Here is a 288,358-nt window from a genome sequence, read left to right as displayed (position 1 = left end):
CTAACCCTAGCCCGAACCCTAACACTAACCCTTCCCCGAAGCCTGACCCTCACCCGTCCCCTAATCCTAACCCGTACGCTAACACTAACCCGCGCCCTCACACGCACGCTCCCCCTAAAGCGTTGCCGTACCCTCACCTGGACCCGAAACCGTCCCCGTCCCCTAACCCTAACCCTAGCCCGAACCCTAACCCTAACCCTAACCCTTCCCCGAAGCCTGACCCTCACCCGTCCCCTAATCTTAACCCGTACGCTAACACTAACCCGCGCCCTCACACGCACGCTCCCCCTAAAGCGTTGCCGTACCCTCACCTGGACCCTAAACCGTCCCCGTCCCCTAACCCTAACCCTAGCCCGAACCCTAACCCTAACCCATCCCCGAAGCCTGACCCTCACCCGTTCCCTAATCCTAACCCGTACGATAACACTAACCCGCGCCCTCACACGCACGCTCCCCCTAAAGCGTTGCCGTACCCTCACCTGGACCCTAAACCGTCCCCGTCCCCTAACCCTAACCCTAGCCCGAACCCTAACCCTAACCCTTCCCCGAAGCCGGACCCTCACCCGTCCCCTAATCCTAACCCGTACGCTAACACTAACCCGCGCCCTCACACGCACGCTCCCCCTAAAGCGTTGCCGTACCCTCACCTGGACCCGAAACCGTCCCCGTCCCCTAACCCTAACCCTAGCCCGAACCCTAACCCTAACCCTTCCCCGAAGCCTGACCCTCACCCGTCCCCTAATCCTAACCCGTACGATAACACTAACCCGCGCCCTCACACGCACGCTCCCCCTAAAGCGTTGCCGTACCCTCACCTGGACCCTAAACCGTCCCCGTACCCTAACCCTAACCCTAGCCCAAACCCTAACCCTAACCCTTCCCCAAAGCCTGACCCTCACCCGTCCCCTAATCCTAACCCGTACGCTAACACTAACCCGCGCCCTCACACGCACGCTCCCCCTAAAGCGTTGCCGTACCCTCACCTGGACCCTAAACCGTCCCCGTCCCCTAACCCTAACCCTAGCCCGAACCCTAACCCTAACCCTTCCCCAAAGCCTGACCCTCACCCGTCCCCTAATCCTAACCCGTACGATAACACTAACCCGCGCCCTCACACGCACGCTCCCCCTAAAGCGTTGCCGTACCCTCACCTGGACCCTAAACCGTCCCCGTCCCCTAACCCTAACCCTAGCCTGAACCCTAACCCTAACCCTTCCCCGAAGCCTGACCCTCACCCGTCCCCTAATCCTAACCCGTACGCTAACACTAACCCGCGCCCTCACACGCACGCTCCCCCTAAAGCGTTGCCGTACCCTCACCTGGACCCTAAACTGTCCCCGTCCCCTAACCCTAACCCTAGCCCGAACCCTAACCCTAACCCTTCCCCGAAGCCTGACCCTCACCCGTCCCCTAATCCTAACCCGTACGCTAACACTAACCCGCGCCCTCACACGCACGCTCCCCCTAAAGCGTTGCCGTACCCTCACCTGGACCCTAAACCGTCCCCGTCCCCTAACCCTAACCCTAGCCCGAACCCTAACCCTAACCCTTCCCCGAAGCCTGACCCTCACCCGTCCCCTAATCCTAACCCGTACGCTAACACTAACCCGCGCCCTCACACGCACGCTCCCCTTAAATCGTTGCCGTTCCCTCACCTGGACCCTAAACCTTCCCCATCCCCTAACCCTAACCCTAGCCCGAACCCTAACCCTAACCATTCCCCGAAGCCTGACCCTCACCCGTCCCCTAATCCTAACCCGTACGCTAACACTAACCTGCGCCCTCACACGCACGCTCCCCCTAAAGCGTTGCCGTACCCTCACCTGAACCCTAAACCGTAACCGTCCCCTAACCTTAACCCTAGCCCGAACCCTAACCCTAACCCTTCCCCGAAGCCTGACCCTCACCCGTCCCCTAATTCTAACCAGTACGCTAACACTAACCCACGCCCTCACACGCACGCTCCCCCTAAACCGTTGGCCGTACCCTCACCTGGACCCTAAACCGTCCCCGTCCCATAACCCTAACCCTAGCCCGAACCCTAACCCTAACCCTTCCCCGAAGCCTGACCCTCACCCATCCCCTAATCCTAACCCGTACGCTAACACTAACCCGGGCCCTCACACGCACGCTCCCCCTAAAGCGTTGCCGTACCCTCACCTGGACCCTAAACCGTCCCCGTCCCCTAACCCTAACCCTAGCCCGAACACTAACCCTAACACTTCCCCGAAGCCTGACCCTCACCCGTCCCCTAATCCTAACCCGTACGCTAACACTAACCCGCACCCTCACACGCACGCTCCCCCTAAAGCGTTGCCGTACCCTCACCTGGACCCTAAACCTTCCCCGTCCCCTAACCCTAACCGTAGCCCGAACCCTAACCCTAACCCTTCCCCGAAGCCTGACCCTCACCCGTCCCCTAATCCTAAGCCGTACGCTAACACTAACCCGCGCCCTCACACGCACGCTCCCCCTAAAGCGTTGCCGTACCCTCACCTGAACCCTAAACCGTCCCCGTCCCCTAACCCTAACCCTAGCCCGAACCCTAACCCTAACCCTTCCCCGAAGCCTGACCCTCACCCGTCCCCTAATCCTAACCCGTACGCTAACACTAACCCGCGCCCTCACACGCACGCTCCCCCTAAAGCGTTGCCGTACCCTCACCTGGACCCTAAACCGTCCCCGTCCCCTAACCCTAACCCTAGCCCGAACCCTAACCCTAACCCTTCCCCGAAGCCTGACCCTCACCCGTCCCCTAATCCTAACCCGTACGCTAACACTAACCTCCGCCCTCACATGCACGCTCCCCCTAAAGCGTTGCCGTACCCTCACCTGGACCCTAAACCGTCCCCGTCCCCTAACCCTAACCCTAGCCCGAACCCTAACCCTAACCCTTCCCCGAAGCCTGACCCTCACCCGTCCCCTAATCCTAACCCGTACGCTAACACTAACCCGCGCCCTCACACGCACGCTACCCCTAAAGCGTTGCCGTACCCTCACCTGGACCCGAAACCGTCCCCGTCCCCTAACCCTAACCCTAGCCCGAACCCTAACCCTAACCCTTCCCCGAAGCCTGACCCTCACCCGTCCCCTAATCTTAACCCGTACGCTAACACTAACCCGCGCCCTCACACGCACGCTCAACCTAAAGCGTTGCCGTACCCTCACCTGGACCCTAAACCGTCCCCGTCCCCTAACCCTAACCCTAGCCCGAACCCTAACCCTAACCCTTCCCCGAAGCCTGACCCTCACCCGTCCCCTAATCCTAACCCGTACGCTAACACTAACCCGCGCCCTCACACGCACGCTCCACCTAAAGCGTTGCCGTACCCTCACCTGGACCCTAAACCGTCCCCGTCCCCTAACCCTAACCCTAGCCCGAACCCTAACCCTAACCCTTCCCCGAAGCCTGATCCTCACCCGTCCCCTAATCCTAACCCGTACGCTAACACTAACCCGCGCCCTCACACGCACGCTCCCCCTAAAGCGTTGCCGTACCCTCACCTGGACCCGAAACCGTCCCCGTCCCCTAACCCTAACCCTAGCCCGAACCCTAACCCTAACCCTTCCCCGAAGCCTGACCCTCACCCGTCCCCTAATCCTAACCCGTACGCTAACACTAACCCGCGCCCTCACACGCACGCTCCCCTTAAATCGTTGCCGTTCCCTCACCTGGACCCTAAACCGTCCCCATCCCCTAACCCTAGCCCGAACCCTAACCCTAACCATTCCCCGAAGCCTGACACTCACCCGTCCCCTAATCCTAACCCGTACGCTAACACTAACCCGCGCCCTCACACGCACGCTCCCCCTAAAGCGTTGCCGTACCCTCACCTGGACCCTAAACCGTCCCCATCCCCTAACCCTAACCCTAGCCCGAACCCTAACCCTAACCCTTCCCCGAAGCCTGACCCTCACCCGTCCCCTAATCCTAACCCGTACGCTAACACTAACACGCGCCCTCACACGCACGCTCCCCCTAAAGCGTTGCTGTACCCTCACCTGGACCCTAAACCTTCCCCGTCCCCTAACCCTAACCGTAGCCCGAACCCTAACCCTAACCCTTCCCCGAAGCCTGACCCTCACCCGTCCCCTAATCCTAAGCCGTACGCTAACACTAACCCGCGCCCTCACACGCACGCTCCCCCTAAAGCGTTGCCGTACCCTCACCTGAACCCTAAACCGTCCCCGTCCCCTAACCCTAACCCTAGCCCGAACCCTAACCCTAACACTTCCCCGAAGCCGGACCCTCACCCGTCCCCTAATCCTAACCCGTACGCTAACACTAACCCGCGCCCTCACACGCACGCTCCCCCTAAAGCGTTGCCGTACCCTCACCTGGACCCTAAACCGTCCCCGTCCCCTAACCCTAACCCTAGCCCGAACCCTAATCCTAACCCTTCCCCGAAGCCTGACCCTCACCCGTCCCCTAATCCTAACCCGTACGCTAACACTAACCCGCGCCCTCACATGCACGCTCCCCCTAAAGCGTTGCCATACCCTCACCTGGACCCTAAACCGTCCCCGTCCCCTAACCCTAACCCTAGCCCGAACCCTAACCCTAACCCTTCCCAGAAGCCTGACCCTCACCCGTCCACTAATCCTAACACGTACGCTAACACTAACCCGCGCCCTCACACGCACGCTCCCCCTAAAGCGTTGCCGTACCCTCACCTGGACCCGAAACCGTCCCCGTCCCCTAACCCTAACCCTAGCCCGAACCCTGACCCTAACCCTTCCCCGAAGCCTGACCCTCACCCGTCCCCTAATCCTAAGCCATACGCTAACACTAACCCGCGCCCTCACACGCACGCTCCCCCTAAAGCGTTGCCGTACCCTCACCTGGACCCTAAACCGTCCCCGTCCCCTAACCCTAACCCTAGCCCGAACCCTAACCCTAACCCTTCCCCGAAGCCTGACCCTCACCCGTCCCCTAATCCTAAGCCATACGTTAACACTAACGTGCGCCCTCACACGCACGCTCCCCCTAAAGCGTTGCCGTACCCTCACCTGGACCCTAAACCGTCCCCGTACCCTAACCCTAACCCTAGCCCGAACCCTAACCCTAACCCTTCCCCGAAGCCTGACCCTCACCCGTCCCCTAATCCTAACCCGTACGCTAACACTAACCCGCGCCCTCACACGCACGCTCCCCCTAAAGCATTGCCGTACCCTCACCTGGACCCTAAACCGTCCCCGTCCCCTAACCCTAACCCTAGCCCGAACCCTAACCCTAACCCTTCCCCGAAGCCTGACCCTCACCCGTCCCCTAATCCTAACCCGTACGTAACACTAACCCGCGCCCTCACACGCACGCTCCCCCTAAAGCGTTGCCGTACCCTCACCTGGACCCTAAACCGTCCCCGTCCCCTAACCCTAACCCTAGCCCGAACCCTAACCCTAACGCTTCCCCGAAGCCTGACCCTCACCCGTCCCCTAATCCTAACCCGTACGCTAACACTAACACGCGCCCTCACACGCACGCTCCCCCTAAAGCGTTGCTGTACCCTCACCTGGACCCTAAACCTTCCCCGTCCCCTAACCCTAACCGTAGCCCGAACCCTAACCCTAACCCTTCCCCGAAGCCTGACCCTCACCCGTCCCCTTATCCTAAGCCGTACGCTAACACTAACCCGCGCCCTCACACGCACGCTCCCCCTAAAGCGTTGCCGTACCCTCACCTGAACCCTAAACCGTCCCCGTCCCCTAACCCTAACCCTAGCCCGAACCCTAACCCTAACACTTCCCCGAAGCCGGACCCTCACCCGTCCCCTAATCCTAACCCGTACGCTAACACTAACCCGCGCCCTCACACGCACGCTCCCCCTAAAGCGTTGCCGTACCCTCACCTGGACCCTAAACCGTCCCCGTCCCCTAACCCTAACCCTAGCCCGAACCCTAAACCTAACCCTTCCCCGAAGCCTGACCCTCACCCGTCCCCTAATCCTAACCCGTACGCTAACACTAACCCGCGCCCTCACATGCACGCTCCCCCTAAAGCGTTGCCATACCCTCACCTGGACCCTAAACCGTCCCCGTCCCCTAACCCTAACCCTAGCCCGAACCCTAACCCTAACCCTTCCCAGAAGCCTGACCCTCACCCGTCCCCTAATCCTAACCCGTACGCTAACACTAACCCACGCCCTCACACGCACGCTCCCCCTAAAGCGTTGCCGTACCCTCACCTGGACCCTAAACCATCCCCGTCCCCTAACCCTAACCCTAGCCCGAACCCTAACCCTAACCCTTCCCCGAAGCCTGACCCTCACCCGTCCCCTAATCCTAACCCGTACGCTAACACTAACCCGCGCCCTCACACGCACGCTCCCCCTAAAGCGTTTCCGTACCCTCACCTGGACCCTAAACCGTCCCCGTCCCCTAACCCTAACCCTAGTCCGAACCCTAACCCTAACCCTTCCCCGAAGCCTGACCCTCACCCGTCCCCTAATCCTAAGCCGTACGCTAACACTAACCCGCACTCTCACACGCACGCTCCCCCTAAAGCGTTGCCGTACCCTCACCTGGACCCGAAACCGTCCCCGTCCCCTAACCCTAACCCTAGCCCGAACCCTAATCCTAACCCTTCCCCGAAACCTGACCCTCACCCGTCCCCTAATCCTAACCCGTACGCTAACACTAACCCGCGCCCTCACACGTACGCTCCCCCTAAAGCGTTGCCGTACCCTCACCTGGACCCTAAACCGTCCCCGTTCCCTAACCCTAACCCTAGCCCGAACCCTAACCCTAACCCTTCCCCGAAACCTGACCCTCACCCGTCCCCTAATCCTAACCCGTACGCTAACACTAACCCGCGCCCTCACACGCACGCTCCCCCTAAAGCGTTGCCGTACCCTCACCTGGACCCGAAACCGTCCCCGTCCCCTAACCCTAACCCTAGCCCGAACCCTGACCCTAACCCTTCCCCGAATCCTGACCCTCACCCGTCCCCTAATCCTAAGCCATACGCTAACACTAACCCGTGCCCTCACACGCACGCTCCCCCTAAAGCGTTGCCGTACCCTCACCTGGACCCTAAACCGTCCCCGTCCCCTAACCCTAACCCTAGCCCGAACCCTAACTCTAACCCTTCCCCGAAGCCTGACCCTCACCCGTCCCCTAATCCTAACCCGTACGCTAACACTAACCCACGCCCTCACACGCACGCTCCCCCTAAAGCGTTGCCGTACCCTCACCTGGATCCGAAACCGTCCCCGTCCCCTAACCCTAACCCTAGCCCGAACCCTAACCCTAACCCTTCCCCGAAGCCTGACCCTCACCCGTCCCCTAATCCTAACCCGTACGCTAACACTAACCCGCGCCCTCACACGCACGCTCCCCCTAAAGCGTTGCCGTACCCTCACCTGGACCCGAAACCGTCCCCGTCCCCTAACCCTAACCCTAGCCCGAACCCTAACCCTAACCCTTCCCCGAAGCCTGACCCTCACCCGTCCCCTAATCTTAACCCGTACGCTAACACTAACCCGCGCCCTCACACGCACGCTCCCCCTAAAGCGTTGCCGTACCCTCACCTGGACCCTAAACCGTCCCCGTCCCCTAACCCTAACCCTAGCCCGAACCCTAACCCAAACCCATCCCCGAAGCCTGACCCTCACCCGTCCCCTAATCCTAACCCGTACGCTAACACTAACCCACGCCCTCACACGCACGCTCCCCCTAAAGCGTTGCCGTACCCTCACCTGGACCCTAAACCGTCCCCGTCCCCTAACCCTAACCCTAGCCCGAACCCTAACCCTAACCCTTCCCCGAAGCCTGACCCTCACCCGTCCCCTAATCCTAACCCGTACGCTAACACTAACCCGCGCCCTCACACGCACGCTCCCCCTAAAGCGTTGCTGTACCCTCACCTGGACCCGAAACCGTCCCCGTCCCCTAATCCTAACCCTAGCCCGAACCCTGACCCTAACCCTTCCCCGAAGCCTGACCCTCACCCGTCCCCTAATCCTAAGCCATACGCTAACACTAACCCGCGCCCTCACACGCACGCTCCCCCTAAAGCGTTGCCGTACCCTCACCTGGACCCTAAACCGTCCCCGTCCCCTAACCCTAACCCTAGCCCGAACCCTAACCCTAACCCTTCCCCGAAGCCTGACCCTCACCCGTCACCTAATCCTAAGCCATACGCTAACACTAACGTGCACCCTCACACGCACGCTCCCCCTAAAGCGTTGCCGTACCCTCACCTGGACCCTAAACCGTCCCCGTCCCCTAACCCTAACCCTAGCCCGAACCCTAACTCTAACCCTTCCCCGAAGCCTGACCCTCACCCGTCCCCTAATCCTAACCCGTACGCTAACACTAACCCGCGCCCTCACACGCACGCTCCCCCTAAAGCGTTGCCGTACCCTCACCTGGACCCTAAACCGTCCCCGTCCCCTAACCCTAACCCTAGCCCGAACCCTAACCCTAACCCTTCCCCGAAGCCTGACCCTCACCCGTCCCCTAATCCTAAGCCGTACGCTAACACTAACGCGCGCCCTCACACGCACGCTCCCCCTAAAGCGTTGCCGTACCCTCACCTGGACCCTAAACCGTCCCCGTCCCCTAACCCTAACCCTAGCCCGAACCCTAACCCTAACCCTTCCCCGAAGCCTGACCCTCACCCGTCCCCTAATCCTAAGCCGAACGCTAACACTAACCCACGCCCTCACACGCACGCTCCCCCTAAAGCGTTGCCGTACCCTCACCTGGACCCTAAACCGTCCCCGTCCCCTAACCCTAACCCTAGCCCGAACCCTAACCCTAACCCTTCCCCGAAGCCTGACCCTCACCCGTCCCCTAATCCTAAGCCGTTCGCTAACACTAACCCGCACCCTCACACGCACGCTCCCCCTAAAGCGTTGCCGTACCCTCACCTGGACCCTAAACCGTCCCCGTCCCCTAACCCTAACCCTAGCCCGAACCCTAACCCTAACCCTTCCCAGAAGCCTGACCCTCACCCGTCCCCTAATCCTAACCCGTACGCTAACACTAACCCGCGCCCTCACACGCACGCTCCCCCTAAAGCGTTTCCGTACCCTCACCTGGACCCTAAACCGTCCCCGTCCCCTAACCCTAACCCTAGCCCGAACCCTAACCCTAACCCTTTCCCGAAGCCTGACCCTCACCCGTCCCCTAATCCTAAGCCGTACGCTACCACTAACCCGCGCCCTCACACGCACGCTCCCCCTAAAGCGTTGCCGTACCCTCACCTGGACCCTAAACCGTCCCCGTCCCCTAACCCTAACCCTAGCCCGAACCCTAACCCTAACCCTTCCCCGAAGCCTGACCCTTACCCGTCCCCTAATCCTAACCCGTACGCTAACACTAACCCGCGCCCTCACACGCACGCTCCCCCTAAAGCGTTGCCGTACCCTCACCTGGACCCTAAACCGTCCCCGTCCCCTAAACCTAACCCTAGCCCGAACCCTAACCCTAACCCTTCCCCGAAGCCTGACCCTCACCCGTCCCCTAATCCTAACCCGTACGCTAACACTAACCCGCGCCCTCACACGCACGCTCCCCCTAAAGCGTTGCCGTACCCTCACCTGCACCCGAAACCGTCCCCGTCCCCTAACCCTAACTCTAGCCCGAACCCTAACCCTAACCCTTCCCCGAAGCCTGACCCTCACCCGTCCCCTAATCCTAACCCGTACGCTAACACTAACCCGCGCCCTCACACGCACGCTCCCCCTAAAGCGTTGCCGTACCCTCACCTGGACCCTAAACCATCCCCGTCCCCTAACCCTAACCCTAGCCCGAACCCTAACCCTAACCCTTCCCCGAAGCCTGACCCTCACCCGTCCCCTAATCCTAACCCGTACGCTAACACTAACCCGCGCTCTCACACGCACGCTCCCCCTAAAGCGTTGCCGTACCCTCACCTGGACCCGAAACCGTCCCCGTCCCCTAACCCTAACCCTAGCCCGAACCCTAACCCTAACCCTTCCCCGAAGCCTGACCCTCACCCGTCCCCTAATCCTAACCCGTACGCTAACACTAACCCACACCCTCACACGCACGCTCCCCCTAAAGCGTTTCCGTACCCTCACCTGGACCCTAAACCGTCCCCGTCCCCTAACCCTAACCCTAGCCCGAACCCTAACCCTAACCATTCCCCGATGCCTGACCCTCACCCGTCCCCTAATCCTAACCCGTACGCTAACACTAACCCGCGTCCTCACACGCACGCTCCCCCTAAAGCGTTGCCGTACCCTCACCTGGACCCTAAACCGTCCCCGTCCCTTAACCCTTACCCTAGCCCGAACCCTAACCCTAACCCTTCCCCGAAGCCTGACCCTCACCCATCCCCTAATCCTAACCCGTACGCTAACACTAACCCGCGCCCTCACACGCACGCTCCCCCTAAAGCGTTGCCGTACCCTCACCTGGACCCTAAACCATCCCCGTCCCCTAACCCTAACCCTAGCCCGAACCCTAACCCTAACCCTTTCCCGAAGCCTGACCCTCACCCGTCCCCTAATCGTAAGCCGTTCGCTAACACTAACCCGCACCCTCACACGCACGCTCCCCCTAAAGCGTTGCCGTACCCTCACCTGGACCCTAAACCGTCCCCGTCCCCTAACCCTAACCCTAGCCCGAACCCTAACCCTAACCCTTCCCCGAAGCCTGACCCTCACCCGTCCCCTAATCCTAACCCGTACGCTAACACTAACCCGCGCCCTCACATGCACGCTCCCCCTAAAGCGTTGCCGTACCCTCACCTGGACCCTAAACCGTCCCTGTCCCCTAACCCTAACCCTAACCCGAACCCTAACCCTAACCCTTTCCCGAAGCCTGACCCTCACCCGTCCCCTAATCCTAAGCCGTACGCTAACACTAACCCGCGCCCTCACACGCACGCTCCCCCTAAAGCGTTGCCGTACCCTCACCTGGACCCTAAACCGTCCCCGTCCCCTAACCCTAACCCTAGCCCGAACCCTAACCCTAACCCTTCCCCGAAGCCTGACCCTCACCCGTCCCCTAATCCTAACCCGTACGCTAACACTAACCCGCGCCCTCACATGCACGCTCCCCCTAAAGCGTTGCCGTACCCTCACCTGGACCCTAAACCGTCCCCGTCCCCTAACCCTAACCCTAGCCCGAACCCTAACCCTAACCCTTCCCAGAAGCCTGACCCTCACCCGTCCCCTAATCCTAACCCGTACGCTAACACTAACCCGCGCCCTCACACGCACGCTCCCCCTAAAGCGTTGCCGTACCCTCACCTGGACCCGAAACCGTCCCCGTCCCCTAACCCTAACCCTAGCCCGAACCCTAACCCTAACCCTTCCCCGAAGCCTGACCCTCACCCGTCCCATAATCCTAGGCCGGACGCTAACACTAACCCGCGCCCTCACACGCACGCTCCCCCTAAAGCGTTGCCGTACCCTCACCTGGACCCTAAACCGTCCCCGTCCCCTAACCCTAACCCTAGCCCGAACCCTAACCCTAACCCTTCCCCGAAGCCTGACCCTCACCCGTCCCCTAATCCTAAGCCGTACGCTAACACTAACGCGCGCCCTCACACGCACGCTCCCCCTAAAGCGTTGCCGTACCCTCACCTGGACCCTAAACCGTCCCCGTCCCCTAACCCTAACCCTAGCCCGAACCCTAACCCTAACCCTTCCCCGAAGCCTGACCCTCACCCGTCCCCTAATCCTAAGCCGAACGCTAACACTAAACCACGCCCTCACACGCACGCTCCCCCTAAAGCGTTGCCGTACCCTCACCTGGACCCTAAACCGTCCCCGTCCCCTAACCCTAACCCTAGCCCGAACCCTAACCCTAACCCTTCCCCGAAGCCTGACCCTTACCCGTCCCCTAATCCTAACCCGTACGCTAACACTAACCCGCGCCCTCACACGCACGCTCCCCCTAAAGCGTTGCCGTACCCTCACCTGGACCCTAAACCGTCCCCGTCCCCTAAACCTAACCCTAGCCCGAACCCTAACCCTAACCCTTCCCCGAAGCCTGACCCTCACCCGTCCCCTAATCCTAACCCGTACGCTAACACTAACCCGCGCCCTCACACGCACGCTCCCCCTAAAGCGTTGCCGTACCCTCACCTGCACCCGAAACCGTCCCCGTCCCCTAACCCTAACTCTAGCCCGAACCCTAACCCTAACCCTTCCCCGAAGCCTGACCCTCACCCGTCCCCTAATCCTAACCCGTACGCTAACACTAACCCGCGCCCTCACACGCACGCTCCCCCTAAAGCGTTGCCATACCCTCACCTGGACCCTAAACCATCCCCGTCCCCTAACCCTAACCCTAGCCCGAACCCTAACCCTAACCCTTCCCCGAAGCCTGACCCTCACCCGTCCCCTAATCCTAACCCGTACGCTAACACTAACCCGCGCTCTCACACGCACGCTCCCCCTAAAGCGTTGCCGTACCCTCACCTGGACCCGAAACCGTCCCCGTCCCCTAACCCTAACCCTAGCCCGAACCCTAACCCTAACCCTTCCCCGAAGCCTGACCCTCACCCGTCCCCTAATCCTAACCCGTACGCTAACACTAACCCACACCCTCACACGCACGCTCCCCCTAAAGCGTTGCCGTACCCTCACCTGGACCCGAAACCGTCCCCGTCCCCTAACCCTAACCCTAGCCCGAACCCTAACCCTAACCCTTCCCCGAAGCCTGACCCTCACCCGTCCCCTAATCCTAACCCGTACGCTAACACTAACCCGCGCCCTCACACGTACGCTCCCCCTAAAGCGTTTCCGTACCCTCACCTGGACCCGAAACCGTCCCCGTCCCCTAACCCTAACCCTAGCCCGAACCCTAACCCTAACCATTCCCCGATGCCTGACCCTCACCCGTCCCCTAATCCTAACCCGTACGCTAACACTAACCCGCATCCTCACACGCACGCTCCCCCTAAAGCGTTGCCGTACCCTCACCTGGACCCTAAACCGTCCCCGTCCCTTAACCCTTACCCTAGCCCGAACCCTAACCCTAACCCTTCCCCGAAGCCTGACCCTCACCCGTCCCCTAATCCTAACCCGTACGCTAACACTAACCCGCGCCCTCACACGCACGCTCCCCCTAAAGCGTTGCCGTACCCTCACCTGGACCCGAAACCGTCCCCGTCCCCTAACCCTAACCCTAGCCCGAACCCTGACCCTAACCCTTCCCCGAAGCCTGACCCTCACCCGTCCCCTAATCCTAAGCCATACGCTAACACTAACCCGCGCCCTCACACGCACGCTCCCCCTAAAGCGTTGCCGTACCCTCACCTGGACCCTAAACCGTCCCCGTCCCCTAACCCTAACCCTAGCCCGAACCCTAACCCTAACCCTTCCCCGAAGCCTGACCCTCATCCGTCCCCTAATCCTAAGCCATACGCTAACACTAACGTGCACCCTCACACGCACGCTCCCCCTAAAGCGTTGCCGTACCCTCACCTGGACCCTAAACCGTCCCCGTCCCCTAACCCTAACCCTAGCCCGAACCCTAACTCTAACCCTTCCCCGAAGCCTGACCCTCACCCGTCCCCTAATCCTAACCCGTACGCTAACACTAACCCGCGCCCTCACACGCACGCTCCCCCTAAAGCGTTGCCGTACCCTCACCTGGACCCGAAACCGTCCCCGTCCCCTAACCCTAACCCTAGCCCGAACCCTAACCCTAACCCTTCCCCGAAGCCTGACCCTCACCCGTCCCCTAATCCTAACCCGTACGCTAACACTAACCCGCGCCCTCACACGCACGCTCCCCTTAAAGCGTTGCCGTACCCTCACCTGGACCCGAAACCGTCCCCGTCCCCTAACCCTAACCCTAGTCCGAACCCTAACCCTAACCCTTCCCCGAAGCCTGACCCTCACCCGTCCCCTAATCCTAACCCGTACGCTAACACTAACCCGCGCCCTCACATGCACGCTCCCCCTAAAGCGTTGCCATACCCTCACCTGGACCCTAAACCGTCCCCGTCCCCTAACCCTAACCCTAGCCCGAACCCTAACCCTAACCCTTCCCAGAAGCCTGACCCTCACCCGTCCCCTAATCCTAACACGTACGCTAACACTAACCCGCGCCCTCACACGCACGCTCCCCCTAAAGCGTTGCCGTACCCTCACCTGGACCCGAAACCGTCCCCGTCCCCTAACCCTAACCCTAGCCCGAACCCTGACCCTAACCCTTCCCCGAAGCCTGACCCTCACCCGTCCCCTAATCCTAAGCCATACCCTAACACTAACCCGCGCCCTCACACGCACGCTCCCCCTAAAGCGTTGCCGTACCCTCTCCTGGACCCTAAATCGTCCCCGTCCCCTAACCCTAACCCTAGCCCGAACCCTAACCCTAACCCTTCCCCGAAGCCTGACCCTCACCCGTCCCCTAATCCTAAGCCATACGCTAACACTAACGTGCGCCCTCACACGCACGCTCCCCCTAAAGCGTTGCCGTACCCTCACCTGGACCCTAAACCGTCCCCGTCCCCTAACCCTAACCCTAGCCCGAACCCTAACTCTAACCCTTCCCCGAAGCCTGACCCTCACCCGTCCCCTAATCCTAACCCGTACGCTAACACTAACCCGCGCCCTCACACGCACGTTCCCCCTAAAGCGTTGCCGTACCCTCACCTGGACCCGAAACCGTCCCCGTCCCCTAACCCTAACCCTAGCCCGAACCCTAACCCTAACCCTTCCCCGAAGCCTGACCCTCACCCGTCCCCTAATCCTAACCCGTACGCTAACACTAACCCGCGCCCTCACACGCACGCTCCCCCTAAAGCGTTGCCGTACCCTCACCTGGACCCGAAACCGTCCCCGTCCCCTAACCCTAACCCTAGCCCGAACCCTAACCCTAACCCATCCCCGAAGCCTGACCCTCACCCGTCCCCTAATCCTAACCCGTACGCTAACACTAACCCGCGCCCTCACACGCACGCTCCCCCTAAAGCGTTGCCGTACCCTCACCTGGACCCTAAACCGTCCCCGTCCCCTAACCCTAACCCTAGCCCAACCCTAACCCTAACCCTTCCCCAAAGCCGGACCCTCACCCGTCCCCTAATCCTAACCCGTACGCTAACACTAACCCGCGCCCTCACACGCACGCTCCCCCTAAAGCGTTGCCGTACCCTCACCTGCACCCTAAACCGTCCCCGTAACCTAACCCTAACCCTAGCCCAAACCCTAACCCTAACCCTTCCCCGAAGCCTGACCCTCACCCGTCCCCTAATCCTAACCCGTACGCTAACACTAACCCGCGCCCTCACACGCACGCTCCCCCTAAAGCGTTGCCGTACCCTCACCTGGACCCTAAACCGTCCCCGTCCCCTAACCCTAACCCTAGACCGAACCCTAACCCTAACCCTTCCCCGAAGCCTGACCCTCACCCGTCCCCTAATCCTAACCTGTACGCTAACACTAACCCGCGCCCTCACACGCACGCTCCCCCTAAAGCGTTGCCGTACCCTCACCTGGACCCGAAACCGTCCCCGTCCCCTAACCCTAACCCTAGCCCGAACCCTAACCCTAACCCTTCCCCGAAGCCTGACCCTCACCCGTCCCATAATCCTAACCCGTACGATAACACTAACCCGCGCCCTCACACGCACGCTCCCCCTAAAGCGTTGCCGTACCCTCACCTGGACCCTAAACCGTCCCCGTACCCTAACCCTAACCCTAGCCCAAACCCTAACCCTAACCCTTCCCCGAAGCCTGACCCTCACCCGTCCCCTAATCCTAACCCGTACGCTAACACTAACCCGCGCCCTCACACGCACGCTCCCCCTAAAGCGTTGCCGTACCCTCACCTGGACCCTAAACCGTCCCCGTCCCCTAACCCTAACCCTAGCCCGAACCCTAACCCTAACCCTTCCCCGAAGCCTGACCCTCACCCGTCCCCTAATCCTAACCTGTACGTTAACACTAACCCGCGCCCTCACACGCACGCTCCCCCTAAAGCGTTGCCGTACCCTCACCTGGACCCGAAACCGTCCCCGTCCCCTAACCCTAACCCTAGCCCGAACCCTAACCCTAACCCTTCCCCGAAGCCTGACCCTCACCCGTCCCATAATCCTAACCCGTACGCTAACACTAACCTGCGCCCTCACACGCCCGCTCCCCTTAAATCGTTGCCGTTCCCTTACCTAGACCCTAAACCTTCCCCATCCCCTAACCCTAACCCTAGCCCAAACCTTAACCCTAACCATTCCCCGAAGCCTGACCCTCACCCGTCCCCTAATCCTAACCCGTACGCTAACACTAACCCGCGCCCTCACACGCACGCTCCCCCTAAAGCGTTGCCGTACCCTCACCTGGACCCTAAACCGTCCCCATCCCCTAACCCTAACCCTAGCCCGAACCCTAACCCTAACCCTTCCACGAAGCCTGACCCTCACCCGTCCCCTAATCCTAACCCGTACGCTAACACTAACCCGCGCCCTCACACGCACGCTCCCCCTAAAGCATTGCTGTACCCTCACCTGGACCCTAAACCTTCCCCGTCCCCTAACCCTAACCGTAGCCCGAACCCTAACCCTAACCCTTCCCCGAAGCCTGACCCTCACCCGTTCCCTAATCCTAAGCCGTACGCTAACACTAACCCGCGCCCTCACACGCACGCTCCCCCTAAAGCGTTGCCGAACCCTCACCTGAACCCTAAACCGTCCCCGTCCCCTAACCGTAGCCCGAACCCTAACCCTAACCCTTCCCCGAAGCCTGACCCTCACCCGTCCCCTAATCCTAACCCGTACGCTAACACTAACCCGCGCCCTCACACGCACGCTCCCCCTAAAGCGTTGCCGTACCCTCACCTGGACCCTAAACCGTCCCCGTCCCCTAACCCTAACCCTAGCCCGAACCCTAACCCTAACCCTTCCCCGAAGCCTGACCCTCACCCGTCCCCTAATCGTAAGCCGTTCGCTAACACTAACCCGCACCCTCACACGCACGCTCCCCCTAAAGCGTTGCCGTACCCTCACCTGGACCCTAAACCGTCCCCGTCCCCTAACCCTAACCCTAGCCCGAACCCTAACCCTAACCCTTCCCCGAAGCCTGACCCTCACCCGTCCCCTAATCCTAACCCGTACGCTAACACTAACCCGCGCCCTCACATGCACGCTCCCCCTAAAGCGTTGCCGTACCCTCACCTGGACCCTAAACCGTCCCTGTCCCCTAACCCTAACCCTAGCCCGAACCCTAACCCTAACCCTTTCCCGAAGCCTGACCCTCACCCGTCCCCTAATCCTAAGCCGTACGCTAACACTAACCCGCGCCCTCACACGCACGCTCCCCCTAAAGCGTTGCCGTACCCTCACCTGGACCCTAAACCGTCCCCGTCCCCTAACCCTAACCCTAGCCCGAACCCTAACCCTAACCCTTCCCCAAAGCCTGACCCTCACCCGTCCCCTAATCCTAACCCGTACGCTAACACTAACCCGCGCCCTCACATGCACGCTCCCCCTAAAGCGTTGCCGTACCCTCACCTGGACCCTAAACCGTCCCCATCCCCTAACCCTAACCCTAGCCCGAACCCTAACCCTAACCCTTCCCAGAAGCCTGACCCTCACCCGTCCCCTAATCCTAACCCGTACGCTAACACTAACCCGCGCCCTCACACGCACGCTCCCCCTAAAGCGTTGCCGTACCCTCACCTGGACCCGAAACCGTCCCCGTCCCCTAACCCTAACCCTAGCCCGAACCCTGACCCTAACCCTTCCCCGAAGCCTGACCCTCACCCGTCCCCTAATCCTAAGCCATACGCTAACACTAACCCGCGCCCTCACACGCACGCTCCCCCTAAAGCGTTGCCGTACCCTCACCTGGACCCTAAACCGTCCCCGTCCCCTAACCCTAACCCTAGCCCGAACCCTAACCGTAACCCTTCCCCGAAGCCTGACCCTCATCCGTCCCCTAATCCTAAGCCATACGCTAACACTAACGTGCACCCTCACACGCACGCTCCCCCTAAAGCGTTGCCGTACCCTCACCTGGACCCTAAACCGTCCCCGTCCCCTAACCCTAACCCTAGCCCGAACCCTAACTCTAACCCTTCCCCGAAGCCTGACCCTCACCCGTCCCCTAATCCTAACCCGTACGCTAACACTAACCCGCGCCCTCACACGCACGCTCCCCCTAAAGCGTTGCCGTACCCTCACCTGGACCCGAAACCGTCCCCGTCCCCTAACCCTAACCCTAGCCCGAACCCTAACCCTAACCCTTCCCCGAAGCCTGACCCTCACCCGTCCCCTAATCCTAACCCGTACGCTAACACTAACCCGCGCCCTCACACGCACGCTCCCCTTAAAGCGTTGCCGTACCCTCACCTGGACCCGAAACCGTCCCCGTCCCCTAACCCTAACCCTAGTCCGAACCCTAACCCTAACCCTTCCCCGAAGCCTGACCCTCACCCGTCCCCTTATCTTAACCCGTACGCTAACACTAACCCGCGCCCTCACACGCACGCTCCCCCTAAAGCGTTGCCGTACCCTCACCTGGACCCTAAACCGTCCCCGTCCCCTAACCCTAACCCTAGCCCGAACCCTAACTCTAACCCTTCCCCGAAGCCTGACCCTCACCCGTCCCCTAATCCTAACCCGTACGCTAACACTAACCCGCGCCCTCACATGCACGCTCCCCCTAAAGCGTTGCCATACCCTCACCTGGACCCTAAACCGTCCCCGTCCCCTAACCCTAACCCTAGCCCGAACCCTAACCCTAACCCTTCCCCGAAGCCTGACCCTCACCCGTCCCCTAATCCTAACCCGTACGCTAACACTAACCCGCGCCCTCACACGCACGCTCCCCCTAAAGCGTTGCCGTACCCTCACCTGGACCCTAAACCGTCCCCGTCCCCTAACCCTAACCCTAGCCCGAACCCTAACCCTAACCCTTCCCCAAAGCCGGACCCTCACCCGTCCCCTAATCCTAACCCGTACGCTAACACTAACCCGCGCCCTCACACGCACGCTCCCCCTAAAGCGTTGCCGTACCCTCACCTGAACCCTAAACCGTCCCCGTCCCCTAACCCTAACCCTAGCCCGAACCCTAACCCTAACCCTTCCCCGAAGCCTGACCCTCACCCGTCCCCTAATCCTAACCCGTACGATAACACTAACCCGCGCCCTCACACGCACGCTCCCCCTAAAGCGTTGCCGTACCCTCACCTGAACCCTAAACCGTCCCCGTACCCTAACCCTAACCCTAGCCCAAACCCTAACCCTAACCCTTCCCCGAAGCCTGACCCTCACCCGTCCCCTAATCCTAACCCGTACGCTAACACTAACCCGTGCCCTCACACGCACGCTCCCCCTAAAGCGTTGCCGTACCCTCACCTGGACCCTAAACCGTCCCCGTCCCCTAACCCTAACCCTAGCCCGAACCCTAACCCTAACCCTTCCCCGAAGCCTGACCCTCACCCGTCCCCTAATCCTAACCTGTACGCTAACACTAACCCGCGCCCTCACACGCACGCTCCCCCTAAAGCGTTGCCGTACCCTCACCTGGACCCGAAACCGTCCCCGTCCCCTAACCCTAACCCTAGCCCGAACCCTAACCCTAACCCTTCCCCGAAGCCTGACCCTCACCCGTCCCCTAATCCTAACCCGTACGCTAACACTAACCCGCGCCCTCACACGCCCGCTCCCCTTAAATCGTTGCCGTTCCCTTACCTGGACCCTAAACCTTCCCCATCCCCTAACCCTAACCCTAGCCCAAACCCTAATCCTAACCATTCCCCGAAGCCTGACCCTCACCCGTCCCCTAATCCTAACCCGTACGCTAACACTAACCCGCGCCCTCACACGCACGCTCCCCCTAAAGCGTTGCCGTACCCTCACCTGGACCCTAAACCGTCCCCATCCCCTAACCCTAACCCTAGCCCGAACCCTAACCCTAACCCTTCCACGAAGCCTGACCCTCACCCGTCCCCTAATCCTAACCCGTACGCTAACACTAACCCGCGCCCTCACACGCACGCTCCCCCTAAAGCATTGCTGTACCCTCACCTGGACCCTAAACCTTCCCCGTCCCCTAACCCTAACCGTAGCCCGAACCCTAACCCTAACCCTTCCCCGAAGCCTGACCCTCACACGTTCCCTAATCCTAAGCCGTACGCTAACACTAACCCGCGCCCTCACACGCACGCTCCCCCTAAAGCGTTGCCGTACCCTCACCTGAACCCTAAACCGTCCCCGTCCCCTAACCCTAACCCTAGCCCGAACCCTAACCCTAACCCTTCCCCGAAGCCTGACCCTCACCCGTCCCCTAATCCTAACCCGTACGCTAACACTAACCCGCGCCCTCGCACGCACGCTCCCCCTAAAGCGTTGCCGTACCCTCACCTGGACCCTAAACCGTCCCCGTCCCCTAACCCTAACCCTAGCCCGAACCCTAACCCTAACCCTTCCCCGAAGCCTGACCCTCACCCGTCCCCTAATCCTAACCCGTACGCTAACACTAACCCGCGCCCTCACATGAACGCTCCCCCTAAAGCGTTGCCGTACCCTCACCTGGACCCTAAACCGTCCCCGTCCCCTAACCCTAACCCTAGCCCGAACCCTAACCCTAACCCTTCCCAGAAGCCTGACCCTCACCCGTCCCCTAATCCTAACCCGTACGCTAACACTAACCCGCGCCCTCACACGCACGCTCCCCCTAAAGCGTTGCCGTACCCTCACCTGGACCCGAAACCGTCCCCGTCCCCTAACCCTAACCCTAGCCCGAACCCTGACCCTAACCCTTCCCCGAAGCCTGACCCTCACCCGTCCCCTAATCCTAAGCCATACGCTAACACTAACGCGCGCCCTCACACGCACGATCCCCCTAAAGCGTTGCCGTACCCTCACCTGGACCCTAAACCGTCCCCGTCCCCTAACCCTAACCCTAGCCCGAACCCTAACCCTAACCCTTCCCCGAAGCCTGACCCTCACCCGTCCCCTAATCCTAAGCCATACGCTAACACTAACGTGCGCCCTCACACGCACGCTCCCCCTAAAGCGTTGCCGTACCCTCACCTGGACCCTAAACCGTCCCCGTCCCCTAACCCTAACCCTAGCCCGAACCCTAACTCTAACCCTTCCCCGAAGCCTGACCCTCACCCGTCCCCTAATCCTAACCCGTACGCTAACACTAACCCGCGCCCTCACACGCACGCTCCCCCTAAAGCGTTGCCGTACCCTCACCTGGACCCGAAACCGTCCCCGTCCCCTAACCCTAACCCTAGCCCGAACCCTAACCCTAACCCTTCCCCGAAGCCTGACCCTCACCCGTCCCCTAATCCTAACCCGTACGCTAACACTAACCCGCGCCCTCACACGCACGCTCCCACTAAAGCGTTGCCGTACCCTCACCTGGACCCGAAACCGTCCCCGTCCCCTAACCCTAACCCTAGCCCGAACCCTAACCCTAACCCTTCCCCGAAGCCTGACCCTCACCCGTCCCCTAATCTTAACCCGTACGCTAACACTAACCCGCGCCCTCACACGCACGCTCCCCCTAAAGCGTTGCCGTACCCTCACCTGGACCCTAAACCGTCCCCGTCCCCTAACACTAACCCTAGCCCGAACCCTAACCCTAACCCCTCCCCGAAGCCTGACCCTCACCCGTCCCCTAATCCTAACCCGTACGCTAACACTAACCCGCGCCCTCACACGCACGCTCCCCCTAAAGCGTTGCCGTACCCTCACCTGGACCCTAAACCGTCCCAGTCCCCTAACCCTAACCCTAGCCCGAACCCTAACCCTAACCCTTCCCTGAAGCCGGACCCTCACCCGTCCCCTAATCCTAACCCGTACGCTAACACTAACCCGCGCCCTCACACGCACGCTCCCCCTAAAGCGTTGCCGTACCCTCACCTGGACCCTAAACCGTCCCCGTCCCCTAACCCTAACCCTAGACCGAACCCTAACCCTAACACTTCCCCGAAGCCTGACCCTCACCCGTCCCCTAATCCTAACCCGTACGCTAACACTAACCCGCGCCCTCACACGCACGCTCCCCCTAAAGCGTTGCCGTACCCTCACCTGGACCCTAAACCGTCCCCGTACCCTTACTCTAACCCTAGCCCGAACACTAACCCTAACCCTTCCCCGAAGCCTGACCCTCACCCGTCCCCTAATCCTAAGCCGTACGCTACCACTAACCCGCGCCCTCACACGCACGCTCCCCCTAAAGCGTTGCCGTACCCTCACCTGGACCCTAAACCGTCCCCGTCCCCTAACCCTAACCCTAGCCCGAACCCTAACCCTAACCCTTCCCCGAAGCCTGACCCTCACCCGTCTCCTAATCCTAACCCGTACGCTAACACTAATCTGCGCCCTCACACGCACGCTCCCCCTAAAGCGTTGCCGTACCCTCACCTGGACCCTAAACCGTCCCCGTCCCCTAACCCTAACCCTAGCCCGAACCCTAACCCTAACCCTTCCCCGAAGCCTGACCCTCACCCGTCCCCTAATCCTAAGCCGGACGCTAACACTAACCCGCGCCCTCACACGCACGCTCCCCCTAAAGCGTTGCCGTACCCTCACCTGGACCCTAAACCGTCCCCGTCCCCTAACCCTAACCCTAGCCCGAACCCTAACGCTAACCCTTCCCCGAAGCCTGACCCTCACCCGTCCCCTAATCCTAAGCCGTACGCTAACACTAATGCGCGCCCTCACACGCACGCTCCCCCTAAAGTGTTGCCGTACCCTCACCTGGACCCTAAACCGTCCCCGTCCCCTAACCCTAACCCTAGCCCGAACCCTAACCCTAACCCTTCCCCGAAGCCTGACCCTCACCCGTCCCCTAATCCTAAGCCGAACGCTAACACTAACCCACGCCCTCACACGCACGCTCCCCCTAAAGCGTTGCCGTACCCTCACCTGGACCCTAAACCGTCCCCGTCCCCTAACCCTAACCCTAGCCCGAACCCTAACCCTAACCCTTCCCCGAAGCCTGACCCTCACCCGTCCCCTAATCCTAAGCCGTTCGCTAACACTAACCCGCACCCTCACACGCACGCTCCCCCTAAAGCGTTGCCGTACCCTCACCTGGACCCTAAACCGTCCCCGTCCCCTAATCCTAACCCTAGCCCGAACCCTAACCCTAACCCTTCCCAGAAGCCTGACCCTCACCCGTCCCCTAATCCTAACCCGTACGCTAACACTAACCCGCGCCCTCACATGCACGCTCCCCCTAAAGCGTTGCCGTACCCTCACCTGGACCCTAAACCGTCCCTGTCCCCTAACCCTAACCCTAGCCCGAACCCTATCCCTAACCCTTTCCCGAAGCCTGACCCTCACCCGTCCCCTAATCCTAAGCCGTACGCTAACACTAACCCGCGCCCTCACACGCACGCTCCCCCTAAAGCGTTGCCGTACCCTCACCTGGACCCTAAACCGTCCCCGTCCCCTAACCCTAACCCTAGCACGAACCCTAACCCTAACCCTTCCCCGAAGCCTGACCCTTACCCGTCCCCTAATCCTAACCCGTACGCTAACACTAACCCGCGCCCTCACACGCACGCTCCCCCTAAAGTGTTGCCGTACCCTCACCTGGACCCTAAACCGTCCCCGTCCCCTAACCCTAACCCTAGCCCGAACCCTAACCCTTCCCCGAAGCCTGACCCTCACCCGTCCCCTAATCTTAACCCGTACGCTAACACTAACCCGCGCCCTCACACGCACGCTCCCCCTAAAGCGTTGCCGTACCCTCACCTGGACCCTAAACCGTCCCCGTCCCCTAACCCTAACCCTAGCCCGAACCCTAACCCTAACCCATCCCCGAAGCCTGACCCTCACCCGTCCCCTAATCCTAACCCGTACGCTAACACTAACCCGCGCCCTCACACGCACGCTCCCCCTAAAGCGTTGACGTAACCTCACCTGGACCCTAAACCGTCCCAGTCCCCTAACCCTAACCCTAGCCCGAACCCTAACCCTAACCCTTCCCTGAAGCCGGACCCTCACCCGTCCCCTAATCCTAAACCGTACGCTAACACTAACCCGCGCCCTCACACGCACGCTCCCCCTAAAGCGTTGCCGTACCCTCACCTGGACCCTAAACCGTCCCCGTCCCCTAACCCTAACCCTAGACCGAACCCTAACCCTAACACTTCCCCGAAGCCTGACCCTCACCCGTCCCCTAATCCTAACCCGTACGCTAACACTAACCCGCGCCCTCACACGCACGCTCCCCCTAAAGCCTTGCCGTACCCTCACCTGGACCCTAAACCGTCCCCGTACCCTTACTCTAACCCTAGCCCGAACCCTAACCCTAACCCTTTCCCGAAGCCTGACCCTCACCCGTCCCCTAATCCTAAGCCGTACGCTACCACTAACCCGCGCCCTCACACGCACGCTCCCCCTAAAGCGTTGCCGTACCCTCACCTGGACCCTAAACCGTCCCCGTCCCCTAACCCTAACCCTAGCCCGAACCCTAACCCTAACCCTTCCCCGAAGCCTGACCCTCACCCGTCTCCTAATCCTAACCCGTACGCTAACACTAACCCGCGCCCTCACACGCACGCTCCCCCTAAAGCGTTGCCGTACCCTCACCTGGACCCTAAACCGTCCCCGTCCCCTAACCCTAACCCTAGCCCGAACCCTAACCCTAACCCTTCCCCGAAGCCTGACCCTCACCCGTCCCCTAATCCTAACCCGTACGCTAACACTAACCCGCGCCCTCACACGCACGCTCCCCCTAAAGCGTTGCCGTACCCTCACCTGGAACCTAAACCGTCCCCGTCCCCTAACCCTAAACCTAGCCCGAACCCTAACCCTAACCCTTCCCCGAAGCCTGACCCTCACCCGTCCCCTAATCCTAAGCCGGACGCTAACACTAACCCGCGCCCTCACACGCACGCTCCCCCTAAAGCGTTGCCGTACCCTCACCTGGACCCTAAACCGTCCCCGTCCCCTAACCCTAACCCTAGCCCGAACCCTAACCCTAACCCTTCCCCGAAGCCTGACCCTCACCCGTCCCCTAATCCTAACCCGTACGCTAACACTAACCCGCGCCCTCACACGCACGCTCCCCCTAAAGCGTTGCCGTACCCTCACCTGGACCCGAAACCGTCCCCGTCCCCTAACCCTAACCCTAGCCCGAACCCTGACCCTAACCCTTCCCCGAAGCCTGACCCTCACCCGTCCCCTAATCCTAAGCCATACGCTAACACTAACCCGGGCCCTCACACGCACGCTCCCCCTAAAGCGTTGCCGTACCCTCACCTGGACCCAAAACCGTCCCCGTCCCCTAACCCTAACCCTAGCCCGAACCCTAACCCTAACCCTTCCCCGAAGCCTGACCCTCACCCGTCCCCTAATCCTAACCCGTACGCTAACACTAACCCGCGCCCTCACACGCACGCTCCCCCTAAAGCGTTGCCGTACCCTCACCTGGACCCGAAACCGTCCCCGTACCCTTACTCTAACCCTAGCCCGAACCCTAACCCTAAACCTTCCCCGAAGCCTGACCCTCATCCGTCCCCTAATCCTAAGCCGTACGCTACCACTAACCCACGCCCTCACACGCACGCTCCCCCTAAAGCGTTGCCGTACCCTCACCTGGACCCTAAACCGTCCCCGTCCCCTAACACTAACCCTAGCCCGAACCCTAACCCTAACCCTTCCCCGAAGCCTGACCCTCACCTGTCTCCTAATCCTAACCCGTACGCTAACACTAACCCGCGCCCTCACACGCACGCTCCCCCTAAAGCGTTGCCGTACCCTCACCTGGACCCTAAACCGTCCCCGTCCCCTAACCCTAACCCTAGCCCGAACCCTAACCCTAACCCTTCCCCGAAGCCTGACCCTCACCCGTCCCATAATCCTAAGCCGGACGCTAACACTAACCCGCGCCCTCACACGCACGCTCCCCCTAAAGCGTTGCCGTACCCTCACCTGGACCCTAAACCGTCCCCGTCCCCTAACCCTAACCCTAGCCCGAACACTAACCCTAACCCTTCCCCGAAGCCTGACCCTCACCCGTCCCCTAATCCTAAGCCGTACGCTAACACTAACGCTCGCCCTCACACGCACGCTCCCCCTAAAGCGTTGCCGTACCCTCACCTGGACCCTAAACCGTCCCCGTCCCCTAACCCTAACCCTAGCCCGAACCCTAACCCTAACCCTTCCCCGAAGCCTGACCCTCACCCGTCCCCTAATCCTAAGCCGAACGCTAACACTAACCCACGCCCTCACACGCACGCTCCCCCTAAAGCGTTGCCGTATCCTCACCTGGACCCTAAACCGTCCCCGTCCCCTAACCCTAACCCTAGCCCGAACCCTAACCCTAACCCTTCCCCGAAGCCTGACCCTCACCCGTCCCCTAATCCTAAGCCGTTCGCTAACACTAACCCGCACCCTCACACGCACGCTCCCCCTAAAGCGTTGCCGTACCCTCACCTGGACCCTAAACCGTCCCCGTCCCCTAACCCTAACCCTAGCCCGAACCCTAACCCTAACCCTTCCCAGAAGCCTGACCCTCACCCGTCCCCTAATCCTAACCCGTACGCTAACACTAACGCGCGCCCTCACATGCACGCTCCCCCTAAAGCGTTGCCGTACCCTCACCTGGACCCTAAACCGTCCCTGTCCCCTAACCCTAACCCTAGCCCGAACCCTAACCCTAACCCTTTCCCGAAGCCTGACCCTCACCCGTCCCCTAATCCTAAGCCGTACGCTAACACTAACCCGCGCCCTCACACGCACGCTCCCCCTAAAGCGTTGCCGTACCCTCACCTGGACCCTAAACCGTCCCCGTCCCCTAACCCTAACCCTAGCCCGAACCCTAACCCTAACCCTTCCCCGAAGCCTGACCCTTACCCGTCCCCTAATCCTAACCCGTACGCTAACACTAACCCGCGCCCTCACACGCACGCTCCCCCTAAAGCGTTACCGTACCCTCACCTGGACCCTAAACCATCCCCGTCCCCTAACCCTAACCCTAGCCCGAACCCTAACCCTAACCCTTCCCCGAAGCCTGACCCTCACCCGTCCCCTAATCCTAACCCGTACGCTAACACTAACCCGCGCCCTCACACGCACGCTCCCCCTAAAGCGTTGCCGTACCCTCACCTGGACCAGAAACCGTCCCCGTCCCCTAACCTTAACCCTAGCCCGAACCCTAACCCTAACCCTTCCCCGAAGCCTGAACCTCACCCGTCCCCTAATCCTAACCCGTACGCTAACACTAACCCGCGCCCTCACACGCACGCTCCCCCTAAAGCGTTGCCGTACCCTCACCTGGACCCTAAACCATCCCTGTCCCCTAACCCTAACCCTAGCCCGAACCCTAACCCTAACCCTTCCCCGAAGCCTGACCCTCACCCGGCCCCTAATCCTAACCCGTACGCTAACACTAACCCGCGCCCTCACACGCACGCTCCCCCTAAAGCGTTGCCGTACCCTCACCTGGACCCAAAACCGTCCCCGTCCCCTAACCCTAACCCTAGCCCGAACCCTAACCCTAACCCTTCCCCGAAGCCTGACCCTCACCCGTCCCCTAATCCTAAGCCGTACGCTAACACTAACCCACACCCTCACACGCACGCTCCCCCTAAAGCGTTGCTGTACCCTCACCTGGACCCGAAACCGTCCCCGTCCCCTAACCCTAACCCTAGCCCGAACCCTAACCCTAACCCTTCCCCGAAGCCTGACCCTCACCCGTCCCCTAATCCTAACCCGTACGCTAACACTAACCCGCGCCCTCACACGTACGCTCCCCCTAAAGCGTTGCCGTACCCTCACCTGGACCCTAAACTGTCCCCGTCCCCTAAACCTAACCCTAGCCCGAACCCTAACCCTAACCATTCCCCGATGCCTGACCCTCACCCGTCCCCTAATCCTAACCCGTACGCTAACACTAACCCGCGTCCTCACACGCACGCTCCCCCAAAAACGTTGCCGTAACCTCACCTGGACCTTAAACCGTCCCCGTCCCTTAACCCTTACCCTAGCACGAACCCTAACCCTAACCCGAACCCTAACCCTAACCCTTCCCCGAAGCCTGACCCTCACCCGTCCCCTAATCCTAACCCGTACGCTAACACTAACCCGCGGCCTCACACGCACGCTCCCCCTAAAGCGTTGCCGTACCCTCACCTGGACCCTAAACCATCCCCGTCCCCTAACCCTAACCCTAGCCCGAACCCTAACCCTAACCCTTCCCCGAAGCCTGACCCTCACCCGTCCCCTAATCCTAAGCCGTTCGCTAACACTAACCCGCACCCTCACACGCACGCTCCCCCTAAAGCGTTGCCGTACCCTCACCTGGACCCTAAACCGTCCCCGTCCCCTAACCCTAACCCTAGCCCGAACCCTAACCTTAACCCTTCCCAGAAGCCTGACCCTCACCCGTCCCCTAATCCTAACCCGTACGCTAACACTAACCCGCGCCCTCACATGCAAGCTCCCCCTAAAGCGTTGCCGTACCCTCACCTGGACCCTAAACCGTCCCCGTCCCCTAACCCTAAACCTAGCCCGAACCCTAAACCTAACCCTTCCCCGAAGCCTGACCCTCACCCGTCCCCTAAATCTAACCCGTACGCTAACACTAACCCGCGCCCTCACACGCACGCTCCCCCTAAAGCGTTGCCGTACCCTCACCTGGACCCGAAACCGTCCCCGTCCCCTAACCCTAACCCTAGCCCGAACCCTAACCCTAACCCTTCCCCGAAGCCTGACCCTCACCCGTCCCATAATCCTAGGCCGGACGCTAACACTAACCCGCGCCCTCACACGCACGCTCCCCCTAAAGCGTTGCCGTACCCTCACCTGGACCCTAAACCGTCCCCGTCCCCTAACCCTAACCCTAGCCCGAACCCTAACCCTAACCCTTCCCCGAAGCCTGACCCTCACCCGTCCCCTAATCCTAACCCGTACGCTAACACTAACGCGCGCCCTCACACGCACGCTCCCCCTAAAGCGTTGCCGTACCCTCACCTGGACCCTAAACCGTCCCCGTCCCCTAACCCTAACCCTAGCCCGAACCCTAACCCTAACCCTTCCCCGAAGCCTGACCCTCACCCGTCCCCTAATCCTAAGCCGAACGCTAACACTAACCCACGCCCTCACACGCACGCTCCCCCTAAAGCGTTGCCGTACCCTCACCTGGACCCTAAACCGTCCCCGTCCCCTAACCCTAAACCTAGCCCGAACCCTAACCCTAACCCTTCCCCGAAGCCTGACCCTCACCCGTCCCCTAATCCTAAGCCGTTCGCTAACACTAACCCGCACCCTCACACGCACGCTCCCCCTAAAGCGTTGCCGTACCCTCACCTGGACCCTAAACCGTCCCCGTCCCCTAACCCTAACCCTAGCCCGAACCCTAACCCTAACCCTTCCCAGAAGCCTGACACTCACCCGTCCCCTAATCCTAACCCGTACGCTAACACTAACCCGCGCCCTCACACGCACGCTCCCCCTAAAGCGTTGCCGTACCCTCACCTGGACCCTAAACCGTCCCCGTCCCCTAACCCTAACCCTAGCCCGAACCCTAACCCTAACCCTTTCCCGAAGCCTGACCCTCACCCGTCCCCTAATCCTAAGCCGTACGCTAACACTAACCCGCGCCCTCACACGCACGCTCCCCCTAAAGCGTTGCCGTACCCTCACCTGGACCCTAAACCGTCCCCGTCCCCTAACCCTAACCCTAGCCCGAACCCTAACCCTAACCCTTCCCCGAAGCCTGACCCTTACCCGTCCCCTAATCCTAACCCGTACGCTAACACTAACCCGCGCCCTCACACGCACGCTCCCCCTAAAGCGTTGCCGTACCCTCACCTGGACCCTAAACCATCCCCGTCCCCTAACCCTAACCCTAGCCCGAACCCTAACCCTAACCCTTCCCCGAAGCCTGACCCTCACCCGTCCCCTAATCCTAACCCGTACGCTAACACTAACCCGCGCCCTCACACGCACGCTCCCCCTAAAGCGTTGCCGTACCCTCACCTGGACCCGAAACCGTCCCCGTCCCCTAACCCTAACTCTAGCCCGAACCCTAACCCTAACCCTTCCCCGAAGCCTGACCCTCACCCGTCCCCTAATCCTAACCCGTACGCTAACACTAACCCGCGCCCTCACACGCACGCTCCCCCTAAAGCGTTGCCGTACCCTCACCTGGACCCTAAACCATCCCCGTCCCCTAACCCTAACCCTAGCCCGAACCCTAACCCTAACCCTTCCCCGAAGCCTGACCCTCACCCGTCCCCTAATCCTAACCCGTACGCTAACACTAACCCGCGCCCTCACACGCACGCTCCCCCTAAAGCGTTGCCGTACCCTCACCTGGACCCGAAACCGTCCCCGTCCCCTAACCCTAACCCTAGCCCGAACCCTAACCCTAACCCTTCCCCGAAGCCTGACCCTCACCCGTCCCCTAATCCTAACCCGTACGCTAACACTAACCCACACCCTCACACGCACGCTCCCCCTAAAGCGTTGCCGTACCCTCACCTGGACCCGAAACCGTCCCCGTCCCCTAACCCTAACCCTAGCCCGAACCCTAACCCTAACCCTTCCCAGAAGCCTGACCCTCACCCGTCCCCTAATCCTAACCCGTACGCTAACACTAACCCGCGCCCTCACACGTACGCTCCCCCTAAAGCGTTGCCGTACCCTCACCTGGACCCTAAACCGTCCCCGTCCCCTAACCCTAACCCTAGCCCGAACCCTAACCCTAACCATTCCCCGATACCTGACCCTCACCCGTCCCCTAATCCTAACCCGTACGCTAACACTAACCCGCGTCCTCACACGCACGCTCCCCCTAAAGCGTTGCCGTACCCTCACCTGGACCCTAAACCGTCCCCGTCCCTTAACCCTTACCCTAGCCCGAACCCTAACCCTAACCCTTCCCCGAAGCCTGACCCTCACCCGTCCCCTAATCCTAACCCGTACGCTAACACTAACCCGCGCCCTCACACGCACGCTCCCCCTAAAGCGTTGCCGTACCCTCACCTGGACCCTAAAGCATCCCCGTCCCCTAACCCTAACCCTAGCCCGAACCCTAACCCTAACCCTTCACCGAAGCCTGACCCTCACCCGTACCCTAATCCTAACCCGTACGCTAACACTAACCCGCGCCCTCACATGCACGCTCCCCCTAAAGCGTTGCCGTACCCTCACCTGGACCCTAAACCGTCCCTGTCCCCTAACCCTAACCCTAGCCCGAACCCTAACCCTAACCCTTTCCCGAAGCCTGACCCTCACCCGTCCCATAATCCTAAGCCGTACGCTAACACTAACCCGCGCCCTCACACGCACGCTCCCCCTAAAGCGTTGCCGTACCCTCACCTGGACCCTAAACCGTCCCCGTCCCCTAACCCTAACCCTAGCCCGAACCCTAACCCTAACCCTTCCCCGAAGCCTGACCCTCACCCGTCCCCTAATCCTAACCCGTACGCTAACACTAACCCGCGCCCTCACATGCACGCTCCCCCTAAAGCGTTGCCGTACCCTCACCTGGACCCTAAACCGTCCCCGTCCCCTAACCCTAACCCTAGCCCGAACCCTAACCCTAACCCTTCCCAGAAGCCTGACCCTCACCCTTCCCCTAATCCTAACCCGTACGCTAACACTAACCCGCGCCCTCACACGCACGCTCCCCCTAAAGCGTTGCCGTACACTCACCTGGACCCGAAACCGTCCCCGTCCCCTAACCCTAACCCTAGCCCGAACCCTGACCCTAACCCTTCCCCGAAGCCTGACCCTCACCCGTCCCCTAATCCTAAGCCATACGCTAACACTAACCCGCGCCCTCACACGCACGCTCCCCCTAAAGCGTTGCCGTACCCTCACCTGGACCCTAAACCGTCCCCGTCCCCTAACCCTAACCCTAGCCCGAACCCTAACCCTAACCCTTCCCCGAAGCCTACCCTCATCCGTCCCCTAATCCTAAGCCATACGCTAACACTAACGTGCACCCTCACACGCACGCTCCCCCTAAAGCGTTGCCGTACCCTCACCTGGACCCTAAACCGTCCCCGTCCCCTAACCCTAACCCTAGCCCGAACCCTAACCCTAACCCTTTCCCGAAGCCTGACCCTCACCCGTCCCCTAATCCTAACCCGTACGCTAACACTAACCGGCGCCCTCACACGCACGCTCCCCCTAAAGCGTTGCCGTACCCTCACCTGGACCCTAAACCGTCCCCGTCCCCTAACCCTAACCCTAGCCCGAACCCTAACCCTAACCCTTCCCCGAAGCCTGACCCTTACCCGTCCCCTAATCCTAACCCGTACGCTAACACTAACCCGCGCCCTCACACGCACGCTCCCCCTAAAGCGTTGCCGTACCCTCACCTGGACCCTAAACCATCCCCGTCCCCTAACCCTAACCCTAGCCCGAACCCTAACCCTAAACCTTCCCCGAAGCCTGACCCTCACCCGTCCCCTAATCCTAACCCGTATGCTAACACTAACCCGCGCCCTCACACGCACGCTCCCCCTAAAGCGTTGCCGTACCCTCACCTGGACCCGAAACCGTCCCCGTCCCCTAACCCTAACCCTAGCCCGAACCCTAACCCTAACCCTTCTTCGAAGCCTGACCCTCACCCGTCCCCTAATCCTAACCCGTACGCTAACACTAACCCGCGTCCTCACAAGCACGCTCCCCCTAAAGTGTTGCCGTACCCTCACCTGGACCCGAAACCGTCCCCGTCCCCTAACCCTAACCCTAGCCCGAAACCTAACCCTAACCATTCCCCGATGCCTGACCCTCACCCGTCCCCTAATCCTAACCCGTACGCTAACACTAACCCGCGTCCTCACACGCACGCTCCCCCTAAAGCGTTGCCGTACCCTCACCTGGACCCTAAACCGTCCCCGTCCCTTAACCCTTACCCTAGCCCGAACCCTAACCCTAACCCTTCCCCGAAGCCTGACCCTTACCCGTCCCCTAATCCTAACCCGTACGCTAACACTAACCCGCGCCCTCACACGCACGCTCCCCCTAAAGCGTTGCCGTACCCTCATCTGGACCCTAAACCATCCCCGTCCCCTAACCCTAACCCTAGCCCGAACCCTAACCCTAACCCTTCCCCGAAGCCTGACCCTCACCCGTCCCCTAATCCTAACCCGTACGCTAACACTAACCCGCGCCCTCACATGCACGCTCCCCCTAAAGCGTTGCCGTACCCTCACCTGGACCCTAAACCGTCCCTGTCCCCTAACCCTAACCCTAGCCCGAACCCTAACCCTAACCCTTTCCCGAAGCCTGACCCTCACCCGTCCCCTAATCCTAAGCCGTACGCTAACACTAACCCGCGCCCTCACACGCACGCTCCCCCTAAAGCGTTGCCGTACCCTCACCTGGACCCTAAACCGTCCCCGTCCCCTAACCCTAACCCTAGCCCGAACCCTAACCCAAACCCATCCCCGAAGCCTGACCCTCACCCGTCCCCTAATCTTAACCCGTACGCTAACACTAACCCACGCCCTCACACGCACGCTCCCCCTAAAGCGTTGCCGTACCCTCACCTGGACCCTAAACCGTCCCCGTCCCCTAACCCTAACCCTAGCCCGAACCCTAACCCTAACCCTTCCCCGAAGCCGGACCCTCACCCGTCCCCTAATCCTAACCCGTACGCTAACACTAACCCGCGCCCTCACACGCACGCTCCCCCTAAAGCGTTGCCGTACCCTCACCTGGACCCTAAACCGTCCCCGTCCCCTAACCCTAACCCTAGCCCGAACCCTAACCCTAACCCTTCCCCGAAGCCTGACCCTCACCCGTCCCCTAATCCTAACCCGTACGCTAACACTAATCCGCGCCCTCACACGCACGCTCCCCCTAAAGCGTTGCCGTACCCTCACCTGGACCCTAAACCGTCCCCATACCCTTACTCTAACCCTAGCCCGAACCCTAACCCTAACCCTTCCCCGAAGCCTGACCCTCACCCGTCCCCTAATCCTAAGCCGTACGCTACCACTAACCCGCGCCCTCACACGCACGCTCCCCCTAAAGCGTTGCCGTACCCTCACCTGGACCCTAAACCGTCCCCGTCCCCTAACCCTAACCCTAGACCGAACCCTAACCCTAACCCTTCCCCGAAGCCTGACCCTCACCCGTCTCCTAATCCTAACCCGTACGCTAACACTAACCCGCGCCCTCACACGCACGCTCCCCCTAAAGTGTTGCCGTACCCTCACCTGGACCCTAAACCGTCCCCGTCCCCTAGCCCTAACCCTAGCCCGAACCCTAACCCTAACCCTTCCCCGAAGCCTGACCCTCACCCGTCCCCTAATCCTAACCCGTACGCTAACACTAACCCGCGCCCTCACACGCACGCTCCCCCTAAAGCGTTGCCGTACCCTCACCTGGACCCTAAACCGTCCCCGTCCCCTAACCCTAACCCTAGCCCGAACCCTAACCCTAACCCTTCCCAGAAGCCTGACCCTCACCCGTCCCCTAATCCTAACCCGTACGCTAACACTAACCCGCGCCCTCACACGCACGCTCCCCCTAAAGCGTTGCCGTACCCTCACCTGGACCCGAAACCGTCCCCGTCCCCTAACCCTAACCCTAGCCCGAACCCTGAACCTAACCCTTCCCCGAAGCCTGACCCTCACCCGTCCCCTAATCCTAAGCCATACGCTAACACTAACCCGCGCCCTCACACGCACGCTCCCCCTAAAGCGTTGCCGTACCCTCACCTGGACCCTAAACCGTCCCCGTCCCCTAACCCTAACCCTAGCCCGAACCCTAACCCTAACCCTTCCCCGAAGCCTGACCCTCACCCGTCACCTAATCCTAAGCCATACGCTAACACTAACGTGCACCCTCACACGCACGCTCCCCCTAAAGCGTTGCCGTACCCTCACCTGGACCCGAAACCGTCCCCGTCCCCTAACCCTAACCCTAGCCCGAACCCTAACCCTAACCCTTCCCCTAAGCCTGACCCTCACCCGTCCCCTAAATCTAACCCGTACGCTAACACTAACCCGCGCCCTCACACGCACGCTCCCCCTAAAGCGTTGCCGTACCCTCACCTGGACCCTAAACCATCCCCGTCCCCTAACCCTAACCCTAGCCCGAACCCTAACCCTAACCCTTCCCCGAAGCCTGACCCTCACCCGTCCCCTAATCCTAACCCGTACGCTAACACTAACCCGCGCCCTCACACGCACGCTCCCCCTAAAGCGTTGCCGTACCCTCACCTGGACCCGAAACCGTCCCCGTCCCCTAACCCTAACTCTAGCCCGAACCCTAACCCTAACCCTTCCCCGAAGCCTGACCCTCACCCGTCCCCTAATCCTAAGCCGTACGCTAACACTAACCCGCGCCCTCACACGCACGCTCCCCCTAAAGCGTTGCCGTACCCTCACCTGGACCCTAAACCATCCCCGTCCCCTAACCCTAACCCTAGCCCGAACCCTAACCCTAACCCTTCCCCGAAGCCTGACCCTCACCCGTCCCCTAATCCTAACCCGTACGCTAACACTAACCCGCGCCCTCACACGCACGCTCCCCCTAAAGCGTTGCCGTACCCTCACCTGGACCCGAAACCGTCCCCGTCCCCTAACCCTAACCCTAGCCCGAACCCTAACCCTAACCCTTCCCCGAAGCCTGACCCTCACCCGTCCCCTAATCCTAACCCGTACGCTAACACTAACCCACACCCTCACACGCACGCTCCCCCTAAAGCGTTGCCGTACCCTCACCTGGACCCGAAACCGTCCCCGTCCCCTAACCCTAACCCTAGCCCGAACGCTAACCCTAACCCTTCCCCGAAGCCTGACCCTCACCCGTCCCCTAATCCTAACCCGTACGCTAACACTAACCCGCGCCCTCACACGTACGCTCCCCCTAAAGCGTTGCCGTACCCTCACCTGGACCCTAAACCGTCCCCGTCCCCTAACCCTAACCCTAGCCCGAACCCTAACCCTAACCATTCCCCGATGCCTGACCCTCACCCGTCCCCTAATCCTAACCCGTACGCTAACACTAACCCGCGTCCTCACATGCACGCTCCCCCTAAAGCGTTGCCGTACCCTCACCTGGACCCTAAACCGTCCCCGTCCCTTAACCCTTACCCTAGCCCGAACCCTAACCCTAACCCTTCCCCGAAGCCTGACCCTCACCCGTCCCCTAATCCTAACCCGTACGCTAACACTAACCCGCGCCCTCACACGCACGCTCCCCCTAAAGCGTTGCCGTACCCTCACCTGGACCCTAAACCGTCCCCGTCCCCTAACCCTAACCCTAGCCCGAACCCTAACCCTAACCCTTCCCCGAAGCCTGACCCTCACCCGTCCCCTAATCCTAAGCCGTTCGCTAACACTAACCCGCGCCCTCACACGCACGCTCCCCCTAAAGCGTTGCCGTACCCTCACCTGGACCCTAAACCGTCCCCGTCCCCTAACCCTAACCCTAGCCCGAACCCTAACCCTAACCCTTCCCCGAAGCCTGACCCTCACCCGTCCCCTAATCCTAACCCGTACGCTAACACTAACCCGCGCCCTCACATGCACGCTCCCCCTAAAGCGTTGCCGTACCCTCACCTGGACCCTAAACCGTCCCTGTCCCCTAACCCTAACCCTAGCCCGAACCCTAACCCTAACCCTTTCCCGAAGCCTGACCCTCACCCGTCCCCTAATCCTAAGCCGTACGCTAACACTAACCCGCGCCCTCACACGCACGCTCCCCCTAAAGCGTTGCCGTACCCTCACCTGGACCCTAAACCGTCCCCGTCCCCTAACCCTAACCCTAGCCCGAAACCTAACCCTAACCCTTCCCCGAAGCCTGACCCTCACCCGTCCCCTAATCCTAACCCGTACGCTAACACTAACCCATGCCCTCACATGCACGCTCCCCCTAAAGCGTTGCCGTACCCTCACCTGGACCCTAAACCGCCCCCGTCCCCTAACCCTAACCCTAGCCCGAACCCTAACCCTAACCCTTCCCAGAAGTCTGACCCTCACCCGTCCCCTAATCCTAACCCGTACGCTAACACTAACCCGCGCCCTCACACGCACGCTCCCCCTAAAGCGTTGCCGTACCCTCACCTGGACCTGAAACCGTCCCCGTCCCCTAACCCTAACCCTAGCCCGAACCCTGACCCTAACCCTTCCCCGAAGCCTGACCCTCACCCGTCCCCTAATCCTAAGCCATACGCTAACACTAACCCGCGCCCTCACACGCACGCTCCCCCTAAAGCGTTGCCGTACCCTCACCTGGACCCTAAACCGTCCCCGTCCCCTAACCCTAACCCTAGCACGAACCCTAACCCTAACCCTTCCCCGAAGCCTGACCCTCATCCGTCCCCTAATCCTAAGCCATACGCTAACACTAACGTGCACCCTCACACGCACGCTCCCCCTAAAGCGTTGCCGTACCCTCACCTGGACCCTAAACCGTCCCCGTCCCCTAACCCTAACCCTAGCCCGAACCCTAACCCTAACCCTTCCCCGAAGCCTGACCCTCACACGTCCCCTAATCCTAAGCCGTTCGCTAACACTAACCCGCACCCTCACACGCACGCTCCCCCTAAAGCGTTGCCGTACCCTCACCTGGACCCTAAACCGTCCCCGTCCCCTAACCCTAGCCCGAACCCTAACCCTAACCCTTCCCAGAAGCCTGACCCTCACCCGTCCCCTAATCCTAACCCGTACGCTAACACTAACCCGCGCCCTCACACGCACGCTCCCCCTAAAGCGTTGCCGTACCCTCACCTGGACCCTAAACCATCCCCGTCCCCTAACCCTAACCCTAGCCCGAACCCTAACCCTAACCCTTCCCCGAAGCCTGACCCTCACCCGTCCCCTAATCGTAAGCCGTTCGCTAACACTAACCCGCACCCTCACACGCACGCTCCCCCTAAAGCGTTGCCGTACCCTCACCTGGACCCTAAACCGTCCCCGTCCCCTAACCCTAACCCTAGCCCGAACCCTAACCCTAACCCTTCCCCGAAGCCTGACCCTCACCCGTCCCCTAATCCTAACCCGTACGCTAACACTAACCCGCGCCCTCACATGCACGCTCCCCCTAAAGCGTTGCCGTACCCTCACCTGGACCCTAAACCGTCCCTGTCCCCTAACCCTAACCCTAGCCCGAACCCTAACCCTAACCCTTTCCCGAAGCCTGACCCTCACCCGTCCCCTAATCCTAAGCCGTACGCTAACACTAACCCGCGCCCTCACACGCACGCTCCCCCTAAAGCGTTGCCGTACCCTCACCTGGACCCTAAACCGTCCCCGTCCCCTAACCCTAACCCTAGCCCGAACCCTAACCCAAACCCATCCCCGAAGCCTGACCCTCACCCGTCCCCTAATCTTAACCCGTACGCTAACACTAACCCACGCCCTCACACGCACGCTCCCCCTAAAGCGTTGCCGTACCCTCACCTGGACCCTAAACCGTCCCCGTCCCCTAACCCTAACCCTAGCCCGAACCCTAACCCTAACCCTTCCCCGAAGCCGGACCCTCACCCGTCCCCTAATCCTAACCCGTACGCTAACACTAACCCGCGCCCTCACACGCACGCTCCCCCTAAAGCGTTGCCGTACCCTCACCTGGACCCTAAACCGTCCCCGTCCCCTAACCCTAACCCTAGCCCGAACCCTAACCCTAACCCTTCCCCGAAGCCTGACCCTCACCCGTCCCCTAATCCTAACCCGTACGCTAACACTAATCCGCGCCCTCACACGCAGGCTCCCCCTAAAGCGTTGCCGTACCCTCACCTGGACCCTAAACCGTCCCCATACCCTTACTCTAACCCTAGCCCGAACCCTAACCCTAACCCTTCCCCGAAGCCTGACCCTCACCCGTCCCCTAATCCTAAGCCGTACGCTACCACTAACCCGCGCCCTCACACGCACGCTCCCCCTAAAGCGTTGCCGTACCCTCACCTGGACCCTAAACCGTCCCCGTCCCCTAACCCTAACCCTAGACCGAACCCTAACCCTAACCCTTCCCCGAAGCCTGACCCTCACCCGTCTCCTAATCCTAACCCGTACGCTAACACTAACCCGCGCCCTCACACGCACGCTCCCCCTAAAGTGTTGCCGTACCCTCACCTGGACCCTAAACCGTCCCCGTCCCCTAGCCCTAACCCTAGCCCGAACCCTAACCCTAACCCTTCCCCGAAGCCTGACCCTCACCCGTCCCCTAATCCTAACCCGTACGCTAACACTAACCCGCGCCCTCACACGCACGCTCCCCCTAAAGCGTTGCCGTACCCTCACCTGGACCCTAAACCGTCCCCGTCCCCTAACCCTAACCCTAGCCCGAACCCTAACCCTAACCCTTCCCAGAAGCCTGACCCTCACCCGTCCCCTAATCCTAACCCGTACGCTAACACTAACCCGCGCCCTCACACGCACGCTCCCCCTAAAGCGTTGCCGTACCCTCACCTGGACCCGAAACCGTCCCCGTCCCCTAACCCTAACCCTAGCCCGAACCCTGAACCTAACCCTTCCCCGAAGCCTGACCCTCACCCGTCCCCTAATCCTAAGCCATACGCTAACACTAACCCGCGCCCTCACACGCACGCTCCCCCTAAAGCGTTGCCGTACCCTCACCTGGACCCTAAACCGTCCCCGTCCCCTAACCCTAACCCTAGCCCGAACCCTAACCCTAACCCTTCCCCGAAGCCTGACCCTCACCCGTCACCTAATCCTAAGCCATACACTAACACTAACGTGCACCCTCACACGCACGCTCCCCCTAAAGCGTTGCCATACCCTCACCTGGACCCTAAACCGTCCCCGTCCCCTAACCCTAACCCTAGCCCGAACCCTAACTCTAACCCTTCCCCGAAGCCTGACCCTCACCCGTCCCCTAATCCTAACCCGTACGCTAACACTAACCCGCGCCCTCACACGCACGCTCCCCCTAAAGCGTTGCCGTACCCTCACCTGGACCCGAAACCGTCCCCGTCCCCTAACCCTAACCCTAGCCCGAACCCTAACCCTAACCCTTCCCCGAAGCCTGACCATCACCCGTCCCCTAATCCTAACCCGTACGCTAACACTAACCCGCGCCCTCACACGCACGCTCCCCCTAAAGCGTTGCCGTACCCTCACCTGGACCCTAAACCGTCCCCGTCCCCTAACCCTAACCCTAGCCCGAACCCTAACCCTAACCCTTCCCCTAAGCCTGACCCTCACCCGTCCCCTAAATCTAACCCGTACGCTAACACTAACCCGCGCCCTCACACGCACGCTCCCCCTAAAGCGTTGCCGTACCCTCACCTGGACCCTAAACCATCCCCGTCCCCTAACCCTAACCCTAGCCCGAACCCTAACCCTAACCCTTCCCCGAAGCCTGACCCTCACCCGTCCCCTAATCCTAACCCGTACGCTAACACTAACCCGCGCCCTCACACGCACGCTCCCCCTAAAGCGTTGCCGTACCCTCACCTGGACCCGAAACCGTCCCCGTCCCCTAACCCTAACTCTAGCCCGAACCCTAACCCTAACCCTTCCCCGAAGCCTGACCCTCACCCTTCCCCTAATCCTAAGCCGTACGCTAACACTAACCCGCGCCCTCACACGCACGCTCCCCCTAAAGCGTTGCCGTACCCTCACCTGGACCCTAAACCATCCCCGTCCCCTAACCCTAACCCTAGCCCGAACCCTAACCCTAACCCTTCCCCGAAGCCTGACCCTCACCCGTCCCCTAATCCTAACCCGTACGCTAACACTAACCCGCGCCCTCACACGCACGCTCCCCCTAAAGCGTTGCCGTACCCTTACCTGGACCCGAAACCGTCCCCGTCCCCTAACCCTAACCCTAGCCCGAACCCTAACCCTAACCCTTCCCCGAAGCCTGACCCTCACCCGTCCCCTAATCCTAACCCGTACGCTAACACTAACCCACACCCTCACACGCACGCTCCCCCTAAAGCGTTGCCGTACCCTCACCTGGACCCGAAACCGTCCCCGTCCCCTAACCCTAACCCTAGCCCGAACGCTAACCCTAACCCTTCCCCGAAGCCTGACCCTCACCCGTCCCCTAATCCTAACCCGTACGCTAACACTAACCCGCGCCCTCACACGTACGCTCCCCCTAAAGCGTTGCCGTACCCTCACCTGGACCCTAAACCGTCCCCGTCCCCTAACCCTAACCCTAGCCCGAACCCTAACCCTAACCATTCCCCGATGCCTGACCCTCACCCGTCCCCTAATCCTAACCCGTACGCTAACACTAACCCGCGTCCTCACATGCACGCTCCCCCTAAAGCGTTGCCGTACCCTCACCTGGACCCTAAACCGTCCCCGTCCCTTAACCCTTACCCTAGCCCGAACCCTAACCCTAACCCTTCCCCGAAGCCTGACCCTCACCCGTCCCCTAATCCTAACCCGTACGCTAACACTAACCCGCGCCCTCACACGCACGCTCCCCCTAAAGCGTTGCCGTACCCTCACCTGGACCCTAAACCGTCCCCGTCCCCTAACCCTAACCCTAGCCCGAACCCTAACCCTAACCCTTCCCCGAAGCCTGACCCTCACCCGTCCCCTAATCCTAAGCCGTTCGCTAACACTAACCCGCGCCCTCACACGCACGCTCCCCCTAAAGCGTTGCCGTACCCTCACCTGGACCCTAAACCGTCCCCGTCCCCTAACCCTAACCCTAGCCCGAACCCTAACCCTAACCCTTCCCCGAAGCCTGACCCTCACCCGTCCCCTAATCCTAACCCGTACGCTAACACTAACCCGCGCCCTCACATGCACGCTCCCCCTAAAGCGTTGCCGTACCCTCACCTGGACCCTAAACCGTCCCTGTCCCCTAACCCTAACCCTAGCCCGAACCCTAACCCTAACCCTTTCCCGAAGCCTGACCCTCACCCGTCCCCTAATCCTAAGCCGTACGCTAACACTAACCGGCGCCCTCACACGCACGCTCCCCCTAAAGCGTTGCCGTACCCTCACCTGGACCCTAAACCGTCCCCGTCCCCTAACCCTAACCCTAGCCCGAAACCTAACCCTAACCCTTCCCCGAAGCCTGACCCTCACCCGTCCCCTAATCCTAACCCGTACGCTAACACTAACCCACGCCCTCACATGCACGCTCCCCCTAAAGCGTTGCCGTACCCTCACCTGGACCCTAAACCGCCCCCGTCCCCTAACCCTAACCCTAGCCCGAACCCTAACCCTAACCCTTCCCAGAAGCCTGACCCTCACCCGTCCCCTAATCCTAACCCGTACGCTAACACTAACCCGCGCCCTCACACGCACGCTCCCCCTAAAGCGTTGCCGTACCCTCACCTGGACCTGAAACCGTCCCCGTCCCCTAACCCTAACCCTAGCCCGAACCCTGACCCTAACCCTTCCCCGAAGCCTGACCCTCACCCGTCCCCTAATCCTAAGCCATACGCTAACACTAACCCGCCCCCTCACACGCACGCTCCCCCTAAAGCGTTGCCGTACCCTCACCTGGACCCTAAACCGTCCCCGTCCCCTAACCCTAACCCTAGCACGAACCCTAACCCTAACCCTTCCCCGAAGCCTGACCCTCATCCGTCCCCTAATCCTAAGCCATACGCTAACACTAACGTGCACCCTCACACGCACGCTCCCCCTAAAGCGTTGCCGTACCCTCACCTGGACCCTAAACCGTCCCCGTCCCCTAACCCTAACCCTAGCCCGAACCCTAACCCTAACCCTTCCCCGAAGCCTGACCCTCACCCGTCCCCTAATCCTAAGCCGTTCGCTAACACTAACCCGCACCCTCACACGCACGCTCCCCCTAAAGCGTTGCCGTACCCTCACCTGGACCCTAAACCGTCCCCGTCCCCTAACCCTAGCCCGAACCCTAACCCTAACCCTTCCCAGAAGCCTGACCCTCACCCGTCCCCTAATCCTAACCCGTACGCTAACACTAACCCGCGCCCTCACACGCACGCTCCCCCTAAAGCGTTGCCGTACCCTCACCTGGACCCTAAACCATCCCCGTCCCCTAACCCTAACCCTAGCCCGAACCCTAACCCTAACCCTTCCCCGAAGCCTGACCCTCACCCGTCCCCTAATCGTAAGCCGTTCGCTAACACTAACCCGCACCCTCACACGCACGCTCCCCCTAAAGCGTTGCCGTACCCTCACCTGGACCCTAAACCGTCCCCGTCCCCTAACCCTAACCCTAGCCCGAACCCTAACCCTAACCCTTCCCCGAAGCCTGACCCTCACCCGTCCCCTAATCCTAACCCGTACGCTAACACTAACCCGCGCCCTCACATGCACGCTCCCCCTAAAGCGTTGCCGTACCCTCACCTGGACCCTAAACCGTCCCCGTCCCCTAACCCTAACCCTAGCCCGAACCCTAACCCTAACCCTTTCCCGAAGCCTGACCCTCACCCGTCCCCTAATCCTAAGCCGTACGCTAACACTAACCCGCGCCCTCACACGCACGCTCCCCCTAAAGCGTTGCCGTACCCTCACCTGGACCCTAAACTGTCCCCGTCCCCTAACCCTAACCCTAGCCCGAAACCTAACCCTAACCCTTCCCCGAAGCCTGACCCTCACCCGTCCCCTAATCCTAACCCGTACGCTAACACTAACCCGCGCCCTCACATGCACGCTCCCCCTAAAGCGTTGCCGTACGCTCACCTGGACCCTAAACCGTCCCCGTCCCCTAACCCTAACCCTAGCCCGAACCCTAACCCTAACCCTTCCCAGAAGCCTGACCCTCACCCGTCCCCTAATCCTAACCCGTACGCTAACACTAACCCGCGCCCTCACACGCACGCTCCCCCTAAAGCGTTGCCGTACCCTCACCTGGACCCGAAACCGTCCCCGTCCCCTAACCCTAACCCTAGCCCGAACCCTGACCCTAACCCTTCCCCGAAGCCTGACCCTCACCCGTCCCCTAATCCTAAGCCATACGCTAACACTAACCCGCGCCCTCACACGCACGCTCCCCCTAAAGCGTTGCCGTACCCTCACCTGGACCCTAAACCGTCCCCGTCCCCTAACCCTAACCCTAGCCCGAACCCTAACCCTAACCCTTCCCCGAAGCCTGACCCTCATCCGTCCCCTAATCCTAAGCCATACGCTAACACTAACGTGCACCCTCACACGCACGCTCCCCCTAAAGCGTTGCCGTACCCTCACCTGGACCCTAAACCGTCCCCGTCCCCTAACCCTAACCCTAGCCCGAACCCTAACCCTAACCCTTCCCCGAAGCCTGACCCTCACCCGTCCCCTAATCCTAAGCCGAACGCTAACACTAACCCACGCCCTCACACGCACGCTCCCCCTAAAGCGTTGCCATACCCTCACCTGGACCCTAAACCGTCCCCGTCCCCTAACCCTAACCCTAGCCCGAACCCTAACCCTAACCCTTCCCCGAAGCCTGACCCTCACCCGTCCCCTAATCCTAAGCCGTTCGCTAACACTAACCCGCACCCTCACACGCACGCTCCCCCTAAAGCGTTGCCGTACCCTCACCTGGACCCTAAACCGTCCCCGTCCCCTAACCCTAACCCTAGCCCGAACCCTAACCCTAACCCTTCCCAGAAGCCTGACCCTCACCCGTCCCCTAATCCTAACCCGTACGCTAACACTAACCCGCGCCCTCACACGCACGCTCCCCCTAAAGCGTTGCCGTACCCTCACCTGGACCCTAAACCGTGCCCGTCCCCTAACCCTAACCCTAGCCCGAACCCTAACCCTAACCCTTTCCCGAAGCCTGACCCTCACCCGTCCCCTAATCCTAAGCCGTACGCTAACACTAACCGGCGCCCTCACATGCACGCTCCCCCTAAAGCGTTGCCGTACCCTCACCTGGACCCTAAACCGTCCCCGTCCCCTAACCCTAACCCTAGCCCGAACCCTAACCCTAACCCTTCTCCGAAGCCTGAACCTTACCCGTCCCCTAATCCTAACCCGTACGCTAACACTAACCCGCGCCCTCACATGCACGCTCCCCCTAAAGCATTGCCGTACCCTCACCTGGACCCTAAACCATCCCTGTCCCCTAACCCTAACCCTAGCCCGAACCCTAACCCTAACCCTTCCCCGAAGCCTGACCCTCACCCGTCCCCTAATCCTAACCCGTACGCTAACACTAACCCGCGCCCTCACACGCACGCTCCCCCTAAAGCGTTGCCGTACCCTCACCTGGACCCGAAACCGTCCCCGTCCCCTAACCCTAACCCTAGCCCGAACCCTAACCCTAACCCTTCTTCGAAGCCTGACACTCACCCGTCCCCTAATCCTAACCCGTACGCTAACACTAACCCGCGCCCTCACACGCACGCTCCCCCTAAAGCGTTGCCGTACCCTCACCTGGACCCTAAACCATCCCCGTCCCCTAACCCTAACCCTAGACCGAACCCTAACCCTAACCCTTCCCCGAAGCCTGACCCTCACCCGTCCCCTAATCCTAACCCGTACGCTAACACTAACCCGCGCCCTCACACGCACGCTCCCCCTAAAGCATTGCCGTACCCTCACCTGGACCCGAAACCGTCCCCGTCCCCTAACCCTAACCCTAGCCCGAACCCTAACCCTAACCCTTCCCCGAAGCCTGACCCTCACCCGTCCCCTAATCCTAAGCCGTACGCTAACACTAACCCACGCCCTCACACGCACGCTTCCCCTAAAGCGTTGCCGTACCCTCACCTGGACCCGAAACCGTCCCCGTCCCCTAACCCTAACCCGAACCCTGACCCTAACCCTTCCCCGAAGCCTGACCCTCACCCGTCCCCTAATCCTAAGCCATACGCTAACACTAACCCGCGCCCTCACACGCACGCTCCCCCTAAAGCGTTGCCGTACCCTCACCTGGACCCTAAACCGTCCCCGTCCCCTAACCCTAACCCTAGCCCGAACCCTAACCCTAACCCTTCCCCGAAGCCTGACCCTCACCCGTCCCCTAATCCTAAGCCATACGCTAACACTAACGCGCGCCCTCACACGCACGCTCCCCCTAAAGCGTTGCCGTACCCTCACCTGGACCCTAAACCGTCCCCGTCCCCTAACCCTAACCCTAGCCCGAACCCTAACTCTAACCCTTCCCCGAAGCCTGACCCTCACCCGTCCCCTAATCCTAACCCGTACGCTAACACTAACCCGCGCCCTCACACGCACGCTCCCCCTAAAGCGTTGCCGTACCCTCACCTTGATCCGAAACCGTCCCCGTCCCCTAACCCTAGCCCTAGCCCGAACCCTAACCCTAACACTTCCCCGAAGCCTGACCCTCACCTGTCCCCTAATCCTAACCCGTACGCTAACACTAACCCGCGCCCTCACACGCACGCTCCCCCTAAAGCGTTGCCGTACCCTCACCTGGACCCGAAACCGTCCCCGTCCCCTAACCCTAACCCTAGCCCGAACCCTAACCCTAACCCTTCCCCGAAGCCTGACCCTCACCCGTCCCCTAATCCTAACCCGTACGCTAACACTAACCCGCGCCCTCACACGCACGCTCCCCCTAAAGCGTTGCCGTACCCTCACCTGGACCCTAAACCATCCCCGTCCCCTAACCCTAACCCTAGCCCGAACCCTAACCCTAACCATTCCCCGATGCCTGACCCTCACCCGTCCCCTAATCCTAACCCGTACGCTAACACTAACCCGCGTCCTCACACGCACGCTCCCCCTAAAGCGTTGCCGTACCCTCACCTGGACCCTAAACCGTTCCCGTCCCTTAACCCTTACCCTAGCCCGAACCCTAACCCTAACCCTTCCCCGAAGCCTGACCCTCACACGTCCCCTAATCCTAACCCGTACGCTAACACTAACCCGCGCCCTCACACGCACGCTCCCCCTAAAGCGTTGCCGTACCCTCACCGGGACCCTAAACCATCCCCGTCCCCTAACCCTAACCCTAGCCCGAACCCTAACCCTAACCCTTCCCCGAAGCCTGACCCTCACCCGTCCCCTAATCCTAAGCCGTTCGCTAACACTAACCCGCACCCTCACACGCACGCTCACCCTAAATCGTTGCTGTACCCTCACCTGGACCCTAAACCGTCCCCGTCCCCTAACCCTAACCCTAGCCCGAACCCTAACCCTAACCCTTCCCCGAAGCCTGACCCTCACCCGTCCCCTAATCCTAACCCGTACGCTAACACTAACCCGCGCCCTCACATGCACGCTCCCCCTAAAGCGTTGCCGTACCCTCACCTGGACCCTAAACCGTCCCTGTCCCCTAACCCTAACCCTAGCCCGAACCCTAACCCTAACCCTTTCCCGAAGCCTGACCCTCACCCGTACCCTAATCCTAACCCGTACGCTAACACTAACCCGCGCCCTCACACGCACGCTCCCCCTAAAGCGTTGCCGTACCCTCACCTGGACCCTAAACCGTCCCCGTCCCCTAACCCTAACCCTAGCCCGAACCCTAAACCTAACCCTTCCCCGAAGCCTGACCCTCACCCGTCCCCTAATCCTAACCCGTACGCTAACACTAACCCGCGCCCTCACATGCACGCTCCCCCTAAAGCGTTGCCGTACCCTCACCTGGACCCTAAACCGTCCCTGTCCCCTAACCCTAACCCTAGCCCGAACCCTAACCCTAACCCTTTCCCGAAGCCTGACCCTCACCCGTTCCCTAATCCTAACCCGTACGCTAACACTAACCCGCGCCCTCACACGCACGCTCCCCCTAAAGCGTTGCCGTACCCTCACCTGGACCCTAAACCGTCCCCGTTCCCTAACCCTAACCCTAGCCCGAACCCTAACCCTAACCCTTCCCCGAAGCCTGACCCTCACCCGTCCCCTAATCCTAACCCGTACGCTAACACTAACCCGCGCCCTCACACGCACGCTCCCCCTAAAGCGTTGCCGTACCCTCACCTGGACCCGAAACCGTCCCCGTCCCCTAACCCTAACCCTAGCCCGAACCCTGACCCTAACCCTTCCCCGAAGCCTGACCCTCACCCGTCCCCTAATCCTAAGCCATACGCTAACACTAACCCGCACCCTCACACGCACGCTCCCCCTAAAGCGTTGCCGTACCCTCACCTGGACCCTAAACCGTCCCCGTCCCCTAACCCTAACCCTAGCCCGAACCCTAACCCTAACACTTCCCCGAAGCCTGACCCTCACCCGTCCCCTAATCCTAAGCCATACGCTAACACTAACGCGCGCCCTCACACGCATGCTCCCCCTAAAGCGTTGCCGTACCCTCACCTGGACCCTAAACCGTCCCCGTCCCCTAACCCTAACCCTAGCCCGAACCCTAACTCTAACCCTTCCCCGAAGCCTGACCCTCACCCGTCCCCTAATCCTAACCCGTACGCTAACACTAACCCGCGCCCTCACACGCACGCTCCCCCTAAAGCGTCGCCGTACCCTCACCTGGACCCTAAACCGTCCCCGTCCCCTAACCCTAACCCTAGCCCGAACCCTAACCCTAACCCTTCCCCGAAGCCTGACCCTCACCCGTCCGCTAATCCTAACCCGTACGCTAACACTAACCCGCGCCCTCACACGCACGCTCCCCCTAAAGCGTTGCCGTACCCTCACCTGGACCCTAAACCGTCCCCATACCCTTACTCTAACCCTAGCCCGAACCCTAACCCTAACCCTTCCCCGAAGCCTGACCCTCACCCGTCCCCTAATCCTAAGCCGTACGCTACCACTAACCCGCGCCCTCACACGCACGCTCCCCCTAAAGCGTTGCCGTACCCTCACCTGGACCCTAAACCGTCCCCGTCCCCTAACCCTAACCCTAGCCCGAACCCTAACCCTAACCCTTCCCCGAAGCCGGACCCTCACCCGTCTCCTAATCCTAACCCGTACGCTAACACTAACCCGCGCCCTCACACGCACGCTCCCCCTAAAGCGTTGCCGTACCCTCACCTGGACCCTAAACCGTCCCCGTCCCCTAACCCTAACCCTAGCCCGAACCCTAACCCTAACCCTTCCCCGAAGCCTGACCCTCACCCGTCCCCTAATGCTAACCCGTACGCTAACACTAACCCGCGCCCTCACACGCACGCTCCCCCTAAAGCGTTGCCGTACCCTCACCTGGACCCTAAACCGTCCCCGTCCCCTAACCCTAACCCTAGCCCGAACCCTAACCCTAACCCTTCCCCGAAGCCTGACCCTCACCCGTCCCCTAATCCTAAGCCGTACGCTAACACTAACCCGCGCCCTCACACGCACGCTCCCCCTAAAGCGTTGCCGTACCCTCACCTGGACCCTAAACCGTCCCCGTCCCCTAACCCTAACCCTAGCCCGAACCCTAACCCTAACCCTTCCCCGAAGCCTGACCCTCACCCGTCCCCTAATCCTAAGCCGAACGCTAACACTAACCCGCGCCCTCACACGCACGCTCCCCCTAAATCGTTGCCGTACCCTCACCTGGACCCTAAACCGTCCCCGTCCCCTAACCCTAACCCTAGCCCGAACCCTAACCCTAACCCTTCCCCGAAGCCTGACCCTCACCCGTCCCCTAATCCTAAGCCGTTCGCTAACACTAACCCGCACCCTCACACGCACGCTCCCCCTAAAGCGTTGCCGTACCCTCACCTGGACCCTAAACCGTCCCCGTCCCCTAACCCTAACCCTAGCCCGAACCCTAACCCTAACCCTTCCCAGAAGCCTGACCCTCACCCGTCCCCTAATCCTAACCCGTACGCTAACACTAACCCGCGCCCTCACACGCACGCTCCCCCTAAAGCGTTGCCGTACCCTCACCTGGACCCTAAACCGTCCCCGTCCCCTAACCCTAACCCTAGCCCGAACCCTAACCCTAACCCTTTCCCGAAGCCTGACCCTCACCCGTCCCCTAATCCTAAGCCGTACGCTAACACTAACCCGCGCCCTCACACGCACGCTCCCCCTAAAGCGTTGCCGTACCCTCACCTGGACCCGAAACCGTCCCCGTCCCCTAACCCTAACCCTAGCCCGAAACCTAACCCTAACCCTTCCCCGAAGCCTGACCCTCACCCGTCCCCTAATCCTAACCCGTACGCTAACACTAACCCGCGCCCTCACACGCACGCTCCCCCTAAAGCGTTGCCGTACCCTCACCTGGACCCGAAACCGTCCCCGTCCCCTAACCCTAACCCTAGCCCGAAACCTAACCCTAACCCTTCCCCGAAGCCTGACCCTCACCCGTTCCCTAATCCTAAGCCGTTCGCTAACACTAACCCGCGCCCTCACACACACGCTCTCCCTAAAGCGTTGCCGTACCCTCACCTGGACCCTAAACCGTCCCCGTCCCTTAACCCTTACCCTAGCTCGAACCCTAACCCTAACCCTTCCCCGAAGCCTGACCCTCACCCGTCCCCTAATCCTAACCCGTACGCTAACACTAACCCGCGCCCTCACACGCACGCTCCCCCTAAAGCGTTGCCGTACCCTCACCTGGACCCTAAACCGTCCCCGTCCCCTAACCCTAACCCTAGCCCGAACCCTAACCCTAACCCTTCCCCGAAGCCTGACCCTCACCCGTCCCCTAATCCTAACCCGTACGCTAACACTAACCCGCGCCCTCACACCCACGCTCCCCCTAAACCGTTGCCGTACCCTCACCTGGACCCTAAACCGTCCCCGTCTCCTAACCGTAACCCTAGCCCGAACCCTAACCCTAACCCTTCCCCGAAGCCTGACCCTCACCCGTCCCCTAATCCTAACCCGTACGCTAACACTAACCCGCGCCCTCACACGCACGCTCCCCCTAAAGCGTTGCCGTACCCTCACCTGGACCCTAAACCGTCCCCGTCCCCTAACCCTAACCCTAGCCCGAACCCTAACCCTAACCCTTCCCCGAAGCCTGACCCTCACCCGTCCCCTAATCCTAACCCGTACGCTAACACTAACCCGTGCCCTCACACGCACGCTCCCCCTAAAGCGTTGCCGTACCCTCACCTGGACCCTAAACCGTCCCCGGCCCCTAAGCCTAACCCTAGCCCGAACCCTAACCCTAACCCTTCCCCGAAGCCTGACCCTCACCCGTCCCCTAATCCTAACCCGTACGCTAACACTAACCCGCGCCCTCACACGCACGCTCCCCCTAAAGCGTTGCCGTACCCTCACCTGGACCCTAAACCGTCCCCGTCCCCTAACCCTAGCCCGAACCCTAACCCTAACCCTTCCCTGAAGCCTGACCCTCACCCGTCCCCTAATCCTAACCCGTACGCTAACACTAACCCGCGCCCTCACACGCACGCTCCCCCTAAAGCGTTGCCGTACCCTCACCTGGACCCTAAACCGTCCCCGTCCCCTAACCCTAACCCTAGCCCGAACCCTAACCCTAACCCTTCCCCGAAGCCTGACCCTCACCCGTCCCCTAATCCTAACCCGTACGCTAACACTAACCCGCGCCCTCACACGCACGCTCCCCCTAAAGCGTTGCCGTACCCTCACCTGGACCCTAAACCGTCCCCGTCCCCTAACCCTAACCCTAGCCCGAACCCTAACCCTAACCCTTCCCCGAAGCCGGACCCTCACCCGTCCCCTAATCCTAACCCGTACGCTAACACTAACCCGCGCCCTCACACGCACGCTCCCCCTAAAGCGTTGCCGTACCCTCACCTGGACCCTAAACCGTCCCCGTCCCCTAACCCTAACCCTAGCCCGAACCCTAACCCTAACCCTTCCCCGAAGCCTGACCCTCACCCGTCCCCTAATCCTTACCCGTACGCTAACACTAAATCTTACCCTACATGTACGCTATCCCTAAACTGTTGTCGTACCCTAACCTGTACCCTAAACCGTCCCCGTTCCCTAACTGTAACCCTAACCCGAAGCATTACCCTAACACTTACCCTAATCCTAAACGGTACACTAACACTGACCTGTACCCTAACACTTTCGCTCACCCTAAACCATTGTCGCATCCTAAACCATACCCGTTCCCTAATGCTAACCTTAACCCTACCCTAAACCCACTTATTGCACTATAGCTCAGGAAAATTAAAATAACAAGAAACAACCACCGCAAAGTTTAAGGCTGCTCTGTTTACAAGAGCCTCGACTACGGTACAAATTAAATATCCTTGACAGAGAGAAATGGATAAAGAAGTTTTCGTACTTACGTACAATGGAATATCACTCAATAATGAAATCAATGTCGTCAGGCCCGTACAAGCATAATGAATGGATTTAGGTACGATGATTCAAAGGAAATAAGTCACACAGAAAAAGAAACTTATCATAAGATATCACTTATAGAGGGAATGTAAACTTGGCTACACATGAACTGAATTAAAAAACAGAACAGAGTCTCACATTTAGAAAACAAACTTATGCTTTCTTAAGGGGAATGGTGAGTTGGGATGCTGCGTAAAACCAGAGATTGAAATGAGCACAGATACTATTCCATAAGCCAAATATATAATAGACAAGATATACTCCTTGCTCAACGAATTAGACTCAACACCACCTATTCACCGCAGAGGAATATATCTGACAATAAGAATATTAAAACATATGTATCTATATGTCTCTGTAAGAGAATCAAGTGTGTGTAGAGCAGTATACACAGCTGTGAAAAATCAACTAAACCCCATTATTAAAATAAATTTCAAAAACAAAGACAGTGAAGGAGAGAAAGTTCTTAAATAATTCGTTCAGGGCTTGTGATGAAACTTGGATTTACCACATCTACACCCACAGCTGGGTGAGACATAAGGCAGGACATTTGGGGCTGAGAGGATTGGTGAGGTTCGGTGAGCAAATGCAGACCCTTTGAAGTAATACTGTATGCTACCCATTCCCTGGGTCCCAACTCTCCTGGTTTAAGGGATTCTTCCTACAGCTAAAACATGCATGGGAAACCCAGAGGATTGTACACCATGTGATCGGGCAACGTTTCTAAAACCCATCTCATTTTTTGTCCCCTGGTACACGGGTTCGCCATTCCAGACGCTTTACTAAACATCTCCCCACGTGGAGAGTCAGTGCCTTAAAACTCCTGTTTGGCACAGTTAGCAATTTCTGCGGAGGTTGAACGGGAATCGGGAGAACCAATGAGAGACTAGCTGTAGGTGTTTGGACGGTCACATTTCACTCTAATTTCCCACCAGGAAGAGGAATTAACAAAAGGCTCAGCGTGCCGTGATGAAACAAGATTAGGGCCTGAAGCAATCCTGCAGTTCTGCGGCCAGCGCACAAGAAAGCGAGTTGAAGAAAGGACCTCAGGGGCACTGTAATTCATAAACCTGCAGAGTTATAAATGACAGCTATCGTCCAAAAATATATTGAGGTAAGGCTGCGAAGAGGACTTGAAAGCATGGCACAATTGCAGGAAATATATTTCAGGAGGTAGATGGAAACTGCATTTAAAGCATATGAAAAGCGGCAGAACTTTGACAATGATGCACTTGGCCAAAAAGGGCGTATGCGTTTTTTTCCTGAATACATGCAGGAAAAAACGCATATGCTCTTTTTGTCCAAATAAGCAAGCCTGCAACGGAGATCTGCACTACAATGAAGTCTCACTTCCCACCGGTCAAAAGGGCCATCTGAAAAAAGTGTAAAAACCAGAAAGGCAGGACAGGCCATGGAGAACTGGGAGCCTTGTTATGCTGATGGGCGGGATGTAAATTGCCAACAGCCACTCGGGAGAAGTGTATGGTGTTTCCTGAAACCTCTAAAAAACAAAGCTACAGAGCCTAGGTTGCTTCCACTTATGGTCCTATAGCTTAGGAAAATTAAAATCAACAAGACACAGCCACCCCAAAGTTTAGGGCTGCTGTGTTTACAAGAACCTCAACTATGGTACAATTTAAATATCCCAGAAAGAGGAAAAGGGATAAAGAAGTTGTGGTACTTATGTACAATGAAATATCACTCAGCAATGAAATCAATATCATCAGGCCCGTAGGAGCATAATGAGTGAATTTAGGTACGATGATTCTAAGGAAATAAGTCACACAGATAAAGAAACTTATCATAAGATATCACTTATAGAGGGAATGTAAACTTGGCTACACATGAACTGAATTACAAAACAGAACAGAGTCTCACATTTAGAAAACAAACATGTTTGCTTAAGGGGAAAGGTGAGTTGGGGTGCTGCATAAATCCAGAGATTGAAATGAGCACAGATACCGTTCCATAAGCCAAATATGTAATAGACAAGACCTACTCCTTGCTCAGCGAAGTGGACTCAACACCCCCTATTCACCGCAGAGGAATATATCTGACTAGTAAGAATCTTAAAATCTATGTATTTATATGTCTCCGTAAGAGAATCAAGTGTGTGTACAGACGCATAAACACAGCAGTGAAAATTAGCTCAACCCCATTATAAAAATAAACTTCAAAAACAAAACAGAAAGACAGTGAAAGAGAGAGAAATTCTTAAATAATTCGTTCAGGCTTGTGATGAAACCTGGATTTACCACATCTACACCCACAGCTGGGTGAGACATAAGGCTGGACACTTGGGGCTGAGAGAATTGGTGAGATTCGGTGAGCAAATGCAGGCTCTTTGAAGTAGTACTGCGTGCTACCCATTCCATGGGTCCCAACTCTCCAGGTTTAAGGGATTCTTCCTACACCTAAAACATGCGTGGGAAACCCAGAGGATGGTCCACAGTGTGATCGGGCAAGGTTTCTAAAACGCATCTCATTATTCGTCCTCTGGTACTCGGGTTCGCCATTCCAGACGCTTTAGTAACAATCTCCCCACTTGGAGAGTCAGTGCTTGTAACCTCCTGTTTAGCACACTCTGCAATTTCTGCGGAGGATGAACGGGAATAGGGAGAACCAATGAGAGACTAGCTGTAGTTGTTTGGACGGGCACATTTCACTCTAACTTCCCACCAAGAAGAAGAATTAACCAAAGGCTCAGCGTGCCACGCTGGAACCAGATTAGGGCCTGAAGCAATCCTGCCGTTTTGCGTCCAGCTCACAAAAAAGCGAGTTGGAAAAAGGAGCTCAGGGTCACTGCAATTCACAAACTTGCAGAGTTATAAAGGACAACTATCGTCCAAAAATATATTGAGGTAAGGCTGTGAAGAGGACTTGAAAGCAAGGCACAATTGCAGGAAACAGATTTCAGGAGGTAGATTGGAATTGCATTTAAAGCACATGAAAAGCGGCAGAACTTCGACAATGATGCACTTGGCCAAAAAATGCATATGCGTTTTTTCCTGAATATATCCAGGAAAAAACGCATACGGCCATTTTTGCCAACCAAGGAAGCGTGCAATGGAAATCCGCACTACAATGAAGTCTCACTTCCCACCGGTTAAATGGGCCATCTGAAAAAAGTGTAAAATCCAGAAAGGCAGGACAGGCCATGGAGAACTGGGAGCCTTGTTATGCTGATGGGCGGGATGTAAATGGCCAACAGCCACTCTGGAGAAGTGTATGGTGTTTCCTGAAACATCTAAAAAACAAAGCTACAGAGACTCGGGCACTTCCACTTATGGTCCTATAGCTTAGGGAAATTAAAATAAAAAAGACACAGCCACCCCAAAGTTTAGGGTTGCTGTGTTTACAAGAACCTCGACAACGGAACAACTTAAATATCCCAGAAAGAGAAAAATGGATAAAGAAGTTGTGGTACTTACATACAATGGAATATCACTCCGCAATGAAATCAATGTCATCAGGCCCGTAGCAGCATAATGAGTGGATTTAGGTTCGATGATTCTGAGTGAAATAAGTCACACAGAAAAAGAAACTAGTCATAAGATAACACTTATAGAGGGAATGTAAACTTGGCTACACATGAACTGAATTACAAAACAGAACAGAGTCTCACATTTAGAAAACCAACTTATGCTTGCTTAAGGGGAAAGGTGAGTTGGGGTGCTGCATAAATCCAGAGATTGAAATGAGCACAGATACCGTTCCATAAGCCAGTAATAGACAAGATATACTCCTTGTTCAACGAAGTGGACTCAACACCCCCTATTCACCGCAGAGGAATATATCTGAGTAGTAAGAATCTTAAAACCTATGTATTTATATGTCTCCGTAAGAGAATCAAGTGTGCATCGAGCGGCATAAACACAGCAGTGCAAATCAGCTAAACCCCATTATAAAAATAAATTTCAAAATCAAAACACAAAGACAGTGAAAGAGAGAGAAATTCTTAAATAACTCGTTCAGGCTTGTGATGAAACCTGGATTTACCACATCTACACCCACAGCTGAGTGAGGCATAAGGCTGGACACTTGGGGCTGTGAGGATTGGTGAGGTCGGTGAGCAAATGCAGACCCTTTGAAGTAGTACTGCGTGCTACCCATTCCATGGGTCCCAACCCTCCAGGTTTAAGGGATTCTTCCTACAGCTAAAACATGCGTGGGAAACCCAGAGGATGGTCCACAGTGTGATCGGGCAAGGTTTCTAAAACGCATCTCATTATTCGTCCTCTGGTACTCGGGTTCGCCATTCCAGACGCTTTACTAACAATCTCCCCACTTGGAGAGTCAGTGCTTGTAACCTCCTGTTTGGCACATCGTTTGGCAGCGATGCACTTGGCCAAAAAGGGCGTATACGTTTTTTCCTGAGTATATTCAGGATAAAATGCATACACACTTTTTGGCCCACCAAGCAAGCGGGAAATTCAAATCTGCACTACAAAGAAGTCTCATCCTAACACGTACACTATCCCTATCCCGCTACCATACCCTAACCTGTACCTGAGACCGTACCCGTTCCCTAACCCTAACCCTTACCCTAAGCTGTACACGAACACTAACCCATACGCTAACATGTACCCTAACAGTAACACATAGCCATACACTAAATTTTATCCTAACCCTACCCCGTATCCTAACCCTTTCCCTAAACCGTACCATAACCCGTATCCTAATCCTAACCCATCCCCTAACACTAACCCATAACCTAACCCGTACCCTAATCCTAACCCATACACTAACACGTACCCTAACCTTAACCCGTTGTCATACCCTAACCTGCAACCTAATCTGTACCCATTCCCTAACCCTAACCCTTACACTATCCCGTACCATAATCCTAACCTGTACACTAACACTAAACCGTACCCTAACACTTACCCTACTCCTAACCCGTGGTCATACCCTAAACTGTACCCCAAACCATACCCGTCCCCTAACCCTAACTCTAAACCTTACCCTAAACCGTACCCTAATCCTAACCCGTACACTAACACTAAACTGTACCCTAACACGTACCCTAACCCTAACCCTTTGTTGTTCCCTATCCTGTACCCTAAACTCTACCCCTTCCTTAACACTAAACCTAACCCTAACCCGTACCTAACACTAACCCATACACTAAACCTAACCATAACCCTGAACATAAACCGTACCTGAATCCTAACCCATACCCTAACACTAACCCATACCTTAACCCGTACCCTAACACTAAACCATAGCCATACCCTAAACTGTACCCTAACACTAACCCGTACCATAACCATAACCCTAAACCATACTCTAAACCATACAATAATCCTAACCTGTACCCTAACCCTAAATCTTACCCTAAACCCTAATCCTTACCCTTAGCTTAATTTTGTTTTTTTGTATTTAAAAAAATATTTTCTTGGGTTAAAACAAACTAGCAGAACAACAAAATAGAGGGCTTCGCTGGTGGTGCGGTGGTTAGAATCTGCCTGCTAATGCAGGGGACACAGGTTCGAGCCCTGGTCTGGGAGGATCCCACATGCCATGGAGCAACTAGGCCCATAAGCCACAACCAGTGAGCCCTCGCATCTGGAGCCTGTGCTCTGCAACAAGAGAGGCCGCAATAGTGAGAGGCCTGCGCACCGAGATCAAGAGTGGCCCCCCACTTGCCACAACTAGAGAAAGCCCTCACACGGAAACTCAGACCCAACACAACAAAAATAAATAAATAAATAATAAACTCCTACCCCCCCCCAAAAAAAGAACAACAAAATAAAACAGAAAGTAACCTGAGTGTCCCTCAAAAAGCTAAGTCTGAAATAGTTGGTACTTCTGTTCTATGGAATGTTATGTAGCCTATAAAAAGTGTGAGAGCTAAATCTGTTTTTCTACAGTGAGAAGCATGATATTCCAGATGTATAGAACACCTGGATAAAATGAGAAATCTACACATTATGCTGGTCGTTTCAGTAAATGGGAAAGGATGGCAAGTGGTAAAATATTATCTTTTCCTTTAATTTTTTAAATTTCACTTGTTACAAAGAACTTCAATTATAATTGTACTTTAAAAAAGTAACAATGGAAATTTAAAAGAAAAAATATATATTGTGTGTTCAGTTACGTTTCATAGAATTATGAAATGCTCCACCCTCTGGCCATTACCTGAAAAAACAGCTTTAAAACCTATGCTAATTGTCACTTCATATGAACAAGTCCTGCAGGGCTGTAAAGGAAACCTGCCTTCATCATGTCTTGCGGGAGGTAAAGGCCAAAGTATTTCAAAATGTGGCACATATTTCAAGAAAACCATTTGAAGAACTAAGCTGTAATAACCGTTTGAAAAATAAAAGGACATGCCTGAAAGCTCAGTTTCAAAGGATTATGAGACACATGCAAATCCAACCACACAGAGGTATCAGCTCACACCATTCAGAATAACCATCAGGAAAGAAACTACAAACGATCAATGCTGAAGAGGTTGTGGAGAAATGCATACCCTTAATTTGAAGTGGGACGTAACCTGGTAAGAGTCACTAATGGGAACAGGGTGGAGGTGCCTTTAAAAGGTAAATATTGAGCTATTATATGATCCAGCAGGCCCACTCCTGGGCCTATAACATAAGAAGACAGAATTGGAAAGACACAGGCAGGCAAATCTGCACTGCAGCAGTATTACAATAGCCAAGACATGGAAGCAACCAAAAGTCCATCAACAGATGAGTGGACAAAGAGGAACTGTTACATGTAGAGATGGAATATTAGCTCGGGAAAAAAGTGAAACAATGCCATTTGCAGCACCATAGATGAGTCTAGAGGTAACCATGCAACTTGTAGTAAGTGAGAAAGCGAAAGACACCTAACGTATATCACTTATAGGTGTTACCTGAAAATTGATAACAATGAAGATATTTCCACAGAGAAAGGCAATCACAGATTCATTGAACAAACTTATGGTTCCCCAAATCGAAAGGTGTGAGGATTGGATACATTACGATATTGGGGTTAACATAGATATAGAAACACATGTGAAATATATAATCACCAAAGACCTACGGAATACCAAGAGAAGACTACTCAACATTGTGTCATAACCTACCTGGGAAAAGGTTCTGAAGAAGAATAGATATATGTATGTGTGTGAAAGAACCACATCTTGCACACCTAGAACAAAAAAAAAAAACATTGTAATCAAATTTGCTGCGATAAAAAATAAAAATTAAATTAAAAATATGAACAAGAAATAATGAGACATAAACTGAAAGGAATTTTTCCTGGCACATCCCATTCTAATTTTCAACCTAGAACAGGACTTCCATTAAGGCTCTGTTGCCCTGGTAACCAGATTTGGTAAAGGAGAAATGCTGCCGCCTTGTGACTGTTTCACACAACAGCAGCTTTAAACCAAGAGGTAATGGTCACTTAATATTCAAAATATGTGCAGCACTGTAAAGGACACCGGGCCTCAAAAATGTCCTGGGGTCGTAATCGACCAGAAAATTCAAAAGACGTCAACATTTCAAGAAGACAATGTCAAGAGGCATATTTTACGCACATTTTGTCTTTTCTTTTTTTTCTCTTTAAAATAAAAGGGAATTGAAAAATGCGCAACATCAGCAATGAATAAAGCCATGCAAATCCAATTACAGAAATGTTCACCTCACAGCCGTCAGAATGTTCTTCAGCAAAAAGTCTACAAAGAATAAATGCTGAAGGGGTTTCAGAGAACTGTGTACCCTCCAGCTGCTGGGGGGGATGTAAACTGGTAACAGCCAGTAGTGAGAACATAATGGAGGTGCGTTTAAGGGTAAAAATTGAGCTACCATGTGATCTGGTAGGTCCTTTGATGTGCCTATCACCTGAGCAGAGCAGAATGGAAAAGACACAGACTGGCAATCCTGCACTGCAGGAATATTTAACATAGCCAAGACTTGGAAGAAACCAAAATGTCCATCAACAGAAAAATGCACAAAGAGGAAGTGGTCCATGTAAACAATGGAATATAAGCCATGGAAAACAATGAAACAGTGCCGTTTGCACCACCATATAAGGACCTAGAGATAATCACTCAAATTAAAGAAAGAAAGTGAAAGACAGATATCCTATGACATCACTTCTAGGTGTTACCTAAAAGTTGATACTCATGAACTTATTTCCAAGAGAAGGAAAAGCATGGATTAAGAAAAAAAAATTATGTTTAACCAATGGAAAAGTGTAAGGAATGTGTGAATTAGGATATGAGGGTTAACAGACATGTACTAATACATATGAAATATATAATCACAAAATACCTATGGAATACCAAGAGAGGTCTAGGCAACACTCTGTAATAACCTACATGGTAAAGAATGCAAAGATAAATGACAGATACATTGATATAATGAACGAGATTCTGTACACCTAGGAGAAACAAAATATTTTTATCAAGTTTGCTCTGATAATTAATAAAAATTAAATTTATAAAACAAACAAGAAGTAAGGAGATATAAGCTCTTGGGGATGTGCTCTGGCACATTCCACTCTAATTTGCAGCCTACTAACACGATTTCCAGGAAGGCTCTGCTGCCCAAAAACCCAGAGTTGGAAATGTAGAAATTCTGCTGCCTTGTGGCCGTTTTCCGCAAGAGCGGCGTTAAGCCCACAGCTAATGTTCTCTTAACATTCACAAGGACTCAGGGCTGCAAAGGACACCTGCCCTAAACAACTGTGCTGAGGTAGGGAATGGACAATAAAATTCAAAACTGGCAAATTTTTCAAGACGATAGTATGAAGAGGTAAGTTTGACTCACTCTCTTGTTTAAAAAAAGGAAAATGGGTGAAAGCTCAACCTCAGGAATTATTAGACTCATGCAAATCTAATGTACAAAAAGGTTTCAACTCACACCAGTCGACTGACCATCAGCAAAAGGTCTACAAACAATAAATTCTGAAGGGGTTTTAGAGAACTGTGTACCCTCTAGCTGCTGGTGAGATGTAACGTGGTAAGAGCCAATAATGAGAACAGAAAGGAGCTACGATTAAAAGTAAAAGTTGAGGTACCATTCGATGCAGCAGTCACACCACTGGGCCTCTCACCTGAGAAGACCAGAATCGAGAAGACGCGGGCTGCAAAAGCTGCACTGCAGCCTTATTCACAATAGCCAAGACAGTGAAGCCACCAAAATGTCCATCAACAGATGTATGGATGAAGAAGAAGTGGTCCACGTTCACAATAGAATATTAGCCATGGAAAACAATGAAACACTGCTATTTGAGGTGCCATAGATGAGCTTGGAGATAATCACAGAATATGAGGTAAGTCAGAAAGCAAAAGACCTATATCCTATGATATCACTTATAGGCGTTATCTAATAACTAACACAAATGAACATATTTCCACAGAGAAAGACACTCACAGACTTAGAAATTAAGTATGCTTATCTAAAAGGAAAGGTGGGCAGAATGGATAAATTAAGATTAACGTTACCATACGTATACAAATACATATAATAAACATATATCAAAAAGACGGACCATATAGCAAGGGAGGTCTATGGAACACTGTAATATTTTACATGGGAAGAGGATCTGAACATGAATAGACATATATATTGTACAAATGAACCAGATTGTGTACATCTGGACAAACAATATCTAATCATTACCCCGATTAAATAAATTTTAAAAACCAAGATGTAATGAGACATAAACTTATGGGCGTTCCTCCTGGCACATTCCATTCTAACTTAAAACCTAGGACCACGACTTCCAGAAAGGCTCTGCTGCCCTAGTACCCAGATTTGGGAAAGGACAAATGCTGCCTCCTTGTGGCCGTTTCCCACAACAGCAGCTTTAAACCCAGTGCTAATGGTCACTAAATATTCACCAAACTTGCAGTTCTGTAATGACATCTGCCCTCCAAAAAAATCCTGGGGTCGAATATCCACCAAAAATTCAAAAGAGGGCAACCTTCCAAGAAGACAGCTTCAAGAGATAGATTGTACTCACACTTGATTTTTAACAGAAAGGAAAAAGGCGTGGAAAATGATGAATTTTAGGAATTTTTAAAGTCATGCAAACCCAAATTACAAAAACCTATCAGGTCACAACAGTCAGATTGGCCATTAGCAAAAATGCTGCAAACTATAAATGCTGAAGGGATTGTGGAGAAGTTCGTACCCTCGGCTCTAAGGGAGACATGGTAAGAGCCACTAATGAAAACACAATGGAGGTGCTTTGAAAAGGTAAACATTGAGCTACTAGTCAATCAGTCATACCCACTGCTGGGACTATCACCTGAGAAAATGAGAATCAAAAAGTCACAAGCTGGCAATCTTGCACTCCAGCAATATTTAATATAGCCAACACTTGGAAGCAACGAAAATGTCCCTCAACAGAGCAATGCACCAAGAAGTGGTCCATATACAAAATGGAATATTATTCCGATAAAAATATAAATTAAATTAAAAAAACAAACAAAAGTAAGGAGACATCAGCCTTTGGGGGTTTATCCGGGCACATTCCACTCTAATTTATAACCGAGGAAGACCACCGGCCGGAAGCTCTGTTTCCCTAGTACCAGCATGGGGAACAAAGAAAGGCTGCCGCAATCTGGCCGTTACCTGCAAAAGCAGCTTTAAAGCCTGTGCTAATGGTCACTTCATGTGAACAAGTACTGCAGGGCTGTAAATGAAACCTGCCCTCAAAATGTTTTGAGGGAGGTAATGGCCAATAAATTTCAAAATGTAACACATACTTTAGAAAACACTTTGAAGAGCTAAGCTGTAATCACAGTTTGAAAAATAAAAAGGACATGACTTAAAGCTCAATTTCAAAGGATTATGAGTCATATGCAAATTCAACCACAAAGAGGTATCAGCTCACACCAGTCAGAATATCCATCAGCAAGAAAACTACAAACAATAAATGCTGAAGCCATAAAAAGAAACGAAATTGAGCTATTTGTAATGAGGTGGATAGACCTAGAGTCTGTCATACACAGTGAAGTAAGTCAGAAAGAGAGAGACAAATACCGTATGCTAACACATATACCTGGAATTTAAGGGAAAAAAATGTCATGAAGAACCTAGGGGTAAAACAGGAATAAAGACAGAGATCTACTAGAGAATGGACTTGAGGATATGGGGAGGGGGAAGGGTAAGCTGTGACAAAGGGAGAGAGAGGCATGGACATATATACACTACCAAACGTAAGGTAGATAGCTAGTGGGAAGCAGCAGCATGGCACAGGGAGATCAGCTCGGTGCTTTGTGACCGCCTGGAGGGGAGGGAGGGTGGGAGGGAGGGAGACGCAAGAGGGAAGTGATATGGGAACATATGTATATGTATAACTGATTCATTTTGTTGTAAAGCACAAGCTAGCACACCATTGTAAAGCAATTATACTTCAATAAAGATATTAAAAATAAATAAATAAATAAATGCTGAAGGTGTTGTGGAGAAATGCATACCCTCAACTTTAAGTGGGATGTAACCTGGAAAGAGCCAATAATGAGCACAGAATCGTGGTGCATTTAAACGGTAAACCCCGAGATACCATATGATACAGGATGCCCACTCCTGGGCCTATAACATAAGAAGATAGAATTGTAAAGACACAGGCAGGCAAATGTGCAGTGCAGCAGTATTACAATAGCCAAGACATGGAGGCAACCAAAAAGTCCATCAACAGGTGAGTGGACAAAGAAGAACTGGTACATGTACAGATGGAATATTATCTAGGGAAAAAAATGAAACAATGCCATTTGCAGCACCGTAGATGATTCTAGAGGTAATCAGGCAAATTGTACTAAGTCAGACAGCAAAAGACACATATCCTATAATATCACTTATAGGTGTTAGCTAAAAATTGATACCAATGAAGATATTTCCACAGAGAAAGGCAATCACAGATTCATTAAACAAAGTTATGGTTCACCAAATGGAAAGGTGTGAGGACTGGATACATTAGGATATTGGGGTTAACATAGATATAGAAACACATGTGAAATATATAATCACCAAAGACCTATGGAATACCAAGAGAAGACTACTCAACATTGTGTCACAAGCTACATGAGAAAACGATCTGAAGAAGTATAGATACATGTATATGTGTAAAAGAACAACATCTTACACACCTAGAACAAACAAAACATTTTAATCAAATTTGCTCTGATAAAAAATAAACATTAAAAAAAGAACAAGAAAAAAAAGAGAGAAAAAAAGGGGAAAAAAAGAACGAGAAGTAATGAGACATACACTTAAGGGGCTTTTTGCTGGCACATTGCATTCTAATTTACAACCAGAACACGACTTCCATTAAAGCTCTGTCATCACTAATAAAGCAGCTTTATAAGCAATGTTGAAGGTAGCTTAAAAGAATTCTCACTAATTATTGACAGTAACAAGAAAACAAACAAAAGTAAAAATCTCACGGCAAAAAGTATACATAGAGTAAGGGTAGTAGATCAAACACTTATTAAACTTCTGTAAAGAATAAAAGACAACAGTAGTATTTTTTTTAAAGAGAGGGGCCAAATAAATCAGAACTGAAAGAGATGATGTTACAAGAGCCACCACAGAAATACAAAGTATCCTAAGATACACACAGGGTAACTCAGGGCTCAGACTGGACAGAGCCCACTCTCCATTCCCCTGTACATGACTTACAGGAGCCTCAGGAACTGAGGAGGGGGTCCTTGAGGAGAGGCACAAGATAGAAGATGTTAGGCATTAACATGACTGCATTCATTTTAAACGTGCCTGAACTACATTCACATGAGATGATTTTGTCCTGTTTGTACATCAGCACCTCTAGTCGGAACTGCAGATCTTTGGTTTCACCACCTCTATGACAGCATTAGCTTCACCTGCTGTGGACTGTCTCCTATAGGATTTCTAGAACCACAAAACATCGAAGCTTCACAGGACCCAGAGTCTGTGCGACTCCACTCAGAGTCTCAACTGCATTCAGAGACTCAGAGTCTCAACAGAGACTCCACTCTTGGAGGACACACACAAAGTAGTGTGCACATCAGGACCCAAGGGAAGGAGCAGTCACCCCGTAGGTGAATGATCATACCTAGCTGCTAGTTTTAGAGGGTCTCCTGCAGAGGTGGGGTGTGGCTGCAGCTCACCATGGGGACAACGACACTGACAGCAGAAGTTCTGGGAAATACTCCTTGGCGTGAACTCTCCCAGAGTCCACCATTAGCCCCACCAAGAGCAAGGTAGGCTCCAGTGCTGGGTCGCCTCAGTCCAAACAACCAACAGGGAGGGAACCCAGCCCCATGCATTAGCAGACAAGTGGATTAAACTTTTTATTAAACTTTTATTTAATCCACAGACAAGCAGATTAAAGCTCTGCCCACCAGAACAACACCCAGCTCTACCCACCACCAGTCCCTCGCATAAGGAAGCTTGCACAAGCCTCTCAGATAGACTCAATCACTGGAGAGCAGACAGCAGAAGCAAGAAGAACTACAATTCTGCAGCCTGTGGAAGGAAAACCACATTCACAGAAAGATAGAGAAAATGAAAAGGCAGAGGACTTTATACCAGATCAAGGAACAAGATAAATCCTCAGAAAAACAACGAAATGAAGTGGGGATAGGTAACCTTCCAGTAAAAGAATTCAGAATAATGATAGTGAAGATGATCCAAAACCTTAGAAAAATAATGGAGGCAAAGATCGAGAAGATGCAAGAAATGCTTAACAAAGACCTAGAAGAATTAAGGAACAAACACCTAGAAGAATTAAAGAACAAACAAACAGAGATGAACAATACAATAACTGAAATGAAAAATACACTAGAAGGAATCAGTAGCAGAATAACTGTGACAGAAGAACGGATAAGTGACCTGGAAGACAGAAAGGTGGAAATCACTGCCATGGAACAAAATAAAGAAAAAGAATGAAAATAAACGAAGACAACCTAAGAGACTTCTGGGACAACATTAAATGCAACAACATTCGCATTATAGGGGTCCCAGATGGAGAACAGAGAGAGAAAGGACTCGAGAAAATATCTGAAGAGATTATAGTTGAAAACTTCCCTAGCATGGGAAAAGAAATAACCACCGAAGTCCACGAAGCGCAGAGAGTCCCAGGCAGGATAAACCAAAGGAGAAAAATGCCGAGACACACAGTAATCAAATTGAAAAAATTAAAGACAAAGAAAAATTATTGAAAGCAACAAGGGAAAAATGACAACATACAACGGAATTCCCATAAGGTTAACAGCTGATTTCTCAGCAGAAAATCTACAAGCCAGAAGGGAGTGGCATGATAAATTTAACGTGATGAAAGGGAAGAACCTACCACCAAGAGTACTCCACCCAGCAAGTATCTCATTCAGATTTGATGGAGAAATCAAAAGCTTTACAGACAAGCAAAAGCTAAGAGAATTCAGCACCACGAAACCAGCTCTACAACAAATGCTAAAGGAACTTCTCTAAGTGGGAAACACAAGAGAAGAAAAGGACCCACTAAGACAAACCCATAACAATTAAGAAAATAATAATAGGAACATACATATTGATAATTACCTTAAACGTGAATGGATTAAATGCTCCAACCAAATGACACAGGCTCACTGAATGGATACAAAAACAAGATCCATATATATGCTGTCTACAAGAGACCCATTTCAGACCTAGGGACACATACAGACTGAAAGTGAGAGGATGGAAAAATATATTCCATGCAAATGAAAATCAAAAGAAAGCTGGAGTAGCAATACTCATATCAGATAAAATAGATTTTAAAATAAAGAATGTTACAAGAGACAAGGAAGGACACTACATAATGATCAAGGGATCAATCCAAGATATAACAATTATAAATATATATGTACCCAACACAGGAACACCTCAATACATAAGGCAACTGCTAACAGCTATAAAAGAGGAAATCAACAGTAACACAATAATAGCAAGGGACTTTAACACCTCACTTACACCAATGGAGATCATCCAGACAGAAAATTAATAAGGAAACACAAGCTTTAAATGACACAATAGACCAGATAGATTTAATGGATATTTATAGGACATTCCATCCAAAAACAGCAGACTACAAGTTCTTCTCAATGGCACACGGAACATTCTCCGGGATAGATCACATCTTGGGTCACAAATAAAGCCTCAGTAAATTTAAGAAAACTGAAATCATATCAAGCAGCTGTTCCGACCACAATGCTATGAGATTAGAAATCAATTACAGGGAAAGTAACGTAAAAAACAAACACATGGAGGCTAAACAATACATTTCTAAATAACCAAGAGATCACTGAGGAAATCAAAGAGGAAATCAAAAAATACCTAGAGACAAATGACAACAAAAACACGATGATCCAAAACCTATGGGATGCAGCAAAAACAGTTCTAAGAGGGAAGTTTATAGCAATAAAAGCCTACCTCAAGAAACCAGAAAAATCTCAAATAAACAATCTAACCCTACACCTAAAGGAACTAGAGAATGAAGAACAAAACCCAAAGTTAATAGAAGGAAAGAAATCATAAAGATCAGAGCAGAAATAAATGAAATAAAAACAATAGCAAAGATCAATAAAACTAAAAGCTGGTTCTTTGAGAAGATAAACAAAAATGATAAACCTTTAGCCAGACTCAAGTAAAAGAGGGAGAGGACTCAAATCAATAAAATTAGAAATGAAACAGGAGAAGTTGTAACAGACACCACAGAAATACAAAGCATCCTAAGAGACCTCTACAAGCAACTCTATGCCAATAAAATGGACAACCTGGAAGAAATGGACAAATTCTTAGAAAGGTATAACCTTCCAAGACTGAACCGGGAAGAAATAGAAAATATGAACAGACCAATCACAAGTAATGAAATTGAAAGTGTGATTAAAAATCTTCCAACAAACAAAAGTCCAGAACGAGATGGCATCAGAAGTGAATTCTATCAAACATTTAGACAAGAGCTAACACCCAATCTTCTCAAACTCTTCAGAACTTTTCAGGGGAAGGAACACTCCCAAACTCATTATATGAGGCCACAATCACCCTGATACCAAAACCAGACAAAGATACTACAGAAAAAGAAAATTAAAGACCAATATCACTGATTAATATAGATGTAAAAATCCTCAACAAAATACTAGGAAACAGAATTAAACAACACATTAAAAGGATCATGCACCATGATCAGGTGGGGTTTATCCCAGGGATGCAAGAATTCTTCAATATACACAAATCAATCAATGTGATACACCATATTAACAAATTGTAGAATAAAAATATGATCATCCCAATAGATGCAGGAAAAGCTTTTGACAAAATTCAACACCAATTTATGATTAAAAGTCTCCAAAAAGTGGGCATAGAGGGAATCTACCTCAACATAATAAAGGCAGTATATGACAAACCCACAGCAAACATCATTCTCAATAGTGAAAAACTAAAAGCATTTCCTCTAAGATCAGGAACAAGACAAGGATGTCCACTCTCACCACTATTACTCAACATAGTTTTTGGAAGTCCTAGACACAGTAATCAGAGAAGAAAAAGAAATAAAAGGAATACAAATTGGAAAAGAAGAAGTAAAATTGTCACTGTTTGCAAATGACACGATACTACACATAGTGAATCCTAAAGATGCCACCAGAAAACTACCAGAGCTAATCAATGAATTTGGTAAAGTTGCAGGATACAAAATTAATGCACAGAAATCTCTTGCATTCCTATACACTAACAATGAAAGATCAGAAAGAGAAATTAAGGAAACAATCTCATTCACCATTGCAACAAAAAGAATAAAATACGGAGGAATGACCCTACATAAGGAGGTAAAAGACCTGTACTCAGAAAACTATAAGACACTGCTGAAAGAAATCAAAGATGATATAAACATATGGAGGTATAAACCATGTTCTTGGATTAGAAGAATCAATATTGTGAAAATGACTATAGTACCCAAAGCAAGCTACAGATTCAATGCAATCCCTATCAAATACCACTGGCATTTTCTACAGAACTAGAACAAAAAAATCTTAAAATTTGTATGGAGACACAAAAGACCCCGAATAGCCAAAGCAGTCTTGAGGGAAATTAAAAGAGCTGGAGGAATCAGACTTCCTAACTTCAGACTATACTACAAAGCTACATTAATCAAGACTATATGGTACTGGCACAAAAACAGAAATATAGATCAATTGAACAAGATAGAAAGCCCAGAGATAAACCTACGTACCTATGGCTAACTCATCTATGACAAAGGAGGCAAAGATATACAATGAAGAAAAGACAGTCTCTTCAGTAAGTGGTGCTGGGAAAACTGGACAACTACACGTGAAAGAATGAAATTAGAACACTCCATAACACCATACACAAAAATAAACTCAAAATGAATTAGAGATCTAAATGTTAGACCAGACACTATAAAATTATTAGAGGAAAACATAGGCAGAACACTCTATGACATAAATCACAGCAAGATCCTTTTTGACCCACCTCCTAGAGAAGTGGAAATAAAAACAAAAATAAACAAATGGGACCTAATGAAACTTCAAAGCTTTTGCACAGCAAAGGAAAACATAAACAAGACGAAAATACAACCCTCAGAATGGGAGAAAATGTTTTCAAATGAAGCAAATGACAAAAGATTAATCTCCAAAATTTACAAGCAGCTTGTGTAGCTCAATATCACAAAAACAAACAACACAATCCAAAAATGGGCAGAAGACCTAAATAGACATTTCTCCAAAGGAGATATACAGATTGCCAATAAACACATGAAAGGATGCTGAACATCACTAATCATTAGAGAAATGCAAATCAAAACTACAGTGAGGTATCAACTCCCAGCAGTCAGAATGGCAATCATCAAAAAATCTACAAACAATAAATGCTGGAGAGGCATTTACTGGAGAAAAGGGAACGTTCTTGCACTGTTGCTGGGAATGTAAATTGCTATACCCACTAGGGATAACAGTATAGAGGTTCCTGAAAAAACTAAAAATAGAAGTACCATACGACCCAGCAATCCAACTACTGGGCATTTGCCCTGAGAAAACCATAATTCAAAAAGAGTTATATACAACAATGTTCATTGCAGTTCTACTTACAATAGCCAGGACATGGAAGCAACCTAAGTGTCCATCGACAGATAAATGGATAAAGAATATCTGGCACATATATAAATGGAATATTACTCAGCCATAAAAAGAAACAAAACTGAGTTATTTGTAGTGAGGGGGATGGACTTAGAGTCTGTCCTACACAGTGAAGTAAGTCAGAAAGAGAAAAATAAATACCGTGTACTAACAGAGATATATGGAATCTAAAGAAAAAAGTTTATGAAGAACCTAGGGGCAGGACAGGATTAAGGACACAGACATAGAGAAAGGACTTGAGGACACGGGGAGGGGGAAGGGTAAGCTGGGACGAAGTGAGAGAGTGCCATGGACATATATACATTACCAAATGTAACATCGATAGCTACTGGGAAGCAGCCACATAGCACAGGGAGATCAGCTCGGTGCTTTGCGACCACCTAAAGGGGTGGGATGTGGAGGGTGGGAGGGAGATGTAAGAGGGAGGGGATATGGTGATATATGTATATGTATAATTGACTCACTTTGTTATACAGCAGAAACTAACACTCCATTGTAAAGCAATTATACTCCAATAAAGGTGTAAAAGGAAAATAAAAAAGAAAGAAGCCCAGAGATAAACCTACACACCTATGGTCAACTAATCTATGACAAAGTAGGCAAGACTATACAATGGAGAAAAGACAGTGTCTTCAATCAGTGGTGCTGGGAAAAATGGACAGCTACATGTAAAAGAATGAAATTAGAACACCCCCTAACACCATACACAAAAATAAATTCAAAATGGATTAGAGACCTTAATGTAAGACCGGACAGTATAAAACTCTTAGAGGAAAACATAGGAAGAATACTCTAACATAAATCACAGCAAGATCTTTTTTGATCCACCTCCTAGAGTAATGACATAAAAAAGAAAACTAAACAAATGGGACCTAATGAAACGTAAAAGCTTTTGCAAAGCAATGGAAACTACAAACACAAAAAGACAACCCTCAGAATGGGAGAATATATTTGCAACTGAATCAATGGACAAAGGATTAATCTCCAATATATATAAACAGCTGATGCAGCTCAATATTAAAAAAACAAACAACCCAATACAAAAATGGGCAGAAGATCTAAATAGACATTTCTTCCAAAAAGATGTAGAGATGGCCAAGGAGCACATGAAAAGCTGCTCTACATCACTAATTATTAGAGAAATGCAAATCAAAACCACAATGAGGTATCACCTCACACCTGTTAGAATGGGCATCATCAGAAAATCTACAAACAACAAATGCTGGAGAGGGTGTGGAGAAAAGGAACCCTCTTCCACGATTGGTGGGAATGTAAATTGATAGTCACTATGGAGAACAGTATGGAGGTTCCTTAAAAAACTAAAAATAGAATTACCATATGATCCAGCAACCCACTACTGGGCATATACCCAGAGAAAACCATAAATCAAAAAGACACATTCACCACAATGTTCATTGCAGCACTATTTACAATAGCCAGGTAATGGAAGCAACCTAAATGCCCACAGACAGACGAATGGATAAAGATGTGGTACATATATAAAATGGACTATTAGCCATAAAAAGGAATGAAATTGTGTCATTTGTAGAGACGTCGATGGATCTAGAGACTGTCATACAGAGTGGAGTAAGTCAGAGAGAGAAAAACAAATATTGTATATTAACGCATATATGTGGAACCTAGAAAAATGGTACAGATGAACCAGTTTGAAGGGCAGAAATAGAGACACAGATGTAGAGAACAAATGTATGGACACAAAGAGGGGAAAACCATGGGGGGGGTGGCGGTGGGAGGAGTTGGGAGATTGGGATTGACATGTATACATTTATATGTATAAAATAGATAACCAATAAGAACCTGCTGTATAAAAATATAAAATAAAATGAAAAATAAAATTTTTTAAAAAACGGAAAAAAGTTATTCCCTTCACATACATGTATTTATATGAATGAATTATTTCCATGCTTACATCCATAAGTACAAAAAAGAGGAATAAAACCTACCTTGAAACAAAAAAGAAAAAACAAAACAGAACCTACCAGTTATACAGATGAAAACCCTATCAGGGCACTTGCTTCAGTGGTAGACAATTCTGAAGTTGGTCAGAGGTGGGGAATCATCTCGCATGCAGCCAGCAGCCCCCCCGCAAGGAGTGTCCTCATTACAAGCCTGGGGGACCGTGCCGAGGCATCTGTGAGTAAACGTGAGATGAGCCCCAGGCCAGCTGCTGCTGAACTGTTCCCAACCTTCCCAGGTAAAACACCTGAATATGTACAAGGACTTGAAAGCCTAGAGGAAGGGCCATGGAGCCACACGAGTGACAGCATGCCAGCCGACTTGGTGCCTGCAGGCCAGCCAGGATGGTACTGGCCCTGGGTGCTCTTCTGGAAGATTTCCATTTCCCTGCCTGAGATACCCGTCCTGTCCCTGCCCCCACTGCTTTTTTCCTTCCTCACCTCTGCCCAGGGAGAAATTCCAGCAGCAGGTATGGGTGACACATCCTCTTCCTTAGCAGGTGGCAGCCTGGCAACTGCTGCAGAAAGTCCAACAGAGCCCCACTCACACTGGGCCACCCACAAAGCTGTGGCCTCTCACTCCCTCCCACCAGCCCAGCCCCGAGACTGCTGACAGGGCAGAGAAAATGGCGTCAGGCACGGCTGCAGGGGCTCTTGCTGCCTGGAGTGGTATTTATATTGATCTCAACCCAGGCACACCTGGGGAGGGCTGGCCGGCACGGTAAGGCTGCCCAGGTCAGCCAATCATCACCCCTCAGGGACTCACAGTTGCAGAAAATGGAACTTGCTGAACCGGCCAGGTCCAAGGAACAGGTGTGGGCTCCTGAGAGTCAAGATAGACAAGGGGCTGCAGCTTTGGCTTGTTTTCTAATCATTTTATCTGGCCCATGAGTGGGAGACAACTTCAAGAAAACACTCTCCTAATGAGAGGAACCCAGGAGTCAGGGAGAGGAGGGGTGGGTGGTGGTTGGAGACAGAGGCCTGGTGCCCCGGGTGCAGTGGAAGTCTCTGGAAGACCAGGTGGAGGGAGGCCGTACAGAGTGATGACCAGGGTCACAGACCTGTCGCAGCTGCTGTTTGTTAGTTCAAGTCCTGCTCTGAGGTGCTCTGTGTCAGCTCTGAGTGACAGGTGAGCTGGGGGTGCTCTGCAATGAGGGCTATGTGCATGGTTCCTGTGTGCCCAGCCCTGCCACGGTACCTGCAAGGGTAGCTCTGTATCCGGGGATTGGTCTGACCACGAGAGCCCCATGGGCTGCTGGGGACCTGGTAAAGAATGTCAGGACAGTCAGTGAAGCCACCGAGGATATACCTCCAGCTGCTCCTAATTCCTACACCCTGCTGGTCATTCTACCAACCACCAGGACATGGTATTCTGTATTAGTCTTCAATGATGCCTTCTTTTGTATTCCATTAGTCCCAGAGTCACAAGAAATTTTGGCTTGTGAGTGGCAGGACTCAACATACAACTAAAACAATACTTCCGGGCCGTCTTGCCCCAAGGGTGCAAAAATTCCCACACCGTCTTTGGGGAAAGCTTAGGTAAAGACCTAAAAGTTCTACCTCTGGAAAAGGAAACCCTCCTTCAATACGCAGATGACATTCTGATCGCCAGCCCTACTAAGGAGGCCTCTGAACTACCAAGCCAATAAAGGATAGAAGTCGTCCAAAAAGAAGCTCAAATATCACAGACTGCAGTGACCTGCCTGGGCTTCATTCTCACAGAAGGTCAGAGAAGCCCATCCCAGGAAAGGGAAGAAACCATTTTCAGCCTTACCCCTTTCTAAAACTAGAAGACAGCTTAGGGGTTCCTGGGGAGGCCAGGGTTTGCTGCTTCTGGATCCCTAACTACAGTCTACTAGCTGGGCCTCTATATGAAACACTGAAAGGAAAAGATGATGATCCTTTTGAATAGAATCCAGAAGTGGCCTTTCAAGAATGGAAAGAGCAGTCAATTCAGACCCTTGCCCTGGAACTCCCTAATTTAGCTAAACCCTTTGACCTTTACATTCCCGGTGAAAGGTGAATCGCCATTGGAGAATTAGTGCAAAAACTGGGACCACTTGAAATGGAACAATGCAAGAATGCCATCCAGGTAGGATAAACTATGGTCACCAAGGGGCTTGACCCACTGCCACATCTGGCCAAGATACTGGCGGTATCTAAAAACCTGGAAATCAGCAGCCCAAAAGGCCACCTCCCTCCTAAGGGAAAAGGACCCCACGTGGTGATCCTAACCACCAACCATGCCCTGAAGTTGCAGGGTTCGTTCCGTTGGCACACCGACCTCGAGTGAGGAGGCCTTCCAACTCCAACATCCAGAGAGATAACCGGGGGCAACAGGGCACCATGACGACTCGTGTGAACATCACTTGACCTGGAGTTTTTCTCATAAAACAACAAGAGTGTGTCCCAAAACAGTAGACTACTGCTTGCAGGACTTACTGCACCCAGAGGGGAGCTAATAATCTTGGCGGGGGAACCGTATATCACACTGTCACTATAGAAAAGCCTACAGACACCGTGATGATGGTGGCCAATAAGACCGGCTGGACTCCTGTTTACTTCAAAAGGCTGTTGACTCAGTGGCCATCATGGTCCTTGATCACCACTGACCCTGGACTGTCTGGGAGTTGAGTGGGCAGGGCTCTGACACCTGGTGCTGTTTGTACGTTAATTCAGGGGCCTAATTGAAGAAAGCACAGACTACTGGTCAGAGCATCTAGGCTGGCAGAAACGGTCAGCCTAAGGTGGCCGAACAAATGTGGGGCGGGGTGAAACCGGCCCCCACAACGTCTCTGCACATCTCTTTCCTGGACCCTTAAAGGTCATTAGAATCTATAACACTTCCAATGCTGGTGTTCAGGTGGACGAGCAAGGAGGCAGGGGGCCTGGGGAAAATCAACGTCACCTGGAGGCTGCTGGGTAGAAGTTCTGACCCTCGCCCCTGGGTATGAGGGCTCCCAACTCAGCACTCAGCAGTTACAGAAGAAGGGTCTGCACCCTCAGAACTCCAAGAATGAGGAACGGGACAAAAGGCAGAGGAGGGGTTTGTCCCCAGCAAAGCCCATTAAAAATCCCTGGGAGATAAAAATAGAATCTGTGCAATAAAGTCAAGTCTAACTTTTTTATCCTTTGTGCTTTGTCTAATTTCACGTACTCCTAGGGTCTCGCATGCAGAGGCTCCACACCCGGCACTTCAGACCAGATTTCCTAGTGCAGAATGGCTGGGTCGACACCTCAGCTCCTGGGGCCCAGTGCAGACTCCACGATATAGAGCCTGAGCTGCAGCCAACCCAGCCCTTGAAAGCTCTGTCCCCTCCCTCCCAATGACTCTGACAGGATCTCTACACAGCAGCCCAGCCCACAGCCCACGGGGTAGTGCATGCTCTCACCTCTCCATTCTCTGATCAAAATATAAAGTTTCCTTTGCTTGTGAACCAAACTCAGTCTCGATCTGTTGGCCCCAATGACACTGGGCAGGGGAACACTTGTTGGGGTCCACTCTGGAGGATCAGTAACAGAAATTGAGACTATTGTAACCTCAATGAACAGATGTGTGAGCCAAACTGTAGTTAACATAGAACAGTGTATAAGGCTCGGGTAAAATAAGATGTTTCTAACACTTCCATTTGATATTTCCATCACTTTTTATAAGCAAGTTCAGTGAAAAGGTTTGTCTTATTTGTCAGGTCAATATTAGAGAAACGAAGTGATTTCTTTCCAAGGATGTACATCTAATAATCTTGGTTAAACCTTCAATCTTGTTTTAAATGCTTTTCCATTGAAAATGATACCTCTCTTTCAGCTCCCCCATTTCTGAGAAGTATAAAATCTTATAATTTATTATTACCAAAGGGGAAAGGTGGGAGGAGGGATAAATTAACAGTTTGGGATTAACACATACACACTGCTATGTATAAAATAGATCATCAACAAGGAACTACTGTATAGCACAGGGAACTACACTCAACATTTTGCAATAACCTATAAGGGGAAATAATCTGAAAAAGAATAGATATTTTTATTGACATCATCTATCAATGACAGTTAAAGTGTAGCCTAAGGGAAGCTGGTGGTGAGTGCTTCTGACCCTGAAGACTTCAATCATCTAAAGTTTGGACTCTGCCTACTTCCCAAGGCCCTTAATGAACATATGTGTAGCCGTAGCTTAAAAAATTCCCCAGTTTGGGTTTCGGGGAGACACTGATTTTGAAAAAGCCCTGGTGTTCTCCTTACATGAATGGGACTCTTCCTACTGCTAAAACATGTCTGTCACACCCAGAGGATGGTATACCGTCTGATCGGGAAGAGTTTGGAAAAGGCATCTCATCTCCTCATCTCCTGGTGCTCGGGTTCACCCCTCCAGCGTCTTTACTAACAGTCTCCCCACTTGGAGATGTCAGCACTGTCAACATCCTGTTGCGTACAGTTTGGAATTTGTCCAGAGGATGAAGCGGAAGGATGAGGAACAATGAGAGACAAGTCCTAGGTGTTCAGACAGGCACATGTCACTCTAATTTCCAATCAGGAAGACGAATTGACCAAAGGCTAGGGTTGCCCATGGAAACAGTATAGGGCTTGAGGAAATCCTGCTGCTTTGTGGCCAGTTCCCATAAACACAAGTTGAACAATGGAACTCAGGGGCAGTAAAATTCACAAAACTGCAGAGTTGAAAATATCCATCACTGAAAAATGTCTTGAGGAAAGTCAGAGAAAAGGACTTGTAAGCAAGGGAGAATGGCAGGAAAGGGATTTGAGGAGGTAGAAAGGACTCGCCATTAAGCACAAGAAAAGGAGCTGAACATTGCCAACATTGCAGTTGGCCAAAAAGGGTGTATGCGTTCTTTTCTGTATATATTCAAGAAAAGGGCATACACTTTTTTAGCCAACCAAACAGGTGGGCACTGGAAATCAATACTACAAAAGATATCACTTCGCATCAGTCACAAGAGCCATCCTCATAAAGCGTAAACAACAGAAATGCAGGACAGGTCAATGAGAAGAGGGAGCCCTGTGAGACTTATAGTGGAAATGTATATTGCCAACGGCCATTCTGGAGAAGTATATTGTGTTTACTAAAGCATCTAAAAAATGAGCTACAGAGCATAGGGCACTTGCACTCATGGGCGTATATCTTGGGAAAAACAAAAATCGAGAGGACACAGGCACCCCAATGTTTACCCCCTCTCTGTTTAAAAGATCCTCGACTAGGATATAACTTAAATGTCTCTGGAGGGAAAAAATGGATAGAGATGAGGTACTTATGTAGAGTGGAATATTACTCAGCCTGGAAATCAATGAAATATGGCCAGTTGTAACAACTCTGGAGGAGTTACGTATGATCATTCTAAGTGACAGAATTCAAAAAGAAAAAGACACATATCATAAGATATCACTTAAAGGTGGAATCCAAAATAGCTACACATGAAATAAATTACAAAACAAAAACATAGTCAAATATGTAGAAAACACGCATAAGGCTGCTAAACGGGAAAGGTGGGGAGGGGTGAGGCATCATCCAGGAGGTTGAAATTAGCAAAGATACCATTCCAAATACCAAACTGATAATCAACAAGGCCTACACGGTAGCTAAAAGAACTACACTCAGCACACTCAAGTCACCGGAAAAGAATATATACGACTGGTAAGAATCTGAAAAAGAATTTACTGATGTCTCTCTGTACGTGAATCAAGTGGATGTACAGCAGCAAGAAACAGAGCTTTGAAAATCAGCTGTAACCAATATAGTAATAAATTGAAAAAAATAAACGACAGAGAGACAGAGAAAACCTCTTACAACTTTTCCTCAGGGACGGTGATGCAACATGGATTGAACACGTCTAGACCCACAGCAGGATGAGACATAAGGCTGGAAACTGTTCGCGCTAAGAGAAATGTGAGCTTGGGTGAGGAAATGCACACCCTTTAAAGTAATACTACCTGGTGCCCATTCAATGGGTCCCAAATCTGCAGGTTCAAGGGATCTTCCTACAGCTAAAACATGCATGGAAAACCCAGAGGACTGTACACCATGTGATCGGGAGATGTGTCTAAAATGCACCTCATTTATCCTCTCCTGGTGCTCCTGTTCACCATTCCAGCCACGTTACTTAGAATCTCCCCACTTGGAGAATCAGCACATTTCAACTTCTGTTTCACACATTTTGCAAATTGTGAGGAGGATGAACGGGAAGAGGGGGAACCAATGAGAGAATAGTTGTAGGGGTTTGGACGGGCACATATCACTCTAATTTCCCATTAAGAATAAGAATTAAAAAAAGGCTCAGCCCACCTCGCTGGAGCCAAAATAGGGCCTGAAGCAATCCTGCGGGTTTGAGGCCAGCTCACAAAAGAGCAACTTAAAAAATGGAGCTCAGGGTCACTGCAATTCACAAACCTGCAGAGTTATAAATGAAAACTAACGTCCAAAATTATGTTGAGGTAAGGCAAAGAAGAGGATCTGAATGCAAGACAGAATTGCAAGAAACAGATTTCAAGAGATAGATTGGACTCGTCTTTAAAGCACATGAAAAGCGGCAGAATTTCGACAATGATGCAGTTGGCCCAAAAGGGCGTATGCGTTTTTTCCTGATTATATCCAGGAAAAAACGCATATGCACCTTATGGGCAAGGAACCAAGCAAGCAATGCAAATGTGCACAACAAAGAAGTCTCACTTCCCACCGGTCAAAAGGGCCATCCTAAAAAATTGTAAAAACCAGAAATGCAGGACAGGCCATGGAGAACAGGGAGCCTTTATACGCTGATGGGCAGTGTGTGAACTGCCGAGAGCCACTCTGGAGGAGTGTATGGTGGTTCCTAAATCATCTAAAAAACAGAGCTACAGAGCATAGGACACTTCCAATCATGGGAGTATATCTAGGGAAGTCTAAAAATCAACAAGACACAAGCACACCACAGTTTAGGGCTACTCTGTTTACAAGAACCTCAACTTCAGTACACCTTAAATATCCCAGGAAAGAGAACAATGGATAAAGAAGATGTGGTACTTATGTACAATGGAATATCTCTTCACCATGAAATCAATGTAATAAGGCTAGTAGAAGGATAAAGAGTGGATTTAGGTCCGATAATACTACTTGAAATAAGTCAAACAGAAAAAGAAACATATCATAAGATATCACTTATAGAGGGAGGGTAAATATGGCTGCACAAGAAATGAATTACAGAACAGAACAGTGTCTCACATTTAGAAAACACACTTATGTCAGCTTAAGGGGAAAGGAGAGGTGGGGTGATGCATAAAACCAGAGTTTGAAATTAGCACAGATACCGTTCAATAAACCAAATAGGTATTAGACAAGATCTACACCTTGCTCAATGAACTGGCCTCAACACACCCTATACACCGCAGAGAAATATATCTGAGTAATAAGAATCTTAAAACCCATGTATTGATATATCTCCATAAGGGAATCAAGTGTGTGCAGAGCGGCACAAACACAGCAGTGAAGATGAGCTAAACCCCATTATAGAAATAAATTTTAAAAACAAAACGCAGAAACAATGAAAGAGAGAAAAATTCTTACAAAATTCGCTCAGGGGCTGTGATGCAACCTGGATTGACCACATATAAACCCACAGCTGGATAAGACATAAGGCTGGACACTTGGGGCTGAGAGGATTGGTGAGCTTTGGTGAGCAACTGCCAAAAGTTTAATGCAATACTTCATGCTACTCATTCCAAGGGTCCCAACACTCCAGGTTGAAGGGAATCTTCCTACAGCTAAACCATGCTTGGGAAACCCAGCGACTGGTATACCATATGATCAGGAAAGGTTTCTAAAACACACCTCATTGTTCCTCTCCTGGGGCTCCGGATCGACATTCCAGCCGCTTTACTAACAACAACCTCACATGGAGAGTCAATGCCTTTAAGTCCCAGTATCGCACAGTCTGCAGATAGTGCGGAGGATGAATGGGTTAGGGGGAACCAGTGAGAAACTAATGTAGTGGTTTCAATGGGCACATGTCACTCTAATTTCACATCAGTAAGAAGAATTAACCAAAGGCACAGCAAGGTGTCCCACAAGAACAATAGGGCCTGAAGGAATCCTGCGGTTATGAGGCAAGATCACAAAAATAAGAGCTGAAAAATGGAGCTCAGGGCCACTGCAATTCAAAAACGTGCAGAGTTATAAAGGCCAACAATTTTCAAAAAGGATATTGAGGAAAGGCTATGAAGAGGCATTGAAAGAAAGGCAGAATTGCAGGAAACCGATTTCAGGAGGTAGACTGGAATTGCATTTAAAGCATAGGAAATGAGGCAGAACGTCCACAATGATGCACTTGGCCAAAAAGGGCGTATGTGTTTTTTCCTGAATATATTCAGGAAAAAACGCATATGCACTTTTTGTACAACCAAGCAAGCTTGCAAAGGAAATCTGCACTACAATGAAGTCTCACTTCCCACTGGTTAAAAGGGCCATCTGAGAAAAGTGTAAAATCCAGAAAGGCAGGACAGGCCATGGAGAACTGGGAGCCTTGTTATGCTGATGGGCGGGATGTAAATTGCCAACAGCCACTCGGGGAGAACTGTATGGTGTTTCCTGAAACATCTAAAAAACAAAGCAACAGAGCCTAGGGCACTTCCACTTATGGTCCTATAGCTTAGGGAAATTAAAATCAAAAACACACAGCCACCCCAAAGTTTGGGACAGCTCTGTTTACAAGAACCTCATTTACGGTAAAAGTTCAACATCGCAGAAAGTGAAAAATGGATAAAGAAGTTGTGGTACTTACGTAGAATGCAATATCACTCAACAATGAAATCTATGTCATCAGGCACGTAGCAGCATAATGAGTGGATTCAGGTATGATAATTCTAACTGAAATAAGTCACACAGAAAAAGAAACATCATAAGATATCACTAATACACGGAATGGAAACTTGGCTACACAGGAACTGGATTGCAAAACAGAACAGGGTCTCAAATTTAGAAAACCAACTTACGCTTGCTTAAGAGGAAAGGTGAGTTGGGGTGCTGCATAAAACCAGGGATTGAAATGAGCACAGATAAATTTCCTTAAGCCAAATATGGAATGGACAAGAGCTACTCCTTGCTCAACGAAATAGACTCAACACCCCATATTAAACGCCTAAGAATGTACCTGACTAGTAAGTATCTGAAAACCTATGGATTGCTATGTCTCCGAAAGAGAATCAAGCGTGTGTACAGGGGCATAAACGCAGCAGTGATAGGATTGGAGAGGTTCGGTGAGCAAATGAAGACCCTTTGAAGTCATATTGCATGGTACCCATTCCACGGGTCTCAACTCTCCAGGTTTAAGGGATTCTTCCTTCAGCAAAAACATGCATGTGGAACCCACAGTATCATCAACCGTGTGATCGGGAGACGTGTTCAAATATGTCTCAGTTTTCGTACCCTGGTAATCGGGTGCAACATTCCAGACGCTTTACTAACACTCTCCCATCTTGGAGAGTCAGTGCCTTTAACCTCCTGTTTGGCCCAGTTTGCAATTTCTGCGGAAGATGAACAGGAATAGGGAGACCCAATGAGAGACTAGCTGGAGGTGTCTGGACGGGCAAATTTAACTCTCATTTCCCACCAGGAAGAGGAAATAAACAAAGGCTCAGCGTGCCGTGCCGGAACCAGATTAGGGCCTGAAGCCATCCTGCAGTGTTGCGGCCAGCTCAAAAGAAAGCGAGTTGAAGAAAGGAGCTCAGGGGCACTGTAATTCACAAACCTGCAGAGTTATAAATGACAGCTATGGTCCAAAAATATACTGAAGAAAGGCTGCCAAGAGGACTTGAAAGCGGGGCAGAATTGCAGGAAACCAATTTCAGGAGGTAGACTGGAATTGCATTTCAAGCATAGGAAAAGAGGCAGAACGTCCACAATGATGCACTTGGCCAAAAAGGGCGTATGCGTTTTTTCCTGAATATATTCAGGAAAAAACGCATACGCCCTTTTTGGCCAACCAAGCAAGCTTGCAATGGAAATCTGCACTACAATGAAGTCTCACTTCCCCCTGGTCAAAAGGGCCATCTGAAAAAAGTGTAAAATCCAGAAAGGCAGGACAGACCATGGAGAACTGGGAGCCTTGTTATGCTGATGGGCGGGATGTAAATTGCCAACAGACACTTGGGAGAAGTGTATGGTGTTTCCTGAAACATCTAAAAAACAAAGCAACAGAGCCTAGGGCACTTCCACTTATGGTCCTATAGCATAGGGAAATTAAAATCAAAAAGACACATCCACCCCAAAGTTTGGGACGCCTCTGTTTACAAGAACCTCATTTACAGTACAAGTTCAACATCGCAGAAAGTGAAAAATGGATAAAGAACTTGTGGTATTTACTTACAAAACAATATCACTCAGCAATGAAATCTATGTCATCAGGCCCTTAGCAGCACAATGAGTGGATTCAGGTATGATGATTCTAACTGAAATAAGTCACACAGAAAAAGAAACATCATAAGATATCAGTAATACACGGAATGTAAACTTGGCTACACAGGAACTGAATTACAGAACAGAACAGGGTCTCAAATTTAGAAAACCAACTTATGCTTGCTTAAGGGGAAAGGTGAGTTGGGGTGCTCCATAAAACCAGAGATTGAAATGAGCACAGATAAAGTTCCTTAAGCCAAATATGGAATAGACAAGAGCTACTCCTTGCTCAACGAAATGGACTCAACACCGCATATTAAACGCCTAAGAATGTACCTGACTAGTAAGTATCTTAAAACCTATGGATTGCTATGTCTCCGAAAGAGAATCAAGCATGTGTACAGGGGCATAAACGCAGCAGTGATAGGATTGGAGAGGTTCGGTGAGCAAATGAAGACCCTTTGAAGTCATATTGCATGGTACCCATTCCACGGGTTTCAACTACCCAGGTTTAAGGTATTCTTCCTTCAGCTAAAACATGCATGTGGAACCTAGAGTATGATCAACCATGTGATCGGGAGACGTGTTCAAATATGTCTCAGTATTCGTACCCTGGTACTCGGGTGCAACATTCCAGTCGCTTTACTAACACTCTCCCGACTTGGAGAGTCAGTCCCTTTAACCTCCTGTTTGGCCCAGTTTGCAATTTCTGCGGAAGATGAACAGGAATAGTGAGAACCAATGAGAGACTAGCTGGAGGTGTCTGGACGGGCAAATTTAACTCTCATTTCCCACCAGGAAGAGGAAATAACCAAAGGCTCAGCGTGCCGTGCCGGAACCAGATTAGGGCCTGAAGCCATCCTGCGGTGTTGCGGACAGGTCACAAGAAAGCGAGTTGACGAAAGGAGCTCAGTGGCACTGTAATGCATAAACCTGCAGAGTTATAAATGACAGCTATCGTCCAAAAATATACTGAAGTAAGGCTGCCAAGAGGACTTGAAAGCGGGGCAGAATTGCAGGAAACCGATTTCAGGAGGTAGACTGGAATTGCATTTCAAGCATAGGAAAAGAGGCAGAACGTCCACAATGATGCACTTGGCCAAAAAGGGCGTATGCGTTTTTTCCTGAATATATTCAGGAAAAAACGCATACGCCCTTTTTGGCCAACCAAGCAAACTTGCAAAGGAAATCTGCACTACAATGAAGTCTCACTTCCCCCCGGTCAAAAGGGCCATCTGAAAAAAGTGTAAAATCCAGAAAGGCAGGACAGGCCATGGAGAACTGGGAGCCTTGTTATGCTGATGGGCGGGATGTAAATTGCCAACAGACACTCGGGAGAAGTGTATGGTGTTTCCTGAAACATCTAAAAAACAAAGCAACAGAGCCTAGGGCACTTCCACTTATGGTCCTATAGCTTAGGGAAATTAAAATCAAAAAGACACAGCCACCCCAAAGTATGGAACGGCTCTGTTTACAAGAACCTCATTTACAGTACAAGTTCAACATCGCAGAAAGTGACAAATGGATAAAGAAGTTGTGGTATTTACTTACAAAGCAATATCACGCAGCAATGAAATCTATGTCATCAGGCCCTTAGCAGCACAATGAGTGGATTCAGGTATGATGATTCTAACTGAAATAAATCACACAGAAAAAGAAACATCATAAGATATCAGTAATACAAGGAATGTAAACTTGGCTACACAGGAACTGAATTACAGAACAGAACAGGGTCTCAAATTTAGAAAACCAACTTATGCTTGCTTAAGGGTAAAGGTGAGTTGGGGTGCTGCATAAAACCAGAGATTGAAATGAGCACAGATAAAGTTCCTTAAGCCAAATATGGAATAGACAAGAGCTACTCCTTGCTCAACGAAATGGACTCAACACCGCATATTAAACGCCTAAGAATGTACCTGACTAGTAAGTATCTTAAAACCTATGGATTGCTATGTCTCTGAAAGAGAATCAAGCATGTGCACAGGGGCATAAACGCAGCAGTGATAGGATTGGAGAGGTTCGGTGAGCAAATGAAGACCCTTTGAAGTCATATTGCATGGTACCCATTCCACGGGTTTCAACTACCCAGGTTTAAGGTATTCTTCCTTCAGCTAAAACATGCATGTGGAACCTAGAGTATGATCAACCATGTGATCGGGAGACGTGTTCAAATATGTCTCAGTTTTCGTACCCTGGTACTCGGGTGCAACATTCCAGATGCTTTACTAACACTCTCCCCACTTGGAGAGTCAGTCCCTTTAACCTCCTGTTTGGCCCAGTTTGCAATTTCTGCGGAAGATGAACAGGAATAGGGAGAACCAATGAGAGACTAGCTGGAGGTGTCTGGACGGGCAAATATAACTCTCATTTCCTACCGGGAAGAGGAAATAACCAAAGGCTCAGCGTGCCGTGCCGGAACCAGATTAGGGCCTGAAGCCATCCTGCGGTGTTGCGGCCAGCTCAAAAGAAAGCGAGTTGAAGAAAGGAGCTCAGGGGCACTGTAATTCACAAAACTGCAGAGTTATAAATGACAGCTATCGTCCAAAAATAGACTGAAGTAAGGCTGCCAAGAGGACTTGAAAGCGGGGCAGAATTGCAGGAAACTGATTTCAGGAGGTAGACTGGAATTGCATTGAAAGCATAGGAAAAGAGGCAGAACGTCCACAATGATGCACTTGGCCAAAAAGGGCGTATGCGTTTTTTCCTGAATATATTCAGGAAAAAACGCATACGCCCTTTTTGGCCAACCAAGCAAGCTTGCAAAGGAAATCTGCACTACAATGAAGTCTCACTTCTCCCCGGTCAAAAGGGCCATCTGAAAAAAGTGTAAAATCCAGAAAGGCAGGACAGGCCATGGAGAACTGGGAGCCTTGTTATGCTGATGGGCGGGATGTAAATTTCCAACAGACACTCGGGAGAAGTGTATGGTGTTTCCTGAAACATCTAAAAAACAAAGCAACAGAGCCTAGGGCACTTCCACTTATAGTCCTATAGCTTAGGGAAATTAAAATCAAAAAGACACAGCCACCCCAATGTTTGGGACGCCTCAGTTTACAAGAACCTCGTTTACCGTACAAGTTCAATATCACAGAAATTGAAAAATGGATAAAGAACTTGTGGTACTTATTTACAATGCAGTATCACTCAGCAATGAAATCTATGTCATCAGGCTCTTAGCAGCATAATGAGTAGATTCAGGTACGATGATTCTAACTGAAATAAGTCACACAGAAAAAGAAACATCATAAGATATCACTAATACACGGAATGTAAACTTGGCTACACAGGAACTGAATTACAGAACAGAACAGGTACTCAAATTTAGAAAACCAACTTATGCTTGCTTAAGGGGAAAGGTGAGTTGGGGTGCTGCATAAAACCAGAGATTGAAATGAGCACAGATAAAGTTCCTTAAGCCAAATATGGAATAGACAAGAGCTACTCCTTGCTCAACGAAAGGGACTCAAAACCCCATATTAAACGCCTAAGAATGTACCTGACTAGTAAGTATCTTAAAACCTATGGATTGCTATGTCTCCAAAAGAGAATCAAGCGTGTGTACAGGGGCATAAACGCAGCAGTGATAGGATTGGAGAGGTTCGGTGAACAAATGAAGACCCTTTGAAGTCATATTGCATGGTACCCATTACACGGGTCTCAACTCTCCAGGTTTAAGGTATTCTTCCTTCAGCTAAAACATGCATGTGGAACCCAGAGTATGATCAACCATGTGAACGGGAGACGTGTTCAAATATGTCTCAGTTTTCGTACCCTGGTACTCGGGTGCAACATTCCAGACGCTTTACTAACACTCTCCCGAATTGGAGAGTCAGTCCCTTTAACCTCCTGTTTGGCCCAGTTTGCAATTTCTGCGGAAGATGAACAGGAATAGTGAGAACCAATGAGAGGCTAGCTGGAGGTGTCTGGACGGGCAAATTTAACTCTCATTTCCCACCAGGAAGAGGAATTAACCAAAGGCTCAGCATGCCGGGCCGGAACCAGATTAGGGCCTGAAGCCATCCTGCGGTGTTGCGGCCAGGTCACAAGAAAGCGAGTTGAAGAAAGGAGCTCAGGGGCACTGTAATTCACAAACCTGCAGAGTTATAAATGACAGCTATCGTCCAAAAATAGACTGAAGTAAGGCTGCCAAGAGGACTTGAAAGCGGGGCAGAATTGCAGGAAACCGATTTCAGGAGGTAGACTGGAATTGCATTGAAAGCATAGGAAAAGAGGCAGAACGTCCACAATGATGCACTTGGCCAAAAAGGGCGTATGCGTTTTTTCCTGAATATATTCAGGAAAAAACGCATACGCCCTTTTTGGCCAACCAAGCAAGCTTCCAAAGGAAATCTGCACTACAATGAAATCTCACTTCCCCCTGGTCAAAAGGGCCATCTGAAAAAAGTGTAAAATCCAGAAAGGCAACAGGCCATTGAGAACAGGGAGCCTTGTTATGCTGATGGGCGGGATGTAAATTGCCAACAGACACTCAGGAGAAGTGTATGGTGTTTCCTGAAACATCTAAAAAACAAAGCAACAGAGCCTAGGGCACTTCCACTTATGGTCCTATAGCTTAGGGAAATTAAAATCAAAAAGACACAGCCACCCCAAAGTTTGGAACGGCTCTGTTTACAAGAACCTCGTTTACAGTACAAGTTCAACATCGCAGAAAGTGAAAAATGGATAAAGAAGTTGTGGTATTCACTTACAAAGCAATATCACTCAGCAATGAAATCTATGTCATCAGGCCCTTAGCAGCACAATGAGTGGATTCAGGTACGATGATCCTAACTGAAATAAGTCACACAGAAAAAGAAACATCATAAGATATCACTAATACACGGAATGTAAACTTGGCTACACAGGAACTGCATTCCAAAGCAAAACAGGGTCTCAAATTTAGAAAACCAACTTATGCTTGCTTAAGGGGAAAGGTGAGTTGGGGTGCTGCATAAAACCAGAGATTGAAATGAGCACAGATAAAGTTCCTTAAGCCAAATATGGAATAGACAAGAGCTACTCCTTGCTCAACGAAATGGACTCAACACCGCATATTAAACGCCTAAGAATGTACCTGACTAGTAAGTATATTAAAACCTATGGATTGCTATGTCTCCGAAAGAGAATCAAGCATGTGTACAGGGGCATAAACGCAGCAGTGATAGGATTGGAGAGGTTCGGTGAGCAAATGAAGACCCTTTGAAGTCATATTGCATGGTACCCATTCCACGGGTTTCAACTACCCAGGTTTAAGGTATTCTTCCTTCAGCTAAAACATGCATGTGGAACCTAGAGTATGATCAACCATGTGACCGGGAGACATGTTCAAATATGTCTCAGTTTTCGTACCCTGGTACTCGGGTGCAATATTCCAGACGCTTTACTAACACTCTCCCGACTTGGAGAATCAGTCCCTTTAACCTCCTGTTTGGCCCAGTTTGCAATTTCTGCGGAAGATGAACAGGAATAGCGAGAACCAATGAGAGACTAGCTGGAGGTGTCTGGACGGGCAAATTTAACTCTCATTTCCCACCAGGAAGAGGAATTAACCAAAGGCTCAGCGTGCCGTGCCGGAACCAGATTAGGGCCTGAAGCCATCCTGCGGTGTTGCGGCCAGCTCACAAGAAAGCGAGTTGAAGAAAGGAGCTCAGGGGCACTGTAATTCACAAACCTGCAGAGTTATAAATGACAGCTATCGTCCAAAAATAGACTGAAGTAAGGCTGCCAAGAGGACTTGAAAACGGGCAGAATTGCAGGAAACCGATTTCAGGAGGTAGACTGGAATTGCATTGAAAGCATAGGAAAAGAGGCAGAACGTCCACAATGATGCACTTGGCCAAAAAGGGCGTATGCGTTTTTTCCTGAATATATTCAGGAAAAAACGCATACGCCCTTTTTGGCCATCCAAGCAAGCTTGCAAAGGAAATCTGCACTACAATGAAGTCTCACTTCCCCCCGGTCAAAAGGGCCATCTGAAAAAAGTGTAAAATCCAGAAAGGCAGGACAGGCCATGGAGAACTGGGAGCCTTGTTATGCTGATGGGCGGGATGTAAATTGCCAACAACCACTCGGGAGAAGTGTATGTTATTTCCTGAAACATCTAAAAAACAAGGCAACAGAGCCTAGGGCACTTCCACTTATGGTCCTATAGCTTAGGGAATTTAAAATCAAAAAGACACAGCCACCCCAAAGTTTCGAAAGGCTCTGTTTACAAGAACCTCATTTACAGTACAAGTTCAACATCGCAGAAAGTGAAAAATGGATAAAGAAGTTGTGGTATTTACTTACAAAGCAATATCACTCAGCAATGAAATCTGTGTCATCAGGCCCTTAGCAGCACAATGAGTGGATTCAGGTATGATGATTCTAACTGAAATAAGTCACACAGAAAAAGAAACATCATAAGATATCAGTAATACACGGAATGGAAACTTGGCTACACAGGAACTGAATTACAGAACAGAACAGGGTCTCAAATTTAGAAAACCAACTTATGCTTGCTTAAGGGGAAAGGTGAGTTGGGGTGCTGCATGAAACCAGAGATTGAAATGAGCACAGATAAAGTTCCTTAAGCCAAATATGGAATAGACAAGAGCTACTCCTTGCTCAACGAAATGGACTCAACACCGCATATTAAACGCCTAAGAATGTACCTGACCAGTAAGTATCTTAAAACCTATAGATTGCTATGTCTCCGAAAGAGAATCAAGCATGTGTACAGGGGCATAAATGCAGCAGTGATAGGATTGGAGAGGTTCAGTGAGCAAATGAAGACCCTTTGAAGTCATATTGCATGGTACCCATTCCACGGGTTTCAACTACCCAGATTTTAGGTATTCTTCCTTCAGCTAAAACATGCATGTGGAACCCAGAGTATGATCAACCATGTGATCGGGAGACGTGTTCAAATATGTCTCAGTTTTCCTCCCCTGGTACTCGGGTGCAACATTCCAGACGCTTTACTAACACTCTCCCCACTTGGAGAGTCAGCGCCTTTAAACTCCTGTTTGGCCCAGTTTGCAATTTCTGCGGAAGATGAACAGGAATAGCGAGAACAAATGAGAGGCTAGCTGGAGGTGTCTGGACGGGCAAATTTAACTCTCATTTCCCACCAGGAAGAGGAAATAACCAAAGGCTCTCCGTGCCGTACCGGAACCAGATTAGGGCCTGAAGCCATCCTGCGGTGTTGCGGCCAGCTCAAAAGAAAGCGAGTTGAAGAAAGGAGCTCAGGGGCACTGTAATTCACAAACCTGCAGAGTTATAAATGACAGCTATCGTCCAAAAATAGACTGAAGTAAGGCTGCCAAGAGGACTTGAAAGCGGGGCAGAATTGCAGGAAACCGATTTCAGGAGGTAGACTGGAATTGCATTGAAAGCATAGGAAAAGAGGCAGAACGTCCACAATGATGCACTTGGCCAAAACGGGCGTATGCGTTTTTTCCTGAATATATTCAGGAAAAAACGCATACGCCCTTTTTGGCCAACCAAGCAAGCTTGCAAAGGAAATCTGCACTACAATGAAGTCTCACTTCCCCCCGGTCAAAAGGGCCATCTGAAAAAAGTGTAAAATCCAGAAAGGCAGGACAGGCCATGGAGAACTGGGAGCCTTGTTATGCTGATGGGCGGGATGTAAATTGCCAACAACCACTCGGGAGAAGTGTATGGTGTTTCCTGAAACATCTAAAAAAGAAAGCAACAGAGCCTAGGGCACTTCCACTTATGGTCCTATAACTTAGGGAAATTAAAATCAAAAAGACACAGCCACCCCAAAGTTTGGAACGGCTCTGTTTACAAGAACCTCGTTTACAGTACAAGTTCAACATCGCAGAAAGTGAAAAATGGATAAAGAAGTTGTGGTATTCACTTACAAAGCAATATCACTCAGCAATGAAATCTATGTCATCAGGCCCTTAGCAGCACAATGAGTGGATTCAGGTATGATGATTCTAACTGAAATAAGTCACACAGAAAAAGAAACATCATAAGATATCAGTAATACACGGAATGGAAACTTGGCTATACAGGACCTGAATTACAGAACAGAACAGGGTCTCAAATTTAGAAAACCAACTTATGCTTGCTTAAGGGGAAAGGTGAATTGGGGTGCTGCATAAAACCAGAGATTGAAATGAGCACAGATAAAGTTCCTTAAGCCAAATATGGAATAGACAAGAGCTACTCCTTGCTCAACGAAATGGACTCAACACCGCATATTAAACGCCTAAGAATGTACCTGACTAGTAAGTATCTTAAAACCTATGGATTGCCATGTCTCCGAAAGAGAATCAAGCATGTGTGCAGGTGCATAAACGCAGCAGTGATAGGATTGGAGAGGTTCGGTGAGCAAATGAAGACCCTTTGAAATCATATTGCATGGTACCCTTTACACGGGTTTCAACTACCCAGGTTTTAGGTATTCTTCCTTCAACTAAAACATGCATGTGGAACCTAGAGTATGATCAACCATGTGATCGGGAGACCTGTTCAAATATGTCTCAGTTTTCGTACCCTGGTACTCGGGTGCAACATTCCAGACGCTTTACTAACACTCTCCTCACTTGGAGAGTCAGCGCCTTTAACCTCCTGTTTGGCACAGTTTCCAATTTCTGCGGAAGATGAACAGGAATAGCGAGAACCAATGAGAGGCTAGCTGGAGATGTCTGGACGGGCAAATTCAACTCTCATTTCCCACCAGGAAGAGGAAATAACCAAAGGCTCAGCGTGCCGTACCGGAACCAGATTAGGGCCTGAAGCCATCCTGCGGTGTTGCGGCCAGCTCAAAAGAAAGCGAGTTGAAGAAAGGAGCTCAGGGGCACTGTAATTCACAAACCTGCAGAGTTATAAATGACAGCTATCGTCCAAAAATATACTGAAGTAAGGCTGCCAACAGGACTTGAAAGCGGGGCAGAATTGCAGGAAACCGATTTCAGGAGGTAGACTGGAATTGCATTGAAAGCATAGGAAAAGAGGCAGAACGTCCACAATGATGCACTTGGCCAAAAAGGGCGTATGCGTTTTTTCCTGAATATATTCAGGAAAAAACGCATACGCCCTTTTTGGCCATCCAAGCAAGCTTGCAAAGGAAATCTGCACTACAATGAAGTCTCACTTCCCCCCGGTCAAAAGGGCCATCTGAAAAAAGTGTAAAATCCAGAAAGGCAGGACAGGCCATGGAGAACTGGGAGCCTTGTTATGCTGATGGGCGGGATGTAAATTGCCAACAACCACTCGGGAGAAGTGTATGTTATTTCCTGAAACATCTAAAAAACAAGGCAACAGAGCCTAGGGCACTTCCACTTATGGTCCTATAGCTTAGGGAATTTAAAATCAAAAAGACACAGCCACCCCAAAGTTTCGAAAGGCTCTGTTTACAAGAACCTCATTTACAGTACAAGTTCAACATCGCAGAAAGTGAAAAATGGATAAAGAAGTTGTGGTATTTACTTACAAAGCAATATCACTCAGCAATGAAATCTGTGTCATCAGGCCCTTAGCAGCACAATGAGTGGATTCAGGTATGATGATTCTAACTGAAATAAGTCACACAGAAAAAGAAACATCATAAGATATCAGTAATACACGGAATGGAAACTTGGCTACACAGGAACTGAATTACAGAACAGAACAGGGTCTCAAATTTAGAAAACCAACTTATGCTTGCTTAAGGGGAAAGGTGAGTTGGGGTGCTGCATGAAACCAGAGATTGAAATGAGCACAGATAAAGTTCCTTAAGCCAAATATGGAATAGACAAGAGCTACTCCTTGCTCAACGAAATGGACTCAACACCGCATATTAAACGCCTAAGAATGTACCTGACCAGTAAGTATCTTAAAACCTATAGATTGCTATGTCTCCGAAAGAGAATCAAGCATGTGTACAGGGGCATAAATGCAGCAGTGATAGGATTGGAGAGGTTCAGTGAGCAAATGAAGACCCTTTGAAGTCATATTGCATGGTACCCATTCCACGGGTTTCAACTACCCAGATTTTAGGTATTCTTCCTTCAGCTAAAACATGCATGTGGAACCCAGAGTATGATCAACCATGTGATCGGGAGACGTGTTCAAATATGTCTCAGTTTTCCTCCCCTGGTACTCGGGTGCAACATTCCAGACGCTTTACTAACACTCTCCCCACTTGGAGAGTCAGCGCCTTTAAACTCCTGTTTGGCCCAGTTTGCAATTTCTGCGGAAGATGAACAGGAATAGCGAGAACAAATGAGAGGCTAGCTGGAGGTGTCTGGACGGGCAAATTTAACTCTCATTTCCCACCAGGAAGAGGAAATAACCAAAGGCTCTCCGTGCCGTACCGGAACCAGATTAGGGCCTGAAGCCATCCTGCGGTGTTGCGGCCAGCTCAAAAGAAAGCGAGTTGAAGAAAGGAGCTCAGGGGCACTGTAATTCACAAACCTGCAGAGTTATAAATGACAGCTATCGTCCAAAAATAGACTGAAGTAAGGCTGCCAAGAGGACTTGAAAGCGGGGCAGAATTGCAGGAAACCGATTTCAGGAGGTAGACTGGAATTGCATTGAAAGCATAGGAAAAGAGGCAGAACGTCCACAATGATGCACTTGGCCAAAACGGGCGTATGCGTTTTTTCCTGAATATATTCAGGAAAAAACGCATACGCCCTTTTTGGCCAACCAAGCAAGCTTGCAAAGGAAATCTGCACTACAATGAAGTCTCACTTCCCCCCGGTCAAAAGGGCCATCTGAAAAAAGTGTAAAATCCAGAAAGGCAGGACAGGCCATGGAGAACTGGGAGCCTTGTTATGCTGATGGGCGGGATGTAAATTGCCAACAACCACTCGGGAGAAGTGTATGGTGTTTCCTGAAACATCTAAAAAAGAAAGCAACAGAGCCTAGGGCACTTCCACTTATGGTCCTATAACTTAGGGAAATTAAAATCAAAAAGACACAGCCACCCCAAAGTTTGGAACGGCTCTGTTTACAAGAACCTCGTTTACAGTACAAGTTCAACATCGCAGAAAGTGAAAAATGGATAAAGAAGTTGTGGTATTCACTTACAAAGCAATATCACTCAGCAATGAAATCTATGTCATCAGGCCCTTAGCAGCACAATGAGTGGATTCAGGTATGATGATTCTAACTGAAATAAGTCACACAGAAAAAGAAACATCATAAGATATCAGTAATACACGGAATGGAAACTTGGCTATACAGGACCTGAATTACAGAACAGAACAGGGTCTCAAATTTAGAAAACCAACTTATGCTTGCTTAAGGGGAAAGGTGAATTGGGGTGCTGCATAAAACCAGAGATTGAAATGAGCACAGATAAAGTTCCTTAAGCCAAATATGGAATAGACAAGAGCTACTCCTTGCTCAACGAAATGGACTCAACACCGCATATTAAACGCCTAAGAATGTACCTGACTAGTAAGTATCTTAAAACCTATGGATTGCCATGTCTCCGAAAGAGAATCAAGCATGTGTGCAGGTGCATAAACGCAGCAGTGATAGGATTGGAGAGGTTCGGTGAGCAAATGAAGACCCTTTGAAATCATATTGCATGGTACCCTTTACACGGGTTTCAACTACCCAGGTTTTAGGTATTCTTCCTTCAACTAAAACATGCATGTGGAACCTAGAGTATGATCAACCATGTGATCGGGAGACCTGTTCAAATATGTCTCAGTTTTCGTACCCTGGTACTCGGGTGCAACATTCCAGACGCTTTACTAACACTCTCCTCACTTGGAGAGTCAGCGCCTTTAACCTCCTGTTTGGCACAGTTTCCAATTTCTGCGGAAGATGAACAGGAATAGCGAGAACCAATGAGAGGCTAGCTGGAGATGTCTGGACGGGCAAATTCAACTCTCATTTCCCACCAGGAAGAGGAAATAACCAAAGGCTCAGCGTGCCGTACCGGAACCAGATTAGGGCCTGAAGCCATCCTGCGGTGTTGCGGCCAGCTCAAAAGAAAGCGAGTTGAAGAAAGGAGCTCAGGGGCACTGTAATTCACAAACCTGCAGAGTTATAAATGACAGCTATCGTCCAAAAATATACTGAAGTAAGGCTGCCAACAGGACTTGAAAGCGGGGCAGAATTGCAGGAAACCGATTTCAGGAGGTAGACTGGAATTGCATTGAAAGCATAGGAAAAGAGGCAGAACGTCCACAATGATGCACTTGGCCAAAAAGGGCGTATGCGTTTTTTCCTGAATATATTCAGGAAAAAACGCATACGCCCTTTTTGGCCATCCAAGCAAGCTTGCAAAGGAAATCTGCACTACAATGAAGTCTCACTTCCCCCCGGTCAAAAGGGCCATCTGAAAAAAGTGTAAAATCCAGAAAGGCAGGACAGGCCATGGAGAACTGGGAGCCTTGTTATGCTGATGGGCGGGATGTAAATTGCCAACAGACCCTCAGGAGAAGTGTATGGTGTTTCCTGAAACATCTAAAAAACAAAGCAACAGAGCCTAGGGCACTTGCGCTTATGGTCCTATAGCTTAGGGAAATTAAAATGAAAAAGACACAGCCACCCCAATGTTTGGGACGCCTCCGTTTACAAGAACCTCGTTTACCGTACAAGTTCAATATCACAGAAAGTGAAAAATGGATAAAGAACTTGTGGTACTTACGTACAATGCAGTATCACTCAGCAATGAAATCTATGTCATCAGGCCCGTAGCAGCATAATGAGTGGATTCAGGTACGATGATTCTAACTGAAATAAGTCACACAGAAAAAGAAACATCATAAGATATCACTAATACACGGAATGTAAACTTGGCTACACAGGAACTGCATTCCAACACAGAACAGGGTCTCAAATTTAGAAAACCAACTTATGCTTGCTTAAGGTGAAAGGTGAGTTGGGGTGCTGCATAAAACCAGAGATTGAAATGAGTACAGATAAAGTTCCTTAAGCCAAATATGGAATAGACAAGAGCTACTCCTTGCTCAACGAAATGGACACAAAACCCCATATTAAACGCCTAAGAATGCACCTGACTAGTAAGTATCTTAAAACCTATGGATTGCTATGTCTCCGAAAGAGAATCAAGCATGTGTACAGTGGCATAAACGCAGCAGTGATAGGATTGGAGAGGTTCGTGAGCAAATGAAGACCCTTTGAAGTCATATTGCATGGTACCCATTCCACGGGTTTCAACTACCCAGGTTTAAGGTATTCTTCCTTCATCTAAAACATGCATGTGGAACCGAGTATGATCAACCATGTGATCGGGAGGCGTGTTCAAATATGTCTCAGTTTTCGTACCCTGGTACTCGGGTGCAACATTCCAGACGCTTTACTAACACTCTCCCCACTTGGAGAGTCAGTCCCTTTAACTTCCTGTTTGGCCCAGTTTGCAATTTCTGTGGAAGATGAACAGGAATAGCGAGAACCAATGAAAGACTAGCTGGAGGTGTCTGGATGGGCAAATATAACTCTCATTTCCCACCAGGAAGAGGAATTAACCAAAGGCTCAGCATGCCGGGCCGGAACCAGATTAGGGCCTGAAGACATCCTGCGATGTTGCGGCCAGGTCACAAGAAAGCGAGTTGAAGAAAGGAGCTCAGGGGCACTGTAATTCACAAACCTGCAGAGTTATAAATGACAGCTATCGTCCAAAAATAGACTGAAGTAAGGCTGCCAAGAGGACTTGAAAGCGGGGCAGAATTGCAGGAAACCGATTTCAGGAGGTAGACTGGAATTGCATTGAAAGCATAGGAAAAGAGGCAGAACGTCCACAATGATGCACTTGGCCAAAAAGGGCGTATGCGTTTTTTCCTGAATATATTCAGGATAAAACGCATACGCCCTTTTTGGCCAACCAAGCAAGCTTCCAAAGGAAATCTGCACTACAATGAAGTCTCACTTCCCCCCGGTCAAAAGGCCATCTGAAAAAAGTGTAAAATCCAGAAAGGCAACAGGCCATTGAGAACTGGGAGCCTTGTTATGCTGATGGGCGGGATGTAAATTGCCAACAGACACTCAGGAGAAGTGTATGGTGTTTCCTGAAACATCTAAAAAACAAAGCAACAGAGCCTAGGGCACTTCCACTTATGGTCCTATAGCTTAGGGAAATTAAAATCAAAAAGACACAGCCACCCCAAAGTTTGGAACGGCTCTGTTTACAAGAACCTCGTTTACAGTACAAGTTCAACATCGCAGAAAGTGAAAAATGGATAAAGAAGTTGTGGTATTCACTTACAAAGCAATATCACTCAGCAATGAAATCTATGTCATCAGGCCCTTAGCAGCACAATGAGTGGATTCAGGTACGATGATTCTAACTGAAATAAGTCACACAGAAAAAGAAACATCATAAGATATCACTAATACACGGAATGTAAACTTGGCTACACAGGAACTGAATTACAGAACAGAACAGGGTCTCAAATTTCGAAAACCAACTTATGCTTGCTTAAGGGGAAAGGTGAGTTGGGGTGCTGCATAAAACCAGAGATTGAAATGAGCACAGATAAAGTTCCTTAAGCCAAATATGGAATAGACAAGAGCTACTCCTTGCTCAACGAAATGGACTCAACACCGCATATTAAACGCCTAAGAATGTACCTGACTAGTAAGTATCTTAAAACCTATGGATTGCTATGTCTCCGAAAGAGAATCAAGCATGTGTACAGGGGCATAAACGCAGCAGTGATAGGATTGGAGAGGTTCGGTGAGCAAATGAAGACCCTTTGAAGTCATATTGCATGGTACCCATTACACGGGTCTTAACTCTCCAGGTTTAAGGTATTCTTCCTTCAGCTAAAACATGCATGTGGAACCCAGAGTATGATCAACCATGTGAACGGGAGACGTGTTCAAATATGTCTCAGTTTTCCTCCCCTGGTACTCGGGTGCAACATTCCAGACGCTTTACTAACACTCTCCCGACTTGGAGAGTCAGTCCCTTTAACCTCCTGTTTGGCCCAGTTTGCGATTTCTGCGGAAGATGAACAGGAATAGCGAGAACCAATGAGAGGCTAGCTGGAGGTGTCTGGACGGGCAAATTCAACTCTCATTTCCCACCAGGAAGAGTAATTAACCAAAGGCTCAGCGTGCCGTGCCGGAACCAGATTAGGGCCTGAAGCCATCCTGCGGTGTTGCGGCCAGGTCACAAGAAAGCGAGTTGAAGAAAGGAGCTCAGGGGCACTGTAATTCACAAACCTGCAGAGTTATAAATGACAGCTATCGTCCAAAAATAGACTGAAGTAAGGCTGCCAAGAGGACTTGAAAGCGGGGCAGAATTGCAGGAAACCGATTTCAGGAGGTAGACTGGAATTGCATTGAAAGCATAGGAAAAGAGGCAGAACGTCCACAATGATGCACTTGGCCAAAAAGGGCGTATGCGTTTTTTCCTGAATATATTCAGGAAAAAACGCATACGCCCTTTTTGGCCAACCAAGCAAGCTTGCAAAGGAAATCTGCACTACAATGAAGTCTCACTTCCCCCCGGTCAAAAGGGCCATCTGAAAAAAGTGTAAAATCCAGAAAGGCAGGACAGGCCATGGAGAACTGGGAGCCTTGTTATGCTGATGGGCGGGATGTAATTTGCCAACCACCACTCGGGAGAAGTGTATGGTGTTTCCTGAAACATCTAAAAAACAAAGCAACAGAACCTAGGGCACTTCCACTTATGGTCCTATAGCTTAGGGAAATTAAAATGAAAAAGACACAGCCACCCCAAAGTTTGGAACGGCTCTGTTTACAAGAACCTCGTTTACAGTACAAGTTCAACATCGCAGAAAGTGAAAAATGGATAAAGAAGTTGTGGTATTTACTTACAAAGCAATATCACTCAGCAATGAAATCTGTGTCATCAGGCCCTTAGCAGCACAATGAGTGGATTCAGGTATGATGATTCTAACTGAAATAAGTCACACAGAAAAAGGAACATCATAAGATATCACTAATACACGGAATGTAAACTTGGCTACACAGGAACTGCATTCCAAAACAGAACAGGGTCTCAAATTTAGAAAACCAACTTATGCTTGCTTAAGGGGAAAGGTGAGTTGGGGTGCTGCATAAAACCAGAGATTGAAATGAGCACAGATAAAGTTCCTTAAGCCAAATATGGAATAGACAAGAGCTACTCCTTGCTCAACGAAATGGACTCAAAACCCCATATTAAACGCCTAAGAATGTACCTGACTAGTAAGTATCTTAAAACCTATGGATTGCTATGTCTCCAAAAGAGAATCAAGCGTGTGTACAGGGGCATAAACGCAGCAGTGATAGGATTGGAGAGGTTCGGTGAGCAAATGAAGACCCTTTGAAGTCATATTGCATGGTACCCATTACACGGGTCTCAACTCTCCAGGTTTAAGGTATTCTTCCTTCAGCTAAAACATGCATGTGGAACCCAGAGTATGATCAACCATGTGAACGGGAGACGTGTTCAAATATGTCTCAGTTTTCCTCCCCTGGTACTCGGGTGCAACATTCCAGACACTTTACTAACACTCTCCCGACTTGGAGAGTCAGTCCCTTTAACCTCCTGTTTGGCCCAGTTTGCAATTTCTGCGGAAGATGAACAGGAATAGCGAGAACCAATGAGAGGCTAGCTGGAGGTGTCTGGACGGGCAAATTCAACTCTCATTTCCCACCAGGAAGAGGAATTAACCAAAGGCTCAGCATGCCGGGCCGGAACCAGATTAGGGCCTGAAGCCATCCTGCGGTGTTGCGGCCAGGTCACAAGAAAGCGAGTTGAAGAAAGGAGCTCAGGGGCACTGTAATTCACAAACCTGCAGAGTTATAAATGACAGCTATCGTCCAAAAATAGACTGAAGTAAGGCTGCCAAGAGGACTTGAAAGCGGGGCAGAATTGCAGGAAACCGATTTCAGGAGGTAGACTGGAATTGCATTGAAAGCATAGGAAAAGAGGCAGAACGTCCACAATGATGCACTTGGCCAAAAAGGGCGTATGCGTTTTTTCCTGAATATATTCAGGAAAAAACGCATACGCCCTTTTTGGCCAACCAAGCAAGCTTGCAAAGGAAATCTGCACTACAATGAAGTCTCACTTCCCCCCGGTCAAAAGGGCCATCTGAAAAAAGTGTAAAATCCAGAAAGGCAGGACAGGCCATGGAGAACTGGGAGCCTTGTTATGCTGATGGGCGGGATGTAATTTGCCAACCACCACTCGGGAGAAGTGTATGGTGTTTCCTGAAACATCTAAAAAACAAAGCAACAGAACCTAGGGCACTTCCACTTATGGTCCTATAGCTTAGGGAAATTAAAATGAAAAAGACACAGCCACCCCAAAGTTTGGAAGGGCTCTGTTTACAAGAACCTCGTTTACAGTACAAGTTCAACATCGCAGAAAGTGAAAAATGGATAAAGATGTTGTGGTATTTACTTACAAAGCAATATCACTCAGCAATGAAATCTGTGTCATCAGGCCCTTAGCAGCACAATGAGTGGATTCAGGTATGATGATTCTAACTGAAATAAGTCACACAGAAAAAGAAACATCATAAGATATCAGTAATACACGGAATGTAAACTTGGCTACACAGGAACTGCATTCCAAAACAGAACAGGGTCTCAAATTTAGAAAACCAACTTATGCTTGCTTAAGGGGAAAGGTGAGTTGGGGTGCTGCATAAAACCAGAGATTGAAATGAGCACAGATAAAGTTCCTTAAGCCAAATATGGAATAGACAAGAGCTACTCCTTGCTCAACGAAATGGACTCAAAACCCCATATTAAACGCCTAAGAATGTACCTGACTAGTAAGTATCTTAAAACCTATGGATTGCTATGTCTCCAAAAGAGAATCAAGCGTGTGTACAGGGGCATAAACGCAGCAGTGATAGGATTGGAGAGGTTCGGTGAGCAAATGAAGACCCTTTGAAGTCATATTGCATGGTACCCATTACACGGGTCTCAACTCTCCAGCTTTAAGGTATTCTTCCTTCAGCTAAAACATGCATGTGGAACCCAGAGTATGATCAACCATGTGAACGGGAGACGTGTTCAAATATGTCTCAGTTTTCCTCCCCTGGTACTCGGGTGCAACATTCCAGACGCTTTACTAACACTCTCCCGACTTGGAGAGTCAGTCCCTTTAACCTCCTGTTTGGCCCAGTTTGCAATTTCTGCGGAAGATGAACAGGAATAGCGAGAACCAATGAGAGGCTAGCTGGAGGTGTCTGGACGGGCAAATTCAACTCTCATTTCCCACCAGGAAGAGGAATTAACCAAAGGCTCAGCATGAAGGGCCGGAACCAGATTAGGGCCTGAAGCCATCCTGCGGTGTTGCGGCCAGGTCACAAGAAAGCGAGTTGAAGAAAGGAGCTCAGGGGCACTGTAATTCACAAACCTGCAGAGTTATAAATGACAGCTATCGTCCAAAAATAGACTGAAGTAAGGCTGCCAAGAGGACTTGAAAGCGGGGCAGAATTGCAGGAAACCGATTTCAGGAGGTAGACTGGAATTGCATTGAAAGCATAGGAAAAGAGGCAGAACGTCCACAATGATGCACTTGGCCAAAAAGGGCGTATGCGTTTTTTCCTGAATATATTCAGGAAAAAACGCATACGCCCTTTTTGGCCAACCAAGCAAGCTTGCAAAGGAAATCTGCACTACAATGAAGTCTCACTTCCCCCCGGTCAAAAGGGCCATCTGAAAAAAGGGGAAAATCCAGAAAGGCAGGACAGGCCATGGAGAACTGGGAGCCTTGTTATGCTGATGGGCAGGATGTAAATTGCCAAGAACCACTTGGGAGAAGTGTATGGTGTTTCCTGAAACAACTAAAAAACAAAGCAACAGAACCTAGGGCACTTCCACTTATGGTCCTATAGCTTAGGGAAATTAAAATGAAAAAGACACAGCCACCCCAATATTTGGAACGGCTCTGTTTACAAGAACCTCGTTTACAGTACAAGTTCAACATCGCAGAAAGTGAAAAATGGATAAAGAAGTTGTGGTATTTACTTACAAAGCAATATCACTCAGCAATGAAATCTCTGTCATCAGGCCCTTAGCAGCACAATGAGTGGATTCAGGTATGATGATTCTAACTGAAATAAGTCACACAGAAAAAGAAACATCATAAGATATCACTAATACACGGAATGTAAACTTGGCTACACAGGAACTGCATTCCAAAACAGAACAGGGTCTCAAATTTAGAAAACCAACTTATGCTTGCTTAAGGGGAAAGGTGAGTTGGGGTGCTGCATAAAACCAGAGATTGAAATGAGCACAGATAAAGTTCCTTAAGCCAAATATGGAATAGACAAGAGCTACTCCTTGCTCAACGAAATGGACTCAACACCCCATATTAAACGCCTAAGAATGTACCTGACAAGTAAGTATCTTAAAACCTATGGATTGCTATGTCTCCAAAAGAGAATCAAGCGTGTGTACAGGGGCATAAACGCAGCAGTGATAGGATTGGAGAGGTTCGGTGAGCAAATGAAGACCCTTTGAAGTCATATTGCATGGTACCCATTACACGGGTCTCAACTACCCAGGTTTAAGGTATTCTTCCTTCAGCTAAAACATGCATGTGGAACCTAGAGTATGATCAACCATGTGATCGGGAGACGTGTTCAAATATGTCTCAGTTTTCGTACCCTGGTACTCGGGTGCAACATTCCAGACGCTTTACTAACACTCTCCCGACTTGGAGAGTCAGTCCCTTTAACCTCCTGTTTGGCCCAGTTTGCAATTTCTGCGGAAGATGAACAGGAATAGCGAGAACCAATGAGAGACTAGCTGGAGGTGTCTGGACGGGCAAATTTAACTCTCATTTCCCACCAGGAAGAGGAATTAACCAAAGGCTCAGCGTGCCGTGCCAGAACCAGATTAGGGCCTGAAGCCATCCTGCGGTGTTGCGGCCAGCTCACAAGAAAGCGAGTTGAAGAAAGGAGCTCAGGGGCACTGTAATTCACAAACCTGCAGAGTTATAAATGACAGCTATCGTCCAAAAATAGACTGAAGTAAGGCTGCCAAGAGGACTTGAAAGCGGGGCAGAATTGCAGGAAACCGATTTCAGGAGGTAGACTGGAATTGCATTGAAAGCATAGGAAAAGAGGCAGAACGTCCACAATGATGCACTTGGCCAAAAAGGGCGTATGCGTTTTTTCCTGAATATATTCAGGAAAAAACGTATACGCCCTTTTTGGCCAACCAAGCAAGCTTGGGAAGGAAATCTGCACTACAATGAAGTCTCACTTCCCCCCGGTCAAAAGGGCCATCTGAAAAAAGTGTAAAATCCAGAAAGGCAGGACAGGCCATGGAGAACTGGGAGCCTTGTTATGCTGATGGGCGGGATGTAAATTGCCAACAGACACTTGGGAGAAGTGTATGGTGTTTCCTGAAACATCTAAAAAACAAAGCAACAGAGCCTAGGGCACTTCCACTTATGGTCCTATAGCTTAGGGAAATTAAAATCAAAATGACACAGCCACCCCAAAGTTTGGAACGGCTCTGTTTACAAGAACCTCGTTTACAGTACAAGTTCAACATCGCAGAAAGTGAAAAATGGATAAAGAACTTGTGGTACTTACGTACAATGCAGTATCACTCAGCAATGAAATCTATGTCATCAGGCCCGTAGCAGCATAATGAGTGGATTAAGGTACGATGATTCTAACTGAAATAAGTCACACAGAAAAAGAAACATCATAAGATATCAGTAATACACGGAATGTAAACTTGGCTACACAGGAACTGCATTCCAAAACAGAACAGGGTCTCAAATTTAGAAAACCAACTTATGCTTGCTTAAGGTGAAAGGTGAGTTGGGGTGCTGCATAAAACCAGAGATTGAAATGAGCACAGATAAAGTTCCTTAAGCCACATATGGAATAGACAAGAGCTACTCCTTGCTCAACGAAATGGACACAAAACCCCATATTAAACGCCTAAGAATGCACCTGACTAGTAAGTATCTTAAAACCTATGGATTGCTATGTCTCCGAAAGAGAATCAAGCATGTGTACAGCGGCATAAACGCAGCAGTGATAGGATTGGAGAGGTTCGTGAGCAAATGAAGACCCTTTGAAGTCATATTGCATGGTACCAATTCCACGGGTTTCAACTACCCAGGTTTAAGGTATTCTTCCTTCATCTAAAACATGCATGTGGAACCTAGAGTATGATCAACCATGTGATCGGGAGACGTGTTCAAATATGTCTCAGTTTTCCTCCCCTGGTACTCGGGTGCAACATTCCAGACGCTTTACTAACACTCTCCCCACTTGGAGAGTCAGCGCCTTTAACCTCCTGTTTGGCACAGTTTCCAATTTCTGCGGAAGATGAACAGGAATAGCGAGAACCAATGAGAGGCTAGCTGGAGATGTCTGGACGGGCAAATTTAACTCTCATTTCCTACCAGGAAGAGGAAATAACCAAAGGCTCAGCGTGCCGTACCGGAACCAGATTAGGGCCTGAAGCCATCCTGCGGTGTTGCGGCCAGCTCAAAAGAAAGCGAGTTGAAGAAAGGAGCTCAGGGGCACTGTAATTCACAAACCTGCAGAGTTATAAATGACAGCTATCGTCCAAAAATATACTGAAGTAAGGCTGCCAAGAGGACTTGAAAGCGGGGCAGAATTGCAGGAAACCGATTTCAGGAGGTAGACTGGAATTGCATTGAAAGCATAGGAAAAGAGGCAGAACGTCCACAATGATGCACTTGGCCAAAAAGGGCGTATGCGTTTTTTCCTGAATATATTCAGGAAAAAACGCATACGCCCTTTTTGGCCAACCAAGCAAGCTTGCAAAGGAAATCTGCACTACAATGAAGTCTCACTTCCCCCCGGTCAAAAGGGCCATCTGATAAAAGTGTAAAATCCAGAAAGGCAGGACAGGCCATGGAGAACTGGGAGCCTTGTTATGCTGATGGGCGGGATGTAAATTGCCAACAACCACTTGGGAGAAGTGTATGGTGTTTCCTGAAACATCTAAAAAACAAAGCAACAGAACCTAGGGCACTTCCACTTATGGTCCTATAGCTTAGGGAAATTAAAATCAAAAAGACACAGCCACCCCAAAGTTTGGAACGGCTCTGTTTACAAGAACCTCGTTTACAGTACAAGTTCAACATCGCAGAAAGTGAAAAATGGATAAAGAAGTTGTGGTACTTACGTACAATGCAGTATCACTCAGCAATGAAATCTATGTCATCAGGCCCGTAGCAGCATAATGAGTGGATTCAGGTACGATGATTCTAAATGAAATAAGTCACACAGAAAAAGAAACATCATAAGATATCACTAATACACGGAATGTAAACTTGGCTACACAGGAACTGCATTCCAAAACAGAACAGGGTCTCAAATTTAGAAAACCAACTTATGCTTGCTTAAGGTGAAAGGTGAGTTGGGGTGCTGCATAAAACCAGAGATTGAAATGAGCACAGATAAAGTTCCTTAAGCCAAATATGGAATAGACAAGAGCTACTCCTTGCTCAACGAAATGGACACAAAACCCCATATTAAACGCCTAAGAATGCACCTGACTAGTAAGTATCCTAAAACCTATGGATTGCTATGTCTCCGAAAGAGAATCAAGCATGTGTACAGGGGCATAAACGCAGCAGTGATAGGATTGGAGAGGTTCGTGAGCAAATGAAGACCCTTTGAAGTCATATTGCATGGTACCCATTCCACGGGTTTCAACTACCCAGGTTTAAGGTATTCTTCCTTCAGCTAAAACATGCATGTGGAACCTAGAGTATGATCAACCATGTGATCGGGAGACGTGTTCAAATATGTCTCAGTTTTCGTACCCTGGTACTCGGGTGCAACATTCCAGACGCTTTACTAACACTCTCCCCACTTGGAGAGTCAGTCCCTTTAACTTCCTGTTTGGCCCAGTTTGCAATTTCTGTGGAAGATGAACAGGAATAGCGAGAACCAATGAAAGACTAGCTGGAGGTGTCTGGATGGGCAAATATAACTCTCATTTCCCACCAGGAAGAGGAATTAACCAAAGGCTCAGCGTGCCGTGCCAGAACCAGTTTAGGGCCTGAAGACATCCTGCGGTGTTGCGGCCAGCTCACAAGAAAGCGAGTTGAAGAAAGGAGCTCAGGGGCACTGTAATTCACAAACCTGCAGCGTTATAAATGACAGCTATCGTCCAAAAATAGACTGAAGTAAGGCTGCCAAGAGGACTTGAAAGCGGGGCAGAATTGCAGGAAACCGATTTCAGGAGGTAGACTGGAATTGTATTGAAAGCATAGGAAAAGAGGCAGAACGTCCACAATGATGCACTTGGCCAAAAAGGGCGTATGCGTTTTTTCCTGAATATATTCAGGAAAAAACGCATACGCCCTTTTTGGCCAACCAAGCAAGCTTGTGAAGGAAATCTGCACTACAATGAAGTCTCACTTCCCCCCGGTCAAAAGGGCCATCTGAAAAAAGTGTAAAATCCAGAAAGGCAGGACAGGCCATGGAGAACTGGGAGCCTTGTTATGCTGATGGGCGGGATGTAAATTGCCAACAGACACTTGGGAGAAGTGTATGGTGTTTCCTGAAACATCTAAAAAACAAAGCAACAGAGCCTAGGGCACTTCCACTTATGGTCCTATAGCTTAGGGAAATTAAAATCAAAAAGACACAGCCACCCCAAAGTTTGGAACGGCTCTGTTTACAAGAACCTCGTTTACAGTACAAGTTCAACATCGCAGAAAGTGAAAAATGGATAAAGAAGTTGTGGTACTTACGTACAATGCAGTATCACTCAGCAATGAAATCTATGTCATCAGGCCCGTAGCAGCATAATGAGTGGATTCAGGTACGATGATTCTAACTGAAATAAGTCACACAGAAAAAGAAACATCATAAGATATCACTAATACACGGAATGTAAACTTGTCTACACAGGAACTGCATTCCAAAACAGAACAGGGTCTCAAATTTAGAAAACCAACTTATGCTTGCTTAAGGGGAAAGGTGAGTTGGGGTGCTGCATAAAACCAGAGATTGAAATGAGCACAGATAAAGTTCCTTAAGCCAAATATGGAATAGACAAGAGCTACTCCTTGCTCAACGAAATGGACACAAAACCCCATATTAAACACCTAAGAATGCACCTGACTAGTAAGTATCTTAAAACCTATGGATTGCTATGTCTCCGAAAGAGAATCAAGCATGTGTACAGGGGCATAAACGCAGCAGTGATAGGATTGGAGAGGTTCGTGAGCAAATGAAGACCCTTTGAAGTCATATTGCATGGTACCCATTCCACGGGTTTCAACTACCCAGGTTTAAGGTATTCTTCCTTCATCTAAAACATGCATGTGGAACCTAGAGTATGATCAACCATGTGATCGGGAGACGTGTTCAAATATGTCTCAGTTTTCGTACCCTGGTACTCGGGTGCAACATTCCAGACGCTTTACTAACACTCTCCCCACTTGGAGAGTCAGTCCCTTTAACTTCCTGTTTGGCCCAGTTTCCAATTTATGTGGAAGATGAACAGGAATAGCGAGAACCAATGAAAGACTAGCTGGAGGTGTCTGGATGGGCAAATATAACTCTCATTTCCCACCAGGAAGAGGAATTAACCAAAGGCTCAGCGTGCCGTGCCAGAACCAGATTAGGGCCTGAAGACATCCTGCGGTGTTGCGGCCAGGTCACAAGAAAGCGAGTTGAAGAAAGGAGCTCAGGGGCACTGTAATTCACAAACCTGCAGAGTTATAAATGACAGCTATCGTCCAAAAATATACTGAAGTAAGGCTGCCAAGAGGACTTGAAAGCGGGGCAGAATTGCAGGAAACCGATTTCAGGAGGTAGACTGGAATTGCATTGAAAGCATAGGAAAAGAGGCAGAACGTCCACAATGATGCACTTGGCCAAAAAGGGCGTATGCGTTTTTTCCTGAATATATTCAGGAAAAAACGCATACGCCCTTTTCGGCCAACCAAGCAAGCTTGCAAAGGAAATCTGCACTACAATGAAGTCTCACTTCCCCCCGGTCAAAAGGGCCATCTGAAAAAAGTGTAAAATCCAGAAAGGCAGGACAGGCCATGGAGAACTGGGAGCCTTGTTATGCTGATGGGCAGGATTTAAATTGCCAACAACCACTCGGGAGAAGTGTATGGTGTTTCCTGAAACATCTAAAAAACAAAGCAACAGAGCCTAGGGCACTTCCACTTATGGACCTATAGCTTAGGGAAATTAAAATCAAAAAGACACAGCCACCCCAAAGTTTGGAACGGCTCTGTTTACAAGAACCTCGTTTACAGTACAAGTTCAACATCACAGAAAGTGAAAAATGGATAAAGAAGTTGTGGTATTCACTTACAAAGCAATATCACTCAGCAATGAAATCTATGTCATCAGGCCCTTAGCAGCACAATGAGTGGATTCAGGTATGATGATTCTAACTGAAATAAGTCACACAGAAAAAGAAACATCATAAGATATCAGTAATACACGGAATGGAAACTTGGCTACACAGGAACTGAATTACAGAACAGAACAGGGTCTCAAATTTAGAAAACCAACTTATGCTTGCTTAAGGGGAAAGGTGAGTTGGGGTGCTGCATAAAACCAGAGATTGAAATGAGCACAGATAAAGTTCCTTAAGCCAAATATGGAATAGACAAAAGCTACTCCTTGCTCAACGAAACGGACTCAACACCGCATATTAAATGCCTAAGAATGTACCTGACTAGTAAGTATCTTAAAACCTATGGATTGCTATGTCTCCGAAGGAGAATCAAGCATGTGTACAGGGGCATAAACGCAGCAGTGATAGGATTGGAGAGGTTCGGTGAGCAAATGAAGACCCTTTGAAGTCATATTGCATGGTACCCATTACACGGGTTTCAACTACCCAGGTTTTAGGTATTCTTCCTCAGCTAAAACATGCATGTGTAACTTAGAGTATGATCAACCATGTGATCGGGAGACGTGTTCAAATATGTCTCAGTTTTCGTAGGCTGGTACTCGGGTGCAACATTCCAGACGCTTTACTAACACTCTCCCCACTTGGAGAGTCAGCACCTTTAACCTCCTGTTTGGCCCAGTTTGCAATTTCTGTGGAAGATGAACAGGAATAGCGAGAACCATTGAAAGACTAGCTGGAGGTGTCTGGATGGGCAAATTTAACTCTCATTTCCCACCAGGAAGAGGAATTAACCAAAGGCTCAGCATGCCATACCGGAACCATATTAGGGCCTGAAGACATCCTGCGGTGTTGCGGCCAGCTCACAAGAAAGCGAGTTGAAGAAAGGAGCTCAGGGGCACTGTAATTCACAAACCGAAGAGTTATAAATGACAGCTATCGTCCAAAAATAGACTGAAGTAAGGCTGCCAAGAGGACTTGAAAGCGGGGCAGAATTGCAGGAAACCGATTTCAGGAGGTAGACTGGAATTGCATTGAAAGCATAGGAAAAGAGGCAGAACGTCCACAGTGATGCACTTGGCCAAAAAGGGCGTATGCGTTTTTTCCTGAATATATTCAGGAAAAAACGCATACGCCCTTTTTGGCCAACCAAGCAAGCTTGCAAAGGAAATCTGCACTACAATGAAGTCTCACTTCCCCCCGGTCAAAAGGGCCATCTGAAAAAAGTGTAAAATCCAGAAAGGCAGGACAGGACATGGAGAACTGGGAGCCTTGTTATGCTGATGGGCGGGATGTAAATTGCCAACAGCCACTCCGGAGAAGTGTATGGTGTTTCCTGAAACATCTAAAAAACAAAGCAACAGAGCCTAGTGCACTTCCACTTATGGTCCTATAGCTTAGGGAAATTAAAATCAAAAAGACACAGCCACCCCAAAGTTTGGGACGCCTCTGTTTACAAGAACCTCGTTTACCGTACAAGTTCAATATCACAGAAAGTGAAAAATGGATAAAGAAGTTGTGGTACTCATGTACAAAGCAATATCACTCAGCAATGAAATCTATGTCACCAGGCCCGTAGCAGCATAATGAGTGTATTCGGGTATGGTGATTCTAACTGAAATAAGTCACACAGAAAAAGAAACATCAAAAAATATCACTAATACATGGAATTTAAACTTGGCTACAGAGGAACTGAATTACAAAACAGAACAGGGTCTCAAATTTAGAAAACCAACTTATGCTTGCTTAAGGGGAAAGGTGAGTTGGGGTGCTGCATAAAACCAGAGACTGAAATGAGCACAGATAAAGTTCCTTAAGCCAAATATGGAATAGACAAGAGCTACTCCTTGCTCAACGAAATGGACTCCACACCCCATATTAAACGCCTAAGAATATACCAGACTAGTAAGTATCTTAAAACCTATGGATTGCTATGTCTCCAAAAGAGAATCAAGCGTGTGTACAAGGGTCATTAACGCAGCAGTGATAGGATTGGAGAGATTCGGCGAGCAAATGAAGACCCTCTGAAGTCATATTGCACGGTACCCATTCCACGGGTCTTAACTCTCCAGGTTTAAGGTATTCTTCCTTCAGCTAAAACATGCATGTGGAACCCAAGTATGATCAACCATGTGAACGGGAGACGTGTTCAAATATGTCTCAGTTTTCCTCCCCTGGTACTCGCGTGCAACATTCCAGACTCTTTACTAACACTCTCCCCAATTGGAGAGTCAGCGCCTTTAACCTCCTGTTTGGCACAGTTTGCAATTTCTGTGGAAGATGAACAGGAATAGCGAGAACCAATGAGAGGCTAGCTGGAGGTGTCTGGACCGGCAAATTTAACTCTCATTTCCCACCAGGAAGAGGAAATAACCAAAGGCTCAGTGTGCCGTACCGGAACCAGATTAGGGCCTGAAGCCATCCTGCGGTGTTGCGGCCAGCTCAAAAGAAAGCGAGTTGAAGAAAGGAGCTCAGGGGCACTGTAATTCACAAACCTGCAGAGTTATAAATGACAGCTATCGTCCGAAAATAGACTGAAGTAAGGCTGCCAAGAGGACTTGAAAGCGGGGCAGAATTGCAGGAAACCGATTTCAGGAGGTAGACTGGAATTGCATTGAAAGCATAGGAAAAGAGGCAGAACGTCCACAATGATGCACTTGGCCAAAAAGGGCGTATGCGTTTTTTCCTGAATATATTCAGGAAAAAACGCATACGCCCTTTTTGGCCAACCAAGCAAGCTTGCAAAGGAAATCTGCACTACAATGAAGTCTCACTTCCCCCCGGTCAAAAGGGCTATCTGAAAAAAGTGTAAAATCCAGAAAGGCAACAGGCCATTGAGAACTGGGAGCCTTGTTATGCTGATGGGCGGGAGGTAAATTGCCAACAGACACTCGGGTGAAGTGTATGGTGTTTCCTGAAACATCTAAGAAACAAAGCAACAGAGCCTAGGGCACTTCCACTTATGGTCCTATAGCTTAGGGAAATTAATATCAAAAAGACACAGCAACCCCAAAATTTGGGACGGCTCTTTTTACAGGAATCTCTTCTACGGCACAAGTTAAATATCCCAGAGAGCAAATAATGGATAAAGAAGTTGCGGTACTTCTGTACAACAGAATACCACTCAGCAATGAAATCTATGTCACCAGGCCCGTACCAGCATAATGAGTGGATTGAGGCACGATGATTCTAAGTGAAATAAGTCACACAGAAAAAGAAACATCATAAGGTATCACTAATACACGGAATGTGAACTTGGCTACACATGAACTGAATTACAAAACAGAACAGGGTCTCAAGTTTAGAAAACCAACTTATGCCTGCTTAAGGGGGAAGGTGAGTTGGGGTGCTGCATAAAAGCAGAGTTTGAAATTAGCACAGATACCGTTCCATAAGCCAAATATGTAATAGACAAGAGCTACCCCTTGCTCAACAAAATGGATTCAACAATGAGGTATCACCTCACACCTGGTAGAATAGGCATCATTGAAAATCTACAAACAAAAATGCTGGAAAGGGTGTGGAGAAAAGGAACCCTCTTCCACTATTGTTGGGAATATAAATTGATACAGTCATTATGGAGAACAATATGGAATTTCTTAAGAAACTAACAATAGAATTACCATATGATACAGCAATCCCAGTACTGGACATATACCCAGACAAAACCATAAATCAAAAAGAGTCATTCACCGCAATGTTCAATGCATCACTATTTACAATATCGAGGTAATGGAAGCAACCTAAATGCCCACAGACAGACGAATGCATAAAGCTGTGGTACATATATAAAATGGAATATTACTCAGCCATGAAAAGGAATGAAATTGGGTCATTTGTAGAGACGTCGATGGATCTAGAGACTGTCATACAGAGTGAAGTAAGTCAGAAAGAGAAAAACAAATCTTGTATATTCATGCATATATGTGGAACCTAGAAAAACTGTACAGATTAACCATTTTGCAAGGCATAAATAGAGCAACAGATGTAGACAACAAACGTATGGACAACAAGGGGGGAAAGCTGTTGGGGGGGTGGTGGTGGGAGGAGTTGAGAGACTGGGATTGGCATGTATACATTTATATGTATAAAATAGATAACCAATAAGAACCTGCTGTATAAAAATATAAAATAAAATTCAAAATTAAAAAGAAATAAAATTTAAAAAATAAAACAGAAAAAACAATTATTCCCTGCACATACATGTATTTATATGAATAAATTATTTCCATGCTTATATCTGTAAATACAAAAAAGAGGAATAAAATCTACCTTGAACCAAAAACGAAAAAGAGAAAAAAAACACAGAACCCACCAGTTCCACAGAGGAAAACCGTATCAGGGCACTTGCTCCAGTTGTAAACAATTCTGAAGTTGGTCAGTGGTGGGGAATCGTCTCCCATTCAGCCAGCAGCCCCCACGCAACAAGCGTCCTCATTGCAAAGCTGCGGCACCGTGCCGAGGCTTCTGTGAGTAAACGTGAGCTGAGCCCCAGGCCAGTTGCTGCTGAACTATTCCCACCCGTCCCAGGTAAAACACCTGAATATATACAAGGACTTGAAAGCCTAGAGGAAGGGCCATAGAGCCACACGAGTGACAGCATGCCGGCCGACTTGGTGCCTGCAGGCCAGCCAGGATGGTCCTGGCCCTGGGTGCTCTTCTGGAAGATTTCCATTTCCCTGCCTGAGATACCCGTCCTGTCCCTGCCCCCACTGCTTTTTTCCTTCCTCACCTCTGCCCAGGGAGAAATTCCAGCAGCAGGTATGGGTGACACATCCTCTTCTTTAGCAGGTGGCAGCCTGGCAACTGCTGCAGAAAGTCCAGCAGAGCCCCACTCACACTGGGCCACCCACAAAGCCGTGGCCTCTCACTCCCTCCCACCAGCCCAGCCCCGAGACTGCTGACAGGGCAGAGAAACTGGCGTCAGGCACGGCTGCAGGGGCTCTTGCTGCCTGGAGTGGTATTTATATTGATCTCAACCCAGGCACACCTGGGGAGGGCTGGCCGGCATGGTAAGGCTGCCCAGCTCAGCCAATCATCACCCCTCAGGGGCTCACAGTTGCAGAAAATGGAACTTGCTGAACCGGCCAGGTCCAAGGAACAGGTGTGGGCTCCTGAGAGTCAGGATAGACAAGGGGCTGCAGCTTTGGCTTGTTTTCTAATCATTTTATCTGGCCCATGAGTGGGAGACAACTTCAAGAAAACCCTCTCCTAATGAGAGGAACCCAGGAGTCAGGCAGAGGAGGGGTGGGTGGTGGTTGGAGACAGAGGCCTGGTGCCCCGGGTGCAGTGGAAGTCTCTGGAAGACCAGGTGGAGGGAGGCCTCACGGAGTGATGCCCAGGGTCACAGACCTGTCGCAGCTGCTGTTTGTTAGTTCAAGTCCTGCTCTGAGGTGCTCTGTGTCAGCTCTGAGCGACAGGTGAGCTGGGGGTGCTCTGCAATGAGGGCTATGTGCACGGTTCCTGTGTGCCCAGCCCTGCCACGGTACCTGCAAGGGTAGCTCTGTATCCTGGGAGGGGCCTGACCACGAGAGCCCCGTGGGCTGGGGTGGGGGTGGGGTACCTGCCCAGGTGAGCTCCATATTCTGGGATTGGTCTGACCACGAGAGCCCCATGGGCCACTGGGGACCTGGTAAAGGATGTCAGGACAGTCAGTGAAGCCACCGAGGATATACCTCCAGTTGCTCCTAATTCCTACACCCTGCTGGTCATTCTACCAACCACCAGGACATGGTATTCTGTATTAGTCTTCAATGATGCCTTCTTTTGTATTCCATTAGTCCCAGAGTCACAAGAAATTTTGGCTTGTGAGTGGCAGGACTCAACATACAACTAAAACAATACTTCCGGGCCGTCTGGCCCCAAGGGTGCAAAAATTCCCACACCATCTTTGGGGAAAGCTTAGCTAAAGACCTAAAAGTTCTACCTCTGGAAAAGGAAACCCTCCTTCAATATGCAGACGACATTCTGATCACCAGCCCTACTAAGGAGGCCTCTGAACTACCAAGCCAATAAAGGATAGAAGTTGTCCAAGAAAAAGCTCAAATATCACAGACTGCGGTGACCTGCCTGGGCTTCATTCTCACAGAAGGTCAGAGAAGCCCATCCCAGGAAAGGGAAGAAACCATTTTCAGCCTTACCCCTTTCTAAAACTAGAAGACAGCTTAGGGGTTCCTGGGGAGGCCAGGGTTTGCTGCTTCTGGATCCCTAACTACAGTCTACTAGCTGGGCCTCTATATGAAACACTGAAAGGAAAAGATGATGATCCTTTTGAATAGAATCCAGAAGTGGCCTTTCAAGAATGGAAAGAGCAGTCAATTCAGACCCTTGCCCTGGAACTCCCTAATTTAGCTAAACTCTTTGACCTTTACATTCCCGGTGAAAGGTGAATCGCCATTGGAGAATTAGTGCAAAAACTGGGACCACTTGAAATGGAACAATGCAAGAATGCCATCCAGGTAGGATAAACTACGGTCACTAAGGGGCTTGGCCCACTGCCACATCTGGCCAAGATACTGGCGGTATCTAAAAACCTGGAAATCAGCAGCCCAAAAGGCCACCTCCCTCCTAAGGGAAAAGGACCCCACGTGGTGATCCTAACCACCAACCATGCCCTGAAGTTGCAGGGTTCGCTCCGTGGGCACACCGACCTCGAGTGAGGAGGCCCTCCAACTCCAACATCCAGAGAGATAACCGGGGGCAACAGGGCACCATGACGACTCGTGTGAACATCACTTGACCTGGAGTTTCTCTCATAAAACAACAAGAGTGTGTCCCAAAAGAGTAGACTACTGCTTGCAGGACTTATTGCACCCAGAGGGGAGCTAATAATCTTGGCGGGGGAACAGTATACCACACTGTCACCATAGAAAAGTCTACAGACACCGTGATGATGGTGGCCAATAAGACCGGCTGGACTCCTGTTTACTTCAAAAGGCTGTTGACTCAGTAGCCATCATGGTCCTTGATCACCACTGACCCTGGACTGTCTGGGAGTTGAGCGGGCAGGGCTCTGACACCTGGTGCTGTTTGTACGTTAATTCAGGGGCCTAACTGAAGAAAGCGCAGACTACTGGTCAGAGCATCTAGGCTGGCAGAGACGGTCAGCCTAAGGTGGCCGAACAAATGTGGGGCGGGGTGAAACCGGCCCCCACAGCGTCTCTGCACATCTCTTTCCTGGACCCTTAAAGGTCATTAGAATCTATAACACTTCCAATGCTGGTGCTCAGGTGGACGAGCAGGGAGGCAGGTGTCCTGGGGACAATCAACGTCACCGGGAGGCTGCTGGGGAGAAGCTCTGACCCTCGCCCCAGGGTATGAGGGCTCCCAACTCAGCACTCAGCAGTTACAGAAGAAGGGTCTGCACCCTCAGCACTCCAAGAATGAGGAACGGGACAAAAGGCAGAGGAGGGGTTTGTCCCCAGCAAAGCCCATTAAAAATCCCTGGGAGATAAAAATAGAATCTGGGCAATAAAGTCAAGTCTAACCTTTTTTATCCTTTGTGCTTTGTCTAATTTCACGTGCTCCTAGGGTCCCGCATGCAGAGGTTCCACACCCGGCACTTCAGACCAGATTTCCTAGTGCAGAATGGCTGGGTCGACACCTCAGCTCCTGGGGCCCAGTGCAGACTCCACGATATAGAGCCTGAGCTACAGCCAACCCGGCCCTCGAGAGCTCCGCCGCCTCCCTCCCTCCCACTGACTCTGACAGGATCTCTACACAGCAGCCCAGCCCACAGCCCACGGGGTAGTGCATGCTCTCACCTCTCCATTCTCTGATCAAAATATAAAGTTTCCTTTGCTTGTGAACAAAACTCAGTCTCGATCTGTTGGCCCCAATGACACTGGGCAGGGGGACACTTGTTGGGGTCCACTCTGGAGGATCAGTAACAGAAATTGAGACTATTGTAACCTCAATGAACAGATGTGTGAGCCAAACTGTAGTTAACATAGAACAGTGTATAAGGCTCGGGTAAAATAAGATGTTTTTAACACTTCCATTTGATATTTCCATCACTTTTTATAAGCAAGTTCAGTGAAAAGGTTTGTCTTATTTGTCAGGTCAATATTAGAGAAACGAAGTGATTTCTTTCCAAGGATGTACAGCTAATAATCTTGGTTAAACCTTCAATCTTGTTTTAAATGCTTTTCCATTGAAAATGATACCTCTCTTTCAGCTCCCCCATTTCTGAGAAGTATAAAATCTTATAATTTATTATTACCAAAGGGGAAAGGTGGGAGGAGGGATAAATTAACAGTTTGGAATTAACACATACACACTGCTATGTATAAAATAGATCATCAACAAGGAACTACTGTATAGCACAGGGAACTACACTCAACATTTTGCAATAACCTATAAGGGGAAATAATCTGAAAAAGAATAGATATTTTTATTGACATCATCTATCAATGACAGTTAAAGTGTAGCCTAAGGGAAGCTGGTGGTGAGTGCTTCTGACCCTGAAGACTTCAATCATCTAAAGTTTGGACTCTGCCTACTTCCCAAGGCCCTTAATGAACATATGTGTAGCTGTAGCTTAAAAAATTCCCCAGTTTGGGTTTCGGGGAGACACTGATTTTGAAAAAGCCCTGGTGTTCTCCTTACATGAATGGGACTCTTCCTACTGCTAAAACATGTCTGTCACACCCAGAGGATGGTATACCGTCTGATCGGGAAGAGTTTGGAAAAGGCATCTCATCTCCTCATCTCCTGGTGCTCGGGTTCACCCCTCCAGCGTCTTTACTAACAGTCTCCCCACTTGGAGATGTCAGCACTGTCAACATCCTGTTGCGTACAGTTTGGAATTTGTCCAGAGGATGAAGCGGAAGGATGAGGAACAATGAGAGACAAGTCCTAGGTGTTCAGACAGGCACATGTCACTCTAATTTCCAATCAGGAAGACGAATTGACCAAAGGCTAGGGTTGCCCATGGAAACAGTATAGGGCTTGAGGAAATCCCGCTGCTTTGTGGCCAGTTCCCATAAACACAAGTTGAACAATGGAACTCAGGGGCAGTAAAATTCACAAAACTGCAGAGTTGAAAATATCCATCACTGAAAAATGTCTTGAGGAAAGTCAGAGAAAAGGAATTGTAAGCAAGGGAGAATGGCAGGAAAGGGATTTGAGGAGGTAGAAAGGACTCGCCATTAAGCACAAGAAAAGGAGCTGAACATTGCCAACATTGCCAACATTGCAGTTGGCCAAAAAGGGTGTATGCGTTCTTTTCTGTATATATTCAAGAAAAGGGCATACACTTTTTTAGCCAACCAAACAGGTGGGCACTGGAAGTCAATACTACAAAAGATATCACTTCGCATCAGTCAGAAGAGCCATCCTCATAAAGCGTAAACAACAGAAATGCAGGACAGGGCAACGAGAAGAGGGAGCCCTGTGAGACTTATAGTGGAAATGTATATTGCCAACGGCCATTCTGGAGAAGTGTATTGTGTTTACTAAAGCATCTAAAAAATGAGCTACAGAGCATAGGGCACTTGCACTCATGGGCGTATATCTTGGGAAAAACAAAAATTGAGAGGACACAGGCACCCCAATGTTTACCCCCTCTCTGTTTAAAAGATCCTCGACTAGGATATAACTTAAATGTCTCTGGAGGGAAAAAATGGATAGAGATGTGGTACTTAGGTAGAGTGGAATATTATTCAGCCTGGAAATCAATGAAATATGGCCAGTTGTAACAACTCCAGAGGAGTTACGTATGATCATTCTAAGTGACAGAATTCAAAAAGAAAAAGACACATATCATAAGATATCACTTAAAGGTGGAATCCAAAATGGCTACACATGAAATAAATTACAAAACAAAAACATAGTCAAATATGTAGAAAACACGCATAAGGCTGCTAAACGGGAAAGGTGGGGAGGGGTGAGGCATCATCCAGGAGGTTGAAATTAGCAAAGATACCATTCCAAATACCAAACTGATAATCAACAAGGCCTACACGGTAGCTAAAAGAACTGCACTCAGCACACTCAAGTCACCGGAAAAGAATATATACGACTGGTAAGAATCTGAAAAAGAATTTATTGATGTCTCTCTGTACGTGAATCAAGTGGATGTACAGCAGCAAGAAACAGAGCTTTGAAAATCAGCTGTAACCAATATAGTAATAAATTGAAAAAAATAAACGACAGAGAGACAGAGAAAACCTCTTACAACTTTTCCTCAGGGACGGTGATGCAACATGGATTGAACACATCTAGACCCACAGCAGGATGAGACATAAGGCTGGAAACTGTTTGCACTAAGAGAAATGTGAGGTTGGGTGAGGAAATGCACACCCTTTAAAGTAATACTACCTGGTACCCATTCAATGGGTCCCAAATCTGCAGGTTCAAGGGATCTTCCTACAGCTAAAACATGCATGGAAAACCCAGAGGACTGTACACCATGTGATCGGGAGATGTGTCTAAAATGCACCTCATTTATCCTCTCCTGGTGCTCCTGTTCACCATTCCAGCCACGCTACTTAGAATCTCCCCACTTGGAGAATCAGCACATTTCAACTTCTGTTTCACACATTTTGCAAATTGTGAGGAGGATGAACGGGAAGAGGGGGAACCAATGAGAGAAGAGTTGTAGGGGTTTGGACGGGCACATATCACTCTAATTTCCCATTAAGAATAAGAATTAAAGAAAGGCTCAGCCTGCCTCGCTGGAGCCAAAATAGGGCCTGAAGCAATCCTGTGGGTTTGAGGCCAGCTCACAAAAGAGCAACTTAAAAAATGGAGCTCAGGGTCACTGCAATTCACAAACCTGCAGAGTTATAAATGAAAACTAACGTCCAAAAATATGTTGAGGTAAGGCAAAGAAGAGGATCTGAATGCAAGACAGAATTGCAAGAAACAGATTTCAAGAGATAGATTGGACTCGTCTTTAACGCACATGAAAAGCGGCAGAATTTCGACAATGATGCAGTTGGCCCAAAAGGGCGTATGCGTTTTTTCCTGATTATATCCAGGAAAAAACGCATACGCACTTTATGGGCAAGGAACCAAGCAAGCAATGCAAATGTGCACAACAAAGAAGTCTCACTTCCCACCGGTCAAAAGGGCCATCCTAAAAAATTGTAAAAACCAGAAATGCAGGACAGGCCATGGAGAACAGGGAGCCTTTATACGCTGATGGGCAGTGTGTGAAGTGCCGAGAGCCACTCTGGAGAAGTGTATGGTGGTTCCTAAATCATCTAAAAAACAGAGCTACAGAGCATAGGACACTTCCAATCATGGGAGTATATCTAGGGAAGTCTAAAAATCAACAAGACACAAGCACACCACAGTTTAGGGCTACTCTGTTTACAAGAACCTCAACTTCAGTACACCTTAAATATCCCAGGAAAGAGAACAATGGATAAAGAAGATGTGGTACTTATGTACAATGGAATATCTCTTCACCATGAAATCAATGTAATAAGGCTAGTAGAAGGATAAAGAGTGGATTTAGGTCCGATAATACTACTTGAAATAAGTCAAACAGAAAAAGAAACATATCATAAGATATCACTTATAGAGGGAGGGTAAATATGGCTGCACAAGAAATGAATTACAGAACAGAACAGTGTCTCACATTTAGAAAACACACTTATGTCAGCTTAAGGGGAAAGGAGAGGTGGGGTGATGCATAAAACCAGAGTTTGAAATTAGCACAGATACCGTTCAATAAACCAAATAGGTATTAGACAAGATCTACACCTTGCTCAATGAACAGGCCTCAACACACCCTATACACCGCAGAGAAATATATCTGAGGAATAAGAATCTTAAAACCCATGTATTGATATATCTCCATAAGGGAATCAAGTGTGTGCAGAGCGGCACAAACACAGCAGTGAAAAGGAGCTAAACCCCATTATAGAAATAAATTTTAAAAACAAAACGCTGAAACAAGGAAAGAGAGAAAAATTCTTACAAAATTCGCTCAGGGGCTGTGATGCAACCTGGATTGACCACATATAAACCCACAGCTGGATAAGACATAAGGCTGGACACTTGGGGCTGACAGGATTGGTGAGCTTTGGTGAGCAACTGCCGAAAGTTTAATGCAATACTTCATGCTACTCATTCCAAGGGTCCCAACACTCCAGGTTGAAGGGAATCTTCCTACAGCTAAACCATGCTTGGGAAACCCAGCGACTGGTATACCATATGATCGGGAAAGGTTTCTAAAACGCACCTCATTTTTCCTCTCCTGGGGCTCCGGATCGACATTCCAGCCGCTTTACTAACAACATCCCCACATGGAGTCAATGCCTTTAAGTTCTGGTATCGCACAGTCTGCAGTTAGTGCAGAGGATGAATGGGAATAGGGGGAACCAGTGAGAAACTAGCTGTAGCGGTTTCAATGGGCACATGTCACTCTAATATCACATCAGTAAGAAGAATTAACCAAAGGCACAGCAAGGTGCCCCAGAAGAAAAATAGGGCTTCAAGGAATCCTGTGGTTACGGGGCAAGACCACAAAAATAAGAGCTAAAAAATGGAGCTAAGGGCCACTGCAATTCAAAAACCTGCAGAGTTATAAAGGCCAACTATTTTTAAAAACTATATTGAGGTAAGGCTATGAAGAGGCATTGAAAGCAAGGCAGAATTGCAGGAAACCGATTTCAGGAGGTAGACTGGAATTGCATTGAAAGCATATGAAGAGAGTCAGAAACTCGACAATGATGCACTTGGCCAAAAAGGGCGTATGCGTTTTTTCCTGAATATATTCAGGAAAAAACGCATACGCCCTTTTTGGCCAACCAAGCAAGCTTGCAAAGGAAATCTGCACTACAATGAAGTCTCACTTCCACCTGGTCAAAAGGGCCATCTGAAAAAAGTGTAAAATCCATAAAGGCACGACAGGCCATGGAGAACTGGGAGCCTTGTTATGCTGATGGGTGGGATGTAAATTGCCAACAGCCACTCTGGAGAAGTGTATGGTGTTTCCTGAAACATCAAAAAAACAAAGCAACAGAGCCTAGGGCACTTCCACTTATGGTCCTATAGCTTAGGGAAATTAAAATCAAAAAGACACAGCCACCCCAAAGTTTGGGACGGCTCTGTTTACAAGAACCTCGTTTACGGTACAAGTTCAATATCGCAGAAAGTGAAAAATGGATAAAGAACTTGTGGTACTTACGTACAATGCAATATCACTCAGCAATGAAATCTATGTAATCAGGCCCGAAGCAGCATAATGAGTGCATTCAGGTATGATGATTCGAACTGAAATAAGTCACACAGAAAAGAAACATCATAAGGTATCATTAATACACAGAATGTCGACTTGGCTACACATGAACTGAATTACAAAACAGAACAGTGTCTCATGTTTAGAAAATCAACTTATGCTTGCTTAAGGGGGAAGGTGAGTTGGGGTGCTGCATAAAACCAGAGATTGAAATGAGCACAGATAAAGTTCCTTAAGCCAAATATGGAATAGACAAGAGCTACTCCTTGCTCAACGAAATGGACTCAACACCCCATATTAAACGCCTAAGAATATACCTGACTAGTAAGTATCTTAAAACCTATGGATTGCTATGTCTCCAAAAGAGAATCAAGCGTGTGTACAGGGGCATAAACGCAGCAGTGTTAGGATTGGAGAGGTTCGGTGAGCAAATGAAGACCCTTTGAAGTCATATTGCATGGTACCCATTACACGGGTCTCAACTCTCCAGGTTTAAGGTATTCTTTCTTCAGCTAAAACATGCATGTGGAACCCAGAGTATGATCAACCGTGTGAACGGGAGACGTGTTCAAATATGTCTCAGTTTTCCTCCCCTGGTACTCGGGTGCAACATTCCAGACGCTTTACTAACACTCTCCCCACTTGGAGAGTCAGCACCTTTAACCTCCTGTTTGGCCCAGTTTGCAATTTCTGCGCAAGAGGAACAGGAATAGCGAGAACCAATGAGAGACTAGCTGGAGGTGTCTGGACGGGCAAATTTAACTCTCATTTCCCACCAGGAAGAGGAAATAACCAAAGGCTCAGCATGCCGTGCCGGAACCAGATTAGGGCCTGAAGCCATCCAGCGGTGTTGCAGCCAGCTCACAAGAAAACGAGTTGAAGAAAGGAGCTCAGGAGCACTGTAATTCACAAACCTGCAGAGTTATAAATGACAGCTATCGTCCAAAAATACACTGAAGTAAGGCTGCCAAGAGGACTTGAAAGCGGGGCAGAATTGCAGGAAACCGATTTCAGGAGGTAGACTGGAATTGCATTGAAAGCATAGGAAAAGAGGCAGAACGTCCACAATGATGCACTTGGCCAAAAAGGGCGTATGCGTTTTTTCCTGAATATATTCAGGAAAAAACGCATACGCACTTTTTGGCCAACCAAGCAAGCTTGCAAAGGAAATCTGCACTACAATGAAGTCTCACTTCCCCCCGGTCAAAAGGGCCATCTGAAAAAAGTGTAAAATCCAGAAAGGCAGGACAGGCCATGGAGAACTGGGAGCCTTGTTATGCTGATGGGCGGGATGTAAATTGCCAACAGACACTTGGGAGAAGTGTATGGTGTTTCCTGAAACATCGAAAAAACAAAGCAACAGAGCCTAGGGCACTTCCACTTATGGTCCTATAGCTTAGGGAAATTAAAATCAAAAAGACACAGCCACCCCAAAGTTTGGGACGCCTCTGTTTACAAGAACCTCGTTTACAGTACAAATTCAACATCGCAGAAACTGAAAAATGGATAAAGAAGCTGTGGTATTTACTTACAAAGCAATATCACTCAGCAATGAAATCTATGTCATCAGGCCCTTAGCAGCACAATGAGTGGATTCAGGTATGATGATTCTAACTGAAATAAGTCACACAGAAAAAGAAACATCATAAGATATCACTAATACACGGAATGGAAACTTGGCTACACAGGAACTGAATTACAGAACAGAACAGGGTCTCAAATTTAGAAAACCAACTTATGCTTGCTTAAGGGTAAAGGTGAGTTGGGGTGCTGCATAAAACCAGAGATTGAAATGAGCACAGATAAAGTTCCTTAAGCCAAATATGGAATAGACGAGCTACTCCTTGCTCAACGAAATGGACTCAACACCGCATATTAAACGCCTAAGAATGTACCTGACTAGTAAGTATCTTAAAACCTATGGATTGCTATGTCTCCGAAAGAGAATCAAGCATGTGAACAGGGGTATAAACGCAGCAGTGATAGGATTGGAGAGGTTCGGTGAGCAAATGAAGACCCTTTGAAGTCATATTGCATGGTACCCATTCCACGGGTTTCAACTACCCAGGTTTAAGGTATTCTTCCTTCAGCTAAAACATGCATGTGGAACCCAGAGTATGATCATCCGTGTGAACGGGAGACGTGTTCAAATATGTCTCAGTTTTCCTCCCGTGGTACTCAGATGCAACATTCCAGACGCTTTACTAACACTCTCCCGACTTGGAGAGTCAGCGCCTTTAACCTCCTGTTTGGCCCAGTTTGCAATTTCTGCGGAAGATGAACAGGAATAGCGAGAACCAATGAGAGACTAGCTGGAGGTGTCTGGACGGGCAAATTTAACTCTCATTTCCCAATAGGAAGAGGAAATAACCAAAGGCTCAGCGTGCCGTGCCGGAACCAGATTAGGGCCTGAAGCCATCCTGCGGTGTTGCGGCCAGCTCACAAGAAAGCGAGTTGAAGAAAGAGCTCAGGGGCACTGTAATTCACAAACCTGCAGAGTTATAAATGACAGCTATCGTCCAAAAATAGACTGAAGTAAGGCTGCCAAGAGGACTTGAAAGCGGGGCAGAATTGCAGGAAACCGATTTCAGGAGGTAGACTGGAATTGCATTGAAAGCATAGGAAAAGAGGCAGAACGTCCACAATGATGCACTTGGCCAAAAAGGGCGTATGCGTTTTTTCCTGAATATATTCAGGAAAAAACGCATACGCCCTTTTTGGCCAACCAAGCAAGCTTGCAAAGGAAATCTGCACTACAATGAAGTCTCACTTCCCCCCGGTCAAAAGGGCCATCTGAAAAAAGTGTAAAATCCAGAAAGGCAGGACAGGCCATGGAGAACTGGGAGCCTTGTTATGCTGATGGGCGGGATGTAAATTGCCAACAACCACTCCGGAGAAGTGTATGGTGCTTCCTGAAACATCTAAAAAACAAAGCAACAGAGCCTAGGCACTTCCACTTATGGTCCTATAGCTTAGGGAATTTAAAATCAAAAAGACACAGCCACCCCAAAGTTTGGAACGGCTCTGTTTACAAGAACCTCGTTTACAGTACAAGTTCAACATCGCAGAAAGTGAAAAATGGATAAAAAAGTTGTGGTATTTACTTAGAAAGCAATATCACTCAGCAATGAAATCTGTGTCATCAGGCCCTTAGCAGCACAATGAGTGGATTCAGGTATGATGATTCTAACTGAAATAAGTCACACAGAAAAAGAAACATCATAAGATATCAGTAATACACGGAATGTAAACTTGGCTACACAGGAACTGAATTACAGAACAGAACAGGGTCTCAAATTTAGAAAACCAACTTATGCTTGCTTAAGGGTAATGGTGAGTTGGGGTGCTGCATAAAACCAGAGATTGAAATGAGCACAGATAAAGTTCCTTAAGCCAAATATGGAATAGACAAGAGCTACTCCTTGCTCAACGAAATGGACTCAACACCTCATATTAAAAGCCTAAGAATGTACCTGACTAGTAAGTATCTTAAAACCTATGGATTGCTATGTCTCCGAAAGAGAATCAAGCATGTGTACAGGGGCATAAACGCAGCAGTGATAGGATTGGAGAGGTTCGGTGAGCAAATGAAGACCCTTTGAAGTCATATTGCATGGTACCCATTCCACGGGTTTCAACTACCCAGGTTTAAGGTATTCTTCCTTCAGCTAAAACATGCATGTGGAACCTAGAGTATGATCAACCATGTGATCGGGAGATGTGTTCAAATATGTCCCAGTTTTCGTACCCTGGTACTCGGGTGCAACATTCCAGACGCTTTACTAACACTCTCCCGACTTGGAGAGTCAGTCCCTTTAACCTCCTGTTTGGCCCAGTTTGCAATTTCTGCGGAAGATGAACAGGAATAGCGAGAACCAATGAGAGGCTAGCTGGAGGTATCTGGACGGGCAAATTTAACTCTCATTTCCCACCAGGAAGAGGAATTAACCAAAGGCTCAGCGTGCCGTGCCGGAACCAGATTAGGGCCTGAAGCCATACTGCGGTGTTGCGGCCAGCTCAAAAGAAAGCGAGTTGAAGAAAGGAGCTCAGGGGCACTGTAATTCACAAACCTGCAGAGTTATAAATGACAGCTATCGTCCAAAAATAGACTGAAGTAAGGCTGCCAAGAGGACTTGAAAGCGGGGCAGAATTGCAGGAAACCGATTTCAGGAGGTAGACTGGAATTGCATTGAAAGCATAGGAAAAGAGGCAGAACGTCCACAATGATGCACTTGGCAAAAAAGGGCATATGCATTTTTTCCTGAATATATTCAGGAAAAACGCATATGCCCTTTTTGGCCAACCAAGCAAGCTTGCAAAGGAAATCTGCACTACAATGAAGTCTCACTTCCCCCCGGTCAAAAGGGCCATCTGAAAAAAGTGTAAAATCCAGAAAGGCAGGATAGGCCATGGAGAACTGGGAGCCTTGTTATGCTGATGGGCGGGATGTAAATTGCCAACAGACACTCAGGAGAAGTGTATGGTGTTTCCTGAAACATCTAAAAAACAAAGCAACAGAGCCTAGGACACTTCCACTTATGGTCCTACAGCTTAGGGAAATTAAAATCAAAAAGACACAGCCACCCCAAAGTTTGGGACGCCTCCGTTTACAAGAACCTCGTTTACCGTACAAGTTCAATATCACAGAAAGTGAAAAATGGATAAAGAACTTGTGGTACTTACGTACAATGCAGTATCACTCAGCAATGAAATCTATGTCATCAGGCCCGTAGCAGCATCATGAGTGGATTCAGGTATGATGATTCTAACTGAAATAAGTCACACAGAAAAAGAAACATCATAAGATATCACTAATACACGGAATGTAAACTTGGCTACACAGGAACTGCATTCCAAAACAGAACAGGGTCTCAAATTTAGAAAACCAACTTATGCTTGCTTAAGGGGAAAGTTGAGTTGGGGTGCTGCATGAAACCAGAGATTGAAATGAGCACAGATAAAGTTCCTTAAGCCAAATATGGAATAGACAAGAGCTACTCCTTGCTCAACGAAATGGACTCAACACCCCATATTAAACGCCTAAGAATGTACCTGACTAGTAAGTATCTTAAAACCTATGGATTGCTATGTCTCCAAAAGAGAATCAAGCGTGTGTACAGGGGCATAAACGCAGCAGTGATAGGATTGGAGAGGTTCGGTGAGCAAATGAAGACCCTTTGAAGTCATATTGCACGGTACCCATTCCACGGGTCTCAACTCTCCAGGTTTAAGGTATTCTTCCTTCAGCTAAAACATGCATGTGGAACCCAGAGTATGATCAACCATGTGAACGGGAGACGTGTTCAAATATGTCTCAGTTTTCCTACCCTGGTACTCGGGTGCAACATTCTAGACGCTTTACTAACACTCTCCCGACTTGGAGAGTCAGTCCCTTTAACCTCCTGTTTGGCCCAGTTTGCAATTTCTGCGGAAGATGAACAGGAATAGCAAGAACCAATGAGAGGCTAGCTGGAGGTGTCTGGACGGGCAAATTTAACTCTCATTTCCCACCAGGAAGAGGAATTAACCAAAGGCTCAGCATGCCGGGCCGGATCCAGATTAAGGCCGGCAGCCATCCTGCGGTGTTGCGGCCAGGTCACAAGAAAGTGAGTTGAAGAAAGGAGCTCAGGGGCACTGTAATTCACAAACCTGCAGAGTTATAAATGACAGCTATCATCCAAAAATAGACTGAAGTAAGGCTGCCAAGAGGACTTGAAAGTGGGGCAGAATTGCAGGAAACCGATTTCAGGAGGTAGACTGGAATTGCATTGAAAGCATAGGAAAAGAGGCAGAACGTCCACAATGATGCACTTGGCCAAAAAGGGCGTATGCGTTTTTTCCTGAATATATTCAGGAAAAAACGCATACGCCCTTTTTGGAAAACCAAGCAAGCTTGCAAAGGAAATCTGCACTACAATGAAGTCTCACTTCCCCCCGGTCAAAAGGGCCATCTGAAAAAAGGGTAAAATCCAGAAAGGCAGGACAGGCCATGGAGAACTGGGAGCCTTGTTATGCTGATGGGCGGGATGTAAATTGCCAACAGACACTCTGGAGAAGTGTATGGTGTTTCCTGAAACATCTAAAAAACAAAGCAACAGAGCCTAGGGCACTTCCACTTATGGTCCTATAGCTTAGGGAAATTAAAATCAAAAAGACACAGCCACTCCAAAATTTGGAACGGCTCTGTTTACAAGAACCTCGTTTACAGTACAAGTTCAACATCGCAGAAAGTGAAAAATGGATAAAGAAGTTGTGGTAATCACTTACAAAGCAATATCACTCAGCAATGAAATCTATGTCATCAGGCCCTTAGAAGCACAATGAGTGGATTCAGGTATGATGATTCTAACTGAAATAAGTCACACAGAAAAAGAAACATCATAAGATATCAGTACTACACGGATTGGAAACTTGGCTACACAGGAACTGAATTACAGAACAGAACAGGGTCTCAAATTTAGAAAACCAACTTATGCTTGCTTAAGGGTAAAGGTGAGTTGGGGTGCTGCATAAAACCAGAGATTGAAATGAGCACAGATAAAGTTCCTTAAGCCAAATATGGAATAGACAAGAGCTACTCCTTGCTCAACGAAATGGACTCAACACCGCATATTAAACGCCTAAGAATGTACCTGACTAGTAAGTATCTTAAAACCTATGGATTGCTATGTCTCCGAAAGAGAATCAAGCATGTGTACAGGGGCATAAACGCAGCAGTGATAGGATTGGAGAGGTTCGGTGAGGAAATGAAGACCCTTTGAAGTCATATTGCATGGTACCCATTCCACGGGTTTCACCTACCCAGGTTTAAGGTATTCTTCCTTCAACTAAAACATGCATGTGGAACCTAGAGTATGATCAACCATGTGATCGGGAGACGTGTTCAAATATTTCTCAGTTTTCGTACCCTGGTACTCGGGTGCAACATTCCAGACGCTTTACTAACACTCTCCCGACTTGGAGAGTCAGTCCCTTTAACCTCCTGTTTGGCCCAGTTTGCAATTTCTGCGGAAGATGAACAGGAATAACGAGAACCAATGAGAGGCTAGCTGGAGGTGTCTGAACGGGCAAATTTAACTCTCATTTCCCACCAGGAAGAGGAATTAAGCAAAGGCTCAGTGTGCCGTGCCAGAACCAGATTAGGGCCTGAAGCCATCCTGCGGTGTTGCGGCCAGCTCACAAGAAAGCGAGTTGAAGAAAGGAGCTCAGGGGCACTGTAATTCACAAACCTGCAGAGTTATAAATGACAGCTATCGTCCAAAAATAGACTGAAGTAAGGCTGCCAAGAGGACTTGAAAGCGGGGCAGAATTGCAGGAAACCGATTTCAGGAGGTAGACTGGAATTGCATTGAAAGCATAGGAAAAGAGGCAGAACGTCCACAATGATGCACTTGGCCAAAAAGGGCGTATGCGTTTTTTCCTGAATATATTCAGGAAAAAACGCATACGCCCTTTTTGGCCAACCAAGCAAGCTTGCAAAGGAAATCTGCACTACAATGAAGTCTCACTTCCCCCCGGTCAAAAGGGCCATCTGAAAAAAGTGTAAAATCCAGAAAGGCAGGACAGGCCATGGAGAACTGGGAGCCTTGTTATGCTGATGGGCGGGATGTAAATTGCCAACAACCACTCCGGAGAAGTGTATGGTGCTTCCTGAAACATCTAAAAAACAAAGCAACAGAGTCTAGGGCACTTCCACTTATGGTCCTATAGCTTAGGGAAATTAAAATCTAAAAGACACAGCCACCCCCAAAGTTTGGGACGCCTCTGTTTACAAGAACCTCGTTTACCGTACAAGTTCAATATCACAGAAAGTGAAAAATGGATAAAGAACTTGTGGTACTTACGTACAATGCAGTATCACTCAGCAATGAAATCTATGTCATCAGGCCCTTAGCAGCACAATGAGTGGATTCAGGTATGATGATTCTAACTGAAATAAGTCACACAGAAAAAGAAACATCATAAGATATCAGTAATACACGGAATGGAAACTTGGCTACACAGGAACTGAATTACAGAACAGAACAGGGTCTCAAATTTAGAAAACCAACTTATGCTTGCTTAAGGGTAAAGGTGAGTTGGGGTGCTGCATAAAACCAGAGATTGAAATGAGCACAGATAAAGTTCCTTAAGCCAAATATGGAATAGACAAGAGCTACTCCTTGCTCAACGAAATGGACTCAACACCGCATATTAAACGCCTAAGAATGTACCTGACTAGTAAGTATCTTAAAACCTATGGATTGCTATGTCTCCGAAAGAGAATCAAGCATGTGTACAGGGGCATAAACGCAGCAGTGATAGGATTGGAGAGGTTCGGTGAGCAAATGAAGACCCTTTGAAGTCATATTGCATGGTACCCATTCCACGGGTTTCACCTACCCAGGTTTAAGGTATTCTTCCTTCAACTAAAACATGCATGTGGAACCTAGAGTATGATCAACCATGTGATCGGGAGACGTGTTCAAATATTTCTCAGTTTTCGTACCCTGGTACTCGGGTGCAACATTCCAGACGCTTTACTAACACTCTCCCGACTTGGAGAGTCAGTCCCTTTAACCTCCTGTTTGGCCCAGTTTGCAATTTCTGCGGAAGATGAACAGGAATAGCGAGAACCAATGAGAGACTAGCTGGAGGTGTCTGAACGGGCAAATTTAACTCTCATTTCCCACCAGGAAGAAGAATTAACCAAAGGCTCAGCGTGCCGTGCCGGAACCAGATTAGGGCCTGAAGCCATCCTGCGGTGTTGCGGCCAGGTCACAAGAAAGCGAGTTGAAGAAAGGAGCTCAGGGGCACTGTAATTCACAAACCTGCACAGTTATAAACGACAGCTATCGTCCAAAAATAGACTGAAGTAAGGCTGCCAAGAGGACTTGAATGCGGGGCAGAATTGCAGGAAACCGATTTCAGGAGGTAGACTGGAATTGCATTGAAAGCATAGGAAAAGAGGCAGAACGTCCACAATGATGCACTTGGCCAAAAAGGGCGTATGCGTTTTTTCCTGAATATATTCAGGAAAAAACGCATACGACCTTTTTGGCCAACCAAGCAAACTTGCAAAGGAAATCTGCACTACAATGAAGTCTCATTTCCCCCGGTCAAAAGGGCCATCTGAAAAAAGTGTAAAATCCAGAAAGGCAGGACAGGCCATGGAGAACTGGGAGCCTTGTTATGCTGATGGGCGGGATGTAAATTGCCAACAGACACTCGGGAGAAGTGTATGGTGTTTCCTGAAACACCTAAAAAACAAAGCAACAGAGCGTAGGGCACTTCCACTTATGGTCCTATAGCTTAGGGAAATTAAAATCAAAAACACACAGCCACCCCAAAGTTTGGGACGCCTCTGTTTACAAGAACCTCGTTTACCGTACAAGTTCAATATCACAGAAAGTGAAAAATGGATAAAGAACTTGTGGTACTTACGTACAATGCAGTATCACTCAGCAATGAAATATATGTCATCAGGCCCGTAGCAGCATAATGAGTGGATTCAGGTACGATGATTCTAACTGAAATAAGTCACACAGAAAAAGAAACATCATAAGATATCAGTAATACACGGAATGTAAACTTGGCTACACAGGAACTGCATTCCAAAACAGAACAGGGTCTCAAATTTAGAAAACCAACTTATGCTTGCTTAAGGGGAAAGGTGAGTTGGGGCGCTGCATAAAACCAGAGATTGAAATGAGCACAGATAAAGTTCCTTAAGCCAAATATGGAATAGACAAGAGCTACTCCTTGCTCAACGAAATGAACTCAAAACCCCATATTAAATGCCTAAGAATGTACCTGACTAGTAAGTATCTTAAAACCTATGGATTGCTATGTCTCCAAAAGAGAATCAAGCGTGTGTACAGGGGCATAAACACAGCAGTGATAGGATTGGAGAGGTTCGGTGAGCAAATGAAGACCCTTTGAAGTCATATTGCACGGTACCCATTCCACGGGTCTCAACTCTCCAGGTTTAAGGTATTCTTCCTTCAGCTAAAACATGCATGTGGAACCCAGAGTATGATCAACCATGTGATCGGGAGACGTGTTCAAATATGTCTCAGTTTTCCTCCCCTGGTACTCGGGTGCAACATTCCAGATGCTTTACTAACACTCTCCCCAGTTGGAGAGTCAGCGCCTTTAAACTCCTGTTTGGCCCAGTTTGCAATTTCTGCGGAAGATGAACAGGAATAGCGAGAACCAATGAGAGGCTAGCTGGAGGTGTCTGGACGGGCAAATTTAACTCTCATTTCCCACCAGGAAGAGGAATTAACCAAAGGCTCAGCGTGCCGTACCGGAACCAGATTAGGGCCTGAAGCCATCCTGCGGTGTTGCGGCCAGCTCAAAAGAAAGCGAGTTGAAGAAAGGAGCTCAGGGGCACTGTAATTCACAAACCTGCAGAGTTATAAATGACAGCTATCGTCCGAAAATAGACTGAAGTAAGGCTGCCAAGAGGACTTGAAAGCGGGGCAGAATTGCAGGAAACCGATTTCAGGAGGTAGACTGGAATTGCATTGAAAGCATAGGAAAAGAGGCAGAACGTCCACAATGATGCACTTGGCCAAAAAGGGTGTATGCGTTTTTTCCTGAATATATTCAGGAAAAAACGCATACGCCCTTCTTGGCCAACCAAGCAAGCTTGCAAAGGAAATCTGCACTACAATGAAGTCTCACTTCCCCCCGGTCAAAAGGGCCATCTGAAAAAAGTGTAAAATCCAGAAAGGCGGGACAGGCCATGGAGAACTGGGAGCCTTGTTATGCTGATGGGCGGGATGTAAATTGCCAACAGACACTTGGGAGAAGTGTATGGTGTTTCCTGAAACATCTAAAAAACAAAGCAACAGAGCCTAGGGCACTTCCACTTATGGTCCTATAGCTTAGGGAAATTAAAATCAAAAAGACACAGCCACCCCAAAGTTTGGAACGGCTCTGTTTACAAGAACCTCGTTTACAGTACAAGTTCAACATCGCAGAAAGTGAAAAATGGATAAAGAAGTTGTGGTAATCACTTACAAAGCAATATCACTCAGCAATGAAATCTATGTCATCAGGCCCTTAGCAGCACAATGTGTGCATTCAGGTATGATGATTCTAACTGAAATAAGTCACACAGAAAAAGAAACATCATAAGATATCAGTAATACACGGAATGGAAACTTGGCTACACAGGAACTGAATTACAGAACAGAACAGGGTCTCAAATTTAGAAAACCAACTTATGCTTGCTTAAGGGTAAAGGTGAGTTGGGGTGCTGCATAAAACCAGAGATTGAAATGAGCACAGATAAAGTTCCTTAAGCCAAATATGGAATAGACAAGAGCTACTCCTTGCTCAACGAAATGGACTCAACACCGCATATTAAACGCCTAAGAATGTACCTGACTAGTAAGTATCTTAAAACCTATGGATTGCTATGTCTCTGAAAGAGAATCAAGCATGTGTACAGGGGCATAAACGCAGCAGTGATAGGATTGGAGAGGTTCGGTGAGCAAATGAAGACCCTTTGAAGTCATATTGCATGGTACCCATTCCACGGGTTTCACCTACCCAGGTTTAAGGTATTCTTCCTTCAACTAAAACATGCATGTGGAACCTAGAGTATGATCAACCATGTGATCGGGAGACGTGTTCAAATATTTCTCAGTTTTCGTACCCTGGTACTCGGGTGCAACATTCCAGACGCTTTACTAACACTCTCCCGACTTGGAGAGTCAGTCCCTTTAACCTCCTGTTTGGCCCAGTTTGCAATTTCTGCGGAAGATGAACAGGAATAGCGAGAACCAATGAGAGACTAGCTGGAGGTGTCTGAACGGGCAAATTTAACTCTCATTTCCCACCAGGAAGAGGAATTAACCAAAGGCTCAGCGTGCCGTGCCGGAACCAGATTAGGGCCTGAAGCCATCCTGCGGTGTTGCGGCCAGGTCACAAGAAAGCGAGTTGAAGAAAGGAGCTCAGGGGCACTGTAATTCACAAACCTGCAGAGTTATAAATGACAGCTATCGTCCAAAAATAGACTGAAGTAAGGCTGCCAAGAGGACTTGAAAGCGGGGCAGAATTGCAGGAAACCGATTTCAGGAGGTAGACTGGAATTGCATTGAAAGCATAGGAAAAGAGGCAGAACGTCCACAATGATGCAGTTGGCCAAAAAGGGTGTATGCGTTTTTTCCTGAATATATTCAGGAAAAAACGCATACGCCCTTTTTGGCCAACCAAGCAAACTTGCAAAGGAAATCTGCACTACAATGAAGTCTAATTTCCCCCGGTCAAAAGGGCCATCTGAAAAAAGTGTAAAATCCAGAAAGGCAGGACAGGCCATGGAGAACTGGGAGCCTTGTTATGCTGATGGGCGGGATGTAAATTGCCAACAGACACTCGGGAGAAGTGTATGGTGTTTCCTGAAACACCTAAAAAACAAAGCAACAGAGCCTAGGGCACTTCCACTTATGGTCCTATAGCTTAGGGAAATTAAAATCAAAAAGACACAGCCACCCCAAAGTTTGGGACGCCTCTGTTTACAAGAACCTCGTTTACCGTACAAGTTCAATATCACAGAAAGTGAAAAATGGATAAAGAACTTGTGGTACTTACGTACAATGCAGTATCACTCAGCAATGAAATCTATGTCATCAGGCCCGTAGCAGCATAATGAGTGGATTCAGGTACGATGATTCTAACTGAAATAAGTCACACAGAAAAAGAAACATCATAAGATATCACTAATACACGGAATGGAAACTTGGCTACACAGGAACTGAATTACAGAACAGAACAGGGTCTCAAATTTAGAAAACCAACTTATGCTTGCTTAAGGGGAAAGGTGAGTAGGGGTGCTGCATAAAACCAGAGATCGAAATGAGCACAGATAAAGTTCCTTAAGCCAAATATGGAATAGACAAGAGCTACTCCTTGCTCAACGAAATGGACTCAACACCGCATATTAAACGCCTAAGAATGTACCTGACTAGTAAGTATCTTAAAACCTATGGATTGCTATGTCTCCAAAAGAGAATCAAGCGTGTGTACAGGGGCATAAACGCAGCAGTGATAGGATTGGAGAGGTTCGGTGAGCAAAAGAAGACCCTTTGAAGTCATATTGCATGGTACCCATTCCACGGGTTTCAACTACCCAGGTTTTAGGTATTCTTCCTTCAGCTAAAACATGCATGTGGAACCCAGAGTATGATCAACCATGTGATCGGGAGACGTGTTCAAATATGTCTCAGTTTTCCTCCCCTGGTACTCGGGTGCAACATTCCAGATGCTTTACTAACACTCTCCCCAGTTGGAGAGTCAGCGCCTTTAAACTCCTGTTTGGCCCAGTTTGCAATTTCTGCGGAAGATGAACAGGAATAGCGAGAACCAATGAGAGGCTAGCTGGAGGTGTCTGGACGGGCAAATTTAACTCTCATTTCCCACCAGGAAGAGGAATTAACCAAAGGCTCAGCGTGCCGTACCGGAACCAGATTAGGGCCTGAAGCCATCCTGCGGTGTTGCGGCCAGCTCAAAAGAAAGCGAGTTGAAGAAAGGAGCTCAGGGGCACTGTAATTCACAAACCTGCAGAGTTATAAATGACAGCTATCGTCCAAAAATAGACTGAAGTAAGGCTGCCAAGAGGACTTGAAAGCGGGGCAGAATTGCAGGAAACCGATTTCAGGAGGTAGACTGGAATTGCATTTCAAGCATAGGAAAAGAGGCAGAACGTCCACAATGATGCACTTGGCCAAAAAGGGCGTATGCGTTTTTTCCTGAATATATTCAGGAAAAAACGCATACGCCCTTCTTGGCCAACCAAGCAAGCTTGCAAAGGAAATCTGCACTACAATGAAGTCTCACTTCCCCCCGGTCAAAAGGGCCATCTGAAAAAAGTGTAAAATCCAGAAAGGCAGGACAGGCCATGGAGAACTGGGAGCCTTGTTATGCTGATGGGCGGGATGTAAATTGCCAACAACCACTCGGGAGAAGTGTATGGTGTTTCCTGAAACATCTAAAAAACAAAGCAACAGAACCTAGGGCACTTCCACTTATGGTCCTATAGCTTAGGGAAATTAAAATCAAAAAGACACAGCCACCCCAAAGTTTGGGACGCCTCTGTTTACAAGAACCTCGTTTACAGTACAAGTTCAACATCGCAGAAAGTGAAAAATGGATAAAGAAGTTGTGGTATTTACTTACAAAGCAATATCACTCAGCAATGAAATCTGTGTCATCAGGCCCTTAGCAGCACAATGAGTGGATTCAGGTATGATGATTCTAACTGAAATAAGTCACACAGAAAAAGAAACATCATAAGATATCAGTAATACACGGAATGGAAACTTGGCTACACAGGAACTGAATTACAGAACAGAACAGGGTCTCAAATTTAGAAAACCAACTTATGCTTGCTTAAGGGGAAAGGTGAGTTGGGGTGCTGCATAAAACCAGAGATTGAAATGAGCACAAATAAAGTTCCTTAAGCCAAATATGGAATAGACAAGAGCTACTCCTTGCTCAACGAAATGGACTCAACACCCCATATTAAACGCCTAAGATTGTACCTGACTAGTAAGTATCTTAAAACCTATGGATTGCTATGTCTCCGAAAGAGAATCAAGCATGTGTACAGGGGCATAAACGTAGCAGTGATAGGAATGCAGATGTTCGGTGAGCAAATGAAGACCCTTTAAAGTCATATTGCATGGTACCCATTCCACGGGTTTCAACTACCCAGGTTTTTGGTATTCTTCCTTCAGCTAAAACATGCATGTGGAACCCAGAGTATGATCAACCATGTGATCGGGAGACGTGTTCAAATATGTCTCAGTTTTCATACCCTGGTACTCGGGTGCAACATTCCAGATGCTTTACTAACACTCTCCCGACTTGGAGAGTCAGTCCCTTTAACCTCCTGTTTGGCCCAGTTTGCAATTTCTGTGGAAGATGAACAGGAATAGCGAGAACCAATGAGAGACTAGCTGGAGGTGTCTGGATGGGCAAATTTAACTCTCATTTCCCACCAGGAAGAGGAATTAACCAAAGGCTCAGCGTGCCATGCCAGAACCAGATTAGGGCCTGAAGACATCCTGCGGTGTTGCGGCCAGCTCAAAAGAAAATGAGTTGAAGAAAGGAGCTCAGGGGCACTGTAATTCACAAACCTGCAGAGTTATAAATGACAGCTATCGTAGAAAAATAGACTGAAGTAAGGCTGCCAAGAGGACTTGAAAGCGGGGCAGAATTGCAGGAAACCGATTTCAGGAGGTAGACTGGAATTGCATTGAAAGCATAGGAAAAGAGGCAGAACGTCCACAATGATGCACTTGGCCAAAAAGGGCGTATGCGTTTTTTCCTGAATATATTCAGGAAAAAACGCATACGCCCTTTTTGGCCAACCAAGCAAGCTTGCAAAGGAAATCTGCACTACAATGAAGTCTCACTTCCCCCCGGTCAAAAGGGCCATCTGAAAATAGTGTAAAATCCAGAAAGGCAGGACAGGCCATGGAGAACTGGGAGCCTTGTTATGCTGATGGGCGGGATGTAAATTTCCAACAACCACTCGGGAGAAGTGTATAGTGTTTCCTGAAACATCTAAAAAACAAAGCAACAGAGTCTAGGGCACTTCCACTTATGGTCCTATAGCTTAGGGAAATTAAAATCTAAAAGACACAGCCACCCCAAAGTTTGGGACGCCTCTGTTTACAAGAACCTCGTTTACAGTACAAGTTCAACATCGCAGAAAGTGAAAAATGGATAAAGAAGTTGTGGTATTTACTTACAAAGCAATATCACTCAGCAATGAAATCTGTGTCATCAGGCCCTTAGCAGCACAATGAGTGGATTCAGGTATGATGATTCTAACTGAAATAAGTCACACAGAAAAAGAAACATCATAAGATATCAGTAATACACGGAATGGAAACTTGGCTACACAGGAACTGAATTACACAACAGAACAGGGTCTCAAATTTAGAAAACCAACTTATGCTTGCTTAAGGGGAAAGGTGAGTTGGGGTGCTGCATAAAACCAGAGATTGAAATGAGCACAGATAAAGTTCCTTAAGCCAAATATGGAATAGACAAGAGCTACTCCTTGCTCAACGAAATGGACTCAACACCCCATATTAAACGCCTAAGATTGTACCTGACTAGTAAGTATCTTAAAACCTATGGATTGCTATGTCTCCGAAAGAGAATCAAGCATGTGTACAGGGGCATAAACGTAGCAGTGAAAGGATTGCAGATGTTCGGTGAGCAAATGAAGACCCTTTAAAGTCATATTGCATGGTACCCATTCCACGGGTTTCAACTACCCAGGTTTTTGGTATTCTTCCTTCAGCTAAAACATGCATGTGGAACCCAGAGTATGATCAACCATGTGATCGGGAGACGTGTTCAAATATGTCTCAGTTTTCATACCCTGGTACTCGGGTGCAACATTCCAGATGCTTTACTAACACTCTCCCAACTTGGAGAGTCAGTCCCTTTAACCTCCTGTTTGGCCCAGTTTGCAATTTCTGTGGAAGATGAACAGGAATAGCGAGAACCAATGAGAGACTAGCTGGAGGTGTCTGGATGGGCAAATTTAACTCTCATTTCCCACCAGGAAGAGGAATTAACCAAAGGCTCAGCGTGCCATGCCAGAACCAGATTAGGGCCTGAAGACATCCTGCGGTGTTGCGGCCAGCTCAAAAGAAAATGAGTTGAAGAAAGGAGCTCAGGGGCACTGTAATTCACAAACCTGCAGAGTTATAAATGACAGCTATCGTACAAAAATAGACTGAAGTAAGGCTGCCAAGAGGACTTGAAAGCGGGGCAGAATTGCAGGAAACCGATTTCAGGAGGTAGACTGGAATTGCATTGAAAGCATAGGAAAAGAGGCAGAACGTCCACAATGATGCACTTGGCCAAAAAGGGCATATGCGTTTTTTCCTGAATATATTCAGGAAAAAACGCATACGCCCTTTTTGGCCAACCAAGCAAGCTTGCAAAGGAAATCTGCACTACAATGAAGTCTCACTTCCCCCCGGTCAAAAGGGCCATCTGAAAAAAGTGTAAAATCCAGAAAGGCAGGACAGGCCATGGAGAACTGGGAGCCTTGTTATGCTGATGGGCGGGATGTAAATTGCCAACAGACACTCAGGAGAAGTGTATGGTGTTTCCTGAAACATCTAAAAAACAAAGCAACAGAGCCTAGGGCACTTCCACTTATGGTCCTATAGCTTAAGGAAATTAAAATCTAAAAGACACAGCCACCCCAAAGTTTGGGACGCCTCCGTTTACAAGAACCTCGTTTACCTTACAAGTTCAATATCACAGAAAGTGAAAAATGGATAAAGAACTTGTGGTACTTACGTACAATGCAGTATCACTCAGCAATGAAATCTATGTCATCAGGCCCGTAGCAGCATAATGAGTGGATTCAGGTATGATGATTCTAACTGAAATAAGTCACACAGAAAAAGAAACATCATAAGATATCAGTAATACACGGAATGTAAACTTGGCTACACAGGAACTGCATTCCAAAACAGAACAGGGTCTCAAATTTAGAAAACCAACTTATGCTTGCTTAAGGGGAAAGGTGAGTTGGGGTGCTGCATAAAACCAGAGATTGAAATGAGCACAGATAAAGTTCCTTAAGCCAAATATGGAATAGACAAGAGCTACTCCTTGCTCAACGAAATGGACTCAAAACCCCATATTAAACGCCTAAGAATGTACCTGACTAGTAAGTATCTTAAAACCTATGGATTGCTATGTCTCCAAAAGAGAATCAAGCGTGTGTACAGGGGCATAAACGCAGCAGTGATAGGATTGGAGAGGTTCGGTGAGCAAATGAAGACCCTTTGAAGTCATATTGCATGGTACCCATTACACGGGTCTCAACTCTCCAGGTTTAAGGTATTCTTCCTTCAGCTAAAACATGCATGTGGAACCCAGAGTATGATCAACCATGTGAACGGGAGACGTGTTCAAATATGTCTCAGTTTTCCTCCCCTGGTACTCGGGTGCAACATTCCAGACGCTTTACTAACACTCTCCCGACTTGGAGAGTCAGTCCCTTTAACCTCCTGTTTGGCCCAGTTTGCAATTTCTGCGGAAGATGAACAGGAATAGCGAGAACCAATGAGAGGCTAGCTGGAGGTGTCTGGACGGGCAAATTTAACTCTCATTTCCCACCAGGAAGAGGAATTAACCAAAGGCTCAGCATGCCATGCCGGAACCAGATTAGGGCCTGAAGCCATCCTGCGGTGTTGCGGCCAGGTCACAAGAAAGCGAGTTGAAGAAAGGAGCTCAGGGGCACTGTAATTCACAAACCTGCAGAGTTATAAATGACAGCTATCGTCCAAAAATAGACTGAAGTAAGGCTGACAAGAGGACTTGAAAGCGGGGCAGAATTGCAGGAAACCGATTTCAGGAGGTAGACTGGAATTGCATTGAAAGCATAGGAAAAGAGGCAGAACGTCCACAATGATGCACTTGGCCAAAAAGGGCGTATGCGTTTTTTCCTGAATATATTCAGGAAAAAACGCATACGCTCTTTTTGGCCAACCAAGCAAGCTTGCAAAGGAAATCTGCACTACAATGAAGTCTCACTTCCCCCCGGTCAAAAGGGCCATCTGAAAAAAGTGTAAAATCCAGAAAGGCAGGACAGGCCATTGAGAACTGGGAGTCTTGTTATGCTGATGGGCGGGATGTAAATTGCCAACAGACACTTGGGAGAAGTGTATGGTGTTTCCTGAAACATCTAAAACACAAAGCAACAGAGCCTAGGGCACTTCCACTTATGGTCCTATAGCTTAGGGAAATTAAAATCAAAAAGACACAGCCACCCCAAAGTTTGAAACGGCTCTGTTTACAAGAACCTCGTTTACAGTACAAGTTCAACATCGCAGAAAGTGAAAAATGGATAAAGAAGTTGTGGTATTTACTTACAAAGCAATATCACTCAGCAATGAAATCTGTGTCATCAGGCCCTTAGCAGCACAATGAGTGGATTCAGGTATGATGATTCTAACTGAAATAAGTCACACAGAAAAAGAAACATCATAAGATATCAATAAGACACGGAATTTAAACTTGGCTACACAGGAACTGAATTACAGAACAGAACAGGGTCTCAAATTTAGAAAACTAACTTATGCTTGCTTAAGGGGAAAGGTGAGTTGGGGTGCTGCATAAAACCAGAGATTGAAATGAGCACAGATAAAGTTCCTTAAGCCAAATATGGAATAGACAAGAGCTACTCCTTGCTCAACGAAATGGACTCAACACCGCATATTAAACGCCTAAGAATGTACCTGACTAGTAAGTATCTTAAAACCTATGGATTGCTATGTCTCCGAAAGAGAATCAAGCATGTGTACAGGGGCATAAATGCAGCAGTGATAGGATTGGAGAGGTTCGTGAGCAAATGAAGACCCTTTGAAGTCATATTGCATGGTACCCATTCCACGGGTTTCAACTACCCAGGTTTAAGGTATTCTTCCTTCAGCTAAAACATGCATGTGGAACCTAGAGTATGATCAACCATGTGATCGGGAGACGTGTTCAAATATGTCTCAGTTTTCGTACCCTGGTACTCGGGTGCAACATTCCAGACGCTTTACTAACACTCTCCCCACTTGGAGAGTCAGTCCCTTTAACCTCCTGTTTGGCCCAGTTTGCAATTTCTGCGGAAGATGAACAGGAATAGCGAGAACCAATTAGAGGCTAGCTGGAGGTGTCTGGACGGGCAAATTAACTCTCATTTCCCACCAGGAAGAGGAATTAACCAAAGGCTCAGCATGCCATGCCGGAACCAGATTAGGGCCTGAAGCCATCCTGCGGTGTTGCGGCCAGGTCACAAGAAAGCGAGTTGAAGAAAGGAGCTCAGGGGCACTGTAATTCACAAACCTGCAGAGTTATAAATGATAGCTATCGTCCAAAAATAGACTGAAGTAAGGCTGCCAAGAGGACTTGAAAGCAGGGCAGAATTGCAGGATACCGATTTCAGGAGGTAGACTGGAATTGCATTGAAAGCATAGGAAAAGAGGCAGAACGTCCACAATGATGCACTGTGCCAAAAGGGCGTATGCGTTTTTTCCTGAATATATTCAGGAAAAAACGCATACGCCCTTTTTGGCCAACCAAGCAAGCTTGCAAAGGAAATCTGCACTACAATGAAGTCTCACTTCCCCCCGGTCAAAAGAGCCATCTGAAAAAAGTGTAAAACCCAGAAAGGCAGGACAGGCCATGGAGAACTGGGAGCCTTGTTATGCTGATGGGCGGGATGTAAATTGCCAACAGACACTCGGGAGATGTGTATGGTGTTTCCTGAAACATCTAAAAAACAAAGCAACAGAGCCTAGGGCACTTCCACTTATGGTCCTATAGCTTAGGGAAATTAATATCAAAAAGACACAGCAACCCCAAAATTTGGGATGGCTCTTTTTACAGAAATCTCTTCTACGGCACAAGTTAAATATCCCAGAGAGCAAATAATGGATAAAGAAGTTGCGGTACTTATGTACAACAGAATACCACTCAGCAATGAAATCTATGTCACCAGGCCCGTACCAGCATAATGAGTGCATTGAGGCACGATGATTCTAAGTGAAATAAGTCACACAGAAAAAGAAACATCATAAGGTATCACTAATACACGGAATGTGAACTTGGCTACACATGAACTGAATTACAAAACAGAACAGGGTCTCAAGTTTAGAAAACCAACTTATGCCTGCTTAAGGGGGAAGGTGAGTTGGGGTGCTGCATAAAAGCAGAGTTTGAAATTAGCACAAATACCGTTCCATAAGCCAAATATGTAATAGACAAGAGCTACCCCTTGCTCAACGAAATGGATTCAACAATGAGGTATCACCTCACACCTGGTAGAATAGGCATCATTGAAAATCTACAAACAAAAAATGCTGGAAATGGTGTGGAGAAAAGGAACCCTCTTCCACTATTGTTGGGAATATAAATTGATACAGTCATTATGGAGAACAATATGGAATTTCTTAAGAAACTAACAATAGAATTACCATATGATACAGCAATCCCAGTACTGGACATATACCCAGACAAAACCATAAATCAAAAAGAGTCATTCACCGCAATGTTCATTGCATCACTATTTACAATATCGAGGTAATGGAAGCAACCTAAATGCCCACAGACAGACGAATGCATAAAGCTGTGGTACATATATAAAATGGAATATTACTAAGCCATGAAAAGGAATGAAATTGGGTCATTTGTAGAGACGTCGATGGATCTAGAGACTGTCATACAGAGTGAAGTAAGTCAGAAAGAGAAAAACAAATCTTGTATATTCATGCATATATGTGGAACCTAGAAAAACTGTACAGATTAACCATTTTGCAAGGCATAAATAGAGCAACAGATGTAGACAACAAACGTATGGACAACAAGGGGGGAAAGCTGTTGGGGGGGTGGTGGTGGGAGGAGTTGAGAGACTGGGATTGGCATGTATACATTTATATGTATAAAATAGATAACCAATAAGAACCTGCTGTATAAAAATATAAAATAAAATTCAAAATTAAAAAGAAGTAAAATTTAAAAAATAAAACAGAAAAAACAATTATTCCCTGCACATACATGTATTTATATGAATAAATTATTTCCATGCTTATATCTGTAAATACAAAAAAGAGGAATAAAATCTACCTTGAACCAAAAACGAAAAAGAGAAAAAAAACACAGAACCCACCAGTTCCACAGAGGAAAACCGTATCAGGGCACTTGCTCCAGTTGTAAACAATTCTGAAGTTGGTCAGTGGTGGGGAATCGTCTCCCATTCAGCCAGCAGCCCCCACGCAACAAGCGTCCTCATTGCAAAGCTGGGGCACCGTGCCGAGGCATCTGTGAGTAAACGTGAGCTGAGCCCCAGGCCAGTTGCTGCTGAACTATTCCCACCCGTCCCAGGTAAAACACCTGAATATATACAAGGACTTGAAAGCCTAGAGGAAGGGCCATAGAGCCACACGAGTGACAGCATGCCGGCCGACTTGGTGCCTGCAGGCCAGCCAGGATGGTCCTGGCCCTGGGTGCTCTTCTGGAAGATTTCCATTTCCCTGCCTGAGATACCCGTCCTGTCCCTGCCCCCACTGCTTTTTTCCTTCCTCACCTCTGCCCAGGGAGAAATTCCAGCAGCAGGTATGGGTGACACATCCTCTTCTTTAGCAGGTGGCAGCCTGGCAACTGCTGCAGAAAGTCCAGCAGAGCCCCACTCACACTGGGCCACCCACAAAGCCGTGGCCTCTCACTCCCTCCCACCAGCCCAGCCCCGAGACTGCTGACAGGGCAGAGAAAATGGCGTCAGGCACGGCTGCAGGGGCTCTTGCTGCCTGGAGTGGTATTTATATTGATCTCAACCCAGGCACACCTGGGGAGGGCTGGCCGGCACGGTAAGGCTGCCCAGCTCAGCCAATCATCACCCCTCAGGGGCTCACAGTTGCAGAAAATGGAACTTGCTGAACCGGCCAGGTCCAAGGAACAGGTGTGGGCTCCTGAGAGTCAGGATAGACAAGGGGCTGCAGCTTTGGCTTGTTTTCTAATCATTTTATCTGGCCCATGAGTGGGAGACAACTTCAAGAAAACCCTCTCCTAATGAGAGGAACCCAGGAGTCAGGCAGAGGAGGGGTGGGTGGTGGTTGGAGACAGAGGCCTGGTGCCCCGGGTGCAGTGGAAGTCTCTGGAAGACCAGGTGGAGGGAGGCCTCACGGAGTGATGCCCAGGGTCACAGACCTGTCGCAGCTGCTGTTTGTTAGTTCAAGTCCTGCTCTGAGGTGCTCTGTGTCAGCTCTGAGCGACAGGTGAGCTGGGGGTGCTCTGCAATGAGGACTATGTGCACGGTTCCTGTGTGCCCAGCCCTGCCACGGTACCTGCAAGGGTAGCTCTGTATCCTGGGAGGGGCCTGACCACGAGAGCCCCGTGGGCTGGGGTGGGGGTGGGGTACCTGCCCAGGTGAGCTCCATATTCTGGGATTGGTCTGACCACGAGAGCCCCATGGGCCACTGGGGACCTGGTAAAGGATGTCAGGACAGTCAGTGAAGCCACCGAGGATATACCTCCAGTTGCTCCTAATTCCTACACCCTGCTGGTCATTCTACCAACCACCAGGACATGGTATTCTGTATTAGTCTTCAATGATGCCTTCTTTTGTATTCCATTAGTCCCAGAGTCACAAGAAATTTTGGCTTGTGAGTGGCAGGACTCAACATACAACTAAAACAATACTTCCGGGCCGTCTGGCCGCAAGGGTGCAAAAATTCCCACACCATCTTTGGGGAAAGCTTAGCTAAAGACCTAAAAGTTCTACCTCTGGAAAAGGAAACCCTCCTTCAATATGCAGACGACATTCTGATCACCAGCCCTACTAAGGAGGCCTCTGAACTACCAAGCCAATAAAGGATAGAAGTTGTCCAAGAAAAAGCTCAAATATCACAGACTGCGGTGACCTGCCTGGGCTTCATTCTCACAGAAGGTCAGAGAAGCCCATCCCAGGAAAGGGAAGAAACCATTTTCAGCCTTACCCCTTTCTAAAACTAGAAGACAGCTTAGGGGTTCCTGGGGAGGCCAGGGTTTGCTGCTTCTGGATCCCTAGCTACAGTCTACTAGCTGGGCCTCTATATGAAACACTGAAAGGAAAAGATGATGATCCTTTTGAATAGAATCCAGAAGTGGCCTTTCAAGAATGGAAAGAGCAGTCAATTCAGACCCTTGCCCTGGAACTCCCTAATTTAGCTAAACTCTTTGACCTTTACATTCCCGGTGAAAGGTGAATCGCCATTGGAGAATTAGTGCAAAAACTGGGACCACTTGAAATGGAACAATGCAAGAATGCCATCCAGGTAGGATAAACTACGGTCACTAAGGGGCTTGGCCCACTGCCACATCTGGCCAAGATACTGGCGGTATCTAAAAACCTGGAAATCAGCAGCCCAAAAGGCCACCTCCCTCCTAAGGGAAAAGGACCCCACGTGGTGATCCTAACCACCAACCATGCCCTGAAGTTGCAGGGTTCGCTCCGTGGGCACACCGACCTCGAGTGAGGAGGCCCTCCAACTCCAACATCCAGAGAGATAACCGGGGGCAACAGGGCACCATGACGACTCGTGTGAACATCACTTGACCTGGAGTTTCTCTCATAAAACAACAAGAGTGTGTCCCAAAAGAGTAGACTACTGCTTGCAGGACTTACTGCACCCAGAGGGGAGCTAATAATCTTGGCGGGGGAACAGTATACCACACTGTCACCATAGAAAAGCCTACAGACACCGTGATGATGGTGGCCAATAAGACCGGCTGGACTCCTGTTTACTTCAAAAGGCTGTTGACTCAGTAGCCATCATGGTCCTTGATCACCACTGACCCTGGACTGTCTGGGAGTTGAGCGGGCAGGGCTCTGACACCTGGTGCTGTTTGTACGTTAATTCAGGGGCCTAACTGAAGAAAGCGCAGACTACTGGTCAGAGCATCTAGGCTGGCAGAGACGGTCAGCCTAAGGTGGCCGAACAAATGTGGGGCGGGGTGAAACCGGCCCCCACAGCGTCTCTGCACATCTCTTTCCTGGACCCTTAAAGGTCATTAGAATCTATAACACTTCCAATGCTGGTGCTCAGGTGGACGAGCAGGGAGGCAGGTGTCCTGGGGACAATCAACGTCACCGGGAGGCTGCTGGGGAGAAGCTCTGACCCTCGCCCCAGGGTATGAGGGCTCCCAACTCAGCACTCAGCAGTTACAGAAGAAGGGTCTGCACCCTCAGCACTCCAAGAATGAGGAACGGGACAAAAGGCAGAGGAGGGGTTTGTCCCCAGCAAAGCCCATTAAAAATCCCTGGGAGATAAAAATAGAATCTGGGCAATAAAGTCAAGTCTAACCTTTTTTATCCTTTGTGCTTTGTCTAATTTCACGTGCTCCTAGGGTCCCGCATGCAGAGGTTCCACACCCGGCACTTCAGACCAGATTTCCTAGTGCAGAATGGCTGGGTCGACACCTCAGCTCCTGGGCCCAGTGCAGACTCCACGATATAGAGCCTGAGCTACAGCCAACCCAGCCCTCGAGAGCTCCGCCGCCTCCCTCCCTCCCACTGACTCTGACAGGATCTCTACACAGCAGCCCAGCCCACAGCCCACGGGGTAGTGCATGCTCTCACCTCTCCATTCTCTGATCAAAATATAAAGTTTCCTTTGCTTGTGAACCAAACTCAGTCTCGATCTGTTGGCCCCAATGACACTGGGCAGGGGGACACTTGTTGGGGTCCACTCTGGAGGATCAGTAACAGAAATTGAGACTATTGTAACCTCAATGAACAGATGTGTGAGCCAAACTGTAGTTAACATAGAACAGTGTATAAGGCTCGGGTAAAATAAGATGTTTTTAACACTTCCATTTGATATTTCCATCACTTTTTATAAGCAAGTTCAGTGAAAAGGTTTGTCTTATTTGTCAGGTCAATATTAGAGAAACGAAGTGATTTCTTTCCAAGGATGTACAGCTAATAATCTTGGTTAAACCTTCAATCTTGTTTTAAATGCTTTTCCATTGAAAATGATACCTCTCTTTCAGCTCCCCCATTTCTGAGAAGTATAAAATCTTATAATTTATTATTACCAAAGGGGAAAGGTGGGAGGAGGGATAAATTAACAGTTTGGAATTAACACATACACACTGCTATGTATAAAATAGATCATCAACAAGGAACTACTGTATAGCACAGGGAACTACACTCAACATTTTGCAATAACCTATAAGGGGAAATAATCTGAAAAAGAATAGATATTTTTATTGACATCATCTATCAATGACAGTTAAAGTGTAGCCTAAGGGAAGCTGGTGGTGAGTGCTTCTGACCCTGAAGACTTCAATCATCTAAAGTTTGGACTCTGCCTACTCCCCAAGGCCCTTAATGAACATATGTGTAGCCGTAGCTTAAAAACTTCCCCAGTTTGGGTTTCGGGGAGACACTGATTTTGAAAAAGCCCTGGTGTTCTCCTTACATGAATGGGACTCTTCCTACTGCTAAAACATGTCTGTCACACCCAGAGGATGGTATACCATCTGATCGGGAAGAGTTTGGAAAAGGCATCTCATCTCCTCATCTCCTGGTGCTCGGGTTCACCCCTCCAGCGTCTTTACTAACAGTCTCCCCACTTGGAGATGTCAGCACTGTCAACATCCTGTTGCGTACAGTTTGGAATTTGTCCAGAGGATGAAGCGGAAGGATGAGGAACAATGAGAGACAAGTCCTAGGTGTTCAGACAGGCACATGTCACTCTAATTTCCAATCAGGAAGACGAATTGACCAAAGGCTAGGGTTGCCCATGGAAACAGTATAGGGCTTGAGGAAATCCCGCTGCTTTGTGGCCAGTTCCCATAAACACGAGTTGAACAATGGAACTCAGGGGCAGTAAAATTCACAAAACTGCAGAGTTGAAAATATCCATCACTGAAAAATGTCTTGAGGAAAGTCAGAGAAAAGGACTTGTAAGCAAGGGAGAATGGCAGGAAAGGGATTTGAGGAGGTAGAAAGGACTCGCCATTAAGCACAAGAAAAGGAGCTGAACATTGCCAACATTGCAGTTGGCCAAAAAGGGTGTATGCGTTCTTTTCTGTATATATTCAAGAAAAGGGCATACACTTTTTTAGCCAACCAAACAGGTGGGCACTGGAAGTCAATACTACAAAACATATCACTTCGCATCAGTCAGAAGAGCCATCCTCATAAAGCGTAAACAACAGAAATGCAGGACAGGGCAACGAGAAGAGGGAGCCCTGTGAGACTTATAGTGGAAATGTATATTGCCAACGGCCATTCTGGAGAAGTGTATTGTGTTTACTAAAGCATCTAAAAAATGAGCTACAGAGCATAGGGCACTTGCACTCATGGGCGTATATCTTGGGAAAAACAAAAATCGAGAGGACACAGGCACCCCAATGTTTACCCCCTCTCTGTTTAAAAGATCCTCGACTAGGATATAACTTAAATGTCTCTGGAGGGAAAAAATGGATAGAGATGTGGTACTTAGGTAGAGTGGAATATTATTCAGCCTGGAAATCAATGAAATATGGCCAGTTGTAACGACTCCGGAGGAGTTACGTATGATCATTCTAAGTGACAGAATTCAAAAAGAAAAAGACACATATCATAAGATATCACTTAAAGGTGGAATCCAAAATGGCTACACATGAAATAAATTACAAAACAAAAACATAGTCAAATATGTAGAAAACACGCATAAGGCTGCTAAACGGGAAAGGTGGGGAGGGGTGAGGCATCATCCAGGAGGTTGAAATTAGCAAAGATACCATTCCAAATACCAAACTGATAATCAACAAGGCCTACACGGTAGCTAAAAGAACTGCACTCAGCACACTCAAGTCACCGGAAAAGAATATATACGACTGGTAAGAATCTGAAAAAGAATTTATTGATGTCTCTCTGTACGTGAATCAAGTGGATGTACAGCAGCAAGAAACAGAGCTTTGAAAATCAGCTGTAACCAATATAGTAATAAATTGAAAAAAATAAACGACAGAGAGACAGAGAAAACCTCTTACAACTTTTCCTCAGGGACGGTGATGCAACATGGATTGAACACATCTAGACCCACAGCAGGATGAGACATAAGGCTGGAAACTGTTTGCACTAAGAGAAATGTGAGGTTGGGTGAGGAAATGCACACCCTTTAAAGTAATACTACCTGGTACCCATTCAATGGGTCCCAAATCTGCAGGTTCAAGGGATCTTCCTACAGCTAAAACATGCATGGAAAACCCAGAGGACTGTACACCATGTGATCGGGAGATGTGTCTAAAATGCACCTCATTTATCCTCTCCTGGTGCTCCTGTTCACCATTCCAGCCACGCTACTTAGAATCTCCCCACTTGGAGAATCAGCACATTTAAACTTCTGTTTCACACATTTTGCAAATTGTGAGGAGGATGAACGGGAAGAGGGGGAACCAATGAGAGAAGAGTTGTAGGGGTTTGGACGGGCACATATCACTCTAATTTCCCATTAAGAATAAGAATTAAAGAAAGGCTCAGCCTGCCTCGCCGGAGCCAAAATAGGGCCTGAAGCAATCCTGTGGGTTTGAGGCCAGCTCACAAAAGAGCAACTTAAAAAATGGAGCTCAGGGTCACTGCAATTCACAAACCTGCAGAGTTATAAATGAAAACTAACGTCCAAAAATATGTTGAGGTAAGGCAAAGAAGAGGATCTGAATGCAAGACAGAATTGCAAGAAACAGATTTCAAGAGATAGATTGGACTCGTCTTTAACGCACATGAAAAGCGGCAGAATTTCGACAATGATGCAGTTGGCCCAAAAGGGCGTATGCGTTTTTTCCTGATTATATCCAGGAAAAAACGCATACGCACTTTATGGGCAACGAAGCAAGCAAGCAATGCAAATGTGCACAACAAAGAAGTCTCACTTCCCACCGGTCAAAAGGGCCATCCTAAAAAATTGTAAAAACCAGAAATGCAGGACAGGCCATGGAGAACAGGGAGCCTTTATACGCTGATGGGCAGTGTGTGAACTGCCGAGAGCCACTCTGGAGAAGTGTATGGTGGTTCCTAAATCATCTAAAAAACAGAGCTACAGAGCATAGGACACTTCCAATCATGGGAGTATATCTAGGGAAGTCTAAAAATCAACAAGACACAAGCACACCACAGTTTAGGGCTACTCTGTTTACAAGAACCTCAACTTCAGTACACCTTAAATATCCCAGGAAAGAGAACAATGGATAAAGAAGATGTGGTACTTATGTACAATGGAATATCTCTTCACCATGAAATCAATGTAATAAGGCTAGTAGAAGGATAAAGAGTGGATTTAGGTCCGATAATACTACTTGAAATAAGTCAAACAGAAAAAGAAACATATCATAAGATATCACTTATAGAGGGAGGGTAAATATGGCTGCACAAGAAATGAATTACAGAACAGAACAGTGTCTCACATTTAGAAAACACACTTATGTCAGCTTAAGGGGAAAGGAGAGGTGGGGTGATGCATAAAACCAGAGTTTGAAATTAGCACAGATACCGTTCAATAAACCAAATAGGTATTAGACAAGATCTACACCTTGCTCAATGAACAGGCCTCAACACACCCTATACACCGCAGAGAAATATATCTGAGGAATAAGAATCTTAAAACCCATGTATTGATATATCTCCATAAGGGAATCAAGTGTGTGCAGAGCGGCACAAACACAGCAGTGAAAAGGAGCTAAACCCCATTATAGAAATAAATTTTAAAAACAAAACGCTGAAACAATGAAAGAGAGAAAAATTCTTACAAAATTCGCTCAGGGGCTGTGATGCAACCTGGATTGACCACATATAAACCCACAGCTGGATAAGACATAAGGCTGGACACTTGGGGCTGACAGGATTGGTGAGCTTTGGTGAGCAACTGCCGAAAGTTTAATGCAATACTTCATGCTACTCAGTCCAAGGGTCCCAACACTCCAGGTTGAAGGGAATCTTCCTACAGCTAAACCATGCTTGGGAAACCCAGCGACTGGTATACCATATGATCGGGAAAGGTTTCTAAAACGCACCTCATTTTTCCTCTCCTGGGGCTCCGGATCGACATTCCAGCCACTTTACTAACAACATCCCCACATGGAGTCAATGCCTTTAAGTTCTGGTATCGCACAGTCTGCAGTTAGTGCAGAGGATGAATGGGAATAGGGGGAACCAGTGAGAAACTAGCTGTAGCGGTTTCAATGGGCACATGTCACTCTAATATCACATCAGTAAGAAGAATTAACCAAAGGCACAGCAGGTGCCCCAGAAGAAAAATAGGGCTTCAAGGAATCCTGTGGTTATGGGGCAATACCACAAAAATAAGAGCTAAAAAATGGAGCTAAGGGCCACTGCAATTCAAAAACCTGCAGAGTTATAAAGGCCAACTATTTTTAAAAAATATATTGAGGTAAGGCTATGAAGAGGCATTGAAAGCAAGGCAGAATTGCAGGAAACCGATTTCAGGAGGTAGACTGGAATTGCATTGAAAGCATATGAAGAGAGTCAGAAACTCGACAATGATGCACTTGGCCAAAAAGGGCGTATGTGTTTTTTCCTGAATATATTCAGGAAAAAACGCATACGCACTTTTTGGCCAACCAAGCAAGCTTGCAAAGGAAATCTGCACTACAATGAAGTCTCATTTCCACCTGGTCAAAAGGGCCATCTGAAAAAAGTGTAAAATCCATAAAGGCACGACAGGCCATGGAGAACTGGGAGCCTTCTTATGCTGATGGGCGGGATGTAAATTGCCAACAGCCACTCTGGAGAAGTGTATGGTGTTTCCTGAAACATCTAAAAAACAAAGCAACAGAACCTAGGGCACTTCCACTTATGGTCCTATAGCTTAGGGAAATTAAAATCAAAAAGACACAGCCACCCCAAAGTTTGGGACGGCTCTGTTTACAAGAACCTCATTTACGGTACAAGTTCAATATCGCAGAAAGTGAAAAATGGATAAAGAACTTGTGGTACTTACGTACAATGCAATATCACTCAGCAATGAAATCTATGTCATCAGGCCCGTAGCAGCATAATGAGTGGATTCAGGTATGATGATTCGAACTGAAATAAGTCACACAGAAAAGAAACATCATAAGGTATCACTAATACACAGAATGTGAACTTGGCTACACATGAACTGAATTACAAAACAGAACAGTGTCTCAAGTTTAGAAAACCAACTTATGCTTGCTTAAGGGGAAGGTGAGTTGGGGTGCTGCATAAAACCAGAGATTGAAATGAGCACAGATAAAGTTCCTTAAGCCAAATATGGAATAGACAAGAGCTACTCCTTGCTCAACGAAATGGACTCAACACCCCATATTAAACGCCTAAGAATGTACCTGACTAGTAAGTATCTTAAAACCTATGGATTGCTATGTCTCCAAAAGAGAATCAAGCGTGTGTACAGGGGCATAAACGCAGCAGTGATAGGATTGGAGAGGTTCGGTGAGCAAATGAAGACCCTTTGAAGTCATATTGCATGGTACCCATTACACGGGTCTCAACTCTCCAGGTTTAAGGTATTCTTCCTTCAGCTAAAACATGCATGTGGAACCCAGAGTATGATCAACCGTGTGAACGGGAGACGTGTTCAAATATGTCTCAGTTTTCCTCCCCTGGTACTCGGGTGCAACATTCCAGACGCTTTACTAACACTCTCCCCACTTGGAGAGTCAGCACCTTTAACCTCCTGTTTGGCCCCGTTTGCAATTTCTGCGGAAGATGAACAGGAATAGGGAGAACCAATGAGAGACTAGCTGGAGGTGTCTGGACGGGCAAATTTAACTCTCATTTCCCACCAGAAAGAGGAAATAACCAAAGGCTCAGCATGCCGTGCCGGAACCAGATTAGGGCCTGAAGCCATCCAGTGGTGTTGCAGCCAGCTAACAAGAAAACGAGTTGAAGAAAGGAGCTCAGGGGCACTGTAACTCACAAACCTGCAGAGTTATAAATGACAGCTATCGTCCAAAAATAGACTGAAGTAAGGCTGCCAAGAGGACTTGAAAGCGGGGCAGAATTGCAGGAAACCGATTTCAGGAGGTAGACTGGAATTGCATTGAAAGCATAGGAAAAGAGGCAGAACGTCCACAATGATGCACTTGGCCAAAAAGGGCATATGCGTTTTTTCCTGAATATATTCAGGAAAAAACGCATACGCACTTTTTGGCCAACCAAGCAAGCTTGCAAAGGAAATCTGCACTACAATGAAGTCTCACTTCCCCCCGGTCAAAAGGGCCATCTGAAAAAAGTGTAAAATCCAGAATGGCAGGACAGGCCATGGAGAACTGGGAGCCTTGTTATGCTGATGGGCGGGATGAAAATTGCCAACAGACACTCGGGAGAAGTGTATGGTGTTTCCTGAAACATCGAAAAAACAAAGCAACAGAGCCTAGGGCACTTCCACTTATGGTCCTATAGCTTAGGGAAATTAAAATCAAAAAGACACAGCCACCCCAAAGTTTGGGACAGCTCTGTTTACAAGAACCTCGTTTACAGTACAAGTTCAACATCGCAGAAAGTGAAAAATGGATAAAGAAGTTGTGGTATTTACTTACAAAGCAATATCACTCAGCAATGAAATCTATGTCATCAGGCCCTTAGCAGCACAATGAGTGGATTCAGGTATGATGATTCTAACTGAAATAAGTCACACAGAAAAAGAAACATCATAAGATATCAGTAATACACGGAATGTAAACTTGGCTACACAGGAACTGAATTACAGAACAGAACAGGGTCTCAAATTTAGAAAACCAACTTATGCTTGCTTAAGGGGAAAGGTGAGTTGGGGTGCTGCATAAAACCAGAGATTGAAATGAGCACAGATAAAGTTCCTTAAGCCCAATATGGAATAGACAAGAGCTAGTCCTTGCTCAACGAAATGGACTCAACACCGCATATTAAACGCCTAAGAATGTACCTGACTAGTAAGTATCTTAAAACCTATGGATTGCTATGTCTCCGAAAGAGAATCAAGCATGTGTACAGGGGCATAAACGCAGCAGTGATAGGACTGGAGAGGTTCGTGAGCAAATGAAGACCCTTTGAAGTCATATTGCATGGTACCCATTCCACGAGTTTCAACTACCCAGGTTTAAGGTATTCTTCATTCAGCTAAAACATGCATGTGGAACCTAGAGTATGATCAACCATGTGATCGGGAGACGTGTTCAAATATGTCTCAGTTTTCGGACCCTGGTACTCGGGTGCAACATTCCAGACGCTTACTAACACTCTCCCCACTTGGAGAGTCAGTCCCTTTAACCTCCTGTTTGGCCCAGTTTGCAATTTCTGCGGAAGATGAACAGGAATAGCGAGAATCAATGAGAGACTACCTGGAGGTGTCTGGATGGGCAAATTTAACTCTCATTTCCCACCAGGAAGAGGAATTAACCAAAGGCTCAGCGTGCCGTGCCAGAACCAGATTAGGGCCTGAAGACATCCTGCGGTGTTGCGGCCAGGTCACAAGAAAGCGAGTTGAAGAAAGGAGCTCAGGGGCACTGTAATTCACAAACCTGCAGAGTTATAAATGACAGCTATCGTCCAAAAATAGACTGAAGTAAGGCTGCCAAGAGGACTTGAAAGCGGGGCAGAATTGGAGGAAACCGATTTCAGGAGGTAGACTGGAATTGCATTGAAAGCATAGGAAAAGAGGCAGAACGTCCACAATGATGCACTTGGCCAAAAAGGGCGTATGCGTTTTTTCCTGAATATATTCAGGAAAAAACGCATACGCCCTTTTTGGCCAACCAAGCAAACTTGCAAAGGAAATCTGCACTACAATGAAGTCTCACTTCTCCCCGGTTAAAAGGGGCATCTGAAAAAAGTGTAAAATCCAGAAAGGCAGGACAGGCCATGGAGAACTGGGAGCCTTGTTATGCTGATGGGCGGGATGTAAATTGCCAACAGACACTCAGGAGAAGTGTATGGTGTTTCCTGAAACATCTAAGAAACAAAGCAACAGAGCCTAGGGCACTTCCACTTATGGTCCTATAGCTTAGGGAAATTAAAATCAAAAAGACACAGCCACCCCAAAGTTTGGGACGCCTCCGTTTACAAGAACCTCGTTTACCGTACAAGTTCAATATCACAGAAAGTGAAAAATGGATAAAGAACTTGTGGTACTTACGTACAATGCAGTATCACTCAGCAATGAAATCTATGTCATCAGGCCCGTAGCAGCATAATGAGTGGATTCAGGTACGATGATTCTAACTGAAATAAGTCACACAGAAAAAGAAACATCATAAGATATCAGTAATACACGGAATGTAAACTTGGCTACACAGGAACTGCATTCCAAAACAGAACAGGGTCTCAAATTTAGAAAACCAACTTATGCTTGCTTAAGGGGAAAGGTGAGTTGGGGTGCTGCATAAAACCAGAGATTGAAATGAGCACAGATAAAGTTCCTTAAGCCAAATATGGAATAGACAAGTGCTACTTCTTGCTCAACGAAATGGACTCAACACCCCATATTAAACGCCAAAGAATGTATCTGACTAGTAAGTATCTTAAAACCTATGGATTGCTATGTCTCCGAAAGAGAATCAAGCATGTGTACAGGGGCATAAACGCAGCAGTGATAGGATTGGAGAGGTTCGGTGAGCAAATGAAGACCCTTTGAAGTCATATTGCATGGTACCCATTACACGGGTCTCAACTCTCCAGGTTTAAGGTATTCTTCCTTCAGCTAAAACATGCATGTGGAACCCAGAGTATGATCAACCGTGTGAACGGGAGACGTGTTCAAATATGTCTCAGTTTTCCTCCCCTGGTACTCGGGTGCAACATTCCAGACGCTTTACTAACACTCTCCCCACTTGGAGAGTCAGCACCTTTAACCTCCTGTTTGGCCCCGTTTGCAATTTCTGCGGAAGATGAACAGGAATAGGGAGAACCAATGAGAGACTAGCTGGAGGTGTCTGGACGGGCAAATTTAACTCTCATTTCCCACCAGAAAGAGGAAATAACCAAAGGCTCAGCATGCCGTGCCGGAACCAGATTAGGGCCTGAAGCCATCCAGCGGTGTTGCAGCCAGCTCACAAGAAAACGAGTTGAAGAAAGGAGCTCAGGGGCACTGTAACTCACAAACCTGCAGAGTTATAAATGACAGCTATCGTCCAAAAATAGACTGAAGTAAGGCTGCCAAGAGGACTTGAAAGCGGGGCAGAATTGCAGGAAACCGATTTCAGGAGGTAGACTGGAATTGCTTTGAAAGCATAGGAAAAGAGGCAGAACGTCCACAATGATGCACTTGGCCAAAAAGGGCGTATGCGTTTTTTCCTGAATATATTCAGGAAAAAACGCATACGTCCTTTTTGGCCAACCAAGCAAGCTTGCAAAGGAAATCTGCACTACAATGAAGTCTCACTTCCCCCCGGTCAAAAGGGCCATCTGAAAAAAGTGTAAAATCCAGAAAGGCAGGACAGGCCATGGAGAACTGGGAGCCTTGTTATGCTGATGGGCGGGATGTAAATTGCCAACAGACACTCGGGAGAAGTGTATGGTGTTTCCTGCAACATGGAAAAAACAAAGCAACAGAGCCTAGGGCACTTCCACTTATGGTCCTATAGCTTAGGGAAATTAAAATCAAAAAGACACAGCCACCCCAAAGTTTGGGACGGCTCTGTTTACAAGAACCTCGTTTACAGTACAAGTTCAACATCGCAGAAAGTGAAAAATGGATAAAGAAGTTGTGGTATTTACTTACAAAGCAATATCACTCAGCAATGAAATCTATGTCATCAGGCCCTTAGCAGCACAATGAGTGGATTCAGGTATGATGATTCTAACTGAAATAAGTCACACAGAAAAAGAAACATCATAAGATATCAGTAATACACGGAATGTAAACTTGGCTACACAGGAACTGAATTACAGAACAGAAGAGGGTCTCAAATTTAGAAAACCAACTTATGCTTGCTTAAGGGGAAAGGTGAGTTGGGGTGCTGCATAAAACCAGAGATTGAAATGAGCACAGATAAAGTTCCTTAAGCCAAATATGGAATAGACAAGAGCTAGTCCTTGCTCAACGAAATGGACTCAACACCGCATATTAAACGCCTAAGAATGTACCTGACTAGTAAGTATCTTAAAACCTATGGATTGCTATGTCTCCGAAAGAGAATCAAGCATGTGTACAGGGGCATAAACGCAGCAGTGATAGGACTGGAGAGGTTCGTGAGCAAATGAAGACCCTTTGAAGTCATATTGCATGGTACCCATTCCACGGGTTTCAACTACCCAGGTTTAAGGTATTCTTCCTTCAGCTAAAACATGCATGTGGAACCTAGAGTATGATCAACCATGTGATCGGGAGACGTGTTCAAATATGTCTCAGTTTTCGGACCCTGGTACTCGGGTGCAACATTCCAGACGCTTACTAACACTCTCCCCACTTGGGGAGTCAGTCCCTTTAACCCCCTGTTTGGCCCAGTTTGCAATTTCTGCGGAAGATGAACAGGAATAGCGAGAATCAATGAGAGACTACCTGGAGGTGTCTGGATGGGCAAATTTAACTCTCATTTCCCACCAGGAAGAGGAATTAACCAAAGGCTCAGCGTGCCGTGCCAGAACCAGATTAGGGCCTGAAGACATCCTGCGGTGTTGCGGCCAGGTCACAAGAAAGCGAGTTGAAGAAAGGAGCTCAGGGGCACTGTAATTCACAAACCTGCAGAGTTATAAATGACAGCTATCGTCCAAAAATAGACTGAAGTAAGGCTGCCAAGAGGACTTGAAAGCGCGGCAGAATTGCAGGAAACCGATTTCAGGAGGTAGACTGGAATTGCATTGAAAGCATAGGAAAAGAGGCAGAACGTCCACAATGATGCACTTGGCCAAAAAGGGCGTATGCGTTTTTTCCTGAATATATTCAGGAAAAAACGCATACGCCCTTTTTGGCCAACCAAGCAAACTTGCAAAGGAAATCTGCACTACAATGAAGTCTCACTTCTCCCCGGTTAAAAGGGGCATCTGAAAAAAGTGTAAAATACAGAAAGGCAGGACAGGCCATGGAGAACTGGGAGCCTTGTTATGCTGATGGGCGGGATGTAAATTGCCAACAGACACTCAGGAGAAGTGTATGGTGTTTCCTGAAACATCTAAGAAACAAAGCAACAGAGCCTAGGGCACTTCCACTTATGGTCCTATAGCTTAGGGAAACTAAAATCAAAAAGACACAGCCACCCCAAAGTTTGGGACGCCTCCGTTTACAAGAACCTCGTTTACCGTACAAGTTCAATATCACAGAAAGTGAAAAATGGATAAAGAACTTGTGGTACTTACGTACAATGCAGTATCACTCAGCAATGAAATCTATGTCATCAGGCCCGTAGCAGCATAATGAGTGGATTCAGGTACGATGATTCTAACTGAAATAAGTCACACAGAAAAAGAAACATCATAAGATATCAGTAATACACGGAATGTAAACTTGGCTACACAGGAACTGCATTCCAAAACAGAACAGGGTCTCAAATTTAGAAAACCAACTTATGCTTGCTTAAGGGGAAAGGTGAGTTGGGGTGCTGCATAAAACCAGAGATTGAAATGAGCACAGATAAAGTTCCTTAAGCCAAATATGGAATAGACAAGAGCTACTCCTTGCTCAACGAAATGGACTCAACACCCCATATTAAACGCCAAAGAATGTACCTGACTAGTAAGTATCTTAAAACCTATGGATTGCTATGTCTCCGAAAGAGAATCAAGCATGTGTACAGGGGCATAAACGCAGCAGTGATAGGATTGGAGAGGTTCGGTGAGCAAATGAAGACCCTTTGAAGTCATATTGCATGGTACCCATTACACGGGTCTCAACTCTCCAGGTTTAAGGTATTCTTCCTTCAGCTAAAACATGCATGTGGAACCCAGAGTATGATCAACCGTGTGAACGGGAGACGTGTTCAAATATGTCTCAGTTTTCCTCCCCTGGTACTCGGGTGCAACATTCCAGACGCTTTACTAACACTCTCCCCACTTGGAGAGTCAGCACCTTTAACCTCCTGTTTGGCCCCGTTTGCAATTTCTGCGGAAGATGAACAGGAATAGGGAGAACCAATGAGAGACTAGCTGGAGGTGTCTGGACGGGCAAATTTAACTCTCATTTCCCACCAGAAAGAGGAAATAACCAAAGGCTCAGCATGCCGTGCCGGAACCAGATTAGGGCCTGAAGCCATCCAGCGGTGTTGCAGCCAGCTCACAAGAAAACGAGTTGAAGAAAGGAGCTCAGGGGCACTGTAACTCACAAACCTGCAGAGTTATAAATGACAGCTATCGTCCAAAAATAGACTGAAGTAAGGCTGCCAAGAGGACTTGAAAGCGGGGCAGAATTGCAGGAAACCGATTTCAGGAGGTAGACTGGAATTGCATTGAAAGCATAGGAAAAGAGGCAGAACGTCCACAATGAGGCACTTGGCCAAAAAGGGCGTATGCGTTTTTTCCTGAATATATTCAGGAAAAAACGCATACGTCCTTTTTGGCCAACCAAGCAAGCTTGCAAAGGAAATCTGCACTACAATGAAGTCTCACTTCCCCCCGGTCAAAAGGGCCATCTGAAAAAAGTGTAAAATCCAGAAAGGCAGGACAGGCCATGGAGAACTGGGAGCCTTGTTATGCTGATGGGCGGGATGTAAATTGCCAACAGACACTCGGGAGAAGTGTATGGTGTTTCCTGAAACATCAAAAAAACAAAGCAACAGAGCCTAGGGCACTTCCACTTATGGTCCTATAGCTTAGGGAAATTAAAATCAAAAAGACACAGCCACCCCAAAGTTTGGGACGGCTCTGTTTACAAGAACCTCGTTTACAGTACAAGTTCAACATCGCAGAAAGTGAAAAATGGATAAAGAAGTTGTGGTATTTACTTACAAAGCAATATCACTCAGCAATGAAATCTATGTCATCAGGCCCTTAGCAGCACAATGAGTGGATTCAGGTATGATGATTCTAACTGAAATAAGTCACACAGAAAAAGAAACATCATAAGATATCAGTAATACACGGAATGGAAACTTGGCTACACAGGAACTGAATTACAGAACAGAAGAGGGTCTCAAATTTAGAAAACCAACTTATGCTTGCTTAAGGGGAAAGGTGAGTTGGGGTGCTGCATAAAACCAGAGATTGAAATGAGCACAGATAAAGTTCCTTAAGCCAAATATGGAATAGACAAGAGCTACTCCTTGCTCAACGAAATGGACTCAACACCGCATATTAAACGCCTAAGAATGTACCTGACTAGTAAGTATCTTAAAACCTATGGATTGCTATGTCTCCGAAAGAGAATCAAGCATGTGTACAGGGGCATAAACGCAGAAGTGATAGGACTGGAGAGGTTCGTGAGCAAATGAAGACCCTTTGAAGTCATATTGCATGATACCCATTCCATGGGTTTCAACTAGCCAGGTTTAAGGTATTCTTCCTTCAGCTAAAACATGCATGTGGAACCTAGAGTATGATCAACCATGTGATCGGGAGACGTGTTCAAATATGTCTCAGTTTTCGGACCCTGGTACTCGGGTGCAACATTCCAGACGCTTACTAACACTCTCCCCACTTGGGGAGTCAGTCCCTTTAACCTCCTGTTTGGCCCAGTTTGCAATTTCTGCGGAAGATGAACAGGAATAGCGAGAATCAATGAGAGACTACCTGGACGTGTCTGGATGGGCAAATTTAACTCTCATTTCCCACCAGGAAGAGGAATTAACCAAAGGCTCAGCGTGCCGTGCCAGAACCAGATTAGGGCCTGAAGACAACCTGCGGTGTTGCGGCCAGGTCACAAGAAAGCGAGTTGAAGAAAGGAGCTCAGGGGCACTGTAATTCACAAACCTGCAGAGTTATAAATGACAGCTATCGTCCAAAAATAGACTGAAGTAAGGCTGCCAAGAGGACTTGAAAGCGGGGCAGAATTGCAGGAAACCGATTTCAGGAGGTAGACTGGAATTGCATTGAAAGCATAGGAAAAGAGGCAGAACGTCCACAATGATGCACTTGGCCAAAAAGGGCGTATGCGTTTTTTCCTGAATATATTCAGGAAAAAACGCATACGCCCTTTTTGGCCAACCAAGCAAACTTGCAAAGGAAATCTGCACTACAATGAAGTCTCACTTCTCCCCAGTTAAAAGGGGCATCTGAAAAAAGTGTAAAATACAGAAAGGCAGGACAGGCCATGGAGAACTGGGAGCCTTGTTATGCTGATGGGCGGGATGTAAATTGCCAACAGACACTCAGGAGAAGTGTATGGTGTTTCCTGAAACATCTAAGAAACAAAGCAACAGAGCCTAGGGCACTTCCACTTATGGTCCTATAGCTTAGGGAAACTAAAATCAAAAAGACACAGCCACCCCAAAGTTTGGGACGCCTCCGTTTACAAGAACCTCGTTTACCGTACAAGTTCAATATCACAGAAAGTGAAAAATGGATAAAGAACTTGTGGTACTTACGTACAATGCAGTATCACTCAGCAATGAAATCTATGTCATCAGGCCCGTAGCAGCATAATGAGTGGATTCAGGTACGATGATTCTAACTGAAATAAGTCACACAGAAAAAGAAACATCATAAGATATCAGTAATACACGGAATGTAAACTTGGCTACACAGGAACTGCATTCCAAAACAGAACAGGGTCTCAAATTTAGAAAACCAACTTATGCTTGCTTAAGGGGAAAGGTGAGTTGGGGTGCTGCATAAAACCAGAGATTGAAATGAGCACAGATAAAGTTCCTTAAGCCAAATATGGAATAGACAAGAGCTACTCCTTGCTCAACGAAATGGACTCAACACCCCATATTAAACGCCAAAGAATGTACCTGACTAGTAAGTATCTTAAAACCTATGGATTGCTATGTCTCCGAAAGAGAATCAAGCATGTGTACAGGGGCATAAACGCAGCAGTGATAGGATTGGAGAGGTTCGGTGAGCAAATGAAGACCCTTTGAAGTCATATTGCATGGTACCCATTACACGGGTCTCAACTCTCCAGGTTTAAGGTATTCTTCCTTCAGCTAAAACATGCATGTGGAACCCAGAGTATGATCAACCGTGTGAACGGGAGACGTGTTCAAATATGTCTCAGTTTTCCTCCCCTGGTACTCGGGTGCAACATTCCAGACGCTTTACTAACACTCTCCCCACTTGGAGAGTCAGCACCTTTAACCTCCTGTTTGGCCCCGTTTGCAATTTCTGCAGAAGATGAACAGGAATAGGGAGAACCAATGAGAGACTAGCTGGAGGTGTCTGGACGGGCAAATTTAACTCTCATTTCCCACCAGAAAGAGGAAATAACCAAAGGCTCAGCATGCCGTGCCGGAACCAGATTAGGGCCTGAAGCAATCCAGCGGTGTTGCAGCCAGCTCACAAGAAAACGAGTTGAAGAAAGGAGCTCAGGGGCACTGTAACTCACAAACCTGCAGAGTTATAAATGACAGCTATCGTCCAAAAATAGACTGAAGTAAGGCTGCCAAGAGGACTTGAAAGCGGGGCAGAATTGCAGGAAACCGATTTCAGGAGGTAGACTGGAATTGCATTGAAAGCATAGGAAAAGAGGCAGAACGTCCACAATGATGCACTTGGCCAAAAAGGGCGTATGCGTTTTTTCCTGAACATATTCAGGAAAAAACGCATACGCCCTTTTTGGCCAACCAAGCAAGCTTGCAAAGGAAATCTGCACTACAATGAAGGCTCACTTCCCCCCGGTCAAAAGGGCCATCTGAAAAAAGTGTAAAATCCAGAAAGGCAGGACAGGCCATGGAGAACTGGGAGCCTTGTTATGCTGATGGGCGGGATGTAAATTGCCAACAGACACTCGGGAGAAGTGTATGGTGTTTCCTGAAACATCGAAAAAACAAAGCAACAGAGCCTAGGGCACTTCCACTTATGGTCCTATAGCTTAGGGAAATTAAAATCAAAAAGACACAGCCACCCCAAAGTTTGGGACGGCTCTGTTTACAAGAACCTTGTTTACAGTACAAGTTCAACATCGCAGAAAGTGAAAAATGGATAAAGAAGTTGTGGTATTTACTTACAAAGCAATATCACTCAGCAATGAAATCTATGTCATCAGGCCCTTAGCAGCACAATGAGTGGATTCAGGTATGATGATTCTAACTGAAATAAGTCACACAGAAAAAGAAACATCATAAGATATCAGTAATACACGGAATGGAAACTTGGCTACACAGGAACTGAATTACAGAACAGAAGAGGGTCTCAAATTTAGAAAACCAACTTATGCTTGCTTAAGGGGAAAGGTGAGTTGGGGTGCTGCATAAAACCAGAGATTGAAATGAGCACAGATAAAGTTCCTTAAGCCAAATATGGAATAGACAAGAGCTAGTCCTTGCTCAACGAAATGGACTCAACACCGCATATTAAACGCCTAAGAATGTACCTGACTAGTAAGTATCTTAAAACCTATGGATTGCTATGTCTCCGAAAGAGAATCAAGCATGTGTACAGGGGCATAAACGCAGCAGTGATAGGACTGGAGAGGTTCGTGAGCAAATGAAGACCCTTTGAAGTCATATTGCATGGTACCCATTCCACGGGTTTCAACTACCCAGGTTTAAGGTATTCTTCCTTCAGCTAAAACATGCATGTGGAACCTAGAGTATGATCAACCATGTGATCGGGAGACGTGTTCAAATATGTCTCAGTTTTCGGACCCTGGTACTCGGGTGCAACATTCCAGACGCTTACTAACACTCTCCAAACTTGGAGAGTCAGTCCCTTTAACCTCCTGTTTGGCCCAGTTTGCAATTTCTGCGGAAGATGAACAGGAATAGCGAGAATCAATGAGAGACTACCTGGAGGTGTCTGGATGGGCAAATTTAACTCTCATTTCCCACCAGGAAGAGGAATTAACCAAAGGCTCAGCGTGCCGTGCCGGAACCAGATTAGGGCCTGAAGACATCCTGTGGTGTTGCGGCCAGGTCACAAGAAAGCGAGTTGAAGAAAGGAGCTCAGGGGCACTGTAATTCACAAACCTGCAGAGTTATAAATGACAGCTATCGTCCAAAAATAGACTGAAGTAAGGCTGCCAAGAGGACTTGAAAGCGGGGCAGAATTGCAGGAAACCGATTTCAGGAGGTAGACTGGAATTGCATTGAAAGCATAGGAAAAGAGGCAGAACGTCCACAATGATGCACTAGGCCAAAAAGGGCGTATGCGTTTTTTCCTGAATATATTCAGGAAAAAACGCATACGCCCTTTTTGGCCAACCAAGCAAACTTGCAAAGGAAATCTGCACTACAATGAAGTCTCACTTCTCCCCGGTTAAAAGGGGCATCTGAAAAAAGTGTAAAATCCAGAAAGGCAGGACAGGCCATGGAGAACTGGGAGCCTTGTTATGCTGATGGGCGGGATGTAAATTGCCAACAGACACTCAGGAGAAGTGTATGGTGTTTCCTGAAACATCTAAGAAACAAAGCAACAGAGCCTAGGGCACTTCCACTTATGGTCCTATAGCTTAGGGAAATTAAAATAAAAAAGACACAGCCACCCCAAAGTTTGGGACGCCTCCATTTACAAGAACCTCCTTTACCGTACAAGTTCAATATCACAGAAAGTGAAAAATGGATAAAGAACTTGTGGTACTTACGTACAATGCAGTATCACTCAGCAATGAAATCTATGTCATCAGGCCCGTAGCAGCATAATGAGTGGATTCAGGTACAATGATTCTAACTGAAATAAGTCACACAGAAAAAGAAACATCATAAGATATCAGTAATACACGGAATGTAAACTTGGCTACACAGGAACTGAATTACAGAACAGAACAGTGTCTCAAATTTAGAAAACCAACTTATGCTTGCTTAAGGGGAAAGGTGAGTTGGAGTGCTGCATAAAACCAGAGATTGAAATGAGCACAGATAAAGTTCCTTAAGCCAAATATGGAATAGACAAGAGCTACTCCTTGCTCAACGAAATGGACTCAACACCGCATATTAAACGCCTAAGAATGTACCTGACTAGTAAGTATCTTAAAACCTATGGATTGCTATGTCTCCGAAAGAGAATCAAGCATGTGTACAGGGGCATAAACGCAGCAGTGATAGGATTGGAGAGGTTCGGTGAGCAAATGAAGACCCTTTGAAGTCATATTGCATGGTACCCATTCCACGGGTTTCAACTACCCAGGTTTTAGGTATTCTTCCTTCAGCTAAAACATGCATGTGGAACCCAGAGTGTGATCAACCATGTGATCGGGAGACGTGTTCAAATATGTCTCAGTTTTCGTACCCTGGTACTCGGGTGCAACATTCCAGACGCTTTACTAACACTCTCCCGACTTGGAGAGTCAATCCCTTTAACCTCCTGTTTGGCCCAGTTTGCAATTTCTGCGGAAGATGAACAGGAATAGCGAGAACCAATGAGAGACTAGCTGGAGGTGTCTGGACGGGCAAATTTAACTCTCATTTCCCACCAGGAAGAGGAATTAACCAAAGGCTCAGCGTGCCGTGCAGGAACCAGATTAGGGCCTGAAGCCATCCTGCGGTGTTGCGGCCAGCTCACAAGAAAGCGAGTTGAAGAAAGGAGCTCAGGGGCACTGTAATTCACAAACCTGCAGAGTTATAAATGACAGCTATTGTCCAAAAATAGACTGAAGTAAGGCTGCCAAGAGGACTTGAAAGCGGGGCAGAATTGCAGGAAACCGATTTCAGGAGGTAGACTGGAATTGCATTGAAAGCATAGGAAAAGAGGCAGAACGTCCACAATGATGCACTTGGCCAAAAAGTGCGTATGCGTTTTTTCCTGACTATATTCAGGAAAAAACGCATACGCCCTTTTTGGCCAACCAAGCAAGCTTGCAAAGGAAATCTGCACTACAATGAAGTCTCACTTCCCCGCGGTCAAAAGGGCCATCTGAAAAAAGTGTAAAATCCAGAAAGGCAGGACAGGCCATGGAGAACTGGGAGCCTTGTTATGCTGATGGGTGGGATGTAAATTGCCAACAGACACTTGGTAGAAGTGTATGGTGTTTCCTGAAACATCTAAAAAACAAAGCAACAGAACCTAGGGCACTTCCACTTATGGTCCTATAGCTTAGGGAAATTAAAATAAAAAAGACACAGCCACCCCAAAGTTTGGGACGGCTCTGTTTACAAGAACCTCGTTTACAGTACAAGTTCAACATCGTAGAAAATGAAAAATGGATAAAGAAGCTGTGGTATTTACTTACAAAGCAATAACACTCAGCAATGAAATCTATGTCATCAGGCCCTTAGCAGCACAATGAGTGGATTCAGGTATGATGATTCTAACTGAAATAAGTCACACAGAAAAAGAAACATCATAAGATATCAGTAATACACGGAATGGAAACTTGGCTACACAGGGACTGAATTACAGAACAGAACAGGGTCTCAAATTTAGAAAACCAACTTATGCTTGCTTAAGGGGAAAGGTGAGTTGGGGTGCTGCATAAAACCAGAGATTGAAATGAGCACAGATAAAGTTCCTTAAGCCAAATATGGAATAGACAAGAGCTACTCCTTGCTCAACGAAATGGACTCAACACCGCATATTAAACGCCTAAGAATGTACCTGACTAGTAAGTATCTTAAAACCTATGGATTGCTATGTTTCCGAAAGAGAATCAAGCATGTGTACAGGGGCATAAATGCAGCATGATAGTATTGGAGAGGTTCGGTGAGCAAATGAAGACCCTTTGAAGTCATATTGCATGGTACCCATTCCACGGGTTTCAACTACCCAGGTTTTAGGTATTCTTCCTTCAGCTAAAACATGCATGTGGAACCCAGAGTATGATCAACCATGTGATCGGGAGACCTGTTCCAATATGTCTCAGTTTTCCTCCCCTGGTACTCGGGTGCAACATTCCAGACGCTTTACTAACACTCTCCCCACTTGGAGAGTCAGCGCCTTTAACCTCCTGTTTGGCCCAGTTTGCAATTACTGCGGAAGATGAACAGGAATAGCGAGAACCAATGAGAGGCTAGCTGGAGGTGTCTGGACGGGCAAATTTAACTCTCATTTCCCACCAGGAAGAGGAAATAACCAAAGGCTCAGCGTGCCGTACCGGAACCAGATTAGGGCCTGAAGCCATCCTGCGGTGTTGCGGCCAGGTCACAAGAAAGCGAGTTGAAGAAAGGAGCTCAGGGGCACTGTAATTCACAAACCTGCAGAGTTATAAATGACAGCTATCGTCCAAAAATAGACTGAAGTAAGGCTGCCAAGAGGACTTGAAAGCAGGGCAGAATTGGAGGAAACCGATTTCAGGAGGTAGACTGGAATTGCATTGAAAGCATAGGAAAAGAGGCAGAACGTCCACAATGATGCACTTGGCCAAAAAGGGCGTATGCGTTTTTTCCTGAATATATTCAGGAAAAAACGCATACGCACTTTTTGGCCAACCAAGCAAGCTTGCAAAGGAAATCTGCACTACAATGAAGTCTCACTTCCCCCCGGTCAAAAGGGCCATCTGAAAAAGGTGTAAAATCCAGAAAGGCAGTACAGGGCATGGAGAACTGGGAGCCTTGTTATGCTGATGGGCGGGATGTAAATTGCCAACAGACACTCGGGAGAAGTGTATGGTGTTTCCTGAAACATCTAAAAAACAAAGCAACAGAGCCTAGGGCACTTCCACTTATGGTCCTATAGCTTAGGGAAATTAAAATCAAAAAGACACAGCAACCCCAAAGTTTGGGAAGCCTCTGTTTACAAGAACCTCGTTTACCGTACAAGATCAATATCACAGAAAGTGAAAAATGGATAAAGAACTAGTGGTACTTACGTACAATGCATTATCACTCAGCAATGAAATCTATGTCATCAGGCCCATAGCAGCATAATGAGTGCATTCAGGTACGATGATTCTAACTGAAATAAGTCACACAGAAAAAGAAACATCATAAGATATCACTAATACACGGAATGGAAACTTGGCTACACAGGAACTGCATTCCAAAACAGAACAGGGTCTCAAATTTAGAAAACCAACTTATGCTTGCTTAAGGGGAAAGGTGAGTTGGGGTGCTGCATAAAACCAGAGATTGAAATGAGCACAGATAAAGTTCCTTAAGCCAAATATGGAATAGACAAGAGCTACTCCTTGCTCAACGAAATGGACTCAACACCGCATATTAAACGCCTAAGAATATAACTGACTAGTAAGTATCTTAAAACCTATGGATTGTTATGTCTCCGAAAGAGAATCAAGCATGTGTACAGGGGCATAAACGCAGCAGTGATAGGACTGGAGAGGTTCGGTGAGCAAATGAAGACCCTTTGAAGTCATATTGCATGGTACCCATTCCACGGGTTTCAACTACCCAGGTTTTAGGTATTCTTCCTTCAGCTAAAACATGCATGTGGAACCCAGAGTATGATCAACCATGTGATCGGGAGACGTGTTCAAATATGTCTCAGTTTTCGTACCCTGGTCCTCGGGTGCAACATTCCAGACGCTTTACTAACACTCTCCCGACTTGGAGAGTCAGTCCCTTGAACCTCCTGTTTGGCCCAGTTTGCAATTTCTGCGGAAAATGAACAGGAATAGCGAGAACCAATGAGAGACTAGCTGGAGGTGTCTGGACGGGCAAATTTAACTATCATTTCCCACCAGGAAGAGGAATTAACCAAAGGCTCAGCGTGCCGTGCAGGAACCAGATTAGGGCCTGAAGCCATCCTGCGGTGTTGCGGCCAGGTCACAAGAAAGCGAGTTGAAGAAAGGAGCTCAGGGGCACTGTAATTCACAAACCTGCAGAGTTATAAATGACAGCTATCGTCCAAAAATATACTGAAGTAAGGCTGCCAAGAGGACTTGAAAGCGGGGCAGAATTGCAGGAAACCGATTTCAGGAGGTAGACTGGAATTGCATTGAAAGCATAGGAAAAGAGGCAGAACGTCCACAATGATGCACTTGGCCAAAAAGGGCGTATGCGTTTTTTCCTGAATATATTCAGGAAAAAACGCATACGCACTTTTTGGCCAACCAAGCAAACTTGCAAAGGAAATCTGCACTACAATGAAGTCTCACTTCCCCCCGGTCAAAAGGGCCATCTGAAAAAAGTGTAAAATCCAGAAAGGCAGGACAGTCCATGGAGAATTGGGAGCCTTGTTATGCTGATGGGCGGGATGTAAATTGCCAAAAGAAACTCGGGAGAAGTGTATGGTGTTTCCTGAAACATCTAAAAAACAAAGCAACAGAACCTAGGGCACATCCACTTATGGTCCTATAGCTTAGGGAAATTAAAATCAAAAAGACACAGCCACCCCAAAGTTTGGGACGCCTCTGTTTACAAGAACATCGTTTACCGTACAAGTTCAATATCACAGAAATTGAAAAATGGATAAAGAACTTGTGGTATTTACGTACAATGCAGTATCACTCAGCAATGAAATCTATGTCATCAGGACCGTAGCAGCATAATGAGTGGATTCAGATACGATGATTCTAACTGAAATAAGTCACACAGAAAAAGAAACATCATAAGATATCAGTAATACACGGAATGGAAACTTGGCTACACAGGAACTGAATTACAGAACAGAACAGGGTCTCAAATTTAGAAAACCAACTTATGCTTGCTTAAGGGGAAAGGTGAGTTGGGGTGCTGCATAAAACCAGAGATCGAAATGAGCACAAAGTTCCTTAAGCCAAATATGGAATAGACAAGAGCTACTCCTTGCTCAATGAAATGGACTCAACACCGCATATTAAACGCCTAAGGATGTACCTGACTAGTAAGTATATTAAAACCTATGGATTGCTATGTCTCCGAAAGAGAATCAAGCATGTGTACAGGGGCATAAACGCAGCAGTGATAGGACTGGAGAGGTTCGGTGAGCAAATGAAGACCCTTTGAAGTCATATTGCATGGTACCCATTACACGGGTCTCAACTCTCCAGGTTTAAGGTATTCTTCCTTCAGCTAAAACATGCATGTGGAACCCAGAGTATGATCAACCGTGTGATCGGGAGACGTGTTCAAATATGTCTCAGTTTTCCTCCCCTGGTACTCGGGTGCAACATTCCAGACGCTTTACTAACACTCTCCCCACTTGGAGAGCCAGCGCCTTTAACCTCCTGTTTGGCCCAGTTTGCAATTTCTGCGGAAGATGAACAGGAATAGCGAGAACCAATGAGAGACTAGCTGGAGGTGTCTGGACGGGCAAATTTAACTCTCATTTCCCACCAGGAAGAGGAAATAACCAAAGGCTCAGCGTGCCGTGCCGGAACCAGATTAGGGCCTGAAGCCATCCTGCGGTGTTGCGGCCAGGTCACAAGAAAGCAAGTTGAAGAAAGGAGCTCAGGGGCACTGTAATTCACAAACCTGCAGAGTTATAAATGACAGCTATCGTCCAAAAATAGACTGAAGTAAGGCTGCCAAGAGGACTTGAAAGCGCGGCAGAATTGCAGGAAACCGATTTCAGGAGGTAGACTGGAATTGCATTGAAAGCATAGGAAAGGAGGCAGAACGTCCACAATGATGCACTTGGCCAAAAAGGGCGTATGCGTTTTTTCCTGAATATATTCAGGAAAAAACGCATACGCCCTTTTTGGCCAACCAAGCAAGCTTGCAATGGAAATCTGCACTACAATGAAGTCTCACTTCCCCCCGGTCAAAAGGGCCATCTGAAAAAAGTGTAAAATCCAGAAAGGCAGGACAGGCCATGGAGAACTGGGAGCCTTGTTATGCTGATGGGTGGGATGTCAGTTGCCAACAACCACTCGGGAGAAGTGTATGGTGTTTCCTGAAACATCTAAAAAACAAAGCAACAGAACCTAGGGCACTTCCACTTATGGTCCTATAGCTTAGGGAAATTAAAATAAAAAAGACACAGCCACCCCAAAGTTTGGAATGGCTCAGTTTACAAGAACCTCGTTTACAGTACAAGTTCAACATCGCAGAAAGTGAAAAATGGATAAAGAAGTTGTGGTATTTACTTACAAAGCAATATCACTCAGCAATGAAATCTGTGTCATCAGGCCCTTAGCAGCACAATGAGTGGATTCAGGTATGATGATTCTAACTGAAATAAGTCACACAGAAAAAGAAACATCATAAGATATCAGTAATACACGGAATTAAACTTGGCTACACAGGAACTGCATTCCAAAACAGAACAGGGTCTCAAATTTAGAAAACCAACTTATGCTTGCTTAAGGGGAAAGGTGAGTTGGGGTGCTGCATAAAACCAGAGATTGAAATGAGCACAGATAAAGTTCCTTAAGCCAAATATGGAATAGACAAGAGCTACTCGTTGCTCAACGAAATGGACTCAACACCGCATATTAAACGCCTAAGAATGTACCTGACTAGTAAGTATCGTAAAACCTATGGATTGCTATGTCTCTGAAAGAGAATCAAGCATGTGTACAGGGGCATAAACGCAGCAGTGATAGGATTGGAGAGGTTCGGTGAGCAAATGAAGACCCTTTGAAGTCATATTGCATGGTACCCATTCCACGGGTTTCAACTACCCAGGTTTTAGGTATTCTTCCTTCAGCTAAAACATGCATGTGGAACCCAGAGTATGATCAACCATGTGATCGGGAGACGTGTTCAAATATGTCTCAGTTTTCCTCCCCTGGTACTCGGGTGCAACATTCCAGACGCTTTACTAACACTCTCCCCACTTGGAGAGTCAGCGCCTTTAACCTCCTGTTTGGCACAGTTTGCAATTTCTGCGGAAGATGAACAGGAATAGCGAGAACCAATGAGAGGCTAGCTGGAGGTGTCTGGACGGGCAAATTTAACTCTCATTTCCCAACAGGAAGAGGAAATAACCAAAGGCTCAGCGTGCCGTACCGGAACCAGATTAGGGCCTGAAGCCATCCTGCGGTGTTGCGGCCAGCTCAAAAGAAAGCGAGTTGAAGAAAGGAGCTCAGGGGCACTGTAATTCACAAACCTGCAGAGTTATAAATGACAGCTATCGTCCAAAAATAGACTGAAGTAAGGCTGCCAAGAGGACTTGAAAGCGCAGCAGAATGGCAGGAACCGATTTCAGGAGGTAGACTGGAATTGCATTGAAAGCATAGGAAAAGAGGCAGAACGTCCACAATGATGCACTTGGCCAAAAAGGGCGTATGCGTTTTTTCCTGAATATATTCAGGAAAAAACGCATACGCCCTTTTTGGCCAACCAAGCAAGCTTGCAAAGGAAATCTGCACTACAATGAAGTCTCACTTCCCCCCGGTCAAAAGGGCCATCTGAAAAAAGTGTAAAATCCAGAAAGGCAGGACAGGCCATGGAGAACTGGGAGCCTTGTTATGCTGAAGGGCGGGATGTAAATTGCCAACAACCACTCGGGAGAAGTGTATGGTGTTTCCTGAAACATCTAAAAAACAAAGCAACAGAACCTAGGGCACTTCCACTTATGGTCCTATAGCTTAGGGAAATTAAAATCAAAAAGACACAGCCACCCCAAAGTTTGGAACGGCTCTGTTTACAAGAACCTCGTTTACAGTACAAGTTCAACATCGCAGAAAGTGAAAAATGGATAAAGAAGTTGTGGTATTTACTTACAAAGCAATATCACTCAGCAATGAAATCTGTGTCATCAGGCCCTTAGCAGCACAATGAGTGGATTCAGGTATGATGATTCTAACTGAAATAAGTCACACAGAAAAAGAAACATCATAAGATATCAGTAATACACGGAATGTAAACTTGGCTACACAGGAACTGAATTACAGAACAGAACAGGGTCTCAAATTTAGAAAACCAACTTATGCTTGCTTAAGGGTAAAGGTGAGTTGGGGTGCTGCATAAAACCAGAGATTGAAATGAGCACAGATAAAGTTCCTTAAGCCAAATATGGAATAGACAAGAGCTACTCCTTGCTCAACGAAATGGACTCAACACCGCATATTAAACGCCTAAGAATGTACCTGACTAGTAAGTATCTTAAAACCTATGGATTGCTATGTCTCCGAAAGAGAATCAAGCATGTGTACAGGGGCATAAACGCAGCAGTGATAGGACTGGAGAGGTTCGGTGAGCAAATGAAGACCCTTTGAAGTCATATTGCATGGTACCCATTACACGGGTCTCAACTCTCCAGGTTTAAGGTATTCTTCCTTCAGCTAAAACATGGATGTGGAACGCAGAGTATGATCAACCGTGTGATCGGGAGATGTGTTCAAATATGTTTCAGTTTTCCTCCCCTGGTACTCGGGTGCAACATTCCAGACGCTTTACTAACACTCTCCCCACTTGGAGAGTCAGCGCCTTTAATCTCCTGTTTGGCCCAGTTTGCAATTTCTGCAGTAGATGAACAGGAATAGGGAGAACCAATGAGAGACTAGCTGGAGGTGTCTGGACGGGCAAATTTAACTCTTATTTCCCACCAGGAAGAGGAATTAACCAAAGGCTCAGCATGCCGTGCCGGAACCAGATTAGGGCCTGAAGCCATCCTACGGTGTTGCGGCCAGGTCACAAGAAAGCGAGTTGAAGAAAGGAGCTCAGGGGCACTGTAATTCACAAACCTGCAGAGTTATAAATGACAGCTATCGTCCAAAAATAGACTGAAGTAAGGCTGCCAAGAGGACTTGAAAGCGGGGCAGAATTGGAGGAAACCGATTTCAGGAGGTAGACTGGAATTGCATTGAAAGCATAGGAAAAGAGGCAGAACGTCCACAATGATGCACTTGGCCAAAAAGGGCGTATGCGTTTTTTCCTGAATATATTCAGGAAAAAACGCATACGCACTTTTTGGCCAACCAAGCAAGCTTGCAAAGGAAATCTGCACTACAATGAAGTCTCACTTCCCCCCGGTCAAAAGGGCCATCTGAAAAAGGTGTAAAATCCAGAAAGGCAGTACAGGGCATGGAGAACTGGGAGCCTTGTTATGCTGATGGGCGGGATGTAAATTGCCAACAGACACTCGGGAGAAGTGTATGGTGTTTCCTGAAACATCTAAAAAACAAAGCAACAGAGCCTAGGGCACTTCCACTTATGGTCCTATAGCTTAGGGAAGTTAAAATCAAAAACACACAGCCACCCCAAAGTTTGGGAAGCCTCTGTTTACAAGAACCTCGTTTACCGTACAAGATCAATATCACAGAAAGTGAAAAATGGATAAAGAACTAGTGGTACTTACGTACAATGCATTATCACTCAGCAATGAAATCTATGTCATCAGGCCCATAGCAGCATAATGAGTGCATTCAGGTACGATGATTCTAACTGAAATAAGTCACACAGAAAAAGAAACATCATAAGATATCACTAATACACGGAATGGAAACTTGGCTACACAGGAACGGAATTACAGAACAGAACAGGGTCTCAAATTTAGAAAACCAACTTATGCTTGCTTAAGGGGAAAGGTGAGTTGGGGTGCTGCATAAAACCAGAGATTGAAATGAGCACAGATAAAGTTCCTTAAGCCAAATATGGAATAGACAAGAGCTACTCCTTGCTCAACGAAATGGACTCAACACCGCATATTAAACGCCTAAGAATATAACTGACTAGTAAGTATCTTAAAACCTATGGATTGTTATGTCTCCGAAAGAGAATCAAGCATGTGTACAGGGGCATAAACGCAGCAGTGATAGGACTGGAGAGGTTCGGTGAGCAAATGAAGACCCTTTGAAGTCATATTGCATGGTACCCATTCCACGGGTTTCAACTACCCAGGTTTTAGGTATTCTTCCTTCAGCTAAAACATGCATGTGGAACCCAGAGTATGATCAACCATGTGATCGGGAGACGTGTTCAAATATGTCTCAGTTTTCGTACCCTGGTCCTCGGGTGCAACATTCCAGACGCTTTACTAACACTCTCCCGACTTGGAGAGTCAGTCCCTTGAACCTCCTGTTTGGCCCAGTTTGCAATTTCTGCGGAAAATGAACAGGAATAGCGAGAACCAATGAGAGACTAGCTGGAGGTGTCTGGACGGGCAAATTTAACTATCATTTCCCACCAGGAAGAGGAATTAACCAAAGGCTCAGCGTGCCGTGCAGGAACCAGATTAGGGCCTGAAGCCATCCTGCGGTGTTGCGGCCAGGTCACAAGAAAGCGAGTTGAAGAAAGGAGCTCAGGGGCACTGTAATTCACAAACCTGCAGAGTTATAAATGACAGCTATCGTCCAAAAATAGACTGAAGTAAGGCTGCCAAGAGGACTTGAAAGCGGGGCAGCATTGCAGGAAACCGATTTCAGGAGGTAGACTGGAATTGCATTGAAAGCATAGGAAAAGAGGCAGAACGTCCACAATGATGCACTTGGCCAAAAAGGGCGTATGCGTTTTTTCCTGAATATATTCAGGAAAAAACGCATACGCCCTTTTTGGCCAACCAAGCAAACTTGCAAAGGAAATCTGCACTACAATGAAGTCTCACTTCTCCCCAGTTAAAAGGGGCATCTGAAAAAAGTGTAAAATCCAGAAAGGCAGGACAGGCCATGGAGAACTGGGAGCCTTGTTATGCTGATGGGCGGGATGTAAATTGCCAAAAGAAACTCGGGAGAAGTGTATGGTGTTTCCTGAAACATCTAAAAAACAAAGCAACAGAACCTAGGGCACATCCACTTATGGTCCTATAGCTTAGGGAAATTAAAATCAAAAAGACACAGCCACCCCAAAGTTTGGGACGCCTCTGTTTACAAGAACATCGTTTACCGTACAAGTTCAATATCACAGAAATTGAAAAATGGATAAAGAACTTGTGGTATTTACGTACAATGCAGTATCACTCAGCAATGAAATCTATGTCATCAGGACCGTAGCAGCATAATGAGTGGATTCAGATACGATGATTCTAACTGAAATAAGTCACACAGAAAAAGAAACATCATAAGATATCAGTAATACACGGAATGGAAACTTGGCTACACAGGAACTGAATTACAGAACAGAACAGGGTCTCAAATTTAGAAAACCAACTTATGCTTGCTTAAGGGGAAAGGTGAGTTGGGGTGCTGCATAAAACCAGAGATCGAAATGAGCACAAAGTTCCTTAAGCCAAATATGGAATAGACAAGAGCTACTCCTTGCTCAATGAAATGGACTCAACACCGCATATTAAACGCCTAAGGATGTACCTGACTAGTAAGTATCTTAAAACCTATGGATTGCTATGTCTCCGAAAGAGAATCAAGCATGTGTACAGGGGCATAAACGCAGCAGTGATAGGACTGGAGAGGTTCGGTGAGCAAATGAAGACCCTTTGAAGTCATATTGCATGGTACCCATTACACGGGTCTCAACTCTCCAGGTTTAAGGTATTCTTCCTTCAGCTAAAACATGCATGTGGAACCCAGAGTATGATCAACCGTGTGATCGGGAGACGTGTTCAAATATGTCTCAGTTTTCCTCCCCTGGTACTCGGGTGCAACATTCCAGACGCTTTACTAACACTCTCCCCACTTGGAGAGCCAGCGCCTTTAACCTCCTGTTTGGCCCAGTTTGCAATTTCTGCGGAAGATGAACAGGAATAGCGAGAACCAATGAGAGACTAGCTGGAGGTGTCTGGACGGGCAAATTTAACTCTCATTTCCCACCAGGAAGAGGAAATAACCAAAGGCTCAGCGTGCCGTGCCGGAACCAGATTAGGGCCTGAAGCCATCCTGCGGTGTTGCGGCAAGGTCACAAGAAAGCAAGTTGAAGAAAGGAGCTCAGGGGCACTGTAATTCACAAACCTGCAGAGTTATAAATGACAGCTATCGTCCAAAAATAGACTGAAGTAAGGCTGCCAAGAGGACTTGAAAGCGCGGCAGAATTGCAGGAAACCGATTTCAGGAGGTAGACTGGAATTGCATTGAAAGCATAGGAAAGGAGGCAGAACGTCCACAATGATGCACTTGGCCAAAAAGGGCGTATGCGTTTTTTCCTGAATATATTCAGGAAAAAACGCATACGCCCTTTTTGGCCAACCAAGCAAGCTTGCAATGGAAATCTGCACTACAATGAAGTCTCACTTCCCCCCGGTCAAAAGGGCCATCTGAAAAAAGTGTAAAATCCAGAAAGGCAGGACAGGCCATGGAGAACTGGGAGCCTTGTTATGCTGATGGGTGGGATGTCAGTTGCCAACAACCACTCGGGAGAAGTGTATGGTGTTTCCTGAAACATCTAAAAAACAAAGCAACAGAACCTAGGGCACTTCCACTTATGGTCCTATAGCTTAGGGAAATTAAAATAAAAAAGACACAGCCACCCCAAAGTTTGGAATGGCTCAGTTTACAAGAACCTCGTTTACAGTACAAGTTCAACATCGCAGAAAGTGAAAAATGGATAAAGAAGTTGTGGTATTTACTTACAAAGCAATATCACTCAGCAATGAAATCTGTGTCATCAGGCCCTTAGCAGCACAATGAGTGGATTCAGGTATGATGATTCTAACTGAAATAAGTCACACAGAAAAAGAAACATCATAAGATATCAGTAATACACGGAATTAAACTTGGCTACACAGGAACTGCATTCCAAAACAGAACAGGGTCTCAAATTTAGAAAACCAACTTATGCTTGCTTAAGGGGAAAGGTGAGTTGGGGTGCTGCATAAAACCAGAGATTGAAATGAGCACAGATAAAGTTCCTTAAGCCAAATATGGAATAGACAAGAGCTACTCGTTGCTCAACGAAATGGACTCAACACCGCATATTAAACGCCTAAGAATGTACCTGACTAGTAAGTATCGTAAAACCTATGGATTGCTATGTCTCTGAAAGAGAATCAAGCATGTGTACAGGGGCATAAACGCAGCAGTGATAGGATTGGAGAGGTTCGGTGAGCAAATGAAGTCCCTTTGAAGTCATATTGCATGGTACCCATTCCACGGGTTTCAACTACCCAGGTTTTAGGTATTCTTCCTTCAGCTAAAACATGCATGTGGAACCCAGAGTATGATCAACCATGTGATCGGGAGACGTGTTCAAATATGTCTCAGTTTTCCTCCCCTGGTACTCGGGTGCAACATTCCAGACGCTTTACTAACACTCTCCCCACTTGGAGAGTCAGCGCCTTTAACCTCCTGTTTGGCACAGTTTGCAATTTCTGCGGAAGATGAACAGGAATAGCGAGAACCAATGAGAGGCTAGCTGGAGGTGTCTGGACGGGCAAATTTAACTCTCATTTCCCACCAGGAAGAGGAAATAACCAAAGGCTCAGCGTGCCGTACCGGAACCAGATTAGGGCCTGAAGCCATCCTGCGGTGTTGCGGCCAGCTCAAAAGAAAGCGAGTTGAAGAAAGGAGCTCAGGGGCACTGTAATTCACAAACCTGCAGAGTTATAAATGACAGCTATCGTCCAAAAATAGACTGAAGTAAGGCTGCCAAGAGGACTTGAAAGCGGGGCAGAATTGCAGGAAACCGATTTCAGGAGGTAGACTGGAATTGCATTGAAAGCATAGGAAAAGAGGCAGAACGTCCACAATGATGCACTTGGCCAAAAAGGGCGTTTGCGTTTTTTCCTGAATATATTCAGGAAAAAACGCATACGCCCTTTTTGGCCAACCAAGCAAGCTTGCAAAGGAAATCTGCACTACAATGAAGTCTCACTTCCCCCCGGTCAAAAGGGCCATCTGAAAAAAGTGTAAAATCCAGAAAGGCAGGACAGGCCATGGAGAACTGGGAGCCTTGTTATGCTGAAGGGCGGGATGTAAATTGCCAACAACCACTCGGGAGAAGTGTATGGTGTTTCCTGAAACATCTAAAAAACAAAGCAACAGAACCTAGGGCACTTCCACTTATGGTCCTATAGCTTAGGGAAATTAAAATCAAAAAGACACAGCCACCCCAAAGTTTGGAACGGCTCTGTTTACAAGAACCTCGTTTACAGTACAAGTTCAACATCGCAGAAAGTGAAAAATGGATAAAGAAGTTGTGGTATTTACTTACAAAGCAATATCACTCAGCAATGAAATCTGTGTCATCAGGCCCTTAGCAGCACAATGAGTGGATTCAGGTATGATGATTCTAACTGAAATAAGTCACACAGAAAAAGAAACATCATAAGATATCAGTAATACACGGAATGTAAACTTGGCTACACAGGAACTGAATTACAGAACAGAACAGGGTCTCAAATTTAGAAAACCAACTTATGCTTGCTTAAGGGTAAAGGTGAGTTGGGGTGCTGCATAAAACCAGAGATTGAAATGAGCACAGATAAAGTTCCTTAAGCCAAATATGGAATAGACAAGAGCTACTCCTTGCTCAACGAAATGGACTCAACACCGCATATTAAACGCCTAAGAATGTACCTGACTAGTAAGTATCTTAAAACCTATGGATTGCTATGTCTCCGAAAGAGAATCAAGCATGTGTACAGGGGCATAAACGCAGCAGTGATAGGACTGGAGAGGTTCGGTGAGCAAATGAAGACCCTTTGAAGTCATATTGCATGGTACCCATTACACGGGTCTCAACTCTCCAGGTTTAAGGTATTCTTCCTTCAGCTAAAACATGGATGTGGAACGCAGAGTATGATCAACCGTGTGATCGGGAGATGTGTTCAAATATGTTTCAGTTTTCCTCCCCTGGTACTCGGGTGCAACATTCCAGACGCTTTACTAACACTCTCCCCACTTGGAGAGTCAGCGCCTTTAATCTCCTGTTTGGCCCAGTTTGCAATTTCTGCAGTAGATGAACAGGAATAGGGAGAACCAATGAGAGACTAGCTGGAGGTGTCTGGACGGGCAAATTTAACTCTTATTTCCCACCAGGAAGAGGAATTAACCAAAGGCTCAGCATGCCGTGCCGGAACCAGATTAGGGCCTGAAGCCATCCTACGGTGTTGCGGCCAGGTCACAAGAAAGCGAGTTGAAGAAAGGAGCTCAGGGGCACTGTAATTCACAAACCTGCAGAGTTATAAATGACAGCTATCGTCCAAAAATAGACTGAAGTAAGGCTGCCAAGAGGACTTGAAAGCGGGGCAGAATTGGAGGAAACCGATTTCAGGAGGTAGACTGGAATTGCATTGAAAGCATAGGAAAAGAGGCAGAACGTCCACAATGATGCACTTGGCCAAAAAGGGCGTATGCGTTTTTTCCTGAATATATTCAGGAAAAAACGCATACGCACTTTTTGGCCAACCAAGCAAGCTTGCAAAGGAAATCTGCACTACAATGAAGTCTCACTTCCCCCCGGTCAAAAGGGCCATCTGAAAAAGGTGTAAAATCCAGAAAGGCAGTACAGGGCATGGAGAACTGGGAGCCTTGTTATGCTGATGGGCGGGATGTAAATTGTCAACAGACACTCGGGAGAAGTGTATGGTGTTTCCTGAAACATCTAAAAAACAAAGCAACAGAGCCTAGGGCACTTCCACTTATGGTCCTATAGCTTAGGGAAGTTAAAATCAAAAACACACAGCCACCCCAAAGTTTGGGAAGCCTCTGTTTACAAGAACCTCGTTTACCGTACAAGATCAATATCACAGAAAGTGAAAAATGGATAAAGAACTAGTGGTACTTACGTACAATGCATTATCACTCAGCAATGAAATCTATGTCATCAGGCCCATAGCAGCATAATGAGTGCATTCAGGTACGATGATTCTAACTGAAATAAGTCACACAGAAAAAGAAACATCATAAGATATCACTAATACACGGAATGGAAACTTGGCTACACAGGAACGGAATTACAGAACAGAACAGGGTCTCAAATTTAGAAAACCAACTTATGCTTGCTTAAGGGGAAAGGTGAGTTGGGGTGCTGCATAAAACCAGAGATTGAAATGAGCACAGATAAAGTTCCTTAAGCCAAATATGGAATAGACAAGAGCTACTCCTTGCTCAACGAAATGGACTCAACACCGCATATTAAACGCCTAAGAATATAACTGACTAGTAAGTATCTTAAAACCTATGGATTGTTATGTCTCCGAAAGAGAATCAAGCATGTGTACAGGGGCATAAACGCAGCAGTGATAGGACTGGAGAGGTTCGGTGAGCAAATGAAGACCCTTTGAAGTCATATTGCATGGTACCCATTCCACGGGTTTCAACTACCCAGGTTTTAGGTATTCTTCCTTCAGCTAAAACATGCATGTGGAACCCAGAGTATGATCAACCATGTGATCGGGAGACGTGTTCAAATATGTCTCAGTTTTCGTACCCTGGTCCTCGGGTGCAACATTCCAGACGCTTTACTAACACTCTCCCGACTTGGAGAGTCAGTCCCTTGAACCTCCTGTTTGGCCCAGTTTGCAATTTCTGCGGAAAATGAACAGGAATAGCGAGAACCAATGAGAGACTAGCTGGAGGTGTCTGGACGGGCAAATTTAACTATCATTTCCCACCAGGAAGAGGAATTAACCAAAGGCTCAGCGTGCCGTGCAGGAACCAGATTAGGGCCTGAAGCCATCCTGCGGTGTTGCGGCCAGGTCACAAGAAAGCGAGTTGAAGAAAGGAGCTCAGGGGCACTGTAATTCACAAACCTGCAGAGTTATAAATGACAGCTATCGTCCAAAAATATACTGAAGTAAGGCTGCCAAGAGGACTTGAAAGCGGGGCAGAATTGCAGGAAACCGATTTCAGGAGGTAGACTGGAATTGCATTGAAAGCATAGGAAAAGAGGCAGAACGTCCACAATGATGCACTTGGCCAAAAAGGGCGTATGCGTTTTTTCCTGAATATATTCAGGAAAAAACGCATACGCACTTTTTGGCCAACCAAGCAAACTTGCAAAGGAAATCTGCACTACAATGAAGTCTCACTTCCCCCCGGTCAAAAGGGCCATCTGAAAAAAGTGTAAAATCCAGAAAGGCAGGACAGTCCATGGAGAATTGGGAGCCTTGTTATGCTGATGGGCGGGATGTAAATTGCCAAAAGAAACTCGGGAGAAGTGTATGGTGTTTCCTGAAACATCTAAAAAACAAAGCAACAGAACCTAGGGCACATCCACTTATGGTCCTATAGCTTAGGGAAATTAAAATCAAAAAGACACAGCCACCCCAAAGTTTGGGACGCCTCTGTTTACAAGAACATCGTTTACCGTACAAGTTCAATATCACAGAAATTGAAAAATGGATAAAGAACTTGTGGTATTTACGTACAATGCAGTATCACTCAGCAATGAAATCTATGTCATCAGGACCGTAGCAGCATAATGAGTGGATTCAGATACGATGATTCTAACTGAAATAAGTCACACAGAAAAAGAAACATCATAAGATATCAGTAATACACGGAATGGAAACTTGGCTACACAGGAACTGAATTACAGAACAGAACAGGGTCTCAAATTTAGAAAACCAACTTATGCTTGCTTAAGGGGAAAGGTGAGTTGGGGTGCTGCATAAAACCAGAGATCGAAATGAGCACAAAGTTCCTTAAGCCAAATATGGAATAGACAAGAGCTACTCCTTGCTCAATGAAATGGACTCAACACCGCATATTAAACGCCTAAGGATGTACCTGACTAGTAAGTATCTTAAAACCTATGGATTGCTATGTCTCCGAAAGAGAATCAAGCATGTGTACAGGGGCATAAACGCAGCAGTGATAGGACTGGAGAGGTTCGGTGAGCAAATGAAGACCCTTTGAAGTCATATTGCATGGTACCCATTACACGGGTCTCAACTCTCCAGGTTTAAGGTATTCTTCCTTCAGCTAAAACATGCATGTGGAACCCAGAGTATGATCAACCGTGTGATCGGGAGACGTGTTCAAATATGTCTCAGTTTTCCTCCCCTGGTACTCGGGTGCAACATTCCAGACGCTTTACTAACACTCTCCCCACTTGGAGAGCCAGCGCCTTTAACCTCCTGTTTGGCCCAGTTTGCAATTTCTGCGGAAGATGAACAGGAATAGCGAGAACCAATGAGAGACTAGCTGGAGGTGTCTGGACGGGCAAATTTAACTCTCATTTCCCACCAGGAAGAGGAAATAACCAAAGGCTCAGCGTGCCGTGCCGGAACCAGATTAGGGCCTGAAGCCATCCTGCGGTGTTGCGGCAAGGTCACAAGAAAGCAAGTTGAAGAAAGGAGCTCAGGGGCACTGTAATTCACAAACCTGCAGAGTTATAAATGACAGCTATCGTCCAAAAATAGACTGAAGTAAGGCTGCCAAGAGGACTTGAAAGCGCGGCAGAATTGCAGGAAACCGATTTCAGGAGGTAGACTGGAATTGCATTGAAAGCATAGGAAAGGAGGCAGAACGTCCACAATGATGCACTTGGCCAAAAAGGGCGTATGCGTTTTTTCCTGAATATATTCAGGAAAAAACGCATACGCCCTTTTTGGCCAACCAAGCAAGCTTGCAATGGAAATCTGCACTACAATGAAGTCTCACTTCCCCCCGGTCAAAAGGGCCATCTGAAAAAAGTGTAAAATCCAGAAAGGCAGGACAGGCCATGGAGAACTGGGAGCCTTGTTATGCTGATGGGTGGGATGTCAGTTGCCAACAACCACTCGGGAGAAGTGTATGGTGTTTCCTGAAACATCTAAAAAACAAAGCAACAGAACCTAGGGCACTTCCACTTATGGTCCTATAGCTTAGGGAAATTAAAATAAAAAAGACACAGCCACCCCAAAGTTTGGAATGGCTCAGTTTACAAGAACCTCGTTTACAGTACAAGTTCAACATCGCAGAAAGTGAAAAATGGATAAAGAAGTTGTGGTATTTACTTACAAAGCAATATCACTCAGCAATGAAATCTGTGTCATCAGGCCCTTAGCAGCACAATGAGTGGATTCAGGTATGATGATTCTAACTGAAATAAGTCACACAGAAAAAGAAACATCATAAGATATCAGTAATACACGGAATTAAACTTGGCTACACAGGAACTGCATTCCAAAACAGAACAGGGTCTCAAATTTAGAAAACCAACTTATGCTTGCTTAAGGGGAAAGGTGAGTTGGGGTGCTGCATAAAACCAGAGATTGAAATGAGCACAGATAAAGTTCCTTAAGCCAAATATGGAATAGACAAGAGCTACTCGTTGCTCAACGAAATGGACTCAACACCGCATATTAAACGCCTAAGAATGTACCTGACTAGTAAGTATCGTAAAACCTATGGATTGCTATGTCTCTGAAAGAGAATCAAGCATGTGTACAGGGGCATAAACGCAGCAGTGATAGGATTGGAGAGGTTCGGTGAGCAAATGAAGTCCCTTTGAAGTCATATTGCATGGTACCCATTCCACGGGTTTCAACTACCCAGGTTTTAGGTATTCTTCCTTCAGCTAAAACATGCATGTGGAACCCAGAGTATGATCAACCATGTGATCGGGAGACGTGTTCAAATATGTCTCAGTTTTCCTCCCCTGGTACTCGGGTGCAACATTCCAGACGCTTTACTAACACTCTCCCCACTTGGAGAGTCAGCGCCTTTAACCTCCTGTTTGGCACAGTTTGCAATTTCTGCGGAAGATGAACAGGAATAGCGAGAACCAATGAGAGGCTAGCTGGAGGTGTCTGGACGGGCAAATTTAACTCTCATTTCCCAACAGGAAGAGGAAATAACCAAAGGCTCAGCGTGCCGTACCGGAACCAGATTAGGGCCTGAAGCCATCCTGCGGTGTTGCGGCCAGCTCAAAAGAAAGCGAGTTGAAGAAAGGAGCTCAGGGGCACTGTAATTCACAAACCTGCAGAGTTATAAATGACAGCTATCGTCCAAAAATAGACTGAAGTAAGGCTGCCAAGAGGACTTGAAAGCGGGGCAGAATTGCAGGAAACTGATTTCAGGAGGTAGACTGGAATTGCATTGAAAGCATAGGAAAAGAGGCAGAACGTCCACAATGATGCACTTGGCCAAAAAGGGCGTATGCGTTTTTTCCTGAATATATTCAGGAAAAAACGCATACGCCCTTTTTGGCCAACCAAGCAAGCTTGCAAAGGAAATCTGCACTACAATGAAGTCTCACTTCCCCCCGGTCAAAAGGGCCATCTGAAACAAGTGTAAAATCCAAAAAGGCAGGACAGGCCATGGAGAATTGGGAGCCTTGTTATGCTGATGGGCGGGATGTAAATTGCCAACAACCACTTGGGAGAAGTGTATGGTGTTTCCTGAAACATCTAAAAAACAAAGCAACAGAACCTAGGGCACTTCCACTTATGGTCCTATAGCTTAGGGAAATTAAAATCAAAAAGACACAGCCACCCCAAAGTTTGGAACGGCTCTGTTTACAAGAACCTCGTTTACAGTACAAGTTCAACATCGCAGAAAGTGAAAAATGGATAAAGAAGTTGTGGTATTTACTTACAAAGCAATATCACTCAGCAATGAAATCTGTGTCATCAGGCCCTTAGCAGCACAGTGAGTGGATTCAGGTATGATGATTCTAACTGAAATAAGTCACACAGAAAAAGAAACATCATAAGATATCAGTAATACACGGAATGTAAACTTGGCTACACAGGAACTGAATTACAAAACAGAACAGGGTCTCAAATTTAGAAAACCAACTTATTCTTGCTTAAGGGTAAAGGTGAGTTGGGGTGCTGCATAAAACCAGAGATTGAAATGAGCACAGATAAAGTTCCTTAAGCCAAATATGGAATAGACAAGAGCTACTCCTTGCTCAATGAAATGGACTCAACACCGCATATTAAACGCCTAAGAATGTACCTGACTAGTAAGTATCTTAAAACATATGGATTGCTATGTCTCCGAAAGAGAATCAAGCATGTGTACAGGGGCATAAACGCAGCAGTGATAGGATTGGAGAGGTTCGGTGAGCAAATGAAGACCCTTTGAAGTCATATTGCATGGTACCCATTCCACGGGTTTCAACTACCCAGGTTTTAGGTATTCTTCGTTCAGCTAAAACATGCATGTGGAACCCAGAGTATGATCAACCATGTGATCGGGAGACGTGTTCAAATATGTCTCAGTTTTCCTCCCCTGGTACTCGGGTGCAACATTCCAGACGCTTTACTAACACTCTCCCCACTTGGAGAGTCAGCGCCTTTAACCTCCTGTTTGGCCCAGTTTGGAATTTCTGCGGAAGATGAACAGGAATAGCGAGAACCAATGAGAGGCTAGCTGGAGGTGTCTGGACGGGCAAATTTAACTCTCATTTCCCACCAGGAGGAGGAAATAACCAAAGGCTCAGCGTGCCGTGCCAGAACCAGATTAGGGCCTGAAGCCATCCTGCGGTGTTGCGGCCAGGTCACAAGAAAGCGAGTTGAAGAAAGGAGCTCAGGGGCACTGTAATTCACAAACCTGCAGAGTTATAAATGACAGCTATCGTCCAAAAATAGACTGAAATAAGGCTGCCAAGAGGACTTGAAAGCGGGGCAGAATTGCAGGAAACCGATTTCAGGAGGTAGACTGAAATTGCATTGAAAGCATAGGAAAAGAGGCAGAACGTCCACAATGATGCACTTGGCCAAAAAGGGCGTATGCGTTTTTTCCTGAATATATTCAGGAAAAAACGCATACGCCCTTTTTGGCCAACCAAGCAAGCTTGCAAAGGAAATCTGCACTACAATGAAGTCTCACTTCCCCCCGGTCAAAAGGGCCATCTGAAAAAAGTGTAAAATCCAGAAAGGCAGGACAGGCCATGGAGAACTGGGAGCCTTGTTATGCTGATGGGCGGGATGTAAATTGCCAACAGACACTCGGGAGAAGTGTATGGTGTTTCCTGAAACATCTAAAACACAAAGCAACAGAGCCTAGGGCACTGCCACTTATGGTCCTATAGCTTAGGGAAATTAAAATCAAAAAGACACAGCCACCCCAAAGTTTGGGACGCCTCTGTTTACAAGAACCTCGTTTACAGTACAAGTTCAACATCGCAGAAAGTGAAAAATGGATAAAGAAGTTGTGGTATTTACTTACAAAGCAATATCACTCAGCAATGAAATCTATGTCATCAGGCCCGTAGCAGCATAATGAGTGGATTCAGGTATGATGATTCTAACTGAAATAAGTCACACAGAAAGAGAAACATCATATGATATCAGTAATACACGGAATGTAGACTTGGCTACACAGGAACTGAATTACAGAACAGAACAGGGTCTCAAATTTAGAAAACCAACTTATTCTTGCTTAAGGGTAAAGGTGAGTTGGGGTGCTGCATAAAACCAGAGATTGAAATGAGCACAGATAAAGTTCCTTAAGCCAAATATGGAATAGACAAGAGCTACTCCTTGCTCAACGAAATGGACTCAACACCGCATATTAAACGCCTAAGAATGTACCTGACTAGTAAGTATCTTAAAACCTATGGATTGCTATGTCTCCGAAAGAGAATCAAGCATGTGTACAGGGGCATAAACGCAGCAGTGCTAGGATTGGAGAGGTTCGGTGAGCAAATGAAGACCCTTTGAAGTCATATTGCATGGTACCCATTCCACAGGTTTCAACTACCCAGGTTTAAGGTATTCTTCCTTCAGCTAAAACATGCATGTGGAACCTAGAGTATGATCAACCATGTGATCGGGAGACGTGTTCAAATATGTCTCAGTTTTCCTCCCCTGGTACTCGGGTGCAACATTCCAGACGCTTTACTAACACTCTCCCCACTTGGAGAGGCAGTCCCTTTAACCTCCTGTTTGGCCCAGTTTGCAATTTCTGCGGAAGATGAACAGGAATAGCGAGAACCAATGAGAGGCTAGCTGGAGGTGTCTGGATGGGCAAATTTAACTCTCATTTCCCACCAGGAAGAGGAATTAACCAAAGGCTCAGCATGCCGTGCCGGAACCAGATTAGGGCCTGAAGCCATCCTGCGGTGTTGCGGCCAGGTCACAAGAAAGCGAGTTGAAGAAAGGAGCTCAGGGGCACTGTAATTCACAAACCTGCAGAGTTATAAATGACAGCTATCGTCCAAAAATAGACTGAAGTAAGGCTGCCAAGAGGACTTGAAAGCAGGGCAGAATTGCAGGAAACCGATTTCAGGAGGTAGACTGGAATTGCATTGAAAGCATAGGAAAAGAGGTAGAACGTCCACAATGATGCACTTGGCCAAAAAGGGCGTATGTGTTTTTTCCTGAATATAATCAGGAAAAAACCCATACGCCCTTTTTGGCCAACCAAGCAAGCTTGCAAAGGAAATCTGCACTACAATGAAGTCTCACTTCCCCCCGGTCAAAAGGGCCATCTGAAAAAAGTGTAAAATCCAGAAAGGCAACAGGCTATTGAGAACTGGGAGCCTTGTTACGCTGATGGGCGGGATGTAAATTGCCAACAGACACTTGGGAGAACTGTATGGTGTCTCCTAAAACATCTAAAAAACAAAGCAACAGAGCCTAGGCCACTTCCACTTATGGTCCTATAGCTTAGGGAAATTAAAATGAAAAAGACACAGCCACCCCAAAGTTTGGAACGGCTCTGTTTACAAGAACCTCGTTTACAGTACAAGTTCAACATCGCAGAAAGTGAAAAATGGATAAAGAACTTGTGGTATTTACTTACAAAGCAATATCACTCAGCAATGAAATCTGTGTCATCAGGCCCTTAGCAGCACAATGAGTGGATTCAGGTATGATGATTCTAACTGAAATAAGTCACACAGAAAAAGAAACATCATAAGATATCAGTAATACATGGAATGTAAACTTGGCTACACAGGAACTGAATTACAGAACAGAACAGGGTCTCAAATTTAGAAAACCAACTTATGCTTGCTTAAGGGTAAAGGTGAGTTGGGGTGCTGCATAAAACCAGAGATTGAAATGAGCACAGATAAAGTTCCTTAAGCCAAATATGGAATAGACAAGAGCTACTCCTTGCTCAACGAAATGGACTCAACACCGCATATTAAACGCCTAAGAATGTACCTGACTAGTAAGTATCGTAAAACCTATGGATTGCTATGTCTCCAAAAGAGAATCAAGCATGTGTACAGGGGCATAAACGCAGCAGTGATAGGATTGGAGAGGTTCGGTGAGCAAATGAAGACCCTTTGAAGTCATATTGCATGGTACCCATTACACGGGTCTCAACTCTCCAGGTTTAAGGTATTCTTCCTTCAGCTAAAACATGCATGTGGAACCCAAGTATGATCAACCATGTGAACGGGAGACGTGTACAAATATGTCTCAGTTTTCCTCCCCTGGTACTCGGGTGCAACATTCCAGACGCTTTACTAACACTCTCCCCACTTGGAGAGTCAGCGCCTTTAACCTCCTGTTTGGCCCAGTTTGCAATTTCTGCGGAAGATGAACAGGAATAGTGAGAACCAATGAGAGGCTAGCTGGAGTTGTCTGGACGGGCAAATTTAACTCTCATTTCCCACCAGGAAGAGGAAATAACCAAAGGCTCAGCGTGCCGTACCGGAACCAGATTAGGGCCTGAAGCCATCCTGCGGTGTTGCGGCCAGCTCAAAAGAAAGCGAGTTGAAGAAAGGAGCTCAGGGGCACTGTAATTCACAAACCTGCAGAGTTATAAATGACAGCTATCGTCCAAAAATATACTGAAGTAAGGCTGCCAAGAGGACTTGAAAGCGGGGCAGAATTGCAGGAAACTGATTTCAGGAGGTAGACTGGAATTGCATTGAAAGCATAGGAAAAGAGGCAGAACGTCCACAATGATGCACTTGGCCAAAAAGGGCGTATGCGTTTTTTCCTGAATATATTCAGGAAAAAACGCATACGCCCTTTTTGGCCAACCAAGCAAGCTTGCAAAGGAAATCTGCACTACAATGAAGTCTCACTTCCCCCCGGTCAAAAGGGCCATCTGAAAAAAGTGTAAAATCCAGAAAGGCAGGACAGGCCATGGAGAACTGGGAGCCTTGTTGTGCTGATGGGCGGGATGTAAATTGCCAACAGACACACGGGAGAAGTCTATGGTGTTTCCTGAAACATCTAAAAAACAAAGCAACAGAGCCTAGGGCACTGCCACTTATGGTCCTATAGCTTAGGGAAATTAAAATCAAAAAGACACAGCCACCCCAAAGTATGGGACACCTCTGTTTACAACAACCTCGTTTACAGTACAAGTTCAACATCGCAGAAAGTGAAAAATGGATAAAGAAGTTGTGGTATTTACTTACAAAGCAATATCACTCAGCAATGAAATCTGTGTCATCAGGCCCTTAGCATCACAATGAGTGGATTCAGGTATGATGATTCTAACTGAAATAAGTCACACAGAAAAAGAAACATCATAAGATATCAGTAATACACGGAATGTAAACTTGGCTACACAGGAACTGAATTACAGAACAGAACAGGGTCTCAAATTTAGAAAACCAACTTATGCTTGCTTAAGGGTAAAGGTGAGTTGGGGTGCTGCATAAAACCAGAGATTGAAATGAGCACAGATAAAGTTCCTTAAGCCAAATATGGAATAGACAAGAGCTACTCCTTGCTCAACGAAATGGACTCAACACCGCATATTAAACGCCTAAGAATGTACCTGACTAGTAAGTATCGTAAAACCTATGGATTGCTATGTCTCCAAAAGAGAATCAAGCATGTGTACAGGGGCATAAACGCAGCAGTGATAGGATTGGAGAGGTTCGGTGAGCAAATGAAGACCCTTTGAAGTCATATTGCATGGTACCCATTACACGGGTCTCAACTCTCCAGGTTTAAGGTATTCTTCCTTCAGCTAAAACATGCATGTGGAACCCAAGTATGATCAACCATGTGAACGGGAGACGTGTTCAAATATGTCTCAGTTTTCCTCCCCTGGTACTGGGGTGCAACATTCCAGACGCTTTACTAACACTCTCCCCACTTGGAGAGTCAGTCCCTTTAACCTCCTGTGTGGCCCAGTTTGCAGTTTCTGCGGAAGATGAACAGGAATAGCGAGAACCAATGAGAGACTAGCTGGAGGTGTCTGGACGGGCAAATTTAACTCTCATTTCCCACCAGGAAGAGGAATTAACCAAAGGCTCAGCGTGCCGTGCCGGAACCAGATTAGGGCCTGAAGCCATCCTGCGGTGTTGCGGCCAGGTCACAAGAAAGCGAGTTGAAGAAAGGAGCTCAGGGGCACTGTAATTCACAAGCCTGCAGAGTTATAAATGACAGCTATCGTCCAAAAATAGACTGAAATAAGGCTGCCAAGAGGACTTGAAAGCGGGGCAGAATTGCAGGAAACCGATTTCAGGAGGTAGACTGGAATTGCATTGAAAGCATAGGAAAAGAGGCAGAACGTCCACAATGATGCACTTGGCCAAAAAGGGCGTATGCGTTTTTTCCTGAATATATTCAGGAAAAAACGCATACGCCCTTTTTGGCCAACCAAGCAAGCTTGCAAAGGAAATCTGCACTACAATGAAGTCTCACTTCCCCCCGGTGAAAAGGGCCATCTGAAAAAAGGGTAAAATCCAGAAAGGCAGGACAGGCCATGGAGAACTGGGAGCCTTGTTATGCTGAAGGGCGGGATGTAAATTGCCAACAACCACTCGGGAGAAGTGTATGGTGTTTCCTGAAACATCTAAAAAACAAAGCAACAGAACATAGGGCACTTCCACTTATGGTCCTATAGCTTAGGGAAATTAAAATCAAAAAGACACAGCCACCCCAAAGTTTGGAATGGCTCTGTTGACAAGAACCTCGTTTACAGTACAAGTTCAACATCGCAGAAAGTGAAAAATGGATAAAGAAGTTGTGGTATTTACTTACAAAGCAATATCACTCAGCAATGAAATCTGTGTCATCAGGCCCTTAGCAGCACAATGAGTGGATTCAGGTATGATGATTCTAACTGAAATAAGTCACACAGAAAAAGAAACATCATAAGATATCAGTAATACACGGAATGTAAACTTGGCTACACAGGAACTGAATTACAGAACAGAACAGGGTCTCAAATTTAGAAAACCATCTTATTCTTGCTTAAGGGTAAAGGTGAGTTGGGGTGCTGCATAAAACCAGAGATTGAAATGAGCACAGATAAAGTTCCTTAAGCCAAATATGGAATAGACAAGAGCTACTCCTTGCTCAACGAAATGGACTCAACACCCCATATTAAACGCCTAAGAATGTACCTGACTAGTAAGTATCTTAAAACCTATGGATTGCTATGTCTCCGAAAGAGAACCAAGCATGTGTACAGGGGCATAAACGCAGCAGTGATAGGATTGGAGAGGTTCGGTGAGCAAATGAAGACCCTTTGAAGTCATATTGCAAGGTACCCATTCCACGGGTTTCAACTACCCAAGTTTAAGGTATTCTTCCTTCAGCTAAAACATGCATGTGGAACCTAGAGTATGATCAACCATGTGATCGGGAGACGTGTTCAAATATGTCTCAGTTTTCGTACCCTGGTACTCGGGTGCAAGATTCCAGACGCTTTACTAACACTCTCCCGACTTGGAGAGTCAGTCCCTTTAACCTCCTGTTTGGCCCAGTTTGCAATTTCTGCGGAAGATGAACAGGAATAGCGAGAACCAATGAGAGGCTACCTGGAGGTGTCTGGACGGGCAAATTTAACTCTCATTTCCCACCAGGAAGAGGAATTAACCAAAGGCTCAGCGTGCCGTGCCAGAACCAGATTAGGGCCTGAAGCCATTCTGCGGTGTTGCGGCCAGGTCACAAGAAAGCGAGTTGAAGAAAGGAGCTCAGGGGCACTGTAATTCACAAACCTGCAGAGTTATAAATGACAGCTATCGTCCAAAAATAGACTGAAGTAAGGTTGCCAAGAGGACTTGAAAGCGGGGCAGAATTGCAGGAAACCGATTTCAGGAGGTAGACTGGAATTGCATTGAAAGCATAGGAAAAGAGGCAGAACGTCCACAATGATGCACTTGGCCAAAAAGGGCGTATGCGTTTTTTCCTGAATATATTCAGGAAAAAACGCATACGCCCTTTTTGGCCAACCAAGCAAGCTTGCAAAGGAAATCTGCACTACAATGAAGTCTCACTTCCCCCCGGTCAAAAGGGCCATCTGAAAAAAGTGTAAAATCCAGAAAGGCAGGACAGGCCATGAAGAACTGGGAGCCTTGTTATGCTGATGGGCGGGATGTAAATTGCCAACAGACACTCGGGAGAAGAGTATGGTGTTTCCTGAAACATCTAAAAAACAAAGCAACAGAGCCTAGGGCACTGCCACTTATGGTCCTATAGCTTAGGGAAATTAAAATCAAAAAGACACAGCCACCCCAAAGTTTGGGACGCCTCTGTTTACAAGAACCTCGTTTACAGTACAAGTTCAACATCGCAGAAAGTGAAAAATGGATAAAGAAGTTGTGGTATTTACTTACAAAGCAATATCACACAGCAATGAAATCTGTGTCATCAGGCCCTTAGCAGCACAATGAGTGGATTCAGGTATGATGATTCTAACTGAAATAAGTCACACAGAAAAAGAAACATCATAAGATATCAGTAATACACGGAATGTAAACTTGGCTACACAGGAACTGAATTACAGTACAGAACAGGGTCTCAAATTTAGAAAACCAACTTATGCTTGCTTAAGGGTAAAGGTGAGTTGTGGTGCTGCATAAAACCAGAGATTGAAATGAGCACAGATAAAGTTCCTTAAGTCAAATATGGAATAGACAAGAGCTACTCCTTGCTCAACGAAATGGACTCAACACCGCATATTAAACGCCTAAGAATGTACCTGACTAGTAAGTATCTTAAAAACCTATGGATTGCTATGTCTCCAAAAGAGAATCAAGCATGTGTACAGGGGCATAAACGTAGCAGTGATAGGATTGGAGAGGTTCGGTGAGCAAATGAAGACCCTTTGAAGTCATATTGCATGGTACCCATTACACGGGTCTCAACGCTCCAGGTTTAAGGTATTCTTCCTTCAGCTAAAACATGCATGTGGAACCCAAGTATGATCAACCATGTGAACGGGAGACGTGTTCAAATATGTCTCAGTTTTCCTCCCCTGGTACTCGGGTGCAACATTCCAGACGCTTTACTAACACTCTCCCCACTTGGAGAGTCAGCGCCTTTAACCTCCTGTTTGGCCCAGTTTGCAATTTCTGCGGAAGATGAACAGGAATAGCGAGAACCAATGAGAGACTAGCTGGAGGTGTCTGGACGGGCAAATTTAACTCTCATTTCCCACCAGGAAGAGGAAATAACAAAAGGCTCAGCGTGCCGTGCCGGAACCAGATTAGGGCCTGAAGCCATCCTGCGGTGTTGCGGGCAGGTCACAAGAATGCAAGTTGAAGAAAGGAGCTCAGGGGCACTGTAATTCACAAACCTGCAGAGTTATAAATGACAGCTATCATCCAAAAATAGACTGAAGTGAGGCTGCGAAGAGGACTTGAAAGCGGGGCAGAATTGCAGGAAACCGATTTCAGGAGGTAGACTGGAATTGCATTGAAAGCATAGGAAAAGAGGCAGAACGTCCACAATGATGCACTTGGCCAAAAAGGGCGTATGCGTTTTTTCCTGAATATATTCAGGAAAAAACGCATACGCCCTTTTTGGCCAACCAAGCAAACTTGCAAAGGAAATCTGCACTACAATGAAGTCTCACTTCCCCCCGGTCAAAAGGGCCATCTGAAAAAAGTGTAAAATCCAGAAAGGCAGGACAGGCCATGGAGAACTGGGAGCCTTGTTATGCTGATGGGCGGGATGTAAATTGCCAACAGACACTCAGGAGAAGTGTATGGTGTTTCCTGAAACATCGAAAAAACAAAGCAACAGAGTCTAGGGCACTTCCACTTATGGTCCTATAGCTTAGGGAAATTAAAATCAAAAAGACACAGCCACCCCAAAATTTGGGACGCCTCTGTTTACAAGAACCTCGTTTACCATACAAGTTCAACATCGCAGAAAGTGAAAAATGGATAAAGAAGTTGTGGTATTTACTTACAAAGCAATATCACTCAGCAATGAAATCTATGTCATCAGGCCCTTAGCAGCACAATGAGTGGATTCAGGTATGATGATTCTAACTGAAATAAGTCACACAGAAAAAGAAACATCATAAGATATCAGTAATACACGGAATGTAAACTTGGCTACACAGGAACTGAATTACAGAACAGAACAGGGTCTCAAATTTAGAAAACCAACTTATGCTTGCTTAAGGGGAAAGGTGAGTTGGGGTGCTGCATAAAACCAGAGATCGAAATGAGCACAGATAAAGTTCCTTAAGCCAAATATGGAATAGACAAGAGCTACTGCTTGCTCAACGAAATGGACTCGACACCGCATATTAAACGCCTAAGAATGTACCTGACTAGTAAGTATCTTAAAACCTATGGATTGCTATGTCTCCGAAAGAGAATGAAGCATGTGTACAGGGGCATAAACACAGCAGTGAAAGGATTGGAGAGGTTCGGTGAGCAAAAGAAGACCCTTTGAAGTCATATTACATGGTACCCATTCCACGGGTTTTAACTACCCAGGTTTAAGGTATTCTTCCTTCAGCTAAAACTTGCATGTGGAACCTAGATTATGATCAACCATGTGATCGGGAGACGTGTTCAAATATGTCTCAGTTTTCGTACCCTGGTACTCGGGTGCAACATTCCAGATGCTTTACTAACACTCTCCCCACTTGGAGAGTCAGTCCCTTTAACCTCCTGTTTGGCCCAGTTTGCAATTTCTGTGGAAGATGAACAGGAATAGCGAGAACCAATGAGAGACTAGCTGGAGGTGTCTGGATGGGCAAATTTAACTCTCATTTCCCACCAGGAAGAGGAATTAACCAAAGGCTCAGCGTGCCGTGCCAGAACCAGATTAGGGCCTGAAGACATCCTGCGGTGTTGCGGCCAGCTCACAAGAAAGCGAGTTGAAGAAAGGAGCTCAGGGGCACTGTAATTCACAAACCTGCAGAGTTATAAATGACAGCTATCGTCCAAAAATAGACTGAAGTAAGGCTGCCAAGAGGACTTGAAAGCGGGGCAGAATTGCAGGAAACCAATTTCAGGAGGTAGACTGGAATTGCATTGAAAGCATAGGAAAAGAGGCAGAACGTCCACAATGATGCACTTGGCCAAAAAGGGCGTATGCGTGTTTTCCTGAATATGTTCAGGAAAACACGCATACGCCCTTTTTGGCCAACCAAGCAAACTTGCAAAGGAAATCTGCACTACAAAGAAGTCTCACTTCCCCCCGGTCAAAAGGGCCATCTGAAAAAAGTGTAAAATCCAGAAAGGCAGGAAAGGCCATGGAGAACTGGGAGCCTTGTTATGCTGATGGGCGGGATGTAAATTGCCAACAGAAACTCGGGAGAAGTGTATGGTGTTTCCTGAAACATCGAAAAAACAAAACAACAGAGTCTAGGGCACTTCCACTTATGGTCCTATAGCTTAGGGAAATTAAAATCAAAAAGACACAGCCACCCCAAAGTTTGGGACGCCTCTGTTTACAAGAACCTCGTTTACAGTACAAGTTCAACATCGCAGAAAGTGAAAAATGGATAAAGAAGTTGTGGTATTTACTTACAAAGCAATATCACTCAGCAATGAAATCTATGTCATCAGGCCCGTAGCAGAATAATGAGTGGATTCAGGTACGATGATTCTAACTGAAATAAGTCACACAGAAAAAGAAACATCATAATATATCACTAATACACGGAATGTAAACTTGGCTACACAGGAACTGAATTCCAAAACAGAACAGGGTCTCAAATTTAGAAAAACAACTTATGCTTGCTTAAGGGTAAAGGTGAGTTGGGGTGCTGCATAAAACCAAAGATAGAAATGAGCACAGATAAATTTCCTTAAGCCAAATATGGAATAGACAAGAGCTACTCCTTGCTCAACGAAATGGACTCAACACCCCATATTAAACGCCTAAGAATGCACGTGACTAGTAAGTATCTTAAAACCTATGGATTGCTATGTCTCCAAAAGAGAATCAAGCGTGTGTACAGGAGCATAAACACAGCAGTGAAAGGATTGGAGAGGTTCGGTGAGCAAAAGAAGACCCTTTGAAGTCATATTACATGGTACCCATTCCACGGGTTTCAACTACCCAGGTTTAAGTTATTCTTCCTTCAGCTAAAACATGCATGTGGAACCTAGAGTATGATCAACCATGTGATCGGGAGACGTGTTCAAATATGTCTCAGTTTTCATACCCTGGTACTTGGGTGCAACATTCCAGACGCTTTAGTAACACTCTCCCGAGTTGGAGAGTCAGTCCCTTTAACCTCCTGTTTGGCCCAGTTTGCAATTTCTGCGGAAGATGAACAGGAATAGCGAGAACCAATGAGAGACTAGCTGGAGGTGTCTGGACGGGCAAATTTAACTCTCATTTCCCACCAGGAAGATGAATTAACCAAAGGCTCAGCGTGCCGTGCCAGAACCAGATTAGGGCCTGAAGCCATCCTGCGGTGTTGCGGCCAGCTCAAAAGAAAGCGAGTTGAAGAAAGGAGCTCAGGGGCACTGTAATTCACAAACCTGCAGAGTTATAAATGACAGCTATCGTCCAAAAATAGACTGAAGTAAGGCTGCCAAGAGGACTTGAAAGCAGGGAAGAATTGCAGGAAACCGATTTCAGGAGGTAGACTGGAATTGCATTGAAAGCATAGGAAAAGAGGCAGAACGTCCACAATGATGCACTTGGCCAAAAAGTGCGTATGCGTTTTTTCCTGAATATATTCAGGAAAAAACGCATACGCCCTTTTTGGCCAACCAAGCAAGCTTGCAAAGGAAATCTGCACTAAAAAGAAGTCTCACTTCCCCCCGGTCAAAAGGGCCATCTGAAAAAGGTGTAAAATCCAGAAAGGTAGGACAGGCCATGGAGAACTGGGAGCTTTGTTATGCTGATGGGCGGGATGTAAATTGTCAACAGACACTCCTGAGAAGTGTATGGTGTTTCCTGAAACATCTAAAAAACAAAGCAACATAGCCTAGGGCACTTCCACTTATGGTCCTATAGCTTAGGGAAATTAAAATCAAAAAGACACAGCCACCCCAAAGTTTGGGACGCCTCTGTTTACAAGAACCTCGTTTACCGTGCAAGTTCAATATCACAGAAAGTGAAAAATGGATAAAGAACTTGTGGTACTTACGTACAATGCAGTATCAATCAGCAATGAAATCTATGTCATCAGGCCCGTAGCAGCATAATGAGTGGATTCAGGTACGATGATTCTAACTGAAATAAGTCACACAGAAAAAGAAACATCATAAAATATCACTAATACACGGAATGTAAACTTGGCTACACAGGAACTGAATTCCAAAACAGAACAGGGTCTCAAATTTAGAAAACCAACTTATGCTTGCTTAAGGGGAAAGGTGAGTTGGGGTGCTGCATAAAACCAAAGATTGAAATGAGCACAGATAAATTTCCTTAAGCCAAATATGGAATAGACAAGAGCTACTCCTTGCTCAGCGAAATGGACTCAACACCCCATATTAAACGCCTAAGAATGTACGTGACTAGTAAGTATCTTAAAACCTATGGATTGCTATGTCTCCAAAAGAGAATCAAGCGTGTGTACAGGGGCATAAACACAGCAGTGAAAGGATTGGAGAGGTTCGGTGAGCAAAAGAAGACCCTTTGAAGTCATATTACATGGTACCCATTCCACGGGTTTCAACTACCCAGGTTTAAGGTATTCTTCCTTCAGCTAAAACATGCATGTGGAACCTAGAGTATGATCAACCATGTGATCGGGAGACGTGTTCAAATATGTCTCAGTTTTCATACCCTGGTACTCGGGTGCAACATTCCAGACGCTTTACTAACACTCTCCCGACTTGGAGAGTCAGTCCCTTTAACCTCCTGTTTGGCCCAGTTTGCAATTTCTGCGGAAGATGAACAGGAATAGCGAGAACCAATGAGGGACTAGCTGGAGGTGTCTGGACGGGCAAATTTAACTCTCATTTCCCACCAGGAAGATGAATTAACCAAAGGCTCAGCGTGCCGTGCAGGAACCAGATTAGGGCCTGAAGCCATCCTGCGGTGTTGCGGCCAGCTCAAAAGAAAGCGAGTTGAAGAAAGGAGCTCAGGGGCACTGTAATTAACAAACCTGCAGAGTTATAAATGACAGCTATCGTCCAAAAATAGACTGAAGTAAGGCTGCCAAGAGGACTTGAAAGCAGGGCAGAATTGCAGGAAACCGATTTCAGGAGGTAGACTGGAATTGCATTGAAAGCATAGGAAAAGAGGCAGAACGTCCACAATGATGCACTTGGCCAAAAAGGGCGTATGCGTTTTTTCCTGAATATATTCAGGAAAAAACGCATACGCCCTTTTTGGCCAACCAAGCAAGCTTGCAAAGGAAATCTGCACTACAAAGAAGTCTCACTTCCCCCCGGTCAAAAGGGCCATCTGAAAAAGGTGTAAAATCCAGAAAGGCAGGACAGGCCATGGAGAACTGGGAGCTTTGTTATTCTGATGGGCGGGATGTAAATTGTCAACAGACACTCCTGAGAAGTGTATGGTGTTTCCTGAAACATCTAAAAAACAAAGCAACAGAGCCTAGGGCACTTCCACTTATGGTCCTATAGCTTAGGGAAATTAAAATCAAAAAGACACAGCCACCCAAAAGTTTGGGACTCCTCTGTTTACAAGAACCTCGTTTACTGTAAAAGTTCAATATCGCAGAAAGTGAAAAATGGATAAAGAAGTTGTGGTACTTACGTACAATGCAGTATCACTCAGCAATGAAATCTTTGTCATCAGGCCCGTAGCAGCTTAATGAGTGGATTCAGGTACGATGTTTCTAACTGAAATAAGTCACACAGAAAAAGAAACATCATAAGATATCACTAATACACGGAATGTAAACTTGGCTACACAGGAATTGAATTACAGAACAGAACAGGGTCTCAAATTTAGAAAACCAACTTATGCTTGCTTAAGGGTAAAGGTGAGTTGGGGTGCTGCATAAAACCAGAGATTGAAATGAGCACAGATAAAGTTCCTTAAGCCAAATATGGAATAGACAAGAGCTACTCCTTGCTCAACGAAATGGACTCAACACCCCATATTAAACGCCTAAGAATGTACCTGACTTGTAAGTATCTTAAAACCTATGGATTGCTATGTCTCTGAAAGAGAATCAAGCATGTGTACAGGGGCATAAACGCAGCAGTGATAGGATTGGAGAGGTTTGGTGAGCAAATGAAGACCCTTTGAAGTCATATTGCATGGTACCCATTCCACGGGTTTCAACTACCCAGGTTTAAGGTATTCTTCCTTCAGCTAAAACATGCATGTGGAACCTAGAGTATGATCAACCATGTGATCGGGAGACGTGTTCAAATATGTCTCAGTTTTCGTACCCTGGTACTCGGGTGCAACATTCCAGACGCTTTACTAACACTCTCCCGACTTGGAGAGTCAGTCCCTTTAACCTCCTGTTTGGCCCAGTTTGCAATTTCTGCGGAAGATAAACAGGAATAGTGAGAACCAATGAGAGACTAGCTGGAGGTGTCTGGACAGGCGAATTTAACTCTCATTTCCCACCAGGAAGAGGAATAAACCAAAGGCTCAGCGTGCCGTGTCGGAACCAGATAAGGGCCTGAAGCCATCATGCGGTGTTGCGGCCAGCTCACAAGAAAGCGAGTTGAAGAAAGGAGCTCAGGGGCACTGTAATTCACAAACCTGCAGAGTTATAAATGACAGCTATCGTCCAAAAATATACTGAAGTAAGGCTGCCAAGAGGACTTGAAAGCAGGGCAGAATTGCAGGAAACCGATTTCAGGAGGTAGACTGGAATTGCATTGAAAGCATAGGAAAAGAGGCAGAACGTCCACAATGATGCACTTGGCCAAAAAGGGCGTATGCGTTTTTTCCTGAATATATTCAGGAAAAAACGCATACGCCCTTTTTGGCCAACCAAGCAAGCTTGCAAAGGAAATCTGCACTACAAAGAAGTCTCACTTCCCCCCGGTCAAAAGGGCCATCTGAAAAAGGTGTAAAATCCAGAAAGGCAGGACAGGCCATGGAGAACTGGGAGCTTTGTTATTCTGATGGGCGGGATGTAAATTGTCAACAGACACTCCTGAGAAGTGTATGGTGTTTCCTGAAACATCTAAAAAACAAAGCAACAGAGCCTAGGGCACTTCCACTTATGGTCCTATAGCTTAGGGAAATTAAAATCAAAAAGACACAGCCACCCAAAAGTTTGGGACTCCTCTGTTTACAAGAACCTCGTTTACTGTAAAAGTTCAATATCGCAGAAAGTGAAAAATGGATAAAGAAGTTGTGGTACTTACGTACAATGCAGTATCACTCAGCAATGAAATCTTTGTCATCAGGCCCGTAGCAGGTTAATGAGTGGATTCAGGTACGATGTTTCTAACTGAAATAAGTCACACAGAAAAAGAAACATCATAAGATATCACTAATACACGGAATGTAAACTTGGCTACACAGGAATTGAATTACAGAACAGAACAGGGTCTCAAATTTAGAAAACCAACTTATGCTTGCTTAAGGGTAAAGGTGAGTTGGGGTGCTGCATAAAACCAGAGATTGAAATGAGCACAGATAAAGTTCCTTAAGCCAAATATGGAATAGACAAGAGCTACTCCTTGCTCAACGAAATGGACTCAACACCCCATATTAAACGCCTAAGAATGTACCTGACTTGTAAGTATCTTAAAACCTATGGATTGCTATGTCTCTGAAAGAGAATCAAGCATGTGTACAGGGGCATAAACGCAGCAGTGATAGGATTGGAGAGGTTTGGTGAGCAAATGAAGACCCTTTGAAGTCATATTGCATGGTACCCATTCCACGGGTTTCAACTACCCAGGTTTAAGGTATTCTTCCTTCAGCTAAAACATGCATGTGGAACCTAGAGTATGATCAACCATGTGATCGGGAGACGTGTTCAAATATGTCTCAGTTTTCGTACCCTGGTACTCGGGTGCAACATTCCAGACGCTTTACTAACACTCTCCCGACTTGGAGAGTCAGTCCCTTTAACCTCCTGTTTGGCCCAGTTTGCAATTTCTGCGGAAGATAAACAGGAATAGTGAGAACCAATGAGAGACTAGCTGGAGGTGTCTGGACAGGCAAATTTAACTCTCATTTCCCACCAGGAAGAGGAATAAACCAAAGGCTCAGCGTGCCGTGTCAGAACCAGATAAGGGCCTGAAGCCATCATGCGGTGTTGCGGCCAGCTCACAAGAAAGCGAGTTGAAGAAAGGAGCTCAGGGGCACTGTAATTCACAAACCTGCAGAGTTATAAATGACAGCTATCGTCCAAAAATATACTGAAGTAAGGCTGCCAAGAGGACTTGAAAGCGGGGCAGAATTGCAGGAAACCGATTTCAGGAGGTAGACTGGAATTGCATTGAAAGCATAGGAAAAGAGGCAGAACGTCCACAATGATGCACTTGGCCAAAAAGGGCGTATGCGTGTTTTCCTGAATATATTCAGGAAAAAACGCATACGCCCTTTTTGGCCAACCAAGCAAGCTTGCAAAGGAAATCTGCACTACAATGAAGTCTCACTTCCCCCCGGTCAAAAGGGCCATCTGAAAAAAGTGTAAAATCCAGAAAGGCAGGACAGGCCATGGAGAACTGGGAGCCTTGTTATGCTGATGGGCGGGATGTAAATTGCCAACAGACACTCGGGAGAAGTGTATGGTGTTTCCTGAAACATCTAAAAAACAAAGCAACAGAACCTAGGGCACTTCCACTTATGGTCCTATAGCTTAGGGAAATTAAAATCCAAAAGACACAGCCACCCCAAAGTTTGGAACGGCTCTGTTTACAAGAACCTCGTTTACAGTACAAGTTCAACATCGCAGAAAGTGAAAAATGGATAAAGAAGTTGTGGTATTTACTTACAAAGCAATATCACTCAGCAATGAAATCTGTGTCATCAGGTCCTTAGCAGCACAATGAGTGGATTCAGGTATGATGATTCTAACTGAAATAAGTCACACAGAAAAAGAAACATCATAAGATATCAGTAATACACGGAATGTAAACTTGGCTACACAGGAACTGAATTACAGAACAGAACAGGGTCTCAAATTTAGAAAACCAACTTATGCTTGCTTAAGGGGAAAGGTGAGTTGGGGTGCTGCATAAAACCAGAGATCGAAATGAGCACAGATAAAGTTCCTTAAGCCAAATATGGAATAGACAAGAGCTACTGCTTGCTCAACGAAATGGACTCGACACCGCATATTAAACGCCTAAGAATGTACCTGACTAGTAAGTATCTTAAAACCTATGGATTGCTATGTCTCCGAAAGAGAATGAAGCATGTGTACAGGGGCATAAACACAGCAGTGAAAGGATTGGAGAGGTTCGGTGAGCAAAAGAAGACCCTTTGAAGTCATATTACATGGTACCCATTCCACGGGTTTTAACTACCCAGGTTTAAGGTATTCTTCCTTCAGCTAAAACTTGCATGTGGAACCTAGAGTATGATCAACCATGTGATCGGGAGACGTGTTCAAATATGTCTCAGTTTTCGTACCCTGGTACTCGGGTGCAACATTCCAGACGCTTTACTAACACTCTCCCCACTTGGAGAGTCAGTCCCTTTAACCTCCTGTTTGGCCCAGTTTGCAATTTCTGTGGAAGATGAACAGGAATAGCGAGAACCAATGAGAGACTAGCTGAAGGTGTCTGGATGGGCAAATTTAACTCTCATTTCCCACCAGGAAGAGGAATTAACCAAAGGCTCAGCGTGCCGTGCCAGAACCAGATTAGGGCCTGAAGACATCCTGCGGTGTTGCGGCCAGCTCACAAGAAAGCGAGTTGAAGAAAGGAGCTCAGGGGCACTGTAATTCACAAACCTGCAGAGTTATAAATGACAGCTATCGTCAAAAATAGACTGAAGTAAGGCTGCCAAGAGGACTTGAAAGCGGGGCAGAATTGCAGGAAACCGATTTCAGGAGGTAGACTGGAATTGCATTGAAAGCATAGGAAAAGAGGCAGAACGTCCACAATGATGCACTTGGCCAAAAAGGGCGTATGCGTTTTTTCCTGAATATATTCAGGAAAAAACGCATACGCCCTTTTTGGCCAACCAAGCAAACTTGCAAAGGAAATCTGCACTACAATGAAGTCTCACTTCCCCCCGGTCAAAAGGGCCATCTGAAAAAAGTGTAAAATCCAGAAAGGCAGGACAGGCCATGGAGAACTGGGAGCCTTGTTATGCTGATGGGCGGGATGTAAATTGCCAACAGACACTCCGGAGAAGTGTATGGTCTTTCCTGAAACATCTAAAAAACAAAGCAACAGAGCCTAGGGCACTTCCACTTATGGTCCTATAGCTTAGGGAAATTAAAATCAAAAAGACACAGCCACCCCAAAGTTTGGGACGCCTCTGTTTACAAGAACCTCGTTTACCGTACAAGTTCAATATCACAGAAAGTGAAAAATGCATAAAGAACTTGTGGTACTTACGTACAATGCAGTATCACTCAGCAATGAAATCTATGTCATCAGGCCCGTAGCAGCATAATGAGTAGATTCAGGTACGATGATTCTAACTGAAATAAGTCACACAGAAAAAGAAACATCATAAGATATCACTAATACACGGAATGTAAACTTGGCTACACAGGAACTGCATTCCAAAACAGAACAGGGTCTCAAATTTAGAAAACCAACTTATGCTTGCTTAAGGGGAAAGGTGAGTTGGGGTGCTGCATAAAACCAGAGATTGAAATGAGCACAGATAAAGTTCCTTACGCCAAATATGGAATAGACAAGAGCTACTCCTTGCTCAACGAAATGGACTCAACACCCCATATTAAACGCCTAAGAATGTACCTGACTAGTAAGTATCTTAAAACCTATAGATTGCTATGTCTCCGAAAGAGAATCAAGCATGTGTACAGGGGCAAAAACGCAACAGTGATAGGATTGGAGAGGTTCGGTGAGCAAATGAAGACCCTTTGAAGTCATATTGCATGGTACCCATTCCACGGGTTTCAACTACCCAGGTTTTAGGTATTCTTCCTTCAGCTAAAACATGCATGTGGAACCCAGAGTATGATCAACCATGTGAACGGGAGACGTGTTCAAATATGTCTCAGTTTTCCTCCCCTGGTACTCGGGTGCAACATTCCAGACGCTTTACTAAGACTCTCCCCACTTGGAGAGTCAGTGCCTTTAACCTCCTGTTTGGCACAGTTTGCAATTTCTGCCGAAGTTGAACAGGAATAGCGAGAACCAATGAGAGGCTAGCTGGAGGTGTCTGGACGGGCAAATTTAACTCTCATTTCCCACCAGGAAGAGGAAATAACCAAAGGCTCAGCGTGCCGTACCGGAACCAATTTAGGGTCTGAAGCCATCCTGCGGTGTTGCGGCCAGCTCAAAAGAAAGCGAGTTGAAGAAAGGAGCTCAGGGGCACTGTAATTCACAAACCTGCAGAGTTATAAATGACTGCTATCGTCCAAAAATAGACTGAAGTAAGGCTGCCAAGAGGGCTTGAAAGCGGGGCAGAATTGCAGGAAACCGATTTCAGGAGGTAGACTGGAATTGCATTGAAAGCATAGGAAAAGAGGCAGAACGTCCACAATGATGCACTTGGCCAAAAAGGGCGTATGCGTTTTTTCCTGAATATATTCAGGAAAAAACGCATACGCCCTTTTTGGCCAACCAAGCAAGCTTGCAAAGGAAATCTGCACTACAATGAAGTCTCACTTCCCCCCGGTCAAAAGGGCCATCTGAAAAAAGGGTAAAATCCAGAAAGGCAGGACAGGCCATGGAGAACTGGGAGCCTTGTTATGCTGATGGGCGGGATGTAAATTGCCAACAGACACTCAGGAGAAGTGTATGGTCTTTCCTGAAACATCTAAAAAACAAAGCAAGAGAGCCTAGGGCACTTCCACTTATGGTCCTATAGCTTAGGGAAATTAAAATCAAAAAGACACAGCCACCCCAAAGTTTGGAATGGCTCAGTTTACAAGAACCTCGTTTACAGTACAAGCTCAACATCGCAGAAAGTGAAAAATGGATAAAGAAGTTGTGGTATTTACTTACAAAGCAATATCACTCAGCAATGAAATCTGTGTCATCAGGCCCTTAGCAGCACAATGAGTGGATTCAGGTATGATGATTCTAACTGAAATAAGTCACACAGAAAAAGAAACATTATAAGATATCAGTAATACACGGAATGTAAACTTGGCTACACAGGAACTGAATTACAGAACAGAACAGGGTCTCAAATTTAGAAAACAAACTTATGCTTGCTTAAGGGTAAAGGTGAGTTGTGGTGCTGCATAAAACCAGAGATTGAAATGAGCACAGATAAAGTTCCTTAAGCCAAATATGGAATAGACAAGAGCTACTCCTTGCTCAACGAAATGGACTCAACACCGCATATTAAACGCCAAAGAATGTACCTGACTAGTAAGTATCTTAAAACCTATGGATTGCTATGTCTCCGAAAGAGAATCAAGCATGTGTACAGGGGCATAAACGCAGCAGTGATAGGATTGGAGAGGTTCGGTGAGCAAATGAAGACCCTTTGAAGTCATATTGCATGGTACCCATTCCACGGGTTTCAACTACCCAGGTTTAAGGTATTCTTCCTTCAGCTAAAACATGCATGTGGAACCTACAGTATGATCAACCATTTGATCGGGAGACGTGTTCAAATATGTCTCAGTTTTCGTACCCTGGTACTCGGGTGCAACATTCCAGACGCTTTACTAACACTCTCCCGATTTGGAGAGTCAGTCCCTTTAACCTCCTGTTTGGCCCAGTTTGCAATTTCTGCGGAAGATGAACAGGAATAGCGAGAACCAATGAGAGACTAGCTGGAGGTGTCTGAACGGGCAAATTTAACTCTCATTTCCCACCACGAAGAGGAATTAACCAAAGGCTCAGCATGCCGTGCCGGAACCAGATTAGGGCCTGAAGCCATCCTGCGGTGTTGCGGCCAGCTCAAAAGAAAGCGAGTTGAAGAAAGGAGCTCAGGGGCACTGTAATTCACAAACCTGCAGAGTTATAAATGACAGCTATCGTCCAAAAATAGACTGAAGTAAGGCTGCCAAGAGGACTTGAAAGCGCAGCAGAACTGCAGGAACCGATTTCAGGAGGTAGACTGGAATTGCATTGAAAGCATAGGAAAAGAGGCAGAACGTCCACAATGATGCACTTGGCCAAAAAGGGCGTATGCGTTTTTTCCTGAATATATTCAGGAAAAAACGCATACGCCCTTTTTGGCCAACCAAGCAAGCTTGCAAAGGAAATCTGCACTACAATGAAGTCTCACTTCCCCCCGGTCAAAAGGGCCATCTGAAACAAGTGTAAAATCCAAAAAGGCAGGACAGGCCATGGAGAACTGGGAGCCTTGTTATGCTGATGGGCGGGATGTAAATTGCCAACAACCACTAGGGAGAAGTGTATGGTGTTTCCTGAAATATCTAAAAAACAAAGCAACAGAACCTAGGGCACTTCCACTTATGGTCCTATAGCTTAGGGAAATTAAAATCAAAAAGACACAGCCACCCCAAAGTTTGGAACGGCTCTGTTTACAAGAACCTCGTTTACAGTACAAGTTCAACATCGCAGAAAGTGAAAAATGGATAAAGAAGTTGTGGTATTTACTTACAAAGCAATATCACTCAGCAATGAAATCTGTGTCATCAGGCCCTTAGCAGCACAATGAGTGGATTCAGGTATGATGATTCTAACTGAAATAAGTCACACAGAAAAAGAAACATCATAAGATATCAGTAATACACGGAATGTAAACTTGGCTACACAGGAACTGAATTACAGAACAGAACAGGGTCTCAAATTTAGAAAACCAACTTATTCTTGCTTAAGGGTAAAGGTGAGTTGGGGTGCTGCATAAAACCAGAGATTGAAATGAGCACAGATAAAGTTCCTTAAGCCAAATATGGGATAGACAAGAGCTACTCCTTGCTCAATGAAATGGACTCAACACCGCATATTAAACGCCTAAGAATGTACCTGACTAGTAAGTATCTTAAAACCTATGGATTGCTATGTCTCCGAAAGAGAATCAAGCATGTGTACAGGGGCATAAACGCAGCAGTGCTAGGATTGGAGAGGTTCGGTGAGCAAATGAAGACCCTTTGAAGTCATATTGCATGGTACCCATTCCACGGGTTTCAACTACCCAGGTTTTAGGTATTCTTCGTTCAGCTAAAACATGCATGTGGAACCCAGAGTATGATCAACCATGTGATCGGGAGACGTGTTCAAATATGTCTCAGTTTTCCTCCCCTGGTACTCGGGTGCAACATTCCAGACGCTTTACTAACACTCTCCCCACTTGGAGAGTCAGCGCCTTTAACCTCCTGTTTGGCCCAGTTTGCAATTTCTGCGGAAGATGAACAGGAATAGCGAGAACCAATGAGAGGCTAGCTGGAGGTGTCTGGACGGGCAAATTTAACTCTCATTTCCCACCAGGAGGAGGAAATAACCAAAGGCTCAGCGTGCCGTGCCAGAACCAGATTAGGGCCTGAAGCCATCCTGCGGTGTTGTGGCCAGGTCACAAGAAAGCGAGTTGAAGAAAGGAGCTCAGGGGCACTGTAATTCACAAACCTGCAGAGTTATAAATGACAGCTATCGTCCAAAAATAGACTGAAATAAGGCTGCCAAGAGGACTTGAAAGCGGGGCAGAATTGCAGGAAACCGATTTCAGGAGGTAGACTGAAATTGCATTGAAAGCATAGGAAAAGAGGCAGAACGTCCACAATGATGCACTTGGCCAAAAAGGGCGTATGCGTTTTTTCCTGAATATATTCAGGAAAAAACGCATACGCCCTTTTTGGCCAACCAAGCAAGCTTGCAAAGGAAATCTGCACTACAATGAAGTCTCACTTCCCCCCGGTCAAAAGGGCCATCTGAAAAAAGTGTAAAATCCAGAAAGGCAGGACAGGCCATGGAGAACTGGGAGCCTTGTTATGCTGATGGGCGGGATGTAAATTGCCAACAGACACTCGGGAGAAGTGTATGGTGTTTCCTGAAACATCTAAAACACAAAGCAACAGAGCCTAGGGCACTGCCACTTATGGTCCTATAGCTTAGGGAAATTAAAATCAAAAAGACACAGCCACCCCAAAGTTTGGAACAGCTCTGTTTACAAGAACCTCGTTTACAGTACAAGTTCAACATCGCAGAAAGTGAAAAATGGATAAAGAAGTTGTGGTATTTACTTACAAAGCAATATCACTCAGCAATGAAATCTATGTCATCAGGCCCTTAGCAGAACAATGAGTGGATTCAGGTATGATGATTCTAACTGAAATAAGTCACACAGAAAGAGAAACATCATATGATATCAGTAATACACGGAATGTAGACTTGGCTACACAGGAACTGAATTACAGAACAGAACAGGGTCTCAAATTTAGAAAACCAACTTATACTTGCTTAAGGGTAAAGGTGAGTTGGGGTGCTGCATAAAACCAGAGATTGAAATGAGCACAGATAAAGTTCCTTAAGCCAAATATGGAATAGACAAGAGCTACTCCTTGCTCAACGAAATGGACTCAACACCGCATATTAAATGCCTAAGAATGTACCTGACTAGTAAGTATCTTAAAACCTATGGATTGCTATGTCTCCGAAAGAGAATCAAGCATGTGTACAGGGGCATAAACGCAGCAGTGATAGGATTGGAGAGGTTCGGTGAGCAAATGAAGACCCTTTGAAGTCATATTGCATGGTACCCATTCCACAGGTTTCAACTACCCAGGTTTAAGGTATTCTTCCTTCAGCTAAAACATGCATGTGGAACCTAGAGTATGATCAACCATGTGATCGGGAGACGTGTTCAAATATGTCTCAGTTTTCCTCCCCTGGTACTCGGGTGCAACATTCCAGACGCTTTACTAACACTCTCCCCACTTGGAGAGTCAGTCCCTTTAACCTCCTGTTTGGCCCAGTTTGCAATTTCTGCGGAAGATGAACAGGAATAGCGAGAACCAATGAGAGGCTAGCTGGAGGTGTCTGGATGGGCAAATTTAACTCTCATTTCCCACCAGGAAGAGGAATTAACCAAAGGCTCAGCATGCCGTGCCGGAACCAGATTAGGGCCTGAAGCCATCCTGCGGTGTTGCGGCCAGGTCACAAGAAAGCGAGTTGAAGAAAGGAGCTCAGGGGCACTGTAATTCACAAACCTGCAGAGTTATAAATGACAGCTATCGTCCAAAAATATACTGAAGTAAGGCTGCCAAGAGGACTTGAAAGCGGGGCAGAATTGCAGGAAACTGATTTCAGGAGGTAGACTGGAATTGCATTGAAAGCATAGGAAAAGAGGCAGAACGTCCACAATGATGCACTTGGCCAAAAAGGGCGTATGCGTTTTTTCCTGAATATATTCAGGAAAAAACGCATACGCCCTTTTTGGCCAACCAAGCAAACTTGCAAAGGAAATCTGCACTACAATGAAGTCTCACTTCCCCCCGGTCAAAAGGGCCATCTGAAAAAAGTGTAAAATCCAGAAAGGCAGGACAGGCCATGGAGAACTGGGAGCCTTGTTATGCTGATGGGCGGGATGTAAATTGCCAACAGACACTTGGGAGAACTGTATGGTGTCTCCTAAAACATCTAAAAAACAAAGCAACAGAGCCTAGGGCACTTCCACTTATGGTCCTATAGCTTAGGGAAATTAAAATCAAAAAGACACAGCCACCCCAAAGTTTGGAACGGCTCTGTTTACAAGAACCTCGTTTACAGTACAAGTTCAACATCGCAGAAAGTGAAAAATGGATAAAGAACTTGTGGTACTTACGTACAATGCAGTATCACTCAGCAATGAAATCTATGTCATCAGGCACGTAGCAGCATAATGAGTAGATTCAGGTACGATGATTCTAACTGAAATAAGTCACACAGAAAAAGAAACATCATAAGATATCACTAATACACGGAATGTAAACTTGGCTACACAGGAACTGAATTCCAAAACAGAACAGGTTCTCAAATTTAGAAAACCAACTTATGCTTGCTTAAGGGGAAAGGTGAGTTGGGTTGCTGCATAAAACCAGAGATTGAAATGAGCACAGATAAAGTTCCTTAAGCCAAATATGGAATAGACAGAGCTACTCCTTGCTCAACGAAATGGACTCAACACCGCATATTAAACGCCTAAGAATGTACCTGACTAGTAAGTATCTTAAAACCTATGGATTGCTATCTCTCCGAAAGAGAATCAAGCATGTGTACAGGGGCATAAACGCAGCAGTGATAGGATTGGAGAGGTTCGGTGAGCAAATGAAGACCCTTTGAAGTCATATTGCATGGTACCCATTCCACGGGTTTCAACTACCCAGGTTTTAGGTATTCTTCCTTCAGCTAAAACATGCATGTGGAACCCAGAGTATGATCAACGATGTGATCAGGAGACGTGTTCAAATATGTCTCAGTTTTCGTACCCTGGTACTCGGGTGCAACATTCCAGACGCTTTACTAACACTCTCCCCACTTGGAGAGTCAGCGCCTTTAACCTCCTGTTTGGCCCAGTTTGCAATTTCTGCGGAAGATGAACAGGAATAGCGAGAACCAATGAGAGGCTAGCTGGAGGTGTCTGGACGGGCAAATTTAACTCTTATTTCCCACCAGGAAGAGGAAATAACCAAAGGCTCATCGTGCCGTACCGGAACCAGATTAGGACCTGAAGCCATCCTGCGGTGTTGCGGCCAGCTCAAAAGAAAGCGAGTTGAAGAAAGGAGCTCAGGGGCACTGTAATTCACAAACCTGCAGAGTTATAAATGACAGCTATCGTCCAAAAATAGACTGAAGTAAGGCTGCCAAGAGGACTTGAAAGCGGGGCAGAATTGCAGGAAACCGATTTCAGGAGGTAGACTGGAATTGCATTGAAAGCATAGGAAAAGAGGCAGAACGTCCACAATGATGCACTTGGCCAAAAAGGGCGTATGCATTTTTTCCTGAATATATTCAGGAAAAAACGCATACGCCCTTTTTGGCCAACCAAGCAAGCTTGCAAAGGAAATCTGCACTACAATGAAGTCTCACTTCCCCCCGGTCAAAAGGGCCATCTGAAAAAAGTGTAAAATCCAGAAAGGCAGGACAGGCCATGGAGAACTGGGAGCCTTGTTATGCTGATGGGCGGGATGTAAATTGCCAACAGACACTCCGGAGAAGTGTATGGTGTTTCCTGAAACATCTAAAACACAAAAAACAGAGCCTAGGGCACTGCCACTTATGGTCCTATAGATTAGGGAAATTAAAATCAAAAAGACACAGCAACCCCAAAGTTTGGGACGCCTCTGTTTACAAGAACCTCGTTTACAGTACAAGTTCAACATCGCAGAAAGTGAAAAATGGATAAAGAAGTTGTGGTATTTACTTACAAAGCAATATCACTCAGCAATGAAATCTATGTCATCAGGCCCTTAGCAGAACAATGAGTGGATTCAGGTATGATGATTCTAACTGAAATAAGTCACACAGAAAAAGAAACATCATAAGATATCAGTAATACACGGAATGTAAACTTGGCTACACAGGAACTGAATTACAGAACAGAACAGGGTCTCAAATTTAGAAAACCAACTTATGCTTGCTTAAGGGTAAAGGCGAGGTGGGGTGCTGCATAAAACCAGAGATTGAAATGAGCACAGATAAAGTTCCTTAAGTCAAATATGGAATAGACAAGAGCTACTCCTTGCTCAACGAAATGGACTCAACACCGCATATTAAACGCCTAAGAATGTACCTGACTAGTAAGTATCTTAAAACCTATGGATTGCTATGTCTCCGAAAGAGAATCAAGCATGTGTACAGGGGCATAAACGCAGCAGTGATAGGATTGGAGAGGTTCGGTGAGCAAATGAAGACCCTTTGAAGTCATATTGCATGGTACCCATTCCACGGGTTTCAACTACCCAGGTTTTAGGTATTCTTCGTTCAGCTAAAACATGCATGTGGAACCCAGAGTATGATCAACCATGTGATCGGGAGACGTGTTCAAATATGTCTCAGTTTTCCTCCCCTGGTACTCGGGTGCAACATTCCAGACGCTTTACTAACACTCTCCCCACTTGGAGAGTCAGCGCCTTTAACCTCCTGTTTGGCCCAGTTTGCAATTTCTGCGCAAGATGAACAGGAATAGCGAGAACCAATGAGAGGCTAGCTGGAGGTGTCTGGACGGGCAAATTTAACTCTCATTTCCCACCAGGAGGAGGAAATAACCAAAGGCTCAGCGTGCCGTGCCAGAACCAGATTAGGGCCTGAAGCCATCCTGCGGTGTTGTGGCCAGGTCACAAGAAAGCGAGTTGAAGAAAGGAGCTCAGGGGCACTGTAATTCACAAACCTGCAGAGTTATAAATGACAGCTATCGTCCAAAAATAGACTGAAATAAGGCTGCCAAGAGGACTTGAAAGCGGGGCAGAATTGCAGGAAACCGATTTCAGGAGGTAGACTGAAATTGCATTGAAAGCATAGGAAAAGAGGCAGAACGTCCACAATGATGCACTTGGCCAAAAAGGGCGTATGCGTTTTTTCCTGAATATATTCAGGAAAAAACGCATACGCCCTTTTTGGCCAACCAAGCAAGCTTGCAAAGGAAATCTGCACTACAATGAAGTCTCACTTCCCCCCGGTCAAAAGGGCCATCTGAAAAAAGGGTAAAATCCAGAAAGGCAACAGGCTATTGAGAACTGGGAGCCTTGTTATGCTGATGGGCGGGATGTAAATTGCCAACAGACACTTGGGAGAACTGTATGGTGTCTCCTAAAACATCTAAAAAACAAAGCAACAGAGCCTAGGGCACTTCCACTTATGGTCCTATAGCTTAGGGAAATTAAAATCAAAAAGACACAGCCACCCCAAAGTTTGGAACGGCTCTGTTTACAAGAACCTCGTTTACAGTACAAGTTCAACATCGCAGAAAGTGAAAAATGGATAAAGAACTTGTGGTACTTACGTACAATGCAGTATCACTCAGCAATGAAATCTATGTCATCAGGCACGTAGCAGCATAATGAGTAGATTCAGGTACGATGATTCTAACTGAAATAAGTCACACAGAAAAAGAAACATCATAAGATATCACTAATACACGGAATGTAAACTTGGCTACACAGGAACTGAATTCCAAAACAGAACAGGTTCTCAAATTTAGAAAACCAACTTATGCTTGCTTAAGGGGAAAGGTGAGTTGGGTTGCTGCATAAAACCAGAGATTGAAATGAGCACAGATAAAGTTCCTTAAGCCAAATATGGAATAGACAAGAGCTACTCCTTGCTCAACGAAATGGACTCAACACCGCATATTAAACGCCTAAGAATGTACCTGACTAGTAAGTATCTTAAAACCTATGGATTGCTATCTCTCCGAAAGAGAATCAAGCATGTGTACAGGGGCATAAACGCAGCAGTGATAGGATTGGAGAGGTTCGGTGAGCAAATGAAGACCCTTTGAAGTCATATTGCATGGTACCCATTCCACGGGTTTCAACTACCCAGGTTTTAGGTATTCTTCCTTCAGCTAAAACATGCATGTGGAACCCAGAGTATGATCAACCATGTGATCAGGAGACGTGTTCAAATATGTCTCAGTTTTCGTACCCTGGTACTCGGGTGCAACATTCCAGACGCTTTACTAACACTCTCCCCACTTGGAGAGTCAGCGCCTTTAACCTCCTGTTTGGCCCAGTTTGCAATTTCTGCGGAAGATGAACAGGAATAGCGAGAACCAATGAGAGGCTAGCTGGAGGTGTCTGGACGGGCAAATTTAACTCTTATTTCCCACCAGGAAGAGGAAATAACCAAAGGCTCATCGTGCCGTACCGGAACCAGATTAGGACCTGAAGCCATCCTGCGGTGTTGCGGCCAGCTCAAAAGAAAGCGAGTTGAAGAAAGGAGCTCAGGGGCACTGTAATTCACAAACCTGCAGAGTTATAAATGACAGCTATCGTCCAAAAATAGACTGAAGTAAGGCTGCCAAGAGGACTTGAAAGCGGGGCAGAATTGCAGGAAACCGATTTCAGGAGGTAGACTGGAATTGCATTGAAAGCATAGGAAAAGAGGCAGAACGTCCACAATGATGCACTTGGCCAAAAAGGGCGTATGCGTTTTTTCCTGAATATATTCAGGAAAAAACGCATACGCCCTTTTTGGCCAACCAAGCAAGCTTGCAAAGGAAATCTGCACTACAATGAAGTCTCACTTCCCCCCGGTCAAAAGGGCCATCTGAAAAAAGTGTAAAATCCAGAAAGGCAGGACAGGCCATGGAGAACTGGGAGCCTTGTTATGCTGATGGGCGGGATGTAAATTGCCAACAGACACTCCGGAGAAGTGTATGGTGTTTCCTGAAACATCTAAAACACAAAAAACAGAGCCTAGGGCACTGCCACTTATGGTCCTATAGCTTAGGGAAATTAAAATCAAAAAGACACAGCAACCCCAAAGTTTGGGACGACTCTGTTTACAAGAACCTCGTTTACAGTACAAGTTCAACATCGCAGAAAGTGAAAAATGGATAAAGAAGTTGTGGTATTTACTTACAAAGCAATATCACTCAGCAATGAAATCTATGTCATCAGGCCCTTAGCAGAACAATGAGTGGATTCAGGTATGATGATTCTAACTGAAATAAGTCACACAGAAAAAGAAACATCATAAGATATCAGTAATACATGGAATGTAAACTTGGCTACACAGGAACTGAATTACAGAACAGAACAGGGTCTCAAATTTAGAAAACCAACTTATGCTTGCTTAAGGGTAAAGGCGAGGTGGGGTGCTGCATAAAACCAGAGATTGAAATGAGCACAGATAAAGTTCCTTAAGTCAAATATGGAATAGACAAGAGCTACTCCTTGCTCAACGAAATGGACTCAACACCGCATATTAAACGCCTAAGAATGTACCTGACTAGTAAGTATCGTAAAACCTATGGATTGCTATGTCTCCAAAAGAGAATCAAGCATGTGTACAGGGGCATAAACGCAGCAGTGATAGGATTGGAGAGGTTCGGTGAGCAAATGAAGACCCTTTGAAGTCATATTGCATGGTACCCATTACACGGGTCTCAACTCTCCAGGTTTAAGGTATTCTTCCTTCAGCTAAAACATGCATGTGGAACCCAAGTATGATCAACCATGTGAACGGGAGACGTGTTCAAATATGTCTCAGTTTTCCTCCCCTGGTACTCGGGTGCAACATTCCAGACGTTTTACTAACACTCTCCCCACTTGGAGAGTCAGCGCCTTTAACCTCCTGTTTGGCCCAGTTTGCAATTTCTGCGGAAGATGAACAGGAATAGTGAGAACCAATGAGAGGCTAGCTGGAGTTGTCTGGACGGGCAAATTTAACTCTCATTTCCCACCAGGAAGAGGAAATAAACAAAGGCTCAGCGTGCCGTACCGGAACCAGATTAGGGCCTGAAGCCATCCTGCGGTGTTGCGGCCAGCTCAAAAGAAAGCGAGTTGAAGAAAGGAGCTCAGGGGCACTGTAATTCACAAACCTGCAGAGTTATAAATGACAGCTATCGTCCAAAAATATACTGAAGTAAGGCTGCCAAGAGGACTTGAAAGCGGGGCAGAATTGCAGGAAACTGATTTCAGGAGGTAGACTGGAATTGCATTGAAAGCATAGGAAAAGAGGCAGAACGTCCACAATGATGCACTTGGCCAAAAAGGGTGTATGCGTTTTTTCCTGAATATATTCAGGAAAAACCGCATACGCCCTTTTTGGCCAACCAAGCAAGCTTGCAAAGGAAATCTGCACTACAATGAAGTCTCACTTCCCCCCGGTCAAAAGGGCCATCTGAAAAAAGGGTAAAATCCAGAAAGGCAGGACAGGCCATGGAGAACTGGGAGCCTTGTTATGCTGAAGGGCGGGATGTAAATTGCCAACAACCACTCGGGAGAAGTGTATGGTGTTTCCTGAAACATCTAAAAAACAAAGCAACAGAACCTAGGGCACTTCCACTTATGGTCCTATAGCTTAGGGAAATTAAAATCAAAAAGACACAGCCACCCCAAAGTTTGGAATGGCTCTGTTGACAAGAACCTCGTTTACAGTACAAGTTCAACATCGCAGAAAGTGAAAAATGGATAAAGAAGTTGTGGTATTTACTTACAAAGCAATATCACTCAGCAATGAAATCTGTGTCATCAGGCCCTTAGCAGCACAATGAGTGGATTCAGGTATGATGATTCTAACTGAAATAAGTCACACAGAAAAAGAAACATCATAAGATATCAGTAATACACGGAATGTAAACTTGGCTACACAGGAACTGAATTACAGAACAGAACAGGGTCTCAAATTTAGAAAACCATCTTATTCTTGCTTAAGGGTAAAGGTGAGTTGGGGTGCTGCATAAAACCAGAGATTGAAATGAGCACAGATAAAGTTCCTTAAGTCAAATATGGAATAGACAAGAGCTACTCCTTGCTCAACGAAATGGACTCAACACCCCATATTAAACGCCTAAGAATGTACCTGACTAGTAAGTATCTTAAAACCTATGGATTGCTATGTCTCCGAAAGAGAACCAAGCATGTGTACAGGGGCATAAACACAGCAGTGATAGGATTGGAGAGGTTCGGTGAGCAAATGAAGACCCTTTGAAGTCATATTGCATGGTACCCATTCCACGGGTTTCAACTACCCAAGTTTAAGGTATTCTTCCTTCAGCTAAAACATGCATGTGGAACCTAGAGTATGATCAACCATGTGATCGGGAGACGTGTTCAAATATGTCTCAGTTTTCGTACCCTGGTACTCGGGTGCAAGATTCCAGACGCTTTACTAACACTCTCCCGACTTGGAGAGTCAGTCCCTTTAACCTCCTGTTTGGCCCAGTTTGCAATTTCTGCGGAAGATGAACAGGAATAGCGAGAACCAATGAGAGGCTACCTGGAGGTGTCTGGACGGGCAAATTTAACTCTCATTTCCCACCAGGAAGAGGAATTAACCAAAGGCTCAGCGTGCCGTGCCGGAACCAGATTAGGGCCTGAAGCCATTCTGCGGTGTTGCGGCCAGCACAAAAGAAAGTGAGTTGAAGAAAGGAGCTCAGGGGCACTGTAATTCACAAACCTGCAGAGTTATAAATGACAGCTATCGTCCAAAAATAGACTGAAGTAAGGTTGCCAAGAGGACTTGAAAGTGGGGCAGAATTGCAGGAAACCGATTTCAGGAGGTAGACTGGAATTGCATTGAAAGCATAGGAAAAGAGGCAGAACGTCCACAATGATGCACTTGGCCAAAAAGGGCATATGCGTTTTTTCCTGAATATATTCAGGAAAAAACGCATACGCCCTTTTTGGCCAACCAAGCAAGCTTGCAAAGGAAATCTGCACTACAATGAAGTCTCACTTCCCCCCGGTCAAAAGGGCCATCTGAAAAAAGTGTAAAATCCAGAAAGGCAGGACAGGCCATGGAGAACTGGGAGCCTTGTTATGCTGATGGGCGGGATGTAAATTGCCAACAGACACTAGGGAGAAGAGTATGGTGTTTCCTGAAACATCTAAAAAACAAAGCAACAGAGCCTAGGGCACTGCCACTTATGGTCCTATAGCTTAGGGAAATTAAAATCAAAAAGACACAGCCACCCCAAAGTTTGGGACGCCTCTGTTTACAAGAACCTCGTTTACAGTACAAGTTCAACATCGCAGAAAGTGAAAAATGGATAAAGAAGTTGTGGTATTTACTTACAAAGCAATATCACACAGCAATGAAATCTGTGTCATCAGGCCCTTAGCAGCACAATGAGTGGATTCAGGTATGATGATTCTAACTGAAATAAGTCACACAGAAAAAGAAACATCATAAGATATCAGTAATACACGGAATGTAAACTTGGCTACACAGGAACTGAATTACAGTACAGAACAGGGTCTCAAATTTAGAAAACCAACTTATGCTTGCTTAAGGGTAAAGGTGAGTTGTGGTGCTGCATAAAACCAGAGATTGAAATGAGCACAGATAAAGTTCCTTAAGTCAAATATGGAATAGACAAGAGCTACTCCTTGCTCAACGAAATGGACTCAACACCGCATATTAAACGCCTAAGAATGTACCTGACTAGTAAGTATCTTAAAACCTATGGATTGCTATGTCTCCAAAAGAGAATCAAGCATGTGTACAGGGGCATAAACGTAGCAGTGATAGGATTGGAGAGGTTCGGTGAGCAAATGAAGACCCTTTGAAGTCATATTGCATGGTACCCATTACACGGGTCTCAACGCTCCAGGTTTAAGGTATTCTTCCTTCAGCTAAAACATGCATGTGGAACCCAAGTATGATCAACCATGTGAACGGGAGACGTGTTCAAATATGTCTCAGTTTTCCTCCCCTGGTACTCGGGTGCAACATTCCAGACGCTTTACTAACACTCTCCCCACTTGGAGAGTCAGCGCCTTTAACCTCCTGTTTGGCCCAGTTTGCAATTTCTGCGGAAGATGAACAGGAATAGCGAGAACCAATGAGAGACTAGCTGGAGGTGTCTGGACGGGCAAATTTAACTCTCATTTCCCACCAGGAAGAGGAAATAACCAAAGGCTCAGCGTGCCGTGCCGGAACCAGATTAGGGCCTGAAGCCATCCTGCGGTGTTGCGGGCAGGTCACAAGAATGCAAGTTGAAGAAAGGAGCTCAGGGGCACTGTAATTCACAAACCTGCAGAGTTATAAATGACAGCTATCATCCAAAAATAGACTGAAGTGAGGCTGCGAAGAGGACTTGAAAGCGGGGCAGAATTGCAGGAAACCGATTTCAGGAGGTAGACTGGAATTGCATTGAAAGCATAGGAAAAGAGGCAGAACGTCCACAATGATGCACTTGGCCAAAAAGGGCGTATGCGTTTTTTCCTGAATATATTCAGGAAAAAACGCATACGCCCTTTTTGGCCAACCAAGCAAGCTTGCAAAGGAAATCTGCACTACAAGGAAGTCTCACTTCCCCCCAGTCAAAAGGGCCATCTGAAAAAAGTGTAAAATCCAGAAAGGCAGGACAGGCCATGGAGAACTGGGAGCCTTGTTATGCTGATGGGCGGGATGTAAATTGCCAACAACCACTCGGGAGAAGTGTATGGTGTTTCCTGAAACATCTAAAAAACAAAGCAACAGAACCTAGGGCACTTCCACTTATGGTCCTATAGCTTAGGGAAATTAAAATCAAAAAGACACAGCCACCCCAATGTTTGGAACGGCTCTGTTGACAAGAACCTCGTTTACAGTACAAGTTCAACATCGCAGAAAGTGAAAAATGGATAAAGAAGTTGTGGTATTTACTTACAAAGCAATATCACTCAGCAATGAAATCTGTGTCATCAGGCCCTTAGCAGCACAATGAGTGGATTCAGGTATGATGATTCTAACTGAAATAAGTCACACAGAAAAAGAAACATCATAAGATATCAGTAATACACGGAATGTAAACTTGGCTACACAGGAACTGAATTACAGAACAGAACAGGGTCTCAAATTTAGAAAACCAACTTATTCTTGCTTAAGGGTAAAGGTGAGTTGGGGTGCTGCATAAAACCAGAGATTGAAATGAGCACAGATAAAGTTCCTTAAGCCAAATATGGAATAGACAAGAGCTACTCCTTGCTCAACGAAATGGACTCAACACCGCATATTAAACGCCTAAGAATGTACCTGACTAGTAAGTATCTTAAAACCTATGGATTGCTATGTCTCCGAAAGAGAACCAAGCATGTGTACAGGGGCATAAACGTAGCAGTGATAGGATTGGAGAGGTTCGGTGAGCAAATGAAGACCCTTTGAAGTCATATTGCATGGTACCCATTCCACGGGTCTCAACTCTCCAGGTTTAAGGGATTCTTCCTTCAGCTAAAACATGCATGTGGAACCCAAGTATGATCAACCATGTGAACGGGAGACGTGTTCAAATATGTCTCAGTTTTCGTACCCTGGTACTCGGGTGCAACATTCCAGACGCTTTACTAACACTCTCCCCATTTGGAGAGTCAGCGCCTTTAACCTCCTGTTTGGCCCAGTTTGCAATTTCTGCAGAAGATGAACAGGAATAGCGAGAACCAATGGAGACTAGCTGGAGGTGTCTGGACGGGCAAATTTAACTCTCATTTCCTACCAGGAAGAGGAATTAACCAAAGGCTCAGCGTGCCGTGCCGGAACCAGATTAGGGCCTGAAGCCATCCTGCGGTGTTGCGGCCAGCTCACAAGAAAGCGAGTTGAAGAAAGGAGCTCAGGGGCACTGTAATTCACAAACCTGCAGAGTTATAAATGACAGCTATCGTCCAAAAATAGACTGAAGTAAGGCTGCCAAGAGGACTTGAAAGTGGGGCAGAATTGCAGGAAACCAATTTCAGGAGGTAGACTGGAATTGCATTGAAAGCATAGGAAAAGAGGCAGAACGTCCACAATGATGCAGTTGGCCAAAAAGGGCGTATGCGTTTTTTCCTGAATATATTCAGGAAAAAACGCATACGCCCTTTTTGGCCAACCAAGCAAGCTTGCAAAGGAAATCTGCACTACAATGAATTCTCACTTCCCCCGGGTAAAAAGGGCCATCTGAAAAAAGTGTAAAATCCAGAAAGGCAGGACAGGCCATGGAGAACTGGGAGCCTTGTTATGCTGATGGGCGGGATGTAAATTGCCAACAACCACTCGGGAGAAGTGTATGGTGTTTCCTGAAACATCTAAAAAACAAAGCAACAGAACCTAGGGCACTTCCACTTATGGTCCTATAGCTTAGGGAAATTAAAATCAAAAAGACACAGCCACCCCAAAGTTTGGAACGGCTCTGTTTACAAGAACCTCGTTTACAGTACAAGTTCAACATCGCAGAAAGTGAAAAATGGATAAAGAACTTGTGGTATTTACTTACAAAGCAATATCACTCAGCAATGAAATCTGTGTCATCAGGCCCTTAGCAGCACAATGAGTGGATTCAGGTATGATGATTCTAACTGAAATAAGTCACACAGAAAAAGAAACATCATAAGATATCAGTAATACACGGAATGTAAACTTGGCTACACAGGAACTGCATTCCAAAACAGAACAGGGTCTCAAATTTAGAAAACCAACTTATGCTTGCTTAAGGGTAAAGGTGAGTTGTGGTGCTGCATATAACCAGAGATTGAAATGAGCACAGATAAAGTTCCTTAAGTCAAATATGGAATAGACAAGAGCTACTCCTTGCTCAACGAAATGGACTCAACACCGCATATTAAACGCCTAAGAATGTACCTGACTAGTAAGTATCGTAAAACTTATGGATTGCTATGTCTCCAAGAGAGAATCAAGCATGTGTACAGGGGCATAAACGTAGCAGTGATAGGATTGGAGAGGTTCGGTGAGCAAATGAAGACCCTTTGAAGTCATATTGCATGGTACCCATTACACGGGTCTCAACGCTCCAGGTTTAAGGTATTCTTCCTTCAGCTAAAACATGCATGTGGAACCCAAGTATGATCAACCATGTGAACGGGAGACGTGTTCAAATATGTCTCAGTTTTCCTCCCCTGGTACTCGGGTGCAACATTCCAGACGCTTTACTAACACTCTCCCCACTTGGAGAGTCAGCGACTTTAACCTCCTCTTTGGCCCAGTTTGCAATTTCTGCGGAAGATGAACAGGAATAGCGAGAACCAATGGAGACTAGCTGGAGGTGTCTGGACGGGCAAATTTAACTCTCATTTCCTACCAGGAAGAGGAATTAACCAAAGGCTCAGCGTGCCATGCCAGAACCAGATTAGGGCCTGAAGCCATCCTGCGGTGTTGCGGCCAGGTCACAAGAAAGCGAGTTGAAGAAAGGAGCTCAGGGGCACTGTAATTCACAAACCTGCAGAGTTATAAATGACAGCTATCGTCCAAAAATAGACTGAAGTAAGGCTGCCAAGAGGACTTGAAAGCGGGGCAGAAATGCAGGAAACCGATTTCAGGAGGTAGACTGGAATTGCATTGAAAGCATAGGAAAAGAGGCAGAACGTCCACAATGATGCACTTGGCCAAAAAGGGCGTATGTGTTTTTTCCTGAATATATTCAGGAAAAAACGCATACGCCCTTTTTGGCCAACCAAGCAAGCTTGCAAAGGAAATCTGCACTACAATGAAGTCTCACTTCCCCCCGGTCAAAAGGGCCATCTGAAAAAAGGGTAAAATCCAGAAAGGCAGGACAGGCCATGGAGAACTGGGAGCCTTGTTATGCTGATGGGCGGGATGTAAATTGCCAACAGACACTCAGGAGAAGTGTATGGTGTTTCCTGAAACATCTAAAAAACAAAGCAACAGAGCGTAGGGCACTTCCACTTATGGTCCTATAGCTTAGGGAAATTAAAATCAAAAAGACACAGCCACCCCAAAGTTTGGAACGGCTCTGTTTACAAGAACCTCGTTTACAGTACAAGTTCAACATCGCAGAAAGTGAACAATGGATAAAGAAGTTGTGGTATTTAGTTACAAAGCAATATCACTCAGCAATGAAATCTATGTCATCAGGCCCTTAGCAGCACAATGAGTGGATTCAGGTATGATGATTCTAACTGAAATAAGTCACACAGAAAAAGAAACATCATAAGATATCAGTAATACACGGAATGTAAACTTGGCTACACAGGAACTGAATTACAGAACAGAACAGGGTCTCAAATTTAGAAAACCAACTTATGCTTGCTTAAGGGTAAAGGTGAGTTGGGGTGCTGCATAAAACCAGAGATTGAAATGAGCACAGATAAAGTTCCTTACGCCAAATATGGAATAGACAAGAGCTACTCCTTGCTCAACGAAATGGACTCAACACCGCATATTAAACGCCTAAGAATGTACCTGACTAGCAAGTATCTTAAAACCTATAGATTGCTATGTCTCCGAAAGAGAATCAAGCATGTGTACAGGGGCAAAAACGCAACAGTGATAGGATTGGAGAGGTTCGGTGAGCAAATGAAGACCCTTTGAAGTCATATTGCATGGTACCCATTCCACGGGTTTCAACTACCCAGGTTTTAGGTATTCTTCCTTCAGCTAAAACATGCATGTGGAACCCAGAGTATGATCAACCATGTGATCGGGAGACGTGTTCAAATATGTCTCAGTTTTCGTACCCTGGTACTCGGGTGCAACATTCCAGACGCTTTACTAACACTCTCCCCACTTGGAGAGTCAGCGCCTTTAACCTCCTGTTTGGCCCAGTTTGCAATTTCTGCCGAAGTTGAACAGGAATAGCGAGAACCAATGAGAGGCTAGCTGGAGGTGTCTGGACGGGCAAATTTAACTCTCATTTTCCACCAGGAAGAGGAAATAACCAAAGGCTCAGCGTGCCGTGCCGGAACCAGAGTAGGGCCTGAAGCCATCCTGCGGTGTTGCGGCCAGGTCACAAGAAAGCGAGTTGAAGAAAGGAGCTCAGGGGCACTGTAATTCACAAACCTGCAGAGTTATAAATGACAGCTATCGTCCAAAAATAGACTGAAGTAAGGCTGCCAAGAGGACTTGAAAGCGGGGCAGAATTGCAGGAAACCAATTTCAGGAGGTAGACTGGAATTGCATTGAAAGCATAGGAAAAGAGGCAGAACGTCCACAATGATGCACTTGGCCAAAAAGGGCGTATGCGTTTTTTCCTGAATATATTCAGGAAAAAACGCATACGCCCTTTTTGGCCAACCAAGCAAGCTTGCAAAGGAAATCTGCACTACAATGAAGTCTCACTTCCCCCCGGTCAAAAGGGCCATCTGAAAAAAGGGTAAAATCCAGAAAGGCAGGACAGGCCATGGAGAACTGGGAGCCTTGTTATGCTGAAGGGCGGGATGTAAATTGCCAACAACCACTCGGGAGAAGTGTATGGTGTTTCCTGAAACTTCTAAAAAACAAAGCAACAGAGCCTAGGGCACTTCCACTTATGGTCCTATAGCTTAGGGAAATTAAAATCAAAAAGACACAGCCACCCCAAAGTTTGGAACGGCTCTGTTTACAAGAACTTCGTTTACAGTACAAGCTCAACATCGCAGAAAGTGAAAAATGGATAAAGAAGTTGTGGTATTTACTTACAAAGCAATATCACTCAGCAATGAAATCTGTGTCATCAGGCCCTTAGCAGCACAATGAGTGGATTCAGGTATGATGATTCTAACTGAAATAAGTCACACAGAAAAAGAAACTTCATAAGATATCAGTAATACACGGAATGTAAACTTGGCTACACAGGAACTGAATTACAGAACAGAACAGGGTCTCAAATTTAGAAAACAAACTTATGCTTGCTTAAGGGTAAAGGTGAGTTGTGGTGCTGCATAAAACCAGAGATTGAAATGAGCACAGATAAAGTTCCTTAAGCCAAATATGGAATAGACAAGAGCTACTCCTTGCTCAACGAAATGGACTCAACACCGCATATTAAACGCCTAAGAATGTACCTGACTAGTAAGTATCTTAAAACCTATGGATTGCTATGTCTCCGAAAGAGAATCAAGCATGTGTACAGGGGCATAAACGCAGCAGTGATAGGATTGGAGAGGTTCGGTGAGCAAATGAAGACCCTTTGAAGTCATATTGCATGGTACCCATTCCACGGGTTTCAACTACCCAGGTTTAAGGTATTCTTCCTTCAGCTAAAACATGCATGTGGAACCTACAGTATGATCAACCATTTGATCGGGAGACGTGTTCAAATATGTCTCAGTTTTCGTACCCTGGTACTCGGGTGCAACATTCGAGACACTTTACTAACACTCTCCCGATTTGGAGAGTCAGTCCCTTTAACCTCCTGTTTGGCCCAGTTTGCAATTTCTGCGGAAGATGAACAGGAATAGCGAGAACCAATGAGAGACTAGCTGGAGGTGTCTGAACGGGCAAATTTAACTCTCATTTCCCACCAGGAAGAGGAATTAACCAAAGGCTCAGCATGCCGTGCCGGAACCAGATTAGGGCCTGAAGCCATCCTGCGGTGTTGCGGCCAGGTCACAAGAAAGCGAGTTGAAGAAAGGAGCTCAGGGGCACTGTAATTCACAAACCTGCAGAGTTATAAATGACAGCTATCGTCCAAAAATATATTGAAGTAAGGCTGCCAAGAGGACTTGAAAGCAGGGCAGAATTGCAGGAAACCGATTTCAGGAGGTAGACTGGAATTGCATTGAAAGCATAGGAAAAGAGGCAGAACGTCCACAATGATGCACTTAGCCAAAAAGGGCGTATGCGTTTTTTCCTGAATATATTCAGGAAAAAACGCATACGCCCTTTTTGGCCAACCAAGCAAGCTTGCAAAGGAAATCTGCACTACAATGAAGTCTCACTTCCCCCCGGTCAAAAGGGCCATCTGAAAAAAGTGTAAAATCCAGAAAGGCAGGACAGGCCATGGAGAACTGGGAGCCTTGTTATGCTGATGGGCGGGATGTAAATTGCCAACAACCACTCGGGAGAAGTGTATGGTGTTTCCTGAAACATCTAAAAAACAAAGCAACAGAACCTAGGGCACTTCCACTTATGGTCCTATAGCTTAGGGAAATTAAAATCAAAAAGACACAGCCACCCCAAAGTTTGGAACGGCTCTGTTTACAAGAAACTCATTTATAGTACAAGTTCAACATCGCAGAAAGTGAAAAATGGATAAAGAAGTTGTGGTATTTACTTACAAACAACATCACTCAGCAATGAAATCTGTGTCACAAGGCCCTTAGCAGCACAATGAGTGGATTCAGGTATGATGATTCTAACTGAAATAAGTCACACAGAAAAAGAAACATCATAAGATATCAGTAATACACGGAATGTAAACTTGGCTACACAGGAACTGAATTACAGAACAGAACAGGGTCTCAAATTTAGAAAACCAACTTATGCTTGCTTAAGGGGAAAGGTGAGTTGGGGTGCTGCATAAAATCAGAGATTGAAATGAGCACAGATAAAGTTCCTTAAGCCAAATATGGAATAGACAAGAGCTACTCCTTGCTCAACGAAATAGACTCAACACCGCATATTAAACGCCTAAGAATGTACCTGACTAGTAAGTATCTTAAAACCTATGGATTGCTATGTCTCTGAAAGAGAATCAAGCATGTGTACAGGGGCATAAACGCAGCAGTGATAGGATTGGAGAGGTTCGGTGAGCAAATGAAGACCCTTTGAAGTCATATTGCATGGTACCCATTCCACGGGTTTCAACTACCCAGGTTTTAGGTATTCTTCCTTCAGCTAAAACATGCATGTGGAACCCAGAGTATGATCAACCATGTGATCGGGAGACGTGTTCAAATATGTCTCAGTTTTCGTCCCCTGGTACTCGGGTGCAACATTCCAGACGCTTTACTAACACTCTCCCCACTTGGAGAGCCAGCGCCTTTAACCTCCTGTTTGGCCCAGTTTGCAATTTCTGCGGAAGATGAACAGGAATAGCGAGAACCAATGAGAGACTAGCTGGAGGTGTCTGGACAGGCAAATTTAACTCTCATTTCCCACCAGGAAGAGGAAATAACCAAAGGCTCAGCGTGCCGTGCCGGAACCAGATTAGGGCCTGAAGCCATCCTGCGGTTTTGCGGCCAGCTCAAAAGAAAGCGAGTTGAGGAAAGGAGCTCAGGGGCACTGTAATTCACAAACCTGCAGAGTTATAAATGACAGCTATCGTCCAAAAATAGACTGAAGTAAGGCTGCCAAGAGGACTTGAAAGCGGGGCAGAATTGCAGGAAACCGATTTCAGGAGGTAGACTGGAATTGCATTGAAAGCATAGGAAAAGAGGCAGAACGTCCACAATGATGCACTTGGCCAAAAAGGGCGTATGCGTTTTTTCCTGAATATATTCAGGAAAAAACGCATACGCCCTTTTTGGCCAACCAAGCAAGCTTGCAAAGGAAATCTGCACTACAATGAAGTCTCACTTCCCCCCGGTCAAAAGGGCCATCTGAAAAAAGTGTAAAATCCAGAAAGGCAGGACAGGCCATGGAGAACTGGGAGCCTTGTTATGCTGATGGGCGGGATGTAAATTGCCAACAACCACTCGGGAGAAGTGTATGGTGTTTCCTGAAACATCTAAAAAACAAAGCAACAGAACCTAGGGCACTTCCACTTATGGTCCTATAGCTTAGGGAAATTAAAATCAAAAAGACACAGCCACCCCAAAGTTTGGAACGGCTCTGTTTACAAGAAACTCATTTATAGTACAAGTTCAACATCGCAGAAAGTGAAAAATGGATAAAGAAGTTGTGGTATTTACTTACAAACAACATCACTCAGCAATGAAATCTGTGTCACAAGGCCCTTAGCAGCACAATGAGTGGATTCAGGTATGATGATTCTAACTGAAATAAGTCACACAGAAAAAGAAACATCATAAGATATCAGTAATACACGGAATGTAAACTTGGCTACACAGGAACTGAATTACAGAACAGAACAGGGTCTCAAATTTAGAAAACCAACTTATGCTTGCTTAAGGGGAAAGGTGAGTTGGGGTGCTGCATAAAATCAGAGATTGAAATGAGCACAGATAAAGTTCCTTAAGCCAAATATGGAATAGACAAGAGCTACTCCTTGCTCAACGAAATAGACTCAACACCGCATATTAAACGCCTAAGAATGTACCTGACTAGTAAGTATCTTAAAACCTATGGATTGCTATGTCTCTGAAAGAGAATCAAGCATGTGTACAGGGGCATAAACGCAGCAGTGATAGGATTGGAGAGGTTCGGTGAGCAAATGAAGACCCTTTGAAGTCATATTGCATGGTACCCATTCCACGGGTTTCAACTACCCAGGTTTTAGGTATTCTTCCTTCAGCTAAAACATGCATGTGGAACCCAGAGTATGATCAACCATGTGATCGGGAGACGTGTTCAAATATGTCTCAGTTTTCGTCCCCTGGTACTCGGGTGCAACATTCCAGACGCTTTACTAACACTCTCCCCACTTGGAGAGCCAGCGCCTTTAACCTCCTGTTTGGCCCAGTTTGCAATTTCTGCGGAAGATGAACAGGAATAGCGAGAACCAATGAGAGACTAGCTGGAGGTGTCTGGACAGGCAAATTTAACTCTCATTTCCCACCAGGAAGAGGAAATAACCAAAGGCTCAGCGTGCCGTGCCGGAACCAGATTAGGGCCTGAAGCCATCCTGCGGTTTTGCGGCCAGCTCAAAAGAAAGCGAGTTGAGGAAAGGAGCTCAGGGGCACTGTAATTCACAAACCTGCAGAGTTATAAATGACAGCTATCGTCCAAAAATAGACTGAAGTAAGGCTGCCAAGAGGACTTGAAAGCGGGGCAGAATTGCAGGAAACCGATTTCAGGAGGTAGACTGGAATTGCATTGAAAGCATAGGAAAAGAGGCAGAACGTCCACAATGATGCACTTGGCCAAAAAGGGCGTATGCGTTTTTTCCTGAATATATTCAGGAAAAAACGCATACGCCCTTTTTGGCCAACCAAGCAAGCTTGCAAAGGAAATCTGCACTACAATGAAGTCTCACTTCCCCCCGGTCAAAAGGGCCATCTGAAAAAAGTGTAAAATCCAGAAAGGCAGGACAGGCCATGGAGAACTGGGAGCCTTGTTATGCTGATGGGCGGGATGTAAATTGCCAACAGACACTCCGGAGAAGTGTATGGTGTTTCCTGAAACATCTAAAAAACAAAGCAACACAGCCTAGGGCTCTTCCACTTATGGTCGTATAGCTTACGGAAATTAAAATCAAAAAGACACAGCCACCCCAAAGTTTGGGACGCCTCTGTTTACAAGAACCTCGTTTACAATACAAGTTCAACATCGCAGAATGTGAAAAATGGATAAAGAAGTTGTGGTATTTACTTACAAAGAAATATCACTCAGCAATGAAATCTATGTCATCAGGCCCTTAGCAGCACAATGAGTGGATTCAGGTATGATGATTCTAACTGAAATAAGTCACACAGAAAAAGAAACATCATAAGATATCAGTAATACACGGAATGTAAACTTGGCTACACAGGAACTGAATTACAGAACAGAACAGGGTCTCAAATTTAGAAAACCAACTTTTGCTTGCTTAAGGGGAAAGGTGAGTTGGGGTGCTGCATAAAACCAGAGATCGAAATGAGCACAGATAAAGTTCCTTAAGCCAAATATGGAATAGACAAGAGCTACTCCTTGCTCAACGAAATGGACTCAACACCCCATATTAAACGCCTAAGAATGTACCTGACTAGTAAGTATCTTAAAACCTATGGATTGCTATGTCTCCAAAAGGGAATCAAGCGTGTGTACAGGGGCATAAACGCAGGAGTGATAGGATTGGAGAGGTTCGGTGAGCAAATGAAGACCCTTTGAAGTCATATTGCATGGTACCCATTCCACGGGTCTCAACTCTGCAGGTTTCAGGTATTCTTCCTTCAGCTAAAACATGCATGTGGAACCCAGAGTATGATCAACTGTGTGAACGGGAGACGTGTTCAAATATGTCTCAGTTTTTGTACCCTGGTACTCGGGTGCAACATTCCAGACGCTTTACTAACACTCTCCCGACTTCAGAGTCAATCCCTTAAATCTCCTGTTTGGCCCAGTTTGCAATTTCTGCGGAAGATGAACAGGAATAGCGAGAACCAAAGAGAGACTAGCTGGAGGTGTCCTGACGGGCAAATTTAACACTCACATCCCACCAGGAAGAGGAATTAACCAAAGGCTCAGCGTGCCGTGCCGGAACCAGATTAGGGCCTGAAGCCATCCTGCGGTGTCTGCGGCCAGCTCACAAGAAAGCGAGTTGAAGAAAGGAGCTCAGGGGCACTGTAATTCACAAACCTGCAGAGTTATAAATGACAGCTATCGTCCAAAAATAGACTGAAGTAAGGCTGCCAAGAGGACTTGAAAGCGGGGCAGAATTGCAGGAAACCGATTTCAGGAGGTAGACTGGAATTGCATTGAAAGCATAGGAAAAGAGGCAGAACGTCCACAATGATGCACTTGGCCAAAAAGGGCGTATGCGTTTTTTTCTGAATATATTCAGGAAAAAACGCATACGCCCTTTTTGGCCTACCAAGCAAACTTGCAAAGGAAATCTGCACTACAATGAAGTCTCACTTCCCCCCGGTCAAAAGGGCCATCTGAAAAAAGTGTAAAATCCAGAAAGGCAGGACAGGCCATGGAGAACTGGGAGCCTTGTTATGCTGATGGGCGGGATGTAAATTGCCAACAGACACTCAGGAGAAGTGTATGGTGTTTCCTGAAACATCGAAAAAACAAAGCAACAGAGTCTAGGGCACTTCCACTTATGGTCCTATAGCTTAGGGAAATTAAAATCAAAAAGACACAGCCACCCCAAAATTTGGGACGCCTCTGTTTACAAGAACCTCGTTTACCATACAAGTTCAACATCGCAGAAAGTGAAAAATGGATAAAGAAGTTGTGGTATTTACTTACAAAGCAATATCACTCAGCAATGAAATCTATGTCATCAGGCCCTTAGCAGCACAATGAGTGGATTCAGGTATGATGATTCTAACTGAAATAAGTCACACAGAAAAAGAAACATCATAAGATATCAGTAATACACGGAATGTAAACTTGGCTACACAGGAACTGAATTACAGAACAGAACAGGGTCTCAAATTTAGAAAACCAACTTATGCTTGCTTAAGGGGAAAGGTGAGTTGGGGTGCTGCATAAAACCAGAGATCGAAATGAGCACAGATAAAGTTCCTTAAGCCAAATATGGAATAGACAAGAGCTACTGCTTGCTCAACGAAATGGACTCGACACCGCATATTAAACGCCTAAGAATGTACCTGACTAGTAAGTATCTTAAAACCTATGGATTGCTATGTCTCCGAAAGAGAATGAAGCATGTGTACAGGGGCATAAACACAGCAGTGAAAGGATTGGAGAGGTTCGGTGAGCAAAAGAAGACCCTTTGAAGTCATATTACATGGTACCCATTCCACGGGTTTTAACTACCCAGGTTTAAGGTATTCTTCCTTCAGCTAAAACTTGCATGTGGAACCTAGAGTATGATCAACCATGTGATCGGGAGACGTGTTCAAATATGTCTCAGTTTTCGTACCCTGGTACTCGGGTGCAACATTCCAGACGCTTTACTAACACTCTCCCCACTTGGAGAGTCAGTCCCTTTAACCTCCTGTTTGGCCCAGTTTGCAATTTCTGTGGAAGATGAACAGGAATAGCGAGAACCAATGAGAGACTAGCTGAAGGTGTCTGGATGGGCAAATTTAACTCTCATTTCCCACCAGGAAGAGGAATTAACCAAAGGCTCAGCGTGCCGTGCCAGAACCAGATTAGGGCCTGAAGACATCCTGCGGTGTTGCGGCCAGCTCACAAGAAAGCGAGTTGAAGAAAGGAGCTCAGGGGCACTGTAATTCACAAACCTGCAGAGTTATAAATGACAGCTATCGTCAAAAATAGACTGAAGTAAGGCTGCCAAGAGGACTTGAAAGCGGGGCAGAATTGCAGGAAACCGATTTCAGGAGGTAGACTGGAATTGCATTGAAAGCATAGGAAAAGAGGCAGAACGTCCACAATGATGCACTTGGCCAAAAAGGGCGTATGCGTTTTTTCCTGAATATATTCAGGAAAAAACGCATACGCCCTTTTTGGCCAACCAAGCAAGCTTGCAAAGGAAATCTGCACTACAATGAAGTCTCACTTCCCCCCGGTCAAAAGGGCCATCTGAAAAAAGGGTAAAATCCAGAAAGGCAGGACAGGCCATGGAGAACTGGGAGCCTTGTTATGCTGATGGGCGGGATGTAAATTGCCAACAGACACTCAGGAGAAGTGTATGGTCTTTCCTGAAACATCTAAAAAACAAAGCAAGAGAGCCTAGGGCACTTCCACTTATGGTCCTATAGCTTAGGGAAATTAAAATCAAAAAGACACAGCCACCCCAATGTTTGGAACGGCTCTGTTTACAAGAACCTCGTTTACAGTACAAGCTCAACATCGCAGAAAGTGAAAAATGGATAAAGAAGTTGTGGTATTTACTTACAAAGCAATATCACTCAGCAATGAAATCTGTGTCATCAGGCCCTTAGCAGCACAATGAGTGGATTCAGGTATGATGATTCTAACTGAAATAAGTCACACAGAAAAAGAAACATTATAAGATATCAGTAATACACGGAATGTAAACTTGGCTACACAGGAACTGAATTACAGAACAGAACAGGGTCTCAAATTTAGAAAACAAACTTATGCTTGCTTAAGGGTAAAGGTGAGTTGTGGTGCTGCATAAAACCAGAGATTGAAATGAGCACAGATAAAGTTCCTTAAGCCAAATATGGAATAGACAAGAGCTACTCCTTGCTCAACGAAATGGACTCAACACCGCATATTAAACGCCTAAGAATGTACCTGACTAGTAAGTATCTTAAAACCTATGGATTGCTATGTCTCCGAAAGAGAATCAAGCATGTGTACAGGGGCATAAACGCAGCAGTGATAGGATTGGAGAGGTTCGGTGAGCAAATGAAGACCCTTTGAAGTCATATTGCATGGTACCCATTCCACGGGTTTCAACTACCCAGGTTTAAGGTATTCTTCCTTCAGCTAAAACATGCATGTGGAACCTACAGTATGATCAACCATGTGATCGGGAGACGTGTTCAAATATGTCTCAGTTTTCGTACCCTGGTACTCGGGTGCAACATTCGAGACGCTTTACTAACACTCTCCCGATTTGGAGAGTCAGTCCCTTTAACCTCCTGTTTGGCCCAGTTTGCAATTTCTGCGGAAGATGAACATGAATAGCGAGAACCAATGAGAGACTAGCTGGAGGTGTCTGAACGGGCAAATTTAACTCTCATTTCCCACCACGAAGAGGAATTAACCAAAGGCTCAGCATGCCGTGCCGGAACCAGATTAGGGCCTGAAGCCATCCTACGGTGTTGCGGCCAGGTCACAAGAAAGCGAGTTGAAGAAAGGAGCTCAGGGGCACTGTAATTAACAAACCTGCAGAGTTATAAATGACAGCTATCGTCCAAAAATAGACTGAAGTAAGGCTGCCAAGAGGACTTGAAAGCGGGGCAGAATTGCAGGAAACCGATTTCAGGAGGTAGACTGGAATTGCATTGAAAGCACAGGAAAAGAGGCAGAACGTCCACAATGATGCACTTGGCCAAAAAGGGCGTATGCGTTTTTTCCTGAATATATTCAGGAAAAAACGCATACGCCCTTTTTGGCCAACCAAGCAAGCTTGCAAAGGAAATCTGCACTACAATGAAGTCTCACTTCCCCCCGGTAAAAAGGGCCATCTGAAAAAAGTGTAAAATCCAGAAAGGCAGGACAGGCCATGGAGAACTGGGAGCCTTGTTATGCTGATGGGCGGGATGTAAATTACCAACAGACACTCAGGAGAAGTGTATGGTGTTTCCTGAAACATCTAAAAAACAAAGCAAGAGAGCCTAGAGCACTTCCACTTATGGTCCTATAGCTTAGGGAAATTAAAATAAAAAAGACACAGCCACCCCAAAGTTTGGGACGCCTCTGTTTACAAGAACCTCGTTTACCGTACAAGTTCAATATCACAGAAAGTGAAAAATGCATAAAGAACTTGTGGTACTTACGTAAAATGCAGTATCACTCAGCAATGAAATCTATGTCATCAGGCCCATAGCAGCATAATGAGTAGATTCAGGTACGATGATTCTAACTGAAATAAGTCACACAGAAAAAGAAACATCATAAGATATCACTAATACACGGAATGTAAACTTGGCTACACAGGAACTGAATTACAGAACAGAACAGGTTCTCAAATTTAGAAAACCAACTTATGCTTGCTTAAGGGGAAAGGTGAGTTGGGGTGCTGCATAAAACCAGAGATTGAAATGAGCACAGATAAAGTTCCTTAAGCCAAATATGGAATAGACAAGAGCTACTCCTTGCTCAACGAAATGGACTCAACACCGCATATTAAACGCCTAAGAATGTACCTGACTAGTAAGTATCTTAAAACCTATGGATTGCTATGTCTCTGAAAGAGAATCAAGCATGTGTACAGGGGCATAAACGCAGCAGTGATAGGATTGGAGATATTCGGTGAGCAAATGAAGACCCTTTGAAGTCATATTGCATGGTACCCATTCCACGGGTTTCAACTACCCAGGTTTTAGGTATTCTTCCTTCAGCTAAAACATGCATGTGGAACCCAGAGTATGATCAACCATGTGATCGGGAGACGTGTTCAAATATGTCTCAGTTTTCGTACCCTGGTACTCGGGTGCAACATTCCAGACGCTTTACTAACACTCTCCCGACTTGGAGAGTCAGTCCCTTTAACCTCCTGTTTGGCCCAGTTTGCAATTTCTGTGGAAGATGAACAGGAATAGCGAGAACCAATGAGAGACTAGCTGGAGGTGTCTGGATGGGCAAATTTAACTCTCATTTCCCACCAGGAAGAGGAATTAACCAAAGGCTCAGCGTGCCGTGCCGGAACCAGATTAGGGCCTGAAGCCATCCTGCGGTGTTGCGGCCAGCTCAAAAGAAAGCGAGTTGAAGAAAGGAGCTCAGGGGCACTGTAATTCACAAACCTGCAGAGTTATAAATGACAGCTATCGTCCAAAAATAGACTGAAGTAAGGCTGCCAAGAGGACTTGAAAGCGGGGCAGAATTGCAGGAAACCGATTTCAGGAGGTAGACTGGAATTGCATTGAAAGCATAGGAAAAGAGGCAGAACGTCCACAATGATGCACTTGGCCAAAAAGGGCGTATGCGTTTTTTCCTGAATATATTCAGGAAAAAACGCATACGCCCTTTTTGGCCAACCAAGCAAGCTTGCAAAGGAAATCTGCACTACAATGAAGTCTCACTTCCCCCCAGTCAAAAGGGCCATCTGAAAAAAGTGTAAAATCCAGAAAGGCAGGACAGGCCATGGAGAACTGGGAGCCTTGTTATGCTGATGGGCGGGATGTAAATTGCCAACAACCACTCGGGAGAAGTGTATGGTGTTTCCTGAAACATCTAAAAAACAAAGCAACAGAGCCTAGGGCACTTCCACTTATGGTCCTATAGCTTAGGGAAATTAAAATCAAAAAGACACAGCCACCCCAAAGTTTGGGACGCCTCCGTTTACAAGAACCTCGTTTACCGTACAACTTCAATATCACAGAAAGTGAAAAATGGATAAAGAATTTGTGGTACTTACGTACAATGCAGTATCACTCAGCAATGAAATCTATGTCATCAGGCCCGTAGCAGCATAATGAGTGGATTCAGGTACGATGATTCTAACTGAAATAAGTCACACAGAAAAAGAAACATCATAAGATATCAGTAATACACGGAATGTAAACTTGGCTACACAGGAACTGCATTCCAAAACAGAACAGGGTCTCAAATTTAGAAAACCAACTTATGCTTGCTTAAGGGGAAAGGTGAGTTGGGGTGCTGCATAAAACCAGAGATTGAAATGAGCACAGATAAAGTTCCTTAAGCCAAATATAGAATAGAAAAGAGCTACTCCTTGCTCAACGAAATGGACTCAACACCCCATATTAAACGCCTAAGAATGTACCTGACTAGTAAGTATCTTAAAACCTATGGATTGCTATGTCTCCAAAAGAGAATCAAGCGTGTGTACAGGGGCATAAACGCAGCAGTGATAGGATTGGAGAGGTTCGGTGAGCAAATGAAGACCCTTTGAAGTCATATTGCATGGTACCCATTCCACGGGTCTCAACTCTCCAGGTTTAAGGTATTCTTCCTTCAGCTAAAACATGCATGTGGAACCCAGAGTATGATCAACCATGTGAACGGGAGACGTGTTCAAATATGTCTCAGTTTTCCTCCACTGGTACTCCGGTGCAACATTCCAGACGCTTTACTAACACTCTCCCGACTTGGAGAGTCAGTCCCTTTAACCTCCTGTTTGGCCCAGTTTGCAATTTCTGCGGAAGATGAACATAATAGCGAGAACCAATGAGAGACTAGCTGGAGGTGTCTGAACGGGCAAATTTAACTCTCATTTCTCACCAGGAAGAGGAATTAACCAAAGGCTCAGCATGCCGGGCCAGAACCAGATTAGGGCCTGAAGCCATCCTGCGGTGTTGCGTCCATGTCACAAGAAAGCGAGTTGAAGAAAGGAGCTCAGGGGCACTGTAATTCACAAACCTGCAGAGTTATAAATGACAGCTATCGTCCAAAAATAGACTGAAGTAAGGCTGCCAAGAGGACTTGAAAGCGGGGCAGAATTGCAGGAATCCGATTTCAGGAGGCAGACTGGAATTGCATTGAAAGCATAGGAAAAGAGGCAGAACGTCCACAATGATGCACTTGGCCAAAAAGGGCGTATGCGTTTTTTCCTGAATATATTCAGGAAAAAACGCATACGCCCTTTTTGGCCAACCAAGCAAGCTTGCAAAGGAAATCTGCATTACAATGAAGTCTCACTTCCCCCCGGTCAAAAGGGCCATCTGAAAAAAGTGTAAAATCCAGAAAGGCAACAGGACATTGAGAACTGGGAGCCTTGTTATGCTGATGGGCGGCATGTAAACTGCCGACAGACACTCGGGAGAAGTGTATGGTGTTTCCTGAAACATCTAAAAAACAAAGCAACAGAGCCTAGGGCACTTCCACTTATGGTCCTATAGCTTAGGGAAATTAAAATCAAAAAGACACAGCCACCGCAAAGTTTGGAACGGCTCTGTTTACAAGAACCTCGTTTACAGTACAAGTTCAACATCGCAGAAAGTGAAAAATGGATAAAGAAGTTGTGGTATTTACTTACAAAGCAATATCACTCAGCAATGAAATCTGTGTCATCAGGCCCTTAGCAGCACAATGAGTGGATTCAGGTATGATGATTCTAACTGAAGTAAGTCACACAGAAAAAGAAACATCATAAGATATCAGTAATACATGGAATGTAAACTTGGCTACACAGGAACTTAATTACAGAACAGAACAGGGACTCAAATTTAGAAAAACAACTTATGCTTGCTTAAGGGTAAAGGTGAGTTGGGGTGCTGCATAAAACCAGAGATTGAAATGAGCACAGATAAAGTTCCTTAAGTCAAATATGGAATAGACAAGAGCTACTCCTTGCTCAACGAAATGGACTCAACACCGCATATTAAACGCCTAAGAATGTACCTGACTAGTAAGTATCTTAAAACCTATGGATTGCTATGTCTCCGAAAGAGAATCAAGCATGTGTACAGGGGCATAAACGCAGCAGTGATAGGATTGGAGAGGTTCGGTGAGCAAATGAAGACCCTTTGAAGTCATATTGCATGGTACCCATTACACGGGTCTTAACTCTCCAGGTTTAAGGTATTCTTCCTTCAGCTAAAACATGCATGTGGAACACAAGTATGATCAACCATGTGAACGGGAGACGTGTTCAAATATGTCTCAGTTTTCCTCCCCTGGTACTCGGGTGCAACATTCCAGACGCTTTACTAACACTCTCCCCACTTGGAGAGTCAGCGCCTTTAACCTCCTGTTTGGCCCAGTTTGCAATTTCTGCGGAAGATGAACAGGAATAGCGAGAACCAATGAGACACTAGCTGGAGGTGTCTGGACGGGCAAATTTAACTCTCATTTCCCACCAGGAAGAGGAAATAACCAAAGGCTCAGCGTGCCGTACCGGAACCAGATTAGGGCCTGAAGCCATCCTGCGGTGTTGCGGCCAGGTCACAAGAAAGCGAGTTGAAGAAAGGAGCTCAGGGGCACTGTAATTCACAATCCTGCAGAGTTATAAATGACAGCTATCGTCCAAAAATAGACTGAAGTAAGGCTGCCAAGAGGACTTGAAAGCGGGGCAGAATTGCAGGAAACCGATTTCAGGAGGTAGACTGGAATTGCATTGAAAGCATAGGAAAAGAGGCAGAACGTCCACAATGATGCACTTGGCCAAAAAGGGCGTATGCATTTTTTCCTGAATATATTCAGGAAAAAACACATACGCCCTTTTTGGCCAACCAAGCAAACTTGCAAAGGAAATCTGCACTACAATGAAGTCTCACTTCCCCCCGGTCAAAAGGGCCATCTGAAAAAAGTGTAAAATCCAGAAAGGCAGGACAGGCCATGGAGAACTGGGAGCCTTGTTATGCTGATGGGCGGGATGTAAATTGCCAACAGACACTCGGGAGAAGTGTATTGTGTTTCCTGAAACATCTAAAAAACAAAGCAACAGAGCCTAGGGCACTTCCACTTATGGTCCTATAGCTTAGGGAAATTAAAATCAAAAACACACAGCCACCCCAAAGTTTGGGACGCCTCTGTTTACAAGAACCTCGTTTACCGTACAAGTTCAATATCACAGAAAGTGAAAAATGCATAAAGAACTTGTGGTACTTACGTACAATGCAGTATCACTCAGCAATGAAATCTATGTCATCAGGCCCGTAGCAGCATAATGAGTAGATTCAGGTACGATGATTCTAACTGAAATAAGTCACACAGAAAAAGAAACATCATAAGATATCACTCATACACGGAATGTAAACTTGGCTACACAGGAACTGCATTCCAAAACAGAACAGGGTCTCAAATTTAGAAAACCAACTTATGCTTGCTTAAGGGGAAAGGTGAGTTGGGGTGCTGCATAAAACCAGAGATTGAAATGAGCACAGATAAAGTTCCTTAAGCCAAATATGGAATAGACAAGAGCTACTCCTTGCTCAACGAAATGGACTAAATACCGCATATTAAACGCCTAAGAATGTACCTGACTAGTAAGTATCTTAAAACCTATGGATTGCTATGTCTCCGAAAGAGAATCAAGCATGTGTACAGGGGCATAAACGCAGCAGTGATAGGATTGGAGAGGTTCGGTGAGCAAATGAAGACCCTTTGAAGTCATATTGCATGGTACCCATTCCACGGGTTTCAACTACCCAGGTTTTAGGTATTCTTCCTTCAGCTAAAACATGCATGTGGAACCCAAGTATGATCAACCATGTGAACGGGAGACGTGTTCAAATATGTCTCAGTTTTCCTCCCCTGGTACTCGGGTGCAACATTCCAGACGCTTTACTAACACTCTCCCCACTTGGAGAGTCAGCGCCTTTAACCTCCTGTTTGGCCCAGTTTGCAATTTCTGCGGAAGATGAACAGGAATAGCGAGAACCAATGAGAGACTAGCTGGAGGTGTCTGGACGGGCAAATTTAACTCTCATTTCCCACCAGGAAGAGGAATAAACCAAAGGCTCAGCGTGCCGTGCCGGATCCAGATTAGGGCCTGAAGCCATCCTGCGGTGTTGCGGCCAGGTCACAAGAAAGCGAGTTGAAGAAAGGAGCTCAGGGGCACTGTAATTCACAAACCTGCAGAGTTATAAATGACAGCTATCGTCCAAAAATAGACTGAAGTAAGGCTGCCAAGAGGACTTGAAAGCGGGGCAGAATTGCAGGAAACCGATTTCAGGAGGTAGACTGGAATTGCATTGAAAGCATAGGAAAAGAGGCAGAACGTCCACAATGATGCACTTGGCCAAAAAGGGCGTATGCGTTTTTTCCTGAATATATTCAGGAAAAAACGCATACACCCTTTTTGGCCAACCAAGCAAGCTTGCAAAGGAAATCTGCACTACAATGAAGTCTCACTTCCCCCCGGTCAAAAGGGCCATCTGAAAAAAGGGTAAAATCCAGAAAGGCAGGACAGGCCATGGAGAACTGGGAGCCTTGTTATGCTGAAGGGCGGGATGTAAATTGCCAACAACCACTCGGGAGAACTGTATGGTGTTTCCTGAAACATCTAAAAAACAAAGGAACAGAACCTAGGGCACTTCCACTTATGGTCCTATAGCTTAGGGAAATTAAAATCAAAAAGACACAGCCACCCCAAAGTTTGGAACGGCTCTGTTTACAAGAACCTCGTTTACAGTACAAGTTCAACATCGCAGAAAGTGAAAAATGGATAAAGAACTTGTGGTATTTACTTACAAAGCAATATCACTCAGCAATGAAATCTGTGTCATCAGGCCCTTAGCAGCACAATGAGTGGATTCAGGTATGATGATTCTAACTGAAATAAGTCACACAGAAAAAGAAACATCATAAGATATCAGTAATACACGGAATGTAAACTTGGCTACACAGGAACTGAATTACAGAACAGATCAGGGTCTCAAATTTAGAAAACCAACTTATGCTTGCTTAAGGGTAAAGGTGAGTTGGGGTGCTGCATAAAACCAGAGATTGAAATGAGCACAGATAAAGTTCCTTAAGTCAAATATGGAATAGACAAGAGCTACTCCTTGCTCAACGAAATGGACTCAACACCGCATATTAAACGCCTAAGAATGTACCTGACTAGTAAGTATCGTAAAACTTATGGATTGCTATGTCTCCAAGAGAGAATCAAGCATGTGTACAGGGGCATAAACGTAGCAGTGATAGGATTGGAGAGGTTCGGTGAGCAAATGAAGACCCTTTGAAGTCATATTGCATGGTACCCATTACACGGGTCTCAACGCTCCAGGTTTAAGGTATTCTTCATTCAGCTAAAACATGCATGTGGAACCCAAGTATGATCAACCATGTGAACGGGAGACGTGTTCAAATATGTCTCAGTTTTCCTCCCCTGGTACTCGGGTGCAACATTCCAGACGCTTTACTAACACTCTCCCCACTTGGAGAGTCATCGACTTTAACCTCCTCTTTGGCCCAGTTTGCAATTTCTGCGGAAGATGAACAGGAATAGCGAGAACCAATGGAGACTAGCTGGAGGTGTCTGGACGGGCAAATTTAACTCTCATTTCCTACCAGGAAGAGGAATTAACCAAAGGCTCAGCGTGCCATGCCAGAACCAGATTAGGGCCTGAAGCCATCCTGCGGTGTTGCGGCCAGGTCACAAGAAAGCGAGTTGAAGAAAGGAGCTCAGGGGCACTGTAATTCACAAACCTGCAGAGTTATAAATGACAGCTATCGTCCAAAAATAGACTGAAGTAAGGCTGCCAAGAGGACTTGAAAGCGGGGCAGAAATGCAGGAAACCGATTTCAGGAGGTAGACTGGAATTGCATTGAAAGCATAGGAAAAGAGGCAGAACGTCCACAATGATGCACTTGGCCAAAAAGGGCGTATGTGTTTTTTCCTGAATATATTCAGGAAAAAACGCATACGCCCTTTTTGGCCAACCAAGCAAGCTTGCAAAGGAAATCTGCACTACAATGAAGTCTCACTTCCCCCCGGTCAAAAGGGCCATCTGAAAAAAGTGTAAAATCCAGAAAGGCAGGACAGGCCATGGAGAACTGGGAGCCTTGTTATGCTGATGGGCGGGATGTAAATTGCCAACAGACACTCAGGAGAAGTGTATGGTGTTTCCTGAAACATCTAAAAAACAAAGCAACAGAGCCTAGGGCACTTCCACTTATGGTCCTATAGCTTAGGGAAATTAAAATCAAAAAGACACAGCCACCCCAAAGTTTGGAACGGCTCTGTTTACAAGAACCTCGTTTACAGTACAAGTTCAACATCGCAGAAAGTGAACAATGGATAAAGAAGTTGTGGTATTTAGTTACAAAGCAATATCACTCAGCAATGAAATCTATGTCATCAGGCCCTTAGCAGCACAATGAGTGGATTCAGGTATGATGATTCTAACTGAAATAAGTCACACAGAAAAAGAAACATCATAAGATATCAGTAATACACGGAATGTAAACTTGGCTACACAGGAACTGAATTACAGAACAGAACAGGGTCTCAAATTTAGAAAACCAACTTATGCTTGCTTAAGGGTAAAGGTGAGTTGGGGTGCTGCATAAAACCAGAGATTGAAATGAGCACAGATAAAGTTCCTTAAGTCAAATATGGAATAGACAAGAGCTACTCCTTGCTCAACGAAATGGACTCAACACCGCATATTAAACGCCTAAGAATGTACCTGACTAGTAAGTATCGTAAAACTTATGGATTGCTATGTCTCCAAGAGAGAATCAAGCATGTGTACAGGGGCATAAACGTAGCAGTGATAGGATTGGAGAGGTTCGGTGAGCAAATGAAGACCCTTTGAAGTCATATTGCATGGTACCCATTACACGGGTTTCAACTACCCAGGTTTAAGGTATTCTTCATTCAGCTAAAACATGCATGTGGAACCCAAGTATGATCAACCATGTGAACGGGAGACGTGTTCAAATATGTCTCAGTTTTCCTCCCCTGGTACTCGGGTGCAACATTCCAGACGCTTTACTAACACTCTCCCCACTTGGAGAGTCATCGACTTTAACCTCCTCTTTGGCCCAGTTTGCAATTTCTGCGGAAGATGAACAGGAATAGCGAGAACCAATGGAGACTAGCTGGAGGTGTCTGGACGGGCAAATTTAACTCTCATTTCCTACCAGGAAGAGGAATTAACCAAAGGCTCAGCGTGCCATGCCAGAACCAGATTAGGGCCTGAAGCCATCCTGCGGTGTTGCGGCCAGGTCACAAGAAAGCGAGTTGAAGAAAGGAGCTCAGGGGCACTGTAATTCACAAACCTGCAGAGTTATAAATGACAGCTATCGTCCAAAAATAGACTGAAGTAAGGCTGCCAAGAGGACTTGAAAGCGGGGCAGAAATGCAGGAAACCGATTTCAGGAGGTAGACTGGAATTGCATTGAAAGCATAGGAAAAGAGGCAGAACGTCCACAATGATGCACTTGGCCAAAAAGGGCGTATGCGTTTTTTCCTGAATATATTCAGGAAAAAACGCATACGCCCTTTTTGGCCAACCAAGCAAGCTTGCAAAGGAAATCTGCACTACAATGAAGTCTCACTTCCCCCCGGTCAAAAGGGCCATCTGAAAAAAGTGTAAAATCCAGAAAGGCAGGACAGGCCATGGAGAACTGGGAGCCTTGTTATGCTGATGGGCGGGATGTAAATTGCCAACAGACACTCAGGAGAAGTGTATGGTGTTTCCTGAAACATCTAAAAAACAAAGCAACAGAGCGTAGGGCACTTCCACTTATGGTCCTATAGCTTAGGGAAATTAAAATCAAAAAGACACAGCCACCCCAAAGTTTGGAACGGCTCTGTTTACAAGAACCTCGTTTACAGTACAAGTTCAACATCGCAGAAAGTGAACAATGGATAAAGAAGTTGTGGTATTTAGTTACAAAGCAATATCACTCAGCAATGAAATCTATGTCATCAGGCCCTTAACAGCACAATGAGTGGATTCAGGTATGATGATTCTAACTGAAATAAGTCACACAGAAAAAGAAACATCATAAGATATCAGTAATACACGGAATGTAAACTTGGCTACACAGGAACTGAATTACAGAACAGAACAGGGTCTCAAATTTAGAAAACCAACTTATGCTTGCTTAAGGGTAAAGGTGAGTTGGGGTGCTGCATAAAACCAGAGATTGAAATGAGCACAGATAAAGTTCCTTACGCCAAATATGGAATAGACAAGAGCTACTCCTTGCTCAACGAAATGGACTCAACACTGCATATTAAACGCCTAAGAATGTACCTGACTAGTAAGTATCTTAAAACCTATAGATTGCTATGTCTCCGAAAGAGAATCAAGCATGTGTACAGGGGCAAAAACGCAACAGTGATAGGATTGGAGAGGTTCGGTGAGCAAATGAAGACCCTTTGAAGTCATATTGCATGGTACCCATTCCACGGGTTTCAACTACCCAGGTTTTAGGTATTCTTCCTTCAGCTAAAACATGCATGTGGAACCCAGAGTATGATCAACCATGTGATCGGGAGACGTGTTCAAATATGTCTCAGTTTTCCTCCCCTGGTACTCGGGTGCAACATTCCAGACGCTTTACTAACACTCTCCCCACTTGGAGAGTCAGCGCCTTTAACCTCCTGTTTGGCCCAGTTTGCAATTTCTGCCGAAGTTGAACAGGAATAGCGAGAACCAATGAGAGGCTAGCTGGAGGTGTCTTGACGGGCAAATTTAACTCTCATTTTCCACCAGGAAGAGGAAATAACCAAAGGCTCAGCGTGCCGTACCGGAACCAATTTAGGGCCTGAAGCCATCCTGCGGTGTTGCGGCCAGCTCAAAAGAAAGCGAGTTGAAGAAAGGAGCTCAGGGGCACTGTAATTCACAAACCTGCAGAGTTATAAATGACAGCTATCGTCCAAAAATAGACTGAAGTAAGGCTGCCAAGAGGACTTGAAAGCGGGGCAGAATTGCAGGAAACCGATTTCAGGAGGTAGACTGGAATTGCATTGAAAGCATAGGAAAAGAGGCAGAACGTCCACAATGATGCACTTGGCCAAAAAGGGCGTATGCGTTTTTTCCTGAATATATTCAGGAAAAAACGCATACGCCCTTTTTGGCCAACCAAGCAAGCTTGCAAAGGAAATCTGCACTACAATGAAGTCTCACTTCCCCCCGGTCAAAAGGGCCATCTGAAAAAAGGGTAAAATCCAGAAAGGCAGGACAGGCCATGGAGAACTGGGAGCCTTGTTATGCTGATGGGCGGGATGTAAATTGCCAACAACCACTCGGGAGAAGTGTATGGTGTTTCCTGAAACATCTAAAAAACAAAGCAACAGAACCTAGGGCACTTCCACTTATGGTCCTATAGCTTAGGGAAATTAAAATCAAAAAGACACAGCCACCCCAAAGTTTGGAACGGCTCTGTTTACAAGAAACTCATTTATAGTACAAGTTCAACATCGCAGAAAGTGAAAAATGGATAAAGAAGTTGTGGTATTTACTTACAAAGCAACATCACTCAGCAATGAAATCTGTGTCACAAGGCCCTTAGCAGCACAATGAGTGGATTCAGGTATGATGATTCTAACTGAAATAAGTCACACAGAAAAAGAAACATCATAAGATATCAGTAATACACGGAATGTAAACTTGGCTACACAGGAACTGAATTACAGAACAGAACAGGGTCTCAAATTTAGAAAACCAACTTATGCTTGCTTAAGGGGAAAGGTGAGTTGGGGTGCTGCATAAAATCAGAGATTGAAATGAGCACAGATAAAGTTCCTTAAGCCAAATATGGAATAGACAAGAGCTACTCCTTGCTCAACGAAATGGACTCAACACCGCATATTAAACGCCTAAGAATGTACCTGACTAGTAAGTATCTTAAAACCTATGGATTGCTATGTCTCTGAAAGAGAATCAAGCATGTGTACAGGGGCATAAACGCAGCAGTGATAGGATTGGAGAGGTTCGGTGAGCAAATGAAGACCCTTTGAAGTCATATTGCATGGTACCCATTACACGGGTCTCAGCTCTCCAGGTTTAAGTTATTCTTCCTTCAGCTACAACATGCATGTGGAACCCAGAGTATGATCAACCGTGTGAACGGGAGACGTGTTCAAATATGTCTCAGTTTTCCTCCCCTGGTACTCGGGTGCAACATTCCAGATGCTTTACTAACACTCTCCTGACTTGGAGAGTCAGTCCCTTTAACCTCCTGTTTGGCCCAGTTTGCAATTTCTGTGGAAGATGAACAGGAATAGCGAGAACCAATGAGAGGCTAGCTGGAGGTGTCTGGATGGGCAAATTTAACTCTCATTTCCCACCAGGAAGAGGAATTAACCAAAGGCTCAGCGTGCCGTGCCAGAACCAGATTAGGGCCTGAAGCCATCCTGCGGTGTTGCGGCCAGGTCACAAGAAAGCGAATTGAAGAAAGGAGCTCAGGGGCACTGTAATTCACAAACCTGCAGAGTTATAAATGACAGCTATCGTCCAAAAATAGACTGAAGTAAGGCTGCCAAGAGGACTTGAAAGCGGGGCAGAATTGCAGGAAACCGATTTCAGGAGGTAGACTGGAATTGTATTGAAAGCATAGGAAAAGAGGCAGAACGTCCACAATGATGCACTTGGCCAAAAAGGGCGTATGCGTTTTTTCCTGAATATATTCAGGAAAAAACGCATACGCCCTTTTTGGCCAACCAAGCAAGCTTGCAAAGGAAATCTGCACTACAATGAAGTCTCACTTCCCCCCGGTCAAAAGGGCCATCTGAAAAATGTGTAAAATCCAGAAAGGCAGGACAGGCCATGGAGAACTGGGAGCCTTGTTATGCTGATGGGCGGGATGTAAATTGCCAACAGACACTCGGGAGAAGTGTATGGTGTTTCCTGAAACATCTAAAAAACAAAGCAACAGAGCCTAGGGCACTTCCACTTATGGTCCTATAGCTTAGGGAAATTAAAATCAAAAAGACACAGCCACCCCAAAGTTTGGGACGCCTCTGTTTACAAGAACCTTGTTTACAGTACAATTTCAACATCGCAGAAAGTGAAAAATGGATAAAGAAGTTGTGGTATTTACTTACAAAGCAATATCACTCAGCAATGAAATCTATGTCATCAGGCCCTTAGCAGCACAATGAGTGGATTCAGGTATGATGATTCTAACTGAAATAAGTCACACAGAAAAAGAAACATCATAAGATATCAGTAATATATGGAATGTAAACTTGGCTACACAGGAACTGAATTACAGAACAGAACAGGATCTCAAATTTAGAAAACCAACTTATGCTTGCTTAAGGGGAAAGCTGAGTTGTGGTGCTGCATAAAACCAGAGATTGAAATGAGCACAGAAAAAGTTCCTTAAGCCAAATATGGAATAGACAAGAGCTACTCCTTGCTCAACGAAATGGACTCAACACCGCATATTAAACGCCTAAGAATGTACCTGACTAGTAAGTATCTTAAAACCTATAGATTGCTATGTCTCCGAAAGAGAATCAAGCATGTGTACAGGGGCAAAAACGCAGCAGTGATAGGATTGGAGAGGTTCGGTGAGCAAATGAAGACCCTTTGAAGTCATATTGCATGGTACCCATTCCACGGGTTTCAACTACCCAGGTTTTAGGTATTCTTCCTTCAGCTAAAACATGCATGTGGAACCCAGAGTATGATCAACCATGTGATCGGGAGACGTGTTCAAATATGTCTCAGTTTTCGTCCCCTGGTACTCGGGTGCAACATTCCAGACGCTTTACTAACACTCTCCCCACTTGGAGAGTCAGCGCCTTTAACCTCCTGTTTGGCCCAGTTTGCAATTTCTGCGGAAGATGAACAGGAATAGCGAGAACCAATGAGAGACTAGCTGGAGGTGTCTGGACAGGCAAATTTAACTCTCATTTCCCACCAGGAAGAGGAAATAACCAAAGGCTCAGCGTGCCGTGCCGGAACCAGATTAGGGCCTGAAGCCATCCTGCGGTTTTGCGGCCAGCTCAAAAGAAAGCGAGTTGAGGAAAGGAGCTCAGGGGCACTGTAATTCACAAACCTGCAGAGTTATAAATGACAGCTATCGTCCAAAAATAGACTGAAGTAAGGCTGCCAAGAGGACTTGAAAGCGGGGCAGAATTGCAGGAAACCGATTTCAGGAGGTAGACTGGAATTGCATTGAAAGCATAGGAAAAGAGGCAGAACGTCCACAATGATGCACTTGGCCAAAAAGGGCGTATGCGTTTTTTCCTGAATATATTCAGGAAAAAACGCATACGCCCTTTTTGGCCAACCAAGCAAGCTTGCAAAGGAAATCTGCACTACAATGAAGTCTCACTTCCCCCCGGTCAAAAGGGCCATCTGAAAAAAGTGTAAAATCCAGAAAGGCAGGACAGGCCATGGAGAACTGGGAGCCTTGTTATGCTGATGGGCGGGATGTAAATTGCCAACAGACACTCCGGAGAAGTGTATGGTGTTTCCTGAAACATCTAAAAAACAAAGCAACAGAGCCTAGGGCTCTTCCACTTATGGTCGTATAGCTTACGGAAATTAAAATCAAAAAGACACAGCCACCCCAAAGTTTGGGACGCCTCTGTTTACAAGAACCTCGTTTACAGTACAAGTTCAACATCGCAGAATGTGAAAAATGGATAAAGAAGTTGTGGTATTTACTTACAAAGAAATATCACTCAGCAATGAAATCTATGTCATCAGGCCCTTAGCAGCACAATGAGTGGATTCAGGTATGATGATTCTAACTGAAATAAGTCACACAGAAAAAGAAACATCATAAGATATCAGTAATACACGGAATGTAAACTTGGCTACACAGGAACTGAATTACAGAACAGAACAGGGTCTCAAATTTAGAAAACCAACTTATGCTTGCTTAAGGGGAAAGGTGAGTTGGGGTGCTGCATAAAACCAGAGATCGAAATGAGCACAGATAAAGTTCCTTAAGCCAAATATGGAATAGACAAGAGCTACTCCTTGCTCAACGAAATGGACTCAACACCCCATATTAAACGCCTAAGAATGTACCTGACTAGTAAGTATCTTAAAACCTATGGATTGCTATGTCTCCAAAAGGGAATCAAGCGTGTGTACAGGGGCATAAACGCAGCAGTGATAGGATTGGAGAGGTTCGGTGAGCAAATGAAGACCCTTTGAAGTCATATTGCATGGTACCCATTCCACGGGTCTCAACTCTGCAGGTTTCAGGTATTCTTCCTTCAGCTAAAACATGCATGTGGAACCCAGAGTATGATCAACTGTGTGAACGGGAGACGTGTTCAAATATGTCTCAGTTTTTGTACCCTGGTACTCGGGTGCAACATTCCAGACGCTTTACTAACACTCTCCCGACTTCAGAGTCAATCCCTTAAATCTCCTGTTTGGCCCAGTTTGCAATTTCTGCGGAAGATGAACAGGAATAGCGAGAACCAAAGAGAGACTAGCTGGAGGTGTCCTGACGGGCAAATTTAACACTCACATCCCACCAGGAAGAGGAATTAACCAAAGGCTCAGCGTGCCGTGCCAGAACCAGATTAGGGCCTGAAGCCATCCTGCGGTGTTGCGGCCAGCTCACAAGAAAGCGAGTTGAAGAAAGGAGCTCAGGGGCACTGTAATTCACAAACCTGCAGAGTTATAAATGACAGCTATCGTCCAAAAATAGACTGAAGTAAGGCTGCCAAGAGGACTTGAAAGCGGGGCAGAATTGCAGGAAACCGATTTCAGGAGGTAGACTGGAATTGCATTGAAAGCATAGGAAAAGAGGCAGAACGTCCACAATGATGCACTTGGCCAAAAAGGGCGTATGCGTTTTTTTCTGAATATATTCAGGAAAAAACGCATACGCCCTTTTTGGCCTACCAAGCAAACTTGCAAAGGAAATCTGCACTACAATGAAGTCTCACTTCCCCCCGGTCAAAAGGGCCATCTGAAAAAAGTGTAAAATCCAGAAAGGCAGGACAGGCCATGGAGAACTGGGAGCCTTGTTATGCTGATGGGCGGGATGTAAATTGCCAACAGACACTCAGGAGAAGTGTATGGTGTTTCCTGAAACATCGAAAAAACAAAGCAACAGAGTCTAGGGCACTTCCACTTATGGTCCTATAGCTTAGGGAAATTAAAATCAAAAAGACACAGCCACCCCAAAATTTGGGACGCCTCTGTTTACAAGAACCTCGTTTACCATACAAGTTCAACATCGCAGAAAGTGAAAAATGGATAAAGAAGTTGTGGTATTTACTTACAAAGCAATATCACTCAGCAATGAAATCTATGTCATCAGGCCCTTAGCAGCACAATGAGTGGATTCAGGTATGATGATTCTAACTGAAATAAGTCACACAGAAAAAGAAACATCATAAGATATCAGTAATACACGGAATGTAAACTTGGCTACACAGGAACTGAATTACAGAACAGAACAGGGTCTCAAATTTAGAAAACCAACTTATGCTTGCTTAAGGGGAAAGGTGAGTTGGGGTGCTGCATAAAACCAGAGATCGAAATGAGCACAGATAAAGTTCCTTAAGCCAAATATGGAATAGACAAGAGCTACTGCTTGCTCAACGAAATGGACTCGACACCGCATATTAAACGCCTAAGAATGTACCTGACTAGTAAGTATCTTAAAACCTATGGATTGCTATGTCTCCGAAAGAGAATGAAGCATGTGTACAGGGGCATAAACACAGCAGTGAAAGGATTGGAGAGGTTCGGTGAGCAAAAGAAGACCCTTTGAAGTCATATTACATGGTACCCATTCCACGGGTTTTAACTACCCAGGTTTAAGGTATTCTTCCTTCAGCTAAAACTTGCATGTGGAACCTAGAGTATGATCAACCATGTGATAGGGAGACGTGTTCAAATATGTCTCAGTTTTCGTACCCTGGTACTCGGGTGCAACATTCCAGACGCTTTACTAACACTCTCCCCACTTGGAGAGTCAGTCCCTTTAACCTCCTGTTTGGCCCAGTTTGCAATTTCTGTGGAAGATGAACAGGAATAGCGAGAACCAATGAGAGACTAGCTGAAGGTGTCTGGATGGGCAAATTTAACTCTCATTTCCCACCAGGAAGAGGAATTAACCAAAGGCTCAGCGTGCCGTGCCAGAACCAGATTAGGGCCTGAAGACATACTGCGGTGTTGCGGCCAGCTCACAAGAAAGCGAGTTGAAGAAAGGAGCTCAGGGGCACTGTAATTCACAAACCTGCAGAGTTATAAATGACAGCTATCGTCAAAAATAGACTGAAGTAAGGCTGCCAAGAGGACTTGAAAGCGGGGCAGAATTGCAGGAAACCGATTTCAGGAGGTAGACTGGAATTGCATTGAAAGCATAGGAAAAGAGGCAGAACGTCCACAATGATGCACTTGGCCAAAAAGGGCGTATGCGTGTTTTCCTGAATATATTCAGGAAAAAACGCATACGCCCTTTTTGGCCAACCAAGCAAGCTTGCAAAGGAAATCTGCACTACAATGAAGTCTCACTTCCCCCCGATCAAAAGGGCCATCTGAAAAAAGTGTAAAATCCAGAAAGGCAGGACAGGCCATGGAGAACTGGGAGCCTTGTTATGCTGATGGGCGGGATGTAAATTGCCAACAGACACTCGGGAGAAGTGTATGGTGTTTCCTGAAACATCTAAAAAACAAAGCAACAGAGCCTAGGGCACTTCCACTTATGGTCCTATAGCTTAGGGAAATTAAAATCAAAAAGACACAGCCACCCCAAAGTTTGGGACGCCTCTGTTTACAAGAACCTCGTTTACAGTACAAGTTCAACATCGCAGAAAGTGAAAAATGGATAAAGAAATTGTGGTACTTACGTACAATGCAGTATCACTCAGCAATGAAATCTATGTCATCAGGCCCGTAGCAGCATAATGAGTGGATTCAGGTACGATGATTCTAACTGAAATAAGTCACACAGAAAAAGAAACATCATAAGATATCAGTAATACACGGAATGTAAACTTGGCTACACAGGAACTGCATTCCAAAACAGAACAGGGTCTCAAATTTAGAAAACCAACTTATGCTTGCTTAAGGGGAAAGGTGAGTTGGGGTGCTGCATAAAACCAGAGATTGAAATGAGCACAGATAAAGTTCCTTAAGCCAAATATGGAATAGACAAGAGCTACTCCTTGCTCAACGAAATGGAATCAACACCCCATATTAAACGCCTAAGAATGTACCTGACTAGTAAGTATCTTAAAACCTATGGATTGCTATGTCTCCAAAAGAGAATCAAGCTTGTGTACAGGGGCATAAACGCAGCAGTGATAGGATTGGAGAGGTTCGGTGAGCAAATGAAGACCCTTTGAAGTCATATTGCATGGTACCCATTCCACGGGTTTCAACTACCCAGGTTTTAGGTATTCTTCCTTCAGCTAAAACATGCATGTGGAACCCAGAGTATGATCAACCATGTGATCGGGAGACGTGTTCAAATATGTCTCAGTTTTCGTACCCTGGTACTCGGGTGCAACATTCCAGACGCTTTACTAACACTCTCCCGACTTGGAGAGTCAGTCCCTTTAACCTCCTGTTTGGCCCAGTTTGCAATTTCTGTGGAAGATGAACAGGAATAGCGAGAACCAATGAGAGACTAGCTGGAGGTGTCTGGATGGGCAAATTTAACTCTCATTTCCCACCAGGAAGAGGAATTAACCAAAGGCTCAGCGTGCCGTGCCGGAACCAGATTAGGGCCTGAAGCCATCCTGCGGTGTTGCGGCCAGCTCAAAAGAAAGCGAGTTGAAGAAAGGAGCTCAGGGGCACTGTAATTCACAAACCTGCAGAGTTATAAATGACAGCTATCGTCCAAAAATAGACTGAAGTAAGGCTGCCAAGAGGACTTGAAAGCGGGGCAGAATTGCAGGAAACCGATTTCAGGAGGTAGACTGGAATTGCATTGAAAGCATAGGAAAAGAGGCAGAACGTCCACAATGATGCACTTGGCCAAAAAGGGCGTATGCGTTTTTTCCTGAATATATTCAGGAAAAAACACATACGCACTTTTTGGCCAACCAAGCAAACTTGCAAAGGAAATCTGCACTACAATGAAGTCTCACTTCCCCCCGGTCAAAAGGGCCATCTGAAAAAAGTGTAAAATCCAGAAAGGCAGGACAGGCCATGGAGAACTGGGAGCCTTGTTATGCTGATGGGCGGGATGTAAATTGCCAACAGACACTCGGGAGAAGTGTATTGTGTTTCCTGAAACATCTAAAAAACAAAGCAACAGAGCCTAGGGCACTTCCACTTATGGTCCTATAGCTTAGGGAAATTAAAATCAAAAACACACAGCCACCCCAAAGTTTGGGACGCCTCTGTTTACAAGAACCTCGTTTACCGTACAAGTTCAATATCACAGAAAGTGAAAAATGCATAAAGAACTTGTGGTACTTACGTACAATGCAGTATCACTCAGCAATGAAATCTATGTCATCAGGCCCGTAGCAGCATAATGAGTAGATTCAGGTACGATGATTCTAACTGAAATAAGTCACACAGAAAAAGAAACATCATAAGATATCACTAATACACGGAATGTAAACTTGGCTACACAGGAACTGCATTCCAAAACAGAACAGGGTCTCAAATTTAGAAAACCAACTTATGCTTGCTTAAGGGGAAAGGTGAGTTGGGGTGCTGCATAAAACCAGAGATTGAAATGAGCACAGATAAAGTTCCTTAAGCCAAATATGGAATAGACAAGAGCTACTCCTTGCTCAACGAAATGGACTAAATACCGCATATTAAACGCCTAAGAATGTACCTGACTAGTAAGTATCTTAAAACCTATGGATTGCTATGTCTCCGAAAGAGAATCAAGCATGTGTACAGGGGCATAAACGCAGCAGTGATAGGATTGGAGAGGTTCGGTGAGCAAATGAAGACCCTTTGAAGTCATATTGCATGGTACCCATTCCACGGGTTTCAACTACCCAGGTTTTAGGTATTCTTCCTTCAGCTAAAACATGCATGTGGAACCCAAGTATGATCAACCATGTGAACGGGAGACGTGTTCAAATATGTCTCAGTTTTCCTCCCCTGGTACTCGGGTGCAACATTCCAGACGCTTTACTAACACTCTCCCCACTTGGAGAGTCAGCGCCTTTAACCTCCTGTTTGGCCCAGTTTGCAATTTCTGCGGAAGATGAACAGGAATAGTGAGAACCAATGAGAGACTAGCTGGAGGTGTCTGGATGGGCAAATTTAACTCTCATTTCCCACCAGGAAGAGGAATTAACCAAAGGCTCAGCGTGCCGTGCCGGAACCAGATTAGGGCCTGAAGCCATTCTGCGGTGTTGCGGCCAGCTCAAAAGAAAGCGAGTTGAAGAAAGGAGCTCAGGGGCACTGTAATTCACAAACCTGCAGAGTTATAAATGACAGCTATCGTCCAAAAATAGACTGAAGTAAGGCTGCCAAGAGGACTTGAAAGCGGGGCAGAATTGCAGGAAACCGATTTCAGGAGGTAGACTGGAATTGCATTGAAAGCATAGGAAAAGAGGCAGAACGTCCACAATGATGCACTTGGCCAAAAAGGGCGTATGCGTTTTTTCCTGAATATATTCAGGAAAAAACGCATACGCCCTTTTTGGCCAACCAAGCAAGCTTGCAAAGGAAATCTGCACTACAATGAAGTCTCACTTCCCCCCAGTCAAAAGGGCCATCTGAAAAAAGTGTAAAATCCAGAAAGGCAGGACAGGCCATGGAGAACTGGGAGCCTTGTTATGCTGATGGGCGGGATGTAAATTGCCAACAACCACTCGGGAGAAGTGTATGGTGTTTCCTGAAACATCTAAAAAACAAAGCAACAGAGCCTAGGGCACTGCCACTTATGGTCCTATAGCTTAGGGAAATTAAAATCAAAAAGACACAGCGACCCCAAAGTTTGGGACGCCTCTGTTTACAAGAACCTCGTTTACAGTACAAGTTCAACATCGCAGAAAGTGAAAAATGGGTAAAGAAGTTGTGGTATTTACTTACAAAACAATATCACTCAGCAATGAAATCTGTGTCATCAGGCCCTTAGCAGCACAATGAGTGGATTCAGGTATGATGATTCTAACTGAAATAAGTCACACAGAAAAAGAAACATCATAAGATATCAGTAATACACGGAATGTAAACTTGGCTACACAGGAACTGAATTACAGAACAGAACAGTGTCTCAAATTTAGAAAACCAACTTATGCTTGCTTAAGGGGAAAGGTGAGTTGGGGTGCTGCATAAAACCAGAGATTGAAATGAGCACAGATAAAGTTCCTTAAGCCAAATATGGAATAGACAAGAGCTACTCCTTGCTCAACGAAATGGACTCAACACCCCATATTAAACGCCTAAGAATGTACCTGACTAGTAAGTATCTTAAAACCTATGGATTGCTATGTCTCCGAAAGAGAATCAAGCATGTGTACAGGGGCATAAACGCAGCAGTGATAGGATTGGAGATGTTCGGTGAGCAAATGAAGACCCTTTGAAGTCATATTGCATGGTACCCATTCCACGGGTTTCAACTACCCAGGTTTAAGGTATTCTTCCTTCAGCTAAAACATGCATGTGGAACCTAGAGTATGATCAACCATGTGATCGGGAGACGTGTTCAAATATGTCTCAGTTTTCGTACCCTGGTACTCGGGTGCAACATTCCAGACGCTTTACTAACACTCTCCCGACTTGGAGAGTCAGTCCCTTTAACCTCCTGTTTGGCCCAGTTTGCAATTTCTGTGGAAGATGAACAGGAATAGCGAGAACCAATGAGAGACTAGCTGGAGGTGTCTGGATGGGCAAATTTAACTCTCATTTCCCACCAGGAAGAGGAATTAACCAAAGGCTCAGCGTGCCGTGCCGGAACCAGATTAGGGCCTGAAGCCATCCTGCGGTGTTGCGGCCAGCTCAAAAGAAAGCGAGTTGAAGAAAGGAGCTCAGGGGCACTGTAATTCACAAACCTGCAGAGTTATAAATGACAGCTATCGTCCAAAAATAGACTGAAGTAAGGCTGCCAAGAGGACTTGAAAGCGGGGCAGAATTGCAGGAAACCGATTTCAGGAGGTAGACTGGAATTGCATTGAAAGCATAGGAAAAGAGGCAGAACGTCCACAATGATGCACTTGGCCAAAAAGGGCGTATGCGTTTTTTCCTGAATATATTCAGGAAAAATCGCATACGCCCTTTTTGGCCAACCAAGCAAGCTTGCAAAGGAAATCTGCACTACAATGAAGTCTCACTTCCCCCCAGTCAAAAGGGCCATCTGAAAAAAGTGTAAAATCCAGAAAGGCAGGACAGGCCATGGAGAACTGGGAGCCTTGTTATGCTGATGGGCGGGATGTAAATTGCCAACAACCACTCGGGAGAAGTGTATGGTGTTTCCTGAAACATCTAAAAAACAAAGCAACAGAGCCTAGGGCACTTCCACTTATGGTCCTATAGCTTAGGGAAATTAAAATCAAAAAGACACAGCCACCCCAAAGTTTGGGACGCCTCTGTTTACAAGAACCTCGTTTACCGTACAACTTCAATATCACAGAAAGTGAAAAATGGATAAAGAATTTGTGGTACTTACGTACAATGCAGTATCACTCAGCAATGAAATCTATGTCATCAGGCCCGTAGCAGCATAATGAGTGGATTCAGGTACGATGATTCTAACTGAAATAAGTCACACAGAAAAAGAAACATCATAAGATATCACTAATACACGGAATGTAAACTTGGCTACACAGGAACTGCATTCCAAAACAGAACAGGGTCTCAAATTTAGAAAACCAACTTATGCTTGCTTAAGGGGAAAGGTGAGTTGGGGTGCTGCATAAAACCAGAGATTGAAATGAGCACAGATAAAGTTCCTTAAGCCAAATATAGAATAGAAAAGAGCTACTCCTTGCTCAACGAAATGGACTCAACACCCCATATTAAACGCCTAAGAATGTACCTGACTAGTAAGTATCTTAAAACCTATGGATTGCTATGTCTCCAAAAGAGAATCAAGCGTGTGTACAGGGGCATAAACGCAGCAGTGATAGGATTGGAGAGGTTCGGTGAGCAAATGAAGACCCTTTGAAGTCATATTGCATGGTACCCATTCCACGGGTCTCAACTCTCCAGGTTTAAGGTATTCTTCCTTCAGCTAAAACATGCATGTGGAACCCAGAGTATGATCAACCATGTGAACGGGAGACGTGTTCAAATATGTCTCAGTTTTCCTCCACTGGTACTCGGGTGCAACATTCCAGACGCTTTACTAACACTCTCCCGACTTGGAGAGTCAGTCCCTTTAACCTCCTGTTTGGCCCAGTTTGCAATTTCTGCGGAAGATGAACAGGAATAGCGAGAACCAATGAGAGACTAGCTGGAGGTGTCTGAACGGGCAAATTTAACTCTCATTTCTCACCAGGAAGAGGAATTAACCAAAGGCTCAGCATGCCGGGCCAGAACCAGATTAGGGCCTGAAGCCATCCTGCGGTGTTGCGTCCAGGTCACAAGAAAGCGAGTTGAAGAAAGGAGCTCAGGGGCACTGTAATTCACAAACCTGCAGAGTTATAAATGACAGCTATCGTCCAAAAATAGACTGAAGTAAGGCTGCCAAGAGGACTTGAAAGCGGGGCAGAATTGCAGGAATCCGATTTCAGGAGGCAGACTGGAATTGCATTGAAAGCATAGGAAAAGAGGCAGAACGTCCACAATGATGCACTTGGCCAAAAAGGGCGTATGTTTTTTTTCCTGAATATATTCAGGAAAAAACGCATACGCCCTTTTTGGCCAACCAAGCAAGCTTGCAAAGGAAATCTGCACTACAATGAAGTCTCACTTCCCCCCGGTCAAAAGGGCCATCTGAAAAAAGTGTAAAATCCAGAAAGGCAACAGGACATTGAGAACTGGGAGCCTTGTTATGCTGATGGGCGGCATGTAAACTGCCGACAGACACTCGGGAGAAGTGTATGGTGTTTCCTGAAACATCTAAAAAACAAAGCAACAGAGCCTAGGGCACTTCCACTTATGGTCCTATAGCTTAGGGAAATTAAAATCAAAAAGACACAGCCACCACAAAGTTTGGAACGGCTCTGTTTACAAGAACCTCGTTTACAGTACAAGTTCAACATCGCAGAAAGTGAAAAATGGATAAAGAAGTTGTGGTATTTACTTACAAAGCAATATCACTCAGCAATGAAATCTGTGTCATCAGGCCCTTAGCAGCACAATGAGTGGATTCAGGTATGATGATTCTAACTGAAGTAAGTCACACAGAAAAAGAAACATCATAAGATATCAGTAATACATGGAATGTAAACTTGGCTACACAGGAACTTAATTACAGAACAGAACAGGGACTCAAATTTAGAAAAACAACTTATGCTTGCTTAAGGGTAAAGGTGAGTTGGGGTGCTGCATAAAACCAGAGATTGAAATGAGCACAGATAAAGTTCCTTAAGTCAAATATGGAATAGACAAGAGCTACTCCTTGCTCAACGAAATGGACTCAACACCGCATATTAAACGCCTAAGAATGTACCTGACTAGTAAGTATCTTAAAACCTATGGATTGCTATGTCTCCGAAAGAGAATCAAGCATGTGTACAGGGGCATAAACGCAGCAGTGATAGGATTGGAGAGGTTCGGTGAGCAAATGAAGACCCTTTGAAGTCATATTGCATGGTACCCATTACACGGGTCTTAACTCTCCAGGTTTAAGGTATTCTTCCTTCAGCTAAAACATGCATGTGGAACACAAGTATGATCAACCATGTGAACGGGAGACGGGTTCAAATATGTCTCAGTTTTCCTCCCCTGGTACTCGGGTGCAACATTCCAGACGCTTTACTAACACTCTCCCCACTTGGAGAGTCAGCGCCTTTAACCTCCTGTTTGGCCCAGTTTGCAATTTCTGCGGAAGATGAACAGGAATAGCGAGAACCAATGAGAGGCTAGCTGGAGGTGTCTGGACGGGCAAATTTAACTCTCATTTCCCACCAGGAAGAGGAAATAACCAAAGGCTCAGCGTGCCGTACCGGAACCAGATTAGGGCCTGAAGCCATCCTGCGGTGTTGCGGCCAGGTCACAAGAAAGCGAGTTGAAGAAAGGAGCTCAGGGGCACTGTAATTCACAAACCTGCAGAGTTATAAATGACAGCTATCGTCCAAAAATAGACTGAAGTAAGGCTGCCAAGAGGACTTGAAAGCAGGGCAGAATTGCAGGAAACCGATTTCAGGAGGTAGACTGGAATTGCATTGAAAGCATAGGAAAAGAGGCAGAACGTCCACAATGATGCACTTGGCCAAAAAGGGCGTATGCGTTTTTTCCTGAATATATTCAGGAAAAAACACATACGCCCTTTTTGGCCAACCAAGCAAACTTGCAAAGGAAATCTGCACTACAATGAAGTCTCACTTCCCCCCGGTCAAAAGGGCCATCTGAAAAAAGTGTAAAATCCAGAAAGGCAGGACAGGCCATGGAGAACTGGGAGCCTTGTTATGCTGATGGGCGGGATGTAAATTGCCAACAGACACTCGGGAGAAGTGTATTGTGTTTCCTGAAACATCGAAAAAACAAAGCAACAGAGCCTAGGGCACTTCCACTTATGGTCCTATAGCTTAGGGAAATTAAAATCAAAAACACACAGCCACCCCAAAGTTTGGGACGCCTCTGTTTACAAGAACCTCGTTTACCGTACAAGTTCAATATCACAGAAAGTGAAAAATGCATAAAGAACTTGTGGTACTTACGTACAATGCAGTATCACTCAGCAATGAAATCTATGTCATCAGGCCCGTAGCAGCATAATGAGTAGATTCAGGTACGATGATTCTAACTGAAATAAGTCACACAGAAAAAGAAACATCATAAGATATCACTAATACACGGAATGTAAACTTGGCTACACAGGAACTGCATTCCAAAACAGAACAGGGTCTCAAATTTAGAAAACCAACTTATGCTTGCTTAAGGGGAAAGGTGAGTTGGGGTGCTGCATAAAACCAGAGATTGAAATGAGCACAGATAAAGTTCCTTAAGCCAAATATGGAATAGACAAGAGCTACTCCTTGCTCAACGAAATGGACTAAATACCGCATATTAAACGCCTAAGAATGTACCTGACTAGTAAGTATCTTAAAACCTATGGATTGCTATGTCTCCGAAAGAGAATCAAGCATGTGTACAGGGGCATAAACGCAGCAGTGATAGGATTGGAGAGGTTCGGTGAGCAAATGAAGACCCTTTGAAGTCATATTGCATGGTACCCATTCCACGGGTTTCAACTACCCAGGTTTTAGGTATTCTTCCTTCAGCTAAAACATGCATGTGGAACCCAAGTATGATCAACCATGTGAACGGGAGACGTGTTCAAATATGTCTCAGTTTTCCTCCCCTGGTACTCGGGTGCAACATTCCAGACGCTTTACTAACACTCTCCCCACTTGGAGAGTCAGCGCCTTTAACCTCCTGTTTGGCCCAGTTTGCAATTTCTGCGGAAGATGAACAGGAATAGCGAGAACCAATGAGAGACTAGCTGGAGGTGTCTGGACGGGCAAATTTAACTCTCATTTCCCACCAGGAAGAGGAATAAACCAAAGGCTCAGCGTGCCGTGCCGGATCCAGATTAGGGCCTGAAGCCATCCTGCGGTGTTGCGGCCAGGTCACAAGAAAGCGAGTTGAAGAAAGGAGCTCAGGGGCACTGTAATTCACAAACCTGCAGAGTTATAAATGACAGCTATCGTCCAAAAATAGACTGAAGTAAGGCTGCCAAGAGGACTTGAAAGCGGGGCAGAATTGCAGGAAACCGATTTCAGGAGGTAGACTGGAATTGCATTGAAAGCATAGGAAAAGAGGCAGAACGTCCACAATGATGCACTTGGCCAAAAAGGGCGTATGCGTTTTTTCCTGAATATATTCAGGAAAAAACGCATACACCCTTTTTGGCCAATCAAGCAAGCTTGCAAAGGAAATCTGCACTACAATGAAGTCTCACTTCCCCCCGGTCAAAAGGGCCATCTGAAAAAAGGGTAAAATCCAGAAAGGCAGGACAGGCCATGGAGAACTGGGAGCCTTGTTATGCTGAAGGGCGGGATGTAAATTGCCAACAACCACTCGGGAGAAGTGTATGGTGTTTCCTGAAACATCTAAAAAACAAAGCAACAGAACCTAGGGCACTTCCACTTATGGTCCTATAGCTTAGGGAAATTAAAATCAAAAAGACACAGCCACCCCAAAGTTTGGAACGGCTCTGTTTACAAGAACCTCGTTTACAGTACAAGTTCAACATCGCAGAAAATGAAAAATGGGTAAAGAAGTTGTGGTATTTACTTACAAAACAATATTACTCAGCAATGAAATCTGTGTCATCAGGCCCTTGGCAGCACAATGAGTGGATTCAGGTATGATGATTCTAACTGAAATAAGTCACACAGAAAAAGAAACATCATAAGATATCAGTAATACACGGAATGTAAACTTGGCTACACAGGAACTGAATTACAGAACAGAACAGTGTCTGAAATTTAGAAAACCAACTTATGCTTGCTTAAGGGGAAAGGTGAGTTGGGGTGCTGCATAAAACCAGAGATTGAAATGAGCACAGATAAAGTTCCTTAAGCCAAATATGGAATAGACAAGAGCTACTCCTTGCTCAACGAAATGGACTCAACACCCCATATTAAACGCCTAAGAATGTACCTGACTAGTAAGTATCTTAAAACCTATGGATTGCTATGTCTCCGAAAGAGAATCAAGCATGTGTACAGGGGCATAAACGCAGCAGTGATAGGATTGGAGATGTTCGGTGAGCAAATGAAGACCCTTTGAAGTCATATTGCATGGTACCCATTCCACGGGTTTCAACTACCCAGGTTTTAGGTATTCTTCCTTCAGCTAATACATGCATGTGGAACCCAGAGTATGATCAACCATGTGATCGGGAGACGTGTTCAAATATGTCTCAGTTTTCGTACCCTGGTACTCGGGTGCAACATTCCAGACGCTTTACTAACACTCTCCCGACTTGGAGAGTCAGTCCCTTTAACCTCCTGTTTGGCCCAGTTTGCAATTTCTGTGGAAGATGCACAGGAATAGCGAGAACCAATGAGAGACTAGCTGGAGGTGTCTGGATTGGCAAATTTAACTCTCATTTCCCACCAGGAAGAGGAATTAACCAAAGGCTCAGCGTGCCGTGCCGGAACCAGATTAGGGCCTGAAGCCATTCTGCGGTGTTGCGGCCAGCTCAAAAGAAAGCGAGTTGAAGAAAGGAGCTCAGGGGCACTGTAATTCACAAACCTGCAGAGTTATAAATGACAGCTATCGTCCAAAAATAGACTGAAGTAAGGCTGCCAAGAGGACTTGAAAGCGGGGCAGAATTGCAGGAAACCGATTTCAGGAGGTAGACTGGAATTGCATTGAAAGCATAGGAAAAGAGGCAGAACGTCCACAATGATGCACTTGGCCAAAAAGGGCGTATGCGTTTTTTCCTGAATATATTCAGGAAAAAACGCATACGCCCTTTTTGGCCAACCAAGCAAGCTTGCAAAGGAAATCTGCACTACAATGAAGTCTCACTTCCCCCCAGTCAAAAGGGCCATCTGAAAAAAGTGTAAAATCCAGAAAGGCAGGACAGGCCATGGAGAACTGGGAGCCTTGTTATGCTGATGGGCGGGATGTAAATTGCCAACAACCACTCGGGAGAAGTGTATGGTGTTTCCTGAAACATCTAAAAAACAAAGCAACAGAGCCTAGGGCACTGCCACTTATGGTCCTATAGCTTAGGGAAATTAAAATCAAAAAGACACAGCGACCCCAAAGTTTGGGACGCCTCTGTTTACAAGAACCTCGTTTACAGTACAAGTTCAACATCGCAGAAAGTGAAAAATGGGTAAAGAAGTTGTGGTATTTACTTACAAAACAATATCACTCAGCAATGAAATCTGTGTCATCAGGCCCTTAGCAGCACAATGAGTGGATTCAGGTATGATGATTCTAACTGAAATAAGTCACACAGAAAAAGAAACATCATAAGATATCAGTAATACACGGAATGTAAACTTGGCTACACAGGAACTGAATTACAGAACAGAACAGTGTCTCAAATTTAGAAAACCAACTTATGCTTGCTTAAGGGGAAAGGTGAGTTGGGGTGCTGCATAAAACCAGAGATTGAAATGAGCACAGATAAAGTTCCTTAAGCCAAATATGGAATAGACAAGAGCTACTCCTTGCTCAACGAAATGGACTCAACACCCCATATTAAACGCCTAAGAATGTACCTGACTAGTAAGTATCTTAAAACCTATGGATTGCTATGTCTCCGAAAGAGAATCAAGCATGTGTACAGGGGCATAAACGCAGCAGTGATAGGATTGGAGATGTTCGGTGAGCAAATGAAGACCCTTTGAAGTCATATTGCATGGTACCCATTCCACGGGTTTCAACTACCCAGGTTTAAGGTATTCTTCCTTCAGCTAAAACATGCATGTGGAACCTAGAGTATGATCAACCATGTGATCGGGAGACGTGTTCAAATATGTCTCAGTTTTCGTACCCTGGTACTCGGGTGCAACATTCCAGACGCTTTACTAACACTCTCCCGACTTGGAGAGTCAGTCCCTTTAACCTCCTGTTTGGCCCAGTTTGCAATTTCTGTGGAAGATGAACAGGAATAGCGAGAACCAATGAGAGACTAGCTGGAGGTGTCTGGATGGGCAAATTTAACTCTCATTTCCCACCAGGAAGAGGAATTAACCAAAGGCTCAGCGTGCCGTGCCGGAACCAGATTAGGGCCTGAAGCCATCCTGCGGTGTTGCGGCCAGCTCAAAAGAAAGCGAGTTGAAGAAAGGAGCTCAGGGGCACTGTAATTCACAAACCTGCAGAGTTATAAATGACAGCTATCGTCCAAAAATAGACTGAAGTAAGGCTGCCAAGAGGACTTGAAAGCGGGGCAGAATTGCAGGAAACCGATTTCAGGAGGTAGACTGGAATTGCATTGAAAGCATAGGAAAAGAGGCAGAACGTCCACAATGATGCACTTGGCCAAAAAGGGCGTATGCGTTTTTTCCTGACTATATTCAGGAAAAAACGCATACGCCCTTTTTGGCCAACCAAGCAAGCTTGCAAAGGAAATCTGCACTACAATGAAGTCTCACTTCCCCCCAGTCAAAAGGGCCATCTGAAAAAAGTGTAAAATCCAGAAAGGCAGGACAGGCCATGGAGAACTGGGAGCCTTCTTATGCTGATGGGCGGGATGTAAATTGCCAACAACCACTCGGGAGAAGTGTATGGTGTTCCCTGAAACATCTAAAAAACAAAGCAACAGAGCCTAGGGCACTTCCACTTATGGTCCTATAGCTTAGGGAAATTAAAATCAAAAAGACACAGCCACCCCAAAGTTTGGGACGCCTCCGTTTACAAGAACCTCGTTTACCGTACAACTTCAATATCACAGAAAGTGAAAAATGGATAAAGAATTTGTGGTACTTACGTACAATGCAGTATCACTCAGCAATGAAATCTATGTCATCAGGCCCGTAGCAGCATAATGAGTGGATTCAGGTACGATGATTCTAACTGAAATAAGTCACACAGAAAAAGAAACATCATAAGATATCACTAATACACGGAATGTAAACTTGGCTACACAGGAACTGCATTCCAAAACAGAACAGGGTCTCAAATTTAGAAAACCAACTTATGCTTGCTTAAGGGGAAAGGTGAGTTGGGGTGCTGCATAAAACCAGAGATTGAAATGAGCACAGATAAAGTTCCTTAAGCCAAATATAGAATAGAAAAGAGCTACTCCTTGCTCAACGAAATGGACTCAACACCCCATATTAAACGCCTAAGAATGTACCTGACTAGTAAGTATCTTAAAACCTATGGATTGCTATGTCTCCAAAAGAGAATCAAGCGTGTGTACAGGGGCATAAACGCAGCAGTGATAGGATTGGAGAGGTTCGGTGAGCAAATGAAGACCCTTTGAAGTCATATTGCATGGTACCCATTCCACGGGTCTCAACTCTCCAGGTTTAAGGTATTCTTCCTTCAGCTAAAACATGCATGTGGAACCCAGAGTATGATCAACCATGTGAACGGGAGACGTGTTCAAATATGTCTCAGTTTTCCTCCACTGGTACTCGGGTGCAACATTCCAGACGCTTTACTAACACTCTCCCGACTTGGAGAGTCAGTCCCTTTAACCTCCTGTTTGGCCCAGTTTGCAATTTCTGCGGAAGATGAACAGGAATAGCGAGAACCAATGAGAGACTAGCTGGAGGTGTCTGAACGGGCAAATTTAACTCTCATTTCTCACCAGGAAGAGGAATTAACCAAAGGCTCAGCATGCCGGGCCAGAACCAGATTAGGGCCTGAAGCCATCCTGCGGTGTTGCGTCCAGGTCACAAGAAAGCGAGTTGAAGAAAGGAGCTCAGGGGCACTGTAATTCACAAACCTGCAGAGTTATAAATGACAGCTATCGTCCAAAAATAGACTGAAGTAAGGCTGCCAAGAGGACTTGAAAGCGGGGCAGAATTGCAGGAATCCGATTTCAGGAGGCAGACTGGAATTGCATTGAAAGCATAGGAAAAGAGGCAGAACGTCCACAATGATGCACTTGGCCAAAAAGGGCGTATGCGTTTTTTCCTGAATATATTCAGGAAAAAACGCATACGCCCTTTTTGGCCAACCAATCAAGCTTGCAAAGGAAATCTGCACTACAATGAAGTCTCACTTCCCCCCGGTCAAAAGGGCCATCTGAAAAAAGTGTAAAATCCAGAAAGGCAAAAGGCCATTGAGAACTGGGAGCCTTGTTATGCTGATGGGCGGCATGTAAACTGCCGACAGACACTCGGGAGAAGTGTATGGTGTTTCCTGAAACATCTAAAAAACAAAGCAACAGAGCCTAGGGCACTTCCACTTATGGTCCTATAGCTTAGGGAAATTAAAATCAAAAAGACACAGCCACCGCAAAGTTTGGAACGGCTCTGTTTACAAGAACCTCGTTTACAGTACAAGTTCAACATCGCAGAAAGTGAAAAATGGATAAAGAAGTTGTGGTATTTACTTACAAAGCAATATCACTCAGCAATGAAATCTGTGTCATCAGGCCCTTAGCAGCACAATGAGTGGATTCAGGTATGATGATTCTAACTGAAGTAAGTCACACAGAAAAAGAAACATCATAAGATATCAGTAATACATGGAATGTAAACTTGGCTACACAGGAACTTAATTACAAAACAGAACAGGGACTCAAATTTAGAAAAACAACTTATGCTTGCTTAAGGGTAAAGGTGAGTTGGGGTGCTGCATAAAACCATAGATTGAAATGAGCACAGATAAAGTTCCTTAAGTCAAATATGGAATAGACAAGAGCTACTCCTTGCTCAACGAAATGGACTCAACACCGCATATTAAACGCCTAAGAATGTACCTGACTAGTAAGTATCTTAAAACCTATGGATTGCTATGTCTCCGAAAGAGAATCAAGCATGTGTACAGGGGCATAAACGCAGCAGTGATAGGATTGGAGAGGTTCGGTGAGCAAATGAAGACCCTTTGAAGTCATATTGCATGGTACCCATTACACGGGTCTTAACTCTCCAGGTTTAAGGTATTCTTCCTTCAGCTAAAACATGCATGTGGAACACAAGTATGATCAACCATGTGAACGGGAGACGTGTTCAAATATGTCTCAGTTTTCCTCCCCTGGTACTCGGGTGCAACATTCCAGACGCTTTACTAACACTCTCCCCACTTGGAGAGTCAGCGCCTTTAACCTCCTGTTTGGCCCAGTTTGCAATTTCTGCGGAAGATGAACAGGAATAGCGAGAACCAATGAGAGGCTAGCTGGAGGTGTCTGGACGGGCAAATTTAACTCTCATTTCCCACCAGGAAGAGGAAATAACCAAAGGCTCAGCGTGCCGTACCGGAACCAGATTAGGGCCTGAAGCCATCCTGCGGTGTTGCGGCCAGCTCAAAAGAAAGCGAGTTGAAGAAAGGAGCTCAGGGGCACTGTAATTCACAAACCTGCAGAGTTATAAATGACAGCTATCGTCCAAAAATAGACTGAAGTAAGGCTGCCAAGAGGACTTGAATGCGGGGCAGAATTGCAGGAAACCGATTTCAGGAGGTAGACTGGAATTGCATTGAAAGCATAGGAAAAGAGGCAGAACGTCCACAATGATGCACTTGGCCAAAAAGTGCGTATGCGTTTTTTCCTGAATATATTCAGGAAAAAACGCATACGCCCTTTTTGGCCAACCAAGCAAGCTTGCAAAGGAAATCTGCACTACAATGAAGTCTCACTTCTTCCCGGGCAAAAGGGCCATCTGAAAAAAGTGTAAAATCCAGAAAGGCAGGACAGGCCATGGAGAACTGGGAGCCTTGTTATGCTGATGGGCGGGATGTAAATTGCCAACAACCACTCGGGAGAAGTGTATGGTGTTTCCTGAAACATCTAAAAAACAAAGCAACAGAACCTAGGGCACTTCCACTTATGGTCCTATAGCTTAGGGAAATTAAAATCAAAAAGACACAGCCACCCCAAAGTTTGGGACGCCTCTGTTTACAAGAACCTCGTTTACAGTACAAGTTCAACATCGCAGAAAGTGAAAAATGGATAAAGAAGTTGTGGTATTTACTTACAAAGCAATATCACTCAGCAATGAAATCTGTGTCATCAGGCCCTTAGCAGCACAATGAGTGGATTCAGGTATGATGATTCTAACTGAAGTAAGTCACACAGAAAAAGAAACATCATAAGATATCAGTAATACATGGAATGTAAACTTGGCTACACAGGAACTGAATTACAGAACAGAACAGGGACTCAAATTTAGAAAAACAACTTATGCTTGCTTAAGGGTAAAGGTGAGTTGGGGTGCTGCATAAAACCAGAGATTGAAATGAGCACAGATAAAGTTCCTTAAGCCAAATATGGAATAGACAAGAGCTACTCCTTGCTCAACGAAATGGACTCAACACCGCATATTAAACGACTAAGAATGTACCTGACTTGTAAGTATCTTAAAACCTATGGATTGCTATGTCTCCAAAAGAGAATCAAGCATGTGTACAGGGGCATAAACGCAGCAGTGATAGGATTGGAGAGGTTCGGTGAGCAAATGAAGACCCTTTGAAGTCATATTGCATGGTACCCATTCCACGGGTTTCAACTACACAGGTTTAAGGTATTCTTCCTTCAGCTAAAACATGCATGTGGAACCCAGAGTATGATCAACCATGTGATCGGGAGACGTGTTCAAATATGTCTCAGTTTTCCTCCCCTGGTACTCGGGTGCAACATTCCAGACGCTTTACTAACACTCTCCCCACTTGGAGAGTCAGCGCCTTTAACCTCCTGTTTGGCCCAGTTTGCAATTTCTGCGGAAGATGAACAGGAATAGCGAGAACCAATGAGAGACTAGCTGGAGGTGTCTGGACGGGCAAATTTAACTCTCATTTCCCACAAGGAAGAGGAAATAACCAAAGGCTCAGCTTGCCGTGCCGGAACCAGATTAGGGCCTGAAGCCATCCTGCGGTGTTGCGGCCAGGTCACAAGAAAGCAAGTTGAAGAAAGGAGCTCAGGGGCACTGTAATTCACAAACCTGCAGAGTTATAAATGACAGCTATCGTCCAAAAATAGACTGAAGTAAGGCTGCCAAGAGGACTTGAATGCGGGGCAGAATTGCAGGAAACCGATTTCAGGAGGTAGACTGGAATTGCATTGAAAGCATAGGAAAAGAGGCAGAACGTCCACAATGATGCACTTGGCCAAAAAGGGCGTATGCGTTTTTTCCTGAATATATTCAGGAAAAAACGCATACGCCCTTTTTGGCCAACCAAGCAAGCTTGCAAAGGAAATCTGCACTACAATGAAGTCTCACTTCCCCCCGGGCAAAAGGGCCATCTGAAAAAAGTGTAAAATCCAGAAAGGCAGGACAGGCCATGGAGAACTGGGAGCCTTGTTATGCTGATGGGCGGGATGTAAATTGCCAACAACCACTCGGGAGAAGTGTATGGTGTTTCCAGAAACATCTAAAAAACAAAGCAACAGAGCCTAGGGCACTTATGGTCCTATAGCTTAGGGAAATTAAAATCAAAAAGACACAGCCACCCCAAAGTTTGGGACGCCTCCGTTTACAAGAACCTCGTTTACCGTACAAGTTCAATATCACAGAAAGTGAAAAATGGATAAAGAACTTGTGGTACTTACGTACAATGCAGTATCACTCAGCAATGAAATCTATGTCATCAGGCCCGTAGCAGCATAATGAGTGGATTCAGGTACGATGATTCTATCTGAAATAAGTCACACAGATAAAGAAACATCATAAGATATCACTAATACACGGAATGTAAACTTGGCTACACAGGAACTGCATTCCAAAACAGAACAGGGTCTCAAATTTAGAAAACCAACTTATGCTTGCTTAAGGGGAAAGGTGAGTTGGGGTGCTGCATAAAACCAGAGATTGAAATGAGCACAGATAAATTTCCTTAAGCCAAATATAGAATAGACAAGAGCTACTCCTTGCTCAGCGAAATGGACTCAACACCCCATATTAAACGCCTAAGAATGTACCTGACTAGTAAGTATCTTAAAACCTATGGATTGCTATGTCTCCAAAAGAGAATCAAGCGTGTGTACAGGGGCATAAACGCAGCAGTGATAGGATTGGAGAGGTGCGGTGAGCAAATGAAGACCCTTTGAAGTCATATTGCATGGTACCCATTCCACGGGTCTCAACTCTCCAGGTTTAAGGTACTCTTCCTTCAGCTAAAACATGCATGTCGAACCCAAGTGTGATCAACCATGTGAACGGGAGACGTGTTCAAATATGTCTCAGTTTTCCTCCCCTGGTACTCGGGTGCAACATTCCAGACGCTTTACTAACACTCTCCCGACTTGGAGAGTCAGTCCCTTTAACCTCCTGTTTGGCCCAGTTTGCAATTTCTGCGGAAGATGAACAGGAATAGCGAGAACCAATGAGAGACTAGCTGGAGGTGTCTGAACGGGCAAATTTAACTCTCATTTCCCACCAGGAAGAGGAATTAACCAAAGGCTCAGCATGCCGGGCCGTAACCAGATTAGGGCCTGAAGCCATCCTGCGGTGTTGCGGCCAGCTCAAAAGAAAGCGAGTTGAAGAAAGGCGCTCAGGGGCACTGTAATTCACAAACCTGCAGAGTTATAAAAGACAGCTATCGTCCAAAAATAGACTGAAGTAAGGCTGCCAAGAGGACTTGAAAGCGGGGCAGAATTGCAGGAAACCGATTTCAGGAGGTAGACTGGAATTGCATTGAAAGCATAGGAAAAGAGGCAGAACGTCCACAATGATGCACTTGGCCAAAAAGGGCGTATGCGTTTTTTCCTGAATATATTCAGGAAAAAACGCATACGCCCTTTTTGGCCAACCAAGCAAGCTTGCAAAGGAAATCTGCACTACAATGAAGTCTCACTTCCTCCCGGTCAAAAGGGCCATCTGAAAAAAGTGTAAAATCCAGAAAGGCAGAACAGGCCATGGAGAACTGGGAGCCTTGTTATGCTGATGGGCGGGATGGAAATTGCCAACAGACACTCGGGAGAAGTGTATGGTGTTTCCTGAAACATCTAAAAAACAAAGCAACAGAGCCTAGGGCACTTCCACTTATGGTCCTATAGCTTAGGGAAATTAAAATCAAAAAGACACAGCATCCCCAAAGCTTGGGACGCCTCTGTTTACAAGAACCTCGTTTACAGTACAAGTTCAACATCGCAGAAAATGAAAAATGGATAAAGAAGTTGTGGTATTTACTTACAAAGCAATATCACTCAGCAATGAAATCTGTGTCATCAGGCCCTTAGCAGCACAATGAGTGGATTCAGGTATGATGATTCTAACTGAAATAAGTCACACAGAAAAAGAAACATCATAAGATATCAGTAATACACGGAATGTAAACTTGGCTACACAGGAACTGAATTACAGAACAGAACAGGGTCTCAAATTTAGAAAACCAACTTATTCTTGCTTAAGGGTAAAGGTGAGTTGGGGTGCTGCATAAAACCAGAGATTGAAATGAGCACAGAAAAAGTTCCTTAAGCCAAATATGGAATAGACAAGAGCTACTCCTTGCTCAACGAAATGGACTCAACACCCCATATTAAACGCCTAAGAATGTACCTGACTAGTAAGTATCTTAAAACCTATGGATTGCTATGTCTCCGAAAGAGAATCAAGCATGTGTACAGGGGCATAAACGAAGCAGTGATAGGATTGGAGAGGTTCGGTGAGCAAATGAAGACCCTTTGAAGTCATATTGCATGGTACCCATTCCACGGGTTTCAACTACCCAGGTTTAAGGTATTCTTCCTTCAGCTAAAACATGCATGTGGAACCTAGAGTATGATCAACCATGTGATCGGGAGACGTGTTCAAATATGTCTCAGTTTTCCTCCCCTGGTACTCGGGTGCAACATTCCAGACGCTTTACTAACACTCTCCCCACTTGGAGAGTCAGTCCCTTTAACATCCTGTTTGGCCCAGTTTGCAATTTCTGCGGAAGATGAACAGGAATAGCGAGAACCAATGAGAGACTAGCTGGAGGTGTCTGGACGGGCAAATTTAACTCTCATTTCCCACCAGGAAGAGGAATTAACCAAAGGCTCAGCAGGCCAGGCTGGAACCAGATTAGGGCCTGAAGCCATCCTGCGGTGTTGCGGCCAGGTCACAAGAAAGCGAGTTGAAGAAAGGAGCTCAGGAACACTGTAATTCACAAACCTGCAGAGTTATAAATGACAGCTATCGTCCAAAAATAGACTGAAGTAAGGCTGCCAAGAGGACTTGAAAGCGGGGCAGAATTGCAGGAAACCGATTTCAGGAGGTAGACTGGAATTGCATTGAAAGCATAGGAAAAGAGGCAGAACGTCCACAATGATGCACTTGGCCAAAAAGGGCGTATGCGTTTTTTCCTGAATATATTCAGGAAAAAACGCATACGCACTTTTTGGCCAACCAAGCAAGCTTGCAAAGGAAATCTGCACTACAATGAAGTCTCACTTCCCCCCGGTCAAAAGGGCCATCTGAAAAAAGTGTAAAATCCAGAAAGGCAACAGGCCATTGAGAACTGGGAGCCTTGTTATGCTGATGGGCGGGATGTAAATTGCCAACAGACACTTGGGAGAAGTGTATGGTGTTTCCTGAAACATCTAAAAAACAAAGCAACAGAGCCTAGGGCACTTCCACTTATGGTCCTATAGCTTAGGGAAATTAAAATAAAAAAGACACAGCCACCCGAAAGTTTGGAACGGCTCTGTTTACAAGAACCTCGTTTACAGTACAAGTTCAACATCGCAGAAAGTGAAAAATGGATAAAGAAGTTGTGGTATTCACTTACAAAGCAATATCACTCAGCAATGAAATCTATGTCATCAGGCCCTTAGCAGCACAATGAGTGGATTCAGGTATGATGATTCTAACTGAAATAAGTCACACAGAAAAAGAAACATCATAAGATATCAGTAATACACGGAATGGAAACTTGGCTACACAGGAACTGAATTACAGAACAGAACAGGGTCTCAAATTTAGAAAACCAACTTATGCTTGCTTAAGGGTAAAGGTGAGTTGGGGTGCTGCATAAAACCAGAGATTGCAATGAGCACAGATAAAGTTCCTTAAGCCAAATATGGAATAGACAAGAGCTACTCCTTGCTCAACGAAATGGACTCAACACCGCATATTAAACGCCTAAGAATGTACCTGACTAGTAAGTATCGTAAAACCTATGGATTGCTATGTCTCCGAAAGAGAATCAAGCATGTGTACAGGGGCATAAACGCAGCAGTGATAGGATTGGAGAGGTTCGGTGAGCAAATGAAGACCCTTTGAAGTCATATTGCATGGTACCCATTACACGGGTCTCAACTCTCCAGGTTTAAGGTATTCTTCCTTCAGGTAAAACATGCATGTGGAACCCAAGTATGATCAACCATGTGAACGGGAGACGTGTTCAAATATGTCTCAGTTTTCCTCCCCTGGTACTCGGGTGCAACATTCCAGACGCTTTACTAACACTCTCCCCACTTGGAGAGTCAGCGCCTTTAACCTCCTGTTTGGCCCAGTTTGCAATTTCTGCGGAAGATGAACAGGAATAGCGAGAACCAATGAGAGGCTAGCTGGAGGTGTCTGGACGGGCAAATTTAACTCTCATTTCCCACAAGGAAGAGGAAATAACCAAAGGCTCAGCGTGCCGTACCGGAACCAGATTAGGGCCTGAAGCCATCCTGCGGTGTTGCGGCCAACTCAAAAGAAAGCGAGTTGAAGAAAGGAGCTCAGGGGCACTGTAATTCACAAACCTGCAGAGTTATAAATGACAGCTATCGTCCAAAAATAGACTGAAGTAAGGCTGCCAAGAGGACTTGAAAGCGGGGCAGAATTGCAGGAAACCGATTTCAGGAGGTAGACTGGAATTGCATTGAAAGCATAGGAAAAGAGGCAGAACGTCCACAATGATGCACTTGGCCAAAAAGGGCGTATGCGTTTTTTCCTGAATATATTCAGGAAAAAACGCATACGCCCTTTTTGGCCAACCAAGCAAGCTTGCAAAGGAAATCTGCACTACAATGAAGTCTCACTTCCCCCCAGCCAAAAGGGCCATCTGAAAAAAGTGTAAAATCCAGAAAGGCAACAGGCCATTGAGAACTGGGAGCCTTGTTATGCTGATGGGCGGGATGTAAACTGCCAACAGACACTAGGGAGAATTGTATGGTGTTTCCTGAAACATCTAAAAAACAAAGCAACAGAGCCTAGGGCACTTCCACTTATGGTCCTATAGCTTAGGGAAATTAAAATAAAAAAGACACAGCCACCCCAAAGTTTGGAACAGCTCTGTTTACAAGAACCTCGTTTACAGTACATGTTCAACATCGCAGAAAGTGAAAAATGGATAAAGAAGTTTTGGTATTCACTTACAAAGCAATATCATTCAGCAGTGAAATCTATGTCATCAGGCCCTTAGCAGCACAATGAGTGGATTCAGGTATGATGATTCTAACTGAAATAAGTCACACAGAAAAAGAAACATCATAAGATATCAGTAATACACGGAATGGAAACTTGGCTACACAGGAACTGAATTACAGAACAGAACAGGGTCTCAAATTTAGAAAAACAACTTATGCTTGCTTAAGGGTAAAGGTGAGTTGGGGTGCTGCATAAAACCAGAGATTGAAATGAGCACAGATAAAGTTCCTTAAGCCAAATATGGAATAGACAAGAGCTACTCCTTGCTCAACGAAATGGACTCAACACCCCATATTAAACGCCTAAGAATGTACCTGACTAGTAAGTATCGTAAAACCTATGGATTGCTATGTCTCCGAAAGAGAATCAAGCATGTGTACAGGGGCATAAACGCAGCAGTGATAGGATTGGAGAGGTTCGGTGAGCAAATGAAGACCCTTTGAAGTCATATTGCATGGTACCCATTACACGGGTCTCAACTCTCCAGGTTTAAGGTATTCTTCCTTCAGGTAAAACATGCATGTGGAACCCAAGTATGATCAACCATGTGAATGGGAGACGTGTTCAAATATGTCTCAGTTTTCCTCCCCTGGTACTCGGGTGCAACATTCCAGACGCTTTACTAACACTCTCCCCACTTGGAGAGTCAGCGCCTTTAACCTCCTGTTTGGCCCAGTTTGCAATTTCTGCGGAAGATGAACAGGAATAGCGAGAACCAATGAGAGGCTAGCTGGAGGTGTCTGGACGGGCAAATTTAACTCTCATTTCCCACCAGGAAGAGGAAATAACCAAAGGCTCAGCGTGCCGTACCGGAACCAGATTAGGGCCTGAAGCCATCCTGCGGTGTTGCGGCCAACTCAAAAGAAAGCGAGTTGAAGAAAGGAGCTCAGGGGCACTGTAATTCACAAACCTGCAGAGTTATAAATGACAGCTATCGTCCAAAAATAGACTGAAGTAAGGCTGCCAAGAGGACTTGAAAGCGGGGCAGAATTGCAGGAAACCGATTTCAGGAGGTAGACTGGAATTGCATTGAAAGCATAGGAAAAGAGGCAGAACGTCCACAATGATGCACTTGGCCAAAAAGGGCGTATGCGTTTTTTCCTGAATATATTCAGGAAAAAACGCATACGCCCTTTTTGGCCAACCAAGCAAGCTTGCAAAGGAAATCTGCACTACAATGAAGTCTCACTTCCCCCCGGTCAAAAGGGCCATCTGAAAAAAGTGTAAAATCCAGAAAGGCAGGACAGGCCATGGAGAACTGGGAGCCTTGTTATGCTGATGGGCGGGATGTAAATTGCCAACAGACACTCGGGAGAAGTGTATGGTGTTTCCTGAAACATCTAAAAAACAAAGCAACAGAGCCTAGGGCACTGCCACTTATGGTCCTATAGCTTAGGGAAATTAAAATCAAAAAGACACAGCCACCCCAAAGTTTGGGACGCCTCTGTTTACAAGAACCTCGTTTACAATACAAGTTCAACATCGCAGAAAGTGAAAAATGGATAAAGAAGTTGTGGTATTTACTTACAAAGCAATATCACTCAGCAATGAAGTGTATGTCATCAGGCACTTAGCATCACAATGAGTGGATTCAGGTATGATGATTCTAACTGAAATAAGTCACACAGAAAAAGAAACATCATAAGATATCAGTAATACACGGAATGGAAACTTGGCTACACAGGAACTGAATTACAGAACAGAACAGGGTCTCAAATTTAGAAAAACAACTTATGCTTGCTTAAGGGTAAAGGTGAGTTGGGGTGCTGCATAAAACCAGAGATTGAAATGAGCACAGATAAAGTTCCTTAAGTCAAATATGGAATAGACAAGAGCTACTCCTTGCTCAACGAAATGGACTCAACACCGCATATTAAACGCCTAAGAATGTACCTGACTAGTAAGTATCGTAAAACCTATGGATTGCTATGTCTCCAAAAGAGAATCAAGCATGTGTACAGGGGCATAAACGCAGCAGTGATAGGATTGGAGAGGTTCGGTGAGCAAATGAAGACCCTTTGAAGTCATATTGCATGGTACCCATTACACGGGTCTCAACTCTCCAGGTTTAAGGTATTCTTCCTTCAGCTAAAACATGCATGTGGAACCCAAGTATGATCAACCATGTGAACGGGAGACGTGTTCAAATATGTCTCAGTTTTCCTCCCCTGGTACTCGGGTGCAACATTCCAGACGCTTTACTAACACTCTCCCCACTTGGAGAGTCAGCGCCTTTAACCTCCTGTTTGGCCCAGTTTGCAATTTCTGCGGAAGATGAACAGGAATAGCGAGAACCAATGAGAGGCTAGCTGGAGGTGTCTGGACGGGCAAATTTAACTCTCATTTCCCACCAGGAAGAGGAATTAACCAAAGGCTCAGCGTGCCGGGCCGGAACAAGATTAGGGCCTGAAGCCATCCTGCGGTGTTGCGGCCAGGTCACAAGAAAGCGAGTTGAAGAAAGGAGCTCAGGGGCACTGTAATTCACAAACCTGCAGAGTTATAAATGACAGCTATCGTCCAAAAATAGACTGAAGTAAGGCTGCCAAGAGGACTTGAAAGCGGGGCAGAATTGCAGGAAACCGATTTCAGGAGGTAGACTGGAATTGCATTGAAAGCATAGGAAAAGAGGCAGAACGTCCACAATGATGCACTTGGCCAAAAAGGGCGTATGCGTTTTTTCCTGAATATATTCAGGAAAAAACGCATACGCACTTTTTGGCCAACCAAGCAAGCTTGCAAAGGAAATCTGCACTACAATGAAGTCTCACTTCCCCCCGGTCAAAAGGGCCATCTGAAAAAAGTGTAAAATCCAGAAAGTCAACAGGCCATTGAGAACTGGGAGCCTTGTTATGCTGATGGGCGGGATGTAAATTGCCAACAGACACTTGGGAGAAGTGTATGGTGTTTCCTGAAACATCTAAAAAACAAAGCAACAGAGCCTAGGGCACTTCCACTTATGGTCTATAGATTAGGGAAATTAAAATCAAAAAGACACAGCCACCCCAAAGTTTGGAACGGCTCTGTTTACAAGAACCTCGTTTACAGTACAAGTTCAACATCGCAGAAAGTGAAAAATGGATAAAGAAGTTGTGGTATTCACTTACAAAGCAATATCACTCAGCAATGAAATCTATGTCATCAGGCCCTTAGCAGCACAATGAGTGGATTCAGGTATGATGATTCTAACTGAAATAAGTCACACAGAAAAAGAAACATCATAAGATATCAGTAATACACGGAATGGAAACTTGGCTACACAGGAACTGAATTACAGAACAGAACAGGGTCTCAAATTTAGAAAAACAACTTATGCTTGCTTAAGGGTAAAGGTGAGTTGGGGTGCTGCATAAAACCAGAGATTGAAATGAGCACAGATAAAGTTCCTTAAGCCAAATATGGAATAGACATGAGCTACTCCTTGCTCAACGAAATGGACTCAACACCGCATATTAAACGCCTAAGAATGTACCTGACTTGTAAGTATCTTAAAACCTAAGAATTGCTATGTCTCCGAAAGAGAATCAAGCATGTGTACAGGGGCATAAACGCAGCAGTGATAGGATTGGAGAGGTTCGGTGAGCAAATGAAGACCCTTTGAAGTCATATTGCATGGTACCCATTACACGGGTCTCAACTCTCCAGGTTTAAGGTATTCTTCCTTCAGCTAAAACATGCATGTGGAACCCAAGTATGATCAACCATGTGAACGGGAGACGTGTTCAAATATGTCTCAGTTTTCCTCCCCTGGTACTCGGGTGCAACATTCCAGACGCTTTACTAACACTCTCCCCACTTGGAGAGTCAGCGCCTTTAACCGCCTGTTTGGCCCAGTTTGCAATTTCTGCGGAAGATGAACAGGAATAGCGAGAACCAATGAGAGGCTAGCTGGAGGTGTCTGGACGGGCAAATTTAACTCTCATTTCCCACCAGGAAGAGGAAATAACCAAAGGCTCAGCGTGCCGTACCGGAACCAGATTAGGGCCTGAAGCCATCCTGCGGTGTTGCGGCCAACTCAAAAGAAAGCGAGTTGAAGAAAGGAGCTCAGGGGCACTGTAATTCACAAACCTGCAGAGTTATAAATGACAGCTATCGTCCAAAAATAGACTGAAGTAAGGCTGCCAAGAGGACTTGAAAGCGGGGCAGAATTGCAGGAAACCGATTTCAGGAGGTAGACTGGAATTGCATTGAAAGCATAGGAAAAGAGGCAGAACGTCCACAATGATGCACTTGGCCAAAAAGGGCGTATGCGTTTTTTCCTGAATATATTCAGGAAAAAACGCATACGCCCTTTTTGGCCAACCAAGCAAGCTTGCAAAGGAAATCTGCACTACAATGAAGTCTCACTTCCCCCCAGCCAAAAGGGCCATCTGAAAAAAGTGTAAAATCCAGAAAGGCAACAGGCCATTGAGAACTGGGAGCCTTGTTATGCTGATGGGCGGGATGTAAACTGCCAACAGACACTAGGGAGAAGTGTATGGTGTTTCCTGAAACATCTAAAAAACAAAGCAACAGAGCCTAGGGCACTTCCACTTATGGTCCTATAGCTTAGGGAAATTAAAATCAAAAAGACACAGCCACCCCAAAATTTGGAACGGCTCTGTTTACAAGAACCTCGTTTACAGTACAAGTTCAACATCGCAGAAAGTGAAAAATGGATAAAGAAGTTGTGGTATTCACTTACAAAGCAATATCATTCAGCAGTGAAATCTATGTCATCAGGCCCTTAGCAGCACAATGAGTGGATTCAGGTATGATGATTCTAACTGAAATAAGTCACACAGGAAAAGAAACATCATAAGATATCAGTAATACACGGAATGGAAACTTGGCTACACAGGAACTGAATTACAGAACAGAACAGGGTCTCAAATTTAGAAAAACAACTTATGCTTGCTTAAGGGTAAAGGTGAGTTGGGGTGCTGCATAAAACCAGAGATTGAAATGAGCACAGATAAATTTCCTTAAGCCAAATATGGAATAGACAAGAGCTACTCCTTGCTCAACGAAATGGACTCAACACCGCATATTAAACGCCTAAGAATGTACCTGACTTGTAAGTATCTTAAAACCTAAGAATTGCTATGTCTCCGAAAGAGAATCAAGCATGTGTACAGGGGCATAAACGCAGCAGTGATAGGATTGGAGAGGTTCGGTGAGCAAATGAAGACCCTTTGAAGTCATATTGCATGGTACCCATTCCACGGGTTTCAACTACCCAGGTTTAAGGTATTCTTCCTTCAGCTAAAACATGCATGTGGAACCTAGAGTATGATCAACCATGTGATCGGGAGACGTGTTCAAATATGTCTCAGTTTTCCTCCCCTGGTACTCGGGTGCAACATTCCAGACGCTTTACTAACACTCTCCCTAAGTGGAGAGTCAGTCCCTTTAACCTCCTGTTTGGCCCAGTTTGCAATTTCTGCGGAAGATGAACAGGAATAGCGAGAACCAATGAGAGGCTAGCTGGAGGTGTCTGGACGGGCAAATTTAACTCTCATTTCCCACCAGGAAGAGGAATTAACCAAAGGCTCAGCATGCCGGACCGGAACCAGATTAGGGCCTGAAGCCATCTTGCGGTGTTGCGGCCAGGTCACAAGAAAGCGAGTTGAAGAAAGGAGCTCAGGGGCACTGTAATTCACAAACCTGCAGAGTTATAAATGACAGCTATCGTCCAAAAATAGACTGAAGTAAGGCTGCCAAGAGGACTTGAAAGCGGGGCAGAATTGCAGGAAACCGATTTCAGGAGGTAGACTGGAATTGCATTGAAAGCATAGGAAAAGAGGCAGAACGTCCACAATGATGCACTTGGCCAAAAAGGGCGTATGCGTTTTTTCCTGAATATATTCAGGAAAAAACGCATACGCCCTTTTTGGCCAACCAAGCAAGCTTGCAAAGGAAATCTGCACTACAATGAAGTCTCACTTCCCCCCGGTCAAAAGGGCCATCTGAAAAAAGTGTAAAATCCAGAAAGGCAGGACAGGCCATGGAGAACTGGGAGCCTTGTTATGCTGATGGGCGGGATGTAATTTGCCAACAACCACTCGGGAGAAGTGTATGGTGTTTCCTGAAACATCTAAAAAACAAAGCAACAGAGCCTAGGGCACTTCCACTTATGGTCCTATAGCTTAGGGAAATTAAAATCAAAAAGACTCAGCCACCCCAAAGTTTGGAACAGCTCTGTTTACAAGAACCTCGTTTACAGTACAAGTTCAACATCGCAGAAAGTGAAAAATGGATAAAGAAGTTGTGGTATTCACTTACAAAGCAATATCATTCAGCAGTGAAATCTATGTCATCAGGCCCTTAGCAGCACAATGAGTGGATTCAGGTATGATGATTCTAACTGAAATAAGTCACACAGAAAAAGAAACAACATAAGATATCAGTAATACACGGAATGGAAACTTGGCTACACAGGAACTGAATTACAGAACAGAACAGGGTCTCAAATTTAGAAAAACAACTTATGCTTGCTTAAGGGTAAAGGTGAGTTGGGGTGCTGCATAAAACCAGAGATTGAAATGAGCACAGATAAAGTTCCTTAAGCCAAATATGGAATAGACAAGAGGTACTCCTTGCTCAACGAAATGGACTCAACACCGCATATTAAACGCCTAAGAATGTACCTGACTTGTAAGTATCTTAAAACCTAAGAATTGCTATGTCTCCGAAAGAGAATCAAGCATGTGTACAGGGGCATAAACGCAGCAGTGATAGGATTGGAGAGGTTCGGTGAGCAAATGAAGACCCTTTGAAGTCATATTGCATGGTACCCATTACACGGGTCTCAACTCTCCAGGTTTAAGGTATTCTTCCCTCAGGTAAAACATGCATGTGGAACCCAAGTATGATCAACCATGTGAACGGGAGACGTGTTCAAATATGTCTCAGTTTTCCTCCCCTGGTACTCGGGTGCAACATTCCAGACGCTTTACTAACACTCTCCCCACTTGGAGAGTCAGCGCCTTTAACCTCCTGTTTGGCCCAGTTTGCAATTTCTGCGGAAGATGAACAGGAATAGCGAGAACCAATGAGAGGCTAGCTGGAGGTGTCTGGACGGGCAAATTTAACTCTCATTTCCCACCAGGAAGAGGAAATAACCAAAGGCTCAGCGTGCCGTACCGGAACCAGATTAGGGCCTGAAGCCATCCTGCGGTGTTGCGGCCAACTCAAAAGAAAGCGAGTTGAAGAAAGGAGCTCAGGGGCACTGTAATTCACAAACCTGCAGAGTTATAAATGACAGCTATCGTCCAAAAATAGACTGAAGTAAGGCTGCCAAGAGGACTTGAAAGCGGGGCAGAATTGCAGGAAACCGATTTCAGGAGGTAGACTGGAATTGCATTGAAAGCATAGGAAAAGAGGCAGAACGTCCACAATGATGCACTTGGCCAAAAAGGGCGTATGCGTTTTTTCCTGAATATATTCAGGAAAAAACGCATACGCACTTTTTGGCCAACCAAGCAAGCTTGCAAAGGAAATCTGCACTACAATGAAGTCTCACTTCCCCCCAGCCAAAAGGGCCATCTGAAAAAAGTGTAAAATCCAGAAAGGCAGGACAGGCCATGGAGAACTGGGAGCCTTGTTATGCTGATGCGCGGGATGTAAATTGCCAACAACCACTCGGGAGAAGTGTATGGTGTTTCCTGAAACATCTAAAAAACAAAGCAACAGAACCTAGGGCACTTCCACTTATGGTCCTATAGATTAGGGAAATTAAAATCAAAAAGACACAGCCACCCCAAAGTTTGGAACGGCTCTGTTTACAAGAACCTCGTTTACAGTACAAGTTCAACATCGCAGAAAGTGAAAAATGGATAAAGAAGTTGTGGTATTTACTTACAAAGCAATATCACTCAGCAATGAAATCTGTGTCATCAGGCCCTTAGCAGCACAATGAGTGGATTCAGGTATGATGATTCTAACTGAAGTAAGTCACACAGAAAAAGAAACATCATAAGATATCAGTAATACACGGAATGTAAACTTGGCTACACAGGAACTGAATTACAGAACAGAACAGGGTCTCAAATTTAGAAAACCAACATATGCTTGCTTAAGGGTAAAGGTGAGTTGGGGTGCTGCATAAAACCAGAGATTGAAATGAGCACAGATAAAGTTCCTTAAGTCAAATATGGAATAGACAAGAGCTACTCCTTGCTCAACGAAATGGACTCAACACCGCATATTAAACGCCTAAGAATGTACCTGACTAGTAAGTATCGTAAAACCTATGGATTGCTATGTCTCCAAAAGAGAATCAAGCATGTGTACAGGGACATAAACGCAGCAGTGATAGGATTGGAGAGGTTCGGTGAGCAAATGAAGACCCTTTGAAGTCATATTGCATGGTACCCATTACACGGGTCTCAACTCTGCAGGTTTAAGGTATTCTTCCTTCAGCTAAAACATGCATGTGGAACCCAAGTATGATCAACCATGTGAACGGGAGACGTGTTCAAATATGTCTCACTTTTCCTCCCCTGGTACTCGGGTGCAACATTCCAGACGCTTTACTAACACTCTCCCCACTTGGAGAGTCAGCGCCTTTAACCTCCTGTTTGGCCCAGTTTGCAATTTCTGCGGAAGATGAACAGGAATAGCGAGAACCAATGAGAGACTAGCTGGAGGTGTCTGGACGGGCAAATTTAACTCTCATTTCCCACCAGGAAGAGGAAATAACCAAAGGCTCAGCGTGCCGTGCCGGAACCAGATTAGGGCCTGAAGCCATCCTGCGGTGTTGCGGCCAGGTCACAAGAAAGCAAGTTGAAGAAAGGAGCTCAGGGGCACTGTAATTCACAAACCTGCAGAGTTATAAATGACAGCTATCGTCCAAAAATAGACTGAAGTAAGGCTGCCAAGACGACTTGAAAGCGGGGCAGAATTGCAGGAAACCGATTTCAGGAGGTAGACTGGAATTACATTGAAAGCATAGGAAAAGAGGCAGAACGTCCACAATGATGCACTTGGCCAAAAAGGGCGTATGCGTTTTTTCCTGAATATATTCAGGAAAAAACGCATACGCCCTTTTTGGCCAACCAAGCAAGCTTGCAAAGGAAATCTGCACTACAATGAAGTCTCACTTCTCCCCGGTCAAAAGGGCCATCTGAAAAAAGTGTAAAATCCAGAAAGGCAGGAAAGGCCATGGAGAACAGGGAGCCTTGTTATGCTGATGGGCGGGATGTAAATTGCCAACAACCACTAGGGAGAAGTGTATGGTGTTTCCTGAAACATCTAAAAAACAAAGCAACAGAACCTAGGGCACTTCCACTTATGGTCCTATAGCTTAGGGAAATTAAAATCAAAAAGACACAGCCACCCCAAAGTTTGGGACGCCTCTGTTTACAAGAACCTCGTTTACAGTACAAGTTCAACATCGCAGAAAGTGAAAAATGGATAAAGAAGTTGTGGTATTTACTTACAAAGCAATATCACTCAGCAATGAAATCTATGTCATCAGGCCCTTAGCAGCACAATGAGTGGATTCAGGTATGATGATTCTAACTGAAATAAGTCACACAGAAAAAGAAACATCATAAGATATCAGTAATACACGGAATGTAAACTTGGCTACACAGGAACTGAATTACAGAACAGAACAGGGTCTCAAATTTAGAAAACCAACTTATGCTTGCTTAAGGGTAAAGGTGAGTTGGGGTGCTGCATAAAACCAGAGATTGCAATGAGCACAGATAAAGTTCCTTAAGCCAAATATGGAATAGACAAGAGCTACTCCTTGCTCAACGAAATGGACTCAACACCGCATATTAAACGCCTAAGAATGTACCTGACTAGTAAGTATCGTAAAACCTATGGATTGCTATGTCTCCGAAAGAGAATCAAGCATGTGTACAGGGGCATAAACGCAGCAGTGATAGGATTGGAGAGGTTCGGTGAGCAAATGAAGACCCTTTGAAGTCATATTGCATGGTACCCATTACACGGGTCTCAACTCTCCAGGTTTAAGGTATTCTTCCTTCAGCTAAAACATGCATGTGGAACCTACAGTATGATCAACCATGTGATCGGGAGACGTGTTCAAATATGTCTCAGTTTTCCTCCCCTGGTACTCGGGTGCAACATTCCAGACGCTTTACTAAGACTCTCCCCACTTGGAGAGTCAGTGCCTTTAACCTCCTGTTTGGCCCAGTTTGCAATTTCTGCGGAAGATGAACAGGAATAGCGAGAACCAATGAGAGGCTAGCTGGAGGTGTCTGGACGGGCAAATTTAACTCTCATTTCCGACCAGGAAGAGGAATTAACCAAAGGCTCAGCATGCCGGGCCGGAACCAGATTAGGGCCTGAAGCCATCCTGCGGTGTTGCGGCCAGGTCACAAGAAAGCGAGTTGAAGAAAGGAGCTCAGGGGCACTGTAATTCACAAACCTGCAGAGTTATAAATGACAGCTATCGTCCAAAAATAGACTGAAGTAAGGCTGCCAAGAGGACTTGAAAGCGGGGCAGAATTGCAGGAAACCGATTTCAGGAGGTAGACTGGAATTGCATTGAAAGCATAGGAAAAGAGGCAGAACGTCCACAATGATGCACTTGGCCAAAAAGGGCGTATGCGTTTTTTCCTGAATATATTCAGGAAAAAACGCATACGCCCTTTTTGGCCAACCAAGCAAGCTTGCAAAGGAAATCTGCACTACAATGAAGTCTCACTTCCCCCCGGTCAAAAGGGCCATCTGAAAAAAGTGTAAAATCCAGAAAGGCAGGACAGGCCATGGAGAACTGGGAGCCTTGTTATGCTGATGGGCGGGATGTAATTTGCCAACAACCACTCAGGAGAAGTGTATGGTGTTTCCTGAAACATCTAAAAAACAAAGCAACAGAGCCTAGGGCACTTCCACTTATGGTCCTATAGCTTAGGGAAATTAAAATCAAAAAGACACAGCCACCCCAAAGTTTGGAACGGCTCTGTTTACAAGAACCTCGTTTACAGTACAAGTTCAACATCGCAGAAAGTGAAAAATGGATAAAGAAGTTGTGGTATTTACTTACAAAGCAATATCACTCAGCAATGAAATCTGTGTCATCAGGCCCTTAGCAGCACAATGAGTGGATTCAGGTATGATGATGCTAACTGAAGTAAGTCACACAGAAAAAGAAACATCATAAGATATCAGTAATACACGGAATGTAAACTTGGCTACACAGGAACTGAATTACAGAACAGAACAGGGTCTCAAATTTAGAAAACCAACATATGCTTGCTTAAGGGTAAAGGTGAGTTGGGGTGCTGCATAAAACCAGAGATTGAAATGAGCACAGATAAAGTTCCTTAAGTCAAATATGGAATAGACAAGAGCTACTCCTTGCTCAACGAAATGGACTCAACACCGCATATTAAACGCCTAAGAATGTACCTGACTAGTAAGTATCTTAAAACCTATGGATTGCTATGTCTCCGAAAGAGAATCAAGCATGTGTACAGGGGCATAAACGCAGCAGTGATAGGATTGGAGAGGTTCGGTGAGCAAATGAAGACCCTTTGAAGTCATATTGCATGGTACCCATTACACGGGTCTCAACTCTCCAGGTTTAAGGTATTCTTCCTTCAGCTAAAACATGCATGTGGAACCCAAGTATGATCAACCATGTGAACGGGAGACGTGTTCAAATATGTCTCAGTTTTCCTCCCCTGGTACTCGGGTGCAACATTCCAGACGCTTTACTAACACTCTCCCCACTTGGAGAGTCAGCGCCTTTAACCTCCTGTTTGGCCCAGTTTGCAATTTCTGCGGAAGATGAACAGGAATAGCGAGAACCAATGAGAGACTAGCTGGAGGTGTCTGGACGGGCAAATTTAACTCTCATTTCCCACCAGGAAGAGGAAATAACCAAAGGCTCAGCGTGCCGTGCCGGAACCAGATTAGGGCCTTAAGCCATCCTGCGGTGTTGCGGCCAGGTCACAAGAAAGCGAGTTGAAGAAAGGAGCTCAGGGGCACTGTAATTCACAAACCTGCAGAGTTATAAATGACAGCTATCGTCCAAAAATAGACTGAAGTAAGGCTGCCAAGAGGACTTGAAAGCGGGGCAGAATTGCAGGAAACCGATTTCAGGAGGTAGACTGGAATTGCATTGAAAGCATAGGAAAAGAGGCAGAACGTCCACAATGATGCACTTGGCCAAAAAGGGCGTATGCGTTTTTTCCTGAATATATTCAGGAAAAAACGCATACGCCCTTTTTGGCCAACCAAGCAAGCTTGCAAAGGAAATCTGCACTACAATGAAGTCTCACTTCCCCCCGGTCAAAAGGGCCATCTGAAAAAAGTGTAAAATCCAGAAAGGCAGAACAGGCCATGGAGAACTGGGAGCCTTGTTATGCTGATGGGCGGGATGTAAATTGCCAACAGACACTCGGGAGAAGTGTATGGTGTTTCCTGAAACATCTAAAAAACAAAGCAACAGAGCCTAGGGCACTGCCACTTATGGTCCTATAGCTTAGGGAAATTAAAATCAAAAAGACACAGCCACCCCAAAGTTTGGGACGCCTCTGTTTACAAGAACCTCGTTTACAGTACAAGTTCAACATCGCAGAAAGTGAAAAATGGATAAAGAAGTTGTGGTATTTACTTACAAAGCAATATCACTCAGCAATGAAATCTATGTCATCAGGCACTTAGCATCACAATGAGTGGATTCAGGTATGATGATTCTAACTGAAGTAAGTCACACAGAAAAAGAAACATCATAAGATATCAGTAATACACGGAATGTAAACTTGGCTACACAGGAACTGAATTACAGAACAGAACAGGGTCTCAAATTTAGAAAACCAACTTATGCTTGCTTAAGGGTAAAGGTGAGTTGGGGTGCTGCATAAAACCAGAGATTGAAATGAGCACAGATTAAGTTCCTTAAGTCAAATATGGAATAGACAAGAGCTACTCCTTGCTCAACGAAATGGACTCAACACCGCATATTAAACGCCTAAGAATGTACCTGACTAGTAAGTATCGTAAAACCTATGGATTGCTATGTCTCCAAAAGAGAATCAAGCATGTGTACAGGGACATAAACGCAGCAGTGATAGGATTGGAGAGGTTCGGTGAGCAAATGAAGACCCTTTGAAGTCATATTGCATGGTACCCATTACACGGGTCTCAACTCTGCAGGTTTAAGGTATTCTTCCTTCAGCTAAAACATGCATGTGGAACCCAAGTATGATCAACCATGTGAACGGGAGACGTGTTCAAATATGTCTCAGTTTTCCTCCCCTGGTACTCGGGTGCAACATTCCAGACGCTTTACTAACACTCTCCCCACTTGGAGAGTCAGCGCCTTTAACCTCCTGTTTGGCCCAGTTTGCAATTTCTGCGGAAGATGAACAGGAATAGCGAGAACCAATGAGAGACTAGCTGGAGGTGTCTGGACGGGCAAATTTAACTCTCATTTCCCACCAGGAAGAGGAAATAACCAAAGGCTCAGCGTGCCGTGCCGGAACCAGATTAGGGCCTGAAGCCATCCTGCGGTGTTGCGGCCAGGTCACAAGAAAGCAAGTTGAAGAAAGGAGCTCAGGGGCACTGTAATTCACAAACCTGCAGAGTTATAAATGACAGCTATCGTCCAAAAATAGACTGAAGTAAGGCTGCCAAGACGACTTGAAAGCGGGGCAGAATTGCAGGAAACCGATTTCAGGAGGTAGACTGGAATTACATTGAAAGCATAGGAAAAGAGGCAGAACGTCCACAATGATGCACTTGGCCAAAAAGGGCGTATGCGTTTTTTCCTGAATATATTCAGGAAAAAACGCATACGCCCTTTTTGGCCAACCAAGCAAGCTTGCAAAGGAAATCTGCACTACAATGAAGTCTCACTTCTCCCCGGTCAAAAGGGCCATCTGAAAAAAGTGTAAAATCCAGAAAGGCAGGACAGGCCATGGAGAACAGGGAGCCTTGTTATGCTGATGGGCGGGATGTAAATTGCCAACAACCACTAGGGAGAAGTGTATGGTGTTTCCTGAAACATCTAAAAAACAAAGCAACAGAACCTAGGGCACTTCCACTTATGGTCCTATAGCTTAGGGAAATTAAAATCAAAAAGACACAGCCACCCCAAAGTTTGGGACGCCTCTGTTTACAAGAACCTCGTTTACAGTACAAGTTCAACATCGCAGAAAGTGAAAAATGGATAAAGAAGTTGTGGTATTTACTTACAAAGCAATATCACTCAGCAATGAAATCTATGTCATCAGGCCCTTAGCAGCACAATGAGTGGATTCAGGTATGATGATTCTAACTGAAATAAGTCACACAGAAAAAGAAACATCATAAGATATCAGTAATACACGGAATGTAAACTTGGCTACACAGGAACTGAATTACAGAACAGAACAGGGTCTCAAATTTAGAAAACCAACTTATGCTTGCTTAAGGGTAAAGGTGAGTTGGGGTGCTGCATAAAACCAGAGATTGCAATGAGCACAGATAAAGTTCCTTAAGCCAAATATGGAATAGACAAGAGCTACTCCTTGCTCAACGAAATGGACTCAACACCGCATATTAAACGCCTAAGAATGTACCTGACTAGTAAGTATCGTAAAACCTATGGATTGCTATGTCTCCGAAAGAGAATCAAGCATGTGTACAGGGGCATAAACGCAGCAGTGATAGGATTGGAGAGGTTCGGTGAGCAAATGAAGACCCTTTGAAGTCATATTGCATGGTACCCATTACACGGGTCTCAACTCTCCAGGTTTAAGGTATTCTTCCTTCAGCTAAAACATGCATGTGGAACCTACAGTATGATCAACCATGTGATCGGGAGACGTGTTCAAATATGTCTCAGTTTTCCTCCCCTGGTACTCGGGTGCAACATTCCAGACGCTTTACTAAGACTCTCCCCACTTGGAGAGTCAGTGCCTTTAACCTCCTGTTTGGCCCAGTTTGCAATTTCTGCGGAAGATGAACAGGAATAGCGAGAACCAATGAGAGGCTAGCTGGAGGTGTCTGGACGGGCAAATTTAACTCTCATTTCCGACCAGGAAGAGGAATTAACCAAAGGCTCAGCATGCCGGGCCGGAACCAGATTATGGCCTGAAGCCATCCTGCGGTGTTGCGGCCAGGTCACAAGAAAGCGAGTTGAAGAAAGGAGCTCAGGAGCACTGTAATTCACAAACCTGCAGAGTTATAAATGACAGCTATCGTCCAAAAATAGACTGAAGTAAGGCTGTCAAGAGGACTTGAAAGCGGGGCAGAATTGCAGGAAACCGATTTCAGGAGGTAGACTGGAATTGCATTGAAAGCATAGGAAAAGAGGCAGAACGTCCACAATGATGCACTTGGCCAGGAAGGGCGTATGCGTTTTTTCCTGAATATATTCAGGAAAAAACGCATACGCCCTTTTTGGCCAACCAAGCAAGCTTGCAAAGGAAATCTGCAC

At 46.7% G+C, this 288,358-nt stretch overlaps 1 long non-coding RNA gene across 3 annotated transcripts; it reads right to left on the bottom strand.

Annotated features, from left to right (window-relative positions):
• Positions 1-96,566: 96,566 nt before the first annotated feature.
• LOC307181403 lies at positions 96,567-261,951 on the bottom strand. 3 transcript variants are annotated; one of them, XR_013826681.1, is made up of 5 exons: positions 261,881-261,951; positions 253,985-254,066; positions 244,504-244,589; positions 104,438-104,519; positions 96,567-96,624 (listed from the first exon to the last, which is right to left on the bottom strand). It is a non-coding gene; the product is annotated as an uncharacterized lncRNA (long non-coding RNA). The 3 variants fall into 3 exon arrangements; XR_013826682.1 differs by lacking the exon at positions 96,567-96,624 and adding an exon at positions 102,896-102,944; XR_013826680.1 differs by lacking the exon at positions 244,504-244,589 and having other exon boundaries at positions 253,981-254,066.
• Between the last annotated feature and the right edge of the window lie 26,407 nt (positions 261,952-288,358).

Source organism: Stenella coeruleoalba (genome assembly GCF_951394435.1).
Source record: "Stenella coeruleoalba genome assembly, contig: scaffold_65, whole genome shotgun sequence".
Classification (NCBI taxonomy): Eukaryota; Metazoa; Chordata; class Mammalia; order Artiodactyla; family Delphinidae; genus Stenella; species Stenella coeruleoalba.
The sequence above is the reverse complement of the archived record's forward strand: the minus strand, read 5'-3'. Positions and strand labels throughout refer to the sequence as shown.